A 213,008-nucleotide genomic window follows, 5' to 3' on the forward strand; every position below is an offset into this window, starting at 1 on the left:
ACATGCACTCTAGATTCATGTTGCGCTTGTGTTGGAAAACATTCGAATGCTGGTCGAGTTGTAGTCATACCACATTCTGACTGCCATATGAATGTGGTACCACATTGGTATGGCAATTCATTTGAGGAGGTGTTCAGTTTGTTTAAGCACGTCGAATCCTGGCTAAATGTCTTTACTGTCCTCCCCATCACACTAGAGCACGAATGCAGTATGATTGGACATTTGAACAGCATTCGTGCAATTTGAGCTGTATTTGAGCTGCATTCAAATTCCGCAAACAGCATTTGTGTGACACTTAACAAAATCCCCAAATTCGCACAGCCAGCATGACTGTAGAGAACATGCACTCCACTGTTGAGCTGCTTTTGAACTGGGGAATATTTGAACAGTGGTCGAAGGGCGGTTGTACCACATTCATGCTGCATTCGGAGCGTTCTGTCTGATCACGTTCGAGGGAACCTCGAAATGGATCAGGCATGCCAAATCCTGCCGACACATCCCAGTTGCGCCTCCGATGAGCCGCCCCCCTCCATGCATCCTGTTCGGGTCCTCAAAGGAAATATTATAATATGCAAAGTCTGTGGCACGCAATCATTATGTGCACTAGACGTGAACACTGCGCAATCACACTGAATACACCGTGTGTCACTGTGCGTTAGCGCATCTCCGTGATGTGCTGACCCACATTGCAGCTGTCTGGACAGGGTCTAACAGCCATGTTAACATGATATTACAGATACATCCTCTGACACATGAGGTGGACTGACAATGGATCTGTGATATCATGCTCATTGAATGGACTGCATTTATATAGTGCTTTTCCATTTGCATCAGATGCTCAAAGCACTTTACAGTGATGCCTCACATTCACCCCGATGTCAGGCTGCTGCCATTCAAGGCGCCCACTACATACCGGGAGCAACTAGGGTATTAAGGACCTTGCCTGGGATTTGAACTGGGGATCCTGTGGTCTGAAGCCCAACGCTTAACCACTAGACCATCACCTCCCCTAACCTCATTCTGAGCGTAAGTGGCACTGCACAGAGTTTTTGATTCGCCGTGGGGCAGGGCGCTGTGTAGTAGAGTCCTATGTGGAACTAATTTCTTCATCCCACTCCCGGTGAATTTTGGACTCTTCCCACCCGCACCCACAATGTGTGTGTTATACTCCCACCTGTTCCCGCAGTGTGCCTGTTCATTCCTGCCTGCTCCCATGAAACACTATAAATTTATGCACGTAAAATAATAGAGGTACATTCATTTTATGTCATTTTATCCTCCTGTCTCGTGTCATTTAGGCTATTAGGCCTGTATGTCTTTTGGCGCACTAGTCAGGATAGTGCTACTACTTGGTTGTTTTCATTTAGTTTAAAGAAAATTTCACGTGACAGTTCAGTTACTGCATATTCTACTCCATAAGGGCACCGTACTACTTGGCCCAGGCCCTCACAGAGGAGGCCTATGGTTCCCTTATGCCACAGTGCCTCAGACATGCTGGTGCGGACAAGTCATTGTGGATGGGTTATTCGCCCAATCTCTTGATGACATTTGTTCATTCTGTTTATGGTGAATTCTGGGGGTGGGGTGGGGTGGGGTGTGTGTATGTGGTGAACTTTTAACACATAATGGGCATTGTGGACATAATTCACCATACCAGGTTGTAACCTGTAGTTTGTGTGTTTTCTGTTATGGATGTGGTAACACGCTGAGAGGTTTGCGGCACACATCAAAGTGTCTCTGCTGCTTTGATGTTTCCCAGTTGGGGGCCGCTGTGTTGTTAATGGGCAGTGCTGAGTTGTGCTTTAAAGTCTGTGAGTTGTGTGGACCAAGAGAGAGAAATAAATGACATGCCGTTGCGTTGTTGACATGGAAAATTGTAGCAATAATTCCCCCATCTATAAATACAGAGCTAGAGAGCAATAATAGAGTCTGACATAAAAACATTATAGGTCCTGAAAAAAACATTGGTTATCGCAGGGAAATGTAACCACTGCAATACATGACCATAATAGAACAAGTAACAGAAGCAACAGAAAGCATGATAAAGATGTGGGTTACTCTGCAAAACATGTACAGGGGACAGCTGTCCATAAAAATAGATTCACCCCAACCCTTAAGCATAAGGTTTAAAATAACTCAGGTTGAGTCATGTGGACTCTCCAGAAAAGCCCCGGCTTCTTTAGCATCCTTAAAAGATTTTCAGACACCATTTAGCTCAAAAGATTGCACAACAGGAAATGCCATCCGAAAATGTATATCCTTTTTGATCACAGCCCTGCAGACCAAGCTGAATGCTCTTCTCACCAGTTGGACTCCCAGTGGAATGTCAGGGGTGATGCAGTGTGGATGGGCGTCATGCTGGAGATTACCCAAACATCTGGCAGAGGAGAGAATCAAAGTAACATTTCAGGAGCAGTGAATCTTGATAATGATGGGGTTAGAACTGCCATCTGTTGGCACACCCAGACTTCAGTGCACCCAGTCTATGGAGGTGACAGTGACTGGCAACTTTAAGAGTGCCGGTGTCGCAGACCGAACGGTCCCCCCTAAAAATTCTTCCCCCTGCCTTCACTGCGCATGTGTCATTTGGGACCACAACAGCTCGTCTGAGTCACCCAAAGCGATCAAAGGGAATAATGTGATTATTAACTGTCAGATAACAAAGTAAAACCTCTTAAATCATTCTAAAGTTAGTGAGACAATAATCAGTAAGTCGTTACTGATGCACCAAAATGTCGCAGAGCAGCAGCATGGCAGATGTCTGACATGCTGCTGTGGCGCTCTGATCGGTCCTCCGTCTTTTATGATGAAATAATGCTGAATTTATATGGAAATGACAACCTGATCTCACAACAAGTTGTGATTCAGCAGCACAAAATATACATTAATCTATTGGTTTGTGATATTGTGACGAAAAGGGCCTCATTTTTGTCAGGGTAGGGGGTAGGAGTAGGGTTAGTGAAAGTAAGTTAAAAAAAACCCTGTCACGAAAATTTGACTAATTTCGTGACGGTAGCATGAAAAAAAAACATGAGACTAGGTTGGGAAATGATTGTTGTACAAAAGCTTCAGATATCTGTCGCTGAGATAGATGATGACTGGAGGCAGTTTGAAGCAGAAATGAGGTGATAATCGGTGAATCACAGCTGACGCTCCAAAAGGATGGGAGGGTGGACCGATTTTCAGGGGGATGCCGTTCGGTCGGCAACACTGGGATAAACTTTTCAAAAGAGAAACGTAACATGAAACAGCAACAAACTTTTATAATATTAACCAATAGCAACAGACGTTTATAACATTAATCATAAGCAACAAACATTTATAACATTAAACAGCAAAAACGACAAACATTTACAACATTGATCAAGAGCAACAAACATTTATAACATTAAAAAGCAACAACAACAATCATTAAATAGCAACAGACAAACATTTATAACATAAAACAACAACAAATGTTTATAACATTGATCAAGAGCAACAAACATTTACAACATTGATCAAGAGCAACAAACATTTCTAGCATTAATCAACAGCAACAAACATTTATAATATAAAACAACAGCAACAAACATTTATAACATTAAATAGAAACAACGATGAACATTTATAATATAAAATAACAGCAACAAACATTTATAATATAAAACAACAGCAACAAACATTTATAACATTAATCAACAGCAACAAACATTTTGAACATTAAATAGCAACAGACAAACAACATAAAACAACAACAAATGTTTATAACATTGATCAAGAGCAACAAACATTTACAACATTGATCAAGAGCAACAAACATTTATAACATTAAAAAGCAACAACAACAAACATTTCCAACATTAATCAACAGCAACAAACATTTATAATATAAAACAACAGCAACAAACATTTATAACATTAATCAACAGCAACAAACATTTTGAACATTAAATAGCAACAGACAAACATTTATAACATAAAACAAAAACAAATGTTTATAACATTGATCAAGAGCAACAAACATTTACAACATTGATCAAGAGCAACAAACATTTATAACATTAAAAAGCAACAACAAACATTTCCAACATTAATCAACAGCAACAAACATTCATAATATAAAACAACAGCAACAAACATTTATAACATTAATCAACAGCAACAAACATTTTGAACATTAAATAGCAACAGACAAACATTTATAACATAAAACAACAACAAATGTTTATAACATTGATCAAGAGCAACAAACATTTACAACATTGATCAACAGCAACAAACATTTCTAACATTAAACAACCGCGACAAACGTTTACAACATTGATCAGCAGCAACAAACGTACAACATTAAAAAGCAACAACAACAAACATTTATAACATTAATCAACAGCAACAAACATTTTGAACATTAAATAGCAACAGACAAACATTTATAACATAAAACAACAACAAATGTTTATAACATTGATCAAGAGCAACAAACATTTATAACATTGATCAACAGCAACAAACATTTATAACATTAAACAACCGCGACAAACATTTACAACATTGATCAGCAGCAACAAACATGTACAACATTAAAAGCAACAACAACAAACATTTATAACATTAATCAACAGCAACAAACATTTATAATATAAAACAACAGCAACAAACATTTATAACATTAAATAGCAACAATGACGAACATTTATAATATAATACAACAGCAACAAACATTTATAACATTAATCAACAGCAACAAACATTTTTAACATTAAATAGCAACAGACAAACATCCATCCATCCATCTTCCTCCGCTTAGTACAATTAAGGTTCGCGGGGGGCTGGAGCCTATCCCAGCAGTCACAGGGCATGAGGCGGGGTACACCCAGGACAGGACACCAGTCTGCCGCAGACAGACAAACATTTATAACATAAAACAACAGCGACAAATATTTATAAAAAACAACAGCAACAAACATTTATCTCTCTCTCTTGGTTGTCCGTCATGGATGACAATGACGCTGTGCAGGCTCATTCAGGCATGTTGGGACGGTGTCTCCGCATGTGGTTGTGGAGATCAATGCGTGACAGACAGTGCTGGCTACACACAGGGCACTGGACAACAGAACCGGGTGCGGCTCGAGGCTCAGTGTTGTGTTGATGTCGAAGGGCCCGCCGCTCGTTGGCAGTCCAGTCATAGGCCTTGTTAAAGCGTGCAGGTGCAGCATTGCAGGTAGAACGACAGGTGAAACATCTGTCGTTCAGCTGCTAGGTGCTCTAACCTCTCAGGGGGAATAGCCCATTTTTTGAGTGTAGATTTGATGTGGTCCTAGAATCTCTTTTTCTGGCCACCCACGGAGCAGCTGCTTTTGGCAAGCTGACCATACAAAACTTTGTGAGGCAATTGGTTGGCAGGTATCCCGATTACATGGCCTACCGATCTTAACTGCTGGTGGAGAAGCAGACTCCAGGGAGGTTACACCAGCCCTTTTCCTGATGACAGAGTGTGGCACCTTGTCCCATCGCCGGAGGTCGAGGATCTGCTGAAGGCGACGAATGTGGAAGAACTCGAGTATCATGACATGATGTCAGTACAGCACCCAGGCCTCACAGCCATTATAGGGTGAAAATGATGACTGCATTATACACAGCGATGTCGGTATGAACAGCAAGAGCTCTGTTTGAAAAAACAGGCTCCTTAAGCAGACCGAAAGCTGAAGAGGCCAGGTGAATATGATGCTGAATCTCATCCATGAAATCACAGGTGGAGGTAAGGATGGAACCTAGATAGGTGAAGCTCTCAACACTATTGAGCTGGGCATCACTGATGCAGAGACTTGGTACAGCTGCTGCAGGGACACTAGGTAGAACCTTAGTCTTCCTGGAGTTGACAACAAGGCCGGCACGACGATAGGTTTCTGTGATAACGTCAAGGGACCCCTGCAAGCCAACAGCTGAATGGCATTAGGAGGGCTGTATCATCCATGTACTGTAGATCAAAAACCAGCTACAAAGATGTCAGCCTTTTTGCCTGAAGGCAACGGAGGTTGAAGAGGCTTCTATCCAGTTGGTACTTGATACTGACCCCGTCCACAGGATGAAGATGCTGGTGAGAAATAAGGGTCACTGACACAAGGAACAGGTTGGGGCAAGGACGCAGCATTGCTTGATGCCGACATTGACACTGAAGCTGGAGGACTGTGCCTTACCGGAGGTAACACTGGCAGACATTCCTGTGTGGAAATCTTTTAGCACGTCCGAAAAGGTGGGAGGGCAGCCAAACCTGCACAGAATGTTCCACGGGAGGTCACAGTTGTTGTGTGGGCCGCTGAAGAGGAGGTACTGCTGGCCCACCACCAGAAGGCGCCCTGCCTGAAGTGCGGGCTTCAGGCACGAGAGGGCGCTGCCGCCTCAGGAACAAGCCGTGGTGACAGCTGTCACCCATCATCCGTGACAGCTGTCACTAATCAACACATCTGGTATAAAAGCAGGAAGACACCTCCACCAAACTGCCGAGATATCATCTTCATCTGGAGGTAATACTCTCAGCCCTTTTTGTGAGATTTCTAAATCTGTCATTGTGAGTGTTCGCAGGAGAACCGGTCATTTTTGCGGCGGCTGTGCAAGACGGCGCTCCTTTTCATCTGAGACCACTGCAACGTGTTGAGTGAGAGGTGGAGGTGGCATTCCCACCATTGTTACTGGGTGTTCACACACCCACCCTTTGACTGTCTTTTGCTTTCTGTCAGCAGTACCAGATCCGACACGCCGGGAAGGTGGCCACCTGGGGACTCCGGGACTTGGCGGCTCCAGTATTCCTCGGGTTCAGGTGGCGGTGGAAATCGTGTGGTTCCGGTTCGTTTCCAGACGGGCGTCTCTTATCGTTGAGCCTGCCCACACGACACCTTTATTAATTGACTGTTGCACATTCTGAATCTGCTGTGTTTGGTTGTGACATTCACAACAGTAAAGTGTTATAATTTTACTCCTTCCATTGTCCGTTCATTTACACCCCCTGTTGTGGGTCCGTGTCACTACACTTTCCCAACAGGTTGACTGTGTTGAAGGCCTTGGTGAGGTCAATGAAGGTCAAGTAGAGATCTTGATGTTGTTCTCTACATTTTTCTTGAAGCAGTCAAGTGACAAAAATCATGTCAATAATGCTTCGCTTCGGCCAAAACCCGCATTGAGACTCAGGGAGAACTATGTCGATGACACTGTCAAGAAGATGGGCGAGCATGACTCTTGCAACAACCTTCCCAGCTGTAGAGAGGAGAGATACGTCACAACTATTGTCACAGTCAGCCTTGTTAACCTTTATGCTTATAGATGGCCATACAAAACATTTATAACAAACAACAACAACAAACCTTTATAACAAACAACAGCAACAAACAAAGGTATCTTGAGAACAATGTTGGCATCTTTCCATTGCTGTGGGAGACGGCTGAAGGACCAATTGTCTGTAATGACATGATGCAGCCATGGCAGGAGTGGTCAACTTAAACACCTTAGCAGGAATGCCATCTGGACCAGCAGCCTTGTTTTTTAGACCATGAATTATCTTCTCAACATCCAGAAAGGTCGGTGGGAGATCCAGATTGGTGAGAGGCGGGTTTTCGGAAGGTCATCCAGAATGGTGTCATCTATGCTCTACCCATCGTTAAAGGTTACCTGACATATCCTTGATGAGAACCCCATCCGGGCTCCTGATTGGGTGAGTGGATCGTTGAGAAAGCCCAAACACAGCCTTGATAGAGTCGTAAAAGCAAAGAAAGTCATGGCTGCCCACATGACTTTGGATTTCAATAGCTTTAGCACGCCACCATTTGTCCTCAATACTGCGAAGCTCACGTTGCACCCTGGACTGAATCGGTACACAAAGCAGCACATGATGGATTTCTGAGGACTGCATCATGCAAAAGAGACTTGATGTAGGCAGCGTTGTCATTACTGGTGTCATTACTGGTTGAAGCCAAGGGTAGATTGGGAGGTACTGAGCAAAAGCTTATAAAGCTCTTGCCATCCTTCTGTTAAATCAGCAGAGGTCTTCGCTGGCTCGCGATTGGAGTCAGACGACAAGCAGAGGGAGATGGTGTCACAAAAAGTGCCACTGGTGATAGTATTTTTAAGGGCATGAAAATTGAGTCAGCAACAGCAACAAACATTTATAACATTAAACAACAACAAACATTTATAACAAACAACAGCAACAAACATTTATAACATTAAACAACAACAAACATTTATAACAAACAACAGCAACAAACATTTATAACATTAAACAACAACAAACATCTAAAACAAACAACAACAAACCTTTATAACATTAAACAACAGCAAAAACATTTATAACAAACAGCAGCAACAAACATGTGTAACATTAAACAACAAACATTTGTAACATTAAACAATAACAAACAACAGAAACAAACATTTATAACAAACAACAGCTACAAACATTTAAAACAATGAACAGCAGCACTTGCACAGTGCACTTGTTTGCTTTGATGGTCAGGGGGCGCTGTGTTAGGTATCTTGAGAACCCATTTAGTTATATTATTTAGTTTAACTGCAGCTGTGCAGTGCAGGACAGATCAGTGCTTTTTTCTTCTCCATGGGAGTTTTAGGTGAGAAAGTTACCTTTCTGCTCCTTATGTTATGATTGCATTACTGTTTTGTTTTTGTGGTTGTTTTTGTTTACTCAGGTCCAGGACTTCACTCTTTTTTAGTGTATCATCTGGTGCTCTTGCTTACTCTGTTTTGACATGAATGTCCAACACCACCTATGTGAAATTTCTTAGCCTCAATGTAGGGGTGCTCAATAATCCCGTGAAACGTGTTGCTATACTGAATTTTGTACATTGTCAAGGGGTTCAAATTGCAATGTTACGAGATACACATTTGGTCAGAGGAAACATACACAGATAGATTCTTTAAGGTTATTGCCCACTCTTCAGCCCAGAATAAAACAAAGGGTGTTGCAGCTGTTTGTCACCGCAATTTGCAATTTAAGTTTATTGATAACTGGTGTGATAACAAAGGCAGGATTGCGATTGCTAAAGTTCAAATAGATAAGACAAGATAATCCTTTAATAGTCCCATGATGGGGAAATTTATGATGTTACAGCAGCACAGGGACAGTCACAGAACAACAGTGCAAGTATGCAAAAAATAAGGTAGAAGAAAAACATGGAATTTATTTTTTATTTTGGATGAGAGGATTTTAACCACAGGCTGCGGTACCGGCTCCATGTCCACATCCACACTGAGCTCCTGGACTGCTGTTGGAGGTGAGATTCATGTTAATTAATGCTGTCATGGCGTGGCACAACAGTTCCATGTCATATCTCCTACAGAGTTAGAAGGCGATCATTTATTACAGGGGTGAGATCCATTCAGCTCTGAGCCTGATGCGTGCAGTGATGCGTTACTGCGCACCACAGAGAGGTGCAGCTGCCCGTGTTATATACAGATATGATGGAGACTATTTGCACATTATTTTTGTCGCAGATGGGAAGGAATGGACAAATATCTGTACTGTAAGGTCTATTGTGGATATAACAGCCTGTTTGCTTTCAGTTTGATAGCTGCTGTTCACATTCACTATACATGATGAAAATTCATAATTATTACCATGATGAAGCGTGCCACATACATTTCAACAGTTCCTTTGCACTCCGGGGGGGACATTATTATACATGGCACGTGCAGGTCATACCGGCAGGCTTTGCCATGCCAGATCCATCTCAAGGTTCTTTGTATGTGCTCAAAATCATTTCGGATCCTGTTCTTCTGCCATAGGAATATGTAAACTGTGGTCAGATGGTCCTCAGATTGTACATGGACCACTGTTGGCTAGGTGTCCCATCTTGACAACGCCCGGAGGGTTTCGAACATGTGCATCACACTCGGGACCGCCGGCTGATTTTGACCAACTGTATGAACTTTCACAGATGGCTGTCAGAACATTTTGGAACTGAAATTCAACACTTTTCGGATTTGGGCCCATTCGTCATTCTGATGCCACTCTGCGTGATTCCGGCTATGTGTGACGGGGGTATAAAACCCACCCACTGTACCACCTACGCTGTCTTTTATAAAAGGCACTTGTTGGCTTAGTTTGGGGTCTCTCACAAGATGGAGCTCCTGTGTGGGACACATCTCTGGGGACCCAGACCTGTTTTTCACAGTGACTTTTAACCTCTTATACGGTTAAAAGTCACTGTATACGCTCTTGCTTGCCTCTACTGGTGGTTGGCTCTCACTGCGGTATTGTATCACTTCCTGTTCCGGAGCACAGCGGTGTTTTGCTGTATCTGTTAGCTGTTTAATCTGCGCAGTTAGATTGATCTAGTTATCTAGATAACGATTTGTTTCACAGTGTAATCTTCACGTGCCTTAACTAAAGCACTCCTTCTGCTGAATCGCCTCTAAATTATTTACACATTATTCACTTTGCGTGTTTTTAGGAATCCGCTAGCTTAGCGCAGCTACTAGCTCTTAGCCGATTTAGCATGGCGGCTTCTCCTGTCTCTCCCGCACTTTTCTGCTCTGAAATGTTTAGTTATTCCTTGGCCTCCTTTAGCAGTAACGGTACTTGTAATAAGTGTAGCTTATTCATAGCTTTGGAGGCCAGGCTGGGCGAATTGGAGCAAGGTAGCTTAGCCGCCGTTAGTTCCCCTCTGGCAGATCCCGAGCAGCCGGGAAAGCAGGCCGACTGGGTGACTGTGAGGAGGAAGCGTAGTTCTAAACATAAGCCCCGTGTACACCGCCAACCCATTCACATTTCTAACCGTTTTCCCCCACTCGGCGACACACCCGCCGAGGATCAAACTCTGGTTATTGGCGACTCTGTTTTGAGAAATGTGAAGTTAGCGACACCAGCAACCATAGTCAATTGTCTTCCGGGGGCCAGAGTAGGCGACATTGAAGGAAATTTGAAACTGCTGGCTAAGGCTAAGCGTAAATTTGGTAAGATTGTAATTCACGTCGGCAGTAATGACACCCGGTTACGCCAATCGGAGGTCACCAAAATTAATACTGAATCGGTGTGTAACTTTGCAAAAACAATGTCGGACTCTGTAGTTTTCTCTGGGCCCCTCCCCAATCGGACTGGGAGTGACATGTTTAGCCGCATGTTCTCCTTGAATTGCTGGCTGTCTGAGTGGTGTCCAAAAAATGAGGTGGGCTTCATAGATAATTGGCAAAGCTTCTGGGGAAAACCTGGTCTTGTTAGGAGAGACGGCATCCATCCCACTTTGGATGGAGCAGCTCTCATTTCTAGAAATCTGGCCAATTTTCTTAAATCCTCCAAACCGTGACTATCCTGGGTTGGGACCAGGAAGCAGAGTTGTAGTCTTACACACCTCTCTGCAGCTTCTCTCCCCCTGCCATCCCCTCATTACCCCATCCCCGTAGAGACGGTGCCTGCTCTCAGACCACCAATAACCAGCAAAAATCTATTTAAGCATAAAAATTCAAAAAGAAAAAATAATATAGCACCTTCAACTGCACCACAGACTAAAACAGTTAAATGTGGTCTATTAAACATTAGGTTTCTCTCTTCTAAGTCCCTGTTGGTAAATGATATAATAATTGATCAACATATTGATTTATTCTGCCTTACAGAAACCTGGTTACAGCAGGATGAATATGTTAGTTTAAATGAGTCAACACCCCCGAGTCACACTAACTGTCAGAATGCTCGTAGCACGGGCCGAGGCGGAGGATTAGCAGCAATCTTCCATTCCAGCTTATTAATTAATCAAAAACCCAGACAGAGCTTTAATTCATTTGAAAGCTTGACTCTTAGTCTTGTCCATCCAAATTGGAAGGCCCAAAAACCAGTTTTATTTGTTATTATCTATCATCCACCTGGTCGTTACTGTGAGTTTCTCTGTGAATTTTCAGACCTTTTGTCTGACTTAGTGCTTAGCTCAGATAAGATAATTATAGTGGGCGATTTTAACATCCACACAGATGCTGAGAATGACAGCCTCAACACTGCATTTAATCTATTATTAGACTCTATTGGCTTTGCTCAAAATGTAAATGAGTCCACCCACCACTTTAATCATATCTTAGATCTTGTTCTGACTTATGGTATGGAAATTGAAGACTTAACAGTATTCCCTGAAAACTCCCTTCTGTCTGATCATTTCTTAATAACATTTACATTTACTCTGATGGACTACGCAGCAGTGGGGAATAAGTTTCATTACACTAGAGGTCTTTCAGAAAGCGCTGTAACTAGGTTTAAGGATATGATTCCTTCTTTATGTTCTCTAATGCCATATACCAACACAGTGCAGAGTAGCTACCTAAACTCTGTAAGTGAGATAGAGTATCTCGTCAATAGTTTTACATCCTCATTGAAGACAACTTTGGATGCTGTAGCTCCTCTGAAAAAGAGAGCTTTAAATCAGAAGTGCCTGACTCCATGGTATAACTCACAAACTCATAGCTTAAAGCAGATAACCCGTAAGTTGGAGAGGAAATGGCGTCTGACTAATTTAGAAGATCTTCACTTAGCCTGGAAAAAGAGTCTGTTGCTCTATAAAAAAGCCCTCCGTAAAGCTAGGACATCTTTCTACTCATCACTAATTGAAGAAAATAAGAACAACCCCAGGTTTCTTTTCAGCACTGTAGCCAGGCTGACAAAGAGTCAGAGCTCTATTGAGCTGAGTATTCCATTAACTTTAACTAGTAATGACTTCATGACTTTCTTTGCTAACAAAATTTTAACTATTAGAGAAAAAATTACTCATAACCATCCCAAAGACGTATCGTTATCTTTGGCCGCTTTCAGTGATGCCGGTATTTGGTTAGACTCTTTCTCTCCGATTGTCCTGTCTGAGTTATTTTCATTAGTTACTTCATCCAAACCATCAACATGTTTATTAGACCCCATTCCTACCAGGCTGCTCAAGGAAGCCTTACCATTATTTAATGCTTCGATCTTAAATATGATCAATCTATCTTTGTTAGTTGGCTATGTACCACAGGCTTTTAAGGTGGCAGTAATTAAACCATTACTTAAAAAGCCATCACTTGACCCAGCTATCTTAGCTAATTATAGGCTAATCTCCAACCTTCCTTTTCTCTCAAAAATTCTTGAAAGGGTAGTTGTAAAACAGCTAACTGATCATCTGCAGAGGAATGGTCTATTTGAAGAGTTTCAGTCAGGTTTTAGAATTCATCATAGTACAGAAACAGCATTAGTGAAGGTTACAAATGATCTTCTTATGGCCTCGGACAGTGGACTCATCTCTGTGCTTGTTCTGTTAGACCTTAGTGCTGCTTTTGATACTGTTGACCATAAAATTTTATTACAGAGATTAGAGCATGCCATAGGTATTAAAGGCACTGCGCTGCGGTGGTTTCAATCATATTTGTCTAATAGATTACAATGTGTTCATGTAAATGGGGAATCTTCTTCACAGACTAAAGTTAATTATGGAGTTCCACAAGGTTCTGTGCTAGGACCAATTTTATTCACTTTATACATGCTTCCCTTAGGCAGTATTATTAGACGGTATTGCTTAAATTTTCATTGTTACGCAGATGATACCCAGCTTTATCTATCCATGAAGCCAGAGGACACACACCAATTAGCTAAACTGCAGGATTGTCTTACAGACATAAAGACATGGATGACCTCTAATTTCCTGCTTTTAAACTCAGATAAAACTGAAGTTATTGTACTTGGCCCCACAAATCTTAGAAACATGGTGTCTAACCAGATCCTTACTCTGGATGGCATTACCCTGACCTCTAGTAATACTGTGAGAAATCTTGGAGTCATTTTTGATCAGGATATGTCATTCAAAGCGCATATTAAACAAATATGTAGGACTGCTTTTTTGCATTTACGCAATATCTCTAAAATTAGAAAGGTCATGTCTCAGAGTGATGCTGAAAAACTAATTCATGCATTTATTTCCTCTAGGCTGGACTATTGTAATTCATTATTATCAGGTTGTCCTAAAAGTTCCCTAAAAAGCCTTCAGTTAATTCAAAATGCTGCAGCTAGAGTACTAACGGGGACTAGAAGGAGAGAGCATATCTCACCCATATTGGCCTCTCTTCATTGGCTTCCTGTTAATTCTAGAATAGAATTTAAAATTCTTCTTCTTACGAGGTCTGTCCATAAAGTATAGGTCCTTTTTATTTTTTTCAAAAACTATATGGATTTCATTCATATGTTGTTATGTCAGACATGCTTGAACCCTCGTGCGCATGCGTGAGTTTTTCCACGCCTGTCGGTGATGTCATTCGCCTGTGAGCACTCCTTCTGGGAGGAGTCGTCCAGCCCCTCGTCGGAATTTCTTTGTCTGAGAAGTTGCTGAGAGACTGGCGCTTTGTTTGATCAAAATTTTTTCTAAACCTGTGAGACACATCGAAGTGGACATGGTTCGAAAAATTAAGCTGGTTTTCAGTGAAAATTTTAACGGCTGATGAGAGATTTTGAGGTGACACTGTTGCTTTAAGGACTTCCCACAGTGCGAGACGTCACGCAGCGCTCTCAGGCGGCGTCATCAGCCTGTTTCAAGCTTAAAACCTCCACATTTCAGGCTCTATTGATCCAGGACGTCGTGAGAGAACAGAGAAGTTTCAGAAGAAGTCGGTTTCAGCATTTTATCCGGATATTCCACTGTTAAAGGAGATTTTTTTAATGAAAGACGTGCGGACGGGTCCGCGTTTCGGCTCACAGCCGCCGCGACATTCCGCCACAGGAAAAACACCTCTGTTGGAAGCCTTAAGGACAAGTTGGAACATGTCCAGCTGTTAAACAATTTCTCATATACTCACTCCACTGAAAGCCATCAAAAGCCGCCTGGATTTTACAAATGGTTATCAACACGGAGGTGTTTTTCCTGTGCCATAACAACAGCATGAAATGCTTTTAGTAGTACATTCATAGTACAGATACTAATAGGTACACCAAATTTCATCATGACACCTTCTTGGAGGCAGATAGGAAGGGGGTATATTTTGTGGTAGAGTGGCTTGCCACAAAATGCAATTCCCCCCCCCCCCCCCCACGCAAAAAAATTCCCCGTCAAAGTACTCTCCCGCAGTATTGGTTTTTAATACGGGCAAACTAGGCAGAAAAATCATGTGTCCAAAGTGGTTATTATATCACTGTGTGAGGAATTGGCAAATAGGTGCCCCTGCCTGCTGAGGTGCACAGAACAGGCCAAAAATTAGGGCAAAAAGAGAGCAAACACTACATTATCATATTTCTGTCAAAACTTTTGCAGATTAGTTCATGCTAAAGGTGCGCTGACACTTGATGCACGCACTTGCATGCATGTCATTGTGATGATCCCACCCACTGTGTTCCCAGCTGGACACCGTACTTTGTACCACTGGCTGCCATGTGCTGAGCACTGGACGCTGGAGGCTGCGTATATAAAATCATTATTTCGTAGCGGATTAATCATTTTCTCTGCAAGTTGGCTGCTGAAAACGGCTCTAATTGCTTCCTGAATCACAGAGGACCGCTGCAGCCGTAGCTGTTCACATGCACATGCTTGAATGAGCTGGAGAAAGTATTTGGAGATGTCTAAAAAGGTAATTATTTGTCATGTTTAAATTGTAATGGCCCTAGTCTATAGCGATTTGATCTATGACTGGTTAATCTTGAAGAATAATTCACAGGCCCACATACATATAATTTCACGGTAACGAGAGCTGAAACGTTCCAACAACGTTCTTGGGACGTTACTGAGAAATGTATAACACAACACGAATTTACAATAAATTTCAATCATTTAAAATCATAAGCAAGCAAACAATTTAGATAGCAAGGAAGAAAGAAAAGACAGACAAAACAGACAGATCAAATTATAGACATTAGTTCCTGCATATCTTATATTTTTAATATAATGGATTCCATGCTTAAATAAGAGCCAATCTATTTCCTTTGAGAATATATATATATATATATAATGTTACTGAAGAACTAGAATTTTGAAGTGAGTTATCATCTGGGTTTACAAAATAAAAAGAAGTGCTAATTACAGAGGATGCTTTTCAATTAAGTTCATTTTCCCATTTGATTTACTTCAGAAAAAAAATCTTAAGGATCAATTCAAACATTCTGAGAACGTTCTCACAACGCTACAAACCAGTGACATTCATGACCTTGTGAGAACCATAGGGTAACGTTATGATATAATTAGCTGTTACCTGGGTAGTAATCATCATAATAATAATGCTAAAGATTATTAGGGTATTCTGAAGAAATATTCTATATATTATACACAACAAGGAATGAACACTGAGTCTGATTCCAACAGGGTCCCCAAACGTTCCACAGTGAATCATCCTGTATCATAACATCAATGAACACAATTAAAATCATTTTAACAAAAAAAAAAAAAAAACTAAAACAAACACCATCATGTGTTACAAAACCTCAAAAAATAAATATGAAAATAGCAGAAGCTTCATTCCTACTGAACAAAAGCAGAAAGTGCACATATACGAGGTCTTTTAGATAATAAACCGACCCTTTTATTATTTTTTTTAACTATATGGATTTGATGACATGCGATTACACCAATCATGCTTGAACCCTCGTGCGCATGCGTGAGTTTTTTCACGCGTGTCGGTGATGTCATTTCCCTGTGGGCAGGCCTTGAGTGAGATGTGGTCCCGCCCTCTCGGCTGAATTCCTTTGTTTCACACGCTGCTCGAGACGGCGCGCGTTGCTTTATCAACATTTTTTCTGGACCTGTGAGGAATATCCGAGTGGACACTATTCGAGAAATTAAGATGGTTTTCGGTGAAAAGTTTAACGGCTGATGAGAGATTATGGGGTGTTTCTGTCGCTGTAAGGACTTCCCACGGAGCAGGACGTCGCGCAGCGCTTCCAGGCGCCGTCGTCGGCCTGTTTCGACCTGAAAACATCGTAATTTAAGGCTTAATTCACCCAGGATGTCGTGAGAGAACAGAGAAGATTCAGAAGAGGCCGGCATGAGGACTTTATGCGGACATTCCACTGTTTAAGGACATTTTTTAATGAAAGACGTGCGCGCAAATTCGCCGAGTCGTTTCCGTGACGACTCGGCAAATCTGTGTGAGCCGCGACAGGAAAAACACCTCCGTGTTGAAAACCATTTGTAAAATTCAGGCGGTTTTTGATGGCTTTCAACAAGTGAGTAACTGAGAAATTGTTTAACAGCTTGGGCATGTTCCAACTTGCCCGTTAAGGTTTCCAACGGAGGTGTTTTTCCTGTCGCGACCCCCCGCGGTCGGGTCCGCCCCGATATGCGACTCTGCCCGCACGTTCTTTCATTACAAAATGTCCGCTAACAATGGAATGTCCGAATAAACTCCTCATGCCGACGACTTCTGAAAGTTCTCTGTTCTCTGACGACTTACTGTGTCAACAGAGCATGAAATGTGGAAGTTTTCAACTTGAAACGGCGAGACGCTGCCGCCTCGAAGCGCAGATCGCCGTCAGACACCGTGGGCCGTCCTTACGGCAAAACTACCAGACCAAAATCTCTCATCAGCCGTTAAAATTTTTTACCGAAAACCAGCTGAATTTATCGAATGGTGTCCACTCAGTTGTGCCTTACAGTTTTTGAAAAAAATTTTATCAAACAAAGCAGCAGTCTCTGAGCCATTCCTAAACAATGAAAAAACGACGAGAGGGTGGGCGACTCCTCACTCAAAGACTGCCCACAGGCGAATGACGTAACCGACAGGTGTGAAAAAACTCTCACATGCCCATGAGGGTTCAAGCATGTCTGATGTAATCACACGTGATTCAAATCCATATGGTTTTTGAAAAAAATAATAAGGTCGGATACTTTTCTAATAGACCTCGTATATGAACATAATCTCTTCACTTCCACGTATCTGGAGAGAACGTAATAGAATCATCTAATTGTGTACGTTTTGTCGGCACAAACTGTGTATCTGTGCAGTCTAATGTGAGTTTAAGGTGAATGCGCGTTCCCGCGAAGGGGGTGCATTTCATGGTAGGGGTGCTGAATTTGGCACAACACCGGCAAAAAGGCAGCAAACTCTTATGAGTAAAAGACAATTCAGCTGATAGCAAACAGCTGTGAGGACCCGTGAGGGCGGAGCAGCACAGGGAACTTAAAGTGATACACGGAAACCACATGTGAAACAACCATCAAAAATAACAGTGGAAAACAACAAGAACTGTAGGACATTAACAGAACCTGAAACACTGGAGAAACGGTAAGGAAGAGAAACACAATAACAGATCCACACACGCTCACATTCACACCTACACAGAATGTGGACACATCTCCTATTTTGGTTATATGGAGACCGGCTCGCACGTTGCAGTGAATTCAGTACGCCATACTCCTGCAGCACCTTTCACACCTCAAGGGACACATTTTTACACCTTTCCAAGTCCACAAAGTACATGTGGACTGCTTAGCAGTGGTGGGCACAGTTCTGATAATTATCGAAGATAATGTTTTCATTATTGGATTATCTTTTTAGATAACTTTAAAAACCATTATCAGACTAATTATCTTGCGATAAATTTTTGGCCGATAACATGGTAAATAAAGCTGAACAGCTACAAACATTTATAAAATTTAAAATCAGTTGAGCAAGGACCTGTTACATTAGTAGCAGATGTGTAGTTCTACTCTCTGCAAAACAGAGGAGAGCTACCTCTAGAAGAAACCACTCTATCCTCTGCAGGCAAAGGACAACTGCCCCACCCCCCAAAAAACTAATTTCTTTTAACCCCATATCAATACAAAGCCAATATCACCCAAGTCATCCAGAGGCATACATTTTTAACTTATGGTTCAACTTTTAACCAAACTAATTTCGGACAAGTTATTTAAATTAATTTCATCTCTGAATTTTTATAAAGTGAAAATATCACATATATGTTTTAGTTTTAAAGTAATGCGCTAATTTTTAAAGTTTTAGTGTGGATATATACTGTGCCCAGCAGTGCATTATGGGTAGGATAGGGTAATCTCAGTATGTTCACGACCAGTGATGCCGGTAGTAACGCGTTACTCTAATCTGACCACTTTTTTTAGTAACGAGTAATCTAACGCGTTAATCTTTCCAAATCAGTAATCAGATTAAAGTTACTTCTCCATGTCACTGTGCGTTACTATTATTTTTCATTGTGGGTCGATAGCAGCATTAAACTTGGTCTGTGGGCAGGAGGTCGGGGTTCAACTGAACTGCCCACTTTAAGCGAGCTGTGAGCTTTTCATCCGCGTTTTTTTTGCAGCTGCTCGACTCGTCCTCACCTCTTAAAGCGCGGTGATCAGCACACCTGCACTGAGCTTTACAAAGACATTTTTATACTTTTTTCCCCTCCTTTATTTAGAATTCTGAGCTGAGCCGCTCCGTATCTGCACGTTAAAAACAGCTGATCCTCCGCGACGCGTCAACAACTAAACTGTTTTCCACTCAAATGCACCTAAACTCTCTTTCTGAGGACCACATGATGTGAAAACACAATAAAACTTTCTTACCTGTAAATCTGGTCCTGTTTTCTGCATAAATAAATGTTATCCATTCTTTGTGCTCAAACGCCAAAGCAGGAGCGAATCCAGATGGAATGGCGGCGTGGGGCAAGGATGTGCCCCCCACAACACCCCTAGATTAAAGGTCCAGTTTTGAAGCCGTTTTTTACAACTACTAATACTGCTTAAAATAATAATAATTTCGACAAGTAAAATGTTTAGAGAATTTAAATGTTAGAAAAATGTTAGAATTTAATAGTTACATTTATAAACAATGTAGGTTTGAAATTGCAAGTTTTACTGTTACAGTGCTGTCAACAGTTAAATATGAGGTCAAGAAAGAGGTCTTTATTTTACTTTTTATAAAACAAGTATTTGTTTTCATTGAAGTCAAGAAAGGGTGACTATAAAGTGAGTTTTGGCAAAACAGGTATCATTGTCATGTTGACGTGGGTTGTTGTCGGCAGCTGGGGAAAGTAACTAAAAAAGTAACTAGTAATCTAACTTAGTTACTTTTACAATTGAGTAATCAGTAAAGTAACTAAGTTACTTTTTCAAGGAGTAATCAGTAATCAGTAATTGGATTACTTTTTCAAAGTAACTGTGGCAACACTGTTCACGACATGAGAAATGCATTTGAAACACTCTGATCAGGCTCTACGGACAACAGCATTAAACTCTAGTGCTTAAAACTCTCGTGAATATATTTTCTGGGTTTATAGATGTTGTTATTGTGTCTGCGTTTATTAAATTCCACGCATCTTAAATGTAGCAGACACGGATTATCTGGAATTTTGTTTTGGCAAGTTTCAAGGTCTCTACTGCCATCTACTGGCCAGTAGTGTTCATGGCAGTATTGGCCCGGAAGCTGGGCTGATATATTTTCAATCACTGTGACAGTTCAAACTGTACGACAGAACCGCACGATGTAAAAGTTCAGAGCGCACGATTTATGTTCTCACACACATTGTACGTTCAAAAGCCACACGTTGGACTCGTGTTTCCAGAAGCAAAACGTAAACAGAAGCTTTTTTTCAAACTTAATTTACAAAAACTCTCGATGGGAGTACAGAACCTGGGAGAGGTCACTTAAAGTGATATTTTTTTCTGGCCATGATAATTTGTGCGGACGTTTTCCTTTAAATGAGCCCACAAATTAATGAAATGTGCTCTCAAATTAAAACAACGTGCACACGTTTTCCTGGCTGTGATAATTTGTGCACACATTTTACTTTAATTGAGCCCTCGAATTAATAAAACGTGCGCATGTTTTCCTTTCGTTCAAAATGAACTTCATATGACCTAAACTGTCATCCTCATGACGGGGAGACCCCTCAGCATCCTTTTTAACGTGCTTAAACGCCAGATGATGTCATGCTGGGCAGCTGAAGTTCTCTATATGTCCTTGTGCGCCCAAACCATGATGATACACTCTGACCACATCCATTTCTAATGGGGAAATGTATTACACTGTCTGCTGGTTTGTTGGTTAATAGCCAACATTTGAGATATACTTTATTGATCTCACAGTGGAGAAATTACGTTTACACTCCAGTTACCTCAGACAGCAATTAGTCCACAATTATTACTTGTTTACTGTAATAATGGCACACATCAGAATTAAAGACAGCACATACACATTTGACATTGTTTATGTGCACTAAGTTTGAAGAAGTCCGTTATCCGAATTGAGGCAAGTGGGTGAAGGCCATGCAGCAACCCCGAGATGCGCCGCCGTCAGCTTGGGGGGAAGACTGGGGCTGCAGCTAAAACTGCACCACCCCCACTGAAGGGGAAAGGAGTGACGTTAGCAGGCGCCGGAGAGGGGAGTGTTGATGGGGGATAAGAGACGGGTGGGGGGAGGGAATGGAGCATGCTTCAGTCCTGTGAAAAGCAGTTTGTCTTGTGAGAGCCTACACAGAAACGTTTGTCTTGTGAGTTGAGATAAGAAACAGCCAATGTTCCCCAGGCCGAAAAAAATTCCTCTGGAGGAAAACAGTCGGGCAATTTGACCTTCAGGCTTGATAAGCCACTTTACAATTATGCCTCACATTCACCCCGATGTCAGGGTGCTGCCATACAAGGCGCTCGCTACACACCGGGAGCAACTAGGGGATTAAAGACCTTGCTTAAGGGCCCTGAGTGATTTTCCAGTCAGGTGGGGATTTGAATCCATGATCTTCTGGACTCAAGCCCAACACCTTAACCACTAGACCATCACCACCTAGGGACTTGAAGGTTAAAAGCAGAGAACAGAGATAAGGGAGAGTGGAGGAGATGCGACCGCCCTCGTCGGAGTCCCAAGCTGAAAAAATGTGTCAAGACAATATTGAGTGCACGTTTTACAAATTGTGGCCACGTTTAAGTAGATTGTGCCCTTGTTTTACTCAAACCATGCTTAAAACAAGCGCACAATATAATAAAACGTGTGCACAATATAATAAAATGAGCGCACATTCTCTCCACATGCAAAACATTTTGTGATGACACTTCCAGGGCTCTGTAAAAATGCCTGTTTTTACAAATAAAAAAAATGTAATATTTTACAAAAAGCACATTTATCTGTAAACACCAACACATGACACACGTCACATTAATGTGTTGGTTTACATAATGAATGACTGAACCAATCAATGTTTAGCAGAGGCACATTTTACCCAGAATCCTTTGGAATCTGTCTGCGTTTGTTACAAAACTTCAGAATTTGTGCATTATTCAACATTAAAAGATATATGTTATATTTTAACTTCGTACAAATGACAGAATTGACATTAATGGAGTTATTCTATCAGTATTCATTTTATTTATACACCAAACCATAACTCTGCATTGCTTTATTTTCCAAGACCTCCATCTGATGGCAGTGTTGTGATTGGATAGAGAGCTGAGTTTTGTGGCTTCTCTCAGCTCGCGTCTGTGCTGGAAGCCATGTAGTAAACAAGAGCTTCCAGCAGGGGGCAGGATGTTCAAAGACAGAAGTGCGGCCTCATTGTTTGCATCTGTTGTTGCTTTTGATGCTACCAGAAGTGATTGTGGTGTTAAAACTCAATTTCAGTTTGTTAGTAGTTGCAAATGTACCAGAGACAATACTGGAAGTTATCGGTTATCTGTAACTTCTGATACATGTCTGGGTGGTTTATCGTTTTATCTTTATCGAAGATAACTTTTCAGTTATCTGATTATCTGTTATCGAAGTTAATTTTTTGGTTATCTGCGCCCACCAGCTGCTTAGTCATACTCCTAAAACCCCTCTAATATCTCTGCAAGTGTAAAGAGCTGGTCCAGTGTTCCAGGACCAGGATGGAATCTGCATTGCTCCTGTTCTGATGTTGGACTAATGGTCTCAGTCTCCTCTCTAGTACTCTGGAGACACAAACTCCAAGAATATTCTTACTAAGTTTGATAAAAATCCGTCCAGCTGTTTTGTAGTTATTTTCTTCACACACGCACAGGAGTGATTACAGTAACCTGCTTGCGCCGCTCAGAGTGACGAGTCACGCCACAAGTATCACGGAGGCTAAGATTTGAAATAAAGGAGACGCTGTTTGTGTCTGCATCCATTTGATGGTTTGTTTATGATGAGGATGATTATTAAAAAATACATGAATACACGGAGGAAGGAGTCCAATCAAATGGACCAAAGAACAGAACAGAACATATTAAATTTAAACTGGATCTATTTTTTTTTTAAATTCATTGGTGTTTGAAACAATTTGATTTATTATTTAGAATTTTATTATTTATTTATTTATGTATTTGAAATTTATATTTTATTTAATAATACTCGTATTTATTTAATATTTGCCTTGCTATTTTCATGAAAATGATTGAAATCAACCTTTTGTGTTCTGGAATAAATGCTACTTTAACTTGAATTAGAGCTCATCAGGATCTTCAAGATTTTCACATTATTCTGAGACACATTTCAGCATTTTGTCTTTTTGTAGAGGACACCAAACACGAGCACCAGAAACCCAGTGGCTATTGCCATGCCGACAAGCAGCGCCGTTCGATGGGTGCTCCCAGGAGCTGCAGAAACAGAATACAGAGGAAGAAGTCCCAGACTGAGGACGGAGCAGCTCAGCAGTCTGACTTGATTTTATAGCGGCTCACAGGCTGATAACATTGTTATCTGAGACCTCGCTGTCAACTCCAGCTTTACAGGCTGATAACACTCAGACAGATAATCAGGCAGATCCTGGAGACTTGTCAGCAACCATAACAGACTTCATTGTCCCTGACTATGGCAGTATATCAGCCTCACAAGCTCAGTTCTTAAAGGTGATGTCACTCAACACTTGTTCTCAGTGGGAACAAACCCACTGAGAACCGCAGGCACTGCGCTGCGGTGGTTTGAATCATATTTGTCTAATAGATTACAATTTGTTCATGTAAATGGGGAATCTTCTTCACAGACTAAAGTTAATTATGGAGTTCCACAAGGTTCTGTGCTAGGACCAATTTTATTCACTTTATACATGCTTCCCTTAGGTAGTATTATTAGACGGTATTGCTTAAATTTTCATTGTTATGCAGATGATACCCAGCTTTATCTATCCATGAAGCCAGAGGACACACACCAATTAGCTAAACTGCAGGATTGTCTTACAGACATAAAGACATGGATGACCTCTAATTTCCTGCTTTTAAACTCAGATAAAACTGAAGTTATTGTACTTGGCCCCACAAATCTTAGAAACATAGTGTCTAACCAGATCCTTACTCTGGATGGCATTACCCTGACCTCTAGTAATACTGTGAGAAATCTTGGAGTCATTTTTGATCAGGATATGTCATTCAAAGCGCATATTAAACAAATATGTAGGACTGCTTTTTTGCATTTACGCAATATCTCTAAAATCAGAAAGGTCTTGTCTCAGAGTGATGCTGAAAAACTAATTCATGCATTTATTTCCTCTAGGCTGGACTATTGTAATTCATTATTATCAGGTTGTCCTAAAAGTTCCCTAAAAAGCCTTCAGTTAATTCAAAATGCTGCAGCTAGAGTACTGACGGGGACTAGAAGGAGAGAGCATATCTCACCCATATTGGCCTCTCTTCATTGGCTTCCTGTTAATTCTAGAATAGAATTTAAAATTCTTCTTCTTACTTATAAGGTTTGAATAATCAGGTCCCATCTTATCTTAGGGACCTCGTAGTACCATATCACCCCAATAGAGCGCTTCGCTCTCAGACTGCAGGCTTACTTGTAGTTCCTAGAGTTTGTAAGAGTAGAATGGGAGGCAGAGCCTTCAGCTTTCAGGCTCCTCTCCTGTGGAACCAGCTCCCAATTCAGATCAGGGAGACAGACACCCTCTCTACTTTTAAGATTAGGCTTAAAACTTTCCTTTTTGCTAAAGCTTATAGTTAGGGCTGGATCAGGTGACCCTGAACCATCCCTTAGTTATGCTGCTATAGACGTAGACTGCTGGGGGGTTCCCATGATGCACTGTTTCTTTCTCTTTTTGCTCTGTATGCACCACTCTGCATTTAATCATTAGTGATCGATCTCTGCTCCCCTCCACAGCATGTCTTTTTCCTGGTTCTCTCCCTCAGCCCCAACCAGTCCCAGCAGAAGACTGCCCCTCCCTGAGCCTGGTTCTGCTGGAGGTTTCTTCCTGATAAAAGGGAGTTTTTCCTTCCCACTGTAGCCAAGTGCTTGCTCACAGGGGGTCATTTTGACCGTTGGGGTTTTACATAATTATTGTATGGCCTTGCCTTACAATATAAAGCACCTTGGGGCAACTGTTTGTTGTGATTTGGCGCTATATAAAAAAATTGATTGATTGATTGATTGATTGATTGATTGACAGGAACTTCTGCTATGTGTTTGCTGCTTAGTGATGTGCAAGACAACTTTACACTTACATTCTCCTCCAGGGTTCATCTCGGAGACAAGCATGGACTTGGTGATGTGCAGGAGCCCATCGTGGACCTCCGGCTTTATGCCCAGCAGATGGCAGCTCAGTGGGTAGAGGTGGATCAACTCAAAGGGATCCACCAACAGGTTCTTCTGGAAGTCAGGCCCCACAGCTCTGAAGAAGGCCTTCATGTCCATCACTTCATTGTCAAAGCCATGCTCTCCTTTGACGTAATGCAGAGGTAAGAACTGTGTGGACACAGAAATGACACAAATAAAACAGATCACAAACACTGAGCCACATCCCGGTGTTTAGTCCCAGAAACACTGAGCCACATCCCAGTGTTTATTCCCACAACACTGAGCCGCATCCTGGTGTTTAGTCCCTGTGTTTAGCCCCGCAAACACTGAGCTGCATCCCGGTGTTTAGTCACGCAATCATTGAGCTGCATGCCAGTGTTTACTCACGCAATCACTGAGCCGCACCACGGTATTTAGTCCCGCGAACACTGAGCCCTGTCCCGGTGTTTAGTCCAACCAAACACTGAGCCACATCCCGGTCTTTAGTCCAGCAAACACTCAGCCACATCCCGGGGTTTAGTCCAGCAAACACTGAGCCTTGTCCCAGTGTTTAGTCCAGCAAACACTCAGCCACATCCCAGTGTTTATTACAGCAAACACTGAGCCTTGTCCCAGTGATTAGTCCAGCAAATACTGAGCCTTGTCCCAGTGTTAGTCAAGCAATCACTGAGCAATGTTCCGGTATTTAGTCAAACCAAATAATGAGCCCCATCCCAGTGTTTAGTACATCAAACAATGAGCCTTGTCCCGTTGTTTAGTCCAGCGATCACTGACCGATGTTCCAGTGTTTAGTCCTGCATTCACCGGGCTCATGTTCTGGTGTTTAGTCCAGCAATCACTGAGCCATGTTCCGGTGTTTAGTCCCGCAATCATTGAGCCACATCCCAGAGTTTAGTCCAGAAAACTCTGAGCCATGTCCTGGTGTTTAGTTGAGCAATCACTGAGCCATGTTCCGGTGTTCCATCCAACCAAACTCTTAGTCCCGTGAAAACTGAGACACTTCCCTGTGTTTAGTCCCGTGAACACCGAGCTACATCCCGGTGTTTAGTCCAGCGAACACTGAGTCGTGTCCCAGTGTTTAGTCCCACGAAAACTGAGCTGTATCCTGGTGTTTTGTCCCACAAACACTGAGCCGGGTCCCTGTGTTTAGCCCCGCGAACACTGAGCTGCATCCCGGTGTTTAGTCACGCAATGACTGAGCTGCATCCTGGTGTATAGTCCAGCAATCACTGAGCCGCATCCCGGTGTTTAGTCCAGCAATCACTGAGCCATGTCCCGTGGTTTAGGCCAACTAAACACTGAGCCACATCCCGGTGTTTAGCCCATCAAACACTGAGCCTTGTCCCGTTGTTTAGTCCAACAATCACCGAGCCATATTCCGGTGTTTAGTCCTGCAATCATTGAGCCATGTCCCGGTGTTTAGTCCAGTAAACACTGAGCCGTGTCTCGGTGTTTAGTCCAGCAAACACTGAGCCGTGTCCCGGTGTTTAGTCCAGCAAACACTGAGCCGTGTCCCGGTGTTTAGTCCAGAAATCACTGAGCCATGTCCTGATGTTTAGGCCAACCAAACACTGAGCCACGTCCCTGTGTTTAGTCCCACAAACTCTGAGCTGCATCCCGGTGTTTAGTCAAGCAATCACTGAGGTGCATCCCGGTGTTTAGTCACGCAATCACTGAGCTGCATACCAATGTTTAGTCGCGCAATCACTGAGCTGCACCACAGTATTTAGTCCCGCGAACACTGAGCCCTGTCCCGGTGTTTAGTCCAACCAAACACTGAGCCACACCCCAGTCTTTAGTCTGGCAAACACTCAGCCACATCCCAGTGTTTAGTTCAGCAAACACTGAGCCTTGTCCCAGTGTTTAGTCCAGCAAACACTCAGCCACATCCCGGTGTTTATTCCAGCAAACACTGAACCACGGTGTTTAGTCCAACCAAATACTGAGCCACATCCTGGTGTTTAGTCCAACCAAATACTGAGCCACATCCTGGTGTTCAAACATCAATCATTGAGCCTTGTCCCGTTGTTTAGTCCAGCAATCACTGACCAATGTTCCAGTGTTTAGTCCTGCAATCATTGAGCCACATCCCGGTGTTCAGTCCAGAAAACTCTGAGCCACATCCCCATGGTTAGTCCTGCGAACACTGAGCTGCATCGCAGTGTTTAGTCCAGAAATCACTGAGCCATGTTCCGGTGTTCCATTCAACCAAACTCTTAGTCCCATGAACACTGAGCTACCTCCCCGTGCTTAGTCCCGCGGACACTGAGCTGCATCCCGGTGTTTAGTCACGCAATCACTGAACTGCATATCGGTGTTTAGCCATGCAATCACTGAGCTGCATCCCGGGGTTTGTCCCGCAAACACTGAGCCACATCCCCATGGTTAGTCCTGCGAACACTGAGCTGCATCCCAGTGTTTAGTCCCACAAACACTGAACCACGTCCCGGTGTTTAGTCCAACCAAAAACTAAGCCACATCCCGGTGTTTAGTCCAGCAAACACTAAGCTGTGTCCCGGGGTTTAGTCCAGCAATCACTGAGCCATGTCCAGGTATTTAGGCCAACCAAACACTGAGCCTTGTCCCAGTGTTTAGTCCAGCAGTCACTGAGCCACATCCCCGTGTTTAGTCCAACCAAACACTGAGCCACATCCCGGTGTTTAGTCCAACAAACACTGAGCCGTGTCCCAGTGTTTAGTCCAGCAAACACTGAGCCGTGTCCCGGTGTTTAGTCCAGAAATCACTGAGCCATGTCCTGATGTTTAGGCCAACCAAACACTGAGCCACGTCCTTGTGTTTAGTCCCACAAACTCTGAGCTGCATCCCGGTGTTTAGTCACGCAATCACTGAGGTGCATCCCGGTGTTTAGTCACGCAATCACTGAGCTGCATACCAATGTTTAGTCACGCAATCACTGAGCTGCACCACGGTATTTAGTCCCGCGAACACTGAGCCCTGTCCCGGTGTTTAGTCCAACCAAACACTGAGCCACACCCCGGTCTTTAGTCTGGCAAACACTCAGCCACATCCCAGTGTTTAGTCCAGCAAACACTGAGCCTTGTCCCAGTGTTTAGTCCAGCAAACACTCAGCCACATCCCGGTGTTTATTCCAGCAAACACTGAGCCTTGTCCCGGTGATTAGTCCAGCAAACACTGAGCCTTGTCCCAGTGTTTAGTCCAGCAAACACTCAGCCACATCCCGGTGTTTATTCCAGCAAACACTGAGCCTTGTCCCAGTGTTTAGTCAAGCAATCACTGAGCAATGTCCCGGTATTTAGTCAAACCAAACACTGAGCCGCATCCCGGTGTTTAGTACATCAAACAGTGAGCCTTGTCCCGTTGTTTAGTCCAGCAATCACTGATCAGTGTTCCAGTGTTTAGTCCTGCAATCACTGAGCCATGTTCTGGTGTTTAGTCCAGCAATCACTGAGCCATGTTCTGGTGCTTAGTCCCGCAATCATTGAGCCACGTCCCAGAGTTTAGTCCAGAAAACTCTGAGCCATGTCCTGGTGTTTAGTCGAGCAATCACTGAGCTATGTTCCGGTGTTCCATCCAACCAAAGTCTTAGTCCCGTGAACACTGAGACACTTCCCTGTGTTTAGTCCCATGAACACCGAGTTACATTCCGGTGTTTAGTCCAGCGAACACTGAGTCTTGTCCCACTGTTTAGTCCCGCAAACACTGAGCTGTATCCCAGTGTTTAGTCCCACAAACACTGAGCCGGGTCCCTGTGTTTAGCCCCGTGAACACTGAGCTGCATCCTGGTGTTTAGTCACACAATCACTGAGCTGCATCCCGGTGTTTAATCCAGTAATCACTGAGCCGCATCCCGGTGTTTAGTCCAACAATCACTGAGCCATGTCCCGTGGTTTAGGCCAACTAAACACTGAGCCACATCCCAGTGTTTAGTCCAGAAAACTCTGAGCCATGTCCCGGAGTTTAGTCCAGCAATCACTGAGCCACATCCCAGTGTTTAGTCCAGCAAACACTGAGCCTTGTCCCGGTGTTTAATCCAGTAATCACTGAACCACGTCCCGGTGTTTAGTCCAACCAAATACTGAGCCACATCCTGGTCTTCAAACATCAATCATTGAGCCTTGTCCCGTTGTTTAGTCCAGCAATCACTGACCAATGTTCCAGTGTTTAGTCCTGCAATCATTGAGCCACATCCTGGTGTTTAGTCCAGAAAACTCTGAGCCATGTCCCAGGGTTTAGTCCAGCAATCACTAAGCCATGTTCCGGTGTTCCATTCAACCAAACTCTTAGTCCCGTGAACACTGAGCTACCTCCCCATGTTTAGTCCTGTGAACACCGAGCTACATCTCGGTGTTTAGTCCCGCGGACACTGAGCTGCATCCCGGTGTTTAGTCATGCAATCACTGAGCTGCATATCGGTGTTTAGCCACGCAAACACTGAGCCGCATCCCCATGTTTAGTCCTGCGAACACTGAGCCACATCCCAGTGTTTAGTCCAGCAAACACTGAGCCATGTTCCGGTGTTTAGTCCCGCAATCATTGAGCCATATCCCAGAGTTTAGTCCAGAAAACTCTGAGCCATGTCCTGGTGTGTAGTCGAGCAATCACTGAGCCATGTTCCAGTGTTCCATCCAACCAAACTCTTAGTCCCGTGAACACTGAGCTACCTCCCTGTGTTTAGTCCCGTGAACACCGAGCTACATCCCGGTGTTTAGTCCCGCGGACACTGAGCTGCATCCCAGTGTTTATAGTCCCACAAACACTGAGCTGGGTCCCTGTGTTAAGCCCCGCGAACACTGAGCTGCATCCCAGAGTTTAGTCACGTAATCACTGAGCTGCATACCGGTGTTTAGTCACACAATCACTGAGCCACATCCCGGTGTTTAGTCCAGCAATCATTGATCCATGTCCCGGTGTTTAGGCCAACCAAACACTGAGCCACATCCCAGTGTTTAGTCCAGCAAACTCTGCGCCATGTCCCGGTGTTTAGTCCAGCAATCACTGAGCCACATCCCAGTGTTTAGTCCAGCAAACACTGAGCCTTGTCCTGGTGTTTAGTCCAGCAAACACTAAGCTGTGTCCTGGGGTTTAGTCCAGCAATCATTGAGCCATGTCCAGGTATTTAGGCCAACCAAACACTGAGCCACATCCCGGTGTTTAGTTCATCAAACACTGAGCCTTGTCCCATTGTTTAGTCCCACAATCACTGAGCCATATTCTGGTGTTTAGTCCTGCAATCATTGAGCCATGTCCCGGTGTTTAGTCCAGCAAACACTGAGCCGTGTCCCGTTGTTTAGTCCAGTAATCACTGAGCCCCATCCCCTTGTTTATTCACACAAACACTGAGCTGTGTCCCGGTGTTTAGTCCAGCAGTCACTGAGCTGTGTGCCGGTGTTTAGTCCAACCAAACATTGAGCCACATCCCAGTGTTTAGTCCATCAAACACTGAGCTTTGTCCCGTTGTTTATTCCAGCAATCACTGAGCCATTTTCCGGTGTTTAGTCCAGACAAACACTTAGTCCAGCAAACACTGAGCCTTGTCCTGGTGTTGAGTCCAGCAATCACTGAACCATGTCCCGCTGTTTAGTCCAGCCAAACACTGAGCCACATCCCAGTGTTTAGTCCAGCAAACACTGAGCCGTGTCCCAGTGTTGAGTCCGGCAATCACTGAGCCGTGTCTCGGTGTTTAGGCCAACCAAACACTAAGCCACATCCCGGTATTTAGTCCCGCGAACACTGAGCTGCATCCCGATCTTTACTCCCGCAATCACTGAGCCATGTCCCATTGCTTAGTCCAGCAATCACTGAGTCGTGTTCTGGTGTTCAGTCCCGCAAACACTGAGCCACATCCCAGTGGTTAGTCCCACAATCACTAAGCCATGTCCCGGTGTTTAGTCCAGGAATCACTGAGCCACATTCCGGTGTTTAGTCCAACAAACACTGAGCTGTATCCTGGTGTTTAGTCAGGAGATTACTGAGCCAATTTCCGATGTTTAGTCCCACAAACATTGAGCCAAAACCTGGCATTTAGTCCCACAATCACTGAGCTACATCACAGTGTTTAGTCCAACCAAACACTGAGCCACATCCCAGTGTTTCATCCAGAAAACTCTGAGCCATGTCCCATGTTTAGTCCAGCAAACACTGAGCCTTGTCCTGGTGTTTAGTCCAGCAAACACTGAGCCTTGTCCCGGTGTTTAGTCTAGCAAACACTGAGCCTTGTCCCGGTGTTTAGTCCAGCAAACACTGAGCCTTGTATCTGTGTTTTGTCCAGCAATTACTGAACCACTTTCCTGTTTAGTCCAGCAATCACTGAACCACTTCCCTGTGTTTAGTCCTGCAAACACTGAGCTGCATCCTGGTATTTCGTCATGTGAACACTGAGCCACATCCCAGTGTTTAGTCCCACAAATAATGAGCAACATCCCAGTGTTTAGTCCAGCAGTCACTGAGCCATGTCCTGGTATTTAGTCCAGCAGTTACTGAGCTTATTTTTCTACTTGCTTCTGACTAAACAAATCAAAACTCAGACATCCTCATGTATCTGAACACTGCATATTGAAAAACAGAAACTTTGCATTAATCACGCCATGAGAGATTTCTTGTTGCTCTGACTAACCGAGACAAGGATCTCAGATATCTTATGTATCTGAACACTACGTATGGAAAACAGGGTTACTTCTACTTCAATTTAAAGAAAACAATTCCTTTAGACATTTAAGTGATAACAAAATAACTCATATTCACAATTTTCCCAACACATATCCTGATGTTTAGTCCCGTGAACACTGAGCCACATCCCGGAGTTTAGTCCCACAAACACTGAGCCACATACCGATGTTTAGTCCCATGAACATTGAGCCATATCCTGGTGTTTAGTCCCACGATAACTGAGCCGAGTTCCAGTGTTTAGTCCAAACAAACACTGAGCCACATCCTGGTGTTTTGTCCAGCAAACCCTGAGCCGTGTCCCGGTGTTTAGTCAGCAATAACTGAGCCATGTCCCAGTGTTTAGTCCCGCAACCACTGAGCCACCTCCCGGTGTTTAGTCCCGCAAACACTGAGCCACATCCCAGGGATTAGTTCCACCAACACTGAGCAATGACCCAGTGTTTAGTCCAGCAAACACTGAGCTGCATCCCTGAGTTTTGTTTATCTGTTTGTTTGTTTCTCTGTTTATACTTCTGTTTTGTTTGTCTGTTTATTTAAGTCTGATTGCCTATTTGTTTGTATGTCTGTCTCTGTCTGCTTGTACTTCTGTTTGTTTGTCTATTAATTTGTTTGTTTGTCTGTTTGTTTAGCTGTTTGTATGTTTGTCTGTCTGTCTCTTTTTCTTTCTGTTTGTTTGTTTATTTATCTGTTTGTTTGTCTGTTTGTTTCTTTGTTTTTTTTGTCAGTCTGTTTGTCTGTTTGTTTGTTTGACTCCATGTTTTCTGTTTGTCTGTCTGTCTGTTTTTCTGTTTGTTTGTCTTTGTTTGTTTGTTTGTTTGTCTGTCTGATTGTCTGTTAGTTAGTTTGTCTGTTTATCTGTTTGTTTGCTTGTGTGTTTGTCTGTCTGTCTGTTTTTCTTTCTGTTTGTTTGTCTGTTAGTTTCTTTGCTTGTTTGTTTCTCTGTGTATCTGTACTTCTGTTTTGTTTGTCTGTTTGTTTGTTTGTCTTATTGCCTATTTGTTTGTCTGTCTGTGTCTGTTTGTACTTCTGTTTGTTTGTTAATTTGTTTGTTTATCTGTTTGTTTGTTTAGCTGTTTGTATGTCTGTCTGTGTTTCTGTTTGTTTGTCTGTGTTTTTGTTTTGTCTGTTTGTTTCTTTGTCTGTTTTTTTGTCTCTCTGTTTGTTGGTCCGTTTATTTGTCTCTTTCTTTGATTGTTTGTTTATCTGTTTGTTTGTCTGTCTGTTTGTACTTCTGTTTGTTTCTTTGTCTAGTTCTTAGTTTGTCTGTGTTTGTTTGTCTATTTGTTTGTTTTTCCTGTTTGTCTGGTTGTCTGTCTCTCTGTCTGTTTGTTTATTTTTATGTTTCTTTGTCTAATTGTCTGTTAGTTTACTTGTCTGCTTGTTTCTTTGTTTGTCTGATTGTCTGTTCATTAGTTTGTCTGTTTTTGAATTTCTGTCTGTTTCTCTGTCTATGTGTTTGTTTCTTTGTTTCTTTGTTTTTCCTTTCTGTTTTTTTGTCTGTCTGTTTGTTTGACTGTTTGTTTGTCTGTCTGTTTGTACTTCTGTTTGTTTGTCTGTTTGTTTCTTTGTCTATTTCTTAGTTTCTCTCTGTTTGTCTATTTGTTTGTTTGTTTGTTTGTTTGTCTGGCTCTCTCTCTGTTTGTCTCTTTGTTTGTTTGTTTTTATGTTTGTTTGTTTGTCTGTTTGATTGATGTCTGTTTGTCTTTTTGGTTGACTGTCTGTCTGTTGGTTTGTCTGTCTGTTTATCTGGTTGCGCTTCTTTTTGTTTGTTTGTCTGTTCATTTGTTTGTATTTCTGTTAGTCTGTCTGTTTATACTTCTGTTTGTTTCTTTGTTTTTTGTTTGTCTATTTCTTAGTTTGTCTGTTTATTTGTTTGTCTGTCTGTCAGTTTGTCTGGTTGTCTGTCTGTCTCTCTGTCTGTCTGTTTGTTTGTTTTTATGTTTGTTTGTTTGTCTGTTTGATTAATGTCTGTTCGGTTGACTGTCTGTCTATCTGTTTGCTTGTCTCTCTCTTTGTACTTCTGTTTGTTTGTTTGTCTGTTCATTTGTTTGTTTGTCTGTCTGTATTTCTGTTTGTTTGTCTGTCTGCTTGTTTGTGTTAGTTTCTCTGTCTATTTTTTGTCTGATTGTCTGTTAGTTTGGGTCTTTGTTTGTTTGTCTGTTTTTGAATTTCTGTCTGTTTGCTTCTCTGTCTTTTTTTTTGTTTCTTTGTCTGTTTGATTGCCTGTTTGTCTGTGTATTTGTCTGTTTATTTGGTTGTTTATCTGTTGTTTGTCTGTTTGTTTGACTGTTTGTCTATCTGTTTGTTTTTCTGTTTGTTTGTTTGACTGTTTGTTTGTTGAGTTTATCTGTTTGTACTTCTGTTTGCTTGTTGTCTCTTTGTTTGTTTTTCTCTGTTTCTTTGTTTGTCTGTGTTTGTTTGTCTGTTTATTTGTTTGTCTGTCTGCTTGTCTCTCTGTCTCTCTGTCTGTTTTTATGGTTGTCTGTCTGTTTTGCTACGTGTGCTCATTTCGCTACATTGTGTGTACAGTTTACTATATTGTGCACGTTTTTCTAAATTGTGCTCTTGTCTTACTATATTGTGTGCAAGATCTAGATCCACCTTGGATTTGCTGTGGTAACCCTGAGTACAAACGGGAGTAGCCGAACGTACTCCATGAGTTCGCAGCGAATTGCTGTTTTAAATCAAATGACACCTCTTTTCAAATGTTTGTAATACAGACAACAAAGTACAACCGAGCAACACCGTTTTCCCCCCAAAATGAGACGTCCTCTCTTCTTTATGAATTACACTAAACTTGACGTGCAGCTAGCTGCGAGAACAGAGTTTGGGGACCATCAACAAATTACCAAGGCAAAAGGAAATGCTTTGATGAAAACTCAATGTCATATTTATGGTTTGTAGTACCACCAAACTCACATCACCACACATCGATGAGCTCTCTCTGGTTGTACTACAATACTACTACAGTTTGGTGGCACTACAAACCATAAATGTATATTACTGAGGTTTTAATCAAAGCATTTCCTTTCGCTGTGGTAATTTCTTGACAGTCCCTGAGCTCCGGTCTCACAGCCGTCTGCACGTCAAGTTCACTGTAATTCACAAAGAATGGAGGACGCCTCATTTTGGAGGGAAAACGGTTTTGCTCGGTTGTAGTTGATCATTTGTCATTTCATGAATTTGAATACATTTACCACTAATTATTGGAACACAAAATTGGTTTGGTAAGCTCATTGACCCTTGACCTCTGTACACAGATGAATCTAATCATGAGAATGGGTATTTAAGGTGGGCATTTACAAATGTTTCCCCTCTTTGCATCTCTTCTAATGAGTGGCAACATGGGAGCTCGAAACAACTCTCAAATGACCTGAAAATAAAGATTGTTCAACATCATGGTTTAGGGGAAGGATACACAACTCTCTCTCAGAGATTTCAGCTGTCAGTTTCCACTGTGAGGAACATAGTGAGGAAATGGAAGACTAAAGACACAGTACTAGTTAAGGCCCAAAGTGGCAGGCCAAGAAAAATCTCAGATAAGCTCAAGCAAAGGATGATGAGAACAGTCATAGTCAATCCACAGACCTGCTCCAAAGACCTACAACATGATCTTGCTACAGATAGTGCAGCAAAATCATGTTGCTACACTATAGTTCGTCGTTCAACTATACAGCGCACTTTGCACAAGGAGAAGCTATAATGCAGAGGAAGCCTTTTCTGCATACACACCACAAACAGAGTTGCTTGAAGTATGCTAAAGCATATTTTGGAGAAGCCAGCTTCATTTTAGAATGAAGGTGCTGTGGACTGATGAAACTAAAATTGAGTTATTTGACTCACGATTCAAGATTCAAACAACTTTATTGATTCCTAAAAGGGCAATTCATATCACACCCAATTACCTCAGACAAAAATACAGCAATTAATCCACAATTATTACTAGCTGAACGTAATAATGGCACACATCAGAATTAAAATGACCGCACATATACATTTGCTTGTTTATGTACACTAAACTTTGAAACAGTCTGTCATCTGAATTGAGGCAATGTGAGTATATGCTGCAGCAGCTTCATGCTGTGTAACCGAGCTTGGGGGGGTGGAGGTGGGAGGCTGCGGAGGCCGGGGTGGGGACAGAAACACAAGGAGGGGTGGGCGGGGTCGTGCGTCCTTGTTTGCAGGTGGTTCATATCAGTCCCTGTCCAAGCGGGGCATTTTGACCTTCGGTAGCTTATAAGGGTGCCGTGTTTGGATTAGGCAGAGAAACACAGAGCCACATGTGGCTTCTCTTAACTGTCCAGATCAATTGTGTAAATGAATATTCACTGGTCTCCAACATCAATGCCTTTGCAGGGCAGACAGCTGCTCCGAGATGCATTCCAGCTTGTGTTTAAGTTCAAGGGTCAACGCAGTCTGAGACTGTTCAGGCTTGCCAACCTTGATAATCATGACGGACAGACATGGGGTTGTGGTTTTGGTGGCAGCCGTCTTGCCAATTTTCTGGTAGATCAGGGTAGCGCATAATCCTGACAGCAGAAGCCTCACTACTATAAAGACAAACAAGATTAAATCCTCAACATCTTCCATGGAGAGTGGTGCCAAGCACGCCACGCGCCACTCCTTCCAGGTGTCGAGAACGTAGGTTCCTTCTGGGCACGCAGGGTCCCCCAACCCTGACATAAAAAGGGGCAGTAACAAGGGGCGGTAACAAGGGGTGGTATGCATGGTGGAAAAAGAAAACAGCATTCCAAGAAAAACACTTTTACCTACAGTAAAATTTGGAGGTGGTTCCATCATGCTGTGGGCCTGTGTGGCCAATGCAGGTACTGTGAATCTTGTTAAAGTTGAGGGTCACATGGATTCCAGTCAATATCAGCAGATTCTTGAGAACAACATTCATGAATCAGTGACAAAGTTGCGCCAGGGCTGGATCTTTCACCAAGACAACAACCCTAAACACTGCTCAAAATCTACTAAGGCATTCATGCAGAGGAACAAGTAACAATGTTCTGAATGGCCATCTCAGTCCCCAGACCTGAATATTATTGAAAATCTGTGGTGTTATTTTAAGCAGGCTGTCCATGCTCAGAAACCAACAGACCTGACTGAACTGGAGATGTTTTGTAAAGAAGAATGGTCCAAAATACCTTCAACCAGAATCCAGACTCTCATTGGAAGCTATAGGAAGCATTTAGAGGCTGTTATTTCTGCAAAAGGAGGATGTACTAAATATTTATGTTTTTTTTCTGTTGGGGTGCCCAAATTTATGCACCTGCCTAATTTTGTTTAAAGAATTATTTCACACTTTCTGTAAATCCTATAAACTTCATTTCACTTTTCAAATATCACTGTGTTTGTCTGCTATATAATATATTTAACAGAAATTGCTGATCTAAACAACCAGTGATTTATAAAGGAAAATCATGGAAATCATCAGGGGAACCCAAACATTTACATACAACTGTATATTTACCTTCACGTGTGAACACACGCCTATCTGTACATATCCTAATGAACAGAATATTGCCATTACACTGAACTTACATGTTTTATTTTACTTCATATTATTTGGAGTGTTAATGATATGGATTGAATTTCATGTCCCTCTTTGATTCAAGCAATTTCTTTGTACAAATTATTACTGTCACAGTTGTGAAAATAATCATTTGAGATGTGCATGAGTAATTTTTATCAATAACTGACAAACCAAATTATATTCACTGAACAAATTCATATTTTTTTGATGTTGTTAGTAAGGTTAGACCTTACTTGTGTGAAGCACCTTGAGGCAACTTTGTTGTGATTTGGTGCTATATAAATGAAAATAAATTGAAATTGAATTGAAAAATGACCCTCTTCTTGACTAGTCATGAAAACTGAAAGCAAAAGAGCAAAAAGGTGTTATAACAAGACTGGTCAGTGTAACACTGACTTGTGATTTGTTTGTTTGTCTCTCTGTTTGTCTGTCAGTTTGTTTGTCTGTTTGTCGGTGTGTTTGTTTGTCTGCCTGTATGTCTGTTTGTTTGTGTTTGTCCATCTCGCTGTCTGTTTGTTTATCTGTCTGTTTGTTTATTTGTTTGTGAACAGCCTGCAACTCACAATTTTTCATGTATTCTGAAATCTTTCGTGAAGATTCATATCCTGGTTGGCAAGAAAGGATTCAATTTTTAAGGTCATAAGTCAAAGGTTAAAGTCTGGAAAAATGTTGGAAAGCTGGAAAAATTCCTGTTAAATTCCTGAAAAATTCCTTTAACTTTGAATTAATTTTCAAAAATTCATAACTCTATAAAAAAGGATCACACTTCTTTCATATTTGAGAGTGTTATGTAGGATGGTGCTGACTTACTACCGGCACTGCAAACCAAGCTCCTGCTGTTGTTGTAAAGGGACCGGATAGCCCTTAGCAAAGGACCCCGTACTCCCGGAGCACCCCCCACAGGGTGCCCTGCATATGTGGACTGGTTGGGCGAACTCCCATGAACCCTCGAGCACCCGATGGAGTGTGTAGAGCTGGTCCAGTGTGCCGCGACCAGGATGAAGACCACACTACTCCTCCTGAATCCGAGGTTCGGCTATCGGTCGAATTCTCCTCTCCAGTACTCTGGAATAGACCTTGCCGGGGAGGCTGAGCAGTGTGATCTCCCTGTAGTTGGAACACACCCTCCGGTCAACCTTCTTAAACAGAGGGACCACCACCCCAGTCTGCCAATCCAGACTGTCCCAGACCGCCATGTGATGTTGCAGAGGCGTGTCAACCAAGACAGTCCCACAACATCCAGAGACCCAATGCACTCAGGACGGACTTCATCCACCCCAGGAGCCTTGCCACCGAGGAGCCCTCTAACCATCTCGGTGACTTCGGCCTGGGTGATGGTTGAGTCCGCCCCTGAGTCCCCAGTCTCCATTTCGTCATCGGAAGACGTGACGATGGGATTGAGGAGATCCTCGAAGTATTCATTCTACCACCCAACAACATCCCCAGTCAGCGTCAACAGCTGCTTCCACCTCCTGAGGCGTCGGACGGTTTGCCAGAATTTCTTTGAGGCCGACCGATAGTCCTCCTCCATGGCCTTCCCGAACTCCTCCCAGACCCGAGTTTTTGCCTCTGCGACCGCACGGGCTGCAGCACACTTGGCGTGCCGGTACCTGTCAGCTGCCTCCAGGGTCCCACTTACCAACAAAGACAAGTAGGACTCCTTCAGCTTGACGGCATCCCTTACTTCTGGCGTCCACCACCGGGTTCGGGGATTGCCGCCGCGAAAGGCACCAGAGACCTTGTGACCACAGCTACGAGCAGCCGCATTGACAATGGAGGTGGAGAACATGGTCCACTCAGACTCCGTGTCTCCAACCTCCCCCGTGATCTGGGAGAAGCTCTCCCGGAGGTGGGAATTGAAGACCTTGCTGACACAGGGTTCTGCCAATCGTTCCCAGCAGACCCTCACAATATGTTTGGACCTGCCAGGTCTGATCAGCTTCCTCCCCTCCCAGTGGATCCAACTCACCACCAGGTGGTGATCGGTCAACAGCTCAGCCCCTCTCTTCACCCGAGTGTTTGAGACACAGGACACAGACAGGACCTTCAGGACCTTCAGCGTGCACTGGGGCAGTTTGCAGCCGAGTTTGAAGCATCCAGGATGAAAATCAGCACCTCCAAATCCAAGGCCATGGTTCTCGACCAGAAAAAGGTGCCTTGCCCTCTTCAGGTCGGTGGAGTGTCCTTGCCTCAAGTGGAGGAGTTTAAGTATCTCGGGGTCTTGTTCACAAGCGAGGGACGGATGGAGCATGAGATTGACAGATGGATCGGTGCAGCGTCTGCAGTGATGCGGTCACTGTATCAGACTGTCATGGTGAAGAGAGAGCTGAGTAGGGGGGCAAAGCTCTTGATTTACCGATCGATCTACGTTCTGACCCTCACCTATGGTCATGAGATTAGGCTCATGACCGAAAGAACAAGATTGCAAGTACAAGCGGCCAAGATGAGTTTCCTCCACAGGGTGGCTGGGTGCTCCCTTATAGAGATAGGGTGAGGAGCTCGGTCACTCGGGAGGAGCTCGGAGTCGAGCCGCTGCACCTCCACATCAAAAGGAGCCAGCTGAGGTGGTTTGGGTATCTTTTCCAGATGCCCCCTGGATGCCTCGCTGGAGAGGTGTTCCGGGCATGTCCCATCGGGAAGAGGCCCCGGGGAAGATCCAGGACACGCTGGAGGGACTACGTCTCACGGCTGGCTTGGGAACGCCTCGGGGTTCCCCCAGAGGAGCTGGCGGAGGTGTGTGTGGATCGGGAGGTCTGGGCGGCTTTGCTTGAGCTGATGCCCTGCGACCCAACTCTGGATAAAGCGGAAGAAAATGGATGGATGGATGGATGGATGGATGGATGGATGGATGTAGGATGGTATTGTTTATTGTCTGACAAAGTTTAATCTGGATCTGATCCAGATTACAGATTTTGTGAACATATATATTATAATAGCCAACTGGCCTCTGTGTGTGTGTTTGTGTGTGTGCACCTGTACATGCTTTGATCACACAAAAACCGGGGACAGCTGACATTTACCGTTTGGTATGTTTATATAATTTTGGTCAAGGATGAATGGCGCCAAAACGGAATGCTGATAGGACTCATAGTTTTGGAGAAACTACGAACTGCTAATTACATTTAGCCAAATAAACATGTCAGTTCAGTTACTAGGGGTCACTTGTTGTGACCCCTAGTAACCGAAAGAGGAAGAACTGACATGTCTTCAGGGCAGTGAGTATTTTTGAGTTTCTCTTTAAATGTGAATGCTAACGTTTCGGTGTCCATGTCAATCTGGAAGTCTGATCTGAGGTTTGATTCTATTAACACTCAGTGTTACAGCTCTATGCTCCTGAATGTGTGAGACCAGTGTGGACCATCTCTGAGTTCTCTCACCCCATTGATGACGTATCCAGGGTCAGCGATCAGGACGATGGGCAGGATTCGAGGATGACTGCTATAGTGTAATCTTGGTGGCATCTCCTCTTTTTTAAACACGTGAAGGTGTGGGTGGCTTCCTTTCAGAGTCTGGTAAACCTTCTCCAGTTTCCCCTCTTTTGGAAGCAGCATCCCCATGGGACCATAGTCCAACACCTGGAACTGGATGTCTTTGAAGCTGAAACCAGGGATCTTAGAGAGGAGAATCTTGTCAATGATTTCACCTCGCAGAACTCTAGACATCCCGTGGTCAGCAGTGATGATGATGTTGAGTCGGTCAGTGAGGTTAGAGACTTGGATCTTTTCCCGGATGTAACCTATGGTACGGTCCACTTGTTGAACCATTGCTCGCCGTTCTGGGGAGTCTGGTCCATAATCATGCCCAGATATATCAGGTTCTCCAAAGTACATGGTGACAAAGTCTAAGTCCTGTTTGTGGAACCACTCCCCAATCACATTGTCAATGTTGAGCCTCCAGTCCGTCTCATTGGAATAATTGTAGAAAGGAGGTTCCACTTGCCTCAGCATCACAGTTTCGCCTCCATACGTGGCTGCAGTGCCAGGAAAATGCAGAGAGCCGGTTTTTAGGCCCTGAAAAGGGATTAAGATTAACACAGTTGTTAAGAAATAACACCAGAAATGGTGTGTCACAGACCGAATGGTCTCCCTTAAAAATTGGTCTGCCCTGCCTTCACTGCACATGCGTCATTAGCCGCAGTTCACGGAATTATCACCTCGTTTCTGCTTCAAACTGCACTCCAGTCATCATCTAGCTCAGCAACAGATATCTGAAGCTTTTGTACAACAATCATTTCCACATAAATTCAGCATTATTTCATCATAAAAGACAGAGGAAGCGATCAGACTGCCACAGCCAGACAAGCTGTTCGCTGCTGCATTCACTGCTCCTCCATCATTTCAAAGCGTCACTGATTATCACCTCGTTTCTCTTAAAACTGACTTTAGAATGATTTAAGAGGTTTTACCTTGTCATCTGATGGCTAATAATCACATTAATCCATTTGATCACTTTGGGTGAAGAGAGCCCATCTCAGACAAGCTGCTGTGGTCCCAAATGATGCATGCAGAGTGAAGGCAGGGCGGACCAATTTTTAGGGGAGCATCGTTGGGTGTAGGACACCACCATCCCATGTTATCCTCAAACAATGAAAGTTTGAATTTCTAATTGTAAAGACTTACTCTGCCAGAGGGAACAAAATCTTGATCCAGTATGACCAGTAAACAGTCACAAATAGATAGACACAAACCCATTTATTGTTCACCCAACTTCTTAGCCTGTTTATTCCAGTGAAGGGTCACAGGAGCTGGAATATATTTCAGCAGCCATTGTGGGGGAGGCAGGGCTCACCCTGGATAGGACACCAGTCGCTCACAGGGTCACATACAGACAAACACATTCCCACTAAAACCTTTGGTCATTTGGTCAGTTTAGAGTCACCAGTTCACCGAACCTACGTGTCTTAGAAAGTGGGAGGAGTTAAGCCAGCGGGAGCCCACGTGACCACAGGGAGAACAGGGAAACTCAACAGCACCTCCGATCACCCACAGCAAACCCATGTGAACACAGGGAGAAGATGCAAACTCAACAACAACCCCTGACGCAGAAGGAACCCATGTGAGCATAGGGAGAATATGCAAACTCAACAGCACCCCCAGCCCTAGGAGAACTCACGTAAACACAGGGAACATGAAAACTCAACAGCACCCCCTCCCCCTTTCCAGAGGGAACCCATGTGAACATAGGGAGGACATGCAACTCAACAGCACCTCCCCATCACCAAGAGGGAAACCATAAGAGCACAAGGAGAACATGCAAACACAACAGCACCCCTCACTCAGAGGGAACCTATGTTACTACAGGGAGAATATGCAAACTCAACAGCACCCCCTATCACCCAGAGGGAACCCACGTGAGCACAAGGAGAACATGCAAACTCAACAGCATCCACCCACCCAGAGGGAACCCACGTGAACATAGGGAGGACATGCAACTCAACAGCACTTCCCCATCACCAAGAGGGAAACCACAAGAGCACAAGGAGAACATGCAAACACAACAGCACCCCTCACTCAGAGGGAACCTACGTGACTACAGGGAGAATATGCAAACTCAACAGCACCCTCTATCACCCAGAGGGAACCCACGTGAGCACAGGGAGAACATGCAAACTCAACAGCATCCCCACCACACGGAAGGAACCCACGTGAGCACAGGGAGAACATGCAAACTCAACAGCACCCACCCCACCACCCAGAGGGAACCCACGTGTGCACACTGAGAATATGCAAACTCAACAGCACCCCACCCCACCCAGAGGGAACCCATGTGAGCACAGGAAATCATGGAAACTCAACAGCATCCTCCCACCAAGGAGGAACCCATGTGAACACAGGGAGAACATGTAAACTCAACAGCATCTCCCCCACCCTGGAGGAACTCACGTGAACACAAGGAACATGAAAACTCAACAGCACCCTGAACCCGCCATCCAGAGGGAACCCATGTGAACACAGGGAGGACATGTAAACTCAACAGCACCTCTCCATCACCAAGAGGGAAACCACATGAGCACAAGGAGAACATGCAAACTCAACAGCACCCCCTATCACGCAGAGGGAACCCACATGAGCACAAGGAGAACATGCAAACTCAACAGCATCCACCCACCCAGAGGGATCCCACATGAACACTAGGAGAACATGCAAACTCAACATCCCCCCCACCCAGAGGGAACCCACATGAGCAAAGGGACAATATGCAAATTCAACAGCACCCCCAACCCCCACCCAGAGGGAACCCACGTGAACACAGAGAGAAGATGCAAACTCAACAACAACAACCCCCGGCCCCGACCCAGAAGGAACCCATGTGAACACAAGGAAAACATGCAAACTCAACATCATCCCCCCCACCCAGAGGGAACCCACGTGAGCACAGGGAGAACATGCAAACTCAACAGCACCCCCTATCACCCAGAGGGAACCCATGTGAGCACAAGGAGAATATGCAAACTCAACCTCACCCTACCCCATCCAGAGGGAACCCATGTGAGCACAGGAAATCATGGAAACTCAACAGCATCCCACCACCCAGAGGGAACCCACGTGAACACAGTGAGAACATGCAAACTCAACTGCATCCACCGCCAACCAGAGGCAACCCACGTCAGCACAGGGAAAACATGCAAACTCAACAGTATCCACACCCCCACTCCCAGAGGCAACCCACATGAGCACAGACAGAACATGCAAACTCAACAGTATCCCCCCCACACCCAGGGGGAACTCACGTGAGCACAGTAAAAACATGTAGATTCAACTACATCCCCCATCACTCAGAGGGAACTAACGTGAGCACAGGTAGAATATGCAGACTCAACAGCACCTCTCCTTCACCAAGAGGGAAACCACATGAGCACAAGGAGAACATGCAAACTCAACAGCACCCCCTATCACCCAGAGGGAACCCATGTGAGCACAAGGAGACCATGCAAACTCAACAGCATCCACCCACCCAGAGGGATCCCACGTGAACACAAGGAGAACATGCAAACTCAACACCCCCCCCCCCCCCACCCAGAGGGAACCCATGTGAGCACAGGGAGAATATGCAAACTCAACCTCACCCCACCCCACCCAGAGGGAACCCACGTGAGCACAGGAAATCATGGAAACTCAACAGCATCCCACCACCCAGAGAGAACCCACGTGAACACAGTGAGAACATGCAAACTCATCTGCATCCACCACCAACCAGAGGCAACCCACGTGAGCACAGGTAGAACATGCAGCCTCAACAGCATCCCCCCCACTCAGAGGGAACCCACGTGAACACAAGGAGAAGATGCAAACTCAACTGCACCCTCCCCGAGGGACCCAACATAAGCACAAGGAGGATATTCAGATTCAACAGCACCCCCACATCCTACCCAGAGGGAACCCACGTGAACACAGGGAGAACATGCAAATTCAACAGCATTCCGCCCCACCCAGAGGGAACCCACATGAGCAGAGGGATAACATGTAAACTCAGCAGCATCCCACCACCCAGAGGGAAACCACATGTGAACACAGGGAGAACATGCAAGCTCAACTGCATCCCCATCACCTACAGGGAACCCACATGAACACAAGGAGAACATGCAGACTCAACAGCATCCCCCCACTCAGAGGAATCCACGTGAGCAAAAGAAGAAGATGCAAACTCAACAACAACCCCCGGCCCCGACCCAGAAGGAACCCACGTGAACACAAGGAAAACATGCAAACTCAACATCATCCCCCCCACCCAGAGGGAACCCACGTGAGCACAGGGAGAACATGCAAACTCAACAGCACCCCCTATCACCCAGAGGGAACCCATGTGAGCACAAGGAGAATATGCAAACTCAACCTCACCCTACCCCACCCAGAGGGAACCCATGTGAGCACAGGAAATCATGGAAACTCAACAGCATCCCACCACCCAGAGGGAACCCACGTGAACACAGTGAGAACATGCAAACTCAACTGCATCCACCGCCAACCAGAGGCAACCCACGTTAGCACAGGGAAAACATGCAAACTCAACAGTATCCCCGCCCCCACTCCCAGAGGCAACCCACATGAGCACAGACAGAACATGCAAACTCAACAGTATCCCCCCCACACCCAGGGGGACTCACGTGAGCACAGTAAAAACATGTAGATTCAACTGCATCCCCCATCACTCAGAGGAAACTAACGTGAGCACAGGTAGAATATGCAGACTCAACAGCACCTCTCCTTCACCAAGAGGGAAACCACATGAGCACAAGGAGAACATGCAAACTCAACAGCACCCCTTATCACCCAGAGGGAACCCATGTGAGCACAAGGAGACCATGCAAACTCAACAGCATCCACCCACCCAGAGGGATCCCACATGAACACAAGGAGAACATGCAAACTCAACATCCCCCCCACCCAGAGGGAACCCATGTGAGAAAAGGGACAATATGCAAATTCAACAGCACCCCTAACCCCACCCAGAGGGAACCCATGTGAACACAGGGAGAAGATGCAAATTCAACAACAACCCCGACCCAGAAGAAACCCACGTGAACACAAGGAGAACATGCAAACTCAACATCATCCCCCCCACCCAGAGGGAACCCACGTGAGCACAGGGAGAATATGCAAACTCAACCTCACCCCACCCCACCCAGAGGGAACCCACGTGAGCACAGGAAATCATGGAAACTCAACAGCATCCCACCACCCAGAGAGAACCCATGTGAACACAATGAGAACAAGCAAACTCATCTGCATCCACCGCCAACCAGAGGCAACCCACGTCAGCACAGGCAAAACATGCAAACTCAACAGTTCCCCCCCCCACACCCAGAGGCAACCCATGTGAGCACAGACAGAACCACAGAGGGAACCAACGTGAGCACAGGGAGAACATGCAAACTCAACTGCATCCCCCATCACCCACAGGGAACCCATGTGAGTACAGGGAGAACATGCAGACTCAATAGCACCTCCCATCACCCAGAGGGAACCCACGTGAGCACAGTGAGAACATGTAAATTCAACTGCATCCCCCATCACTCAGAGGGAACTAACGTGAGCACAAGTAGAACATGCAGACTCAACAGCACCTCTCCATCACCAAGAGGTAACCCATGTGAGCACAAGGAGAACATGCAAACTCAACAGCATCCACCCACCCAGAGGGATCCCACATGAACACAAGGAGAACATGCAAACTCAACATCCCCCCCCCCACCAGAGGGAACCCACTTGAGCACAGGGAGAATATGCAAACTCAACCTCACCCCACCCCACCCAGAGGGAACCCATGTGAGCACAGGAAATCATGGAAACTCAACAGCATCCCACCACCCAGAGAGAACCCACGTGAACACAGTGAGAACATGCAAACTCATCTGCATCCACCACCAACCAGAGGCAACCCATGTGAGCACAGGTAGAACATGCAGCCTCAACAGCATCCCCCCCACTCAGAGGGAACCCATGTGAACACAAGGAGAAGATGCAAACTCAACTGCACCCTCCCCAAGGGAACCAACATAAGCACAAGGAGGATATCCAAATTCAACAGCACCCCCACATCCTACCCAGAGGGAACCCACGTGAACACAGGGAGAACATTCAAATTCAACAGCATTCCGCCCCACCCAGAGGGAACCCACATGAGCAGAGGGATAACATGTAAACTCAACAGCATCCCACCACCCAGAGGGAACCCACATGTGAACACAGGGAGAACATGCAAGCTCAACTGCATCCCCATCACCTACAGGGAACCCACATGAACACAAGGAGAACATGCAGACTCAACAGCATCCCCCCACTCAGAGGAATCCACGTGAGCAAAAGAAGAAGATGCAAACTCAACTGCCCCCCCCCACCAGAGGGAACCAACATGAGCACAGGGAGACTATCCAAACTCAACAGCACCCCCCACATCCCACCCAGAGGGAACCCATGTGAACACAGGCAACATGCAAACTCAACAGCATTCCCCTACCCAGGAGGAACCCACATGAGCACAAGGAGAACATTCAAATTCAGCAGCATCCCCCACCCTGAGGGAATCCATGTGAGCACAGGGATAACATGTAAACTCAACAGCATCCCCCCATCCAGAGGTAACCTACGTGAGCACAGAGAGGACATGCAAACTCAACAGCATCCCCCCCACACCCAGAGGGAACCCAGGTGAGCACAGGGATAACATGTAAACTCAACAGCATCCCCCCATCCAGAGGTAACCCACCTGAGCACAGGGATAACATACAAACTTAACAGCACCCCCCACCCCACATGGAATAAGCAGGTTCAGTAGCATGGATGGAAGGATGTTGATTTGTACTCTGTGTGTGAACTGTAGACGTTTGGCACAGTGGCACTGTGTTTGGTTAAATTAGTAAAAGACAGGAAAAATAAAATATTCCTATGAACTCTTTGTAGACTTCAAAGAGCTTCCTTAAAGATTTATGTAACAGAAACAGCACTTCATTAATCTTTATTTTTAGTTGAATTAACAGTTGTAATTTTAAGCTATAAAACAATGCTAAAATACCGTCGGCCGTGTGTGTGTATGTGTGTGTGTGTGTGTGTGTGTGTTTGTGTGTGTGTGTATATATAGTTATTTACATTAATTATTAAGATCCTATTGTCTTATGTACAATTTGTACCTGTTCTCTCTGTACCTGTACCTCTATTTTGTCACATTTCATAAGGACCCAAAGGAAATAAGCGTTTCTGTTTTATTATGTTATCAGTGTATCACTGACACATTCGCTGTCAGGATTTCCCTCAGAGCCTGGTTTTAACTCTTTGTTTTACCAGTGTCATGTATTCATTTCTCCACTAGATGGTGCTCTCACTTTTGTTTCACACCTGGATCAGATGAGTGACTGATTATTGATAGATTATTTAAACCTTGACTTTCTGTCATGTATTGCCAGATACTCGCGTGCCATGTTTGTCTCTAGTCTTGCTAGCCTCATTTTGCCTCGCCAGCTTCCAGAGCCAACTTCGATGATCCAGGCATGCTCCTGGAGGATCAAACCTGAATGCCCTGTGACCATGACTGCATCTTCCAGCGGTGCGCTTAAGACGCAGAAGCGTCTCACAGCAAAAGCTCAGGTAACCTGGCCTCCCCTCTAATTCCCGTATTAGAGTGAACTATCTTTTCCTGATGTTCCAGATGATTTCGGTATGGCCCCCAAGTGGACCTGGATCCTGGCTCTGACTACCTGCACAGCAACATCACTTTGGAACTCCTCGACTCTTGGCACAGAGTGCATCTCAACTACGCGTCAGTTAAGTTCCTCCTCGTCTCAGTGAGATCCCATTCTCACTTGTTCCTGTTTATGACTGTGCTATCATAAAGAACTGTTCGAAGAACTCTTCCTAAGCATGAATTCTTCCTAAGCATGAATTCTGATATCTAACAATTGAGAACCCAGCTGTATCAAGTCCTGCTTAATTGGAACTGTGTCACAATACGCAGTATTTAACCTCTGACCTTTGGATACAGCTTATGAACTATGAACAATTCCTGAACAGTGAACTTTATTTCTTAAGATGAGAACTTTATTTCCTGACCTCTGAAACAACCTGTGTTAAACCTTTTATGAACTGTGACTGTTTTGAGGCTCCAGCATTATGAGTGCCGAGTGCATTCACTCTTTATTCTCCATAGTTCCTGGTCTCAGAGGCAAGTGTTCCACCTGGTCCTGAACCCTGAAACGTTATCTTTCAAGACTGGCTTGGGATTCTGCAGCTGCCTCATTTCACTGCCAGGAGGTGGGCCATCTCTCCACACTGCAGGCACCCCAGCGCAGCACCTTTACTTTATTTACTATCAATAAATATATTTTCCTTTGTACTCTTCTCCATGTCTAGCTACCTGCATTTGGGTCCATTGCCTGCAATGGTTCGGTACCACCCGAACCTCTAACCGTAACATTGACTTCTGTATGTTTATTTTGATGTTGCAGAATAAACTCAATTAATCAATCAGTCATAAACAATATTTTATTTACGTTTTAACGTAGATGCTGGAGGGCATGCATGTGCACGTACATGAGCTTTTAAAAAGGGCGGAAGCTAGTTTTGACCGTGTGTGATGTGTGTGCACGCTGACGTCCGTGAGATGTCTTCTAAATGACTACAGAGGTGTTATCATGTTACGAAAACAATGTTTTCAGTTTTAGAAGTGTTTATTTCTCACTAGCTTTCATATAATATATGACAAACATGTTATATTTCGCCAGAAACAAAGTGCTCCAGGCAATGACGTCATGGTGCCTTTCTGCTCTAATTGGCTGTCGCCCCCCCCCCCCACCCCCAAAACAACAACACAGTAACAAAACGTAATAGGAAATAGAATGTGACCTTTTATCCTCTTAAAACAGGGATATTCAACTCGTTCCAGAAAGGGCCGAGAGGGGGCACGTTCTCTCTGTAATCACCGACTCCACCAGGTGATTAACATCACTTTGAGCAGATGGTATCAGTTAATCAGTGACACCTGGTGGAGTGGGTGGTTCAGAACCTGCATCCTCTCGGCCCTTTCTGGAATGAGCTGAATACCCCTTTCTTAATATAGGACCAGGTTAGCCATCTTTGAACTTGTCCAAGGTCTGTGTCACACCAATGTCCCTGTCAATTTAAAAACTCTGGCAGTAACAGGAGTGGACTTATGCTCATGGGATCTCATGGGAATTCCGTTGCCAGGTTTGACTGAAACAGGAAGTGCCAAATTTTGATGTGAAACAGTAAAACAGGAAATGTCAAATGTTTCATAATTCCCCCCTAGTTTTGATCTGCTTTTTAAAATTAATCTGCTCTTTGGTATGTTGTTTTTGCTGTTGTATTTAATCCTCTGTAAGGTTTCTGTGTAACTTTTTGTTTGTCTCATTAAATAATAAAAAAGTAAAACGCTGAACACTTCCTGGTTTGACAATAAATGTAGGTTATCTGACAATAAATCTTGTCAGATCTCGTGGGAATTCAGTGGCAAGTTCACATTGAAATAGGAAGTGCCACATTTTGAGTCCACAGTGAAACAGGAAATGCCAAATGTGTTTAACTTTGGAAAGTTGTTGTTTTTATTTTTTTAAAATTAACCTGTTCTTTGGTATGTTGTTTTTGCTGTTGTATTTAATCCTCTGTAAGGTTTCGGTGTAACTTTTTGTTTGTCTCATTAAATCATTTTTTAAAAAGTCAAATGTTGAACACTTCCTGGTTTGACAATAAACGAGAGCTCATGGGATCAATGGCAAGTAGAGACTGAAACAGGAAGTGCAAAATTTTGAGTCAACAGTGAAACAGGAAATGGCAAATGTTGAACACTTCCTGACATGCGTGTAGCTGGGTTGCACTGGACTCCCCTGATTGGACACCCCAGGTGCCACCCAAATGATCGACATGTCACGACACTGGTTGAAAAGAGCCATTTTGAAATCGGTGACATATATTGACTGCTTGGTCCCTCCTGTACAGTAGTTGGCGATGTGTTCCACAAAAAAGGTCTAATCCACCTTAGTAGAAGAAGAAAAATGTTTGAAATTGGAAGCTGAACACATCGTCTGAACGACAGACTCCTAATGACACCAGAGTTATATTGGTGAGTAAACGACTGCTTTCTCATGTCTAAAAGTATCTTCCTTAAACTCAAACAGATAGTAAATCTCTAGAACGTAGTATAAATTGAGTTAAAAATATAAAATACAGCTTCCTGATGGAGTGGTGTAGAGGAGATTTTTCTTAAAAAAGACCTGAAAGTTGAGTTAATTTAATGAATTTACATATACATTTTAAACTTGTACATTTTAACTTGCCACATTAGAAGACACTGTAGAACTTTCAGCACCACTTAGTCAAAGATTTAAGTGACTCTATCTTTATATTTGAGCCTATATGTATAATTTTGACCCTGTGTCCATTAGAGAAGATCCAAAATAAATTCAAACTTGTGTACCCACTTCTTGTTTTTTGAAGTTATTGATGAAGTTTGCTGTACAATCATTCCAACGGCGCAGAGACATCATTAAAAGCTCAAATTTACCACGAGTGTATGTAAATGTATATGAGCACAACTGTACAGATGTATGTGAGTGTGTTAAAGATTCCCAGGTTGTGAGTGTGAGAGCTGAACCTGTCTCTGAGCCGTTATCCAGATGGGTAAGCTGCCGTTGTCCCAGTAGGAATCCACAAACTGTGCCTGGTAGTACTGCTTCTTCTCCTGAGTGGTTGTGTTGAACCACATGTTGTGGATGACTCCATGATTTTCGATGTATCGCCCTGATAACAAGAAAGATTCAAACACACATGGAGGAATAAGGAGCCTGTCGTCCATCCAGACACTGCAGCAGGTGGACGCTTCCACCCGGCGTTTTCACAGCCAGCGCCCACGTCATGACAGCAGAGTAGAGTATCACTCATTTATGCACCCTGTGGGTGTGTTGTCTTAAAATTGAGGTGTGGTGGTGTGATATAATTTGGTGACCATCATTAGCAGGTGATGATACGTTCTGGCCACTGATAGGAAGAAGCTAATGGAGCGGGCTGCATGCTATCATTGTCAAATGACCACGTAATACCTGAATGAGATGTTCTGTGCAGGTGAGAGCAGGTAGCTCAGTGGGTAAGGACCTGGCCTAGCCATCGGTAGGCCTGGGTTCAAATTCTGCTCATGCTACATGTCTGAGTCCTTGTGCAGTGTCTCAGTCCACCTAACTGTAAATGGGTACCAGCCATATCGGTGGTCTGCGACGTCTCGCACCGTGAAAAGTCCTTAAAGCGACAGTATCACCTCAAAATCTCTCATCAGCTGTTAAAATTTTCACTGAAGACCAGCTTAATTTTTCGAACCGTGTCCACTTCGATGTGTCTCACAGGTTTAGAAAAAATTTTGATCAAACAAAGCGCCAGTCTCTCAGCAACTTCTCAGACAAAGGAATTCCGACGAGGGGCTGGACGACTCCTCCCACAAGGAGTGCTCACAGGCGAATGACGTCACCGACAGGCGTGGAAAAACTCACGCATGCGCACGAGGGTGCAAGCATGTCTGACGTAAAAACATATGAATGAAATCCATATAGTTTTTGAAAAAAATAAAAAGGACCTATACTTTACGGACAGCCCTCGTACTTTGATTTACGAGGCCCTGCTGGGCTGCTGCCTTCTTACGTCTGTAATCCGATCACATGGAGAAGTGTCGATTCTTACTCAAATGATCATTTGTCGCTCTCTGTTCCACTTGTCGCCACAGAACAAGGGGAAAAGGCCTTTTATTTGCTCGGCTCTGTCAATTATTCCATTGATCACTTTTAAGTCCAGACTGAGAGCACTTGAGATGACTTTTTAAAACTGTAACTGTTTTTCTTTAGTGTATGTCATTTTAATTGTGTGAATTTAATTGTCATTATTGTGTAACTTTGGCTGTGTTATGGTTTTAAACCCCAGGAACTGAGTTGGACCTCAAAATGCAGTGTAGCCGAGACACGAGAGGTAAGTGAAAAACAAAAGCTTTTATTCTTCTCCAAATGAAGGTGACAAACAGAGGCTCCAAAATCACAGCACCAAAATCAAGTGTCTTCAAAGACAAAAACTAAAAATGTCCAAATGACCAAAAACAAAAATAGACAGAGTGCAAAAATCCATAATATAAACCTACTGTCCAAAAGAGACAGCAAGGACACTTACAGACAGTTGGAGATGAGGTGACTGGCAAATGTGTCAAAGCAAAACTGACCTTCACAGAAACAAACAGCCCACACAGAGGGAGCAAACAAATGTGATTAAATACATTTGGGTTGATTGTGATCAGGAAGAACCAAAACATGTGAGGATCAGAGGAAACACAGAAAATAAACCCAGGCTCACAGTAGTCTCAAAAGAAAAGAAAACAACTGATTCTTAATAAATTAAGAATAAAGTGCCATTCCGGTAAGAGCACACGTGGGAACATTATAGGCAGAAAACATCAGAAGAAACAACTACTACAAATAATAATAATACCAAAAACATGAGGAAATAAAAACAGAAGAAAACCTAACAAGTGTGCGAGGAGAAGGGACCCTCGCAGCAGACAGCTGACATAATGCTGCACTGCAATACCAAGTGTAACCATGAGAACATTCGGGCACAGCTGTAAACTAAAAGCTAGAAACACTACAACAGCACCATGTACCCCCTCGCACGAAGATCTAAACATCTCGTTCCATACACACACACACACACACACACACACACACACACACACACACACACACACACACACACACACACACACACACACACACACACACACACACACACACACACACACACACACACACACAGGGTATGGGAGGAAGAAGCACGTCCACGCCAGACAAACGTAAGTTGTGCAAATGCACACCCTTTGAAGACCCATGCACGCTCACGTGCATTCTTGCACACTCATTCACAACACGCACATTAATACTCCCATAACACGCATGCATATGAAGGTCATGCAAACACACACACACCTACACATACAACAGCATCCAAGCGGAAGAAGCATGCGTATTCTCACACAGGACATGAGGAGGAACAGGACCTAAACCACCCAAAACACAGCGACAACGCAGACCGCAACAGGCTGAGGTTAAATAAAAATAAAAGAAAAATGGGTCTGGTGACCTTGGCGAAAATGGCTTAATGATTTAATAATTCTCAGAAATTTGGTGTTCCTCTGTATTGTTACAAATATTTTTTATTTGTATAACGTAAGCTGAGGGTCACCCCTTTGAGTCTGTTCTGCTTGAGGTTTCTTCCTCAAAATGATCCCACTGTGGCCTGTGTGCTTGCTCTGCGGGTTGGTAAGGTCAGACCTGACTTGTCTGAAGCACCTTGAGGCAGGTTGTTGTGATTTGGCGCTATATAAATTAAATTAAATAAATTGAAATTGACCCTTGACTTTGTGTGAAGTCAGGGGCTATGAGTTGCTGGATCCTGATTTCCATGTCCAGTGCAGCACTGTTGGACGTGGTGTTCTGATACTCGCAGACTGACCATGTTCTCATATTTGAAAATGCTGTAGAGTTCTGCAGAACTGTGTGCAGGAACCAAAGTGGGCACGACAGTTATGGACAACATACATTTTCTTTAAACGAGGTGAACATTCGCTGTTCCACGGTGAAACAGCTGAGGGTGAGAAACTCCAGGAACCTGCAGCCTCAGAGCTGAGTTCCTCCAGGTGAGTTGGTGATGGGTATCACCCCCAGAGAATAAAAGACTTGGAGTGCGTGACGCTTTGTTTTGACTACAGACCCTGAGAAGGTTCCTGGAATCATCTATGATAATTAAGCAGAACTGTGAGACTGTGAGTCACTTATTTAGGAATCATTCTGACTCAGAGCTGGTGTCTGTGGTCTTTACCTGTAACCATGGTGAAATGAGAGGGGCTGGTGATGGTGAGGAATGGCGGTGTTACGTAGGCTGCCTTCACACCATCCTGAGCCATTTGATCCAGGTTGGGGGTCTCCACATCTCGGTCGTAGTCCCAGCGAAAGCCGTCAAAGGAGATGAGCAGCAGCTTGTTTCTGGTTGGTGCCGAGGCAACCGACTGCAGCCCAGAAATGGCGCCAGGTCGCGGTGCAGCAGCACCGGGGGAGCAGGCACTGAGGCTCAGGATGGCAAGGAAGACCACCAACATGACTGAATACCTAACTCCAGATTACAAATGTTTCTCCTTGAACTGTTGGATTTCTTTAAGTCTCAGAACAGAACACCCTGGAGTTCTGTCTTCTGTCTTCACTGCAGTCTTGCGACTGATACAGCTGTGTGTGTTTGGCAACAACATATTGAGCAATCTCTGAGGACACGCCTGTCGTTAATGTTTGTTGATGTTCTGAGATAACACTTAGTCATAAACCACCCAGAACATACAGTTCATCCACAGGCACTTCACTTTTTCCACATTTTGTTATGTTACAGTCTTACTCCAGAAGGAATGAAATTCATTTTTTTCCTCTGAAAATTCTGCTCACAACACCCCATAATGACAACATAAAAAAGTTTTGTTGAGATTTTTGCAAATTTATAGAACGCTGCATCAGGTTGGATGGGGAGCGTCAGTGCACAGCCATTTTCAGATCTCTCCAGAGATGTTCAGTCAGATTCAGGTCTGAGCTTTGGCTGGGCCACTCAAGGACACTCACCGAGTTGTCCTGAAGCCACTCCTTTGATATCTTGGCTGTGTGCTTAGGGTCATTGTCCTGCTGAAAGATAATCCGTCGCCCCAGTCTGAGGTCAAGAGCGCTCTGGAGCAGGTTTTCATCCAGGATGTCTCTGTACATTGCTGCATTCATCTTTCCCTCAATTCTGACTAGTCTCCCAGTTCCTGCTGCTGAAAAACATCCCCACAGCATGATGCCACCATCATGCTTCACTGTAGGGATGGTGCCTGGTTTCCTCCAAACATGCTGTCAAAGAGTTTAATCTTTGTCTCATCAGACTAGAGAATTTTGTTTCTCCTGGTCTGAGAGTCCTTCAGGTGCCTTTTGTCAAACTCCAGGTGGGCTGCCATGTGCCTTTTACTAAGGAGTGGCTTCCGTCTGGCCACTCTACCATACAGGTCTGATTGGTGGATTGCTGCAGAGATGGTTGTCCTTCTGGAAGGTTCTCCTCTCTCCACAGAGGAATGCTGATGCTCTGACAGAGTGACCATCGGTCACCTTCTTGGTCACCTCCCTGACTAAGGCCCTTCTCTCCCAATTGCTCAGTTTAGATGGGCAGCCAACTCTAGGAAGAGTCCTGGTGGATCTGAACTTCTTCCATGGTTTTATTAAAAAGACCTGAAAGTTCAGCTACAATTTGCCAGAAGATACATCTGAGATGCAAGACGAGATGTAATGTTTTGGTGGAAGAAAATCCTCCTCTGTACCACTTCATCATGAAGCTATATAACTGGGATACAAAATGCAAAACATGCACTCTGCACAATTCCTCCAGTCACAGTCACAGAATCCTATAACTTTATGTGGGTGTCTTGGTGGCTTTCCTTACACACACACACACACACACACACACACACACACACACACACACACACACACACACACACACACACACACACACACACACACACACACACACACACACACACACACACACACACACACGCACACGCACAGAGGCCACTTAGCTATTAGATTAACAGGTAACTATTGTTTTGCCTACTATATCTTAACTAACTAAAATATTAACTAAAATATCTAAACTATCTCATATTGAGTTGGAGACAATTATCCATGCGTTTATTTCCTCGCGGTTAGACTATTGTAATAGCTTGTTCACCTGTTTCAATAAGAAGGAGCTGAAATGCTTACAATATGAATATAGTGCTGACCTGATCCAGCCCTACACTTCTGCCTGCAGTCAGATCTTCAGGACAGAACCTGCTGATGGTTCCCAAGACCTACTTCAAAACGCGAGGTGACAGATCTTTTAAAGCAGCAGCGACTCATCTCTGGAATGAACTGTCCTTGTCCTTGATCTCCCTCAATTGTGTAGAGACTTTCAAAAAGCAACTCAAGATTTTCTTTTTTAAACAGGCTCTCCAAAGCTTTTAGACGGTTGGCACCATGACGTTTTTATTTTTGTATTGTGATATTTTATCTTGTAAAATGGTTTGTGACCTTTATCTGTGAAAAGCGCGATATAAATAAAGTTTACTTACTTACTTATGTAGCTTAACTAGTGGATAAGTACTGTTTGGCCTAATATTGCTTAACCAGTGGGTGAGGGGTAGTATTGCTTAACTATCAGATAGATAGATAGATAGATAGATAGATAGATTAATTAATTAAATTTATTTTCAATCACAACAGAGTTGCCTCAAGGTGCTTCACACAAGTAAGGTCTAACTTTACTAACCCCCAAAGCAGCAGTGGTAAGGAAAAACTCCCTCTGAGGAAGAAACCTCAAGCAGACCAGACTCAAAGGGGTGACCCTCTGCTTGGGCCATGCTACAGATTTGGCCTCAGATCATGGCCTCAGATTTGGAGGTGCTGATTTTCATCCCGGACGCTTCCGAGTGTGAAGAGTGAAGTTCATATACCTTAACTAGTGGGTAAATACTGTTTACTCTAATATAGCATAACTAGTGGGTAAATACTGTTTACCGTAATATACAGTGGCTTGCAAAAGTATTCAGCCCCTTGGTGTTTAATGCATTCTAATTTGTTTATGGCATTTCAAATACAAAAACTAAATTAGACTTTTCAATATAAACATTTCTAAAATTGTCTTCCTTAGACTCAAACTGAAAGTAAATCTCTACAACTTGATATGAATTAATTAAAAATATAAAAGCCAAGATAATAGGTTGCATAAGTAATCAAAGTAATCAGCCCCTTTGGTATAATACCTGTAAATAATCAGTTTAATTGACAGTTTTCTTCAGACGAGTCAGGGGATGGATACATGAACATTTCCAAGTCACTGAATATGTCTTGAACTTTATTTACATCAGTTATGAAGAAATACAAACAGTATGGCACTCTATGGTAAATCTGTGTGGAGTAGACAGTTCTCAAAAACTATGTGTCTGTGTAAGAAGGAGAGGAGTGAGGAAAGCACCAAGACACCCAGACAACCCAGAAGAAGTTACAGGCTTCTGTGGCTGTGATTGGAGAAACAAATTAAATTGTGTGAAATACCAAGGGTCTGAATACTTTTGCAAGCCACTGTAACATAACTACACACTACAACTTCACAAGTGGATATGTAATGTTTGGCCTAATGTAGCGTAACTAGTGGATAAATACTGTTTGCCTAATATAGCTTCACTAGTGGATATGTACTGTTTGGCCTAATGTAGCTGAACTAGTGGATGAGTACTCTTTGGCCTAATATACTGTACCTTAACTAGTGCGTAAATATTGTTTGGCCTATTTTAGCTTAACTAGTTGGTAAATACTGTTTGGCCTAATATAGCGTAACTCGTGGGTAAATACTGTTTAATATAGCTTAACTAGTGGATGAGTACTGTTTGGCCGAATATACCTTAACTAGTGGGTAAATATTGTTTGGCCTATTTTAGCTTAAGGAGTTGGTAAATACTGTTTGGCCTAATATAGCGGAACTTGTGGGTAAATACTGTTTGGCCTAATGTACCTTAACTAGTGGGTAAATACTGTTTGGCTGAATATACCATAATTAGTGGGTAAATATTGTTTGGCCGATTTTAGCTTAACTAGTTGGTAAATACTGTTTACTTTAATATAGCTTCACTAGTGGATATGTCCCCGCGACCCTTGATTGGACTAAGCAGTTGAACATGAATATGTGTGTGTGTGTGTGTGAGTGAGTATTGGGGTAGTGGATATGTACTGTTACTGTTTGGCCTAATATACCTTAACTAGTGGGTAAATCTGTTTGGCCTAATGTAGCTGAACTAGTGGATAAGTACTCTTTGGCCTAATGTAGCTGAACTAGTGGATAAGTACTCTTTGGCCTAATGTACCTTAACTAGTTGGTAAATACTGTTTGGCCTAATGTAACTGAACTAGTGGATAAGTACTCTTTGGCATAATGTACCTTAACTAGTGGGTACATACTCTTTGGCCTAATGTAGCTGAACTAGTGGATAAGTACTCTTTGGCCTAATGTACCTTAACTAGTTGGTAAATACTGTTTGGCCAAATGTAACTGAACTAGTGGATAAGTACTCTTTGGCCTAATGTACCTTAACTAGTGGGTAAATACTGTTTGGCCTAATATACCTTAACTAGTTGGTAAATACTGTTTAATATAGCTTCACTAGTGGATATGTCCCTGCAACCCTTGATTGGACTAAGCAGTTGAAGATGAATGTGTGTGTGTGTGTGAGTGAGTGAGTAGTGGATATGTACTGTTTGGCCTAATATACCTTAACTAGTGGGTAAATACTGTTTGGCCTAATGTACTCGTAGCTGAACTAGTGGATAAGTAATCTTTGGCCTAAATGTACCTTAACTAGTGGGTAAATACTGTTTGGCATAATATACCTTAACTAGTGGGTAAATATTGTTTGGCCTATTTTAGCTTAACTAGTTGGTAAATATTGTTTACTCTAATATAGCTTCACTAGTGGATATGTCCCTGCGACCCTTGATTGGACTAAGCAGTTGAAGATGTGTGTGTGTGTGTGTGTGTGTGTGTGTGTGTGTGTGTGTGTGTGTGTGTGTGTGTGTGTGTGTGTGTGTGTGTGTGTGTGTGTGTGTGTGTGAGTGAGTGAGTAGTGGATATGTACTGTTTGGCTGAATATACCTTAACTAGTGAGTAAATACTGTTTGGCCTAATGTAGCTGAACTAGTGGATAAGTACTCTTTGGCCTAATGTACCTTAACTAGTGGGTAAATACTGTTTGGCCTAATATACCTTAACAAGTGGGTAAATACTGTTTGGCCTAATGTAGCTGAACTAGTGGATAAGTACTCTTCGGCCTAATGTACCTTAACTAGTGGGTAAATACCGTTTGGCCTAATGTAGCTGAACTAGTGGATAAATACTGTTTGGCCTAATGTACTTTAACTAGTGGATAAATACTGTTTGGCCTAATGTACTTTAACTAGTGGGTAAATACTGTTTGGCCTAATGTAGCTGAACTAGTGGATATGTCCCCGTGACCCTTGATTGGACTAAGCAGTTGAAGATGAGTGTGTGTGTGTGTGTGTGTGTGTGTGTGTGTGTGTGTGTGTGTGTGTGTGTGTGTGTGTGTGCGTGCGTGTGAGTGAGTAGTGGATATGTACTGTTTGGCCTAATATACCTTAACTAGTGGATAAATACTGTTTGGTCTAATGTACCTTAACTAGTGCGTAAATACTGTTTGGCCTAATATACCTTAACTAGCGGGTAAATACTCTTTGGCCTAATGTACTTTAACTAGTGGGTAAATACTGTTTGGCCTAATGTAGCTGAACTAGTGGATATGTCCCCGTGACCCTTGATTGGACTAAGCAGTTGAAGATGAGTGTGTGTGTGTGTGTGTGTGTGTGTGTGTGTGTGTGTGTGTGTGTGTGTGTGTGTGTGTGTGTGTGTGTGTGCGTGTGAGTGAGTAGTGGATATGTACTGTTTGGCCTAATGTAACTGAACTAGTGGATAAGTACTCTTTGGCATAATGTACCTTAACTAGTGGATACATACTCTTTGGCCTAATGTAGCTGAACTAGTGGATAAGTACTCTTTGGCCTAATGTACCTTAACTAGTTGGTAAATACTGTTTGGCCAAATGTAACTGAACTAGTGGATAAGTACTCTTTGGCCTAATGTACCTTAACTAGTGGGTAAATACTGTTTGGCCTAATATACCTTAACTAGTTGGTAAATACTGTTTAATATAGCTTCACTAGTGGATATGTCCCTGCAACCCTTGATTGGACTAAGCAGTTGAAGATGAATGTGTGTGTGTGTGTGAGTGAGTGAGTAGTGGATATGTACTGTTTGGCCTAATATACCTTAACTAGTGGGTAAATACTGTTTGGCCTAATGTACTCGTAGCTGAACTAGTGGATAAGTAATCTTTGGCCTAAATGTACCTTAACTAGTGGGTAAATACTGTTTGGCATAATATACCTTAACTAGTGGGTAAATATTGTTTGGCCTATTTTAGCTTAACTAGTTGGTAAATATTGTTTACTCTAATATAGCTTCACTAGTGGATATGTCCCTGCGACCCTTGATTGGACTAAGCAGTTGAAGATGTGTGTGTGTGTGTGTGTGTGTGTGTGTGTGTGTGTGTGTGTGAGTGAGTGAGTTGTGGATATGTACTGTTTGGCTGAATATACCTTAACTAGTGAGTAAATACTGTTTGGCCTAATGTAGCTGAACTAGTGGATAAGTACTCTTTGGCCTAATGTACCTTAACTAGTGGGTAAATACTGTTTGGCCTAATATACCTTAACAAGTGGGTAAATACTGTTTGGCCTAATGTAGCTGAACTAGTGGATAAGTACTCTTCGGCCTAATGTACCTTAACTAGTGGGTAAATACCGTTTGGCCTAATGTAGCTGAACTAGTGGATAAATACTGTTTGGCCTAATGTACTTTAACTAGTGGATAAATACTGTTTGGCCTAATGTACTTTAACTAGTGGGTAAATACTGTTTGGCCTAATGTAGCTGAACTAGTGGATATGTCCCCGTGACCCTTGATTGGACTAAGCAGTTGAAGATGAGTGTGTGTGTGTGTGTGTGTGTGTGTGTGTGTGTGTGTGTGTGTGTGTGTGTGCGTGTGAGTGAGTAGTGGATATGTACTGTTTGGCCTAATATACCTCAACTAGTGGATAAATACTGTTTGGTCTAATGTACCTTAACTAGTGCGTAAATACTGTTTGGCCTAATATACCTTAACTAGCGGGTAAATACTCTTTGGCCTAATGTACTTTAACTAGTGGGTAAATACTGTTTGGCCTAATGTAGCTGAACTAGTGGATATGTCCCCGTGACCCTTGATTGGACTAAGCAGTTGAAGATGAGTGTGTGTGTGTGTGTGTGTGTGTGTGTGTGTGTGTGTGTGCGTGTGAGTGAGTAGTGGATATGTACTGTTTGGCCTAATATACCTTAACTAGTGGATAAATACTGTTTGGTCTAATGTACCTTAACTAGTGCGTAAATACTGTTTGGCCTAATATACCTTAACTAGCGGGTAAATACTCTTTGGCCTAATGTACCTTAACTAGTTGGTAAATATTGTTTAGGCTAATATAGCTTCACTAGTGGATATGTCCTAAAGACCCTTGATTGGACTAAGCAGTTGAAGATGAGTGTATGTGTGTGTGTGTGTGTGTGTGTGTGTGTGCGTGTGCGTGTGTGAGTAGTGGATAGGTACTCTTTGGCCTAATGTACCTTAACTAGTGGGTAAATACTGGTTGGCCTAATGTAGCTGAACTAGTGGATAAGTACTCTTTGGCCTAATGTACCTTAACTAGTGGGTAAATACTGGTTGGCCTAATGTTGCTGAACTAGCGGATAAGTATTCTTTGGCCTAATGTAGCTCAACTAGTGGATAAGTACTCTTTGGCCTAATGTACCTTAACTAGTGGGTAAATACTGTTTGGCCTAATGTAGCTGAACTAGTGGATAAGTACTCTTTGGCCTAATGTACCTTAACTAGTGGGTAAATACTGGTTGGCCTAATGTAGCTCAACTAGTGGATAAGTACCCTTTGGCTTAATGTACCTTAACTAGTGGGTAAATACTGGTTGGCCTAATGTAGCTCAACTAGTGGATAAGTACCCTTTGGCTTAATGTACCTTAACTAGTGGGTAAATACTGGTTGGCCTAATGTAGCTCAACTAGTGGATAAGTACCCTTTGGCTTAATGTACCTTAACTAGTGGGTAAATACTGTTTGGCCTAATGTAGCTGAACTAGTGGATAAGTACTCTTTTGCCTAATGTACCTTAACTAGTTGGAAAATACTCTTTGGCCTAATGTAGCTTTACTCGTGAGTAACTATCGTTAAGCCTCATATAAGCTGACTTTAAATGGTTCCGTTTCCTGAAGTCTGTCTCTCAGCTGTCAGGATGGACGTGTCCTTGTCATCCATGTGGTCGTACCTTATGTCAGTTCCTGTCATGTTGGTAATCACTCTGTGGTGAGGAAGATTCCTGATCTGTTCCAGGATGGGCTGGTGAACAGGTCCAGTCTTAACGTGCAAGAAAATCTACATGAAGCGTTGATTTCGACACGTTTGTGTGGGTTTGTTTAACGTGTGAATACGAGGTCTATTAGAAAAGTATCCGACCTTATTATTTTTTTCAAAAACCATATGGATTTGAATCACGTGTGATTGCATCAGACAAGCTTGAACCCTCGTGCGCATGCGTGAGTTTTTCCAAGCCTGTCGGTTGTGTCATTCACCTGTGAGCAGGCTTTGAGTGACGAGTGGTCCACCCCCTTGGGGGATTTTCATTGTCAGGAAATGGCGGAATGATTTGGGCTTTTTTTTCCATCAGAATGTTTTCAGAAACTGTTAGAGACTGGCACCTGGAATCCATTCGAAAAATTTATCTGGCTTTCGGTGAAAATTTTACGGGCTTCACAGAGAATAAGGACTGTTACTACAGCTTTAAGGACAGCTTTAAGGATGGCTTTAAGGACGCTCGGCGCGCCGCGCTCCGTGCCGCCATCGAGAGCCACAAACCACCGGATCATTTTTAAACGGATGGCTCTGTGGAGCCGGACCATCATGTGCACTTTCTCTGGTTATCACAAGAGCTGGACATCAACCATTTTCCAGCAGATTTTACTTTTAACAAGAGATTTTGTCATGGAAAGCCGAGCGGAGGCTTCGCGCGTCACGACCGATTTGCTGATGGAACGAGACAAAGGAACACCTCCGTTTTGGTCTCACAGGACGGCTTTGAGATGGCGTTCAGACAGCTGTCAGTGGTTTGCCCATCGAGTGATTATCCGAGAAATTGTGGATGTGCCTGGACATGCCAGAACATGTCCCGTGAGGCTTCATCACGGCGTTGCTTTGCGCCATCCTCCGCACGTCTGTCTCAATGTGCCGAAAAAGTGCTGATGTCCACGTCTTTTCACAATTCCTGTGCTAGTCAGACGACGTCCCAGATAAAACACAGCGTCCAGTTTGGAAATGAACGGCACATTCCACTGTTACAGGAGTTTTTGTCATGGAAAGAGGAGCGGAGGCTTCATGCGTCGCGGCGGTGCCGCATGGCGCACAGCAACGCTGTGATCAAGCCTCACGGGACATGTTCTGGCATGTCCAGGCACATCCACAATTTCTCGGATAATCACTCGATGGAAAAACCACCGACAGCTGTCTGAACGCCATCTCAAAGCCATCCTGTGAGACCAAAACGGAGGTGTTCCTTTGTCTCACTCCATCAGCAAATCGGTCGTGACGCGCGAAGCCTCTGCTCGGCTTTCCATGACAAAATCTCTTGTTAAAAGTGAAATCTGCCGGAAAATGGTTGATGTCCAGCTCTTGTGATAACCAGAGAAAGTGCACACGATGGTCCAGCTCCACAGAGCCATCCGTTTAGAAATGATCCGGTGGTTTGTGGCTCTCGATGGCGGCACAGAGCGCGGCGCACCGAGCGTCCTTAAAGCCGTCCTTAAAGCTGTCCTTAAAGCTGTAATAACAGTCCTTATTCTCTGTGAAGCCCGTAAAATTTTCACCGAAAGCCAGATAAATTTTTCAAATGGTTTCCAGGTGCCAGTCTCTAACAGTTTCTGAAAAAATTCTGATGGAAAAAAGCCCAAATCATTCCGCCATGTCCTGACAATGAAAATCCGCCGAGGGGGTGGACCACTCCTCACTCAAAGCCTGCTCACAGGCGAATGACGCAACCGACAGGTGTGGAAAAACTCACGCATGCGCACGAGGGTTCAAGCTTGTCTGACGCAATCACACGTGATTCAAATCCATATGGTTTTTGAAAAAAATAATAAGGTCGGATACTTTTCTAATAGACCTCGTATTGTTGCACACGGACAAACTCACGGTCCTTGACAGATCCTGAGTCTGGTCTGATGGCTGGGAAATCCCAGATGATCAGGGTCTGAAGACCTGCTGCAGTCTTCATCCACCTTCTTAGCTGTTGGGTTGCAAAAGCATTTCTTCTTCCTGAGCCGCTGTTTAGCCTCATTAGCCGTCTCATGTGCAGGGTTCTTGTTGGGTCTTCATGGTTACCGTAGCGACCACAGGGCACACAAGGTCCACACCGTATTTCACTCCAACAGGCAATCCGTTACGCAGGTGTCTCAATGGATTTTGTCAGAAAATACTGAAGGGTTTTATTTTATCCACCAAGGACCAAATAAAATCATCGGCATTTATTTATTTATCTTTCTGTCTGTCTGTCTGCCTGTTTGCAAGATTACGTCAAAACTACTGCACGGATTTTGACAGTATTTTCATAACAGATAGATATTAGACCAAGAAAGAAATTTTGGAGGTGATCTGGATCCGGATTCTGGATTAAGTTTCACTTTATACAGGCTTTGAAGGATTACTTTTAGCAGTATTACGGCAAATCTACTTTATAGATTTTGACGAAATTTTAGTACAAATGCATATTAGGCCATAGAAGACTCCATGAAATTTTGGAGGTGGTCTAGATCCAGATTATGGAGCAAGTTTCACTTTATATAGGGTTTGAAGGATTAAGTGAAAACTACTTCACAGATTCTCACCAAAGTTTTACCACGGACACATATTTCGAGTGATGTGCCGCACAGCGGCATGAAGCTCGCTCATGTTACAGTGTCCCAAACAGGAAGTGCAAAATGAGTCCAAAGTGAAACAGGAAATGTCAAATGTGGAACACTTCCTGGATCGACACTTCCTGGATTGACAATAGTCAAGATCTCATGGAATCTTGTGGGAATTCAGTGGCAAGTTGAGACTGAAACAGGAAGTGCCAAACTTTGAGTTCACAGTGAAACAGGAAATGTCAAATGTGTTTACCTTTAGAAAGGTTTTTTAATAATAATAATAATAATTATTATTATTTATTATTTAAAAATAATAATTTTTAATAATTTTGATCTTTTATTTAAATTAACCTGTTCTTTGGTCTGTTGTTTTTGTTGTTGTATTTAATCCTCTATAAGGTTTCTGTGTAACTTTTTGTTTGTCTCATTAAATAAAAAAAAAGTCAAATGTTGAACACTTCCTGGATCAACAATAAACGAGATCTCATGGGATCTGACGGGAATTCAGTGGCAAGTTGAGACTGAAACAGGAAGTGCCAAACTTTGAGTTCACAGTGAAACAGGAAATTTCAAATGTGTTTACCTCTAGAAAGGTTTTTTTTAAATAATAATAATTATTAGTTATTATTTAAAAATAATAATTTTGAATAATTTTGATCTTTTTTTTTTAAATTTACCTGTTCTTTGGTCTGTTGTTTTTGCTGTTGTATTTAATCCTCTGGAAGGTTTCTGTGTAACTTTTTGTTTGTCTCATTAAATTAAAAAAACGTCAAATGTTGAACACTTCCTGGATTGACACTTCCTGGTTTGACAATAAACGAGATCTCGTGAGATCTCACGGGAATTCAGTGGAGATTTGAGACTGAAACAGAAAGTGTCAAATTTTGAGTCCACAGTGAAACAGGAAATGTCAAATGTTGAACACTTCCTGGCATGGGTGGAGATAGAGGGGAGGCCAGGGTGGCACTGGACCCCCCTGAAATCTGATTGGACACCCCAGGTGCCACCCCAGATGACTGACATGTTTCGGCACCACGCGTCTGGTTGAAAAGTGCCATTTTGTAACCGGTGGCACACACTGACTGCTAGATCCCTCCTGTACAGTAAAGTTCTAATCCACCTTAGTAGAAGAAGAAAAATCTTTGAGCCAGATTTGAACCTGAACACGTCGTGTGAACCGTGGACTTCTAATGACACCAAGGTTATATTGGTGAGTAAACAACTGTATTTTATGACAGAAGTGAGGTCCAGGTTGTTAAAAGCAGCATTTCTACTTTAGAGTTGCCTTATATACACGTGTTTCTCCAGTGATTTTAGCTGAATAAAACGAGTACACAGCAGCTGATTCATGCTCTGTTTGCTTATATGAGATGTAAGATGTTGTCCCAGAGTGTTTCTCAAACAGAGGAGGATTTTCTTGAAAAGAAGACCTGAATGTTAAGCTACAATTTGCCAGAAAATACATCTGAGATGGAAGACTTCAGATTAGACGTTTTGGTCAAAGAAGCATTTGTGTTTCTTCATATTTTAAATAAATTGTAAATGTAAATAAAGTCCAAGACATATTCAGTGACTTGGAAATGTTCATGTATCCATCCCCTGACTTGTCTGAAGAAAACTGGCAATAAAAATGATTGTTATTTACAGGTATCCACTGTGGCGACCCCAAGCAAAAACGGGAGCAGCCGAATGGACAACAACATACCAATGCGTAGCATTACTTATGCAACCCATCGTCATGGCTTTTATCTTTCATTAATTTATATCAAGTTTTAGAGATTTGCTTTCAGTTTAAGTTTAAGGAAGATAATTTTAGAAATTTATATTTTTTATATTTTGTGTATGTTTTGTATTTGAAATGGCATAAACAAATTTAAAAGTGTTCCAATACTTTTGAAGGACACGGTATCCTAACCTTATGAGGAATGACAAATGATTGTGGTATTTTTACTGTTTTGTTTAAGAATGTTTAATTTTCACTGTTGTTGCACTTTGTGTGAAATCATAGTCATATCGTATATCATATCATATTGATAGAGATATAATATTTGGCTTCAATATTGAGATACGATAATTTGGCCATATTGTGCAGCCCTACTGCCAACTCGCTGAACAGTTTGAAAATTAGTAGCACCCCAGAAGCATTTACTGAAAAAAAAGTCTGAAGGACCTAAATGACATAGTGAAATACTGAGGAGCTTCGCTCATTCATGTCCACGACATATACGAGGTCTGTTAGAAAACTATCTGACCTTTTTATTTTTTTAAAAAACTATATGGATTTGAATCATGCGCGCTTGCATCAGCCAAGCTTGAACCTTCGTGCGCATGCATGAGTTTTTTCACTCCTGCCGGTTGCGTCATTCGCCTGTGGGCAGGCTTTGAGTGAGCACTGGTCCACCCCCCTCGTCGGATTTTCATTGTCAGGGAAATGGCTGAGCGACTGGAGCAGTGCTGAATCAAATTTTTCCAGAAACTGTGAGAGACAGCCAGGTGGAAACCATTCGGAAGATTCAGACGGCTTTCGGTGAGGATACTCTGGGCGTCACACAGATTAAGGACAACCGGATTAAAGACGGCCCACAGTGGCTGAGGGCGCGCCACACTCCGAGCGGCCATTTACAGGCTGAAACGACCAGATCATTTCCAAAGTGAACGCTGTGTTGATCCGGGATGTCGTCTGACTACCAGAGAAATTGCAGAAGAGGTGGACATCAGCACTTTTGCGGCACATTCCACTGTTACAGGAGATTTTGTAATGAAAGATGTGCGGAGGAATTCGCGCGTCGGCATGGAGCCGCAATGGAGCACAACAAAAAGCACGTCCGTGTTGGAAGTCTCACAGGACAAGTTGTGACATGACCAGCTGTTACACAATTTCTCGGAGAGTGAAAAGCCACCGAAAGCCATCTGAATCTTCCAAATGGTTTCAAACACGGACGTGCTTTTTGTTGTGCGCCATTGCGGCTCTGTCCCGACGCGCGAATTCCTCCGCATGTCTTTCATTACAAAATCTCCTGTAACAGTGGAATGTGCCGCAAAAGTGCTGATGTCCACCTCTTCTGCAATTTCTCTGGTAGTCAGACGACATCCCAGATCAACACAGCGTTCACTTTGGAAATGATCTGGTCGTTTCAGCCTGTCGATGGCCGCTCGGAGCGCGGCCGCCCTCAGACGCTGTGGGCCGTCTTTAATCCAGTTGTAATGCTCCTTAATCTGTGTGACACCCAGAATATCCTCACTGAAAGCCGTCTGAATCTTCCGAATGGTTTCCACCTGGCTGTCTCTCACAGTTTCTGGAAAAATTTGATTCAGCGCTGCTCCAATCGCTCAGCCATCTCCCTGACAATGAAAATCCGATGAAAGGGGTGGACCAGTGCTCACTCAAAGCCTGCCCACAGGCGAATGACGCAACCGACAGGCGTGAAAAACACTCACTCATGCGCACGAAGGTTCAAGCTTGGCTGATGCAAGCGCACATGATTCAAATCCATATAGTTTTTTTTTTTTAAATAAAAAGATTGGCTGATGCAAGCGCACATGATTCAAATCCATATAGTTTTTTTTTTTTAAATAAAAAGATCGGCTAGTTTTCAAACAGACCTCGTACATATTAGGCCATGGAAGACTCCAGTAAATTTTGGAGGTGATTCAGATCCAGAACCGGATTCTGGATCAAGATTTCACTTTATATATGTTTTGAAAGATTACTTCAAAACACCTTCATGGATTCTCACCAAATTTGCACCACAGATAGATATTAGGGCATGGAAGACTCCACTGAATTTTGGTGGTAATCCAGTTCTGGATCTGGATTCAGATTGCGGATCCTTGATCAAAATTTCCCTTTATATAAGCTTTGAAGGATTACTTCAAAACAACTTCATGGATTCTCACCAAATTTTCACCACAGATGGATTTTAGACTAAGGAAGACTCCTTTGAATTTTGGAAGTAATTTGGATCTGGATCCAAATTCGGATTCTGGATCAAGGTTTCCTTTTATATGTGCTTTGAAAGATTACTTCAAAACACTTTCATGGATTCTCACCAAATTTGCACCACAGATAGATATTAGGGCATGGAAGACTCCACTGAATTTTGGTGATAATCCAGTTCTGGATCTGGATTCAGATTTCGGATCCTTGATCAAAATTTCCCTTTATACAGGCTTTTGTTGTGAAAGTGTAGTGACACGGACCCACGACAGGGGGCGCAAATGAACGGACAATAGAAGGAGTCAAATTTGAACACTTTACTGTTGTGAATGCCACAACCATACACAGCAGATTATAGAATGATACAAAGTCAATGGATAAAGGTGTCGTGTGGGCAGGCTCGACGATAGCAGACGTCCGTCTAGAGAAGAACCGGAACCACACGATTTCCTCCGCCACCGAACCCGAAGGATACTGGAGCCGCCAGGTCCCGAGTCCCCCAGGTGGCCACCGTCTCCGCGTGTCGGATCTGGTACTGCTGGCGAAGAGCAAAGACAGTCAAGTGTGGGTGTGTGTACACCCAGTAACAACAACGGTGGGAATTCCACCTCCACCTCAAATCACACACTCGTGCAGCTCCTGTTTAAGCACTTATCTGGAAAGCGTGAGAGGCGAAGACGTCGGCACTCTCACAAACCCCCAATCAGCTGACAAGGCTCCACAGGACAACGGCTGCTAACAGAGCACACGTAAGTTATAATTCCTTTAGTACGGCAGAGAATATTACCTCCTTAGAAGAACGATATCTTGGCGACGTGGTGGAGGTGTCATCCTGCTTTTATCCGGGATGAAGTGCAGATGATCGGTGACAGCTGTCACAGTCGATGAGTGACAGCTGTCACCTCGGCTGTTCCTGTGAGGCGGCAGCGCCCTCTAGTGCCTGAAGCCCGCTCTTCAGGCAGGGCGCCCTCTGGTGGTGGGCCAGCAGTACCTCCTCTTCTGGCGGCCCACACAACAGGCTTTGACGGATTACTTCAAAACAACTTCATGGATTCTCACTAAATTTTCACCACAGATAGATGTTAGACCAAGGAAGACTCCATTGAATTTTGGAGGTGATCCAGATCTGGATCTGGATTCGGATTCTGGATCAAAATTTCCCTTTATATAAGCTTTGAAGGATTACTTCAAAACTACTTCATGGATTCTCTCCAAATTTGCACCATAGATAGATATTTGAGCATGGAAGACTTCATTGAATTTTGGAGAACTAGATCTGGATCTGGATTCAGATTCCGGATCCTTGATCAAAATTTCCCTTTATATAGGCTTTGAAGAATTACGTCAAAACGACTTCATGGATTCTCACCAAATTTTCACCACAGATAGATGTTAGACCAAGGAAGACTCCACTGAATTTTGGAGGTGATCCAGATCTGGATTCAGATTCTGGATCAAAATTTCCTTTTATATAGGCTTTGAAGGATTACTTCAAAACTACTTCATGGATTTTAACCAAATTTGCACCACAGGTAGATATTAGGTCATGGAAGACTCCATTGAAATTTGGAGGTGCTCCAGATCCGGATTGGTGCATGTCAGAAATCTGTTAGCTCTTGTTTATTTATTTATTTGTCTGTCTGTCTGTTAGCAAGATTATGTCAAAACTACTGCACCGATTTTGATGGAATTTTCACCACAGATAGATGCTAGACCAAGGAAGACTCCATTGAATTTTGGAGATGATCCAGATCTGGATCTGGATTTGGTTTCTGGATCAAATTTCCCTTTATATAGCTTTTGAAGGATTACTTCAAAACTACTTCATGGATTCTCACCAAATTTGCACCACAGGTAGATATTAGGACATGGAAGACCACTGAATTTTGGAGATGATCCAGATCTGGATCTGGACTCGGTTTCCGAATCAAATTTCCCTTTATATAGGGTTTGAAGGATTACTATCAAAACTACTTCATGGATTCTCACCAAATTTGCACCACAGGTAGATATTAGGGCCTGGAAGACTCCACTGAATTTTGGAGGTGATCTGGATCCAGATTGGTAGATGTCAGAAATCTCTGTTTGCTCTTGTTTATTTATTTATTTGTCTGTCTGACTTTTAGCAAGATTACGTCAAAACTACTGCACCGATTTTGATGAAATTTTCATCACAGATAGATGTTAGACAAAGGAAGATTCCACTGCATTTTGCAGGTGATCCAGATCCGGACGTTAGAAATCTCTGATTGCACTTGTTGGAAATAAAATGTAAGATGATTGTTTTAAACTGGAATCATGTGGACGTGTTCCAGGGAGGTTCAGGATGCTGTGCAGATCATCACAGCAACAGGTCATTAACGTGCCAATGTAACAACAAAACCACACAAACTGTGACGCAGATGCTTTTTATTCAATCATTAGTGGTTAAACATAAAACAGCGTGAAAGCATCAAAGTGCTAAAAGAATTCTGCTGTCACACGTGCACACGATGTGCACTGCTACATACATACCGATTACATTATCCACCACATGGCTGACATTACTGTAATCAGATTGCTTTGTGTTTGGGGAACTCGTGACATCTCCACAAACATGAAAAGGATAAAATGTTCAGAAAATATGTGAAAATCATCTAAAAAGAAAAGCTGATGAAATATTGTTTATATGTAAAAACATTTTCTTTTTCATATAGCTGATCATAAAGTGTGTTAAATGATGTCATAGAAGAGGTGAACTGGGCTGAGAAAATACAGCAGTAAAGTGACTGGACACTAGGGGGAGCTGTCAGAAAAATATTGGTCCTCTGCTTCAACAAAAATCACACATTTTGAACAGGAAGAATAGTCATAAAAAATAAAGCATCAATAAGGAGCCTCACGTTCTGCAGACCTTCATTTAACGATGTAAAAATAATCAAAGAAAGAATATCGCATTCGGCTCGTTTTGGCTCTATGGAAAGAAAATGACATGAGCTGTTAAAGCTTTAGCAGAAAATGAAGCAGTGCAGATTAATACTAAAAATAAAACAGCATGCGTGCTGAGTAATATTTGCAAAATGTGAAAATCATCATCATCTTTTTGTCTGCTCAGGAAACATGACTGAAATGCAGCGGACAGATTTTTTTTTCCAGCTTGCTGAGTGCTTTAAAACATGATTTGAAAAAAAAAAAAAAAAAAAAAAAAAAAAAAAAAACCTAAGCAAAAAACAAACAACCAAAAAAAAAAAAAAAAAAAAAAAAAAAAAAAGAAACCAACCAGGGAATGATCATTTCCTGATTGGTCATGGTCGTGTTATTGGCCGCCTCCCTCACCTTTCTTATTCCTTCTGCTGTTCCTGTTTTCTTCCAAACAACCCTGAAGGTGCTTTTGTAAAATCTGACACAGCTTCACCTTTGCAGAATTCTTCAAAGGTGAAACTTTCTTCAGTTTTCCAAAAGAAGCCCGGGGCTGGTGCTGAGGACTTTATCTAATCACTATCTCGTTCTCTGTCCTCGTTCTCCTCCAGGACATCATGGCTGTCCTCCTCCTCCTCTTCATCCTCTCCTCCACCATTCATCATCTCCATCTCCACCTCCACAACTCCTTCTTCCTCACCTTCCACTCCACTGAAGTGCTCAACATCCTGGGACACCTCCACCATCTCTGTGCCCTGGACCACCTCCACGGCACCTTCACGGACTTTCTTCACGTGGAAGGTGAAGGGGGGCACCTTGTACACGGTCGCCTTGGAGCGAGCATACACAACGTGGTCAGGTGTGAAGGCCTTCTTCATTCGATCACGGGAGGTCTGTAACTTCTGCTTGCGCTCAGGGTTGACAGTCATGTGGGTGCCCAGCTTGCCCATCTTCTTCTCAATGTTGTGACGCGTTCTCTCTAGGTTCTCTTTAGTCTTCTGCTTAGTTTTCTCAATGTTATCCTTGGTTTTCTGCTTGGTCTTCTCCAGGTTCTCTCTCGTCTTCTCCAGGTTGTGTCTTGTCTTCTGCTTGGTTCTCTCCAGGTTCTGCTTAGTCTTGGCTCTGGTCTGGTCCATCTTCTCCTTGGAGAAGACAGTTTTCAGGTTTTGTACACGCTGAAGGCTGCTGCGTTTGATGCGCTCAGCTCGAGACACCTCAATGGCCTCCTCGATCGCCACATCCTCTTCATCAGAAGACAGGTCTATGTGGGCTTTATCAGCCTTGTCTTCTTCCTTCTCTTCATGCTCATCTGCTGCTTCCTTCAGCTCCTGCAGGCTGCCTCCTCTGCTTCCTTCCACGGCCTCTGGAACCTTCATGGACTTTGACATGGACAGCTTGGAAGGAACCTTAGTTTCATCCTGTGAAGAAGACAACAAAATGATCATACATGTTCAGTGTCAAAAGTCAACATCTTACTCGAGTGGAATCTCTGACATGAAATGACAGTGTTGAGAGTCGGTTGTAAGTATTTGCGATGAGGTATTTTATCCCCGAGGGGACGTTTGTTTGAACCTGCAGTTTCTCCACCTGGTGCGGAGACTCACACAGAGGCAGAGCGTCTTCCCAGAGGACCAGAAAATCAGAAATGAAACCTTAAAACTGCTGCATGTGTCACTTAGTTTGGTCTCAGAACAGAAAAATGCACAAAATCTCAAATTATCCTCCTGTCAAGTCTCATCAAACAGTCTCATCAAACACCACATCATTCTCTGAAATGAGGCTGAAGTGCGACTCTCACGTTTGTCTCCTTCATGGGGCCAGGAACACACCCGTGTTACCTGCGCGCCGCTCCTGAGATGCTCGATAGCAGCCGCTGACACGCGTCTTTAATTCAAGAGCTTTTACTCTGAGCAAGATGGTTAGAGTGAAAGGCTGCTCCGGTTGTCCATAAATTGTATGTTTCTTGTCTGTGACTTTTTCTCCGCTCACAGAAAGTGAAGTGTTTGATGTTGGTGGTATCTACAGATCATTTTTACTCCAACTTCAGCTGCGTGAACAACTTGCACTGGGTGGAAGGCAACAAGAGAACCCAGCCAAAGTTAAGAAATCAGCCCGGATGAGGATTAGGTTTAGCATATGGGTAGTGATAGCAGTAGGGTTAGGAATAGGCCTAGCGTTAGCCTGGGCCCAGTTTACTACCGGGGCTGAGTTTGCATTGGGCTGGCTTCTCCTATATTCCTCTAGAGGGTGTGATACATGCAGTGGTGGGCACAGTTCCGCTAATCCACTAACCGCTAATTAGCAAAGATAACTTTTTTGATGGATTAGTGTTTCAGCTAACTTTGAAAACCATCAGTGGACCAATTAGCTTTCACTAAATGTAGTTCCGCTAACTTTCAGTCCGCTGACATTTTCTTTGCTGGCATAGTGAGTAAAGCTCAAAAATGTTTGTAAACCCTAAAATCATACATATTAGTTCCTGTCTGTTGTGTGTCTTGCAACTAGGGTTCCCACCCGTCCCTTAAAATACAGAATTGTCCTTTATTTGACAATTAATTGTTGAGTCCTTTATTGAATCAATATGGGACGTAAATTGTTCCGTATTTTCATAAATGTCCCCCACACACTCACACGTTCATCAAAACTGAATAATGAACAAAATAAAACGCAGGATATATTAAGGGCTCCCAATGTCATCTCTGTACCTCACGTGGGGTCCTGTAGCGAGAACCCGATGTGAGGTACAGCAGACAGACCTCAGATTTTCGTGTCTGCATCTCTGTGTGCCAAACTTTCTGGTGCTGTCATGGGTTGCCTGGTTGCCTGGCATGTCTACACCCGAAACTCCACCACATCCAAAGAAGCAAAAATGTTTGCAAATGTACAGACTTGAGTGGGAAGAGTCAAACCCCTGGCTTGACAGCGTTAGTGCCAATGGGTATAAGGCAAACTGTAGGCAAACAAGTATTTTTTTTCCTCCTAAAGTAAAAATGTCCTCACTTTAAAGATTAAAATTATTGGTCTGTTTTCCTTAATATTTATGCACTTCGGTGACTGCACAGTTCATCATTAACAGTTTAATGTTAATAAAGCATTTAAAGATTTAAGCTTTTTCAAAATGAAATATACCACTCCTTGGGTGGTGGTAGTGGCCCTGAGGAGCCGTGGTGGGCGTCCTTTATTTTCATTTCTGAAAGGTAGCAGCCCTACTTGGAACAGTCAGGCCACCTTGAGGAGCTCAGCCCTCCGCCAGCAGAAGGGGGCGGTCGGCTGCCAGCTGCTGTAAAGACGTATCATTTAGATTTCACACACAACACAGCAGAAGAGATCAAACAATCAATCAATCAATCAATTTTTTTATATAGCGCCATATCACAAACAGTTGCCCCAAGGCGCTTTATATTGTAAGGCAAGGCCATACAATAATTATGTAAAACCCCAACGGTCAAAACGACCCCCTGTGAGCAAGCACTTGGCTACAGTGGGAAGGAAAAACTCCCTTTTAACAGGAAGAAACCTCCAGCAGAACCAGGCTCAGGGAGGGGCAGTCTTCTGCTGGGACTGGTTGGGGCTGAGGGAGAGAACCAGGAAAAAGACATGCTGTGGAGGGGAGCAGAGATCGATCACTAATGATTAAATGCAGAGTGGTGCATACAGTGTTGTGTGGGCCGCTGAAGAGGAGGTACTGCTGGCCCACCACCACCAGAGGGCGCCCTGCCTGGAGTGCGGGCTCCAGGCACCAGAGGGCGCCGCCGCCCCACAGGAGCTGCCTCGGTAACAGCTGTCACCCATCACCTGAGACAGCTGACGGCAATTATCACTGGGGTATATCAGCAGGACGGCATCTCCACCTCATCGCCGAGATATCGTTCTACCTGGAAGGTAATAATCTCAGCTGACTGCTTGACAGTAACCTTTGTGATTTTTGTGAGTGCTTGCAGACTTTTTTTCTCCAACGAGAGGTGGAGGTAGCTTCCCTGCCGTGCAGGTTGCTGGGTGCAAACGCGCCCACGTTTAATTGTGTTCTTGTTCCTCGCCAGCAGTACCAGGTCCGACACGCGGAGGCAGTGGCCACCTGGGAGTTCGGAACTTGGCGGCTCCAGTATTCCCGGGGTCCTGTGGCGGAGGAAACCGTGTGGTTCCGGTTCTACTTTGGAGAGGCGTCTCCTATCTTCGAGCCTGCCCACACGACACCTTTGTGAATTGAACTTTGTCCATTGTTGTAATTTGTTGTTTTTGTTGTGCACGTTCGCAACAGTAAAGTGTTGTTATTTGACCTATTCCATTGTCCGTTCATTTGCGCCCCCTGTTGTGGGTCCGTGTTCCTACACTTTCCCAACATACAGAGCAAAAAGAGAAAGAAACAGTGCATCATGGGAACCCCCCAGCAGTCTACGTCTATAGCAGCATAACTAAGGGATGGTTCAGGGTCACCTGATCCAGCCCTAACTATAAGCTTTAGCAAAAAGGAAAGTTTTAAGCCTAATCTTAAAAGTAGAGAGGGTGTCTGTCTCCCTGATCTGAATTGGGAGCTGGTTCCACAGGAGAGGAGCCTGAAAGCTGAAGGCTCTGCCTCCCATTCTACTCTTACAAACCCTAGGAACTACAAGTAAGCCTGCAGTCTGAGAGCGAAGCGCTCTATTGGGGTGATATGGTACTACGAGGTCCCTAAGATAAGATGGGACCTGATTATTCAAAACCTTATAAGTAAGAAGAAGAATTTTAAATTCTATTCTAGAATTAACAGGAAGCCAATGAAGAGAGGCCAATATGGGTGAGATATGCTCTCTCCTTCTAGTCCCCGTTAGTACTCTAGCTGCAGCATTTTGAATTAACTGAAGGCTTTTCAGGGAACTTTTAGGACAACCTGATAATAATGAATTACAGTAGTCCAGCCTAGAGGAAATAAATGCATGAATTAGTTTTTCAGCATCACTCTGAGACAAGACCTTTCTAATTTTAGAGATATTGCGTAAATGCAAAAAAGCAGTCCTACATATTTGTTTAATATGCGCTTTGAATGACATATCCTGATCAAAAATGACTCCAAGATTTCTCACAGTATTACTAGAGGTCAGGGTAATGGCATCCAGAGTAAGGATCTGGTTAGACACCATGTTTCTAAGATTTGTGGGGCCAAGTACAATAACTTCACATAACACAAGGCACTTTTCACTCATGGTCACAACATAACTCTTCACCAAACTAACAACACTGCTAAACCAACATGTACTACAATAAAAAACTCCAACCCTGAACTCCCATAATGCATTGTAGCAGCAATTGACAGTGCATCTGCTTTAAAGACATGCAAATCTTTACTTTTTGTAAGTGAAAAGACACTTTTTTATGGAGTTAAATTTTTGTCTTTAATACCTGCAAAAGCACAGAGGCTGATCTACAAATAGTCCTTGATTTGCAAACGTGTTTTTTGATCCACAAACACAAATTTCCGATTTGTAACTTGCGTGTTGGTTTTTACAAATAAATGTGTATTTGTAAATATGTATTTTTTCATTTTTTTTTTAAAAAAAGGCGTTTGCAAACCTGAAAATTCTGTTTGTGATCTGTGATTCAGCATTTGTGGATCACCAATCGCATACATTCATCACACTGCTCAGTTATGCAATATTGAGACATTCTCAGCGCAAAACTGCATTTGAGATTCACATATATGTTGGTTGTTATTCACACTCCCATTCAGTAGATGCAATGTTCTATGCATTTTGTCAGGAGGGGGCTGATGAGAGGAGACTCATTTCCCATAATGCCTTTTGGTGCGTGTGTCAGTTAACGCGCAAACCGTCAGAATTAGCGCATTACTTTAAAAGATATGTGGGATATTTTCACTTTGTAAAAATAACAGAGTTGTCGTTAATGTCGATAAACTGTCCGGAAATAGTTTTGTTTGAACCAATGAAACCATAAGTGAAACTTTTTTTTCTGGAATTCCATTCATGAATATGGCCCGGAGGTAATGCTGTGTGCACTGATCTGAGTGGCATGGTGCTGAAACACCAATGCTAACCAAAAACAAGACAACAACACAGACATCTGAACTGTGGATGTATGGGAGGACACTCCCAATCATCTGACAGGAAGAGAAACCGCAGATATCTCAAAACCAAGAAGCCTCGATGGATGATTGGTGAACGGTAATCATGTCATAAATCAGACACATCACAATGTAGTGCTTTCTCTCATCTGTGTTGTGTGCTTGACTCCTCCTACTTGTTCCCCTGGGACATGAACTGATGATCTGCAGTATGGGGGCAGACGCTCAAACCAGAAAGCCAAGAACCAGAGCCTCTGGTCCTGTGGCCAGTGATTCCTAGCTGTTGGGGAGCGAGGTTTACTGACTGTGTCACAACAACACATCAGGGTGTTGGTTTTACTCTCCAAAATGTTTTGAATTGACAGGATATAGTAAGGACATATGGATACAAATATCAATCTGGAAACATAGAACACGTATTGATTTCCTGCAGATAGAGAACTGAAAAAATATGGAAAATAAAGCAGCATCCAGCACAGGTCTCATATGCAGGGTGCAGATTCTATGTCAACCCCATAACAATTATACCACGTCACATAACTCACTGCTGTAATTTCCAAGAGTTTGAAGCTATGGTGATCATGACACAACAATGCACGATGCAGCCGGTCAAAACACATTGTGTTTGGCACAGACTGAGAGGAACATGTTCTTGCAGGTGCACACAGGGAATCCTACAGATAAACACACGGAAAGTTGACGTCTGATGCAAGAGAACAAGATCAACACAACATAAACACAAACTTCAACTTCAACATTAAAATATCAACAAGATTTCAAGATCAATACATCAACAAAACATCAACATGACATCAACACAACATCAGCAAGACTTCAAGATCAAGACATCAACACAAGACTTCAAGATCAAAACATCAACAATGCATAAAAACAACATCAACAGGACACATCAACAAGAATTCAAGGTCAAGCCATCAACACATCACCATGACATCAACACACCATTAACAAGACTTCAAGATCAAGACATCAACACAATATCAACATGACATCAACACAACATCAACAAGACTTCAAGATCAAGACATCAACACATCAACAAGACATCAACACAACAACAAGACTTCAAGATCAAGACATCAACACAATATCAACATGACATCAGCACAACATCAACAAGACTTCAAGATCAAGACATCAACATGACATCAACACAACATTAACAAGACTTCAAGATCAAGACATCAACACAACATCAACAAGACATCAACACAACAACAAGACTTCAAGATCAAGACATCAACACAATATCAACATGACATCAACACAACATCAACAAGACTTCAAGATCAAGACATCAACAACACAACACAACATCAAAAAGACTTCAAGATCAAGACATCAACACAATCAACACAACATTAACAAGACTTCAAGATCAAGACATGAACACATCAACAAGACATCAACACAACATCAACAAGAATTCAAGATCAAGACATCAACACATCAACATGACATCAACACAACCTCAACAAGACTTCAAGATCAAGACATTAACAAGATATCAACACAACATCAAGACTTCAAGATCAAAACATCATCAAGATGTCAAAAACATCAACAAGATATCAACAAAACTTCAAGATCAAAACATCACATCAACACAAGATCAACATGACAACACCACATCAACAAGACTTCAAGATCAAGACATCAATACAGCAACATTACATCAACATTAAAATATCAACAAGATTTCAAGATCAATACATCAACAAAACATCAACATGACATCAACACAACATCAGCAAGACTTCAAGATCAAGACATCAACACAAGACTTCAAGATCAAAACATCAACAATGCATAAAAACAACATCAACAGGACACATCAACAAGAATTCAAGGTCAAGCCATCAACACATCACCATGACATCAACACACCATTAACAAGACTTCAAGATCAAGACATCAACACAATATCAACATGACATCAACACAACATCAACAAGACTTCAAGATCAAGACATCAACACATCAACAAGACATCAACACAACAACAAGACTTCAAGATCAAGACATCAACACAATATCAACATGACATCAGCACAACATCAACAAGACTTCAAGATCAAGACATCAACATGACATCAACACAACATTAACAAGACTTCAAGATCAAGACATCAACACAACATCAACAAGACATCAACACAACAACAAGACTTCAAGATCAAGACATCAACACAATATCAACATGACATCAACACAACATCAACAAGACTTCAAGATCAAGACATCAACAACACAACACAACATCAAAAAGACTTCAAGATCAAGACATCAACACAATCAACACAACATTAACAAGACTTCAAGATCAAGACATGAACACATCAACAAGACATCAACACAACATCAACAAGAATTCAAGATCAAGACATCAACACATCAACATGACATCAACACAACCTCAACAAGACTTCAAGATCAAGACATTAACAAGATATCAACACAACATCAAGACTTCAAGATCAAAACATCATCAAGATGTCAAAAACATCAACAAGATATCAACAAAACTTCAAGATCAAAACATCACATCAACACAAGATCAACATGACAACACCACATCAACAAGACTTCAAGATCAAGACATCAATACAGCAACATTACATCAACATTAAAATATCAACAAGATTTCAAGATCAATACATCAACAAAACATCAACATGACATAAACACATCAGCAAGACTTCAAGATCAAGACATCAACACATCAACAAGATCAAAACATCAACAATACATGAAAACAACATCAACACGACATAAAAACAACATCAACAAGAATTCAAGATCAAGCCATCAACACAATATTAACATGACATCAACACATCAACAAGACTTCAAGATCAAGACATCAACAAGACATGCATTGGGGTTGATTTTGGCTCTTGCTTGCCTCTACTGGTGGTTGGCTCTCACTGCGGTATTGTATCACTTCCTGTTCTGGAGCACAGCGGTGTTTTGCTGTATCTGTTAGCTGTTTAATCTGTGCAGTTAGATTGAGCTAGTTACCTAGATAACGATTTGTTTCACAGTGTAATCTTCACGTGCCTTAACTAAAGCACTCCCTCTGCTGAATCACCTCTAAATTATTTACATATTATTCACTTTGTATGTTTTTAGGAATCCGCTAGCTTAGCGCAGCTACTAGCTCTTAGCCAGTTTAGCATGGCGGCTTCTCCTGTCTCTCCTGCACTTTTCTGCTCTGGGTGTGAAATGTTTAGTTATTCCTCGGCCTCCTTTAGCAGTAATGGTACTTGTAATAAGTGTAGCTTATTCGTAGCTTTGGAGGCCAGGCTGGGCGAATTGGAGACTCGGCTCCGCACCGTGGAAAATTCTACAGCTAGCCAGGCCCCTGTAGTCGGTGCGGACCAAGGTAACTTAGCCGCCGTTAGTTTCCCTCTGGCAGAACCCGAGCAGCCGGGAAAGCAGGCCGACTGGGTGACTGTGAGGAGGAAGCGTAGCCCTAAACAGAAGCCCCGTGTACACCGCCAACCCGTTCACATTTCTAACCATTTTTCCCCACTCGGCGACACACCCGCCGAGGAACAAACTCTGGTTATTGGCAACTCTGTTTTGAGAAATGTGAAGTTAGCGACACCAGCAACCATAGTCAATTGTCTTCCGGAGGCCAGAGCAGGTGACATTGAAGGAAATTTGAAACTGCTGGCTAAGGCTAAGCGTAAATTTGGTAAGATTGTAATTCACGTCGGCAGTAATGACACCCGGTTACGCCAATCGGAGGTCACTAAAATTAACATTGAATCGGTGTGTAACTTTGCAAAAACAATGTCGGACTCTGTAGTTTTCTCTGGGCCCCTCCCCAATCGGACCGGGAGTGACATGTTTAGCCGCATGTTCTCCTTGAATTGCTGGCTGTCTGAGTGGTGTCCAAAACGTGAGGTGGGCTTCATAGATAATTGGCAAAGCTTCTGGGGAAAACCTGGTCTTGTTAGGAGAGACGGCATCCATCCACTTTGGATGGAGCAGCTCTCATTTCTAGAAATCTGGCCAATTTTCTTAAATCCTCCAAACCGTGACTATCCAGGGTTGGGACCAGGAAGCAGAGTTGTAGTCTTACACACCTCTCTGCAGCTTCTCTCCCCCTGCCATCCCCTCATTACCCCATCCCCATAGAGACGGTGCCTGCTCCCAGACCACCAATAACCAGCAAAAATCTATTTAAGCATAAAAATTCAAAAAGAAAAAATAATATAGCACCTTCAACTGCACCACAGACTAAAACAGTTAAATGTGGTCTATTAAACATTAGGTCTCTCTCTTCTAAGTCCCTGTTAGTAAATGATATAATAATTGATCAACATATTGATTTATTCTGCCTTACAGAAACCTGGTTACAGCAGGATGAATATGTTAGTTTAAATGAGTCAACACCCCCGAGTCACACTAACTGCCAGAATGCTCGTAGCACGGACCGAGGCGGAGGATTAGCAGCAATCTTCCACTCCAGCTTATTAATTAATCAAAAACCCAGACAGAGCTTTAATTCATTTGAAAGCTTGACTCTTAGTCTTGTCCATCCAAATTGGAAGTCCCAAAAAACAGTTTTATTTGTTGTTATCTATCGTCCTCCTGGTCGTTACTATGAGTTTCTCTGTGAATTTTCAGACCTTTTGTCTGACTTAGTGCTTAGCTCAGATAAAATAATTATAGTGGGCGATTTTAACATCCACACAGATGCTGAGAATGACAGCCTCAACACTGCATTTAATCTATTATTAGACTCAATTAGCTTTGCTCAAAATGTAAATGAGTCCACCCACCACTTTAATCATATCTTAGATCTTGTTCTGACTTATGTTATGGAAATTGAAGACTTAACAGTATTCCCTGAAAACTCCCTTCTGTCTGATCATTTCTTAATAACATTTACATTTACTCTGATGGACTACCCAGCAGTGGGGAATAAGTTTCATTACACTAGAAGTCTTTCAGAAAGCACTGTAACTAGGTTTAAGGATATGATTCCTTCTTTATGTTCTCTAATGCCATATACCAACACAGTGCAGAGTAGCTACCTAAACTCTGTAAGTGAGATAGAGTATCTCGTCAGTAGTTTTACATCCTCATTGAAGACAACTTTGGATGCTGTAGCTCCTCTGAAAAACAGAGCTTTAAATCAGAAGTGCCTGACTCCATGGTATAACTCACAAACTCGCAGCTTAAAGCAGTAAGTTGGAGAGGAAATGGCGTCTCACTAATTTAGAAGATCTTCACTTAGCCTGGAAAAAGAGTCTGTTGCTCTATAAAAAAGCCCTCCGTAAAGCTAGGACATCTTACTACTCATCACTAATTGAAGAAAATAAGAACAACCCCAGGTTTCTTTTCAGCACTGTAGCCAGGCTGACAAAGAGTCAGAGCTCTATTGAGCCAAGTATTCCTTTAACTTTAACTAGTAATGACTTCATGACTTTTTTTGCTAATAAAATTTTAACTATTAGAGAAAAAATTACTCATAACCATCCCAAAGACGTATCGTTATCTTTGGCTGCTTTCAGTGATGCCGGTATTTGGTTAGACTCTTTCTCTCAGATTGTTCTGTCTGAGTTATTTTCATTAGTTACTTCATCCAAACCATCAACATGTCTATTAGACCCCATTCCTACCAGGCTGCTCAAGGAAGCCCTACCATTATTTAATGCTTCGATCTTAAATATGATCAATCTATCTTTATTAGTTGGCTATATACCACAGGCTTTTAAGGTGGCAGTAATTAAACCATTACTTAAAAAGCCATCACTTGACCCAGCTATCTTAGCTAATTATAGGCCAATCTCCAACCTTCCTTTTCTCTCAAAAATTCTTGAAAGGGTAGTTGTAAAACAGCTAACTGATCATCTGCAGAGGAATGGTCTATTTGAAGAGTTTCAGTCAGGTTTTAGAATTCATCACAGTACAGAAACAGCATTAGTGAAGGTTACAAATGATCTTCTTATGGCCTCAGACAGTGGACTCATCTCTGTGCTTGTTCTGTTAGACCTCAGTGCTGCTTTTGATACTGTTGACCATAAAATTTTATTACAGAGATTAGAGCATGCCATAGGTATTAAAGGCACTGTGCTGCGGTGGTTTGAATCATATTTATCTAATAGATTACAATTTGTTCATGTAAATGGGGAATCTTCTTCACAGACTAAGGTTAATTATGGAGTTCCACAAGGTTCTGTGCTAGGACCAATTTTATTCACTTTATACATGCTTCCCTTAGGCAGTATTATTAGACGGCATTGCTTAAATTTTCATTGTTATGCAGATGATACCCATCTTTATCTATCCATGAAGCCAGAGGACACACACCAATTAGCTAAACTACAGGATTGTCTTACAGACATAAAGACATGGATGACCTCTAATTTCCTGCTTTTAAACTCAGATAAAATTGAAGTTATTGTACTTGGCCCCACAAATCTTAGAAACATGGTGTCTAACCAGATCCTTACTCTGGATGGCATTACCCTGACCTCTAGTAATACTGTGAGAAATCTTGGAGTCATTTTTGATCAGGATATGTCATTCAAAGCGCATATTAAACAAATATGTAGGACTGCTTTTTTGCATTTACGCAATATCTCTAAAATTAGTAAGGTCTTGTCTCAGAGTGATGCTGAAAAACTAATTCATGCATTTATTTCCTCTAGGCTGGACTATTGTAATTCATTATTATCAGGTTGTCCTAAAAGTTCCCTGAAAAGCCTTCATTCAGTTAATTCAAAATGCTGCAGCTAGAGTACTAACGGGGACTAGAAGGAGAGAGCATATCTCACCTATATTGGCCTCTCTTCATTGGCTTCCTGTTAATTCTAGAATAGAATTTAAAATTCTTCTTCTTACTTCTAAGGTTTTGAATAATCAGGTCCCATCTTATCTTAGGGACCTCACAGTACCATATCACCCCAATAGAGCGCTTCGCTCTCAGACTGCAGGCTTACTTGTAGTTCCTAGGGTTTGTAAGAGTAGAATGGGAGGCAGAGCCTTCAGCTTTCAGGCTCCTCTCCTGTGGAACCAGCTCCCAATTCAGATCAGGGAGACAGACACCCTCTCTACTTTTAAGATTAGGCTTAAAACTTTCCTTTTTGCTAAAGCTTATAGTTAGGGCTGGATCAGTTGACCCTGAACCATCCCTTAGTTATGCTGCTATAGACTTAGACTGCTGGGGGGTTCCCATGATGCACTGAGTGTTTCTTTCTCTTTTTGCTCTGTATGCACCACTCTGCATTTAATCATTAGTGATCGATCTCTGCTCCCCTCCACAGCATGTCTTTTTCCTGGTTCTCTCCCTCAGCCCCAACCAGTCTCAGCAGAAGACTGCCCCTCCCTGAGCCTGGTTCTGCTGGAGGTTTCTTCCTGTTAAAAGGGAGTTTTTCCTTCCCACTGTCGCCAAGTGCTTGCTCACAGGGGATCGTTTTGACCGTTGGGGTTTTTACGTAATTATTGTATGGCCTTGCCTTACAATATAAAGCGCCTTGGGGCAACTGTTTGTTGTGATTTGGCACTATATACATAAAATTGATTGATTGATTTATCTCTTCTAGATTGGACTACTGCAATGTTCTATTTTCTGGTTTACTGCAGTCTAGCATTAGGGCTCTCCAGTTGGTTCAAAATGCTCCAGCCAGACTTTTGACACGAAGCAGGAAGTTCAACCACATTACACCCATTTTGGCATCCCTTCACTGGCTTCCTGTCCCAGTGAGATCAGATTTTAAGGTTCTGCTACTAACCTATAAAATTAATAAAATAAATAAAATTAATATTCATGGACTGGCACCTCCCTACCTAGCTGACCTAATTAAACCTTACGTACCGGCCCAGGCTTTACATTCTCAGGGTGCAGGACTACTTTGTGTCCCTAAGGTGAATAAGAAGTCTGCGGGTCACAGAGCTTTCTCTTATTGTGCCCCTGTTCTGTGGAATGATCTCCCTGCGTCAATAAAACAGTCAGATTCTGTGGAGACTTTCAAGTCCAGACTTAAGACGCACTTATTTTCCCTTTCATATGGCTAGCATACTGGTACAGTTTTGTTTTACACTTTTTACTCTTTTAATTCATTTTATTAGTAATTGGAGTGGGCTGCGGCCTCAACCTTACGTAAATTCTGGGTCTTTAGTGAAGTTTATGGCTAGTGGCCGGCGATCACCTTAGTATTTCTTCTGTTTTTCTTGTTTAATGCTGGCAAATTATATAGTATTTTTTGTCTTTCTGATGCCTGATTCTGTTTTTTCTCTGTTTAAGGTGCAGCTCCATCCAGAGATGGGAGTTGTATTTGTGTTGGCGACCCTCCTGTCCTGTGCGCCAACAGCATTTCTTGTATATTCGTCCGTGAATTGTTCTGTGAATTGTTCTGTAATTTATGCTTGTAGCATGGCCCAAGCAGAGGGTCACCCCTTTGAGTCTGGTCTGCTTGAGATTTCTTCCTCAGAGGGAGTTTTTCCTTACCACTGTTGCTCTGGGAGTTGGTAAGGTTAGACCTTACCTGTGTGAAGCCCTTTGAGGCAACTCTGTTGTGATTTGGCGCTATATAAATGAAAATAAATTGAATAAAAAATTGAAAAACATCAACGTGACATCAACACATCAACAAGACATCACCATGACATAAACACATCAACAAGACATCAACACATCAACAAGACGTCACCATGACATAAAAAGAAGATCAAAACAACATCCGCAAGACATGAATGAATTTATTCGGCACACACATACCACAAAAAAGCTTGTAAAACAAAAACAAAAAACTCGCAAACAATTTCCCAGTTTTGTGGGGCCGAAAGGGTGTAAGCCCAGGTTACACATAGACGGTTGTGTCCGCGGGTAGTACAGAGACCGAAGTTCGTGGTAGTTCCGGCTGTTATCGCGGTGGAAAGGGGCGGAGGATTTCGCCTGCGTTTTGAGCGCCGTACTAGCCGCAAATACGCAGATAAAACGCCACTAAATCCGCCGAATAAAGCAGAGTTTTGACACCGTAGCATCCGGCACACGTCAGACAACGGGGGTTAATACTCAGTTCTATCCTTTACAATCGCAGGTTAAGACACGCGTGAGAACACCGGTGTTCTGCTGCCACCGATAATGCTCTGTGTACCACTGGATTTATCCAGGCAAATCCTGCGTTACTCCAGGAACTTTTGCTTATTTTAGGAGGTATACTGGAGCTTCTCTGCAAAAATATCTGGAGCTGGCTGCGAGTGAGAGACCTGCATGCAGCGCGCTAGCGTTTTTATACTGACCGCCGCCTATTGGCCATTTGGAACACCGTTAACCGGGAGGTGGCATTTAGAACAGCGTACTGTCCGCTAGCGCTGCCGTTTTGTCTGCCTCTGTCGCCGGTTAAAACGCCTTTGAGGACGCCGATGTGGGCTCTATCGCCGTTTTACATGCCATTGGTTAGGGATAAAACGCTGGCCGCCAATTACAGCGGTGTAAACTGCGGCACTACAGGAAGGGGCGGGATGACACGGAGATTAAAAAGTATCAAACGCCGTTGTTTGCGTTGTCTCCATCGTCAGGCCACTTCTCCGGGAATTATTCGACATGTTGAATAATTTTTTTGACAATTCCCGGTGAATCCGGAACCAAACCATGCCCCCGTGCGCCGGCGTTAACGACGATATTTGATCTCTAAAACGGCCCGGAGGGGGCAAAATCTCTGCCGGGATGCTTCCGGGAGAGTTTAGCGTCTATGTGTAAATGGGGCTATAGGCAGAAGCAAAGGGTTAAAAACACCCACCCCTTTCACCATCTACTATACGCACACACACACACACACACACACATACACACACACATATATATATATATATATATATATATACTCATAACAACAAATACCAATTTTTCATATTATAACAAGTAATTATATTGTTTTTATAAAGTCTTTTTAAACCAGCGAAAGTACCAGATAATTTAATCAGCAACGCATCATCACGACCTCAACACATCACCACAGCATCAACAAGACATCAGCATGACATCAATACATCAAAACGACATCAACACAACATGAATGAATGAATTAATTAATTTATTCGGCACACACATACTTAACAAAAAAATCTCTCAAAAACAAAAACAAAAAACTCACAATTTCCCAGTTTTGTGTGGCCGAAATGGTGTAGGCAGAAGCAAAAGGTTAAAAACACCCACCCCTTTTACCATCTACTACTATATACACACACAGTGGGGAAAATAAATATTTGACCCCTTGTCAGTTTTGCAGGTTTTTCCACCTACAAAGAATGGAGAGGTCTGTAATTTTTATCGTAGGTACACTTCAACTGTGAGAGACAGAATCTAAAAAAAAAAAAAAAAAAAAAAAAAAATCCAGAAAATCACATTGTATGATTTTAAATAATTAACATTTTTATTGCATGAAATAAGTATTTGACCCCTAGAAAAACAGAGCTTAACAATTGCTACAGAAACATTTGTCTGCCATTACAGAGGTCAGATGTTTCCTGTAGTTCTTGACCAAGTTTTCACACACTGCAACAGGGACTTTGGTCCACTCCTCCATACAGATCTTCTCCAAATCTTTCAGGTTTGGAGTTTCAGCTCCCTCAAAAGATTTTTGATTGAGTTCATGTCTGGAGACTGGCCAGGTCACTCCAGGACCTTGAAATGCTTCTTACAGAGCCCCTCCTTAGTTGCCCTGGCTGTGTGTTTGGGGTCATTGTCATGCTGGAAGACCCAGCCATGACCCATCTTCAATGCTCTTACTGAGGGAAGGAGGTTGTTTGCCAAAATCTCGCAATGCATGACCCCATCCATCCTCCCTTCAATACGGTGCAGTCGTCCTGTCCCCTTTGCAGAAAAGCACCCCCAGAGTATAATCTTTCCACCCCCATGCTTCACGGTTGGGATGGTTTTCTTGGGGTTGTTCTCATCCTCTAAACATGGTAAGTGGAGTTGATTCTAAAAAGCTCTATTCTGGTCTCATCTGACCACATGACCTTCTCCCATGCCTCCTCTGGATCATCCAGATGGTCACTGGTGAACTTGAAATGGGCCTGGACATGTGCTGGCTTGAGCAGGGGGACCTTGCTGCCCTGCAGGATTTTAAACCCTGACAGCATCATGTGTTGCTAATCTAATCTTTGTGACTGTGGTCCTAGCTCTCTTCAGGTCATTGACCAGGTCCTCCTGTGTAGTTCTGAGCTTTCTCCGAATCATCCTTACCCCACAAAGTGAGATCTTGCATGGAATCCCAGACCGAGGGAGATTGACAGTCATCTTGTGTTTCTTCCACTTTCTAATAAATAATCATAACAGTTGTTGTCTTCTACCAAGCTGCTTACCTGTTGTCCTGTAGTCCATCCCAGCCTTGTGCAGGTCTACAGTTTTGTCCCTGGTGTCCTTAGACAGGTCTTTGGTCTTGGCTATGGTGGACAGGTTGGAGTGTGATTGATTGAGTGTGTGAACAGGTGTGTTTTATACAGGTAACAAGTTCAAACAGGTGCAATTAATGCAGGTAAAGAGTGCAGAATAAGAGGACGTCTTAAAGAAAAATTAACAGGTCTGTGAGAGCCAGAATTCTTGCTGGTTGGTAGGGGGTAATGCAATAAAATGCAAATTAATTATTTAAAAATCATACAAGGTGATTTTCTGGATTTTTTTTTAGATTCTGTCTCTCACAGTTGAAGTGTACCTACGATAAAAATTACAGACCTCTCCATTCTTTGTAGGTGGGAAAACCTGCAAAACTGACAGGGGGTCAAATACTTATTTCCCCACTGTGTGTGTGTGTATATATATATATATATATATATATATATATATATATATATATATATATATATATATATATATATATATATATATATATATATATATATATATATATATATATATCAAAACATCAACTACATATCAACACAACTTCAACACATCAACGCAATATCAACACATTAACACGACATCAACATGACATCAACATGACATCGACACATCAAAACATCAAGTCCACATCAACACGGCATCAACACAACTACACATCAACACAACATCAACACATCAACTCCACATCAACATGACATCAACAATAAACACATCAGCATGAAATCAACACATCAACTTGATATCAACACAACATCAACACATCATCAACACATTATCATGCCATCAACATGACATCAGCACATGAACATGACATCAACAAGACATCAACTCCACATCAACACACAACATCAACACATCAAAAAGACATCAACACATCAAGATGACATCCACACGACATCAACACATCAAGACATCAGCATATCAACATGACATCAACACGACATCAACATGACATCAACACACAACATCAACACATCAAAAAGACATCAACACATCAACATGACATCCACACGACATCAACACATCAAGACATCAGCACATGAACATGACATCAACAAGACATCAACTCCACATCAACACACAACATCAACACATCAAAAAGACATCAACACATCAAGATGACATCCACACGACATCAACACATCAAGACATCAGCATACCAACATGACATCAACACGACATCAACATGACATCCATGACAAAAAACTCCTGTAACAGTGGAATGTGCCGTTCATTTCCAAAGTAAACGCTTTGTTGATCCGGGACGTCGTCTGACTACCTCAGAAATGGCAGAAGAGTTTGACATCAGCACTTTTTCGGCATGAAAAGACGTGCAGAGGACTTCGCGCGTCGGGACGGAGGCGCAGGGCACAGAACAAAAAGCAACGCCGTGATGAAGCCTCACAGGACATGTTGTGGCATGTCCAGCTCGTCCACAATTTCTCGGATAGTCACACGACTGAAAAGCCACCGAAAGCCGTCTGAATTTACCGAATGGTGCAAGAGCTGGGCATGTTAGGGCTTGTCCTGTGAGACCAACACAGAGGTGCTTTCGTCCCGCGCCATGAGCGGCTTCGTGGCGAATTTCTCCGCTCCTCTTCCCATTCCCTATAACAGTGGAATGTGCCGAAAAAGTGCTATGTCCAGCTGTCTTGCCATTTCTCTGGTAGTCAGACGACGTCCCGGATCAACAAAGCGTTCACTTTGGAAATGATCTGGTCGTTTGAGCCTGTCAATCGCCGCTCAGTGCGCGGCGCGCCATCCGCCTCTGTGGGCCGTCTTTAATCCAGTTGTAATTGTCCTTAATCTGTGTGATCCCCATAAGATCTTCACCGAAAGCCATCTGAATTTTCCAAATGGTTTCCACTTGGCTGTCTCTCACATTTTCTGAAAAAGTTTTGATGAAGCAAAGCGGCAGTCAATCAGCCAATTTCCTGACAATGAAAATCCGACGAGGGGGCTGGACCACTCCTCCCACAAGGCATGCTCACAGGCGACTGACGCAACCGACAGGCGTGAAAAAACTCACGCATGCGCACGAAGGTTCAAGCTTGGCTGATGCAATCACACATGATTCAAATCCATACAGTTTTTGCAAAAAATAAAAAGGTCGGATAGTTTTCTAACAGACCTCGTATTTATATAGCGCATTTCCATTTGCATCAGACCATCTGTATCAGACGCTTTACAATAATGCCTCACATTCACCCTGATGTCAGGGTGCTACCATACAAGGCACTCACTACACACCGGGAGCAATAGGGGATTAAAGACCTTGCCCAAATGCCCTTAGTGATTTTCCAGATTGGCCGACTGTGGCGCAGCTCTGCGGCGACACGGGCTAGTGCTACTGTTGCCTGTTTAAAGTGTTTAAGTGTCTGTCTGCTGATTCTGTGATTAACCTTTAATGGACGAGTGAAAAGCCAATGTGTATGTTTGAGAGGACTGCCTTACATTGTATCACATCACGCTCAGATCATGCTGTTTGACAGCCCGGCAGCAACAGGTAGCCAAACAATGGTATTCAGGCTGCTACTCCAGCTACTTGTAGCACTGATCATCGTTGAGCTGCTTAATCCATGCTTTGCACGGAACGTCCAGGAAGAATACGACGGGCGACTGGTTTACTCGAGGTCCGATCTGCTCTCCTTACGCCAGCATCATTATGCTGCACCGGATTGTCTACCCGAGGATATCCGTGCATCGCGCATTGGGACCCGGACGCGGCGAAAGCGAGGGAGGCGGGGGGGACTACGGGAACGACTACGTCGCAGAGCCAGCAAACCTCCACTTCCCTCTGTGATCCTGAGCAACGCCAGGTCACTGCTGCCGAAAATGGATGAGCTTCGCGTCATGACTAAGGCTTGTTATGAGTATCGTGAGGCCAATGTTATGGTTTTCACTGAGACTTGGTTACAAGAAGGAGCCCCTGACACACTACTTGAATTGAGTGGATACTCTCTGGTGCGCGCTGATCGCTCTTTGGACTCTGGCAAGAAAACTGGAGGAGGAGTATGTATGTACATCTCGGATAAATGGTGCACACAACACACAGAAAGGGTTAGAGTATGTTCTCCAGATGTTGAGCTACTCTGTGTGTCCCTATGACCTCACTATCTGCCAAGAGAATTCGGTTGTGTTTTGATGTGCGCCGTGTACATCCCACCCAGTGCCAATGCGGGCAGGGCTGCTCCAAGAGCAACTCCAGCGGTCACCGGGAGCCCCTCTGTTTTTCCTTTGAGATTTCAATCATTGCAAGCCAGAGTCCGTGTTGGCAGTGTGACACACGGAAAAACAAAACTTTGGACAAATGTTATGGAAATGTGAAGAACGCCTATGTGGCCAAACCCAAGCCCCCCCTGTCCAATTCAGATCATAACACTGTACATCTAATTCCCTCTTACAGATCAGTGTTCAGGACATGTAAGCCAGAACACAAAACAGTTCATATATGGACAAATGACACAATGGAAGCACTTAAGGGATGCTTTCTTTGCGCAGACTGGTCCATCTTCCACTCACTAGAGCTTGATGAAGCAACTGACACTATTAGTGATTACATTCATTTCTGTGTAGACAGTCTTGTTGATAAAAAAGAGGTTATTGTGTATCCAAACAACAAACCTTATATAACTAAAGAAATTAAGCAGTGCATAAACAAGAAGAATCAGGCTTTTAGAGAAAAGGACAGAATTGGGTCACAAGTTGCACAAAAAGAGCTTAAATATCATCTAAAAAAGGCAAGGCAAAAGAATAAACAGGCCATGGAAAACAGCTTTCATGGGTCAAACACCAAAAAGCTGTGGGACATGATGAGGATGGTCACAAATATGAACCCAGCAAAAACTCATATCACAGCAATTGATGATCTCCAAAGAGCCAATGAGTTAAATGACTTCTATCTTAGATTTGATCATCAAGACTACTCAGAGCAATGTCACAAGCTCCTTCAAACATTGCCAGACACTAGGGCAGCCCCTTGGGTGGAGATAGACACTAGTGATGTGCAGCACCTTTTTAAGCGTCTGTGCCCAAACAAGGCAACAGGGCCTGACAAGCTGCCAGCTTTTCTATTAAAAAGCTGCGCAGAGGAGCTGGCATCTGCCTGGACTCTATTTCAACGGTCCCTGGACACGCAGACAGTACCTGCTCTATGGAAAGTGTCACATATAGCACCAATTCCCAAAAGACCTGGTACTACTGCAAATAATGACCTGTGCCCTGTGGCTCTAACATCTAATGTTATGAAGTGCTTTGAGAGGTATGTTGTCACTCTGCTGGAGAAGGAGGTGGCACCACAACTGGACACTTTTCAGTTTGCCTATAGAAGGAACAGGAGCACTGAAGATGCAGTTCTAAGCACGGTTCACTTTGTCTCCAAGCACCTTGAGAACACAAAGGCCTATGCCCGTATTTTATTTGTTGATTTTAGCTCAGCTTTTAATACAGTGCAGATCTATCTACTTTGAGAGAAGCTTTTTAACATGGGTGTCAGTGCATTTTTAATCAAATGGTTTTACTCATTTTTAAATAACAGAACTCAGCGAGTAAAGGTGAATGGTACACTGTCAGAGGTCAGAAGCTGCAAAACTGGTGTTCCACAGGGCTCTGTGGCATCGCCTGTACTTTTTGCACTTTATACTAATGATTGCAAAAGTACACATGAAAACAATTACATTTTGAAATATGCAGATGACACGGCCATAGTGAGTCTTCTGCATAAGGACACTAACATCTCCTCATACCACAGTGAAATACAGCAGTTCACTCAGTGGTGTGAGAGGAACTGTCTGCTACTAAACACCAAGAAGACTCAGGAAATGGTGCTGGATCCAAGAAACATCTGCCAGCATGACCCTGTCACAATAAAGAACACCACCATCCAGCAGGTGTCTACCTACAAGTACCTGGGGATCCAGGTGGACAGCGCCCTCTGTTGGAAGCCTCGTGGATTTTCTGTGCTCCCGCCTGCAGCAGAGGCTTTATTTTTTAAGAAGGCTGAGGCTGTATGGGGTGAGCACAAGCATTTTACTTGTTTTTTACCGAGCCATGGTGGAGAGTCTGCTCAGGTACGGGCTCATAGCCTGGTTTGGGAATATAACAGCTCAATCAAAAAACAAGTTAGCAAACATTCACAAGACAGCAATGAAAATTACTGGACTCAAACAATATCCCACAGTTCAACACATTTATGAAGAAGCAGTGATGAGGATGGCCAAGATCATCTCCACCAACCCAGATCACCTGCTGTTCCCTGAATATGTGCTGCTGCCGTCAGGGAGGAGACTGAGAGTGCCTCAGTGCAGGAACAACAGGCTGAAACTCTCCTTTGTACCAGCCTCTATCAAACTCTTAAACACAAAAGCACATTAGCACTTTACTCGCCCAAAAACTGTTTTTTTTTTTTTTTAATGTTTGTGTTATTTGTGTTTGTCTTTGTCTTTTAATACAACTCTGTAGTACTTTGCCCAAGACAAATTACCCCTTGGGGACAATAAAGTTTATTCAATCAATCAATCAATCAATCCATCCAGTCAGACTTGGATTTGAACCGAGGATCTTCTGGTCTCAAGCCCAACGCCTTAACCACGAGACCATCACCTCCCCTACACATCAACTCCACATCAACACGACATCAACACATCAACATGACATTGAGACATCAACCTGACATCAACATGACATCAACACGACATCAACACATCATCTCCAAATCAACAAGACATCAACACATCAAATATGACATCAACACATCAATGTGACATCAACACATCAACATGACATCAACACATCAACATGACATCAACACATCAAGATGACATCCACACAACATCAACACATCAACTCCACATCAACACGTCAACACATCAACATGACATCAACACATCAACATGACATCAACACATCAAGATGACATCCACACAACATCAACACATCAACTCCACATCAACACGTCAACACATCAACATGACATCAACACATCAACATGACATCAACACATCAACATGACATCAACACATCAAGATGACATCCACACAACATCAACACATCAAGATGACATCCACACAACATCAACACATCAACTCCACATCAACACGTCAACACATCAATATGACATCAACACATCAACATGACATCAACACATCAAGATGACATCCACACAACATCAACACATCAACTCCACATCAACACATCAACATGACATCAATACGACATCAACACATCAACTCCACATCAACACGTCAACACGTCAACACATCAACTCCACATTAACGCCACATCACCACATCAACACGACACCAATACGACATCAACACGTGCGACCTCACACTCATCTGGACTGTCTCTGTTCTCTGCCAGCAGTACCGGGTCTGACTGCTGAAGACAGCGGCCACCTGGGGCGCAGGGCTTGGCGGCTCCGGTGTTCTTCAGCTCCGTTGGCGGTGGAAGCTGTGTGGATCCGGCTTTTCTCTCGCCAGGCGTCTTGTATCGTCGAGCCTGCCCACACGTCACCTGGTGTATGGTTGACAGTCACTGTATTGTTATTGTCTGTACATCGTTGTGTGATTCACAACATTAAATTGTTACTTTTTGGCTTATCCATTGTCCATTCATTAACGCCCCCTGTTGTGGGTCCGTGACACGACACTTTCACAACAGGATTTCTCGGCCAGCGTCATGGATCCCGAGGGGCGTCAACCATCGCTTGAACAGCCAATGGAAGAGCGAGGTGCACAGGCGCCAGCAGGAGGCGTGTTGGGTGAGCTGCAGCACATCTTAACCGCCTTTACCGCTCGGTTGGATTTAATTACCGAGCAGAGCAGTGTTCTCAATCGTAGGATGGAGGCTCTCACCGCCCAGGTGGAAGCGCGTGCTCAGGGCGCTGCTGCAGCACCTCCTCCTGCTGACCGTGTGCCAGAAACAGACATTCCGCTGGTCGTTCAACGCACCCCCCCACCTTCCCCTGAAGCATACATAAGTCCTCCGGAGCCGTACGGAGGCTGTGTGGAGACGTGCGCGGACTTCTTGATGCAGTGCTCGCTCGTCTTTTCACAGCGTCCCGTCATGTACGCAGCAGACGCCAGCCGGGTGGCTTATGTGATCAATTTGCTTCGAGGAGAGGCACGCGCCTGGGCTACGGCACTTTGGGAGCAGAATTCACGGCTCCTAACGGTTTATACTGAGTTTGTGAGGGAGTTCCGACAGGTGTTCGACCACCCTCATAGAGGCGAGACCGCTTCAAGTGTGCTGCTGTCGATACGGCAGGGGCGTCGGAGCGCAGCGAAGTATGCAGTCGACATCCGCATCGCGGCAGCGCGAGCCGGCTGGAATGCTGTTGCGCTCTGCGCCGCCTTTGTAAATGGACTGTCTCTGGTCCTTAAGGAGCACCTGGTGGCGAAGGACGAGCCGCGGGATTTAGATGGGCTTATCAACCTGGTTATACGGTTAGACAACCGATTAACGGAACACCGACGGGAACGAGACGAGGGGCGTGGCCAGGCACAAGCCGTCCCTCTTCCTCCCGGGTTCTCTCAAAAATTCTTGAAAGGGTAGTTGTAAAACAGCTAACTGATCATCTGCAGAGGAATGGTCTATTTGAAGAGTTTCAGTCAGGTTTTAGAATTCATCATAGTACAGAAACAGCATTAGTGAAGGTTACAAATGATCTTCTTATGGCCTCGGACAGTGGACTCATCTCTGTGCTTGTTCTGTTAGACCTCAGTGCTGCTTTTGATACTGCTGACCATAAAATTTTATTACAGAGATTAGAGCATGCCATAGGTATTAAAGGCACTGCGCTGCGGTGGTTTGAATCATATTTGTCTAATAGATTACAATTTGTTCATGTAAATGGGGAATCTTCTTCACAGACTAAAGTTAATTATGGAGTTCCACAAGGTTCTGTGCTAGGACCAATTTTATTCACTTTATACATGCTTCCCTTAGGCAGTATTATTAGACGGTATTGCTTAAATTTTCATTGTTACGCAGATGATACCCAGCTTTATCTATCCATGAAGCCAGAGGACACACACCAATTAGCTAAACTGCAGGATTGTCTTACAGACATAAAGACATGGATGACCTCTAATTTCCTGCTTTTAAACTCAGATAAAACTGAAGTTATTGTACTTGGCCCCACAAATCTTAGAAACATGGTGTCTAACCAGATCCTTACTCTGGATGGCATTACCCTGACCTCTAGTAATACTGTGAGAAATCTTGGAGTCATTTTTGATCAGGATATGTCATTCAAAGCGCATATTAAACAAATATGTAGGACTGCTTTTTTGCATTTACGCAATATCTCTAAAATCAGAAAGGTCTTGTCTCAGAGTGATGCTGAAAAACTAATTCATGCATTTATTTCCTCTAGGCTGGACTATTGTAATTCATTATTATCAGGTTGTCCTAAAAGTTCCCTAAAAAGCCTTCAGTTAATTCAAAATGCTGCAGCTAGAGTACTGACGGGGACTAGAAGGAGAGAGCATATCTCACCCATATTGGCCTCTCTTCATTGGCTTCCTGTTAATTCTAGAATAGAATTTAAAATTCTTCTTCTTACTTCTAAGGTTTTGAATAATCAGGTCCCATCTTATCTTAGGGACCTCGTAGTACCATATCACCCCAATAGAGCGCTTCGCTCTCAGACTGCAGGCTTACTTGTAGTTCCTAGGGTTTGTAAGAGTAGAATGGGAGGCAGAGCCTTCAGCTTTCAGGCTCCTCTCCTGTGGAACCAGCTCCCAATTCAGATCAGGGAGACAGACACCCTCTCTACTTTTAAGATTAGGCTTAAAACTTTCCTTTTTGCTAAAGCTTATAGTTAGGGCTGGATCAGGTGACCCTGAACCATCCCTTAGTTATGCTGCTATAGACGTAGACTGCTGGGGGGTTCCCATGATGCACTGTTTCTTTCTCTTTTTGCTCTGTATGCACCACTCTGCATTTAATCATTAGTGATCGATCTCTGCTCCCCTCCACAGCATGTCTTTTTCCTGGTTCTCTCCCTCAGCCCCAACCAGTCCCAGCAGAAGACTGCCCCTCCCTGAGCCTGGTTCTGCTGGAGGTTTCTTCCTGTTAAAAGGGAGTTTTTCCTTCCCACTGTAGCCCAGTGCTTGCTCACAGGGGGTCGTTTTGACCGTTGGGGTTTTACATAATTATTGTATGGCCTTGCCTTACAATATAAAGCGCCTTGGGGCAACTGTTTGTTGTGATTTGGCGCTATATAAAAAAATTGATTGATTGATTGAAACGAAGCCGACTTCCCCACGCTCCACTGCCAGGGCTCTCCACGTGACAACAGCTCCCCCTGCTGACGTTGCTATGGAAACGAGCAGGGCCAAAAAACAATCAGTTCAGAGACAAAGGAGGCTGATCCGGGGAGAGTGTTTTCTCTGCAGCTCTACCGAGCACATTCAGAGAGAATGCCCCAAACGGTCAAAACAACAGCACTTGTCCTTAGAGACTGGGCTAAGGGTGGGTCACAACACCCACGTGGGGAAACCCCGACGATCTGCACGAATCCCAGTCACGATCCTGAGTGGGGATCTAACCCTTCATGCCCCAGCACTGGTGGACACGGGGTCAGAGGGGAATCTGCTGGATAGCAGATGGGCAAAGGAGGTTGGGCTCCCTCTAGTGGCCTTACCGTCACCATTGTCGGTGCGGGCGCTAGATGGCACCCTTCTTCCACTAATCACACACCAGACACAGCCAGTGACATTGGTGGTGTCTGGGAATCACAGGGAGGAGATTGTGTTTTATGTAACACCTTCTACCTCCCGAGTGATTTTGGGTTTTCCATGGGTGTTAAAACACAATCCCCGGATTGATTGGCTGTCTGGGGTTGTGGTTCAGTGGAGCGAAACCTGCCACCGGGAGTGTTTAGGATCCTCGGTTCCACCCGGTGTGACTGCTAAGGAGGAGGTTTCAGTCCCCCCCAATCTGACGGTGGTGCCGGCCAAGTACCACGACCTTGCTGACATCTTCAGCAAGGATCTGGCACTCACGCTGCCCCCGCACCGTCCGTACGATTGTGCCATTGATTTGATACCGGGCGCTGAGTACCCGTCCAGCAGGCTGTACAACCTCTCGCGTCCGGAACGCGAATCAATGGAGACCTACATCCGGGACTCGTTAGCTGCCGGGTTGATCCGGAACTCCACCTCCCCGTTGGGTGCTGGTTTCTTTTTTGTGGGTAAGAAGGACGGCGGACTTCGTCCATGCATTGATTACAGAGGGCTGAACGAGATCACGGTTCGCAACCGATACCTGTTACCTCTGTTGGATTCAGTGTTCACTGCCCCTGCATGGAGCCCAAATTTTCACGAAATTGGATCTTAGGAATGCTTATCACCTGGTTCGGATCCGGGAGGGAGACGAGTGGAAGACGGCATTTAACACCCCATTAGGTCACTTTGAGTACCTGGTCATGCCGTTCGGCCTCACCAATGCGCCCGCGACGTTCCAAGCTTTGGTTAATGACGTCTTGCAGGACTTCCTGCATCGGTTTGTCTTCGTATAGCTAGACGATATACTCATCTTTTCTCCGTATCCTGAGACCCATGTCAAGCATGTACGTCAGGTCCTACAGCGGTTGTTGGAGAACCGGCTGGTTGTGAAGGGCGAGAAGTGTGAGTTCCACCGCACCTCTTTGTCCTTCTTGGGGTTCATCATCTCCTCCAACTCCGTCGCCCCTGATCTGGCCAAGGTTGCGGCGGTGAGAGATTGGCCCCAACCAACGAACCGTAGGAAACTACAACAGTTCCTCGGTTTTGCAAATTTCTACCGGAGGTTCATTAAGGGGTACAGTCAGGTAGTTAGCCCCCTGACAGCCCTGACCTCCACAAAAGTCCCCTTCACCTGGTCAGATCGGTGCGAAGCCACGTTTAGGGAGTTGAAACGCCGGTTCTCGACTGCACCGGTTCTGGTGCAGCCAGATCCCAAGCGCCAGTTTGTTGTTGAAGTGGATGCCTCTGACTCAGGGATAGGAGCCGTGCTGTCCCAGAGCGGGGAGTCCGACAAGGTTCTCCATCCATGTGCCTACTTTTCCCGCAGGTTGACCCCAGCTGAACATAACTATGACGTCGGCAATCAGGAACTTCTTGCGGTGAAGGAGGCTCTTGAGGAGTGGAGACACCTGTTGGAGGGAGCATCGGTACCATTTACGGTTTTCACGGACCATCGGAACCTGGAGTACATCCGGACCGCGAAGCGTCTGAACCCCAGGCAAGCCCGCTGGTCGCTGTTCTTCGGGCGTTTTGACTTCCAGATCACCTACCGCCCCGGGACAAAGAACCAACAATCTGACGCCCTGTCCCAGGTGCACGAAGAGGAGGTCAAGACCGAGCTGTCAGACCCCCCTGAAACCATCATCCCCGAGTCCACTGTCGTGGCCGCCCTTACCTGGGACGTGGAGAAGACCGTCCGGGAGGCCCTGACACAGAGCCCAGACCCGGGGACAGGTCCGAAGAACAAACTATACGTCCCACCAGAGGCCAGGGCTGCGGTCCTTGACTTCTGTCACGGTTCCAAGCTCTCCTGTCACCCAGGGGTGCGAAGGACCGTGGCAGTGGTCCGGCAGCGCTTCTGGTGGGCGTCTATGGAAGCCGACGTCCGGGAGTATGTCCAGGCCTGCACCACCTGTGCCAGGGGCAAAGCCGACCACCACAAGGCCCAAGGCCTCCTCCAGCCTCTGCCTGTGCCTCGTTGCCCCTGGTCTGATATCGGCCTGGACTTTGTCACAGGCCTCCCGCCGTCCCAGGGAAACACCACCATCTTAACGATAGTGGACCGGTTCTCCAAGGCGGCCCACTTCGTGGCCCTCCCGAAGCTCCCGACAGCCCAGGAGACTGCAGACCTCCTGGTCCACCACGTCGTGCGTCTGCATGGGATTCCAGCAGACATTGTCTCAGATCGTGGTCCTCAGTTCTCCTCCCAGGTCTGGCGGAGTTTCTGTAGGGGGGGCCACCGTCAGTCTCTCGTCTGGGTACCACCCCCAGACGAACGGGCAGGCAGAGTGGACTAACCAGGAACTGGAGCAGGCCCTCCGCTGCGTGACCTCCGCACACCCGACGGCCTGGAGTGACCATCTGGCCTGGATCGAGTACGCTCATAACAGCCAAGTCTCGTCTGCCACCAGCCTCTCCCCATTTGAAGTGTGTTTGGGGTACCAGCCCCCATTGTTCCTGCTAGTGGAGGGAGAGGTCGGGGTGCCCTCGGTCCAGGCCCATCTGAGAAGGTGCCGTCGGGTGTGGCGTACCGCCTGCTCTGCCCTGCTCAAAGCCCGGATGAGGGCCAAGAACCATGCAGACCGCCGGCGTGCCCCGGCCCCTGCGTATCAGCCTGGGCAGGAGGCTTGGCTTTCCACAAAGGACATTCCCCTGCAAGTGGAATCCCAGAAGTTGAGTTTTCCATGTGTCACGCATCAAACCTCACCATGTTTCACCCCTCTGTACCCCCGGACCGGCGCCGCCTCCTGCCCGGATTATCGACGGGGAGCCGGTGTGGACCATGCGCCGGCTCCTGGATGTCCGTCGGAAGGGCCGGGGGTTCCAGTATTTGGTGGACTGGGAGGGGTATGGACCCGAAGAACGCTCCTGGGTGAAGAGGAGCTTCATCCTGGACCCGGCCCTCCTGGCCGACTTCTACCGGCGGCACCCGGACAAGCCTGGTCGGGCGCCAGGAGGCGCCCGTTGAGGGGGGGGGTCCTGTTGTGTGGGCCGCTGAAGAGGAGGTACTGCTGGCCCACCACCACAAGATGGCGCCCTACTTGAAGTGCGGGCTTCAAGCACGAGAGGGCGTCGGAGCGACCAGGAGTGACAGCTGTCACTCATCATCCGTACCAACTGTCACTCATCCACTACTCATCACCACCACCATAAAGGCCGGACTGCAACTCCACCTCCCCGCCGAGAAATCAACTACCAATCAGGTAATTTTCTCTGCTGACTTAAACTTTGAGTATTAGTCTGATCTCTTTTTGCAGCCATTTTCCTGTGGTGTGCCTTATCTGCGGAGTTGGCGTTTGGTGTGGACTGCGACGGATTCGCCTCACACCCCACTCAGATAAGTGGTTAACTCAGGAGCTGCACGAGTGTGTGATTGGAGGTGGAGGTTCTCCCTCCTTTACTGAATACAGACTGTGGGATTACTGAGTGTGCGACCTCACACTCATCTGGACTGTCTCTGTTCTCTGCCAGCAGTACCGGGTCTGACTGCTGAAGACAGCGGCCACCTGGGGCGCAGGGCTTGGCGGCTCCGGTGTTCTTCAGCTCCGTTGGCGGTGGAAGCTGTGTGGATCCGGCTTTTCTCTCGCCAGGCGTCTTCTATCGTCGAGCCTGCCCACACGTCACCTGGTGTATGGTTGACAGTCACTGTATTGTTAAACAATCAATACGGTATCAACACATCAACTCCACATCAACAAGACATTAACACATCAACTCCACATTAACGCCACATCACCACATCAACACGACATCAATACATCAACATGACATCAACACATCAACATGACATCAACACAGCAACACGACAACGCATCAACATGACATGAACACATCAACACATCAACATGACATCAACATATCAACACGACATCCAACACGATATCACCACATCAACACGACATCACCACAATCAACATGACATCAACACGACATCAACACAACATCAACATGACATCAACACATCAACATGACATCAACGCATCAACATGACATCAACACAACATCAACACATCAACTCCACATCAACATGACATTAACACATTAACTCCACATTAATGCCACATCAACACATCAACATGACATCAACATAACATCAACACAACATCAAAACATCACCTCTAGATCAACACGGCATCAACACGACATCAAGACATCATCACGACAGCGAGACATCAACACGAAATCAACACATGAACATGACATCAACACAAATGGACTGTATTTATATAGCGCATTTCCATCTGCATCAGACCATCTGCATCAGACGCTTTACAATAATGCCTCACATTCACCCTGATGTCAGGGTGCTACCATACAAGGCACTCACTACACACCGGGAGCAATAGGGGATTAAAGACCTTGCCCAAATGCCCTTAGTGATTTTCCAGTCAGACTTGGATTTGAACCGAGGATCTTCTGGTCTCAAGCCCAACGCCTTAACCACGAGACCATCACCTCCCCTACACATCAATCAATCAATCAATCAATTTTTTTTTATATAGCGCCAAATCACAACAAACAGTTGCCCCAAGGCGCTTAACATGACATCAACACATCAACATGACATCCACAACTACACATCAACACAACATCAACAAATCAACACAACATTGAGACATCAACCTGACATCAGCGTGACATCAACACATCAAGATGACATCCACACGACATCAACACATCATCTCAAAATCAACATGACATCAACACATCATCACGACATCAGCACATCAACACATCAATGTGACATCAACACATCAAGATGACATCCACACAACATCAACACGACATCAACACATCAACATGACATCAACACGACATCAACATATCAACTCCACATCAACACGTCAACACATCAACATGACATCAACACGACATCAACATATCAACACGTCAACACATCAACATGACATCAATACGACATCAACACATCAACTCCACATCAACAAGACATTAACACATCAACTCCACATTAACGCCACATCAATACATCAACAAGACATCAACATAACATCAACATGACATCAAAACATCAACTCTAGATCAACACAACATCCAGACATCAACACAAGATCAACACATCAACACGACATCGAGACATCAACACGAAATCAACACAGGAACACGACATCAACACAACTACACATCAACACAACATCAACAGATTGAGACATCAACACATCGACACAACATTGAGACATGAACTTTACATCAACATGACATCCACATGACATCAACACATCAACTCCACATCAACACTTCAACATGACATCCACATCAACACATCAACATGACATCAACACATCAAGATGACATCCACATAACCAACACATCACGATGACATCCACATGACATCAACACATCAACAGGATATCAACACATCAACACAACATCAACACATGATCTCCAAATCAGCACGGCATCAACACATCAACTCGACATCAACAAAACATTAACACATGAACACGACATCAACACATCAACTCTACGTCAACATGACATTAACACATCAGCAACACATCAACACAGCAACATGACATCAACTCATCAGCACGACATCAGGGGCCTGTACTACGAAGCGGGGTTAACTTACTCAGATGTAACCCAGGGTCAACCTCCTAAACCGGGGTTGACAAAACCTGGTTTCCTCAAGTGGTGTTAATCGGTACTTCAACGCTGAATAAGATGTTGATTTGTTGAACCTGTGTTAACCTAATTGGAGTTTGTGCGCGTTCACATAAAAGGGGCAGGTTGCAGCACACGTCACCATTTTTCAATGATGGCGTGGTCACCTTACTTTACTGAAGAAGAATGCACGATTATTATGCGGAGCTACGAGGAATTTAAATTAATGTTAAGGGGGAAATCGAACACATCGTCTGCCAATAAAGCAAGACAGGCTTGTTGGCAACGTATTGCTGATCGGGTAAATGCGTACGTACAATTCAATTGTTCCCCAAATCTGTTACAGATGAGTAACCTGTGGAATGTCTAATATGTGTAAAAAAATGACCTGCTTTCATTAATTACGCCCAGATGCAACACGATTCAGAAGTGGGCATAGGCCTACTAATAAATGTTAGGTTAATTTAATGTTTCCTAAATAGGCTAATAGCAGTGCCAAACGCACCTGGCAGCAGGTGAAGATGAAATATAAAAACATCCTTCAGAATGGTAGGTTTATATTCATGGCTTAATAAGCCCCACTTCGCCTAATTAATGGACATGCATTAGACCTATTTTGATATTAGTAATTACCCGCGATTGCATAAAACCCTTCTTTGATTTGCATTGCAGATAAATGGCCAGGGAAAACGACAAATGCATCCAACAGTTTAGATAGAAAAAAACTACCTTGTGAATCTCAGATGTTCAGCATCACTGATGGAATACATAAATTGTCCACTGGCAAAATAGGCACAAGGTACATTATCTGCTCGATCGTCTGGGCATTGCTACACTGTAGAAAATGACTTGTTTTTACAGGAAAACGCTGGCAGCAGTGGTTACCAGGGAATTCCTGTAAAACATACAGCAGCACAGTAGATAACATTACAGACATAATATGTATATGGATTTACAGTGAATGAACCACGGCTGACTCACATTAAAAGAACTGTTAAATCTACAAACAAGAGCTCTCTTTTTTTGTACATTTAACTGCTGTATTTTTTACAGGAATTCCCTGGTAACCACAGCTGCCAGTGTTTTCCTGTAAAAACAACAGTCTTTTTTTTACAGTGTACGATGGGTGATGTTACAGACTTCTGGCCCGATCAGCTGACAAAGATAACGAATTCCCTCGCCTGAGAATCTATATCTTTCATAGAGAATATCGTCCGGGTATGTCAGCGGATTCTGGCGGTCTTTAAAACCCTCGCCCTGTGAAGAGAGCCCCTCACAATTTGTGCCCCAATATCAAACAGATCATCCAGGTAGGCCAGCATTGTCTTCGGAGTGATTGAAGGTGGATGGACGGTACTTATAAAGGGAGTGGTTAAGCGAAAACCTCAAGCTAACCGAGAACATAACCTGCTCGGAGCAGGTTTGGCACACAGCATAAATTGCCATGGCAGCATACCTCAATCACAACCTATCCACCTTTCGTAGTACGGGTTAACGGGAAGTTACTCCACACGTCATCAACTTACTCCCGAAGTTACCCTGATAAGGCAGTAACCCCGCTTCGTAGTACAGGCCCCAGAACATCAACACAACATCAACACATCAACACAGCATCAATGCATCAACAGGACATCAACACATCAACATGACATCAACACATCAACACGGCATCAACATTTCAACACATCAACACGTCAACACGATATCAACACATCAACATGACATCATAACAACACATCAACATGACATCAACACATGAACACGACATCAAAATAACATCCACACGACATTGACACAACTGCACATCAACATGATATCAACACATCAACACGACATCAACATGACATCCACACAACATCGACACATCAACTCCACATCAACATGACATCAACATGACATAAACATCAACACGACATAAACATCAACACAGCAACACAACATCAACACGTCAACACAACATCAACACGTCAACATGACATCAACACATCAACATGACATCAACATGACATCAACACATCAACATGACATTAACACATCAACACGACATCAACACTTCAACATGACATCAACACTTCAACATGAGATCAACACAACATCAACACATCAACTCCACATGAACACAACATCAACACATCAACATGACATCAACACGACATCAACGCATCAACATGACAAAAAATCAACACGACATCAACACATCAAGGAGACATCAACACATCAACATGACATCAACACGACATGTCCTACAGCGTGTTCCATTTCCTGCTAAAATCCAACATCTTCACACTGCCACTAAAGAGAAGCAACAGTCCACATGACTCCATCATTCAGGTGATTGTGAGCCACATGCTGCTTTCACCAGATCAGACAGCAACAGCGATTGCTGCTGTTTGAGTCTGACCCCATAAAAAGCCACTGCAAGTGTGAGAGCGCCACCACCTGTGCAGTAATGATGCCATTTAATCTGCTGGATTAACTTTAACAAATGAATGAATTTTGGGGAAAAAAACCCTGCTTTTCTACATTTTTCACTTCATTAAAGTGCGAACGATATGCAAAGTGTCCTGTTTATTCAGTCTGGTCTTGAACGGCAAATCTGTCTGGATGAGGAAGGTCTCAAAAATTGAGTAAGCATGCAAAGAACGAGACCAGTGAGGGAAGTCACTGAGCCACTCATAAATCTCTGAAGGAGACCAGTGAGGGAATTTACCGAGTCAACCAGACAGTTGTGAAGGACACTGATTAGAGAAGCCACCAAGACACTCATAAAGCTCTGAAGGAGAATAGTGAGGGAGGCCACAGTGTCAACCAGGCAGCTATGAAGGAGACCTGTGAGGGAAGCCACCAAGACACTCATAAATCTCTGAAGGAGACCAGTGAGGGAAGCCAACGATACACTCATAAAGCTCTGAAAGAGACCAGTGAGGGAAGTCACCAAGATACACAGACAAGTCTGAAGGAGACTAGTGAGGGAAGCCACAAGACACTCATAAAACTCTGAAGGAGACCAGTGAGGGAAGCCAACGATACACTCATAAAGCTCTGAAGGAGACCAGTGAGGGAAGTCACCAAGATACACAGACAAGTCTGAAGGAGACTGGTGAGGGATGTCAGTAAGACATTTAAAAAGCTCTTAAAGAGACAAGTGAGGGAAGCCACCAAGACACACAGAAAAGCTCACTGAAACTCACTCACTCACTCACTAGTAACCACTCATCTAGTAAGCAGGGGGAGTCAAGAATATGTCCAAATACTCATGGATGGCATGGTTTGCCTGCTGTAATCCTTCATCTACTTCATGACATTTGAATCCCACAAACAGTGCCATCTTCAGGATAGAAGTTTTTCATTACTGGCTGCAATGAACATGGCAACCTGCAGGGGGCACTGTGAGCTTTTTAAATGGTCCACCTGACCCTGACCCACCCCATCCTTCCATCACACATTCCTCCCACCCACAATGCATTTCTGCCGTGACTCGCGTGACCTTTCACCTCCACTGCACAATACTGCACTGTGGTCATGAAGGTGTGGAGGGAGAGGCGAGTTTTCCTTTTTCCATGGCTGCATGGCCTCAGCCAATCATCTCTGCTCGGACCCCTCCCTCTGTGCACTTCTGTTGCTCAAAACAGGAAACTGGGGAAGACACCTCACAGCTGTGGTATGGACACAATCCTGGACAACATCTGTCCCTCAGGACAGCCTCGGAATCAAATGTGAAGGACAGCGAGCCACTGGAGGTTGGTGCTTGTTTCACGAAGGCATTGTATTGCAGCATCCTAAGGAAACTGGACCCTGGATCAAGATTTTCCTGAACAGCTGCAGTGACACTCAGGCTGCAAATGCTGCATCCGTCTCCACGGCAACCTGAATCACAACCAGTTCCGTGCAGGTTGTGTCACACCAATCAAACATCAACTGCACACTTCCACTCAGCCATTCCTAATGGTCCCAGTAGTTCCTAATAGATCCCAAAGGTTCCCAACAGTTCCTAATGGTTCGCAACGGTTCCTAATAGTTCCCAACAGTTCCTCATGTGACATAAAGGTTCTCAAGACTTCCTAATGGTGCACAATGGTTCTTAATGGTTCCCAAGAACTCCTAATGACTCCCAACAGTTCCTAATAGTTCCAACAGTTCTTAATGGCTCCCAACATTTCCTAACAATTTCTAATAGCTCCCAATCATTCCTAATGGCTCCCAAAAGTTCCTAACCGTCCCTAATGGCTCCCAATGGCTCAGAACAGTTCGTAATGTTACAATGCTGCCTGGCCTCAGTGAGTTTAACAACATGTGTGGATCTGGCACCAAAGGAACTCTTGTTTCAACAGCTGCGTTAACGAGCCTGAGGTCTTGTATCAGACGCCAGTCGAAGCCATTTGCCTTTTTGACGGGAAATATGGGTGTATTACATGGCGAATCAGGACATTCCCTAAGAATTCCTGCTATTAACAACCTATCAATCACCGGTTTGATACCATCTTGTGCGTCTGCTTTGAGTGGATATTGGCGTACTCTAGGCCTCCAATCGGATCTAGGTTTCAACTGCACTGGAGCTATGGACTTAATAAGTCCCACATCAGTGGGATTTGTAACCCAAAGAGTTTCTGGGAGGTCGGCAAGGCCAGCCTCCTCCTCTGCTGTTAGCGGTAGCAGAGTACCTGCCATCTCTGGTCAAAAAAGGTCATGTACAGCAGGGTGTGCACTGGTGAGCAGCCCTAAAGATTTTCGGTAGAGTTGTGTTGAGGGGCTGAACTCCCAGCCTTCCTCATCTTGGGCTTGAAAATCAGAAGCACACACTGCTCGGGTCACAAACTGACCTACGTCTTTCCACTGCAAAGTTTGAGGCTTGCATAACAACACGTGTGGGCTCCCCAACATAACAAACAACGGGGAGACGTCAGGAGATAACATAGCATCAGTACCCGCAGTGGATTTCCTATCTGTGTACAGATAAGGAATGCGGAGGGCAGCTGGGTCATGTGACATCAGTTTTTGTTGGTAAACACAATCAGGCCGCTGCGTGATGCACATTGTGACATGTAACCTTTCTGCCACCATAATGTCTTCTGGTTGTTCCAGTGTGGCTTGAGCCATTGTTAGCAATTCACTGGTGATCCCAGATCCCAGTTCCTAGTGGCTCCCAAGCATTCCTAATAGCTCACAGCAGTTCCTAATGGCTCTAAACAATTCATAATGGCTCCTGACAGTTCCTAACAGTTCCTGATAGCTCCCACCAGTTCGCAATGGCTCCCAACAGTTGCCAATGGTTCCCAGTAGTTCCTAATAGCTTCCAACAGTTCTCAACCATTCCTAATGGCTCCCAACTGTTCCTAATGTCTCCCAATGGTTCCTAACAGTTCCTCCTTGTTGGGACATCAGTGTCCAAAGTGCTATCAGGACCAAACCTCAGAGCTCCACCACACAAATAGTTCCTAACAGTTCCTAATGGTTCCTGCTCTGAGGAGTCTGAACATGTTTGACAGAAGGCAACCACACACAGACATGTTTCACTCTATGACATCACAAAGTCAACACGTGTGCACATTGTGTGAGGCAGACCCACACCACCTGTGGGAGGCGACCTGACAGATGCACTGACCCACGGGGACACGCCCGTCAGGACGACTTGGCGTAGAACCCGGCAGGTATTGCTTTTAAGACACCTGTTGAATCACATGACAGGAAATCATTTTAAGGCTGAAAAACTGATCGAGCTGGCAAGCGGTCACAAGGTCACTGAGTGAACAACAAGCAGGAAGTGGGCGTGTCCACAGGAACCTTCCTGACCCTTTGAATTTAATGACACATTGTTCTCTGTGAGGACGCTGTCCAACACAGGAAGGTCCCAGCCCCCGAAAACACACCGCGTTCTCAGGGTGTATGTGTATTTGTGTGTATGTATGTTTTTGTGTGTGACTTTGTGTGTATGTGCATATAAGTGTGTGTGTGTGTGTGTGTGTGTGTGTGCTCACAGGCGCACGCACCTCTAACTGTTTGAAATCAAAGCATTTAGGATTAGACAATGATTAGTGCATGTCTGTGTGCATTTGTGTGTCTGTTGTGTGTGTGTGTGTCTGTCTGTATTTGTGTGTCTGTTGTGTGTGTGTCTGTCAGTCTGTATTTGTGTGTCTGTTGTGTGTGTGTCTGTTGGTCTGTATTCGTGTGTCTGTCTGCATTTGTGTGTCCCTGACTTGTTGCACTTCCCCTCACGCTGATTTTGCTGTAGTTGCATTCTTTGATCTGTTGTGTTGGCTCTCTCGCCGACATTGCTATAGTTGCATTTTATTGATCTGTTGCACTTCATGTTGATGTTGCAGTAATTGCGTTCTTTGATCTGTTTTGCTTCCTCTCACATTAACTTTCCTGTAGTTGCGCTCTTGAATCTGTTGAGATTCCTCTCACATTGACTTTCCTGCAGTTGTGTACTTTGATCTGTTGTGCTTCCTGTCACAATGACTTTGCTGTAGTTGTGTTCTTAGTTAGATCTGTTGCGCTTCCTCCCAGTTGACTTTGCTGTAGTTGTGTTCTTTAATCTGTTGCACTTCCTTTCATGTTGACTTTGCTGTAGTTGCATTCTTTCATCTTTTGCGCTTCCTCTCAAGTGCTGTAGTTGCGTTCTTTGATCTGTTTCACATCCTCTCATGTTAACTTTGCTGTAGTTGCATTCTTTGATCTGTTGTGATTCCTCTCAAGTTGACTTTGCTGTAGCTGCATCCTTTGATCTGTTGTGCTTCCTCTCACATTGACTTTGGTATAGTTGCGTTCTTTGATCTGTTGCGCTTCCTCTCACATTGACTTTGCTGTAGTTGTGTTCTTTAATCTGTTGCACGTCCTTTCATGTTGAATTTGCTATAGTTGCATTCTTTCATCTTTGCGCTTCCTCTCAAGTTGACTGCTGTCGTTGCGTTTTTTGATCAGTTGCGCTTCCTCTCAAGTTGACTGTGCTGTAGTTGCATTCTTTCATCTTTTGCACTTCCTCTCATGTTGACTTTGCTATAGTTTAATTCTTTGATTTGTTGCACTTCCTTTTACGTTGATTTTGCTGTAGTTGCGTTCTTTGATGTGTTGTGTTGCCTCTCTCATTGACTTTGCTGTAGTTGCGTTCTTTGATCTGTTGCATTGCCTCTTGTGATGACTTTACTGTAGTTGTGTTCTTTGATCTGTTACGTTGCCTCTCATGTTGACTTTGCTGTAGTTGCATTCTTTGATCTGTTGTGTTGTCTCTCATGTTGACTTTGCTGTAGTTCTTTGGTCATTTTGTTCCACAGACAGACAAGTTGGTTTTGAACAGACTATAGAATTTAAAATTCCATTCTGATTGATACATAGATAGATAGACAGACACATAGACGACAGACACATAGACACATAGCCAGAGAGACAGACACATAGATAGACGGACACACACGCCCAGACAGACAGATAGACACATAGAAAGACACACATACACACAGACAGACCGACACATACGTAGACAGAGACACACACAGACAGACAGACAGACAGACACATAGATAGACAGACACACATGCGCAGGCAGACAGACAGACACATAGACACACATACAGTACACACAGACAGACAGACACATACATAGACAGAGACACACACAGACAGACAGAGACAGACAGACACACACACGCACAGACAGACACAGACACATGCACAGACAGACAGACAGACACATAGACAGACAAACAGACAGACAGAGACAGACAGACACACACACATGCACAGTCAGACAGGCAGACAAACACATTGACAGACAGACAGACACACACACACGCACAGATAGACACAGACATGCACAGACAGACAGACTCATAGACAGACAGACAGAGAGAGACAGACAGACACACACAAGCACAGACAGACAGACACAGACAGAGACAGACACACACACAGACAGACACAGACACATGCACAGACAGACAGACACATAGACACACACGGACACATGCACAGACAGACAGACACATAGACATTGCTGTGTCTGTGTTCTTTGATCTGTTGCCCTTCCCCCTCAAGTTGACTTTGCTGTTGTGTTCTTTGATCTGTTTCGCTTCGTCTCATGTTGACTTAGCTGTAGTTGCATTCTTTGATCCGTTGTAGTCGCATTCTTTGATCTGTTACGCTTCCTCTCACGTTGACTGTGCTGTAGTTGCGATCTTTGATCTGTTTCGCTTCGTCTCATGTTGACTTTGCTGTAGTTGCATTCTTTGATTTGTTGTAGTTGCATTGTTTAATCTGTTGTGATTCCTCTCACATTGACACATGCAGACAGATAGACAGACAGACACACACACACACGCACTGACAGACAAAGACACATGCACAGACAGACAGACAGACTCATAGACAGTCAGACAGACACACACATGCATAGACAGACACATAGACATACAGACAGACAGACAGAAACAGAGACACACATGCACAGACAGACAGACACATAGACAGACACACAAGCACAGACAGACACAGACACATGCACAGACAGACAGACAGACTCATAGACAGACACACACGCACAGACAGACAGACAGACACACACACACACACACACATGCACAGACAGACAGACATAGACATTGCTGTGTCTGTGTTCTTTGATCTGTTGCCCTTCCCCTCAAGTTGACTTTGCTGTTGTGTTCTTTAATCTGTTGCACTTCCTCTAACATTGACTTTGCTGTAGTTGCATTCTTTGATCTGTTGTGATTCCTCTAACACTGACACATGCACAGGCAGACAGAGACAGAGACACACACACACGCACAGACAGACACATAGACATACAGACAGACAGACAGAGACAGACAGACATACACACATGCACAGACAGACAGGCAGACAGACAGACAGACACATAGACAGACAGACACACACGCAGACAGACACATAGACATACAGACAGACAGACAGACACACACATGCACAGACAAACATGCACACACGCACAGACAGACACATAGACATACAGAAACACAGCGAAAGCAGGAGTCTCTTTTCTTTTATGTTCTTTTTCTTTTCTCTTTTTCTTTTCTTTTCTGTTCTTCTCTTTCTCCACAGATGTCTAAATTTAAGTTCCCACATCACTGAGGCTTGGACAGATCAGCGTTTCCATGGCAACACAACAAATAAGACTGTGTTCCAGTTTCTGTTTTCGTGGGGCCTGCAGGGTTTTAGAACACTTTCTGATAATCTACAGACACAGAACTCCCTGATGTCATCTGCCAAAAGAACTCCCTTCTTTGTACCGTCACGAGGTGGCAATGGTTTAAAAAAAGAGAGAAAAGTCTCAAAACTTGATTTCAACCTCCTTCTTCCGGCTTTTTGCTGTTTGATGCAGCAAGCTGCAGGAATCCTGTTCCTAACATGTTACTAATGTTTTACTGACATGTTACTGTGTTAGTTACATGTTACTGATGTGTTACTGACATGTTACTAATGTGTTAGTTACATGTTGCTGATGTGTTACTACATGTTACGAATGTGTTAGTTACATGTTAATGATGTGTTACTGACATGTTACTAATGTGTTAGTTACATGTTATTGATGTGCTACTGACATGTTACTAATGTGTTAGTTACATGTTGCTGATGTGTTACTACATGTTACTAATGTGTTAGTTACATGTTACTGATGTGTTACTGACATGTTACTAATGTGTTTGTTACATGTTACTATTGTGTTACTAACATGTCAGTTACATGTTATTGATGTGTTACTGACATGTTACTAATGTGTTAGTTACATGCTGCTGATGTGTTACTGACATGTTACTAATGTATTACTAACATGTTACAAACACGGTTATGAATGCATTGCTAACATGTTACTGATGTGTTACTGGCATGTTATGAGCATGTTGCTAACATGTTACTGATGGTGTTACCAGTGTGTTAGCAATGCTTCAGATATCTGCCGCTGAGATAGATGATGACTGGAGTGCAGTTTTAAACAGAAACAAAGTGATAATCAGTAAATCACTCCTGCTAACGCTCAGAAATAACACATGCACAGTGAAAGCAGTGGGACCGCATTTTACGGGGGACTGTTTGGTTGGCGAAACCGGCATCAGAGAAAGAAAACTGAGCATATTTCAAAGCATCAAGCATGTAGTTCTGTAATGTTACATAAACTTTAGAACAATTTAAGCAAGAGTGTTCTGAGAGCACAATATTCCTCGTTTACAAATGCTGTTTTGGAACCAGTGCCTGGAATTGTACCAATTTTCAGGAAATTCATCCTAAATATGCAAGGAGTTAATTTCAGAATGCAGGCACCAACTCATGAAACTGGCAGTGTCTAGGTTTGTTAATCAAGGGCCATAACTTTGTCAAAATGTGTCAATGTTATACAATATTACAATATGTGTGTTATGACCATATAACAAGGATTTGTACCCTGTAGTAAAATGGGCCAAAGTCCAACGATATGATAATATGGATATTACCAACCTAGAACAAGGACTTAAGAGGTGTTGATTTCAGAATGCTTATACCCTTTTTGGGACAGACAGACGGACGGATGGACAGACAGACACAACATAGCCCCCTTTTAGCTGTCAGTTTCCACTGTGAGGAACATAGTGAGGAAATGGAAGACCACAGGCACAGTACTAGTTAAGGCCTGAAGTGGCAGGCCAAGAAAAATCTGATAAGCTGAAGCAAAGGATGGTGAGTACAGCCATAGTCAACCCACAGACCTGCCCCAAAGACCTACAACATTATCTTGCTGCAGATAGTGTCTCTGTGCATCGCTCAACTGTATAGCACACTTTGCACAAAGAGATGCTGTATGATGCTGTAATGCAGAAGAAGCCTTTTCTGCATACACACCACAAACAGTCACTGGAGGTCTGCTTTTACAACGGCTCTCTGCTGAGCTGTGGACTTCCTGAAAAGACGTGCAGCTCTGTGTAAGACTCCACGCCTGATGAACAGGATGGCGCTGGTCGTTGCCATGGTTACTGTGTTACTCTTTCCACTAACAATGGAAGAGGTTCATGTTCGTGGAGAGATTTATGGAGGTGGAAAAGAAGTGGCTGCTTCCTGCGTCTTTTCTCAGCATTCTCATGTGAGAGTGAAAGTGGAACAGAACTGGAACAGGACGAGCTAAAAAGCCAAACACGTCCCGTCCCACCGGCTGGAGAAGGAGCTGAACGACGATTGGTATCAAAAGGAGACTGAGATAAGGAGATTAGTGAAGAAGGACCCAAACTCGTGTTCTGAGCCGTCTCTGAATCACCAGCAGCTGACTCATGTGGAAAACATTTTCCCAGCACAAAGATGTGAAAGACAATTCTGTTACAGAGGTCAACTGAGCAGCACCAGAGGAGCAGCTGCTCCAAGCTGGAAGTTGTTTGTTTGTTTGATTGTTGCGAGAAAAACAGCAACAAAGTCTCAGTTTGCATTTTGCTGATCAGACTGTTCTGTCTGCTGTTTTTCTCAGTGAAAACGGGTGTTCCTCAGGTTTGTGTTCTGGCTCCTCCACTGTTCAGTGCTTGCATGCACAGGGTATATATCAAGATCTTTTATGATCTTGATATTGTTGAGCTCTTAGAGCTCTTTGCACTTTGCGTCATTGTTCCTCAAACATTGATCATGCTCGACTTACAAATTTACCTCATTTACATATTATTTTAGCTATTACAAACTTGTCAAGTCTTGATGATTTTGACTTTCATCAAAATGTTTTGAGCCAGGTCCACTCTAAGTACTATTCTCCTCATGAAATTCACTCTTCTCTTCAATTATCCAATTTATCTGACAAGTCGCTTTCACTGTTTCACTGTAATTTTAGCCTATGCTTGGTGTTTGGAATCAACCTTTTACAAGAATTGGTTTATCTGAAACCTGGGACTCTGAACATAAAGATAACTATGTAAAAACTTTTTTTTTTAAATCTGGCTTTAATTACCTTTCTCAGGCAATTAAATCTTCTGTGCAAGGGGCAGGACTGTACTCAGCAAATATTTTAGATCATAGTATTGTGACTGATCTTAATTCTTCATCTCATGACAAGAAAAGGAAATGTAACAATTTACATAGAAGTTATTTCAACTTAACTATGGATGTCTTGTGGCATTAACTCAGTTGAAAGATGAAATAACTTTTAAAAGCTATGGAAATTGTTACATAAATTTTTCCCATTGAGACAACGGTTCCATTTTCAGAGTGGAGGAATCACTCTGGGTTGAAATTCAAAACAAGGCAAGTAAAAATACTCTGTGTGGGTTTTTTCATAGGCATCAAAAGGGTTTGCTTCAACCCTTTCTTGACAGACTCTACAAAACCACAGATAAAATTCACAAAGAATCTAAACTCTGTTTTTCATGGTAGACTATAATTTGGATTTGATCAAACGTGACTCTCATTTACAAACCGGTGAATTTCTCAACACATTATCATCTTACTTTTTCCAACCACACATATTGCAACCGACTAGAATAACTCCTCATTCTGATTCACTCTTTGATAATATATTTTTTGAATTCACTTGAATTCTCTACACAAAGTGGAAATATTCTCTATGATCTAACAGACCTTTTATCCATTTTCAATCAAATCTTAGAAAAAACTTAGAAAACGTATGTATATTAGGCTAAGTAAATATTCAGATAAATTTAATCTGCTATTTAGTAATTAGTTTGGCTTTTGAGCAAATTACTCTACCGAGCCTGTTCTGTTAATAATAGCTGATAAAACACAAAGAGGAATTGAGGGTAGCCAATTACCTTATGGTATTTTTTTGAACTCAGTAAGGTATATGATACTGACAGTCATGCCAGCTTGCTCATTAAATTGTATTCTTTTGGAATCTGGGGTTCTGCCCATAACTGGTTTACTTCATATCTATCAAATAGACAGCAATTTGTCTCTCTGGACAGTGTTTCAACTATATCACTTCCCATGACTTGTGGGGTACCACAAGGTTCTGTTCTTGGTCCTCTACTCTTTCTATTATATATTAATGATTTCATATATATCTTAATGATTTCAAAAACTGCTCCAATATATTTCATTTTCATTTATTTGCTGACAATGTTAATTTATTCACTGCAGATCATTCCACAGAATCTGTAGAATCAAAAGTTAATTTGGAAATTGTTGGCTATGTGTGAATAAGCTGTCATTAAATATTGACAAAACTAATTTTATTTTCCATCTACCTCAAAAGGGATTAACAAAAACCCTTAACATAAAGATAAATTATAAGCCAATTAAAAAAAAAAAAAAAATAGCATCAGATATCTTGGTGTGGATATACTGTAGATCATTATCTTAACTGGAAAGAACACATTAACCAGTTGTATAAAAAATATCTAGGGGTGTTGGGATTTTATCTAAGCTTTGTCAGTTTGTAACTCAAAAAATCCTCATACAGCTTTACTTTACACTTATCTATCCTTTTTTAACATATTGTGCAATTGTCCGCAGGAATACTTATGACACACATTTAAACTTCTTTTAAACAAACAAACAAACAGAAAAACGCCATTAGAATCATCACTTTTTCATCTTTTAATGATCACATCATCTATTTTTGTGAGTCTAAATATCCTGAAATTTTATGCTATTTTTTTTTTATCTTAATTGTATATTTATTTAGACGTTTTAAGTCTGCGTCCTCCTTCATTTGACAACAATTTTACTTCCATTTCATTGGGGCACAAATTATAAAATCAGACCGACATTAGGATTTTCTTCCTTATTACCCTCATTTGTTGGCTAATGCACGTGTATATTTTTTTTATTTCTTGGTTATATTTATGTCTTGTACAATCTCAATTTTGTTTGTTTTGGCTGTCCAGCTAGATGAGCCTCTAAGTTATTTCTGGACAGCCTTACATCCTACATCCTACCTATGTATTTTATGTTTCATCTCGTTTTTTTGTATAGAGGGTTTTCATGTGACGTATCGGTCACGTCATTTTGTGTCCCGTGGCCATTCTGGATTACAACACAGTGGCCGCTGTGATACGCTACGTGCATTTGGCGAACAACTGCAGAAGCTTCAATGTCGGTGTGAAGAAGCCCCACGGCATCGTGGCGCTGAGAGAGATCCGCCGCTACCAGAAATCCACTGCTCCCAGACTTTTATCTTATTTTATTCGTGAATAAAATTATATAAGAATACATAAAAATACTGCAGAGGATAACACAAGAACGCTTCCAATACGGATGCTTATTTACATTGTGGTCCTCGAGCACCGAGCTGCTGATTCACAAGCTGCCCTTCTAGTGCCTGGTGAGAGAAATCGCTCAGGACTTCAAGACGATCTCCGCATTCAGAGCTCCGCTGTGATGCTCTGCAGGAGGCCGGCGAGGCTGACCTGGTCGGCAGCTTCCTAGTTCACAATATCGCAGTGTCACTGTCGGTCAGTTCGTTACATCAACACTAAATTCAGTATCTGGTATAAGATACGGATCCACTGAACCAACTGCTACACATCTATCACGATAAATAGCTTTATTTCGAGGATTTAAAGCATCGTAATAACCGTACATTCTCTCCATTTTTCTATCACGCGCCAGCCTCCTTGTAATCCAGAATGGAGACGGCACCTATCCTGCAGCAAATCGGTCACGTGATTGAAAACCCTCTATATTTTATATTTTAGTGTGTGTGATTTAAAAAAAGATGTGAATCTGAATCTGGGTTGTGGAAACCAGCAACGTGGGTTCCTTTCTTATTAAAGAAAGGTTGACTGACCTTGACTTTGTGGGTAATGTTGTGATCTTTGTGGAATCAGCGGATTCTCTGACTGCAGAACTTAATCCTCCTCAGATGAGGAGAACATTTTCTACCACATTTTGTCCATGTGGTGTGTTTCTCTGGACATAATCCAGCCAACAGGTGTCTCAGTATTGATAAACCCAGCAGATGGAGAAGGCCAAGGACACGCCCCTATTTCACGAGATGCTGATGCAGTGGTTTGTTGTCTGGGTGACCCATGGATTTGCTGTCTCCCTGCTGATGTGCGAGGGTTCGATGTGGCAGCTTGTTGTAACGTGACTGACGGCTCCGTGGCAGTTCGGAGCCTTGGAGTTCTGACTGGTCCTTCCTTCTCTTTTGTTACTGAGTCGGTTATGGATCAGTGAAGGACACACTGCTGAGCTCCTCTCAGACACTGACCTGCTGCATCCTTCTGCCCATCCAACACCATGTGACAGGTGCTATTTTTATTTTTAGGACCTCCCCTCTTGCCATGCTCTTGCTCTTTCCTCCATGTCTTCACGTGCACACTCTCTATCGGCTCCAGTGAAGCCTCAGACTGTCTGTGCGCGGCTCTCGACTCTGTGGCTTCCTTATAAGGTCCTGTGTGAGAAGAAAAGCCTGGCTGCAGGCTGCAGTCTAATCCAGGCTGATCCCCCAGTCTGATCCAGTCTGATCCAGTCTGCAGGCTGATCCAGTCTGATCCAGTCTGCAGGCTGATCCAGGCTGATCCAGTCTGCAATCTGATCCAGACTGCAGGCTGATCCAGTCTGCAATCTGCTCCAGTCTGCTCCAGTCTGGTGTCTGATACAGTCTGATCCAGGCTGATACTGTCTGCTTTCGGCTGATCCAATCAGAACCAAGCTGATCCAGTCTGATCCAGTCTGCAGGCTGATCCAGGCTGATCCAGTCTGCAATCTGATCCAGACTGCAGGCTGATCCAGTCTGCAATCTGCTCCAGTCTGCTCCAGTCTGGTGTCTGATACAGTCTGATCCAGGCTGATACTGTCTGCTTTCGGCTGATCCAATCAGAACCAAGCTGATCCAGTCTGATCCAGTCTGCAGGCTGATCCAGGCTGATCCAGTCTGCAATCTGATCCAGACTGCAGGCCGATCCAGTCTGCAATCTGCTCCAGGCTGATCCATTCTGATCCAGTCTGCTCCAGTCTGGTGTTTGATACAGTCTGATCCAGGCTGATACTGTCTGCTTTCGGCTGATCCAATCGGAACCAAACTGATCCAGTCTGATCCAGTCTGCAGTCTGATCCAGGCTCATTGGAACTGTCTTTGCACACGTCCTTTGAATTTCAGGACAAAACCATGTCCAGCTGTGGACCTGCTGCAGGAAAATCATCATTCTCAGACCCCCAAAACTGTTCTGATCATCTGAAGAGGCTTCAGGCATCAGTGTTAAATTAACACTCCTGGCTTCACATACAGTCAACACTGTCAGTGTTAAAATAGTGACAGGTTTATCACAAGTATACTGTCAACAATAATTTTCCAGAACAGAGTTCTTTAGTCAGTATTACAGACTGCCATATCAGACAGTGTTTGAACCCACAACCTGTTGGTTACAGTCACAGTAGCACCATTTAGACTGCTTCTGAACATGGCTAAATTACACCCTGAGTGTTAAATTGTAGAGTGTTGAATCTGCTCTGAGAAGAAACTCCAGCACTGTGCAGCCTTTCTCACCACAGTGTCACACTCAGGGTCCAACTCCAACTACCACAAGCAGACCTGCAACGACCGATTTGGGGCGTGTCCCAGTGCACTTAGCAGTGGGACATATTTCGCCAGGAAAGGTTTGGACACGCCTGGAGACATGTGGTGTGTTTCCCTGGTCAGGTGCCTCAGTGAGGAGGTCAAAGACACGTCCACATGTCTACGTTCCACCTGGACACTGATCTTACTTTGGCGTGGTGGGGATGGACCGTGGCTACCATCCAGGACTAGTTTGTCAGGTGTAGTGCTGTGTGGTGTCAGCACCTGACCCCCAGACCTGACTTGAGTATTAATGGGTGTTATTTGTCCATGATTTCAACCAAATAGAGCCCTTCTCTCTGAAACATCTGATTGTTGTACTTTTGCTGGACTTCAGACATGGTTTTTAAGGTTCAAACAGCTTCTGGTGAGAGTAAAAGAAAGAAAAGCACAGAGAATATCTCAGAGAGATGGACAGACAGACAGAAAGACAGACAGACTGTCCAATCCTCAGACAGACAGATAGACACACTGTCTGAATCTCAGACAGACAGACAGACGGCCAGATCCTCAGTCAGACAGACAGACAGACTGTCCTATCCTCAGGCAGACAGACAAATGGCCAGATCCTCAGACAGACAGACAGACAGACACACTGTCTGAATCTCAGACAGACAGACAGATGGCCAGATCCTCAGTCAGACAGACAGACAGACTGTCCTATCCTCAGGCAGACAGACAAACGGCCAGATCCTCAGACAGACAGACAGACTGCCCAATCTTCAGACAGACAGACAGATGGCCAGATCCTCAGACAGACAGACAAACTGTCCTATCTTCAGACAGACAGATGGCTAGATCCTCAGACAGACAGACAGACGGACAGACAGACAGACTGCCCGATCTTCAGACAGACAGACAGACAGACGGCCAGATCCTCAGACAGACGGCCAGATCCTCAGACAGACAGACAGACTGCCCAATCTTCAGACAGACAGACAGACGGCCAGATCCTCAGACAGACAGGCTGCCTGATCTTCAGACAGACAGACTGCCCGATCTTCAGACAGACTGCCCGATCTTCAGACAGACTGCCCGATCTTCAGACAGACAGACAGACAGACAGACTGTCCGATCCTCAGACAGACAGACAGGCTGCCCAGTCTTCAGACAGACTGCCCGATCTTCAGACGGACAGACAGACAGACTGGCCGATCCTCAGACAGACAGACAGACTGCCAAATCTTCAGACAGACAGACGGCCAGATCCTCAGACAGACAGACTGCCCGATCTTCAGACAGACAGACAGACTTCCCAATCTTCAGACAGACTGCCTGATCTTCAGACAGACAGACAGACAGACAGACAGACTGCCCGATCTTCAGACAGACTGCCCAATCTTCAGAAAGACAGACAGACAGGCTGCCCAGTCTTCAGACAGACTGTCCAATCCTCAGACAAACAGGCAGACAGACTGCCTGATCTTCAGACAGACGGCCAGATCCTCAGACAGACAGGCAGACAGACTGCCTGATCTTGAGACAGACAGACAGACAGACAGACAGACAGACAGACTGCCGATCCTCAGACAGGCAGAAAGTGTGATGATTTGATCAGTGTTAGGGCATGTATGGAAATATGGGTTGCGTTTTCCTGTCAAGGATCAAGGATCTGAATCCTCATAGACCTTGAGAGAAAAGTCACAATGCAGAGTGGTTCTCAAACTCTGGGGCAGGCCCCATGTGGAGGCCGCTCAGTCATCACACGGCCAGATCCTCAGACAGACAGACAGACAGACTGCCCAATCTTCAGACAGACAGACAGACGGCCAGATCCTCAGACAGACAGACTGCCCGATCTTCAGACAGACAGACAGACAGACAGACAGACTGTCCGATCCTCAGACAAACAGGCAGACAGACTGCCTGATCTTCAGACAGACGGCCAGATCCTCAGACAGACAGGCAGACAGACTGCCTGATCTTGAGACAGACAGACAGACAGACAGACAGACTGCCGATCCTCAGACAGGCAGAAAGTGTGATGATTTGATCAGTGTTAAGGCATGTATGGAAATATGGGTTGTGTTTTCCTGTCAAGGATCAAGGATCTGAATCCTCATAGACCTTGAGAGAAAAGTCACAATGCATTGAGTGGTTCTCAAACTCTGGGGCAGGCCCCATGTGGAGGCCGCTCAGTCATCACAACGCTGGAGAGATGATCAATGGTTCTGTTTTGTGGCGTGTGAAGGAGACGGTGGAGAAGCTGGGATGGAGGCTGAGGGGGAGAGAAGGAAAATCATTTCCACACACAGGAGGAGGAGACGCAGCAGGGGGAGGAGGAGATGCAGGAACAGGAGGAGAGGGAGGAGATGTAGGAGGAGGAGAGGGAGGAGGAGACACAGGAGGTGAGGGTTTGCTTGGGGAGTGAGGCATTCCTGTGCTGTGACTCAGCTGTCTAAACAGGGTCTGTGCTCTTCATCACTCCACACCCTTCCTTCCACTCGTCCTCGCTCCGTCCTGCACGCTGACCCTCGCTCAACTCACAGTCCGTCTGTCCTCCGACACTCGTGAAGCTCTTCCACAAACATGCGAACATATCACTTCATTATGTAAGAGACTCTAAATAACACTGCGGGCTGCAGAGGGCGCTCTCCAGGAGCTTCCTCGAAGTCTCTCTTCCTTCTCAACTTCCTTCCTTCCAGACACGTGAACACCAGAATCAAGGCTCAACAAACTCTGAGTTGATTTAGGGTTTTCAGATCCAGAACAGCTGATCTGAGTCAGTTTAATCACTCTGAGTTCAGACCAATTATGGGAGTCACCACGGCAACCACTAACAACAACAACAACAACAACAAAGTTCACTACTGCAGACACAACAGAGCGAGAACCATACGTACATACTTCTCTCATTCATTCATTCATTCAATCAGTTAATACACCTGCTCACTGAAATTAAGGGTCACTGGGGGCTGAAGCCGATCCCAGAAGTCACAGGGCAAGAAGGGGGGTTCAAGTACCGAAGTAAAACTAAAGGGACAGGCTGAGGGAATGATGATTAACCGCACTGAAGACGTGACTTTGACTCATTGACATTTTGACAACTGCAGCGTGTCTTAACAACAACAACAAAAAAGAAGAAAATTGTCACCCTGACAGTGAGCGGTATCTTGCCAAACGGTGAACAACAGAGAGAGACACTACCAAAAGGAACGACCGCCGTGAAGAGGGATTGACGGGCAAATATACTATATTCATGCCAAATTTGGAGGCAAAAAAAAAAATAAATCAGAATTTAGTGTTTGACCTTCCTGCAACTTTGACCTTTGACCTTGAGCTTGGTCCTTTTGTGTGCTGAAAGGCACTTCCATAGGACATCATCAAATGATGTCATCACTTAAAACCTTTGATATATTCTGGATCCTCTCATCAAGCCCCTTGATTTGGTGCATTACATTAAAAATGTATCTTACATACATTAAAAAATGTATAAAACAGTAAAACAAAGAGATAGAGACACACAAAGAGACAGAAGCACACAGACAAACACAAACAACCCAGAAACAAGCACAGAGACACACCAGTACAAAAACAGAGACACTGAAACACGCAGAGGGACACAAGCAGAGATAAACACAAACAGAGACAAACAAACAGAGACAAATATGGAGGCACACAGAAACACAGTCAGACACAAAAATAAACACAGAGATAAACACAAACACAGAGACAAACAAACAGAGACAAATATGGAGGCACACAGAAACACACTCAGACACAAATATAAACAGAGATAAACAGAAACAAACAAACAGACAAATATGGAGGCACACAGAAACACACTCAGACACAAAAATAAACACAGAGATAAACACAAACACAGAGACAAACAAACAGAGACAAATATGGAGGCACACAGAAACACAATCAGACACAAATATAAACACAAACAGATAGACAAACAAACAGAGACAAACAAACAGAGACAAATATGGAGGCACACAAAAACACAATCAGACACAAATATAAACACAGAGACAAACAGAGACAAATATGGAGGCACACAGAAACACACTCAGACACAAATATAAACACAGAGATAAACACAATCAGAAACAAACAAACAGAGACAAATATGGAGGCACACAGAAACACAATCAGACACAAATATAAACACAGAGATAAACACAAACAGAAACAAACAAACGGAGACAAATATGGAGGCACACAGAAACACAATCAGACACAAATATAAACACAGAGATAAACACAAACAGAAACAAACAAACAGAGACAAATATGGAGGCACACAGAAACACACTCAGACACAAATATAAACACAGAGATAAACACAAACAGAAACAAACAAACGGAGACAAATATGGAGGCACACAGAAACACAATCAGACACAAATATAAACACAGAGATAAACACAAACAGAAACAAACAAACGGAGACAAATATGGAGGCACACAGAAACACAATCAGACACAAATATAAACACAGAGATAAACACAAACAGAAACAAACAAACAGAGACAAATATGGAGGCACACAGAAACACAATCAGACACAAATATAAACACAGAGATAAACACAAACAGAGACAAACAAACAGAGACAAATATAAACAATCAATCAATCAATCAATCAATCAATCAATTTTTTTATATAGCGCCAAATCACAACAAACAGTTGCCCCAAGGCACTTTATATTGTAAGGCAAGGCCATACAATAATTATGTAAAACCCCAACGGTCAAAACGACCCCCTGTGAGCAAGCACTTGGCTACAGTGGGAAGGAAAAACTCCCTTTTAACAGGAAGAAACCTCCAGCAGAACCAGGCTCAGGGAGGGGCAGTCTTCTGCTGGGACTGGTTGGGGCTGAGGGAGAGAACCAGGAAAAAGACATGCTGTGGAGGGGAGCAGAGATCGATCACTAATGATTAAATGCAGAGTGGTGCATACAGAGCAAAAAGAGAAAGAAACAGCATCATGGGAACCCCCCAGCAGTCTACGTCTATAGCAGCATAACTAAGGGATGGTTCAGGGTCACCTGATCCAGCCCTAACTATAAGCTTTAGCAAAAAGGAAAGTTTTAAGTCTAATCTTAAAAGTAGAGAGGGTGTCTGTCTCCCTGATCTGAATTGGGAGCTGGTTCCACAGGAGAGGAGCCTGAAAGCTGAAGGCTCTGCCTCCCATTCTACTCTTACAAACCCTAGGAACTACAAGTAAGCCTGCAGTCTGAGAGCGAAGCGCTCTATTGGGGTGATATGGTACTACGAGGTCCCTAAGATAAGATGGGACCTGATTATTCAAAACCTTATAAGTAGGAAGAAGAATTTTAAATTCTATTCTAGAATTAACAGGAAGCCAATGAAGAGAGGCCAATATGGGTGAGATATGCTCTCTCCTTCTAGTCCCCGTCAGTACTCTAGCTGCAGCATTTTGAATTAACTGAAGGCTTTTTAGGGAACTTTTAGGACAACCTGATAATAATGAATTACAATAGTCCAGCCTAGAGGAAATAAATGCATGAATTAGTTTTTCAGCATCACTCTGAGACAAGACCTTTCTGATTTTAGAGATATTGCGTAAATGCAAAAAAGCAGTCCTACATATTTGTTTAATATGCGCTTTGAATGACATATCCTGATCAAAAATGACTCCAAGATTTCTCACAGTATTACTAGAGGTCAGGGTAATGCCATCCAGAGTAAGGATCTGGTTAGACACCATGTTTCTAAGATTTGTGGGGCCAAGTACAATAACTTCAGTTTTATCTGAGTTTAAAAGCAGGAAATTAGAGGTCATCCATGTCTTTATGTCTGTAAGACAATCCTGCAGTTTAGCTAATTGGTGTGTGTCCTCTGGCTTCATGGATAGATAAAGCTGGGTATCATCTGCGTAACAATGAAAATTTAAGCAATACCGTCTAATAATACTGCCTAAGGGAAGCATGTATAAAGTGAATAAAATTGGTCCTAGCACAGAACCTTGTGGAACTCCATAATTAACTTTAGTCTGTGACGAAGATTCCCCATTTACATGAACAAATTGTAATCTATTAGACAAATATGATTCAAACCACCGCAGCGCAGTGCCTTTAATACCTATGGCATGCTCTAATCTCTGTAATAAAATTTTATGGTCAACAGTATCAAAAGCAGCACTGAGGTCTAACAGAACAAGCACAGAGATGAGTCCACCGTCCGAGGCCATAAGAAGATCATTTGTAACCTTCACTAATGCTGTTTCTGTACTATGATGAATTCTAAAACCTGACTGAAACTCTTCAAATAGACCATTCCTCTGCAGATGATCAGTTAGCTGTTTTACAACTACCCTTTCAAGAATTTTTGAGAGAAAAGGAAGGTTGGAGATTGGCCTATAATTAGCTAAGATAGCTGGGTCAAGTGATGGCTTTTTAAGTAATGGTTTAATTACTGCCACCTTAAAAGCCTGTGGTACATAGCCAACTAACAAAGATAGATTGATCATATTTAAGATCGAAGCATTAAATAATGGTAGGGCTTCCTTGAGCAGCCTGGTAGGAATGGGGTCTAATAAACATGTTGATGGTTTGGATGAAGTAACTAATGAAAATAACTCAGACAGAACAATCGGAGAGAAAGAGTCTAACCAAATACCGGCATCACTGAAAGCAGCCAAAGATAACGATACGTCTTTGGGATGGTTATGAGTAATTTTTTCTCTAATAGTTAAAATTTTGTTAGCAAAGAAAGTCATGAAGTCATTACTAGTTAAAGTTAATGGAATACTCAGCTCAATAGAGCTCTGACTCTTTGTCAGCCTGGCTACAGTGCTGAAAAGAAACCTGGGGTTGTTCTTATTTTCTTCAATTAGTGATGAGTAGAAAGATGTCCTAGCTTTACGGAGGGCTTTTTTATAGAGCAACAGACTCTTTTTCCAGGCTAAGTGAAGATCTTCTAAATTAGTGAGACGCCATTTCCTCTCCAACTTACGGGTTATCTGCTTTAAGCTACGAGTTTGTGAGTTATACCACGGAGTCAGGCACTTCTGATTTGAAACACAGAGATAAACACAAACAGATAGACAAACAAACAGAAACAAATATGGAGGCACACAGAAACACACTCAGACACAAATATAAACACAGAGATAAACACAAACACAGAGACAAACAAACAGAGACAAATATGGAGGCACACAGAAACACAATCAGACACAAATATAAACACAGAGATAAACACAAACAGAAACAAACAAACAGAGACAAATATGGAGGCACACAGAAACACACTCAGACACAAAAATAAACAGAGATGAACACAAACACAGAGACAAACAAACAGAGACAAATATGGAGGCACACAGAAACACAATCAGACACAAATATAAACACAGAGATAAACACAAACAGATAGACAAACAAACAGAGACAAATATGGAGGCACACAGAAACACACTCAGACACAAAAATAAACAGAGATGAACACAAACACAGAGACAAACAAACAGAGACAAATATAAACACAGAGATAAACACAAACAGATAGACAAACAAACAGAGACAAATATGGAGGCACACAGAAACACACTCAGACACAAATATAAACACAGAGATAAACACAAACACAGAGACAAACAAACAGAGACAGAAACACACTCAGACACAAATATAAACACAGAGATAAACACAAACAGATAGACAAACAAACAGAGACAAATATGGAGGCACACAGAAACACTCAGACACAAAAATAAACACAGAGATGAACACAAACAAAGACAAATATAGAGGCACACAGAATCACAATCAGACACAAATATAAACACAGAGATAAACACAAACACAGAGACAAACAAACAGAGACAAATATGGAGGCACACAGAAACACAATCAGACACAAAAAATAAACACAGAGATAAACACAAACAGAAACAAACAAACAGAGATAAATATGGAGGCACACAGAAACACACTCAGACACAAAAATAAACAGAGATGAACACAAACACAGAGACAAACAAACAGAGACAAATATAAACACAGAGATAAACACAAACAGATAGACAAACAAACAGAGACAAATATGGAGGCACACAGAAACACAATCAGACACAAATATAAACACAGAGATAAACACAAACACAGAGACAAACAAACAGAGACAAATATGGAGGCACACAGAAACACACTCAGACACAAAAACAAACAGAGATGAACACAAACACAGAGACAAACAAACAGAGACAAATATAAACACAGAGATAAACACAAACAGATAGACAAACAAACAGAGACAAATATGGAGGCACACAGAAACACAATCAGACACAAATATAAACACAGAGATAAACACAAACACAGAGACAAACAAACAGAGACAAATATGGAGGCACACAGAAACACACTCAGACACAAAAATAAACAGAGATGAACACAAACACAGAGACAAACAAACAGAGACAAATATAAACACAGAGATAAACACAAACAGATAGACAAACAAACAGAGACAAATATGGAGGCACACAGAAACATACTCAGACACAAAAATAAACAGAGATGAACACAAACACAGAGACAAACAAACAGAGACAAATATAAACACAGAGATAAACACAAACAGATAGACAAACAAACAGAGACAAATATGGAGGCACACAGAAACACACTCAGACACAAATATAAACACAGAGATAAACACAAACACAGAGACAAACAAACAGAGACAGAAACACACTCAGACACAAATATAAACACAGAGATAAACACAAACAGATAGACAAACAAACAGAGACAAATATGGAGGCACACAGAAACACTCAGACACAAAAATAAACACAGAGATGAACACAAACAAAGACAAATATGGAGGCACACAGAATCACAATCAGACACAAATATAAACACAGAGATAAACACAAACACAGAGACAAACAAACAGAGACAAATATGGAGGCACACAGAAACACAATCAGACACAAAAATAAACACAGAGATAAACACAAACAGAAACAAACAAACAGAGATAAATATGGAGGCACACAGAAACACAATCAGACACAAATATAAACACAGAGATAAACACAAACACAGAGACAAACAAACAGAGACAAATATGGAGGCACACAGAAACACACTCAGACACAAAAACAAACAGAGAGATAAACACAAACACAGAGACAAACAAACAGAGACAGAAACACACTCAGACACAAATATAAACACAGAGATAAACACAAACAGATAGACAAACAAACAGAGACAAATATGGAGGCACACAGAAACACTCAGACACAAAAATAAACACAGAGATGAACACAAACAAAGACAAATATGGAGGCACACAGAATCACAATCAGACACAAATATAAACACAGAGATAAACACAAACACAGAGACAAACAAACAGAGACAAATATGGAGGCACACAGAAACACAATCAGACACAAAAATAAACACAGAGATAAACACAAACAGAAACAAACAAACAGAGATAAATATGGAGGCACACAGAAACACACTCAGACACAAAAATAAACAGAGATGAACACAAACACAGAGACAAACAAACAGAGACAAATATAAACACAGAGATAAACACAAACAGATAGACAAACAAACAGAGACAAATATGGAGGCACACAGAAACACAATCAGACACAAATATAAACACAGAGATAAACACAAACACAGAGACAAACAAACAGAGACAAATATGGAGGCACACAGAAACACACTCAGACACAAAAACAAAGAGATGAACACAAACACAGAGACAAACAAACAGAGACAAATATAAACACAGAGATAAACACAAACAGATAGACAAACAAACAGAGACAAATATGGAGGCACACAGAAACACAATCAGACACAAATATAAACACAGAGATAAACACAAACACAGAGACAAACAAACAGAGACAAATATGGAGGCACACAGAAACACACTCAGACACAAAAACAAACAGAGATGAACACAAACACAGAGACAAACAAACAGAGACAAATATAAACACAGAGATAAACACAAACAGATAGACAAACAAACAGAGACAAATATGGAGGCACACAGAAACACAATCAGACACAAATATAAACACAGAGATAAACACAAACACAGAGACAAACAAACAGAGACAAATATGGAGGCACACAGAAACACACTCAGACACAAAAATAAACAGAGATGAACACAAACACAGAGACAAACAAACAGAGACAAATATAAACACAGAGATAAACACAAACAGATAGACAAACAAACAGAGACAAATATGGAGGCACACAGAAACACAATCAGACACAAAAATAAACACAGAGATAAACACAAACACAGAGACAAACAAACAGAGACAAATATGGAGGCACACAGAAACACAATCAGACACAAAAATAAACACAGAGATAAACACAAACAGAGACAAACAAACAGAGCCAAATATGGAGGCACACAGAAACACAATCAGACACAAATATAAACACAGAGATGAACACAAACAGAAACAAACAAACAGAGACAAATATGGAGGCACACAGAAACACACTCAGACACAAAAATAAACACAGAGATAAATACAAACAGAGACAAACAAACAGAGACAAATATGGAGGCACACAGAAACACACTCAGACACAAATATAAACACAGAGATGAACACAAACACAGAGACAAACAAACAGAGACAAATATGGAGGCACACAGAAACACAATCAGAGACAAATATAAACACAGAGATAAACACAAACACAGAGACACATAGAAAGACAAACAGAGGCAAACAGGAAAAACACAACGAAAGAGAAAAACACAAACACAGAGATAAATGAAAACTGTCACCCTCAAGGTGACGGGTATCTTGCCTAAAGTTGAGCAAGAAAAACTACCCCAACTACCACCTCAATCAGACTAACCTGGTTTAATAATGGTTAAATTAAAATTAAATAAGGAGGAACTGATGGGCCAGGCCATTCATTATATTCATGGCAATTTTGGAGGCAAAATAGCACAAATTGTGACCAGGAAAGTGTTTTTTGGTGATTTTAGTTTTTGACCTTCCCATGACCCTGACCTTTCACTTTGACATTGAACCTTTTGTGTTCTGGAAGGCATCTCCATAGCGCTGCTATATGTAAACTTGCAAGAGTCTGCACTGTAAACTGGGTGCTCCAGAGTGAGCTAAAAGTGAAAAATACAATCATTACGAGAAAAAAAAAAAAAAATACATACATACTGAGTAACAGATCTTGCAAAAACTTTGTTCATGACAATATAAAAAGGAAGAAAAAAATGCACACACAGACAATCATGAACACAGAGATAAACACAAACACAGACAGGAAAACACACAGACAGAGATAAACACAAACGGTTACACTTTACTTGGAGGCATCGTCATAATCGTGACATGACTGTCATAGCTGTTACATGACACAGTCATGAAGGTGTCAAAATCACTATGTCAATGTCATAGACGTTTATGACTGCTGTCATCAAGTGTCATTCGTTTTTTATAATGAGAAGTTAATTTTTGGGTTGTCTTGATTATAGCAACTTGACTTCAAAGTTGACATCAAAGTGACATGATCAGAAGTTGTCTTTGGCCTTTTTGGTCTACAGTTGTATGCCAAGTTGTCAACTTATTACAAAAACCAAATGACACTCAATGACAGCAGTCATAAATGTCTATGACATTGAAATAATGTTTATGACACATTCATGACTGTGCCATGTAACAGTTATGACAGTGTTATGTCACTATTATGACAGTACCTTCAAGTTAAGTGTTACCATGCAAACACAGACACAAACAGGAAAAACACACAGACAGAGACAATCATAAACACAGAAATAAACACAAACACAGAGACAAGCAATTACAGAGATAAACGCAGAGAGACACACAAACACACAGACAAACAAACACAGAGATAAACACAAACAAAGAGACAAACAATTACAGAGATAAACACAAAGAAACACACAAACACAGAGCCAAACAGGAAAAACACACAGACACGGACAATCATAAACACAGAGATATACACAAACACAGATACAAACAATTACAGAGATAAACGCAGAGAGACACACAAACACACAGACAAACATAAACACAGAGATAAACACAAAGAGACAAACAATTACAGAGATAAACACAAACAAAGAAACACACAAACACAGAGCCAAACAGGAAAAACACACAGACAGGGACAATCATAAACACAGAGATATACACAAACACAGATACAAACAATTACAGAGATAAACACAAACACAGAGACACACAAACATAAACACAAAGATAAACACAAACAAAGACACAAACACAAAAATAAAAAGAAACAGAGAGACACACAAACACACAGGTAAACACAGATACAGAGACAAACAGGAAAAACACAAAGAGAGATAAACAAACACAGACATAAACAGAAACACAGACACACAAACACATAGATAAACACAAACAGAGACAAACAAGAAACACAGAGACAAACATAAACACAGAGATAAACACAAACACATAGGCAAACAAATACAGAGATAAACACAAACACGGAGACAAACAAATACAGAGATAAACACAAACACAGAGACAAACAAATACAGAGATAAACACAAACAGGAAAAACACAAACAGAGACACACGAACAAAGAGACAAACAAACAGAGGAAAACATAAACACAGAGATAAACACAGAGAGACAAACAGGAAAAACACATACACAGAGATAAATACAAACATGGAGACACACAGAAAGGCAAACACAGAGAGACACAGACACACAAACACAAAGACAGAGATAAGGACAGAGACAAACAATCACAAAGATAAACATGGAGACACACATACACGCAAGCAAAGAGACACACAAACAAACACAGAGACACACAGAAAGACAAAGACAGAGAGACTCAGACAAAGACAAAAACAGAATAAAGTTTGTGTGAACATGTCTCTCTTGTATGATGTCATCTGGGATCTTTTTGAATAAATAAATTATTATTCATATTTAAAAACACACACTATTTTTTTCTCTTCACATTATTTTTTGGAGTCCTGATGCACAAAACCAGCTAGAACTAGTTCACCGTGTGTAATGGAGTCGCGTGTGGCACAAACACTGTTTGTTCACCTCCAGGCTGTTGAAAGTGAGCTGAAGTTTGCACACTGAGCAGCACAGTTGTTGAATGTGAGCTGACGTTTTCACACTGTGCAGCACAGTAGTTGAACGTGAGCTGAAGTTTGCACGCTGAGCAATGCAGATGTTGAACGTGAGCTGATGTTTGCATGCTGAGCAGTACAGATGTTGAACGTGAGAACGTGTTTGCACACTGAGCAGTGCAGATGTTGAACGTGAGCTGATGGGTGCACGCTGAGCAATGCAGATGTTGAACATGAGGTGATGTTTGCAGTACAGATGCTTTTAAAGAATGTCAGGGCAGAACACTGGGTTTTAATTTGATTTATTTTAATACAGATGTTTTTGACGTGATGTCACAGTTGGCAGCCTGAAAAAAAGGCAGTGTTTGGAGTCCGTGAGAGTGGCAGAGATCAGCATTCAGGGGGAGGATTTATGGAGCCCAGTCCTGGTTGGCTTTTCCAGGGTGGGACTGAAACCTGTGAAGTCTGATTTATGATCCAGTCCCATTGAGAAAGAATCCCATCACATTCTTCAGATGGGTTTTTATTTGTGTTTTGGATGATTGTTTGTGGGCTCTGCTGTGGTAAAAGCCGCGCCCCATTAGAGGGCACTAAAAACAGAAACAAGACCAACGGTCTGCTGCACACAGAGATCCAAAAAACAGATTTGAAATTTGAAAACAGATTTGAAAAACAGAGTTATAACCTGTACAAAACAACACACGCACACACAAGCACGCACACACACAGCCCTTCAGCAGCAGTCCACTCCCTTGTTTTGGGACCATGTGTGGACTGTACCTGGGCACCAGTGGTGGGCACAGCTAACCAAAAGGTTAGCTTCGATAACAGATAATCAGCTAACTGAAAAGTTATCTTTTATAAAGCTAAACTGATAAACCACCCAAAAATTTAATCGGAAGCTACAGATAACCGATAACTTCCAGTACTGTTTCTGGTACATTTGCAATTACTAACAAGCTGATTTTGAGTTTGAACACCACGATCGCTTCTGTTAGTATCAAAGGCAACCACAGACCCAAACAATGAGTCAGAACTTTTGTCTTTGTGCGTCCTGCCCACTGCTGGATGATCCCGTTTACTACATAGCTTCTAGCAGTGAAGCTCAACTCTCTACTCAACAACAGCGTCGCTGTGAGGCGGTGCTGACTTATGGGTTGGTTTATAACCGATAGAATAACTCCATTAATGTCAATTCTGTCATTTGTACAAAGTTAAAATATAACACATATCTTTAAATTTTAAATATTGCACAAATTCTGAAGTTTTGTAATAAACACAGACAGATGCCAAAGGGATTATGGGAAAACAAGCCTCCACTAACACTGATTGGTGGACTCATTCATTCTATGTAAAAACCAACACATTAATGTGACGTGATGTGTGTGTTGGTATTTAAATGTGCTTTTGTAAAATATGCCATTTTAATTATATGTAAAAAAAAAAAAAAAAAAAAGCAATTTGTTAAAGCCATAACTAAGTCAAGTTGTGATTTGACAATCATCTCATGTAACTGGGGTCAAAATGCATAGAACACTGCCATCTACTGGCACCCAGATGCTCAGACCCTTACCCATAATCCTTTGCGTACAGGTTGTTTTTTTTTTTAGCACCAGAGAGTTCTGCGGTTTAAACAACAGAATCCACGACAGTTGTAAATGAACATTATATAACCAAAAATGTATATTTTTTCTTTAGCTGCAGCAAGAGGCTGCAACAACTATCAGGCACGCAAAAAATTATAATTTATGGGATATCTCAATACTTAGGGCGAATACTGCCATGAACACTACTGGCCAGTAGATGGCAGTAGAGACCGTAGAGCAAACAGAAAAATATTGGATCAGCAACCTGAGCTTCTTCTGACATTTATAACAAACACAATAACAAGTAACAACGTCTACAAAACCAGAGAATATATTCATTCAGAGTTTTAGCCACAATATACAAAGAGTTTAATGCTGTTGTCCATGTGGAGCCTGATCAGAGTGTCTCAAATGCATTTCTCCTGTCGTAACTGTACCGGGATTACCAATAATGCACCACCTGCACACAACATGTCCACATTAAAACCTTCAAAATTAGTGCAGTACTTTAAAACTAAAACATATAGCTGATATTTTCGCTTTATAAAACTTCAGAAGTGACGTTAATTTAAATAACATGTCCAAAATTAGTTTTGTTAAAAATTTTAACCATAAGTTAAACCTGTATGCCTCTGGATGACTTGGGTGATATTACTGGTGAGTTAGTATGGTGTCAAGAGGAATTATCTTGTCACCAATTCTTCTCTGATTGCAGAGGATAGAGCAGTTTCCGCTGAAACCAGCTCTCCTCTTTTTACAGAGACTAGAGCAGTTTTTTGATTACAAAATTTTTAACAGGTAAGCGCTGAAATCTTTGATATCAGACTTAACAAAGATTTTTAGCTGTTAATGCTTGATTCACTTCATCTGCAAAACATATTAGTGATTTGAAAATTATCGGACCCAAAATTTATCATAAGATATCAGATAATGAAAACATTAGCTTTGATAATTAGCGGTTAGCAGAACTGCTGGGCACAGTTCATTGATTGAAGCTCAAGTTCGGCATGTGATGTTCACATGATCCGAATTTGGGTCCAGTGGACTTCATTAACCTCCATTAACCATTTTCGTGCTTGGTGACTCTGCTCTGGATCTTGATTCTTTCCATTTCATCGGTAAACCGGAATGAGCTGCTCAGCACTTGACTCATAATGCCTTCATGCAGCATCAGCACACAGGAAGCACGTTGAGGTGATTCTCCACAGAAACCTGGACTTCCAGCCTCAAATCCCATTGTGGATCTGTTATGGATCTGCTGTGATGATCCTGAAAAACCATGGACAGCTGACAGACAAGGAAGTAACCTGAACGGTCCCCCGCAAAAATCGGTCCCACCTGCCTTTATTGTGCATGCATCATTTCAGAGCGTCAGCAGCAATTCAGCGATTATCGCCTTGTTTCTGCTTCAAACTGCCTCCAGTCATCATCTCTCAAAGCGACAGATATCTGAAGCTTTTCTACAACAATCTTTTCCACAAAAGTTCAGCATTATTTCATCATAAAAGACAGAGGAAGCGATCAGAGCGCCATGGCTACACATCTGACTCTGACTCTCTCAGTCGACTCGTTACTGCGAGTCGTTACTGATGCGCTGAAATGACACAGGCGGAGCAGCATGTTGGAAGAGGAGGGACATTCGGTTAGACAACTGGCACTCATTTACCTCCGTCTGGATCCAAACACACCCCAGGACATCCTAACCTGTTCTGCAGCAACAGGAAGAGTTTGATGGCTCCACCCTGTTTGTCTTTGAACAGAATACTCGACCCATTACCTTTCTTTGAATCCAAAACCAGGTCCCAGAGGTCCCAGCAAGAGGCTCTGGGAAAAAACAGATCTTAATTCCACAAGCAGAACTTCATCCAGCTCCATCGACAGGGACCCCCCAGCCCAGGTCACGGGGGCTGTCTGCCCGCCTAACTATTCTAACTGTTATTGGTATTCTTCCATTACTATGAAATATTAATGGTTTATTCTTATACTTAAAGTGCAGCTACAGTGTTTAGTTGTGTAAGATGAAGAAGTGCAGGTGGGGGCGCTGTTTCACCAAACATACAACTCACCGTCAGAGGTATCAAAAACAAAACAAAGATTCACTCTTCCTCATCCCCAATAATTTCCCCTAAAATAAACTTCTCTCTTTTTGAGGGATCCTAGTAAAAACTGACATGTCCCAGATCTGTCCCACAGTCCAGCACTTATCCTGCCCCACCCCAGAGGGGCGTGGCTGAAAAAGCTGTGAAGCATCACTGAGGCATGGCCACCACAGACTCAGGCGGAGTCACCACAGACTGAGGCAACCTGACTGAACAGGACCAGAACTAAACCACAGAAAGACCTGACTGATCCAGCTGTGTCAGAGACGAGTCCAGGGGAACCCTGGAAGGAGTATTTTCACAATGATTATGAGGTGATGAAAATGATAATCAGGTCTCTCTCTCTCTCTCTCTCTCACACACACACACACACACACACACACACACACACACACACACACACACACACACACACACACACACACACACACACACACACACAAGGTCAATGCCATGGAGCACCGGACAGAATCTCTCCAGTCACAGCCACTTTGGAACTCCTTCAGAGTCCTGCTTGAGACATACTGACCCGATTTAAAGAAACAGCACAAACACAGCCAAGACAGACACAACCCGTTTGGCGGTAGGTCACAAATGAGACAAACTGTTTGGCGGCAGGTCACAAACGAGACAAACTGTTTGGTGGCGGGTCACAAATGAGACAAACTGGTGGTGGGTCACAAACAAAACAAACTGTTTGGCAGCGGGTCACAAAAGAGAGAAACTGTTTGGGGGCGGATCACAAATGAAACAAACTGTTTGGTGGCGGGTCCCAAATGAAACAAGCTGTTTGGTGGCGGGTCCCAAACTAAACAAACTGGTTGGTGGCATGTCACAAACGAGACAAGCTGTTTGGTGGCGGCTCACAAACGAGACAAGCTGTTTGGTGGCGGGTCCCAAACTAAACAAACTGTTTGGTGGTGGGTCCCAAAATAAACAAACTGCTTGGTGGCGGGTCACAAAAGAGACAAAATGTTTGGGGGTGGGTCACAAATGGAACAAAATGTTTGGGGGTGGGTCACAAAAGAGACAAACTGGGGGAGGGTCACAAACGAGACAAACTGTTTGGTGGCATGTCACAAACGAGACAAGCTGTTTGGTGGCGGCTCACAAACGAGACAAGCTGTTTGGTGGCGGGTCCCAAACTAAACAAACTGTTTGGTGGCGGGTCACAAAAGAGACAAAATGTTTGGGGGTGGGTCACAAATGAGGCAAAATGTTTGGGGGTGGGTCACAAAAGAGACAAACTGGGGGAGGGTCACAAACGAGACAAACTGTTTGGTGGCATGTCACAAACGAGACAAGCTGTTTGGTGGTGGGTCACAAATGAGACAAAATGTTTGGTGGTGGGTCACAAAAGAGACAAACTGTTTGGGGGCGGGTCACAAACGAGATAAACCATTTGAGGGTGGGTCACAAATGAAACAAACTGTTTGGCGGCGGGTCACAAATGAGATAAACCATTTGAGGGTGGGTCACAAACAAAACAAACTGTTTGGCGGCGGGTCCCAAACGAGATAAACCATTTGAGGGTGGGTCACAAACTAAACAAACTGTTTGGCGGCGGGTCACAAACGAGATAAACCATTTGAGGGTGGGTCACAAACGAAACAAACTGTTTGGCGGCGGGTCACAAATGAGACAAACTTTGGTGGCGGGTCCCAAACGAAACAAACTGTTTGGTGGAGAGTCACAAACGAGATAAACCATTTGAGGGTGGGTCACAAACAAAACAAGCTGTTTGGTGGCGGGTCCCAAACTAAACAAACTGGTTGGTGGCATGTCACAAACGAGACAAGCTGTTTGGTGGCGGCTCACAAACGAGACAAGCTGTTTGGTGGCGGGTCCCAAACTAAACAAACTGTTTGGTGGTGGGTCCCAAAATAAACAAACTGCTTGGTGGCGGGTCACAAAAGAGACAAAATGTTTGGGGGTGGGTCACAAATGGAACAAAATGTTTGGGGGTGGGTCACAAAAGAGACAAACTGGGGGAGGGTCACAAACGAGACAAACTGTTTGGTGGCATGTCACAAACGAGACAAGCTGTTTGGTGGCGGCTCACAAACGAGACAAGCTGTTTGGTGGCGGGTCCCAAACTAAACAAACTGTTTGGTGGTGGGTCACAAAAGAGACAAAATGTTTGGGGGTGGGTCACAAATGAGACAAAATGTTTGGGGGTGGGTCACAAAAGAGACAAACTGGGGGATGGTCACAAACGAGACAAACTGTTTGGTGGCATGTCACAAACGAGACAAGCTGTTTGGTGGTGGGTCACAAATGAGACAAAATGTTTGGTGGTGGGTCACAAAAGAGACAAACTGTTTGGGGGCGGGTCACAAACGAGATAAACCATTTGAGGGTGGGTCACAAATGAAACAAACTGTTTGGCGGCGGGTCACAAATGAGATAAACCATTTGAGGGTGGGTCACAAATGAAACAAACTGTTTGGCGGCGGGTCACAAATGAGATAAACCATTTGAGGGTGGGTCACAAACAAAACAAACTGTTTGGCGGCGGGTCCCAAACGAGATAAACCATTTGAGGGTGGGTCACAAACTAAACAAACTGTTTGGCGGCGGGTCACAAACGAGATAAACCATTTGAGGGTGGGTCACAAACGAAACAAACTGTTTGGCGGCGGGTCACAAATGAGACAAACTTTGGTGGCGGGTCCCAAACGAAACAAACTGTTTGGTGGAGAGTCACAAACGAGATAAACCATTTGAGGGTGGGTCACAAACAAAACAAACTGTTTGGCGGAGGGTCACAAAAGAGACAAACTGTTTGGGGGTGGGTCACAAACAAAACAAACTGTTTAGCGGAGGGTCACAAAAGAGACAACCTGTTTGGGGGTGGGTCGCAAAAGAGACAAACTGTTTGGCGGCGGGTCACAAAAGAGACAAACTGTTTGGGGGTGGGTCGCAAAAGAGACAAACTGTTTGGCGGAGGGTCACAAAAGAGACAAACTGTTTGGGGGTGGGTCGCAAAAGAGACAAACTGTTTGGCAGCGGGTCACAAACGGGACAAACTGTTTGGTGGCGGGTCACAAACGAGATAAACCATTTGAGGATGGGTCACAAACGAAACAAACTGTTTGGCAGCGGGTCACAAAAAAGACAAACTGTTTGGTGGCGGGTCACAAAAGAGACAAAATGTTTGGGGGTGGGTCACAAATGGAACAAAATGTTTGGGGGTGGGTCACAAAAGAGACAAACTGGGGGAGGGTCACAAACGAGACAAACTGTTTGGTGGCATGTCACAAACGAGACAAGCTGTTTGGTGGCGGCTCACAAACGAGACAAGCTGTTTGGTGGCGGGTCCCAAACTAAACAAACTGTTTGGTGGTGGGTCACAAAAGAGACAAAATGTTTGGGGGTGGGTCACAAATGAGACAAAATGTTTGGGGGTGGGTCACAAAAGAGACAAACTGGGGGATGGTCACAAACGAGACAAACTGTTTGGTGGCATGTCACAAACGAGACAAGCTGTTTGGTGGTGGGTCACAAATGAGACAAAATGTTTGGTGGTGGGTCACAAAAGAGACAAACTGTTTGGGGGCGGGTCACAAACGAGATAAACCATTTGAGGGTGGGTCACAAATGAAACAAACTGTTTGGCGGCGGGTCACAAATGAGATAAACCATTTGAGGGTGGGTCACAAATGAAACAAACTGTTTGGCGGCGGGTCACAAATGAGATAAACCATTTGAGGGTGGGTCACAAACAAAACAAACTGTTTGGCGGCGGGTCCCAAACGAGATAAACCATTTGAGGGTGGGTCACAAACTAAACAAACTGTTTGGCGGCGGGTCACAAACGAGATAAACCATTTGAGGGTGGGTCACAAACGAAACAAACTGTTTGGCGGCGGGTCACAAATGAGACAAACTTTGGTGGCGGGTCCCAAACGAAACAAACTGTTTGGTGGAGAGTCACAAACGAGATAAACCATTTGAGGGTGGGTCACAAACAAAACAAACTGTTTGGCGGAGGGTCACAAAAGAGACAAACTGTTTGGGGGTGGGTCACAAACAAAACAAACTGTTTAGCGGAGGGTCACAAAAGAGACAACCTGTTTGGGGGTGGGTCGCAAAAGAGACAAACTGTTTGGCGGCGGGTCACAAAAGAGACAAACTGTTTGGGGGTGGGTCGCAAAAGAGACAAACTGTTTGGCGGAGGGTCACAAAAGAGACAAACTGTTTGGGGGTGGGTCGCAAAAGAGACAAACTGTTTGGCAGCGGGTCACAAACGGGACAAACTGTTTGGTGGCGGGTCACAAACGAGATAAACCATTTGAGGATGGGTCACAAACGAAACAAACTGTTTGGCAGCGGGTCACAAAAAAGACAAACTGTTTGGGGGCGGGTCACAAACAAGACAAAATGTTTGGTGGTGGGTCACAAATGAGATAAACCATTTGAGGGTGGGTCACAAATGAAACAAACTGTTTGGTGGCAAATCACAAAAGAGACAAACTGTTTGGCGGCGGGTCACAAAAGGGACAAACTGTTTGATAGCGGGTCACAAAAGAGACAAACTGTTTGGGGGCAGGTCACAAACGAGACAAAATGTTTGGTGGCAGGTCACAAACGAGATAAACCATTTGAGGGTGGGTCACAAATGAAACAAACTGTTTGGTGGCGCGTCACAAAAGAGACAAACTGTTTGGGGGCGGGTCACAAACGAGACAAAATGTTTGGTGGCGGGTCACAAATGAGATAAACCATTTGAGGGTGGGTCACAAACAAGACAAAATGTTTGGTGGTGGGTCACAAATGAGATAAACCATTTGAGGGTGGGTCACAAATGGGACAAACTGTTTGGTGGCAGGTCACAAAAGGGACAAACTGTTTGGGAGCGGGTGACAAACGAGACAAAATGTGTGGTGGCGGGTAACAAACGAGATAAACCATTTGAGGGTGGGTCACAAATGAAACAAACTGTTTGGTGGCAAATCACAAAAGAGACAAACTGTTTGGCGGCGGGTCACAAAAGGGGCAAACTGTTTGATAGCGGGTCACAAAAGAGACAAACTGTTTGGGGGCAGGTCACAAACGAGACAAAATGTTTGGTGGCAGGTCACAAACGAGATAAACCATTTGAGGGTGGGTCACAAATGAAACAAACTGTTTGGTGGCGCGTCACAAAAGAGACAAACTGTTTGGGGGCGGGTCACAAACGAGACAAAATGTTTGGTGGCGGGTCACAAACAAGATAAACCATTTGAGGGTGGGTCACAAACAAGACAAAATGTTTGGTGGTGGGTCACAAATGAGATAAACCATTTGAGGGTGGGTCACAAATGGGACAAACTGTTTGGTGCAGGTCACAAAAGAGACAAACTGTTTGGGAGCGGGTGACAAACGAGACAAAATGTGTGGTGGCGGGTAACAAACGAGATAAACCATTTGAGGGTGGGTCACAAATGAAACAAACTGTTTGGTGGCAAATCACAAAAGAGACAAACTGTTTGGCGGCGGGTCACAAAGGGACAAACTGTTTGATAGCGGGTCACAAAAGAGACAAACTGTTTGGGGGCAGGTCACAAACGAGACAAAATGTTTGGTGGCAGGTCACAAACGAGATAAACCATTTGAGGGTGGGTCACAAATGAAACAAACTGTTTGGTGGCGGGTCACAAAAGAGACAAACTGTTTGGGGGCGGGTCACAAACGAGACAAAATGTTTGGTGGCGGGTCACAAACAAGATAAACCATTTGAGGGTGGGTCACAAATCAAACAAACTGGCGGCGGGTCACAAAAGGGACAAACTGTTTGGCGGTGGGTCACAAAAGAGACAAAATGTTTGGTGGCGGGTCACAAACAAGATAAACCATTTGAGGGTGGGTCACAAATCAAACAAACTGTTTGGCGGTGGGTCACAAAAGAGACAAACTGTTTGGGGGCGGGTCACAAACGAGACAAAATGTTTAGTGGCAGGTCACAAATGAGATAAACCATTTGAGAGTGGGTCACAAACTCTTTTGCACTTAAATTCTCAGTGATGAACTGTGCGCACGTAAGAGGACGTAAGTGTTTCCACAGGCTCGGGCGTGTCCTCTGTAAACTAAGTACACGTTTTAGTTTTACAGACTGACCAACTGCCAGATGAAGGTGGGATCTTCAGGGTCGTGTGTGGTACAGCCTGTCACTTGAACACTTGCCAGAAGTTGACTACGCCCTAAAATCCTCACATCAGCTGACTGGATAAGAGTGAGCACAACTTTCTACAGGATTTGAACAAAGCAGCTTGTGAATCAATTTTCTGAGTTTTAAACTTGACTCTCTTTCTCAGTAAGCCACACCTATCTGTGCACAAATCAGAAACCCTTACCTGGTACACCATGACTTTGAAGTTGCGCCTCTTGAGCAGCTCAGCCTCGTTGTTCTCCAGCTTCTTGATCTGGCCGCCTTGCTTCTCCAGCGTGGCCCGCACCGTCTTCACATTGACGCTCACCTTGCGCACCTTCTCCATCATCTTGTTGACGCTGTTGGATGTGGTGCTGTGGTTCTTGGCTAGTTTGGTCAGCTCACCCTGGATACTGGTCACTGAACGCTCCATCTCCTGCTGCCTGGCCTCCAGCCCAGTCTGAGTCTGCTGGATCTGGTCCACGGCCCCGATGATCTTGTCCAGCAAAGACAGCACCATCACCCCGTTGACCTGTGGGTCAAACTTCACCGCATCATCCTTGTCTTCAGCAGTGTCACCCTCTGGACCTGTGGCTGAAAACTCTTTCTTTGCTGCAACATCGTCTTCATCTTCTGAGGGTGGGAGGTTGACCTCGTCGTCTGAGATCTCAGTCAGAGTTTGGGGCTCTAGTTTCAGACTTGAAGGCTCCAGTGCTTCCATGGCTGCCATGTCAGTAGATTTTCAAAGGACACAACTCGCGATACGTCACAGCTGGTTTGTTAGGAATCGTTTGTGTCTCTTTCTCTTGTGGTCCTTCCTAATGTCTGGGTGTTGGCTCAGGAGGACAGTGTGCAGCAGAATTCAGGAGATGCTGATGTGAAGCAACAGCAGACAGAAAAGTCAAACTACAGCCAGGAGGCTTTTTTTCTGCCCTGCCTACTTTTTTTTTCCATTGGACTCCCCACCTCCCTTCAAATTCCGCCCCATCGCCTCCCCAAAGCCTCACTCATAAGACTCCACCCACCACTGGAATGTCCAGCCTCTGATGCTTCACCCAGTCAGCGGGGTTGACTCGTGCAGAGTCAAACTCCACAGACTACAAGCTGAGGCACAGCACACAGGAATGTTCTGTTTCCAAGGCCTGCTGGAGTGTACGAGGACACACACCACAGCGCAACACAACACGATACAACACAAAATAAAACACAGAAAGGACACACAAAAACACAATGGAACACAACAAAACACAACACAAAAGACAGAAAGGAAGCACAAAAACACAACGCAACACAGCACAACAAAACACAGAAAGGACGCACAAAAACACAATGCAACACAACACGATACAACACAACATAAAACACAGAAAGGACACAAAAAACACAACACACAGATAGGACACACAACATAATGAAACACAACAAAACACAACACACAGAAAGGACACACAAAAACACAACACAACAAAAAACACAGAAAGGATACACAAAAACACAACGCAACAAAACACAACACACAGATAGGACACACAACATAATGCAATGCAACACAACAAAACACAACACACAGAAAGGACACACAAAAACACAACACAACAAACACAACAAAACACACAGAAAGGACACACAAAAACACAACACAAAACACAGAAAGGACGCATAAAAACACAACGCAGAACAACAAAACACAGAAAGGGCACACAAACCACACTGCAACACAACACAAAACACAGAAAGGACACACAACATAACGCAACCCAACACAACAAACCACAACACAGAGAAAGGCTACACTACATAACGCAATGCAACACAATAAAACACAGCACAACACTCAGAAAGGACATACAAAACACAACACAACAAAACACAACACAAAACACAGAAAGGACACACAAAAACACAACACAGTGCAACACAACACAATACAACATAACACAGTACAACACAAGACAATGCAACACAAAGCAGCACAACACAACAATGACAAATACAGAAAGGTCACACAAGAACAACACATACAGACAGGACAAACAAAAACAACACACACAGATAGGACACACACAAAAAACAACACAAAGCAACACAACACAATACAACACGTACACAAAAGACATACAATAGCACAACACAACACGTAGAAAGGACACACAAAACACAACCGAAAACAAAGTAATGCAACACATCACAGACAGAAAGAACACACAAAACATATTCTAACACAAACAGAAAGGACACACAAAACATGACACAACATGCAGAGAGGACATACAAAAACACAACACATACACAAGGGATAGACAAAAGAACAACAACATGCAGAAAGAAAAACACAACACATATAGAAAGGATACATAAACCCCAACAAAACACATACAGAAAGGACACAAAAACACAACACAAACCAACACAAGACAGAACCATGCGGAATGGACACACAAAACAAAGCACATACATAATGGACACACAAAGCACAGGACACACAGAAAGGACACACAAAAACACAAAACACAAGACATTCAGAAAGGACACCCAAAAACAAAAGCCAACACAAAGAAACACAACACAACACATACAGGCAGGATACACAAAAAGCAACACATCCACAAAGGACACACAAAAGCACAACACAATACATGCAGAAAGGATACAAAAACACAACACATAGAGAAAGGACACACAAAAACAAACCACAAAGCAAGACAAGACAACACAGAAACAAAGGACACACAAAAACACAACACACACAGAAAGAACACACAAAAACACAATACATCCATACATGATGCACAATAACACAACACATACATGAAAGACACAAAAACACAACACAAAGCAACACAACACGATATACAAAATGGACACACAAAACACAACACATACAGAAAGGACACACAAAAACAAACAACACAAAGCAACACAACACAAGACATACAGAATGGACACACAAAACAGCACATATCTGCCTCATATCAGGAAGGACATGGACGTATTACAAAAAATTAAAATCACACACCATATAAAAACACTGCATTTATCAAGCGAGCAGTACAAATATGATCTGTCTGTTCCTCTGTAGATGACTCATGGTCACAGACATACAGTCATGAAATGACATGAATGAGAAGCAGTTCACTCGTCTCATTCATGTCCACATCTGCTGGTGCATCTCCAACCTTCCACGAGCATGTCTTGTGGATGACGTGCTGCAGGACACAGCGTCATGTGGAACAGAGCTCACGTGGGTGACGTGACAGTGAGATTGCCTGCTGTGCCTTCTGATGGCCCGTTTCAACCTGGGAGCAGCCTGTCCATGTGAGCACGGTGCGCAAGCTTGCTTGCTGCAGCATGTCGCCACAGTGATATATGTTTCTATTTATGTTTACTAGATAACAGCACACAGACACATGCGCATCACAGTGGGCAGTTGTTTGTCCATGTCCATTCAAACACAGCACGTGGTGTCCAGCAGGACTGTCCAGATCCACAGATTTCCAAAGCTGCTTCAGTGAGAGGACACACGTCCTGTCATCTCAGCACACACACCAAAGCCACACTCTGTGTGAGTGAGTATGAAAGTGATTGTATGCAGTCTGTTGTCGTGCCAAGAATGTGACTGGCCACACATTTTCTAAGTGCCATGCGAGTGGTGTTAGGTGTTTGTGTGTGTCACCTGGAATTTGGCTGACACCTGCCGTGAGAGGGTGCAATGGGTTCGCACAGTGCGCACTTTGTCTTTCAGGCACTTTTGTGCACAAATAGTTGTAGCAACAGGTGTACGAAGCATTGGAGGCAGGGAGAACATTACACGGTTTGCACACGATTCCTGCATCATGTACACTAAGTGTGCAGTTTGTCCAAACTTTGCACTATGTGTGAAGGGGCCCATACAGACAGACAGGATGCACCAAAACACAATACATCACAGACAGAAAGGAAGCACAAAAACACAACAAATACATAAAGGACAGGCAAAAACACAACATATACAGACAGGAAAGAGAAAACACAACACATACAGACAGGACACAAAAATGCACAACACATACAGAAAGGAAAGAGAAAACACAACACATACAGAAAGGACGCACAAAAACACAACACATACAGACAGGACACACGAAAACATAATACATGCAGAAAGGACAGAGAAAAACACAAGACATACAGAAAGGACACAAAAAACACAAGACATACAGAAAGGACAGAAAGTACAACATGTACAGAAAGTACACACAAAAAACAAGCATATAGAAAGGACACACAAAAACAACACAACACCTAGAGAAAAGACACAAAAAGCACAATACAAAGCAACACAACACAACACAGACAGAAAGGACACACAAAAACACAACACATGCATAAAGGGTACACAAAAACACAACACATACACAAAGGGCATGCGACAACACAACACATGCAGAAAGGACACACATCCAGAAAGGACGTGCAAAAACACTACACAGACAGACAGGATGCACAAAAACACAACACACACAGAAAGGACATGCAACAACACAAAACAAGCAGAAAGAACACACATCCAGAAAGGACACACAAAAACACAAAAGAACACAAAGCAACACATCACATCATACACAAAGGACAGACAAAAACACAACACATACACACAGACAGGATGCACAATAACACAACACATACATGAAAGGACACACAACAACACAACACACACATATATCAGTGATATATTGATTATTTATCATTGTGTGGATAACCTTGTTGAATAATGAGTTGATGATGATATCAGTGATCTCTTGTTTTTGTCATGACAAGCGGAGTAACAGCTTCTGTTCCAGAAGGTCTACACTTGAAATGATCATGTATTACAATTGTAGTCGTTAATTGTAGAGTGTATCCCTGAGGAAGTGACAATAGTATGTTTAATCAACTGAAGTGACAAAATTATATGAAAGAAACAACCAAACTTTTTTACTTTGTTGGTTTTTCTATGGTTTTCCATTAACTTTGCCCTACAGACCACAAGAATCTATGGTGTCAGCTGAAAGGTGTCACAGCATGAACCATGTCCACGTGTTCTATTTTGGGTATACTGAACATCATTTTTGTGTGAACCCTCAGCTTTAATAATTATGGTTGAGCTGAGATCAGATTGTTGCACATGGAACATTTATTCAAATGCAAGATTTCTTTTGAAAAGCTAACACAGCTCTGCATACTTTCAGGAGTAAAAGCTTGCGAACATGAAAATTATTCCATGTCAGCTGTCTGGTATCAATGAATATAGGCCCGTTAATGAAAAGTACAATTTAGAATAACATTAACTGAAGCCCCGCCCATTTCTAGCATTCATAAACTTAGGCGTGAAGTTTGAACTGATCTTATGGAACTGATATCTTGATTGGCTTCTTGCAGGTCTTGGGGCTCGACAAATCACAGTGACATCATCCTGGAACTGAAAAACACAAAAAACTCCAGAGATTACTAAAAAGTTTAAAAACGTTTTCAACAAGCATATTTCATATTTCCTTGGTTGATTAGAAATGTGTGTGTGCAGGTTTTTGAGCAGATGTCAAAATTGTGTGAAATTAATTTAATCTTTGGGGAATCATACATTGGTGTGCATAAGAAATAGTAGCTATGTACACCAGTTTAATGTACAAAAAAAGAATATCTAATTTTATGTAATGGCTGAGTGGATCCTTGTCATTTGATTGGTGGGTTATGTGTCACATGACACGGATTATTCGTACCATTTACAGTTGTGTTTCATTGACCATGCAATAGTTCTTTTTTGGCATGCAGTTTTGGTGCTATATGAAATGGGTTATTGCACACCCAACCACCGCGCACGCTCACACTACAGCAGTCTGCACACAGTCAGTGGACGACATCATGGACTACTGAGAACAATTTTGGACTTATATTTAAGTTTGTGCTGGACTGATCAGCACCAGTGATGAACACCAAAATGTCAGTTCCTTTTCTGTTGTTTACAAGTTAATAAAATATCAAATGACAAGGACAGTGGCGGCGCCGGGGGGGGGCTTAAGCTCCCTCAATAATGAGCCAAGCCCCCCCCAATAATTCTGCCAATAATGTGAATAGCGACTGACATATTTGTGGATCTCAACTGCAGTTTTGCGCTGAGAATGTCTCAATATTGCGTAACAATCAGAATTGCCTTTATTGTCATTGTCATTTGCATTACAATGAGATCTGAGTACAACTCCAAAAAGGTGAGCAAAGTGATGAATGTGTGTGTTTGGTGATCCACCAATGCTGAATCACCCTTCACAAACAGAATTTTCAGTTTTGCAAATAAACATTTATTTGTAAAAACCCACACACAAGTTACAAATCAGAAATTTGTGTTTGTGGATCATAAACCATGTACAAATCAAAGGATATGTGTAAATCACCCTCTGTGCATTTGCAAGTATTAATGAGACAAATTTAACTCCATACTCCAAAAACTTAGGTTTCCTAAATATTTATTACAACCACTCTTAAAACTTCACTTATCTTTATAATTTTATTACTGGTACATTTTAGAATTGATTTAGATGAGATATACTTATTATCTCACAGGAATATATTACTATTATCTGGGAACTACTTTTTGCACAGGAATTCATCAAGCACGTCGACCGCAGCTGCGCACTAACACAGAATATACAGAAGCTGTATATCGTTGTTCAACAATCATTCTAAGTGATGTGTGTGTGTGTGTGTGTGTGCGCATTGATACCACATTTTAGAGGAGCACAGGTGACTAAAACATATACCTTGGTATTTATAAAGCAATTTACTATATATTGTTCATTTTGACAGCATTTTGTGGAGCCCCTCCAACTTTTACACCAGCCCCCCCTCAGCCCCCCAACAAAAATTTCCTGGCGCCGCCACTGGACAATGATCTTTTTTAGCCATTATATAAAACAAATAATGAATATTTTTCCATTCTTTCAATGGAACGAATGTTTAATTCGGTGAAAGATGGTGTTGTATGGCTGGGGTGCCTGGCTGCCTTTTGTTTCTGTCTTCTGTTCTGTCTTTTGTTTTTCCTTCCAGGTGGCATGCGTTCAGGACTGAGTGGCTGTGTGGCTGAGTTATCAGGACCTCACCCTGATCACCTGAGGCTGGTCATGTGCAGCTCGTCAGGACTCACAGCTGTGGTGCATCTTTATGGATTGGGGCATGGTTGCATTTAAGTCTGGAGTACACAGTGTGTATTTGCCAGAGACTCGACCTTGTGACAAGACGGGTGAGATCGTCGTCTAGAGAGCCATCTCATCATCATGGATGCAGAGACCGTAGCAGGTTTGATGCCATGGTCTGTGAAAGAGGAGGGGGTGAGGTCTCACGCTCGTCAGCACACTTCCTGAGACTCGGTTGGTCGCAGCCACCTGGGGGGTGTCGGCGGGGTCCTTGGGTCCGAACTGTTCTGGCTCCGGACCGTTTGTGCTGCTGGGAGCGCACCGTTATTCCACCTCGCAGACCGCGCACTCATTCGTTGTTATTCTGCACATCACTGTTATGTTTATTAAATTCTGTTATCCTTTGTACCGTGCTCTGCTTATTTTATACTGGGTCTTACTTCAAACGCTGGTCGGTCCTCCGCCCGCGTCCGACACATAACAGATGGAACGTTACCATTCAACGAGGCGAAATATTCCCCTCATAAAAAAGTTGTACCATTAAACTCATAAACATTCATTACTTATATAATACATACTCAATCCAAATGACATGATTATTTGTTTGTGAAAATCAATAAGTATTTTTTATAGTTGATTACTTGAAATACCTGGTATTTTGAAGTATGCGTAATATCTATCAAGTGCACATTATAAAATTCAAGAACCACTGGACAGCTTTCTTTAGTTTGTCAGGAGACGCCCCAAGTCCATAACTTGCCCAAAACAAATAAGTAAAACAATTTAATATCAGTCACAACTTGTCTGTAGTACATGCTGCTCTTTCCCTTTTAAAGGAATTCTTGTTGAAATGGTATTTTACTAATTAGCAGATTGTCTCATTAATGGGACAATGGGAGAAATGAGTGGGGATGATATCAGTGATCTGTTGATTATTGATAATGTGAGGATAACTTTTATGAATAATGAGCTGGGGATGATATCAGTGATCTGTTGATTATTGATAATGTGAAGATAACTTTTATGAATAATGAGCTGGGTATGATATCAGTGATCTGTTGATTATTGATAATGTGAGGATAACTTTATTGATTAATGAGCTGGGGATGATATCAATGATCTGTTGATTATTGATAATGTGAGGATAACTTTTATGAATAATGAGCTGGGGATGATATCAGTGATCTGTTGATTATTGATAATGTGAGGATAACTTTTATGAATAATGAGCTGGGGATGATATCAGTGATCTGTTGATTATTGATAATGTGAGGATAACTGTATTGATTAATGAGCTGGGGATGATATCAGTGATCTGTTGATTATTGATAATGTGAGGATAACTGTATTGATTAATGAGCTGGGGATGATATCAGTGATCTGTTGATTATTGATAATGTGAGGATAACTTTTATGAATAATGAGCTGGGGATGATATCAGTGATCTGTTGATTATTGATAATGTGAGGATAACTTTTATGAATAATGAGCTGGGGATGATATCAATGATCTGTTGATTATTGATAATGTGAGGATAACGTTTATGAATAATGAGCTGGGGATGATATCAGTGATCTGTTGATTATTGTTAATGTGAGGATAACTTTTATGAATAATGAGCTGGGGATGATATCAGTGATCTGTTGATTATTGATAATGTGAGGATAACTTTTATGAATAATGAGCTGGGGATGATATCAGTGATCTGTTGATTATTGATAATGTGAGGATAACTTTTATGAATAATGAGCTGGGGATGATATCAGTGATCTGTTGATTATTGATAATGTGAGGATAACTTTATTGATTAATGAGCTGGGGATGATATAATGATCTGTTGATTATTGATAATGTGAGGATAACTTTTATGAATAATGAGCTGGGCATGATATCAGTGATCTGTTGATTATTGATAATGTGACAATAATGTTTATGAATAATGAGCTGGGGATGATATCAGTGATCTGTTGATTATTGATAATGTGAGGATAACTTTTATGAATAATGAGGTGGGGATGATATCAGTGATCTGTTGATTATTGATAATGTGAGGATAACTTTTATGAATAATGAGCTGGGGATGATATCAGTGATCTGTTGATTATTGATAATGTGAGGATAACTTTTATGAATAATGAGCTGGGGATGATATCAGTGATCTGTTGATTATTGATAATGTGAGGATAACGTTTATGAATAATGAGCTGGGGATGATATCAGTGATCTGTTGATTATTGATAATGTGATGATAACTTTTATGAATAATGAGCTGGGGATGATATCAATGATCTGTTGATTATTGATAATGTGAGGATAACTTTATTGAATAATGAGCTGGGGATGATATCAGTGATCTGTTGATTATTGATAATGTGAGGATAACTGTATTGATTAATGAGCTGGGGATGATATCAGTGATCTGTTGATTATTGATAATGTGAGGATAACTTTATTGATTAATGAGCTGGGTATGATATCAGTGATCTGTTGATTAGTGATAATGTGAGGATAACTTTATTGAATAATGAGCTGGGGATGATATCAGTGATCTGTTGATTAGTGATAATGTGAGGATAACTTTTATGAATAATGAGCTGGGGATGATATCAGTGATCTGTTGATTATTGATAATGTGAGGATAACTGTATTGATTAATGAGCTGGGGATGATATCAGTGATCTGTTGATTATTGATAATGTGAGGATAACTGTATTGATTAATGAGCTGGGGATGATATCAGTGATCTGTTGATTATTGATAATGTGAGGATAACTTTATTGAATAATGAGCTGGGGATGATATCAGTGATCTGTTGATTATTGATAATGTGAGGATAACTTTATTGAATAATGAGCTGGGGATGATATCAGTGATCTGTTGATTATTGATAATGTGAGGATAACTTTATTGAATAATGAGCTGGGGATGATATCAGTGATCTGTTGATTATTGATAATGTGAGGATAACATTGTTGAATAACGAGCTGGGGATGATATCAGTGATCTGTTGATTACTGATAATGTGAGGATAACATTGTTGAATAATGAGCTGGGGATGATATCAGTGATCTGTTGATTATTGATAATGTGAGGATAACTTTTATGTATAACGAGCTGGGGATGATATCAGTGATCTGTTTATTATTGATAACATGAGGATAACATTGTTGAACAATGACCTGGGGTTGATATCAGTGATCTGTTGATTATTGATAACGTGAGGATAACACTGTTGAAAAATGAGGTGGGGTTGATATCACTGATCTGTTGATTATTGACAATGTGAGGATAACATTGTTGAAAAATGAGGTGGGGTTGATATCAGTGATCTGTTGATTATTGATAATGTGAGATTAACGTTTTGAATAACGAGGTGGGTGTTGTGGTCTGCCCATTGGTTCGATCTGGTCTGTTTGGGTTTTTGCTCTGTTCTCTCTTACCAGGTGAAGCTGCTGTGGCAAGTTTGTTTGCTTGGTGCATCAGCTGCTGGTGACATCATGGCTCGTCCCCTGGCTGTCAAGACATGGGACATGGGAGCTGTTTGAGCGGCGTCTGACGTCAGGGCTCCACCCATCTGTCAAGACAGCACATGGCTCTGAGCGACGTCTCACAGCTGATCAGCATTCCGCTGAGTGGGTGTCCACAGCTGACTTTCATCTCATCTCATCAACGATCAGGATTTAACCTTGGACCTTCCACTGGTTTGGGCCCAGAATCTCTGCTCACCTCCAGCTGAACCTCCGTGTTCCTGTGGGTAGAAACTGGGTTACCTCGGGTTCCCAGCTGTGCTCCTACATGGCACCCTGCCAGTAACCTTGGTCGTTTCTCTTGTCTGTTGTAGTTATCTTGGTTTGGCGTTCTCTCGCCATTTATTGGAGCTAATCTCACCTGTCGTGTTTTTTTCCCGCAGTGAGTCTCTGAGCTCAGCACGTTCCTTTCTGATTTTCCTGCTGCCTGCTTTCAGGCTCGAGAACGTAACTTATTGTGTTTTTTCCCCGCAGTAGCTTTCAGGTTCAGTTATGTAACTATACTAATTGTGTAGTAGTCTATGTTGTCCAATCATCATCCGGTCACATCATCTAAGCACACCTGGAAACAGATACAAGTAAAATCACTTACATTTGCTATGTTTTTGTTTGGTCCTATTTATTTCGGGTACCGTGTACTCCCAACAGATGGCTGACTCAAACCTGTTGCCATGTGACCCACCACGTCATATTCCAACACATAACCCCTTGTTTGCCCCCACCCAAAGAAACCTTATCCATCATCAGGAATACAACGAGAGCAGATAATCGAAGGAAAGTCAGGCGGAACCACCAGGAACCTGAAACATCTTGCGCAACTTCAGTCAGTCTATCCAGGAGAAGCCACAGATACCACCTAAAAACAATAATACCGGTACTGTAAACTGAAATGTCCACACAAGTGTGGTGTAACCTAGCAACACACATGGGCGTGAATGTGCCGAACTCCCTCCCACAGACACAAATGGCTTGTGGAGTGCGTCGTCTTCGTTGTCCCCCCCCAACACACATGGCTTGTGGAGTGTGTCTTTCTAGCCCCCCCCCCCCCCCCCCCACACACACACACCATGAATCCACCATTGTCAGCTGTGGCTGAGGGTCCCAGAGTCCGGTCACTGTCCAGCACAGTGCGCACTGCTGGAACAGTTGACCACTGGGTAACTGAAAAACAGCTAACTGATCATCTGCAGAGGAATGGTCTATTTGAAGAGTTTCAGTCAGGTTTTAGAATTCATCATAGTACAGAAACAGCATTAGTGAAGGTTACAAATGATCTTCTTATGGCCTCGGACAGTGGACTCATCTCTGTGCTTGTTCTGTTAGACCTCAGTGCTGCTTTGATATTGTTGACCATAAAATTTTATTACAGAGATTAGAGCATGCCATAGGTATTAAAGGCACTGCGCTGCGGTGGTTTGAATCATATTTGTCTAATAGATTACAATTTGTTCATGTAAATGGGGAATCTTCTTCACAGACTAAAGTTAATTATGGAGTTCCACAAGGTTCTGTGCTAGGACCAATTTTATTCACTTTATACATGCTTCCCTTAGGCAGTATTATTAGACGGTATTGCTTAAATTTTCATTGTTACACAGATGATACCCAGCTTTATCTATCCATGAAGCCAGATGACACACACCAATTAGCTAAACTGCAGGATTGTCTTACAGACATAAAGACATGGATGACCTCTAATTTCCTGCTTTTAAACTCAGATAAAACTGAAGTTATTGTACTTGGCCCCACAAATCTTAGAAACATGGTGTCTAACCAGATCCTTACTCTGGATGGCATTACCCTGACCTCTAGTAATACTGTGAGAAATCTTGGAGTCATTTTTGATCAGGATATGTCATTCAAAGCGCATATTAAACAAATATGTAGGACTGCTTTTTTGCATTTACGCAATATCTCTAAAATCAGAAAGGTCTTGTCTCAGAGTGATGCTGAAAAACTAATTCATGCATTTATTTCCTCTAGGCTGGACTATTGTAATTCATTATTATCAGGTTGTCCTAAAAGTTCCCTAAAAAGCCTTCAGTTAATTCAAAATGCTGCAGCTAGAGTGCTGACGGGGACTAGAAGGAGAGGGCATATCTCACCCATATTGGCCTCTCTTCATTGGCTTCCTGTTAATTCTAGAATAGAATTTAAAATTCTTCTTCTTACTTATAAGGTTTTGAATAATCAGGTCCCATCTTATCTTAGGGACCTCGTAGTACCATATCACCCCAATAGAGCGCTTCACTCTCAGACTGCAGGCTTACTTGTAGTTCCTAGGGTTTGTAAGAGTAGAATGGGAGGCAGAGCCTTCAGCTTTCAGGCTCCTCTCCTGTGGAACCAGCTCCCAATTCAGATCAGGGAGACAGACACCCTCTCTACTTTTAAGATTAGGCTTAAAACTTTCCTTTTTGCTAAAGCTTATAGTTAGGGCTGGATCAGGTGACCCTGAACCATCCCTTAGTTATGCTGCTATAGATGTAGACTGCTGGGGGGTTCCCATGATGCACTGTTTCTTTCTCTTTTTGCTCTGTATGCACCACTCTGCATTTAATCATTAGTGATCGATCTCTGCTCCCCTCCACAGCATGTCTTTTTCCTGGTTCTCTCCCTCAGCCCCAACCAGTCCCAGCAGAAGACTGCCCCTCCCTGAGCCTGGTTCTGCTGGAGGTTTCTTCCTGTTAAAAGGGAGTTTTTCCTTCCCACTGTAGCCAAGTGCTTGCTCACAGGGGGTCGTTTTGACCGTCGGGGTTTTACATAATTATTGTATGGCCTTGCCTTACAATATAAAGCGCCTTGGGGCAACTGTTTGTTGTGATTTGGCGCTATATAAAAAAATTGATTGATTGATTGATTGATATTCCACTGTGAAAGGAGATTTTTTTAATGAAAGACGTGCGGAGGGTCTGCGCGTCGGGACGCAGCCGGCGCGGTGCGGCGGCACACGAAAAACACCTCCGTGTTGATAACCATTTGTAAAATCCAGGCGGCTTTTGATGGCTTTCAGTGGAGTGAGTATATGAAAAATTGTTTAACAGCTGGACATGTTTCAACTTGTCCTTAAGGCTTCCAACAGAGGTGTTTTTCCTGTGGCGGAGCATCACGGCGGCTGCGAGCCGACGCTGCAATCCGTCTGCACGTCTTTCATTAAAAAAAATCTCCTTTAACAGTGGAATATCCGGATAAAATGCTGAAACTGACTTCTTCTGAAACTTCTCTGTCCTCTCACGACGTCCTGGATCAACAGAGCCTGAAATGTGGAGGTTTTCAGCTTGAAACAGGCTGACGACGGCGCCTGAGAGCGCTGCGCGACGTCTCGCACTGTGGGAAGTCCTTAAAGCGACAGTATCACCTCAAAATCTCTCATCAGCCGTTAAAATTTTCACTGAAAACCAGCTTAATTTTTCGAACCGTGTCCACTTCGATGTGTCTCACAGGTTTAGAAAAAATTTTGATCAAACAAAGCGCCAGTCTCTCAGCAACTTCTCAGACAAAGGAATTCCGACAAGGGGCTGGACGACTCCTCCCACAAGGAGTGCTCACAGGCGAATGACGTCACCGACAGGCGTGGAAAAACTCACGCATGCGCACGAGGGTTCAAGCATGTCTGACGTAAAAACATATCAATGAAATCCATATAGTTTTTGAAAAAAATAAAAAGGACCTATACTTTATTGACAGACCTCGTATTTAAATAGTGCACCCTCCACATATCATTTGAACATTGATGGAATGAAAATGTTTCCTCTTAACAGAAATAAACTCATCATGTGATGGCGCCTTTAACAGCTCCGATTACATTCGGGAAGCCGGCTCTCGCTGCAAAATGCGCTGTAATGTTGGAATGTACCTGATGACATTTGGATGATTGTAGCTTGGCTCAAGGTTGACTGGCACACGCCTGAACGATCGGCCAGCTCATGCTGGAATGCCTTGGTGCCAGGACGCCCAGCGTGGTCAGCACCTGTGTGGGCACAGACAGCCCCTGGCTCGTTGTCATATTGTGCTCTGGACCGACTGCAGTTCTGTGCACAACTCCAGTAACAGTGGCCTTGGTAATCAAAATCGGTTTATGAGCCAGTTACTTCCATTCGCATTCTCCAAATATACGCTCACGTCAGATTGCACCATTTGCAAGGTCGTTTAACAACTCTAACACAGCCACTGTTAGTGCCATTTTATGCATCACTTTGCACGTGCTTTTATATCCATATAATTGCAAACACGTGGGTGTGTTAATTTATCATCAGTGTGTCTCTGATGTGCACATCACTCTGATGACTTCATGTTTTCACACTATCAGCAGTTCCCTGCATCACCTTTACATGTCCACAGTGGAACAATAGCTGTAGAAACGTGCGTACGCCAGCCTAGATTTTTGTGTGACATACTGCACATTTCCATGCTCACATCACTTTTGATACATTTGCACGTGGATGTGGAGACAGACGTACACCAGGCTTTTGTGTGCAAGCACACTTTGAACATGAGGCCCCTGGTCTGGGATTCTGCTTTTGGCAACACCACTCTGGCTCGTCTCTCCCTCCTCCAGTGCTTGGTTCATCTGATCAATCTACTAACTAATTTCAACCATTTGCACAATAAATTGTTTTTTGTTTTTTTTTACTTAATGTCTGTTTTCTGCATTCGAGGCCTAACGTCTGCTTTTGAGTGTTTTTGAACTGTGAACAGCCATGAAAACCAGTCCACTTCAGCAGTCAGGTCTCCAGGTATGCCATCATGCAGGACGGTCAAGTTATGTACTGCTTGTGCTATAATACCTCCATCAGCCTCATTCCTGGGCACGAAGGTGCAGCAGCTTTCTTCAACAATAGCACATACTAGGCATGTGAATCTCATCACTGACGATTCGATATGCTCCTCAATACACTACCAGCGATACGATACATATCGCGATACAGGACGATGCTAACGATATGATGCGATACGATTCACCCGTTTCCAGTTCGATGCAATTTGATGTGTATTCAGTGGTGGGCACAGTTCCGCTAATCGCTAATTATAGAAGAAAATGTTTTCATTATCAGATTAGCTTTTCAGATAACTTTGAAAACCATCATCGGACCAATTAGCTTCCGATAAATTTTGAAGTACGACCATTTTTGCAGGTGAAGCAAATAAAGCTTTAACAGATAAAAAAAAACCTTTGTTAAATCTGATGTCAAATATTTTAGCATTTACCTGTTTTGTAGCAGATAAACAGCTCTGTTTTCTGTAAACAGAGAAGAGCTAGTTTAGGGAGAAACCATTCTATCCTTTGTAGTCAGAGGAGAATTGTTCACAAGATCATTGTTCCTGATACCATACCTAATTCACCGGCAATATCACACAAGTCATCCAGAGGCATACAGTTTTAACTTATGGTTAAAATTTTAACCAAACTAATTTTGGACATGTTGTTTAAATTAACACCACGTCTGAAGTTTTATAACGTGAAAATATCAGCTATATGTTTTAGTTTTGAAGTACTGCAGTAATTTTGAAGGTTTTAGTGTGGACATGCTCTGCTGCCCGGTGCATTATGGGTACAGTCAATATAGGAGAAATGCATTTGAGACGCTCTGATCAGGCTCCACACGGACAACAGCATTAAACTCTTTGTATAATGTGCCTAAAACTCTTATGAATATATTCTCTGGGTTTATAGACATTGTTACTTGTTATTGTGTTTGTTTTAAACGTCAGAAGAAGCTCAGGTTGCTTTTCCAATATTTTCCTGTTTGCTCTACAGTCTCTACTGCCATCGACTGGTCAGTAGTATTCATGGCAGTATTCGCCCTAATTTGAGATATCCCATAAATTATAATTCTTTGGGCATCTGAGAGTTGTTGCAGCCTCTTGCTGCAGCTAAAGAAACAAAACTATACATTTTGGTTGTATAATGTTCATTTACAATTGTCATTGTGGATTTTGTTGTTTAAAAACAACTTGTACGCAAAGGATTATGGGTAAGGGGCTGAGCGTCTGGGTGCCAGTAGATGGCAGTGTTCTATGCATTTTGACCCCGGTTACATCAGACGGTTTTCAAATCACAACTTGACTTAGTTGGCTTTTGCAAATGGCTTCTTTTTTTTTTTTTACATATAAATAAAATGGTATATTTTATAAAAGCACATTTAAATACCAACACACGCATCACATTAACGTGTTGGTTTTTACATAGAATGAATGAGTCAACCAATCAGTGTTAGTGGAGGCTCATTTACCCATAATCCCTTTCGCATCTGTCAGTGTTTGTTACAAAACTTCAGAATTTGTGAATTATTTAAAATTAAAAGCTATGTGTTATATTTTAACTTACAAATGACCGAACTGACATTAATGGAGTTATTTTATCTGTATTGATTTTATTTAAAATCACAACCCATAAGTCAGCACTGCTTTATTTTTCAAGACCTCCGCCTCACAGTGACACAGCTATTGAGTAGAGAGTTGAGTTTTGCTGCTCCTTGCAACTGGTCCACTGTTGCCCGCTATGTAGTAAACAGGAGCTTCCAGCAGTGGATTAGGGCGCACAAAAATGCTGATAGGGCAGTATGGAGGTTTAGTGGTTAGCATTGTTGCCTCACAGTGAGAAGGTCATGGGTTCAAGTCCCACCTGTGGCCTTTCTGTGTGGAGCTTGCATGTTCTCCCTGTGTTTGCGTGGGTTTGCTCCGGTTTCTTCCCACATCCAAAGACATGCGGGTTAGGTAGGTTGGAATCTTTAAATTGTCCGTAGGTGTGCGAGTGAGTGTGAATGTGTTTGTTTGTCTGTTTGTGGCCCTGTGACAGACTGGCATCCTGTCCTGGGTGTACCCCGCCTCGCGCTCTATGACTGCTAGGATAATCCCCATGACCCGAACCCGGAAAAGCGGTTGAAGATGAGATGAGATGAGATAAGACGTTTGGGTCTGTGGTCATCTTTGATGCTACCAGAAGCGATCGTCATGTTAAAACTCAAAATCAGCTAGTTAGTAGTTGTAAGTGTACTGGAGACAATACTGAAAGTTATCGGTTAGCTGTAGCTTCTGATAATTTTTGGGTGGTTTATCGGTTTAGCTTTATAAAAGATAACTTTTCAGTTAGCTGGTTATCTGTTATCGACACTAACTTTTTGGTTAGCTGTGCCCACCACTGTGTGTATTTGATGGCGATTCAATTCCTCACAATGAGATACGATGCAATTCAACATAATTCAAACAAATTATACCAAAAAATTTAAATAGAAAATAAGAAGCTGCAATTTAGTATGATACTATGGCATACAACTTCTTCTTATGATTCTATTAGAGGCAGAGGATTTGTTTTACTCCTTACAAGCAGCAAATTTACCAGATTCAACATTAAAGCCCACGTCACACATAACAAGAATGTGCAGGAACAAGCCCAACACGACAAATATTGCCATAATTTGACGCAGTTGGGAGGAAAAGAGGCATGGTCAGCCATGTCAGAACGCATCCGGATTACCTATGACATGCCTATCTCGACTTTCAGTGCTTACCAGTTAAGTGAGTATAAGAGAACTTGTGGAGAGCTGGACATGTCCCAACTTGTCCTCTAACACTCCGAAACGGAGGTGTTCCTTTGTCTCGCTACATCAGCGAATCGGTCGTGACGCACGAAGCCTCCGCGCGGCTTTCCATGACAAAATCTCTTGTTAAACGTGAAATCTGCTGGAAAATGGCTGATGTCCAGCTCTTGTGATAACCAGAGAAAGAGCACACGATGGTCTCGTATCCACAGAGCCATCAGCTTAGAAATGATCCAGTGGTTTGTGCCGCGACGTCGCAGCTCGCAGCGCGGCGCACCGACCGTTCTTAAAGGGGTCCTTAAAGCTGTAGTTAAAGTCCTTATTCTCTGTGAAGCCCGTAAAATTTTCACCGAAAGCCAGATAAATTTTTCAAATGGTTTCCAGGTGCCAGTCTCTAACAGCTTCTGAAAAATTCTGATGGAAAAAAAGTCCTTTTCATTCCGCCATTTCCAGACAATGAAAATCCGACGAGGGGGCGGGACCACTCCTTCCACAAGGCGTGCTCACAGGCGAAAGACGTCACCGACAGGCGTGGAAAAACTCATGCATGCGCACGAGGGTTCAAGCATGTCTGACGTAAAAACATATAAATGAAATCCATATAGTTTTTGAAAAAAATAAAAAGGACCATTACTTTATGGACAGCCCTCGTACATGATAATAATTAATAATTATTATCATGATGAAGTGTGCCACATACATTTCAACAGTTCCTTTGTGCTCCGGGAGGGGGGGGGGAGCATTATTATACGTGGCATGTGCAGGTCATACGGGGTGTCGCAGACTGAACGGTCCCCCTAATGACGCGGTTCACAGATTAACACCACGTTTCTGCTTCAAACTGCACACCAGTCATCATCTATCTCAGTGAAAGATATATGAAGCTTTTGTACAACATCCATTTCCACATAAATTCAGCATTATTTCATCATAAAAGGCGGCAGAAGCGATCAGAGCAGCTAAACGAGCTGCTAGCTGATGCGTTCACTGCGTGTCAGACCTTTTTTAAAGCATCACGGAATTTTGCCTCATTTCTGCTTAAAACTGACTTTAGAATAATTTAAGAGGTTTTACCTTTCTCATCTGATGGCTAATAATCCCATTAATCTATTTGATTGCTTTGGGTGAAGAGACTCTGTCTCAGATGTGCTGCTGTGATCCGAAATGGCGCATGCGTAGATGCAAAAGGCGGACCGATTTTTAGGGGCGGACCATTCAGTCTGCTACACGGGCTGGCTTTGCTGTGCCAGATCCATCTCAAGATTCCCTCGTATGCGCTCAAATCATTTCAGATCCTGTTTTGCCACCATCGGACTATGTAAATTGCTGTCAACTGTGCTGCTGTCAATGAGACAGAGACGCGAGAGCGCAGCCGCTTATGCAGTCAACTTCCGCATCGCGGCTGCGAGGTCCGGCTGGAATAACGTTGCGCTCCGCGCCGCCTTCATAAACGGACTGTCGTTGGTCCTGAAGGAGCAGCTGGTAGCTAAGGAGGAACCGCGGGATTTAGATGGGCTTATCGATCTCGTTATACGGTTAGACAATCGGTTGGAGGAACGCCGTCGGGAGCGAGGCGAAGGACGTGACCGGATATGCGCCGACCCTATCCCTTCCGGGTTCGAAAAGGGGCCGCCCTCCCCACGCTCCACAGCCGCAGCGCTCTGTGGGGCAACAGCTCCCCCTGCTGATGTTGTTAGGGAAACGCACAGGGCCAAAATGAGGAGGCTGATCCGCAGGGAGTGTTTTCTCTGCAGCTCAAAGGAGCACACACAGAAAAACTGCCCCAAACGGCCAAAACAACAACCGCCCTCAGAGACTGGGCTAAGGGGGGGTCAAAACATTCACGTGAGACACACACAGATTGCCACACAACTCCCAGTTACAATCCTGAGCGGGGATTTAACCCTTCAAGCCCCAGCACTGGTGGACACGGGGTCAGAAGGGAGTCTGCTAGACAGCAGATGGGCAAGGGAGGTAGGGCTCCCTCTGGTGGTGCTTCCTTCGCCACTGCAGGTGCGGGCGCTAGATGGCACCCTCCTCCCTTTATTCACACACAAGACACAACCAGTAACTCTGGTGGTGTCTGGAAACCATCGGGAGGACATTGAGTTTTTTGTAACTCCTTCTACCTCCCGCGTGATTTTGGGCTTCCCATGGATGTTGAAGCACAATCCCCGGATTGATTGGCCGTCTGGGGTGGTGGTTCAGTGGAGCGAGACCTGCCATCGGGTGTGTTTAGGATCCTCGGTTCCTCCCGGTTTACAGGCTAAGGAGGAGGTCAAAGTCCCTCCCAATCTGACGGCAGTGCCGGTTGAGTACCACAATCTTGCTGACGTCTTCAGCAAGGATCTGGCACTCACCCTTCCCCCGCACCGTCCGTACGATTGTGCCATTGATTCGGTTCCAGGCGCTGAGTTCCCGTCCAGCAGGCTGTATAACCTCTCATGACCTGAGCGCAAATCAATGGAGACCTACATCCGGGACTCATTAGCTGCCGGGCTGATCCGGAACTCCACCTCCCCGATGGGGGCAGGTTTCTTTTTTGTGGGCAAGAAAGATGGCGGACTCCGTCCATGCATTGATTACAGGGGGCTGAATGAGATTACGGTTCGCAACCGATACCCGTTGCCATTGTTGGATTCCGTGTTCACCCCCCTGCATGGAGCCAAAATCTTTACTAAGCTGGATCTTAGAAATGAGTATCACCTGGTTCGGATCCGGAAGGGAGACGAATGGAAGACGGCATTTAACACCCCATTAGGTCACTTTGAGTACCTGGTCATGCCGTTCGGCCTCACCAACGCCTCCGCGACGTTCCAAGCCTTGGTTAACGACGTCTTGCGGAACTTCCTGCACCGATTCGTCTTCGTATATCTGGACGATATTCTCATCTTTTCTCCGGATCCTGAGACCCATGTCCAGCATGTACATCAGGTCCTGCAGCGGTTATTAGAGAACCGACTGTTTGTGAAGGGCGAGAAGTGCGAGTTTCACCGCACGTCTTTGTCCTTCCTGGGGTTTATCATCTCCTCTAACTCCGTCGCCCCTGATCCGGCCAAGGTTGCGGCGGTGAGAGATTGGCCCCAACCAACAAGCCGTAGGAAGCTGCAACAGTTCCTCGGCTTTGCTAATTTCTATAGGAGATTCATTAAGGGCTACAGTCAGGTAGTTAGCCCCCTGACAGCCCTGACCTCTCCAAAAGTCCCCTTCACCTGGTCGGATCGGTGCGAAGCCGCGTTCAAGGAGTTGAAACGACGGTTCTCTACTGCGCCAGTTTTGGTGCAGCCTGACCCTAGCCGCCAGTTCGTAGTTGAAGTGGACGCCTCTGACTCAGGGATAGGAGCCGTGCTATCCCAGAGCGGAGAGACCGATAAGGTTCTTCACCCGTGTGCCTACTTTTCACGCAGGTTGACCCCGGCTGAACGGAACTATGACGTCGGCAATCGAGAACTCCTTGCGGTGAAAGAGGCTCTTGAGGAGTGGAGACACCTGTTGGAGGGAGCGTCTGTGCCATTCACGGTTTTCACTGACCATCGGAACCTGGAGTATATCAGGACCGCCAAGCGGCTGAACCCCAGGCAAGCCCGCTGGTCACTGTTCTTCGGACGTTTTGACTTCCGGATCACCTATCGCCCCGGGAGCAAGAACCAGAGATCGGATGCCTTGTCCGGAGTACACGAAGACGAAGTCAAAACGGTGCTGTCGGATTCACCGGTGCCCATCATTCCGGAGTCCACTATCGTGGCCACCCTCACCTGGGACATGGAGAAGACCGTCCCGGAGGCCCTGGCACGGAGCCCGGACCCCGGAACCGGTCTGAAGAACCGTCTGTATGTCCCACCAGAGGCCAGAGCTGCAGTCTTGGACTTCTGTCACGGTTCCAAGCTCTCCTGTCATCCAGGGGTGCGAAGGACCGTGGCAGTTGTCCGGCAGCGCTTCTGGTGGGCGTCTATGGAGGCCGACGTCCGGGAATATATCCAGGCCTGCACCACCTGTGCCAGGGGCAAGGCAGTACATAAGAAGGCCCAAGGACTCCTCCAGACGCTGCCGGTGCCTCATCGCCCCTGGTCCCACATCGGCCTGGATTTCGTCACGGGCCTCCCGCCGTCCCAGGGCAACACCACCATCTTCACGATAGTGGACCGATTCTCCAAGGCGGCCCACTTCGTGGCCCTCCCGAAGCTCCCAACAGCCCAGGAGACAGCAGACCTCCTGGTCCACCACGTCGTCCGTCTGCATGGGATACCCTCCGACATCATCTCTGGTCGTGGTCCCCAGTTCTCCTCACACATCTGGAGGAGCTTCTGCAGGGAACTGGGGGCCACCGTGAGCCTCTCGTCCGGGTACCATCCACAGACGAACGGACAGGCAGAGCGGGCCAACCAGGAACTGGAACAGACCCTCCGCTGCGTCACATCTGCACACCCGACGGCCTGGAGTAACCATCTGGCCTGGATCGAGTATGCGCATAACAGCCAGGTGTCTTCTGCCACCGGCCTCTCCCCATTTGAGGTGTGTTTGGGGTATCAGCCCCCGTTGTTTCCCGTGGTGGAGGGAGAGGTTGGTGTGCCCTCGTTCCAGGCCCACCTGCGGAAGTGCCGTCGGGTGTGGCGCTCTGCCCGTTCTGCCTTCTTGAAGGCCCGGACGAGGGCGAAGACCCATGCAGACCACCGGCGATCCCCGACCCCTGCTTACCAGCCCGGGCAGGAGGTGTGGCTTTCCACGAAGGACATCCCCCTCCAGGTGGACTCCCCGACACTTCAGGACAGGTACATTGGCCCCTTCAAGATCCTCAAAGTCCTCAGTCCTGCCGCAGTGAAGCTCCAACTCCCGGCTTCACTGCGAATCCATCCGGTTTTCCACGTGTCACGCATCAAACCTCACCACACCTCACCCCTCTGTGCTCCCGGACCGGCGCCGCCTCCTGCTCGGATCATCGACGGGGAGCCGGCTTGGACGGTGCGGCGGCTCCTGGACGTCCGTCGGATGGGCCGGGGGTTCCAGTACTTGGTGGACTGGGAGGGGTATGGACCCGAAGAACGCTCCTGGGTGAAGAGGAGCTTCATCCTGGATCCGGCCCTCCTGGCCAACTTCTACCGTCGACACCCCAACAAGCCGGGTCAGGCGCCAGGAGGCGCCCATTGAGGGGGGGGTCCTGTTGTGTGTGGGCCGCCAGAAGAGGAGGTACTGCTGGCCCACCATCAGAGGGCGCCCTGCCTGAAGTGCGGGCTTCAGGCACGAGAGGGCGCTGCCGCCATGGACACAGCCGGGGGTGACAGCTGTCACTCATTACCTCTTGACAGCTGTCACCCATCTACTCAACGTCCTCTCACTCCATAAAGACCAGACGTCATCTCCACCTCGTTGCCGAGATATCATACTTCATTGGAGGTAATATCCTCAGCCATTTGTGATTGCAATATTTGTATATTGTGAGTGTTTGCAGGAGTACTGGTACCTCCGTCGGTGAAAGCTGAGAGAGCGTTGAAGGCACTCTTTTCCCCTGAGGAATCTACAGTACTCTGCAGTTATTGAGTGAGAGGTGGAGGTGGCATTCCACCGCTGTTGTTACTGGGTGTACACACACCCACACTTGACTTTGTTCTCGCCAGCAGTACCAGATCCGACAGTCGGGGACGGTGATCACCTGGGAATTCGGGACTTGGCGGCTCCAGTATTCACCAGGTTCTGTGGCGGCGGAAATCGTGTGGTTCCGGCTCTTCTCAGGACAGACGTCTTCTATCCTCGAGCCTGCCCACACGTCACCTTTGTGGATTGACTGTAATTATATTCTGAGATTGTCTGTATGTTCGTTGTGCACATTTCACAACATTAAATTGTTACCTTTTTGGCTCATCTATTGATCCAAAATAAGTTGATCCTGCATTTCCATGATACATAGGGCTGTCAATTCCTGCTGAATACCTTTTAGGGCTTCAACAGTGGTGTTAACAAAATAACTGAACCTGTAGTTCAGTGTTTCCACCCTTAGCTTTACTTTCCCTATTCTCCACCAAGGAAACAGTGGCAGTACTATTTTCTGTCCATTGTCCACAGTTTAGCCTCTTGTGGCACATCTGAGCCCCAAATGGAATCAGGTGGAGACAAATCTCTCCTTTGATGGTCATTACCAGGGAGAGGGCTGCACCTGTGTACGAGTGCTGAGTAGTAGTAATTGGTGCACATCAGCCAATCTAACCTACATAATGGTGAATAAGCATTATGTCCACACAATCAATACAGATTCATCTGTGGCATGGTCCCCATAAGGTCAGGGGCTGAAAAATAATGAACACATTGTCCTTTCTGTGGAGCTTGAGTCAGATTATAACTACCATTTCTGTGCTGAGTACATGGACTGTTCCAAATCTGACTTGCAGAATCTTGCAAGCACGAATGTGACACTTTTCCCCTGTCGCCACCATAAACCACGCTGCTGTCCATGGGAAGCAGCGTGGCTTACAGAGTGACTCATGGACTACAGATGGATCTAGGAAATATTGTTCCAGGTCTAAAGGAAGAACACAGGAAATAGCACAGCATCCTAACTTGTCCCAGTACAGGTAAGGAAGTTGAATGTTTTGCCTACCTACTCTCAGTATTCTTTCTCGATAGGCAGTGGTGGGCACAGATAACCAAAAAATTAACTTCGATAACAGATAATCAGATAACTGAAAAGTTATCTTCGATAAAAATAAAACACCCAAAAATGTATCGGAAGTTACAGATAACCGATAAATATACTTGCAACTACTAACAAGCTGATTTTGAGTTTTAACACCACAATCGCTTTTGGAAGCATCAAAAGCGACAACAGACCCAAACAATGAATCAGCACTTCTGTCTTTGAGCATCCTGCCCCCTGCTGGAAGTTCCTGTTTACTACATGGCTTCCAGCACAGATACAACTGAGAGGAGCCAGAAAGTTCAACTCTCTACTGAATCACAGCGCTGCCGTCAGGCGGAGGCCTTGGAAAAGTCCTGAGTTATGGTTTGGTGTATAAAGAAAATGAATACTGATAGAATAACTCCATTAATGTCAATTCTGTCATTTGTGCAAAGTTAAGATATAACATATATCTTTTAATGTTGAATAATGCACTAATTCTGAAGTTTTGTCACAAACACAGACAGATGACATTTTGGGTAAAATGTGCCTCCACTACACTGATTGGTTGATTCATTCTATGTAAACCAACACGTTTATGTGAGGTGTGTCGTGTGTTGGTGTTTACAGATAAATGTGCTTTTGTAAAATATGCCATTTTTATTTAAAAAAAAAGGCATTTTCAAAAAAAAAAAAAAGCCAAGTTGTAATTCGATAACCGTCTGATATAACCGGTGTCAAAATAAATAGAACACTGCCATTATCTACCAGTGCCAGTGTGACTCTTGACCCTTTTTCAGCTGGTTTTTCATTCGTGCGAGAATTTTTTGGATTGCACAGAGTCTCAGGTTAATCGCGCATCCTGCATCGTGTACTATACATACGTAACAAGTAACGAGCTGCGTTTAACATCTCACGACCACCTCCTGATCGCCAATCGTATGGTCAGATGAAAATCAAACCTGTTTGATATTCTGGTCAGCCGTCATGAGGGTATGCCGCTGCTGAAGCACTACAAGCATCCAACCTCTTGCACTGTGCATGTGCAAACACCGCAGACCTGTCTTGTAATGTTTTTTTTGTTTTGTTTTGTTTTTAAAATTTGATGTCTCCCATCGAGAGTTTTTGTAAATTAAGTTTGAAAAAGAAGCTTCTGTTTACGTTTTGCTTCTGGAAACACGAGTCCGACATGTGGTTTTTGAATGTACAATGTGTGTGAGAACATAAATCGGGCCCTCTGAACTTTTACACCGTGCAGTTCTCTGGTACAGTTTCAGCCCAGCTTCAGTCTGAATACTGCCATGAACACTACTGGCCAGTAGATGGCAGAAGAGACCTTGAAAACTTGCAAACACAAAATTCCAGATAATCTGTGTTGCTACTTGCTATGTTTAAGACGCATGGAATTTATTAAAAGCAAAAACAATAACAACGTCTATAAACCCAGAGAATATATTCACGACAGTTTTAGGCACTAGAGTTTAATGCTGTTGTCCTGATTAGAGGATGACATTTTTCGGGAATTCCTGTGGGTCACGTGATTCCTGCGGGATTCCTGAGGGATGGGAGTCAAAATTTTATCAATCCCGTGATTGGGATGGGACGGGAATAAAAATGAACGGGAGCGGGCAGGAGCGGGAATGCCAAAAATAGATGATGATTTTTCATCTATTTAAAACAACCAAAACGCGTTCACATCGGGTGTGATCAGACGCTACAAATTCGCAGGGGTCGCGTGGTGACGGACGCGCCTCCTTCGCCCGGTGTGTCACTCTGCTTTTGCTGCGAAAATTCGCCCCGGTGCATCATCAAATAGGAGGAGCTTCCATTCCGCTCGCCGGCTCCGGTTGTCAGTCAAGTTAACATGACGGACCTTGATCACACGGAGCGAGTTGTTGTAGAAAGCTCCCAATACAGAGAGTATCATTATTTGCTGCAGGAGCTGCGTCTGGATGACGGCTGCTTTCAGCGGTCCTTCCACCTCTGCAGGACCCAGTTTGAGGACCTCCTGTCCCATTCACGCGCGTACATGTAAACAATAAAAAAAATAAACTCTGTTGCCTGCTATGGGACTGCAGCTGGCTCTTCCCACCAAAATTCTGTCATAATTGTGTTTAGAAACCAGTCACCATTTGTTTTATTATACATCTGTGTAGTTAATTAATAAAATATTCTCAACAGACGATTCGCTTGCGCGCGCACATAATAAAAAAAACTCCGCTGCTTGCTGCTCCTCGCTCTTTCCCAAAAAACTCTGTCATAATTGTGTTTAGAAACCAGTCACCATTTGTTTTATTATACATCTGTGTAGTTAATAAGTAAAATAATCTCCATGGACAATTCGCTCGCGCGCACGTAAAATAAAAATAAAAATAAACTCTGCTCCCGCTGCTGGTGCTGCTGCTCGCTCCAAAAACTCTGTCGTAATTGTGAAATAAAGGACAAAAGAGACATAAGTCCTGCTCACAGGCTGCTACCAGATGGAGGACATGTTCACATCTTCAGTCAAACGCCAGACATCTCCACGTCACTACATATTCAGTCCCTGATTGATCATCACGGCACGAGACATACGGGACCACTCCCATATGTCTCGTGCCGTGATGATCAATGGGAGTGGGACTGATTTTGAGTGGGAGCGGGATGGGATTGGGAGTCATCTTTACAGGAGTGGGACGGGATGGGATTTATTTTTTTACTCCAGTCCAGGATTGGGACAGGATGGGATTTTTTTTTCTGGGAGCGGGATAGGACGGGAGTGAAAATCCACTCCCGTGTCATGCTCTAGTCCTGATCAGAGTGTCTCAAATGCATTCTCATGTTGTGAACGTACTGAGATTACCCTATCACAAATAATGCACCTGGACACAGCATGCCCACACTAAAACCTTAAAATTAACGCATTACTTTAAAACTAAAACATATATCTAATATTTTCACTTCATAAAACTTCAGAAGTGACGTTAATTTAAATAACTTGTCCAAAATACGTTTGGTTAAAATTTGAACCATAACTGTGTTGGAAACCATTCGGAAGATTCAGACGGCTTTCGGTGGCTTTTCTAACAATTGTGTAACAGCTGGGCATGTCACAACTTGTCCTGTCAGACTTCCAACACGGACGTGCTTTTTGTTGTGCGCCATGAGCGGCTCCGTCCCGACAGGCAAATTCCTCCGCACGTCTTTCATTACAAAATCTCCTGTAACAGTGGAATGTGCCGCAAAAGTGCTGATGTACACCTCTTCCACAATTTCTCTGGTAGTCAGACGACGTCCCGGATCAACACAGCCTTCACTTTGGAAATGATCCGGTCATTTCAGCCTGTCGATGGCCGCTCGGAGCATGGCGCGCCCTGCACCGCTGTGGGCCGTCTTTAATCCGGTTGTAATGATCCCTAATCTGTGTGACCCCCAGAGTATCTTCACCGAAAGCTGTCTGAATCTTCCGAATGGTTTCCACCTGGCTGTCTCTCACAGTTTCTGGAAAGATTTGATTCAGCGCTGCTCCAATCGCTCAGCCATTTTCCTGACAATGAAAATCCGACGCGGGGGGTGGACCAGTGCTCACTCAAAGCCTGACCACAGGCGAATGACGCAACCGACAGGCGTGAAAAAACTCACGCATGCGCACGAAGGTTCAAGCTTGGCTGATGCAAGCGCACATGATTCAAATTCATATCGTTTTTTAAAAAAATAAAAAGGTTGGATAGTTTTCTAACAGACCTCGTAATTAGTCAGATAATGGTTTTCAAAGTTATCTGAAAAGATAATCCGATAATGAAAACTTTAGCTTCGATAATTATCGGTTATCGGAAGTGTGCCCACCACTGTCGATAGGCCACATCTGGCCCTGGTATCTGTTTGTAGTACATGGTGCGATAGATAGATAGATAGATAGATAGATAGATAGATAGATAGATAGATAGATAGATAGATAGATAGATAGATAGATAGATAGATAGATAGATAGATAGATAGATAGATAGATAGATAGATAGATAGATAGATAGATAGATAGATAGATAGATAGATAGATAGATAGATAGATAGATAGATAGATAGATAGATAGATAGATAGATAGATAGATAGATAGATAGATAGATAGATAGATAGATAGATAGATAGATAGATAGATAGATAGATAGATAGATAGATAGATAGATAGATAGATAGATAGATAGATAGATAGATAGATAGATAGATAGATAGATAGATAGATAGATAGATAGATAGATAGATAGATAGATAGATAGATAGATAGATAGATAGATAGATAGATTTTATTATCATTGTCATTACAACAACGAGATGTCCACACACACATTCCACATACAACAGCAACTGAGCTACAATTATTACTTGTTTACCGTAATAATGGCACACATCAGAATTAGGACAACACATATAGATTTGACATTGTTTATGTGCACTAAACTTGAAACAGTCAGTTTCCCAATTGAGGCAATGTGAGTGTGTTTGTAGCCGCTGCAACTGTCAAGTCGTGTCGCCAGGCCAGCTTGAGAGGACGAGGCCTGCCGCAGGGAGGGAGGGGCAGGAAGAGTGATACGAGGAGAGGCTGGGGCTGGAGCCTGCTTTGGTCCATGTGTAAGTCTGTCAGTTTATTGTCCTTGTGGGTTGAGATAAGAATGGAGCCAAATAATCTTACCAGAGCCTGGATAAATTCCTCTGGAGGAAAAACAGTGGGCAATTGACCTTGATGCCTGTAGTGTTGCAGCCAAGCAGTGAAAAACACTTTTTACAGTTCCACTCACTCAGCCAAATCCCAATTATGAATTAAGAATATTCCTAATTTTGAATTAAGAATATTCACCGGCCTCCAAAACCTTCAGCTTCAACTGCAAGGCACGCATCAGCTCCAAGGTGTCATCCAATTTGCGTCTGAGTTCAAGAGTCAACGCAGTCTGAGAATGCACTGCCTTGCCGACCTCGTTAATTATGATGGACAAGCGAGGGTCCATGGTTCTTGATGCCGCCATCTTGCCAATTTTCCGGTAGATCAGGGCAGCACATAAGCCAAAAAGTACCAGCCCTCCTACCATAAGACCAAAAATGAATAGGTCCTCGATGTCCTCCACAGAGAAAAGCGCCAAGCATGCCAGGAATTCCAGGAGTCGAGGACATAGCCCGCAGGATACGTTCCATCTGGGCAGGCAGGATCCCCCAGTCCTGACCTTCTTGTAGAAAAAATGGTGTCAATAGTGTTCAGAGACCAGCTGATTAATTCCATGGTTAATCCAATAGTAGTCCAATAGATCCAGAATCCAATATAGTTTTGAGGAATTCACAAGTCTGGTGAAGTAGGGACTTGAAGGTTAAAAGCAGAGAGATAAGGGAGAGTGGAGGAGATGCGACCGCCCTTGTCGGAGTCCCAAGGTGAAAAAATGTACTCTGAAAATGGTAACAGGTTTAGAAAAATATTCCCTGTTCACACTCCTCTTTGCTGTCCTGACCAAAATTGGCTGATTTGTCATTATTAAAGTTGGTATGGGCGCGCTTATCACAGTTCGAGTAGCACCTGAATCACATAAGAAGGGTACTCCCTCTCACTTGCAAATTAATCATTACTTTGTGCCAGTCCCATTAAACAAGACATCATCCAACTCCAGCACCTCCAGTTCATTCTCCATATAAGTTACAGTGTCTTTTCCACACCTAGATAGGCAGCATTACCTTCAGGATTTGAACAACAATCTCTGGCCCTATGTCCCATTTTCCCACAATGGAAACATCTATCTCAGTCTCCTCCACTTCTCTGACCTCTACCTCTCCCCCTAAATCATTCTATACCCCTTCGTCCATCCACATACATGCACTCAACAAAAATATAAATGCAACACTTTTGGTTTTGCTCCCATTTTGTATGAGATGAACTCAAAGATCTAAAACTTTTTCCACATACACAATATCACCATTTCCCTCAAATATTGTTCACAAACCAGTCTAAATCTGTGATAGTGAGCACTTCTCCTTTGCTGAGATAATCCATCCCACCTCACAGGTGTGCCATATCAAGATGCTGATTAGACACCATGATTAGTGCACAGGTGTGCCTTAGACTGCCCACAATGAAAGGCCACTCTGAAAGGTGCAGTTTTATCACACAGCACATTGCCACAGATGTTGCAAGATTTGAGGGAGCGTGCAATTGGCATGCTGACAGCAGGAATGTCAACCAGAGCTGTTGCTCGTGTATTGAATGTTCATTTCTCTACCATACGCCGTCTCCAAAGGCGTTTCAGAGAATTTGGCAGTACATCCAACCAGCCTCACAACCGCAGACCACGTGTAACCACACCAGCCCAGGACCTCCACATCCAGCATGTTCACCTCCAAGATCATCTGAGACCAGCCACTCGGACAGCTGCTGAAACAATCGGTTTGCATAACCAAAGAATTTCTGCACAAACTGTCAGAAACCGTCTCAGGGAAGCTCATCTGCATGCTCGTCGTCCTCATCTGGGTCTTGACCTGACTCCAGTTCGTACCGTGACAAGATCCTGAGGCCCATTGTTGTGCCATACATCCAAGAACATCACCTCATGTTGCAGCAGGATAATGCACGGCCCCATGTTGCAAGGATCTTCACACAATTCTTGGAAGCTGAAAATGTCCCAGTTCTTGCATGGCCGGCATACTCACCGGACATGTCACCCATTGAGCATGTTTGGGATGCTCTGGACCGGCATATACGACAGTGAGTACCAGTTCCTGCCAATATCCAGCAACTTCACACAGCCATTGAAGAGGAGTGGACCAACATTCCACAGGCCACAATTGACAACCTGATCAACTCTATGCGAAGGAGATGTGTTGCACTACATGAGGCAAATGGTGGTCACACCAGATACTGACTGGTATCCCCCCCCCAATAAAACAAAACTGCACCTTTCAGAGTGGCCTTTTATTGTGGGCAGTCTAAGGCACACCTGTGCACTAATCATGGTGTCTAATCAGCATCTTGGTATGGCACACCTGTGAGGTGGGATGGATTATCTCAGCAAAGGAGAAGTGCTCACTATCACAGATTTAGACTGGTTTGTGAACAATATTTGAGGGAAATGGTGATATTGTGTATGTGGAAAGAGTTTTAGATCTTTGAGTTCATCTCATACAAAATGGAAACAAAACCAAAAGTGTTGCGTTTATATTTTTGTTGAGTGTAAATGAGGCCACAACCAGTATGCTGGATTTGTCCTTTTTTGCTGCCTTTTTTGGTAAAAATTTTTCTGCATGTTTTGCGTAATTCATAGTCAGCGAGGCTGTAGTGGGCAATGTAATCACATATTTTGCAACATAATAGTGAATGGGAGGGATACAGTTATGATGTACTGCTTCCTTGAGCTGTTGCTGATAGGTGCTTTTTCATCTACAACCCCTGGCAAAAATTATGGAATCACCGGCCTCGGAGGATGTTCATTCAGTTGTTTAATTTTGTAGAAAAAAAGCAGATCACAGACATGACACAAAACTAAAGTCATTTCAAATGGCAACTTTCTGGCTTTAAGAAACACTATAAGAAATCAAGAAAAAAAGATTGTGGCAGTCAGTAACGGTTACTTTTTTAGACCAAGCAGAGGAAAAAAATATGGAATCACTCAATTCTGAGGAAAAAATTATAGAATCACCCTGTAAATTTTCATCCCCCAAATTAACACCTGCATCAAATCAGATCTGCTCATTGACATTGACCCTATGCCATGACATTGACCCTATGTGTCTTTTTGCAAGGAATGTTTTTGCAGTTTTTGCTCTATGGCAAGATGCATTATCATCTTGAAAAATTATTTCATCATCCCCAAACATCCTTTCAATTGTCCAAAATATCAACATAAACTTGTGTATTTATTGATGATGTAATGACAGCCATCTCCCCAGTGCCTTTACCTGACATGCAGCCCCATATCATCAATGACTGTGGAAATTTACATGTTCTCTTCAGGCAGTCATCTTTATAAATCTCATTGGAAAGGCACCAAACAAAAGTTCCAGCATCATCACCTTGCCCAATGCAGATTCGAGATTCATCACTGAATATGACTTTCATCCAGTCATCCACAGTCCACAATTGCTTTTCCTTAGCCCATTGTAACCTTGTTTTTTTTCTGTTTAGGTGTTAATTATGCCTTTCGTTTAGCTTTTCTGTATGTAAATCCCATTTCCTTTAGGCGGTTTCTTACAGTTCGGTCACAGACGTTGACTCCAGTTTCCTCCCATTCGTTCCTCATTTGTTTTGTTGTACATTTTTTTATTTTTGAGACATATTGCTTTAAGTTTTCTGTCTTGACGCTTTGATGTCTTCCTTGGTCTACCAGTATGTTTGCCTTTAACAACCTTCCCATGTTGTTTGTATTTGGTCCAGAGTTTAGACACAGCTGACTGTGAACAACCAACATCTTTTGCAACATTGCGTGATGATTTACTCTCTTAAGTGTTTGATAATCCTGTCCTTTGTTTCAATTGACATCTCTCGTGTTGGAGCCATGATTCATGTCAGTCCACTTGGTGCAACAGCTCTCCAAGGTGTCATCACTCCTTTTTAGATGCAGACTAACAAGCAGATCTGATATGATGCAGGTGTTAGTTTTGGGGATGAAAATTTACAGGGTGATTCCATAATTTTTTCCTCAGAATTGAGTGATTCCATATTTTTTTCCTCTGCTTGGTCTAAAAAAGTAACCGTTACTGACTGCCACAATCTTTTTTTCTTGATTTCTTATAGTGTTTCTTAAAGCCAGAAAGTTGCCATTTGAAATGACTTTAGTTTCGTGTCATGTCTGTGATCTGCTTTTTTTCTACAAAATTAAACAACTGAATGAACATCCTCCGAGGCCGGTGATTCCATAATTTTTGCCAGGGGTTGTATATCGTGCATCATACCGCTATGAGATTCAAACACTTTTATCATGCGTGCCCTGAAATCAACCAATGATTTGTCAGTCATTTGAGTAGTTTGATTAATCCGTAGTAATTTTAACTTTGTCTTTTATCCTGTCAAAAAGGGCATTTAGGGGTGACTGCATGGGTCCCGGGTCTTCCTCTGTCCCCAAAAGGGTGAAGTATGTCACCGTCGTGCTGTCTTGGATCCCAAGTGTTCTGCACATGGACCCAGTCGGAGCCCCAAGTCTTTCTACTTCTAATCCATTTAAATGATATGATCTTATCAAGTCCTGCATTTGTTGTACATATTCAACTGGATCTTCCTTAGGAGGTGTCACACTTCTTACCGCATCTATCACATCTTGCTGAGTCCAGAGTCAGAAAACACCTGCTGTTAGAGGTGCAGTGGCACCTCGCCACCTTTTTTTAATGTTCTTCTCTAACCAGTATTAAATTTTCTTTGGAGTCCCTGACTCAAAACCTTTTCCGTGTCACAAGGAGTTATCTTTTTTAAAACATACTCACTTTGTTTTTGTTTGTTTTTTTGCTAGTGACCCAGTCACACATTTCCCGACTCTTATTTTAATTTTTGTGTCTTGTGCTCACCTTGGTTGTCTCATATGATGCTGTCGGTATGTCATCACTCTCACACTGCTTCAAGATCGACCAACTGGCCTTGATCACTCAATTCAGAGCGGAGGTCTTTCCCGAGTCCAAGACTCGACTGATTTCAGTTTGCCGCTGAATCTGTCCCCAGTCCTACAGAGGTCTTGGCATTAGGTTAGAAAGACCAAAATATATTAGGAAAATTACCCAAAAAACCCTCTGAAACAGACAACAAATGAGACACCAAGGAAGCAGGTTTCAACTTTTAAGATCTTTTGTTATTTAAAGCTTTAAAAGGTACATGTCACACAGAGTACAGGTCTGAAGACAAGTACCCAGAACATTCAGTTTCATGCCACTTATATACAGTCCCAAGGGCTGCCAAAGTTCATTGAATTAAATCATTTGATAGCATAAAGGGCCTTTCACACTGAACGCGTCAGACGCGTCAGAAGCATCAAAAATCGGTCAAAAAAACCATTATTTTCAATGAGACGCGTTGCTTTTTAGACGCGTCAGAAGCATCGCGTCAAAAGCCGAGCTAAAATGACGCTTCTGACGGGAGCGCGCATTGCCGCTTGTCGGCAGGCTGACGGAGTCAAAGTTCAATCCAATCCAACTTTCAACACTCTGGGCTGTGACGTACCTTCGCGTTGTCTAATAGGAACGACGCGTCGGGCCAAAACACGGAGGACGAGTGGCAGAAACCACTGATCTCTACAAAATGGTTCGGTGTAGAAACTACTGATCTGTACAAAACATTAACGTGTGACAGGACTGCTCATTTATAGAGCAGTTTTCTGAAGAAAAATCATTGGAAATGTTTTTTGTTGTTGTTTGTTACGTCAAAATTTCTGATTACTGTTTAAAAAAAGTTTAGAACACTTGTAATTAAAATAGCTAAATAAATCAATAAATGGTTCTTTAGAAACCTTTCATCTGTAAATTAAAACCACCTGTTATTTCAGATTAGATAATTTCTTGTTTAACATAAGGAACCTTGGACATTTATTTTTAGACAAATAAAATAACATGGAAACTTGTACATTTTTAAAAGTCTGGTAGATTATTTGTATCTCATTTCAACCAGAAAAAGACACTACATAAATACAAATGTGTATTATAAATGCAACAGGAAATAATTTAACAATGACTGCAGTGTGATTGTAAAGTAGGATTTTTGTGACATAAACCTCATGATGAATTTTTTTATAGTCATTTAAACTTGTAGTTTCGTCAAAATATGTAATTGCCTTTAATGTTGTTATCAGGACAGAGTCATTTCTAAAATATGAATTTGAGCACAATAAGTGGAGAGCTTCTACCTGTGCAAATGTCTTTTGACTTTGATTTGTGGACATTTTTAATGATCCGTTCATTTATTGTTAAAATATAAAATGAAACAGCTTTTTAAAAAATAATAAAATAGTTGCTGTTGAAAGAACCTTTTATTTAGAAACAGGTGATGTTCTGCTGGATTCTTGGGACCAGATGAAGGTCTCTTCTGCAGCTTTGAACTCTGGTGGTGTTGCTGAAAGTGAAAATGTTGATCCATCCATCCATCCATTTTCTTCCTCTTTATCCGGAGTCAGGTTGCGGGGGCAGCAGCTCAAGCAAAGCCGCCCAGACCTCCCGATCCACACACACCTCCCCCAGCTCCTCCGGGGGAACCCCAAGGCATTCCAAAGCCAGCCGAGAGATATAGTCCCTCCAGCGTGTCCTGGGTCTTCCCCGGGGCCTCCTCCCGATGGGACGTGCCCGGAACACCTCTCCAGCGAGGCGTCCAGGGGGCATCCGGAAAAGATGCCGAGCCACCTCAACTGGCTCCTTCAACGTGGAGGAGCAGCGGCTCGACTCCCGAGTGACTGAGCTCCTCACCCTATCTCTAAGGGAGCGCCCAGCCACCCTGTGGAGGAAACTCATCTTGGCCGCTTGTACTTGCGATTTCGTTCTTTCGGTCATGAGCCAAATCTCATGACCATTTGTGAGGATCGGAACGTAGATCGATCGGTAAATCGAGAGCTTTGCCCCCCCTACTCAGCTCTCTCTTCACCATGATGGTCCAATACAGCGACTGCATCACTGCAGATGCTGCACCGATCCGTCTGTCAATCTGACGCTCCCTCCGTTCCTCACTCGTGAACAAGACCCTGAGATACTTAAACTCCTCCACTTGAGGCAAGGACATTCCACCGACCTGAAGAGGGCAAAGTACCTTTTTCCGGTCGAGAACCATGGCCTCGGATTTGGAGGTGCTGATTTTCATCCCGGATGCTTCCCACTCGGCTGCAAACCGCCCCAGTGCATGCTGAAGGTCCTGATTTGACAAAGCCAACAGAACCACATTGTCCGCAAACAGTAGAGACGAGATTCTGTGCTTCCCAAACCAGACCCCCTCTACACCCTGGCTGCACCTAGAAATTCTGTCCATAAAGATAATGAACAGAACTGGTGACAAAGGGCAGCCCTGGTGGAGGCCAACGTGCACTGGAAACAGGTTTGACTTACTACCGGCAATGCGAACCAAGCTCCTGCTGCGGTCGTACAGGGACCAGATAGCCCTTAGCAAAGGACCCCATACTCCCGGAGAACCCCCCACAGGGTGCCTCGAGGGACACGGTCGAATGCCTTCTCCAGATCCACAAAGCACATATGGACTGGTTGGGCGAACTCCCATTAACGCTCGAGCACCCGATGGAGCGTGTAGAGCTGGTCGAGTGTGCTGCGACCAGGACAAAAACCACACTGTTCCTCCTGAATCCAAGGTTCAACTATCCGGTCAAATTCTCCTCTCCAGTACTCTGGAATAGACCTTACAGGGGAGGCTGAGTAGTGTGATCCCCCTGTAGTTGGAACACACCCTCCGGTCTCCCTTCTTAAACAGAGGGACCACCACCCAGGTCTGCCAATCCAGAGGCACTGTCTTCGACCGCCACGCGATGTTGCAGAGGCGTGTCAGCCAAGACAGTCCTAACAACATCCAGAGACTTAAGGTACTCAGGACAGATTTCATCCACCCCAGGAGCCTTGCTTCTGAGGAGCTTTCTAACCACCTCTGTGACTTCGGCCTGGGTAATGGATAAGTCTGCCTCTGAGTCCCCAGTCTCTGCTTCCTCGTCGGAAGACATGACGATGGGATTGAGGAGATCCTCAAAGTATTCCTTCCACCACCTGACAACATCCCCAGTCAGGGTTAACAGCTCCCCATCTGCACTGTAGACAGTGCTGGTGGAGAGCTGCTTCCGCCTCCTGAGGCGTCGGACAGTTTGCCAGAATTTCTTCGAGGCCTACCGATAGTCCTCTTCCATGGCCTCCCCGAACTCCTCCCAGACCTGTATTTTTGCCTCTGTGACCACACAGGCTGCGGCATGCTTGGCCTGCCGGTACCCATCAGCTGCCTCCAGGGTCCTACCTACCAACAAAGACAAGTAGGACTCATTCTTCAGCTTGACGGCATCCCTTACTTCCAGCGTCCACCACCAGGTTCAGGGATTGCCGCCACGACAGGCACCAGAGACATTGTGACCACAGCTATGAGCAGCCGCATCGACAATGGAGGTGGAGAACATGGTCCACTCGGACTCCATGTCTCCAACCTCCCCTGGGATATGGGAGAAGCTCTCCCGGAGGTGGGAGTTGAAGTCCTCGCTGACAGAGGGTTCCGCCAGTCGTTCCCAGCAGACCCTCATGATACGTTTGGGCCTGCCAGGTCTGACTGGCTTCCTCCCCTCCCAGCGGATCCAACTCACCACCAGGTGGTGATCGGTCGACAGCTCAGCCCCTCTCTTCACTCGAGTGTCCGAGACACATGGCTGAAGGTCGATCATCGACCTGCGGCTCAGGGTGTCCTGGTGCCACGTGCACTTGTGGACACCCTTGTGCTCGAACATGGTGTTCGTGATGGACAAACTGTGACTAGCACAGAAACACAACAGCTGAACACCACACAGGTTCAGATCAGGGAGGCCGTGCTTCCCGATCACACCCCTCCAGGTCTCACTGTCACCGCCCATGTGGGCATTGAAATCCTCCAGGAAAACAATGGAGTCTCCAGTCAGAGCTCTACCTAGTACCCCTCCCAGGGACTCCAAGAAGGTCGGGTACTCTGCACTGCCGCTCGTTTCATAGCCCAAGACAACATTGAGAGACCTGTCCCCGACCCGAAGGCGTAGGGACGTGACCCTCTTGTTCACCGGCGTGAACTCCAACACATGGCAACTGAGCTGGGGAGCAATAAGCAATGCGACCCCAGCTCTCCGCCTCTCCCCATGGGCAATGCCAGAAAAGTGGAGCATCCAGCCCCTCTCTAGGAGTTGGGTACCAGAGCCCAAGCTGTGCGTGGAGGTGAGCCTGACTATCTCTAGTCCGTATCTCTCAACCTCCCAGACAAGCTCAGGCTCCTTCCCCCCCAGCGAGGTGACATTCCACATCCCAACAGCCAGGGACTGTGAGCGTGGACCGGGCCGCCGGGCCACCTGCCCTTGACAGCCACCCAATCCTCTCTGCACCTGACCCCCACGGCCCCCTCTGCAGGTGGTGAACCCACAGGAGGGCGGACCCACGTCGCTCTTTCAGGCTGAGTCCGGCCGGGCCCCATGGGCTAAGGCCCGACCACCAGGCACTCGCGCATGAGCCCCAACCCCAGACCTGGCTCCAGGGTGGGACCCTGGCTCCGCCATACCGGGCAACGTCTTGGTCCTTGATTTTTTACTGGTCATGGGAGCTTCTGAACTGCCCTTAGTCTGACCCGTCACCTAGGACCCGTTTGCCTTGGGAAACCCTACAAGGGGCTCAAAGCCCCAGACATCATAGCTCCTAGGATCATCCGGGTACGCAAACTCCCCCATCTCAATAAGGTGGCAGCTAGAGGGGGAGTGAAATGTTGATTTTTTTTAAATATATATATATATATATATATTTTAAATATCAACATATAAAAATATGAAATGTTGATATTTTTAAAAAATCTTGAACAATAAAAGTCGATAAGCGCGCAGGTGAAGGATAAACTGCAACTGTCTGAAGTCTGCACTCTATTTCAGCCCTCAGCCGCGCCCATATTGTTGCTACGTCATCAGCAGAACAGAATCTGCTGATTCAAGCCCAAATCAATTATAAATATAGCGGAGGTCGAGCTGTTTTTGGACAATTTTTTTTTCTAGTGTGGAGCTTTTTTTTAAAGTCCAGCCTGAAGGTGTTTCTGAAGCATCTGTGTGGGACAGAGCATTTATAGTTTATAGCCTTATTTAGATGACAAACTTTGTAGGAAAACCTTCACTCTGACAACAGTGATGGAGTTCAGAACACAGAATGGTGATTATAAAAAATATGGTGATTATAACCCCCCCTCTAGCTGCCACCTTATCGTGGTGGGGGAGTTTGCATACCTGGATGATCATGGAGGCCATGGAGGAGGACTATCGGTCGGCCTCGAAGAGATTCTGGCAAACCGTCCGACGCCTCAGGAGGCAGAAACAGCTCTCCACCAGCACTGTCTACGGTGTGGGTGGGGACATGTTGACCCTGACTGGGGATGTTGTCGGGCGGTGGAAGGAATGCTTCGAGGATCTCCTCAATCCCATCATCACGTCTTCCGAAGAGGAAGCAGAGACTGGGGACTCAGAGGCGGACTCATCCATTACCCTGGCCGAAGTCACCGAGGTGGATAGAAAGCTCCTCGGTGGCAAGGCTCCTGGGGTGGATGAAATCCATCCTGAGTACCTTAAGTCTCTGGATGTTGTGGGACTGTCTTGGCTGACACCGCTGTGCAAAATCACGTGGCAATCGGGGACAGTGCCTCTGGATTGGCAGACTGGGGTGGAAGGTCCCTCTGTTTAAGAAGGGGGACCGGAGGGTGTGTTCCAACTATAGGGGGATCACACTCCTCAGCCTCCCCAGTAAGGTCTATTCCAGGGTACTGGAGTGGAGAATTCGACCGATGGTCGAACCTCGGATTCAGGAGGAGCAGTGTTGTTTTCGTCCTGGTCGCGGCACACTGGACCAGCTCTACACGCTCCATCGGGTGCTCGAAGGTTCATGGGAGTTTGCCCAACCAGTCCACATGTGTTTTGTGGATCTGGAGAAGGCGTTCGACCGTGTCCCTCGGTGCACCCTGTGGGGGGTGCTCCGAGAGTATGGGGTCCGGGGTCCTTTGCTAAGGGCTATCCGGTCCCCGTACGACCGCAGCAGGAGCTTGGTTCGCATTGCCGGTAGTAAGTCAAACCTGTTTCCAGTGCACGTTGGCCTGCACCAGGGCTGCCCGCGATCGCGGATACAAGCGGCCGAGATGAGCAGGGTCGGACTGGGAACAAATTTCAGCCCACTATTGGCCCGACGAATCCACCCCCAAACACGCACACCCACCCGTCCATACCAAACCCCCGATGAACAAATACTATACACCTAAACACCATGAACACACACCTAAACACACACTTTCACTGTCATTTCACCTTGATCATAGTACAAAACGCGGACCCGGCACCACGAGGGGGCGTGCTGATAACATTAAAGGCAATTACATATTTTGACGAAATTACAAGTTTAAATGACTATATATATATATATATATATATATATATATATATATATAAACATCATGAGGTTTATGTCACAGAAATCCTACTTTACAATCACACTGCAGTCATTGTTAAATTATTTCCTTTTGCATTTATAATAAACATTTGTATTTATTTAGTGTTTGTTTTTCTGGTTGAAATAAGATATAAATAATCTACCAGACTTCAAAAAAATATACAAGTTTCCATGTTATTTTATTTGTCTAAAAATAAATGTCTGAGGTTCCTTATGTTAAACAAGAAATTATCTAATCTGAAATAACAGGTGGTTTTAATACAGATGAAAGGTTTCTAAAGAACCATTTATTGATTTATTTACCTGTTTTAATTACAAGTGTTCTAAACTTTTTTTAACAGTAATCAGAAATTTTGAGGTAACAACAACAAAAAAAACATTTCCAATGTTTTTTCTTCAGAAAACTGCTCTATAAATGAGCAGTCCTGTCACACGTTAATGTTTTGTACAGATCAGTGGTTTCTGCACCAATCGGATTGGTCCAATGCATTTTGTAGAGATCAGTGGTTTCTGCCACGAGTCTTACGTGTTTTGGCCCGACGCGTCGTTCCTATTGGACAACGCGAAGGTATGTCACAGCTCAGAGTATCGAAAGTTGGCGCACCTCATCTCGACAGAACACCGGCTCTGTGGTATGCAGGAGATCACTTGACCAAGTGTCTATACGTTCAAATAATAATTAAATAAAAATAGTGTCATCACTCTTCACTCTTAGTCAGTCTCTTACAACGGTGCAGCGTAAATACACGAGCTTTCCAGGAGCGCACGTCTCCTCCAGTGCGCACTTTTTTTGGGGGGGGGGGGGGGGGGGCGATCCCGCCCCTGCACCCTGTGATTTTTTTTTTTTTTTCTGGTGCCGGGTCTGACAAAACGGAAGCAAAAGCACACAAGTGGAAAAAAAGTTTTTGTGTCTCCAAAGTGTGTGTGTGAGTGAGAGAGAGAGAGAGAGAGAGAGAGAGGGGTAATGTGTAACCACTGCTAGGTTTCACACAGCAGCAAATTAAGGAGCTGAAGTCCGTAAGATTTAAAGATTAACAAAAGTAAAGCACAGTTAATTAAGATAAAAGAAACAATTCCAACCTTGTATCAGTAGAAGAGCGGACAGAAGTCCAGGCGCGGAGGACTCAATCCATTCACAGGGGCGAGAGCGGCTGCCTGCTCTCCCTGCAATCTAATTGGCCACCCTGTATGCTTCTCCATTGTCATTGGCTGTTGGTCATGTCAATCATTGTGCTCGATGTAAGTCTCAGTTGTGTGATCAAACGGAAACATAACTGAAACCTAGAATAAGACTGCGCCGTGTATGAAACACTACAGAACTTTTATTTTGACACAAATTCAGGAAGTGGCTCTGCAGTTGCGCCGATTAAATGCTGTAGCTTCACCAATCATGGATTTTACTCGTGTTGACAGCAGCGCGCGTTCGAGAACACTGTATATTTCCATAATCTCTATAAATATGGGACGGCCGCCCCACGCACGTCTAAACGTGCAGCAGCCCACCGGGCAAATGCCCAAAATCACAGATTACCAGTCCGAGCCTGGAGATGAGTTTCCTCCGCAGGGTGGCTGGGCGCTCCCTTAGAGATAGGGTGAGGAGCTCGGTCACTCGAGAGGAGCTTGGAGGAGCTGCTCCTCCACGTCGAAAGGAGTTAGTTGAGGTGGCTCGGGCATCTTTTCCGGATGCCTCCTGGACGCCTCGCTGGAGAGGTGTTCCGGGCACGTCCCATTGGGAGGAGGCCCCGGGGAAGACCCAGGACACGCTGGAGGGACTATATCTCTCGGCTGGCTTTGGAACGCCTTGGGGTTCCCCCGGAGGAGCTGGGGGAGGTGTGTGTGGATCGGGAGGTCTGGATGGCTTTGCTTGAGCTGCTGCCCCCGCGACCAGATAAAGCGGAAGAAAATGGATGGATGGATGGATGGAGATTATAAAATAAATAAATAAATAAATCAATCAATCAATCAATTTTTTTTATATAGCGCCAAATCACAACAAACAGTTGCCCCAAGGCGCTTTATATTGTAAGGCAAGGCCATACAATAATTATGTAAAACCCCAACGGTCAAAACGACCCCCTGTGAGCAAGCACTTGGCTACAGTGGGAAGGAAAAACTCCCTTTTAACAGGAAGAAACCTCCAGCAGAACCAGGCTCAGGGAGGGGCAGTCTTCTGCTGGGACTGGTTGGGGCTGAGGGAGAGAACCAGGAAAAAGACATGCTGTGGAGGGGAGCAGAGATCGATCACTAATGATTAAATGCAGAGTGGTGCATACAGAGCAAAAAGAGAAAGAAACAGTGCATCATGGGAACCCCCCAGCAGTCTAAGTCTATAGCAGCATAACTAAGGGATGGTTCAGGGTCACCTGATCCAGCCCTAACTATAAGCTTTAGCAAAAAGGAAAGTTTTAAGCCTAATCTTAAAAGTAGAGAGGGTGTCTGTCTCCCTGATCTGAATTGGGAGCTGGTTCCACAGGAGAGGAGCCTGAAAGCTGAAGGCTCTGCCTCCCATTCTACTCTTACAAACCCTAGGAACTACAAGTAAGCCTGCAGTCTGAGAGCGAAGCGCTCTATTGGGGTGATATGGTACTACGAGGTCCCTAAGATAAGATGGGACCTGATTATTCAAAACCTTATAAGTAAGAAGAAGAATTTTAAATTCTATTCTAGAATTAACAGGAAGCCAATGAAGAGAGGCCAATATGGGTGAGATATGCTCTCTCCTTCCAGTCCCCGTCAGTACTCTAGCTGCAGCATTTTGAATTAACTGAAGGCTTTTTAGGGAACTTTTAGGACAACCTGATAATAATGAATTACAATAGTCCAGCCTAGAGGAAATAAATGCATGAATTAGTTTTTCAGCATCACTCTGAGACAAGACCTTTCTAATTTTAGAGATATTTAGAGATATATAAATAATGCAGGCAATTTCGGCATGTGTGAAGGTGATAAACTGTATTTGTTTTTTTGTTTTTGCCAGTTCTTTGGTCGTAATCAACTGATAAAAAATTGTTTTACTGTCTGTGAAATTAGAAAAAAGTGATGAGGAAGTGTGGATTTTTTTTTTTTTTTTTTTTCTTAGACACAAGTGCGCGCTCGTCAATATAAGTGTTCCACCTGCCATTCTGCCGGCGAAAAGTAACCGTTCTGACAAAAAAACATGGTGCAGCTTCGACCTGAGCCACTGGGCTATAAAAATCCATCAATTATTCCATAAATTAATGGGAAAATTATGATAATGGTTCCAGAGCTGACGCCACTTCCTTCTCCTTCTTGTTCAATGTCGGCACGCCAGGAATTTCCTGTGTTTTTAGTGGCGCACAGTTCAAAATCCGAATATTCATCTCTTTTTTTTTATTTCATTCATTTAAAAGAAAAAAAAAAAACAGAAAAGCAGAAATAAAGCATCTCAATTACCAGAATGAAAAGGAGCAGAGAGAAGAACAAGTCTTATATTTTCTGCCCCTTTTTACAATACAATCTTTCAATATCCAGCGTCAATATTCGACATTATTTAACAGATTGTATTTCTTTAACTTCTCACATACCACTGACTTATTTCATAATTATGACCATTATTTAATAGTTTACATCTCTGACAGGTTACATTTTTAAACTTAAAATATTTAAACAATATTAACAAATTAGCTTTTTGGCTTCCTTACAGATATTCATCAGAATATTACAGATATTTCAGATACAGAATATTCATCTCTTTAAGAACTGTGCACCAGGAAAGGATACATTTCAAACTGCTGTTTAATCTTAAATATTAATGAAAACATGGCATTACATGTCACCTACACTTTAACTACATTAACTTTTATAACAAATTTTGTTGCTTTTATTCACATAAAGGATTTTTTCCATTTTATACATATAACGGGTTTGATTATAATGGACAAAATTCGCTGGTCCACCTCAGTTCTTTGTGGCCATGACTATTCGCACGGCAAGACCCTGGTGGCGAAGTCGGGAACTGAACATAAAAAGAAAGAGCACCCCCTGAAACCTAGAATTAAACTGTTGAATCTTTAAAATCAGCCACTTACGGGTGGTTGCGTATCTACTGTCAGTGGCGTATGCTTGCATGTAAAAATAAAAAATATTAATGATAATAATGTTAAGAGTAGAATGTAGATTGACACAACCAGTTTTTGGTAGTTGTAGTATATAAGATTAAACATTTTATTCTAAAATTGACATAGTAAAACTTCAGGTATACATATAAAACTGATAGGTTTTTGTTGTCAAATCTTTGAGTCTTAGCAGTTCTAATATTGACAGGAAATTAACTGCATAATACAGCAGTATATGGTAAAGTTTCTCCTGTCAGAGTATCAAAAGACAGTGTAGGCCTATTCTTAGCCCTTTTTTACAGGATGTATGATATTTAAATAATTTTTACACCAGTGTAATCCTTAGGGATATAGTAAGTCCTCTTTTAAATATCATTTTGTGACGCAGACTGTAGACTAGATCTAGAAGTGTGAGACATTTTCGCTTTGACACTTCGCCACTCTCTTTTTGTTATATGCGTGATGAAATTGATTAGTGTACTGTAAAGAAGACATCTTCAGCTTCAAAATAAAAAAAAAATCATCAAAATCAGACAAATATTAAAGGAGTTTTGGCATCTTGAATGCAGTATGCTTGTTTATACAAGCAGTTCCAAGTTTTGCCACCAGAGTCTTGCCGTGCGAATAGTGAAATGAGCATTATGGACATGGCGGCTACGCCTTTTACTTTTTTCTCCTGCTACAATAATCAATACAAGGATGGAGTGATTTATCTTTTTTTTCAATGAAGATGAACCCCAACGAATGATGAATCAAACCAGCTCTCCTGTATCTATTCATTCATGGCGTTGCGTTCAGGAGCCGACAGTGAAAAAAGCTTTCCCCAAGGTGGGCTTGCCCCAGGGAGAACCTCGATAGCGCAATCATAATCTCAGTGAGGCGGTATTGATTTAGCCTTGCTTTTGCTAAATATGGGTGCTAAATCATGATAACACAATAGAACCTTTGTGAGATCCAGTTTAGAGTCTGGCTGAGAGCTGTTGTGTGGGCCGCTGAAGAGGAGGTACTGCTGGCCCACCACCACCAGAGGGAGCCCTGCCTGGAGTGCGGGCTCCAGGCACCAGAGGGCGCCGCCGCCCCACAGGAGCAGCCTCGGTAACAGCTGTCACCCATCACCTGAGACAGCTGACGGCAATCATCAGTGGGGTATATCAGCAGGACGGCATCTCCACCTCATCGCCGAGATATCGTTTCTACCGGAGAGGTAACATATCGAAGCAAACAGAGTACATATTGTTTGACTGAGCTAGTTTATTGGATTACTGTTCCAACGAGAGGTGGAGGTACCTTTCCTGCCGTTCGGAGTTCTGGGTGCAAACGCGCCCCCATCTAACTGTTCTTTGTTCCTCGCCAGCAGTACCAGGTCCGACACGCGGAGGCAGTGGCCACCTGGGAGTTCGGGACTTGGCGGGTCCAGTATTCCCGGGGACCTGTGGCGGAGGAAGCCGTGTGGTTCCGGTCTTACCTTGGAGAGGCGTCTCCTATCTTCGAGCCTGCCCACACGACACTTTTGTGAATTGACTGTTGTCCATTTCTGTAATTGGTTGTATTCGTTGTGCACATTCACAACAGTAAAGCGTTGTTATTTTGGCTTACTCCATTGTCCGTTCATTTGCGCCCCCTGTTGTGGGTCCGTGTTCCTACACTTTCCCAACAGAGAGCAAACAGATTTAAACAAACAAGATTTGTTGCAGGCTGAATTCCAAGAAACAATTTCTCCCTTAGACCAATTAAAGTTAGGGCTGTGTTGTTGTAACTAGGGGTGCCCCAGAATAAGCAGATGAGTCAATTTGTCAAACACATGAAAACTAATTGATTCAGAGTGGTTCTCCAACACAGTCATGGAAATGGACTGAGTACGGTGAGTAATACAACCCAATTCATGGCCATCTACAGCGCGCACCACCAGCGGGTGTAGGGACCTGGCAACAGAGGACAAAATCAAGTTAGCATCAGAACCGGAATCAAAAAAGCTGACACGGAAGCTGACGAATTTTCAGAGGACAATTTTGGTACCCCTGGCTTGACAATTGGTTATCATGTGACCAGAATGTCCACAGTAAAAACAAAGTCCGTCTTCTCGATGTCACCGCCTCTCGGCGGAAGAAAAATGAGTATGACCTAGTTGCATGGGCTCCTCCTTGCTGCACTGTGGAGGATCTGCATTGACATGTCAGGAGGAGGTAAGGACAGGAGGTGGAGCCAAGCATCAGTCAGGTAGCTGGCCGGCACGGTGACAATGATCCTGAAGACGCTGGTCGGTCTGGATGCTGAGAGCGATGAGGTCGCCAAGGTCTTCGGGCAAGTCAACAGCCACAAGCTGGTCCTGGATATTTTCGGCAAGCCCCTGGAAGAAGACGTCATGGAGTGCCGCGGGATTCCATTCACTTTTGGCCACCAGAATGCAAAAATCAATGGTATAGTCTGTGACTCTGCGGCCGCCCTGCCTCAGCCCCATCATGCTGCGGCCAGCTGCGGGAAGTGTGTTGAAAAACCAATTGCACAGCAGCTGTGAAAGCTGGAAGGGAGGCATAGGTGGTGGACTGACGACCCCAGTTAGCTGTTGCCCTAGCCGCATCACAACCAGTCAGGTGAGTGATCATATAAGCTATCTTCACCCTGTCGGACACAAACTTACATGACATAAGTTCAAAATGTAATTCACACTGAGTAATAAACATTCGGACATCACCGGACTCGCCTGAGAAGCATTCAGGTGGAGACAGCTGATTGCAGTAGTCAGGTTCAGGTACGGAAGCCAGCGCAGCTGACGGTCCTGGTGGAGGTGCACTGGTGCTGCTGGTGGCTGGAACAGTGGAAGCCCAATGATTGAATCTTGACAGTAGTTGACCCATCTGGGCGCCATAAATGAGTCCTGGCGTTTGGCAAGGTCGCTAAACCTGGAAGAAAGAGCGGTGAGGTGGTCTTGTTGCTGTGTAAGCTGGTTCCTGTGGTGGCGTGCCGCCATCTGAAACGGGTCAGAGCCAGCCGTGTCCATCGTTGGCCAGTTTGTACTATCAGGCTGGATGGTCAGAAATTGCAGTACACAAATGCATGGCTCAAACAGACAGCTCTGGTTGTAAAAAAGGTTTTACTTGGGTGGATAGCAATGCTCGGTACACAAGAAGACAGTCCAGAAAAAGTAGCAGTACAAAAAACATCATGCTTAAGGCGTGGTCGATGCAACAGGCTGGAGGTCAGGAACACACAAGGAGGCAGGCAGGACTATGAAATGCAGGAACAGAGCTGGAATGAAGGCACAAGGCACAACAAATTGGTGAGAGAAAACACACCAAGTGAGCTTATATAACCCCAGGTGGTAATCAGCAAATCAGAAACAGCTGTGCACAGAAAGAACCAGAACAAGGGCGTGGCCAGAGAGTGAGAGAGAGAAAAAGACCCATCACCAAGAACCAAGAGAGAGACAAGAGAAATAGGGACAGACAGACCCAAGCAGAAACACCCAGCAAAAGAATAAACAACCAAGCCAATGAAACCAGCATTCATAGAGCGTGAGGCGGGGTGAAGACATGGTCAAATAAACAGGCACATGGACAAAAACACAAGGTAACAGACACGATGAGGAAACACAAGAAATAGAGCTGGAAGCGAAGGCACAAGGCGCAACAATCTGGCAGAGAATGAGTGCACAAGGTGAAGCTTAAATACACCCAGGAGATTAGCTACAAACGAGAAGCAGGTGTGCCAGAAAGAACCACAATGAGGGAGTGGCCAGACAGAGTGAAATATCCACCACCATGCCCCAAGAGACATACAAGAGAGATAGAAACATAAAATCCCAAGCAAGAAAAAAACAACAACAAGAGAACTAACATCAACAGAAAACCATAAAATAACATAACAACACGCAAATGATCAGACAACATTTCAGATTCTGACAAGAATTTGTTTTATGTTTACAAATAACCCATGAGTGACACTGGTTGGATGGATCTCTAATCAGACGATGAACACAAATATGTCACGATCGGTCTTAGGCAGTGATGGAATAGCAAGCTACATATTTGTAAAATTCAAATGCAGGTTTTTTGCTCAGGATGTCTCAAAATGATATAACTGAGCAAATCGATGAATGTGTGTGATCAGTGAACCACAAACGCTGAATCACACTTCACAAACAGAATTTTCAGCTTTTCAAATGCCTTTTTTTTAACAAATGAAAAAATGGTATATTTACAAATACACCTTTATTTGTAAAAACCATCACACAAGTCACAAATCAGAAATTTGTGTTTGTCTAAATCAAGGAATATTTCAATCTCTTCTCTCTTATACAATCTCTTCAAAAATGTCATTCTAGCAACGAAATGATACACACATGCACCATTAGCAACACATTGATGTGTTTTACACAAAACACTCAAGTCAATATACTTTTATTTACTTTTTCTCAAACAAGGGCTGAAAGTTACAGTAGCTAGCAACCAAAGTGTTATTTCCCTTTTTTTTTTTTTTACAAAGAAATAGAAATTTCTTACGAATACCTAAAGAAAGACAGAGTACTGTACAGTTCAGCACTAAAAACAAGTGCTTACAGTACTGTAGATTACATACATGGTACAGTTACATCAAAATAATATTGCACTTGACAGTACTATCCACTGTGTGGTGGCTGAGGTTTGAGTGGATCCTTTGCCACACTCTAAAAAATGTGATGGAAAAAAAGTGATGAAACAATTTACATAGATTTTCTTAAGTTATTTTACTGTGACTTCACTACGTAAAGTTATTTCAACTTACGTAACTAGAGAAGCTTGTGGCATTATGAAATAACTCAGTTTGAAATAACAAAAGAAAAAATATATGCAAATTGTTACATCAGTTTTTCTCATTGAGACAGCACCAATTTTAGAGTGAAACTTCCCTCAGTGTGATGCCGTGGTTGATCACATAGTCCACCAAAGTTGCTTGAATTTCATCTGAAACATTTCTCCTTCTTGCTCTTCTTTGTCTTTCTGTCTTTGTCTTTCTCTTCCTTGTCCTCTTCCTCTTTCTCTGGGTCTTATCACCTCCATGACTGCAGATTTGACTAAATGTCTTGCCTGAGGTCTATTTGTAGTGTCGAAGGTCAGACTGATTGGTGGTGCGTTTTCTGTGTGAGTGTTTTCAGATGTGTGCATAAGTATTTCCAATTGCCAGATGTGTTTTGCATTTTTGTTAAAAGTTTTTCCCAATGATAACAAAGTATTTTATCTTTGAGTTCAGTGTCTAATGTAGGAAACTGTGTGTAATGTTCTGCAACAACTGTGTGGAAGAATTACAAGCAAAGTGCAAAGCAGAAAATGTGTTCTTGTTACAAGAAGTTTTGAATTTGAAGGTTTAGTCTAAGCTTTCACTTTTTGTGGGAAAGCAGTTGGCAAAAACTGTAATGACACAAATTTAACTCCATAGTCTCAGACTTTTATTTTCTTCTTTGAGAGGTTTTTTTTCCCCGGTACACTGACTCTGTGTCAGGTATCTTATTTTGGTTCTTTAAACTGTATTTTACGGGGGTTTTGTGCACAATGACTCAGTGTCTTGGCTTTTGACTTGGTGACAGATGTTCTTCAAGGTTTGTGTGTGTGCGTGCGTGCGTGCGTGCGTGTGTTTGTGTGTGTTTTGTTTGATCTGTTCTTTTTGTTGTTTTTTTGCACACTGACACGGTGTCTGGGCTTTTATTTTGGTGACGGATGCTGTTCTTGCTGATTGTATCTGACTTGACGCGCGCCGCTTGGACCGCTGCATCCTTCAGCATCCTGCAGACCTGACGGCGGAACGGTTCCTCGGTTCCAGCGGTAAGTACACGAACAATCCACCACACGGAGCTTTTCAAAGGAGAGATGGTCGAAGCAGGAGTCACAAGCAGAAAAAAGTAAGTCCCTTCGGCTGCTCCCGAAATCAGGGGTTAGATTGAACCGTGATAGCGTCAATGTTGTCCGTTTATCAGGAAGCTTCTGTTTAATTTTTCCGGTCAGCGCCGTTACGAAACGCTGCGTCCTGCGGCGGAACATCGGTGCCAGAAATGCAGAGAGATGAACCTTCAGTGGAAGCTGACAGGCTGCGAGCGTCACCATGTCCTTAAAAAATTAAAGGACAGCCAGAGAGCGCATTATGACGTCACACCCAGACTCCCCTCCTCCGCACGCACACACACACACACGCACGCACACACACACACACACACAAACCTTTGTGGTTCTGTGTCTCTGTGGTTTTGTGGTCCTGTGTCTCTGTGGTTCTGTGTCTCTGTGGTTTTGTGGTCCTGTGTCTCTGTGGTTCTGTGTCTCTGTGGTTTTGTGGTCCTGTGTCTCTGTGGTTCTGTGTCTCTGTGGTTTTGTGGTTCTGTGTCTCTGTGGTTCTGTGTCTCTGTGGTTTTGTGGTCCTGTGTCTCTGTGGTTCTGTGTCTCTGTGGTTTTGTGGTCCTGTGTCTCTGTGGTTCTGTGTCTCTGTGGTTTTGTGGTTCTGTGTCTCTGTGGTTCTGTGTCTCTGTGGTTTTGTGGTCCTGTGTCTCTGTGGTTCTGTGTCTCTGTGGTTTTGTGGTTCTGTGTCTCTGTGGTTCTGTGTCTCTGTGGTTTTGTGGTCCTGTGTCTCTGTGGTTCTGTGTCTCTGTGGTTTTGTGGTTCTGTGTCTCTGTGGTTCTGTGTCTCTGTGGTTTTGTGGTCCTGTGTCTCTGTGGTTCTGTGTCTCTGTGTTTCTATGATTTTGTGCTTCTGCGGTTCTGTGGTTTTGTGGTTCTGTGTCTCTGTGTTTCTGTGATTTTGTGGTTCTGTGTTTCTGTCTCTGTGGTTCTGTGTCTCTGTGAGTTTTGTGTTTCTGTCTCTGTGGTTCTTTGTCTCTGTGGTTCTCTGTCTCTGTGGTTTTGTGGTTCTGTGGTCCCGTGTCTCTGTGATTTTGTGATTTGTGTCTCTGTGGGTCTGTCTCTCTGTGGTTCTGTGTCTCTGTGGTTTTGTGGTTCTCTGTCTCTGTGGTTCTGGGTCAGACACACTGAGGTCCTCCTGGGACACTGAACACGGGGCCCTGGAATGTGAATGCAGTCCAGTTCTTCATGCAGGACTGCCCCTGGTCAAACTGAGGCCCAAAACACTGATAATAGGACCCTGAAGACACCAGCATGGAAAAAATACATTTACATATCATTATTTTATTATTAATCCCAGAGACAGACACTCGCCCCAGAGAGAGACACTAAACCCACAGATAGACACTAACCCTGAGACAGGCACTAACCCTGAGACAGACATTCACCCCAGAGACAGACACTAAACCCACAGACAGACACTAACCCTGAGACAGGCACTAACCCCAGAGGCAGACACTAAACCCACAGATAGACACTAAACCCAGAGGCAGACATTCACCCCAGAGACAGACACTAATAGACAGAGAGAGACATTTTTCAATTTTATTTCAATTTATTTTCATTTATATTGTTATGTGTCGGACGCAGCTCGGAGAACCGACCAGCGTTTGAAGGACCCAGTATGAAATAAGCAGAGCACGGTACAAAGGCTAACTGAATTTAATACATAACAGTGATAATACAGAAAGGTGCGGTCTGGCGTGGTGCGCTCCCAGCAGCGCTAACGGTCCGGAGCCAGAAGCTGTTTCGGACCCAAGGACCCCGCCGACACCCCCCAGGTGGCCGCAACAACCGAGTCTGTGAAAGAAGGAACCATTATGTGAGTCCACACTCTACACACAGAACACTTAAAGGTGTACAAACAGCAAACACTTCCTGGCTTGATTGCTGATCAGCTTCCAACCTGCAGGCATGGAACATCCAGTTCACAAAACTCCACCGCAGTGGAAGCTGATACATGACTAACAAACAGCTCAATACAATAAGGTGTGAGGGACACCACATTTACTGACTGTATAACTGTTAGTCACAAAATCTAACGTACCTCAGGAAGTGTGCTGACGAGCGTGAGACCTCACCCCCTCCTCTTTCACAGACTGTGCATCAAACCTGGACGTTTCTCAGCGTCCGCTGCTGATGAGATGGCTCCCGAGACGACGATCTCACCCGTCTGGTCACAAGGTCGAGTCTCTGGCAAATACACACCGTGCACTCCAGTCCTAAATGCCAACATGCTCCAATCCATCCAGATGCACCTCAGCTGTGAGTCCTGACGAGTCGCAGGTGATCAGGGTGAGGTCCTGACAGCCTCAGCAACACAGCCACTCAGTCCCAAATGCACGCCACCTGGGAGGAAAACAAAAGGACAAACAAACCGGCAGCCAGGCCCCCCCAGCCATATAACAGTACCCCACCCTCACGGGAAGCCTCCCGGCGACCACACACACCTGGCCCAGGAGAAACACCCCCCTCCAGGGACCATGGCTGGAAACCGCGTCTGCGTTCGTCCTCCAACAGACTGGTTGAACTGGCTGCATCTTTGCCCTTGTTTGACAGTCTCAGCACAGGTGTGTCCAGGAATTCCTACACCTGTGCGGTCAGCCTTTAACCAAACATGTGTGATTAGTCATAACACAAAACAACCAAAACACCCCCCCCGCCCCAGGGGACCGTCCCATCAAACCCCAGGGAAGGGGAAAAAGGAAAAACAACCCAAACCCAAGCCTACAAACAAAAATACTAAAACACCCCCCCCCCCCCCCCAGAGGACCGTTCCATCAAACCCCAGGGAAGGGGAGAAAAGAAAAACAACCCACATGTAAGCTCACAAACAAAAATGCCAAAATACCCCCCCTCCTCCCCCCCAAACGACACGCAGGGACCAACACCCCCCAGAGGGCCACCCGCCAGCTCCAGGAGTAATAACCACGGCCGAGGTCCCTCTGGGATCCACCGTCACCCACGGGGACTACCAGCGCCCCCCAGAGGACCACTCGTCAACCCCAGGAGACGCCTCCCCTCACGACCAATGGACCCAGCCCCGGCCGTCCACGGCTAGATGGACCCAACGCCTTTTCCCCCCCAGAGGACACCACAGTCAAACCCTGAGGGCGGAAACTGGGGGAGGGAAAACAAAAAAAAACCACAAACCCCCCCCCCCCCCCCCCCCTCCCCTCCCGGGTGCAGAGGCCACCTGGGAAACGCCCAGCACAACCTAACTGCACCCCTCCAGCAATGCCGACACTACGGCACACCCGGCTGGAGTCAGAGGAGAAGAGAGGGCACAACAAAAAACAAAGAGAAAAAACGACCCAAATACCACCCCATCACCCCCCAGGGGACCGTTCCATCTAACCCTGGGGATGTGAAACAAAAAGAAACAAAAGAAAAAAAAAAAAACAGACCAACACACAGTTGTTTGGGTCCCTGTTTTTCTTTTTTTTTTTTTTTTTTTTTTGTTCTTGTTTAGCAAAGGCTACAGGGTCACACCCCCAGACAAATAGTGGACAACAAAAAAGAAAAGCCCACACAAAAACCAACTCAAAAAACACCCACACAAAATGAACTAACACAAAACAAATCAGTGAGTTATACCGTCAAGCTCAACCAAATGGAACACACCTGTTCCTACTCCAGAGCTTGACGGTACCGTGATTCAGTCACCACAAGGGGGAACCAGAGTGCTAAAAATGAAAAAACCCCTTGGGCGACAGAAAAAAACAAACGAGCTGCTTTTGTGTGCGCAGCTGAGTGCAACACACAACCAAAATGTGCTCAACTAAATAACGCCGGAGCTGATACAACAGACGCAGTAGTTACCTTTATCCGGGGAAACGGGGCTACGACTGTAACACAGGAAGCCCAGCGACCCGTGCTAACAGAGCTCCGCCGTGCGCGTGAACCCATTACAAACGCACTCTTGCAGCTCCCGTTTACACCTCCCATCCGGTCGGAGTGTGACGCGAAGCCGTCGCCAGTCACACTCCACCACGATCCACGGATGAGGCACAACACAGGAACACGGCTGCAAGAGAGCACAAATTAGTATCCAGTAATGGGTCTCAAACACGCACCTTCCGGGCGGAGAGCCCCGCAACTGATCCGGATAACCACTGAACGTCTGCTGCCGCCTTCCCGGCGCGTTACCGTCTCTGCTAACGCTGGGTCCGTGATGTTTGGCCAGAGACTACTGTTATGTGTCGGACGCAGCTCGGAGAACCGACCAGCGTTTGAAGGACCCAGTATGAAATAAGCAGAGCACGGTACAAAGGCTAACTGAATTTAATACATAACAGTGATAATAACAAAAAAGGTGCGGTCTGGCGTGGTGCGCTCCCAGCAGCGCTAACGGTCCGGAGCCAGAAGCTGTTTCGGACCCAAGGACCCCGCCGACACCCCCCAGGTGGCCGCAACAACCGAGTCTGTGAAAGAAGGAACCATTATGTGAGTCCACACTCTACACACAGAACACTTAAAGGTGTACAAACAGCAAACACTTCCTGGCTTGATTGCTGATCAGCTTCCAACCTGCAGGCATGGAACATCCAGTTCACAAAACTCCACCGCAGTGGAAGCTGATACATGACTAACAAACAGCTCAATACAATAAGGTGTGAGGGACACCACATTTACTGACTGTATAACTGTTAGTCACAAAATCTAACGTACCTCAGGAAGTGTGCTGACGAGCGTGAGACCTCACCCCCTCCTCTTTCACAGACTGTGCATCAAACCTGGATGTTTCTCAGCATCCGCTGCTGATGAGATGGCTCCCGAGACGACGATCTCACCCGTCTGGTCACAAGGTCGAGTCTCTGGCAAATACACACCGTGCACTCCAGTCCTAAATGCCAACATGCTCCAATCCATCCAGATGCACCTCAGCTGTGAGTCCTGACGAGTCGCAGGTGATCAGGGTGAGGTCCTGACAGCCTCAGCAACACAGCCACTCAGTCCCAAATGCACGCCACCTGGGAGGAAAACAAAAGGACAAACAAACCGGCAGCCAGGCCCCCCCAGCCATATAACATATATAGCGCCATATCACAACAGAGTTGCCTCAAGGTGCTTCACACATGTAAGGTCTAACCTTACCAACCCCCAGAGCAACAGTGGTAAAGAAAAACTCCCTCTGAGGAAGAAACCACAAGCAGACCAGACTCAAAGGGGTGACACTCTGCTTGGGCCATGCTACAGACATAAATCACAGAACAATTCACAAGACGAATATACAGGAAATGCTGTTGGTGCACAGGACAGGAGGGTCCCTAGCACAAATACAACTCCCATGTCTGGATGGAGCTGCACCTTAAACAGAGAAAAAAAACAGAATCAGGCATCAGAAATACAAGAAATACAGTATAATTTGCCAGCATTAAACAACAAGAAAAACAGGAAAAAAAAATATTAAGGTGATCGCCGGCCACTAGCCCTAAGCTTCACTAAAAGACCCCGTTTCCTAATAAAATGAATTAAAAGAGTAAAAAGCACTGAACTATACTATGCCAGTATGCTAGCCATACAAAAGGGAAAATAAGTGCATCTTAAGTCTGGACTTGAAAGTCTCTACAGAATCTGACTGTTTTATTGATGCAGGGAGATCATTCCACAGAACGGGCACATTAAGAGAAAGCTCTATGACCCACAGACTTCTTATTTACCCTAGGACACAAAGTAATCCTGCACCCTGAGAACGCAAAGCCCAGGCCAGTACGTAAGGTTTAATTAGATCAGCTAAGTAGGGAGGTGCCAGTCTGTGAACAATTTTATAGACAAGTAGCAAAACCTTAAAATCTGATCTCACAGGGACAGGAAGCCAGTGAAGGGATGCCAAAATGGGTGTAATGTGGTCAAACTTTCTGCTTCGTGTCAAAAGTCTGGCTGCAGCATTTTGAACCAATTGGAGAGCCCTAATGCTGGACTGCGGTAAACCAGAAAATAGAACATTGCACTAGTCCAATCTAGAAGAGATAAACGCATGGATCAGGGTCTCAGCATCAGCCATAGACAGGATGGGACGAATCTTCACTATATTTTGCAGATGGAAGAAAACAGTCCTCGTAATATTTCTAATGTGGAGGTCAAAGGACAATGTAGGATCAAAAATTATCCCAAGGTTCCTCATTTTGTCAGTGTGATGTATGACACACGAGCCTACGCTGAGCATTAACCGGTCAAAATGATGCAGATGGCTCACTGGACCATCATTTCAGTCTTATCAGAGTTTAAACGTAGGAAATTTCTAGACATCCAACTTCTCACTGATGCAAGGCAATCTTCTCAGGATTTTATGTGAACAAGATTACCAGCAGTTATCGGCATGTATAACTGAGTATCATCAGCATAGCAGTGAAAGGTAATCCCAAAACGCCATAATATGTGCCCAAGGGGTGCTGTATAAAGGGAGAAAAGCAGGGGGCCTAAGATGGACCCCTCTGGAGCCCCAAATTTCATGTTACTAAGGTTAGAGGTAGTGTTACTGTACAAAACACAGTGAGAATGACTGGTCAAGTATGACGTCAGCCATGCAAGGGCACTCCCAGTAATCCCAAAATGATTTTCCAGCCTATCAAGTAGAGTATGATGATCCACGGTGTAAAATGCAGCACTGAAATCTAACAGCACCAGAACCGTAGTGGTGTCCGAATCCATTGCAAGCAGAAGATCAATCAATCAATTCAATCAATTTTATTTATATAGCGCCAAATCACAACAAACAGTTGCCCCAAGGCGCTTTATATTGTAAGGCAAGGCCATACAATAATTATGTAAAACCCCAACGGTCAAAGATCATTCACCACTTTAGTGAGAGCCGTCTCTATGGAATGAAATTTTCTAAAAGCAGACTGCAGTGGCTCAAAGAGATTTTTCTCAGTAAGACAGTCCATGAGCTGCCGTGACACCACTTTTTCCAGAATTTTAGAGCAAAATGATAGATTTGATATCGGCCGATAGCTTCTCAATACACTAGGGTCAAGATTAGGTTTCTTAAGTAATGGTTTAATCACTGCAGATTTGAAACATTTAGGAACAGATCCAGAAATTAATGAAAGATTAATAATTTCCAGCACAGTCGGTCCAAGAGTGGACCATTAACCCAGAGACAGACACTAATAACCCGAGTCAAACATTCACCCCAGAGACAGACACAAATAAACAGAGACAGACAATTGCCCCAGAGACAGACACAAATGAACAAACACTTTTGAACAACAACAGACTATAACCCCAGAGACAGATCAATCAATCAATCAACTTTTTTTCTTATATAGCGCCAAATCACAACAAACAGTTGCCCCAAGGCGCTCCAAAGATGCAAACAACCAGAGACAGACACTGACCCTAGATACAGACACTAATAAACAGGAACAGACATTCACCCCAGAGACAGACACAAATAAACAGAGACAGACATTAACCCACAGAGACAGACACTAACAACCAGAGACAGACTCAAATGAGCAGACACTTTTGAACAACAACAGACAGTAACCCCAGAGACAGACGCAAACAAGCAGAGACAGACACTGACCCTGGAGACAGACACTAATAAACAGGAACAGACACTAACCCCAGAGATTGACATTATCAGTTGGCCCACACATGGACTGAGATGAGAGTGACAGTGTGTCCCTGAATAAGTCAGGACAGCGTCAGGATGCATCTCGCGAGGTGTGGGCGGAGTCATCATTTCATTGTCACCTGCATATCTTGTTGTCCTTGATTTCATTGTCAAGAGATTTTGTCTCTTCTCCTTTCCAACAGACTCTTTGGTCTTTAATGAAGCACGTTTTGAGCCCACAGTTGTAATGGTTTGTTTTCCGCCGGTCCATTTGGTTCCGGGATCATGTGATGCGGTGAGTGGCTGCAGCTCACTTTCTGAGTGGAGGTGTGGCTGTACGCGTCACGTCTGTCTCATCTAACTGCTTTTTCAACCTTCGAACAGCTTTGGACAGAATCTCATCAGCGACGGCACAAGGCCTTGGTCTGAGTGACGGCGGTGTCACAGCACGGTGGTCCGATCTTGTGTTGGTGACTTCAGATCTCCGGCACTGTGGCATCATGTCAGAGTCCAGTTGGTGCCGTTGTTTTAATGTTGTGTGACAACATAACTTTTTCCTATGAGGTTTTGCGGCACACAGTGTTTGTGACATGTGGAACAGAGCTTCAGAACAGCCCCGCCAGGATGCGACGTCATGTCCTACCAAGCATCACGATCCTCACCTTTTCATCAACAGGTCTGTTCTTCATAAGGGCCCCTTCACACATGGCACAAACAAGTAGGAATCAGGGCGAATCCATCGACATCAGTAGCCTTTTTGCTTTACGATTCCCTTATCTGTCCTTCAGTTTACATTAGGCCAAAATGGCCATTGTTTTTGAGGGTGTTTATCAAGAAAATGATAATTTCTCTACACTGACTGAAGCTTCAAGCAGCGAGCCACTGCTTCCCTGCTTTTTAGAAGCAGCAGGGCCGTAATTTCTTCATTAAGCTGATGTTGATCCTCCTTGGTCCTACATATCGTTGTCCTCTTTCTGGCATTATACTTGATGTCAAACTTGGCCCCATAGTCAGAACATCTGTTGAGAAGCTGTTGGAACCCTGCACTACTGGGAGATATACTGGCTAAATCATCAGCGTACACAAAGTGATTGATTAAGGTATTACCCAAAATACATCCTGTTCTACAATCTCTCAGCTGCCTTGACACGTCCTCCATGTACAGGCTGAATAGGCTTGGGCATAGAAGCCCACCCTGCTGCACCCCATTGCCAACTCTAAAGGAAGAGAACAAAATACTCCCCTATTTTACCTGCATAGCCGGCCTGTTGTGCCAGTATGCCAGGATACACATGAAGCCGCCCGAAACACCCCTATGCTTCAGCTTGATGAAGAGCTTGTGATGGTTGACTCTGTCAAATGCCTTAGAGGCATCAATAAAGGCTGCCAAGATTGTTGAGTCCTGCCCTTTGTACTTTTCTACTGCTTCTTTTAATGCATAAACACACAAATCAGTACTGTGCTTGCGCTTAAAGTCACATTGGTTGTCTGTGGTGCAAAAACGATCCCCAACTCTGCCAATTATTACACTTTCTAGCACTTTAGACAGTATGCTGGCTTGGGTGATGGGTTGATAATTGTCCATAGTCCCAACCCTCCCATCCCATACTTGAGTGAAAGTACAAGTATCTTACCATAAAAGACATTTACTGTTCTTAAGTATCAAAAGTAAATTTCTCATATAAAATGTACTTTAAGTAAAAGTACTGAGTAAAAGTGAGCGGTTAGAATTTTGCGTGCTCGCATCACATTAAAGATATTAAAGGCAGCTCTTAACCCATCTGTGGCATTGAGATGCTCGACAGGGGAAGACGATTATTATCAGCTAGGCAGGATGACTTTGTCCAACACCTTCCAACTGAGCTGCAATCATGAGCCAGGCGGACGGAGGCCAAGTACTCATCTGGTGCCCCGTGATCTGTCTCTGCTGTCAGGTAAAATCTAAATGAAAGAAAACCTTGACTGTTGTCAAACAGAACAGTCATTTACAGCTACACAGCTGTGCCAAATTTAAGCAATATTTAAAAAAAAATCAATTTTAAAATCAAATTTATATGCAAGCATCACCACCACCAACTACTTTGCTCTCTTGAATCCAAAACGTGTTGCTGCTTTTACACTCCGGCTGTAGAGGACTATACATCTCTTCCTGGAATGCAGTGGTGGGCACAGTTCTGCTAATCTGCTAACCGCTAATTAGCGAAAATAACTTTTTCTTTAGTGGATTAGCGTTTCAGCTAACTTTGAAAACCATCAGCGGACCAATTAGCTTCCCCTAAATTTAGTTCCGCTAACTTTCAATCTGCTAATATTTTTTTGCTGGCATGATGAGTAAAGATTAATGGTCAAAACATTTGTAAACCCTAAAATCATACATGTTAGTTCCTGTTATGGGTTTTGCAACAGCTGTGAGAAGCTGTGAGAAGCTCAGTCTGCCCCCAATAGAAGGGAGCAGGCAGCTGCTGGCTGGTGTTGCAAAAAAAATATATCATTTACTTTCCACATGCAAGGATACAGACATTGTGGTAGGAGACATGAAATGCAAAGCACTTTTCACTCATGGTTTCATTTATAAACAAAACTAATTCCGGACAGTTTATCGACATTAATGGCAACTCTGTCATTTTTACAAAGTGAAAATATTGCACATATATCTTTTAAAGTAATGCGCTACTTCTGTAGGTTTGAGCATTAACAGACACATGCACCAAAAGGCATTATGGGAAATGAGTGTCATCTCATCACTTCCTCCTCTTCTCCACCCCCTCCCCCCATCAAAATGCAAAGAACACTGCCATCTACTGGATGGGAGTGTGAATAGACCAACATATTTGTGAATCTCAAATGCAGTTTTCCACTCAGAATGTCTCAATATTGCATAAGTGAGCAAAGCAATGAATGCAGTGACCACAAAGGCTGAATCATACTTCACAAAGAATTTGTAGTTTTGAAAATGCTTTTTATTTACAAATGAAAAAAAATGACATATTTACAAATACACATAAATAAATGCACTACATTTATTTGTAAACCAACACACAAGTTACAGTAATTTTACAGGGGGTGTCAGACATAATTACATAATTTACAGGGGGTGTCAGACACTGTCTTTATGCACAGGAAAATATTAGTGAATGATGTGTTACCATTCCATTTCATGTTGTGTGTATATTCATCATTTAAAACAGATGTGTTTTGTTGATATGATGAGAATTTTGTTAATTCAACAGCAACATTTGTGAAAAATTGGCATGTTTTTTGTTTGATTCAGTTTCATGACAGCATATTATTTAAAAGCAGGGTTGGGTAGGATTACTTTGAAATGTAATTCAAAAGTAATCAGATTACAAGTAATCCAAATGTATGTACATACATACATGTAATCTACATGTATTCTGTCAAAGTAAACCTACCCAACCTTGTTTAAAAGTGGAATACCACACACAAGTTACAGTTAGTCTATTCTAGGGATGCATTGATCCACATTTTTTCACTTGTGATCTGATCCTGATACTTGAATTTCAATGTCTGCAGATACCAATATTATTCCGATACCAGAGCTCTGTTTGCATTAATATTTTTAATATCATTATTGTTGATTTTCTATGAGGATATTTTGTATCCCCAGTTATACAGCTTCATGATGAAGTGTTTAGAGGAGGATTTCCTTAAAAAGAAGACCTGAACGTTCAGTTACAATTAGACAGAAGGTACATCTGAGATGCAAGCCTAGATTTGATGTTTTGGTGAAAGAATTAAGTACTTTTATTTATAGACTTTTATAGAGTTAAAAGAGAAAAGACACCCCCTCTCTCTCTTGCTTTCTGTCTCCCTCTCTCCCTCTCTTGCTGTCTCTCTCTCACTTACTCGCTGTTTTCCTGCTGAGCAAACTTGGAACTTTTTGGAAACGTGAAGCCTGTCAACTGTAAAATAAAATCTATCGTCAGCGACGCTCACGTGACAAACTCCAGATTTATACTGAAGGATTTTGATGGAGTGTGTTTTTTTGCCATTCAGTGGAGAGAAGGTGAAGTTCTGTTCAGCTCTGCTCCTGACTGTTGTGCTCTGAGCTGCTGTTTCGTAGTGTTTCACAGCCTCAGGACGCTGAAGTGACTGATTTTTTTCAGCAACAATTCATTTCACTTTTCAGAAAATCTCGGCGGCAAAGACAGTCTCTCAACGTGTGACTCACTTTAAGTCAATCGTTGAGAGTGATGTTGCCTTCCTGTTTACTGTTTACGTTCTGACAGTGTGATGAAACAGGTTCCTCATATGAGGGAACTGATTCCTGTTCCATAATATTTAATCTAGTAAATTTGCTGCTTATAAGGAATAAAACAAATCCTCTGCCTCAAGTAGAATAATAAGAAGAAGAACACCATAGTATCATAGTACCAAGAAGAAGAAGAATACCATAGTACCATACTGAATTGCAGCTTCTTATTATCTATTTGAATTTTTGGTCTAATTTCTTTGCATCATGTAGAATTGCACTGTATTTCACCAAATCGCATTGTGAGGAATTGAATCGCCATCAAATACATATCAAATCGCATTGAATCAGGAACAGGGGTGATGCCTATGGCATCATAGGGGAGGGGATGTTCTAGTGGTTAAGCGTTGGGCTTGAGACCAGAGGATCCTCGGTTCAAACCCCAGCCAGAAAATCAGTAAGAGCCCTTTGGCAAGGTCCTTAATCCCCTAGTTGCTCCCAGCATGTAGTGAGTACCTTGTATGGCAGCACTCTGACATCGGGGTGAATGTGAGGCATCATTGTAAAGCGCTTTGAGTGTCTGATGCAGATGGTAAAGCGCTATATAAATGCAGTCCATTTATTTAAATGCAGTCCATTTTATCGTATCTTCAGTATCGTCATGCACTAGTCTGCACTAATCTGCACTAGTCAGCACTAATCTCCACTAGTCTGCTCTAATCTGCACTAATCAGCACTAGTCTGCACTAATCTGCACTAATCAGCACTACTCTGCACTAGTCAGGACTAATCTGCAGTAGTTAGCACTAATCTAATCTGCACTAATCTGTGCTAATCAGAACTAGTCAGCACTAGTCTGCACTAATCTCCACTAGTCACCACTAGTCTGCACTAGTCAGCACTAATCTCCACTAATCTGCACTAATCAGCACTAGTTAGCACTAGTCACCACTAGTCTGCACTAATCTGCACCAGTCTGCATGAAGCATCACAAGTCTACACTTGTCAGCACTAATCTGCACTAGTCAGCATGAATCATCACTAGTCTACTCTAGTCACCACTAATCTGCACTAGTCAGCAATAATCTGCACTAGTCTGCGAGAATCATCACAAGTCTACACTAGTCAGCACTAATCTGCACTAGTCAATCAATCAATCAATCAATTTTTTTTTATATAGCGCCAAATCACAACAAACAGTTGCCCCAAGGTGCCTTATATTGTAAGGCAAGGCCATACAATAATTATGTAAAACCCCAACAGTCAAAACGACCGTTGGGGTTTTTAGTCAAATCTGCACTAGTCTGCACAAATCTGCACTGATCAATACTAGTCTGCACTAATCTGCACTAGTTAGTACTAATATGCACTAGTCTGCTCTAATCTGCACTAATCAGCACTAATCTGCAGTAGTTAGCACTAATCTAGTCAGTACTAATCTGCACTAGTCTGTCTGTCAGTCAGTCAGTGCATCAGTCCATCAATCAGTCAGTCAGTCCGTCAGTCAGTTACCGTACGGCCGTTTCCTTGTCTTGTATCTCATCCAGTCAGTGTCTATCTGTGCATGTTTTGTTGCAGAAGAACACCACGTGACCTCTGTAAAGACAACGAGCTGACTGTAAAAGTGATGATTTTGTTGTGATTCATGCACAGTTTTAATTTCTATCAAGTTGTGACGTTAAAGTGTTAGAATCAGGTTTTGTCTGACTTTGACTGTTTTTGTGACTTTGTCAGAAATTGGTAACGTGTACACTTGGCCCAGTCCCAGCCAACCTGGTTTCAGGTTTGACCGTCACTGTGACTTTACTCATGGACTATTGTAAACTAATCACTCACCAGCTCGTTTTAAAGCTTACGACACCTCGCTTGGATTCTGGGTTGCTGAAGAATTATTGCCCTATGGGTAGTTTATGGGTATGGGTTCATGGGTAGTTTCTTTTTTCTCCAAAGTTCTGCTAAAGGAGGATTCTGAGGGACTTCCTACCGTTCTGTCAGTGAATGATCCATTTGACCGCCTCCAGTTAGCGTTTAGGGTTCATTCCACAGAGACTGTAGTTGTTGTGATCGATAGTGATTTATTCAGGGCCATGGATGCAGATTCTCATCATGGTTCATGGATTTAAATGCAGCTTTTGGTTCATATTTTGCTGGAGAGAACTGAGTTGTTTTGGTATTTCTGAACAGGTGATTTCATGGCTCACATCTGATTTGTCAGTCCGACTTCAATGTGTTTATTATAGTGGCACAACATCTGAAATCTCAAGTTTATGTGGACGTGTGGCTCAGATTATATGGAGACATTGAATTGATTTTCACTGTTATGCTGATGATTTGCAGATGTTGAGGTCTGTCTCTGTAGGTCATTTCTGTCAATAGATCATTAGACACTGTGCTCCAACATTGTGGACGAGTTGGAATGTCGACATAACAAAGTCCACTTCCATTGAATCTTTGAATCCTCTGAGGTGGATGGATGCACTGACATTCAACCACTTCCAGAAGTAGAGTGCATCACCTCTAGTTTCAATCCCTGTTCAAGACTATATTTTACCTCACAGCCAAGACTGGAGAAGATCACATCGGACACTCTCTCCCTCCCTCTCTCTCTCTTTCAGGCTCATTCATTCTGGCACTAAACACTCATAAATGCCACAAACACAGAGCTGTCAGCCCGAAAACATTTTTACTTTTGGTCAGGACGACCTGACAGTAAAACAGAAATGTTCTGCTGGTGTTTGCAGGTGTTCATCATGGGGGAACTGTTTAGAAGCGAGGAGATGACTCTGGCTCAGCTCTTCCTGCAGTCAGAGGCGGCTTATTGCTGTGTCAGCGAGCTAGGAGAACTGGGCATGGTGCAGTTCAGAGATGTGAGTGTGAACCACCAGCAGAAATCGTTGATTAAACTGCCTGGAGTGCCAAAGAATGATTTGGGTTCGTTCACACTTTCTGCTTGCAGCTGAATCCAGACGTCAACGTTTTCCAACGGAAGTTTGTGAATGAAGTCAGGAGATGTGAGGAGATGGACCGAAAGCTGAGTGAGTCACGGCATGAACTCTGAGGTCCCCCACCACCCCAGTGACACGTGGACGCCAAAGCATTTTTATCAGCGGTCAGAGCTTTATTATCACTGACCAGAAAGAACGCCCCACCTTCACCTCAGTAAGAATAATTAATAATCACAGACCGGACAGAACGCCCCACCTTCACCTCAGTAAGAAAAATTAATAATCACAGACCGGAAAGAACGCCCCACCTTCACCTCAGTAAGAAAAATTAATAATCACAGACCGGACAGAACGCCCCGCCTTCACCTCTGTAAGAAAAATTAATAATCACAGACCGGAAAGAACGCCCCGCCTTCACCTCAGTGAGAATAATTAATTATCACAGACCGGACAGAACGCCCCGCCTTCACCTCAGTAAGAATAATTAATTATCACCGACCAGAAAGAACGCCCCGCCTTCACTTCATTAAGAATAATTAATTATCACAGACCGGAAAGAACGCCCCACCTTCACTTCATTAAGAATAATTAATAATCACAGACCGGACAGAACGCCCCGCCTTCACCTCTGTAAGAATAATTAATAATCACAGACCGGAAAGAACGCCCCACCTTCACCTCTGTAAGAATAATTAATAATCACAGACCGGACAGAACGCCCCGCCTTCACCTCTGTAAGAATAATTAATTATCACAGACCGGACAGAACGCCCCACCTTCACCTCTGTAAGAATAATTAATAATCACAGACCGGAAAGAACGCCCCGCCTTCACCTCTGTAAGAAAAATTAATAATCACAGACCGGACAGAACGCCCCGCCTTCACCTCAGTGAGAATAATTAATTATCACCGACCAGAAAGAACGCCCCGCCTTCACTTCATTAAGAATAATTAATTATCACCGACCAGAAAGAACGCCCCGCCTTCACTTCATTAAGAATAATTAATTATCACCGACCAGAAAGAACGCCCCGCCTTCACCTCAGTGAGAATAATTAATAATCACAGACCGGACAGAACGCCCCACCTTCACCTCTGTAAGAAAAATTAATAATCACAGACCGGACAGAACGCCCCACCTTCACCTCTGTAAGAATAATTAATAATCACAGACCGGACAGAACGCCCCGCCTTCACCTCTGTAAGAATAATTAATAATCACAGACCGGACAGAACGCCCCGCCTTCACCTCTGTAAGAATAATTAATAATCACAGACCGGGACAGAACGCCCCGCCTTCACCTCTGTAAGAATAATTAATAATCACAGACCGGACAGAACGCCCCACCTTCACCTCTGTAAGAAAAATTAATAATCACAGACCGGACAGAACGCCCCGCCTTCACCTCTGTAAGAAAAATTAATAATCACAGACCGGACAGAACGCCCCGCCTTCACCTCTGTAAGAATAATTAATAATCACAGACCGGACAGAACGCCCCGCCTTCACCTCTGTAAGAATAATTAATAATCACAGACCGGACAGAACGCCCCGCCTTCACCTCTGTAAGAAAAATTAATAATCACAGACCGGACAGAACGCCCCACCTTCACCTCTGTAAGAAAAATTAATAATCACAGACCGGACAGAACGCCCCGCCTTCACCTCTGTAAGAATAATTAATTATCACAGACCGGACAGAACGCCCCGCCTTCACTTCATTAAGAATAATTAATAATCACAGACCGGAAAGAACGCCCCGCCTTCACTTCATTAAGAATAATTAATTATCACCGAACGGACAGAACGCCCCGCCTTCACCTCAGTGAGAATAATTAATTATCACAGACCGGACAGAACGCCCCGCCTTCACCTCTGTAAGAAAAATTAATAATCACAGACCGGACAGAATGCCCCGCCTTCACCTCAGTGAGAATAATTAATTATCACCGACCAGAAAGAACGCTCCGCCTTCACCTCAGTGAGAATAATTAATTATCACCGACCAGAAAGAACGCCCCGCCTTCACCTCAGTGAGAATAATTAATAATCACAGACCGGAAAGAACGCCCCGCCTTCACCTCTGTAAGAAAATTAATAATCACAGACCGGACAGAACGCCCCGCCTTCACCTCTGTAAGAAAATTAATAATCACAGACCGGAAAGAACGCCCCGCCTTCACCTCTGTAAGAAAAATTAATAATCACAGACCGGACAGAACGCCCCGCCTTCACCTCTGTAAGAAAAATTAATAATCACAGACCGGAAAGAACGCCCCGCCTTCACCTCTGTAAGAATAATTAATAATCACAGACCGGACAGAACGCCCCGCCTTCACCTCTGTAAGAAAATTAATAATCACAGACCGGACAGAACGCCCCGCCTTCACCTCTGTAAGAATAATTAATAATCACAGACCGGACAGAACGCCCCGCCTTCACCTCTGTAAGAAAATTAATAATCACAGACCGGACAGAACGCCCCGCCTTCACCTCTGTAAGAAAAATTAATAATCACAGACCGGACAGAACGCCCCGCCTTCACCTCTGTAAGAAAAATTAATAATCACAGACCGGACAGAACGCCCCGCCTTCACCTCTGTAAGAATAATTAATAATCACAGACCGGACAGAACGCCCCGCCTTCACCTCTG

General features: G+C 43.7%; 3 protein-coding genes and 1 long non-coding RNA gene across 5 annotated transcripts in view; 1 reads left to right on the forward strand and 3 right to left on the reverse strand.

The window, feature by feature from the left end:
• Window positions 1–23,300: 23,300 nt before the first annotated feature.
• On the reverse strand, window positions 23,301–55,321 carry LOC117530875 (ectonucleotide pyrophosphatase/phosphodiesterase family member 7-like). Its single transcript, XM_034193821.1, has 5 exons — window positions 54,946–55,321; window positions 51,695–51,840; window positions 40,972–41,604; window positions 25,335–25,575; window positions 23,301–23,495 (listed from the first exon to the last, which is right to left on the reverse strand). The coding sequence occupies exons 1-5, from the start codon at window positions 55,220–55,222 to the stop codon at window positions 23,392–23,394; spliced, it is 1,401 nt and encodes a 466-aa protein (XP_034049712.1). The 5' UTR covers window positions 55,223–55,321; the 3' UTR covers window positions 23,301–23,391.
• Window positions 55,322–73,031: 17,710 nt separating this feature from the next.
• On the reverse strand, window positions 73,032–145,673 carry LOC117530733 (caveolae-associated protein 1-like). The gene is made up of 2 exons (XM_034193633.1): window positions 144,990–145,673; window positions 73,032–73,990 (listed from the first exon to the last, which is right to left on the reverse strand). The coding sequence occupies exons 1-2, from the start codon at window positions 145,512–145,514 to the stop codon at window positions 73,145–73,147; spliced, it is 1,371 nt and encodes a 456-aa protein (XP_034049524.1). The 5' UTR covers window positions 145,515–145,673; the 3' UTR covers window positions 73,032–73,144.
• A 4,109-nt stretch (window positions 145,674–149,782) lies between these two features.
• On the reverse strand, window positions 149,783–186,835 carry LOC117531283. 2 transcript variants are annotated; one of them, XR_004566596.1, is made up of 4 exons: window positions 186,778–186,830; window positions 179,104–179,266; window positions 155,367–155,674; window positions 149,783–150,221 (listed from the first exon to the last, which is right to left on the reverse strand). It is a non-coding gene; the product is annotated as an uncharacterized LOC117531283 (long non-coding RNA). The 2 variants fall into 2 exon arrangements; XR_004566597.1 differs by lacking the exon at window positions 179,104–179,266 and having other exon boundaries at window positions 186,778–186,835.
• A 23,299-nt stretch (window positions 186,836–210,134) lies between these two features.
• LOC117531557 (V-type proton ATPase 116 kDa subunit a-like) overlaps window positions 210,135–213,008 on the forward strand; it is a 140,074-nt gene continuing 137,200 nt past the window's right edge. Inside the window, 3 exon segments of the mRNA XM_034194678.1 lie at window positions 210,135–210,274; window positions 210,364–210,442; window positions 210,484–210,566. Of these exon segments, the coding sequence (XP_034050569.1) occupies window positions 210,158–210,274; window positions 210,364–210,442; window positions 210,484–210,566 (279 nt within the window). The 5' untranslated portion in view covers window positions 210,135–210,157.

This window comes from Thalassophryne amazonica, chromosome 18 (genome assembly GCF_902500255.1).
Source record: "Thalassophryne amazonica chromosome 18, fThaAma1.1, whole genome shotgun sequence".
NCBI classification, from domain to species: Eukaryota; Metazoa; Chordata; class Actinopteri; order Batrachoidiformes; family Batrachoididae; genus Thalassophryne; species Thalassophryne amazonica.

Excerpts from the sequence above, each read along its gene's own strand:
- LOC117530875 (XM_034193821.1), bottom strand. The coding sequence starts at position 55,222 with ATGTTGGTGGTCTTCCTTGCCATCCTGAGCCTCAGTGCCTGCTCCCCC. Across the intron at positions 41,605-51,694 it reads GGATAACGGCTCAGAGACAG|GGCCTAAAAACCGGCTCTCT; the intron begins GTTCAGCTCTCA and ends ATCCCTTTTCAG. Across the intron at positions 23,496-25,334 it reads GATGAACCCTGGAGGAGAAT|CTCCTGGGAGCACCCATCGA; the intron begins GTAAGTGTAAAG and ends CTGTTTCTGCAG.
- LOC117530733 (XM_034193633.1), bottom strand. The coding sequence starts at position 145,514 with ATGGCAGCCATGGAAGCACTGGAGCCTTCAAGTCTGAAACTAGAGCCC. Across the intron at positions 73,991-144,989 it reads TCAAAGTCATGGTGTACCAG|GATGAAACTAAGGTTCCTTC; the intron begins GTAAGGGTTTCT and ends TCTTCTTCACAG.